At 50.5% G+C, this 284011-nt stretch overlaps 5 protein-coding genes and 3 long non-coding RNA genes across 22 annotated transcripts; 7 read left to right on the plus strand and 1 right to left on the minus strand.

The window, feature by feature from the left end:
- Positions 1–2159: 2159 nt before the first annotated feature.
- On the plus strand, positions 2160–109565 carry ABLIM3 (actin binding LIM protein family member 3). 10 transcript variants are annotated; one of them, XM_038414493.2, is made up of 24 exons: positions 2160–2288; positions 2742–2846; positions 56294–56434; positions 61767–61950; positions 65963–66075; positions 71513–71639; positions 76004–76097; positions 81677–81764; positions 85560–85618; positions 87168–87239; positions 87743–87898; positions 91280–91309; positions 92360–92489; positions 93505–93603; positions 95527–95577; positions 98376–98510; positions 98853–98917; positions 99676–99823; positions 103060–103089; positions 104624–104682; positions 105506–105566; positions 106968–106975; positions 108292–108372; positions 109293–109565. In XM_038414493.2, the coding sequence occupies exons 2-24, from the start codon at positions 2834–2836 to the stop codon at positions 109404–109406; spliced, it is 2058 nt and encodes a 685-aa protein (XP_038270421.1). In that variant the 5' UTR covers positions 2160–2288; positions 2742–2833; the 3' UTR covers positions 109407–109565. The 10 variants fall into 10 exon arrangements, 8 of the variants coding, with proteins under 8 accessions (XP_038270421.1, XP_043376095.1, XP_043376096.1 ...); XM_038414495.2 differs by lacking the exon at positions 2160–2288 and having other exon boundaries at positions 2310–2846; positions 98391–98510; XM_038414494.2 differs by lacking the exon at positions 2160–2288 and having other exon boundaries at positions 2310–2846; positions 56297–56434.
- An 8843-nt stretch (positions 109566–118408) lies between these two features.
- On the plus strand, positions 118409–175491 carry AFAP1L1 (actin filament associated protein 1 like 1). Of its 4 annotated transcripts, none has more exons than XM_038411939.2 (19): positions 118409–118551; positions 152727–152855; positions 154564–154647; positions 155246–155343; positions 155746–155872; positions 157139–157237; positions 158105–158316; positions 159133–159312; positions 160838–160933; positions 161382–161466; positions 161994–162146; positions 165686–165897; positions 166979–167124; positions 167926–168004; positions 168255–168366; positions 169089–169253; positions 170716–170894; positions 172019–172147; positions 173061–175491. In XM_038411939.2, exons 1-19 carry the CDS (start codon positions 118536–118538, stop codon positions 173082–173084), a joined length of 2325 nt encoding a protein of 774 aa, XP_038267867.1. In that variant the 5' UTR covers positions 118409–118535; the 3' UTR covers positions 173085–175491. The 4 variants fall into 4 exon arrangements, with proteins under 4 accessions (XP_038267867.1, XP_038267868.1, XP_043376098.1 ...); XM_038411940.2 differs by having other exon boundaries at positions 155746–155857; XM_043520163.1 differs by lacking the exon at positions 172019–172147.
- Positions 119941–124714, plus strand: LOC119859635. Its single transcript, XR_005294285.1, has 3 exons — positions 119941–119978; positions 120336–120435; positions 124703–124714. It is a non-coding gene; the product is annotated as an uncharacterized LOC119859635 (long non-coding RNA).
- A 5043-nt stretch (positions 175492–180534) lies between the features above and the next one.
- GRPEL2 (GrpE like 2, mitochondrial) lies at positions 180535–206452 on the plus strand. Of its 2 annotated transcripts, XM_043520166.1 has the most exons (5): positions 180535–180697; positions 190912–191068; positions 194805–194886; positions 197236–199170; positions 199307–202366. In XM_043520166.1, the coding sequence occupies exons 1-4, from the start codon at positions 180621–180623 to the stop codon at positions 197589–197591; spliced, it is 672 nt and encodes a 223-aa protein (XP_043376101.1). In that variant the 5' UTR covers positions 180535–180620; the 3' UTR covers positions 197592–199170; positions 199307–202366. The 2 variants fall into 2 exon arrangements, with proteins under 2 accessions (XP_043376101.1, XP_043376100.1); XM_043520165.1 differs by lacking the exons at positions 180535–180697; positions 190912–191068; positions 194805–194886 and having other exon boundaries at positions 197592–199170; positions 199307–206452.
- A 5192-nt stretch (positions 206453–211644) lies between these two features.
- PCYOX1L (prenylcysteine oxidase 1 like) lies at positions 211645–221947 on the plus strand. Its single transcript, XM_038411943.2, has 6 exons — positions 211645–212128; positions 213425–213631; positions 215921–216095; positions 216302–216513; positions 216741–216881; positions 220968–221947. The coding sequence occupies exons 1-6, from the start codon at positions 212008–212010 to the stop codon at positions 221624–221626; spliced, it is 1515 nt and encodes a 504-aa protein (XP_038267871.1). The 5' UTR covers positions 211645–212007; the 3' UTR covers positions 221627–221947.
- A 125-nt stretch (positions 221948–222072) lies between these two features.
- Positions 222073–229502, minus strand: IL17B (interleukin 17B). Its single transcript, XM_038412809.2, has 3 exons — positions 229332–229502; positions 226458–226792; positions 222073–225945 (listed from the first exon to the last, which is right to left on the minus strand). Exons 1-3 carry the CDS (start codon positions 229350–229352, stop codon positions 225684–225686), a joined length of 618 nt encoding a protein of 205 aa, XP_038268737.2. The 5' UTR covers positions 229353–229502; the 3' UTR covers positions 222073–225683.
- A 20618-nt stretch (positions 229503–250120) lies between these two features.
- LOC122461246 lies at positions 250121–271848 on the plus strand. Of its 2 annotated transcripts, XR_006283114.1 has the most exons (3): positions 250128–250313; positions 269665–271046; positions 271711–271848. It is a non-coding gene; the product is annotated as an uncharacterized LOC122461246 (long non-coding RNA). The 2 variants fall into 2 exon arrangements; XR_006283113.1 differs by lacking the exon at positions 271711–271848 and having other exon boundaries at positions 250121–250313; positions 269665–271688.
- LOC122461247 lies at positions 257182–259967 on the plus strand. Its single transcript, XR_006283115.1, has 3 exons — positions 257182–258271; positions 258318–258328; positions 258373–259967. It is a non-coding gene; the product is annotated as an uncharacterized LOC122461247 (long non-coding RNA).
- Positions 271849–284011: the final 12163 nt, after the last annotated feature.

The following is a 284011-nucleotide window of genomic DNA, read 5'->3' on the forward strand; positions in this document are numbered from 1 at the left end:
TGTCACTCAGACATATCACGGTGGATTTTCATAAGGACAACAATACACACTTCTCTGACCCAAGGGTGACTCGCTTGCCAAGTTTCAAGCAATGTATTTTTCCCTAACCTCATTCTCATAAACGGGTGAGCCATTTTTGCTGAAACTCCCCCCTCCCATCTCCTCAAAAAATCAGCCCAAGCTGGACACCTGGCATTGAAAATTTCAACCTTGTTTGGCAAAGTTATAAGCAACTGAAAACAGACTCTTATTAAAAAAAAGTTAACTATAGGCATCACTACCAGCTCAAAGACCGACAAAGGGCAGGGGACAGGTATACAACACATAGGCAAAGTGATCAGAGTAGTGGTAGACTCCCGGCTTACTAATTGCATTGCTTTCTTGTTTTAAATTATACCTCTCTCTCCCCTATGTCAATTTCCAACCGCCCTTCCAGTGTCCTGAACCCCCCTCCCTCTATGGAAATGAGCAGATTGCTCCTATGATATACAAATGAAATAGACACATAGAGGGTTTAGTGAGTTGGTTTGCAGTGCAACCAAAGGTGCACATGTAATTCACACAACCTGCTACACGTCACCTGAAACATCTGCTTCCTCAAATCAAACAGAAAAATGGCCCTGCCTGCATGGCAGGCAGTGCAGGCAAAGGAGCTGGGAGAGATGCAACGCTTGTCACGCTGTATAAAGAAACCCCTTTCATTGGACATGAGATCATTGCTTGCTTCTTTGAACCTTGCCTGAGCTCCTCAGAGTCTCCTTGCTGCTGACTGAACTCCATGAGCAGCTCTGGTGGGTTCAGCGTTACTAACAAAACAAAGAGTGAGTGACTTTGAAGTCCTTTCTGGAACCCTGATCTGATGCCTGCAAAGACAGCTCCTCACTGATTCCCAGGGAAGAGTATTCCTTCCATCTGGACAGCCTGGTGTGATATACACCCTCCTCCAGTTCCCGTACGGTGCTTGTCCAAATCATTCCCTAACATCCTGATGTCAGCAGAGCTCCCGAGTTCCAAATGTGGGACATGGTGTAGGGAAAAGACCTGCAACCAAAGGTCAAATCTTGAGGTCCTTAAGCCAGCAAACCTTCCACTGAAGCCAGAGGGACCAGGACACCAAGAAACTTTGAGTGAGAATCTTAACACAAGAGAGGCTTTTCTTTAGCATAAAATAGTATTTTCTATAGTTTATAGTTTATAGTTTCTATAGTATATTTTCTCAGTTCACTAAGCGGCATTTCTGGGACAGATCACTTACTATGGTGCAAGAGAGAGAATACAGGTGTTTTTATAGGTGCCAAAATGGAGGAGCCTCCTTCCTACAGAATGACAGTTGGGAGATACAGGAGCTAAAGGTCAGATGCTCATGTACTGATGAAGAGGGCTAATAGTGACTTCTTTGGCCACTTAAGATTAGGCTTGGAAGGATTCGATTTTTATTGGTAAATGTCAGTAAAGATTGATTTCACCCTACACACACCAAACCCAGGAAAAAATATTTCCAGCAATTATGACTGAAATGGGCAAAGTAAGAAAAATGCTACTTGAGAATTTAGAGTCTGATTTAGGGACACTTACATTGTATAGTTTGATATGTAGTATTGACAATTTGTTTTTTAACAATTATAAAGCTTGAATGTTTTGAAATCGTCTCCTGTTATTAAATAATCCATGTCTGACTCCCCATAATTTCCCACACTGTGAAAAATTAAATGGATCAAAATAAAAAAATGCCTAAAGCCCATCAGTTTGCACAACGGTGACAATGTAAATCAATCAAAATGGAAAAAAAAATGCTTAAAATAAACACTGATATTCTCCATGGAAATTGTAAACAAATACAAATACAAGAGCAAACGTACTGAAGAAGAAATGTTGAGGGTCTCCCAGTCAGCCCTCCCTGGCTGTAAATATGGTTGGGACCGTGATGATAGGGAAAGGTGAAAGTTGGAGAACCCATCGGAGGAGTAAGGGGGCCGGGGGTGGGGGGAAAGGAATTTGCAATATTGCAGATGGATACACCTGCTTGCTTGCCTGCTTCCTTCGCTTTGCAAACATCACTGCCTGCAACAAGCACCGGCGCATTTCAGCCAGCGGAGGGCAGCCCGAACAGCCCCTTCGGCACCAGCAGGATCAAGCCAAGCAAACCCTGCCCGATGGGGCTCCGTTTCTCGCTCTCCTCTCTTCCTTTTCATCACAATTTTCTGTCTCACGCCCAGCCCTGCCTGAACGGAACTCCTCTGGAGCGAGGCTTCGGCTGACAAACTTGCGGGAGAGGAGGGGAGCGCTAGGTGGGGTTCCCCTCGGCTCGATTCAATAGCTATGTGACAACTGGGGGCGGGGGGGGGAGCAGCTTCTTCTGATGAGCAAGCTCTGTGCCGGTCCCCCTCCCCTTTCTGTGGTCCACACCCCCCTTGAGCTATAAGAAGCGCTTTAGCGGGAATTGGTCTGCAGTGCATGACAGCACCCTCCATAGAACTCAGCCCTGAGCAGGAGTCAGTCAGCTGCCTCTGGGTGCCGCTTCGCACGGCGGATCCGGTGCTGGGAGGAGAGAGAGGCGGAGGAACACCCTGGCCTGGTTTATTCTCAGGCTCCCTGCTTCTTTTTGTCCCCACCCCTGACTTTATTATCTGCCTGCTCAAAATTAAGAGCAAAGGCAGGAGCCGGGGGAGCTAATAGCGCGGGACGCCAGGAGACACCTTGGCATGAATTAGATCGCAATCGCACGGAAATATTTTCCCTAGGAAGAAAAGGGGGGAAACCCGGTCCCATAAAAAAGCAAGAGGATTGAAAGAGCAGCTTTGCTGAATGAGAAGGACAGAGCAGGATCAGCAGCATGAGCACTAGCAGTAAGTACATCTCTTCCTTTGCTATGGGAACAGGGGCTTATTTTGCATGGGGTCTGGCTAAGAGGAAGAGGAAGGAAAATGTCACATCAGGGTGGACTAGCCCAATGGGTTGGGTTTTTTCCTCCTTTTTGCTTCACGGCAAGGAATTATTTTCTTAGGCTTTCTTTGTTATGACTAATTGCTCAAGCCCCATGTCCACCTCCTTTAAAGACTTTTTGGACAGCAGTGCATGGAACATAGTGTCTACGTGCAACATGGTTTGAAAGATCTGTGCAGTCACACACACACACACAGATGTGCAAGAGAATCGCTTGTACCACCACCTATGTATAAATAGACATGATCTGATAGGAGGGCAGAGTTTGATCAGAATGAAGAGAGATCCAGGAATGATGTCCCCTCCCTTATCCATGTTAGTGAGTATCTATTGTATGGGTGTGAGAGACAGACACATGCTAAATAAGCAGAGCCCAGCTAGCTAATATGCTGCATGAGATCAGTACAGGCACTTACTGCCAGTCTGGATGGCTCCCTATTTTGCAACTTAGATTTGAGAGTCTTGAGGGATTGATTAATTGGTGCTTGCAAGTTATCTATTTCTCTTCTCTTTTATTATTATCTAGCTTGTTAGCAGAACTTTGGCCCATACCCTTAAAAATACACCCAAGTCAGACAGTACCCAAATCAATCAATGCAAAATACCACCTGAGGGTTGGTCTCCTCTGGTAAGGAGGCTATCGCTGGTCTCCCCCAGGTTGATTTTTAGTTCTAAAGGTTATGTGTGTGAAGAACTGAACTCCCACTGACCAAGAACGGCAGCCCAGTGACTTCTATGCACCATCACAGTCCTGGGCCTGCCAGTCCTGGGTTTCTCAACACCATGGGGGTGGAGTAGCTTCAAGGCAAAGTGCGAGGAAAAATTCCTTGGCAAGCTCCAGCCGATAGAACAGGTGATCCCAGATTTGTTGGACTGTGTCATAGACAAGTAAACTTTCCAGGTGCCCTCTGCGGGAGCCACACCTGGAACATGGGCTGCCTACATGTTATTGGGTGGGTGTTGGGGGAGATGCTCACAGAGGAGACAATAGAGATCAAATCCTTCCTCAGACACCAGGTGGATGTACCCACCCTCTGTGTCTTGCTAGTTGATAAACTCCAGGGCTGGTGAATAAATGGCCTGGAGGGATGGGGATTGTACTTCTTTGCTTGCTGGATTTCAGGGATTAGGGTGATCAGCTGAGAATACAAAGGAGCTGGATTCAAGCGGGAGAGACTGGGAAGGGATTTTGCCCTCAAAAGAATGTTGACAAATGCATAACAATTCCTCCTGGGTATTTGCTTCCAGCTTTTAGCCACCAGCTTGGGTGCTGATAATCACTGTTTGTGGAACCAGTGTTTCTTAATGATCCAATTGCACCACTAAGCTCCCACACGTGCAGAGGGGCCAGTCAAACCCAAATAGCAGGATTAGCCCCTCGCTTGTGGGTGAGAGAAATGTACCATATGAGAGGCAGCACGATCAAGTGACTAGAGCAGAGGACCAGGACTCAGGAGCCCAGGAGTATTCCTGATTCTGCCACTGACCTCCTGTGTGACCTTGGGCACATCATCTTGCCATGCCTCAGCTTCCCCATTTGAAGGGTGAAGCTGGGATAATGATGCTCTTTGTAAAGTGCTTTGTGATCATTAGATGAAAGGGGCTTATGTGGTGATGTTATTATATGGCTGTTAATGTGATATAATTATTATGGTTAATGAAAGCTTGGAAATGTAATTCATTTCTATCCTCACCAAAGGATTCTGAGCCCAAACTGGGCACAAAAGGGAGTTCTACATGGCTATCTATTTAGTGCATCCATTGCCATAGTGCTGCTGCTTCTTATGGTAGCACCGAGAGGCCCCCACCATGATCAGGCCCCTGCTAGTCTGTGCCAGGCGCTTGAGATTCCATCAAATTTCCACAATCCTGCAAGAGAGAAACAGGAACCTGGCCCTGGTGTTATCCCTCCCTTCTCAGCTTAGTCCTTAAGATGCCGTCTCGTTGTGACCCACAGTTCTTCTGGCCAAGAGCACTGGAAGGGACTCCATTCAGGAGACGCTGTCCATTTAGAGACTCCCAGTAACACTTGTTAGCTGGAGAGATGAGTGATAGGAGGGGAGTCTCTCCCAGCGGTTGAGTGTGCTGGCTCCAGAGACACTGCAGCTTTTTGTATTCATTTTCCAGCACCAGTATTCTCAGTGGTGTATGTGTTAGTGTTGGGTTCAGGCACGTCATTGGCACCCTGCTCTGAGCAGCTGCCCCAATGGGGGAAATGGGTATGCAATCTGATCAGGTAGAAGTACCCCCAAAGAGTTTCCAGTGCCTGTTGGCCTGAAGGGAAGAGCCAGGATTTGGAGTCAGAGCTGGGTCACTCCCAGAGCAGTGCATGGGCATGGAACCTAAGTCTTGCACAGGACGGTGCAGCGCACTCCTAGCCGAGGGAATCAGAGCAGGATCAGGAGCCAAATGGGGTGTCTCTGATGAGGCAGGACACTGAAATATCTCTAACTCATTGTCCTCCTTTAAAACCGTCCTCAGAACTCTCCTTTGCCAGGAGGCCTACAAAAAACTTGACAATGGTCACGCTGCTGGTGTGCTCGGACCACTGCCTACCAGGCTGACCAATATTGTCTCACATTTCCTTGTACTCCCATGTCTGTCAGTATCTATCTATTGTCTTATACTTAGATTGGAAACTGTTTGGGTAGGGACTGTCTTTGTTCTGTGTTTGTGCAGCGCCTAGCATGGTGGGGCCTGGTCTATGATGGGCTCCTGGGTGCTACAGAGAATACAAATCATAATAGATCACTCATGCCGTCCAAACAGCTGGGGCCAGAACCTCAGCTGGTGAAAATCAGCATAGCTCAATTGACTTCAGTGAAACTATGGCAATTTACACCCACTCAGGAAGTGGCCCAAGATTTCCTACGACTCCTTCCTTCATTTCTAAACCATGCATTCTAATAACATTAAGATCCTGCCTGAAACTACCAAGAAGCAGGAAATTCAGAGTCGAGGACAGCTGCACTCTCCCTAACTCATCCTGTTGTGGGGGTCTCCAGAGAGTTCAGCACGGGATATTCCGTGCTCCGTCCATACGTCTGACCTCAGCCACACAGGTGCACGAACCGCATGGAATTGTACACAGCCTTCTTGAAGTGCCAGGCAGTGACAGGGGTGGGGATGGAGGAGTTTTTCCTTGAAATAGAACCTGATTTTAGAGGCACTGTACACACTTCTCTGCCTCCCCATTCCCACCTCCAAGGGGAAGCAGCCCGGCATGGAAAAGCTGCTCTGATATGAAGGACCCAGAGCTCAGTTACAAATGTGTTCTGATGCTGGAGGGCAGAGAGAGAAGGTCAGAGATTGCTGTAATGTGGGGAAAGGGTCTTTGTTCTTTACTAAGTGGGCTGGATTCACAGGACACACAGTAACAGTTCAGATGGCCGGATCAAAGACTGCGGTGTTAATATTTACATTTGTTCAGCTATTTATACCTCTTACTCCAGCCAGCATCACTAATTGGTTACAAATGGATCCATAGGGTTATAAATAGGAACATCAATGCCTCTGAGCACTTCTATCAAAGCTGGATCGCTTGATGCAAACTGTTGCCAAAAAGGGCTTGCTCTGTGCAGCTTCTAAAATCTCTACAGGTTATTGGCCATAAATGCGTTTCTAGTTTACATACAGGCTATGCTTGCTCCCAGGACAATGTGGGTGGAGGGAAGTCAGCAGGAGAAGACAACCACCCGTTCCTGTGTGCAGCCGTGCTGGAAAGGCCTCGTCTTTCTGCTGACTGAAGGCCCGAAGTCTAATATTGCCCAGCTGTCCAGGGGATTTAGACACCCCGTTCCCATTGAAATTAATTACATATGTGTGTCTAAATCCCTTGGGCAGCTTTGAAAATCTCAGGCAGCTTTCAGTGCCTCAGGTCTGTGCTGTGGGCTTGGTCTCCAAAGCCAGTAGCACCTTGGCCATTCCAGGCAGTATACACTTGAGCTGAAATTCTTACAGCTTGTCTTTCAGGCCAAGAGAACAGATCTTGGTCCCAGGGAGATCACTGCGAGTTCTATTACTGACTTGAGTGGAACCAGGGTTTGACTCTTGCAGCTGAATGCAGTAGCACCAGTGGGAAACACGCCTTCAATCTTTTCTGGGGTTCACAACTAAACAGCAGTGAAGGTGTCTTCAGCTCAATCCCCAACCATCTCTGTCCCCTGGTTACTGAGCCTCAAGTGTATTTCAGCCCGGTGAGTGGTGGCACTCTGGTGAGAGAACGCAGCATCATATGACATGGAGATGAAAACATTGCAGTGTCAAGCCACGGCTTCCTAGTATGAGTGTTTGTTCCACTTGTGGCCACTCTGACTTGAGCAGTTAATTCATGACAAGGCATCATTGTGGCCTTTCTCTATTTTGAACAAAGACCCAAGTGAAAATCCTCCTAGAGGAGATTAAACCCAAGCTAACGTCTAGTGAGTATTGAACCCAGCTTGTCCTGCTCCGAACCTGGATCGCATCAAATACGGAACTCTGTGTGGTTTAGGGGTCAGAGTAAAGATCTAGGAGGGTCTATGCAGGCTGAGCAACTGACTCTCAGCATGACCTTGAGCAAATCCGTCAACCTCCTTTTGCCTCAGCCAGCCACACTGAGAAAGAATAGTTAAGAGTCGGGAACCTCACTGACACCCAGGTTCTGCCAAGCTAATCCAGAGGAACAAAATTGCTGCCCCTTCTTCCCCAAACCCACCAGGACTTAGTTCTGTCACACAAGGCAGTATCTCAGGAAACCTCAGGTGCCATAGGGAAAATCTTTCAAAGTCCATTGACCAGGTGGATGAATGTGCAAGAGATCTAGTGATGCACCAGGAGCGAGGAAATTCCAAGAGCGAGGGGTGGCCTGGGGGAAAGCTGCAAAAGAGAGAAGGATTAGGAAAAGGAGGAAGGAAAAGGAAAAGAAGATTAAGGAGAGCAGCTTGAGTGCCTACATCTCTGCAAGAGGTGACCGTAGCAATGGGAAAGCAGAGCAGAGATGTAGGCAGATCTATCTAAGGCCTTGGAAGTAAAGAACTACCTCTGGTGTCTAGCATCCAGAGACATTCTAACCGTGAGTTCCATGGCGTTGGGGGATTGAAACTATGGGCAGTCTACGCTGGAGCCGGGAGGAGTGATGCCCAGCTCCCACGGATGCACCCGCACTAGCTCCGCTCCAGCTAGCGCCTACAAATAGCGAGGTAAGTGTGGCAGCACAAGGTGGCATGGGCTGCCTGAGTGTGTATCGGGGTGGGGGAAGGGAAGGCTGGGCAGCTGCCTGTGCTAACCAGCCACACTGCTGTCTTTGGGCACTAGTTTGAGCAGAGCTAGCGTGGGTACATCCATGTGAGCTAGGAATCGCACCTCCCAGCTCAAATGTAGACCTAGTCTGTAGTGTCACCAGAGCCTCCACCCACCTCCATCTCCCATTAGTTAATATGCAACCTAGATACCTTCCTCACAATCTCCCTGGCAACAAGTAGCGCTCTAGCTCCTGCTAGTGCACATTCCAAAAGAGGGGTCTTTATTAATTTTTTGCACATGGTGCCAGCCCAGGGGATTTTGATCCCAATCAGCTACTGTCTACCCTCGTGGTCACGTGCAAATTTCCATCTCGTAAGGTTTCACCGCTCTTCTCAAGCTTCCTTCCATCTTGCATGGCAGGGTGCATCTCAGAGGGCGGGGAAAACGTAAGCCATGTTAACCAGCCTTGAAGGAAGGCCCATGAAAAATAAGCAGTAAAGTCAATTGCAGCAGCTAAATTATTCTGAGTGCCTGACAGGCTCTCACAAAATAAATAGTAAGTTTGCTAATGATAGAGCTGAGATCAGTTTAGCCAGATAATTATTTGTGATGCCAGCAGGCTTGGCTAATGATAGACTGTCCTCTTATCAATGAGTAGGCAGCATTGTGCCTGCCATTTCTCGCTGCAATCTACCGAGGGAGTGGAAACAAGCCCACCAAGTTCCTGCTAGAGCCTACAGTCCTATCATGACGGACCCCTAATGAAGTGCTTGGAACTTCGAATTAGGTATTTTTAGACTAACTAAGCACCTCTCTATTGAGAGCGTTGCAGCACCTCACGAGAGAAGGGGAGAGTGCTGCTGGCAGGGCAGCGAACAAGGCAAGATGGGTGGGGCGGGGGGGCTTGCTACATAAACAGGTGCAGAGAGTGACATTGCCAGCCCCGCGGGAGGCAGCGTCCTGCTGGAATTCTGGCTGCTGCTAACCCATTTCCACCAAGGCAACGTGCGAGCCGCTCCCGGTCAAGTTGAAGGCATGGACAGGGAGGCGGATGCTGCAGCAAGGGAGGTGATCTTTGCTTCTTACAATGATGATAACATGGTGAACAAAAGCTAGCCTGTCTGCTACCACCCTCTCTGCCTTTTGTATTCACCGTTGCGCCATAAATCTCTGGAAATTTTGGAAAGCTTGTAAGTGCTGTGATACACAGCCCAACTGCCTGCACATTGCTCTCTGGAGAAGGGTTGTCTGAAGAATAACAGTACAGAACTAATCAAACTTCTCTGGGAACTCAGGCACTGGGGGCCATTACACTTGCTGGTGTTTGACAGGGCATAGTTCATGTAGGCATTTTCCCTGTTTGGTCTTGCTCACTTAGAAGCTTTCTCAATAGCATCCATCCTGCCATTTATCATGGGTTGGAAAGTGACAAGAAGAGGCAGGGCATGTGATTGGAAATGAACAAGAGCTAACTGTAGTTGTTGCTTTGTCTGGTGTGTCCTTTCCCTCTCTTCCGCCCACCCCAGCTCCCCTCTGAGCCCTAAGCTGCCCTCATCTTTCTGTTATCCCTATTTTACCCTTCTCTCACTTGGCCAGGCCAATACTTTTGGTTGGAGAGAACGGGACAGGACGTCCTATGGGCTCGTATGGAAAAGTCCCACAGTGGAATTGAATATGGGCCTTTATAGAAATGAATCCAGGCCCTGCTGGAGCAGGCCCACCAGAGATAATAGGGATTAAATGAATAGAATTCTGCAGTAATGACTAAGAAGCTATTGAATGCAATAGGAAATTAGATGCTGTGGAAGGTTTTTGAATCGCCCTATAGAGCTCCGTGGTTCCCTGCTAATTTCTCAGCCCAGGACAGGAAATAGGGCTCCGTGAAGTGCTGTTGAGGGGCAATGGACTGCCAGGCCAGCCTTATTATTACTAGGTTACATCCTGTTGTCCTTACTTAGGCAAGTGGGAGACTTGCCTGAGAAAGAGCTTTAATTTGGTCCATTATCATTGGAGAACCCCCTTTATCTAACTTGCCCGTGCACACACACACACATATACACACACCCTGCCATGAAGAGTTTACACTGGACAAGACCCAGGACAAGCTTTTCCAGAGAGTACGGTCCTCTGGACTCTGTATCAAAGAACGCACCATTATAAACATGCTGGCAGAATCCCTGACTGGGAAAAACACATTAGCAGTGCCCTATGCATCGCTCCCACCATGTGCGTTTGCAGTTCTTCCTACTCCTTTTTCACTTGGGCTGCATGTTGTAGGGCTAGGAAACCTTTTGGCCATTTTGATCTAGGGTCTCAGGACAGACTTCAAGGCTGGATAGATGTTCAAAGAGGTTTAGGAACCAATTGGGGTTGGTGGCTTCTTCTTTGTTCAGAGGCACTTGTTGGCACATGTCAGTTTTCACTGCTGGAATCTCCTGGACGCAGCTGTTCACAGTGAAGTATGAATTCTGAGAAGAAGGGAGGGGACAGGCTGGGAGGAGGAGTGGAATTGAGTTTCAAGCCCTGGTCAAGGACTTTCCCATACTGAAACTTTTAACCAGGAGGACTAGAGGAGGATGGGAAGGGGATCATGACACTTGTCTCCGGCCAGTTACCTGTTATTTAGGAGGCGCTTGTCCAACTCTGATTGCAAGAGGAGCATTGCAATGCAAGCTTCGTCATATATCTAGAGCAAAGAGTAGGGTGGGAAGGGCAAGTTTGCTAAGGACGAGATTTCATTTCCCCCTTCCCCGTGTGACTGGAACTCTGCCTTCCAAACAGGTGGGTGGATCATGAGCCACCCATCTGTTCTCAGTGCCCCAGCCTATTCTAAATGAGAGAGTGTACTTCCCCACCATAATAATCTCCCAGCCTAAGTAGCCATCACTGTGGCTAACGATGGAATATTTCTGAAGGGTTAGTAGTTTTTCCTTGTCTCTGCGGTGGGCCACGAAGTAATAAGCAGATTGTCGTCATCATCATGCATTATTCAGAGTTTAACCAAGGAATGATGAGGTGAGAGTGTGGAGAACTGAGATCGGCTGCAGCATGGTTCCAGTGGCACTGCCTGGGAGAGTGGGGGAAATGGCTCAAGCAGAGGCCTCATGTTAGGGTATAGCTGCTGGGCTTTCAGACAGAGAGATGCTAAATGGCGAGTCACCAGCAGGTGCTGTTGTTCAGCCTATTTCACTGATTGAGCTCAGTCACTCCCTTTTGACCGGGTGCTGGAAAAAACCCCAAAACCAAAAAAAATCGGTTGAAAAAACACAGTTGCAGTTTCTTGACCAAACAAACAACTGAAGAAAAATTGTCGCTTTGAGTTGGAACTAAATGTTTCAAATATTGACTCGAAACAACGCTGTGAAATGAAACGGCAAATTGAGTCACCCTTTCCTTGAGGAAACGTCATTCCGGTTTGACCTTTTTGTAAAGGTTCCCTTTGACATTTTGGAAATGTTTGTATGGGAGCGGGGGGAGTTTCAGCTGAAACGTGTCAAAATTCCTTTTTCAGTGAATTTACTGTTTGCCAAAAAGAAGAACCAGTCGCCCATCTCTGTTCTTACCAGACTCTCAGAGTATGTCCCGATCCGTTGGAGCCCCCAGGTAAAGCCTGTTAGAAGGGAACGTCTGACGCACTGGTCTCCCCCAGGGTGCTGTGATCAGGAGGGGATCCTGCGGAAGAATTCTGCTGCCAGACTGAGCTGTTCTTCAGCAGCTGCTGAGCCTCCACTGAGCCACTGGGTGATGTGACCGAGCTTTAGTGAAAAGCTGTTTGGTATTCTCTAGAGCTGGGCTGCTCTGGGTCGCTGTTTTTCCCCTCTCCCCTAGGTGAGTCTCCGACCAGTTAATCCTCTCCTTCCCCAAAAGCAGAAGAGCATGTCTCTGAGTCCTGTGCCTGCTCCCTGCTGCTGTTGGGGGCTTGGATCTTTCTGCCTGGTGCAGTGAGAAGATGACTGGAAGACCTAGCAGCCACCTCATATACAGAACAGGAAGCATTTGTCATCCCAAAGTCTCCTGCATTCAGAGCATGTCCAGGGGGATAGACCTGCTGTGTAGTTTAGTTGGAGAGGAGGTCTCTTATCTGGGCTTGGACCATCACACTGCAGTTCTTTCATGGGAGGATCACTGAGCTTATAGATTTACAGAGTTTAAAGACAGAAGGGACCATTTGATCATTTAGCCTAATTTCCTTCATAACACAGGCCATCGATCTTAAGGACAGTTACCCCTACATTGTAGTTGGCAAAGAGCATCCTGTCTTGATTTTGAAGACATCAGGAGATGGGAATCCACCACTTCTATTTCTAGTTGGTTCCAATAGCTAATCACCCTCACTGTTGTGGTTTTTTTAATAATAATTAATTAACAGTTAGACTCCAACTGCTCTCAACACTGCTTCTGCCACAGGAACTCTCTGTCAGGCAGTGCTCCAGGTAACAGTGTAATCTCTCCCCCCCCTCAGCTGTTGTCTGCTCTACATTTTCTCTCTCCTCGTATCAAAGCAGCCCCTAGAGTGGGAAAGAGCGCAGGCTTCCTTAGTGTCTCCCATGGATTCTATATGGCCTCTCTCCCCCTCTTCAATCTCTACCAATATGACAACACCCCGAGAATTCCAGACTGCTCCTCTTTCTCTCCTTCTAGTATCTCCACGCTTTGGGAGTGGGAGGGAGTGTGGGGTTGTCCTTTCATATTTCATTACTAGCTATCAGCCTTGGCGTCCTTAGAGAATGAAGAAGGTAGGGCAAGGTGAGATGAGTTCTTTTTAGTCTCTTACATGCTATAAATATTCAGGTCACCAAAGTGTCCTCTGAAAGTGATGTGATCTGGTTGGGGCTCTTCTAGAACTGTGAGCTGGCTTCCAGACATGTCCAACTTTTGATAATGTGATAGGTGACAAAAGAACTCCTGCACACCCTGACAGTGACACTGTGTCATCACATTAGCACGCTGCAGGACACCTATCAGATTATGCCTGGTGTAATCCCAACCAGCAACAGCTAAGGCAGCCTTCCTGTGGCTAGGTCAGCTTGCAAACACATAGCTGGCAAAGGGAGACAGATGGATTGCAACAGGGAGCCTTCTGCCACAGTAACAAAGATTTATCAATGTTCCACTAGCTTTAACCAATCAATGACCTAGAAGGCTATTATCGGGAGGCGCCCATGCAATCCAGGCACAGAGGTTGCTTTGTCATGCACTTCAATTGTCCTGCTGGATCCTTTTCCTGGTCAGTCATTGAGTAGTTTTATTATTGGGAAGATGGCCAGTTCACTTTGGAATAACAGATTGAGGAAAGAGTGAGAAACAGGGAGTGGTGATTTCTCTGAAGCTGGTGAGATGCCTTCAAGATCTGTGTCCTCCTATCTCCGGTTTGTTTTGGTCGGCTTTAGTCATAAACTGTTCAAAATACTCATTCCTCAATGACATTCAGAATCCAAGATCCCAAGAAATCTGACTCTTCTCTCTCATTGTATGCATTGGGCCATCTTCACTCAGTCTTAGTACAGCACCCAGCATCCTTGAACTCAGACCTTCCTAAAGTTCTGCTCCTCCCATAGATGGTATCCCTAGACTAGTGGTCCAGTTTAAAAAAAAAAACAAAAAAAAAACCCCAGGGCATCTCCATTCTATTGGCAGGAACTTCTGGAGGTCTTTGCTTTGTTCATGAAGTAGATAGGTGTTTATTCAATGTAGTATGGCAAGCTCCTTGTCCACCCCTTGAGTTGTGACCCTGTGCAATATAGATCATTGCATAGGTTATGGATGTTTAGACATAACAAATGCAACATAACTTCTCAGTGAAGCCTGATAGAATGTCTCTGCAGGATGGGCACACTTGTGTGTTACATTCCAAAGACCAGCAAGTGGCTAACCAAAGGATTTACTGGGACCACGACAAACAGAGCTGTTACCTTCGCTTAGGTGCAGAATGCATCCTGTGAAAACTAGACCCAAAGCTAAGTGCTGCCGTTCCTTCCTTCCTTCCTTGGTTCTGTAGATTAGCAAGACAAGATTTTTGGACTGTTTCTAGTGGTCTCATCAAATAGCCCTTGTTTATGGGGACTCTGCTTCCAAACATCACACCCTCGCCTATTGCATGTGACTTGCGTATGTTGCCAAGACCTGTCATGTGTCCTGGGGAGGGATGGTGAGAGGAGGATTGCAGCTTGGGACTGGTTAGCTCTTCAGTCTGGCCCAGGGGTTTGTGCAAACAACTGGCCACAGCTAAGCAGCTACTGTGAATCCCTGTAAGGACCAGGTAAGATGGATGAACTCCAGCAAAAATGCTATAGGGAATGTCTTGCATGTCAAGCTGAGTCCCACCGCTCCCTGTAAATGAACTCGCTATAACAGGCAGGTCACCTGTCTATACGATTAGGTATATAGTGAGGTCTGTTTGTGCTGGGCTATATATAACAAACCCCAGATCCCTGAGGATGTTACCACTCAAAAGCTTTTATGGCATTTTTCAAATAGCCAACAGCAGCAAGAAAAAGAGATGGATGGGTGGGTGGATCCCTAATAAGGAAAGAAGAGGAAACTGGGCTTGGGGGGGTAATGGAAAGATTTCAGGGAAAGGCATGTGAGTGATTACACTGGGGGAATGCTGTCACATAGTGCTGCTGAGCCATGTGTCCCGGGTGACTGGGAACCCTATCAAAACTCCAGCTCTGATATGGGCCAGCTGACATTGCTCAGGAGAGGCGTCAGGTCATCACCAGCCCAGACGGCTTCTGTTAAAAGCGCTCTCGCTGCTCCTGCGAGACAAGTTGTCATTTTAAAAATATCTGACTGAGCCTTGCTTGGTCTTGTTTCCCCTGGTGCCCTCTGTGATTGTTGCTCCCTGAGCTGCAGGGGAAATCATTAAGCTAGTGTGAGATAAACGGTTTTCATTTCTCACCCACAAATCCCAGGATGGAGACCCCTCTCTGATTCCACATACTTACCGGTGAGCTGATGAGGCAAGTTCTCAGCACACAGGTGCAAGGGGAAGCAACCCCTCCACAGACGTGGCCGTTCCCACATGGAACTCAGCTCCTTTTACAGGAGGAATAAGGGCTAAAAGCAAAAACATCCACTAAGTGACCCATATAGAATCTGGGTCTTGTGCAGTAATTCTTTGCAGTTTAGGGGCTGTTGGGTTTCCACTGTCTGCCAGTTTGCACTGGCAGAGCTGCAGGACTCAGCTGTTTTGGGGGTTTTGTCAGCTGCTCTGTGCACTCCTCCATGTAACAGCCTCACGTGGATGTTCAGAGGAACATGGCAGAGCAGCCAAGTCCTGCAGCCTAACAGAGGAGGGTTCCCCATCCATTTGCCTGGCAATTTCCATTTTCTCTTGTGTACTTTTAAATAGAATATTCCTTCCTGGTATCCAAGAGAAAAGTTCCAGAGCCAGTTTTGCCACCTTGCCTGATGATCTGTGGTTTAGGCAATCTCACCCTCACTGGTGGAAGATAACTGAGTGCATCTGTCTCCAAACAGCTGCTACAGCTGAGATGATTTAGGCTGAGATTTTTGGGAATTGGGCATTCAAATCCTTTAGGTGACTTGGAGAATCTCCAGATCCTGTAGGCAGCTAGGAAAGTCCAAGCCTGTGTTGTGTGTTCTGCATTTTCATTTGGTTTGGTTTATTCCCCCTTCTCTTTGAAACTAGCATTCGTCTAAAACCTGCGCCCAAACCAAACCTCCGCAGTCACAACCCCTCCAGAGTCTGTAAGCTGGAATCCAGATCTGAACACAGCGGCACCTGTAATACAGTATCACACAAGGTGTGGCAGTGGCACAATCTATTTCAAGTCACAGGCACCCCTCTCTATATTTGAAATATGATGAAGTCACCATTGAAACACTTGTCAAGTTTTTTTTTTAAATCTGTGTGATATTTTACACTTCCATCCAGTGCAGTAGGGACATGTGTGAATTACCATGCGAGTTTATGGGGAGGAGGGGCAGGGATCTTGGGTGATTTCTGCCAAGAGCTCTGTGTCAGCCTGCATTGCAGCAGGTGCAGGTGCCAGAGCTAATGACTGTTAACACACATTGATAGCACCACCCAATCACGTGATCTTGATGCTGGCTACTCAGCTGGCTACTGTATATTTTATGAACCATTAGAAGAAATACATAGACAACAGCAGGCCTGTAACATTACCATGGGAACTTACCAGGCCTGGCACAAAATCCACTTGCCAGCCTTGTGCCAAGGTTGATGATGAAAAACGGGAAGATATTCATTGCCCCTTTTAAAAAATTGTGCTCCTCCTAGGTGAGAAGAATTTGGCAAGGCTGCTATATAGCACAATGTGTTGTAGTGGTAGGGGTCTGTATTGGTATGTTTTCCAAACTCATCCTTCCCAGGTCCCTGCTTGAGCCACCAACAATTAAAACTTTGCATAGCTGCCTGCCAGAAGCCAGGTTGGCTGAGCCGCATTCTGTACAGGTTGTTGGGAAGCACTTTCAGCCTCTTCCCAATGCTGGGAACAGCAGTGAGGTCATTGCTAACAGGATTCCTCTGTCAAACTTGCCAGCCTGTCAAGTGCAGGTCGTTGTTCCCCGCGCTGTCTTTGCTCGCTTTTGTATTTCTTTCCACGTCAGTTTCCCAAATAATTGGGAGACACAAAGGCTGAACTGGAAAAGAGCTAATGTTAGCCAACTGACTTCAGTAAAACACAGGTGTCAGGAATAACGCATGTATTAGCCTCTCTTTTAAAAGGATGGTGTTCATTTGCATACATTTCCCAGAATGCTCTAACAGCTTGGGCTGGGGTCTGAGAACAAACCAGAGCTAGCTTGGAGTGTGCCTGAGGTCTTTTCTGTTGAGCTCTTTGCCAAAGAGCATGCTCCCTTTCCGTTGCCCTCTACACCCTTGTAAAGGGAGTAGAGTCCATTACTACCTGCATCTAGCCCAGGGATCGACAACCTGCGGCCCGCCAGGGAAAGCCGCTGGTGGGCCGGGCTGGTTTGTTTACCTGCATCATCTGCAGGTTCGGCTGATTGCAGCTTCCACTGGCCGCGGTTTGCCATCCCAGGCCAATGAGGGCAGTGGTAAGCCGCGTGGGCCGAGGGATGTGCTGGCCACCCTTCCTGCAGCCCCCATTGGCCTGGGAGAAGGATTTGGAGGGAGAAGTCGGGTTAACAGCTCCAGCCTTTGCTCAAGGCCTTGATCATTAATAAAGCTAGGGCCAAGAGGAACACTGAACTAATATCCACTATTAAGGGTAAATTGCACTGGGCATATTTCAGGCCTGCAACACAGCCCTTCCTCTTTTTCTTCCCTCCTTTCCTTGTTTCACCCATTTCTCCTGACTTCTTCTGCTCTCCTGCTCAAGAAAGTACATCTCCTGGATCTGTTTTCATTTGGTTAGCTCACGTTGTCCATGGGTAGGAAGCAGTGCCGTTGGGCAGAGAGATGGCATTCCTTTGCTAAGGCAACAAGGTGAAGGGAGAGTCCTGCCTATGATCCCTACAAAATGCTGAGCCAGAGTTTCTCTGCCTTACCCTGTATGATGCTGCTGCCTTTGCAAGGATAAAGTAAATGCAATCTCCAACCAGTGGTTTTCCCCTGTATACATCAGAAAATAGACTATATGTTTAAAAAGCTAACACAAGAAATGGTTAACCAACCTTGGTTAATACCGTTTCCCCAGAATTCTGCACTGGGTTCTCACCCTGCACCATAGTTGATTAGGTGGCACTAAAGAGTATGATTAATGAAATCGTTTTATATCCTGCAAATCCAATTTAAACCAAAACTAACAACAACAAACCACGGACTGATATTTTCCCATTCTATTCCTTGAAAAGGGACTTGTTCTTTGGAAATGGCCAACTTGGCCTGGCCTGCTGACCACACGTTAATTGCTGCTAATGAGGAGATGGAAGACTCTGCTCCCAGAATCCCCGGCAGATGGAATGTCACTTCCACAGTGGAAGAATGCTCCTCAGTGGATTGTGTCGGGTGGGTGGGGGAGGGAGCTCTGACCTCAGAGCGGCCTAGTTTAGCCACATGAATGGATTTGTTATCGGAGACTGCCTCTATTCTCGTACCTACTGTACTCTGAGCCTGGGCTTAATTCCGACTCCAGTGCAGAGAGCAGGAGTGTTAAGAGGATCTCCAGTGCTTACCGTACACAGATGGATTTATTATACATATATTCCAGCAAGATGGGGGGGCTGATTCTGCATGGGGGGGGGATAAAACGCCTGTATCTCACATAGCTCTGTCGTTGGCCCACACAGTCAGGAGCACGAGGCTGCTGCTGCGTGACAGCAGAACTTGGCCCCAGTACTTGGCATTCCACCCAAGGGCACAACCAGTTAATATTCCCCCCCCATGCTGATGAAAGGCATGGAGGGCATTTAACAAGAGACAGAACGGTCTGTCTGCTTGCTGCTTCCCACACTGACAACCCCTCTCCTTTGAAGTTGGGCTTCTGCCTAAGAGAGAGCAAGTATGGGAAGGAAGGGGAGAGAGAATTGCATCTTTGCCTGAAACCCTGCGTAAACTCGGGTGGGAGTTAACTGTGCTAGGCAGGCTCTGCCATTTTTGCTTTTCCCAGGTTGTGTTGTAACACCCGACATGATCCAAGTGCTTTTTCGTCTCCTTTATTTCTGTCCTGGTTGAAAGGAGTCTAACTGGTTGCTTTTAAATTGTGGTGAATAAAGAGGGCAAGTGCTGTGCGAGATTCCCTCATGCAGTGTGGTGAGTGCACCCCATCCTGCTGCCCTCACCACCCCCATCTGCCAGTGCTCCCCATCCTGCTGCGTGCCCTACTCAGCTCTGCCAGTGCACGTCCATCCTGCTCTGCCAGTGCCCCTCATCCAGCTGCCCTTGCCACCCCCATCTGCCAGTGCACCCCATTACGCTAATGTTCCCACCCTGCTCTGCCAGTGCACCCCATTCTGCTAATGTTCCCACCCTGCTCTGCCAGTGCACCCCCCATCCCACTGCCCTTGCCACCCCACTCTGTCAGTGTACACCCACCCGGCTACCCTCCTAGTCCATTCTAAGTCTGGAAATCCCCATCCTGCTTGTCAATGCACCTGAATTCTGAGGTGCTGTACTGTGGTCCCCACCCTGCTGCCATCACACTCCTCTGACATGCAACACTCCTAGCCATTCTGGACCTGGGATACCCGCTCCTCTCTGTCAATGCACCTCAATTCTGACATGCTGCACATCCGCCTATCAGCCCTGCCTGCCAAATCACTCTGAACAGTGTGGTGTGGCTAGGTGCAGACAACGCTAAGGGCACCAAATTCATTCTGGTTGTGAGGAAATGACTAGAATAAATATAGCACTTAAGTGCTCTGCAAAGAAGGGCAGGTATCGGTCTCCCCAGGGGACTGAGAGGCAGAGAAGGAAGCAAAGTAGAAAGAAGGTTTTGTGTATTTGCACAGTAGGCTGGGCCTCAGGAAACCTGGGTTTGAGTCCTGCATGCCCCTGGGATCAGTCACTTGACTGATGGTTGTGGGACGCTTAGATACTACAGTGCTGAGGACCATATAAGTAACTAGATGGATGGATTTGCCGAAGATCATATAGTGAAACAGTGGCAGGGCTGGGAATGGAGCCCAAGACTCCTGACTCCCGATGCCCTGCACTAACTACCTAGATGACACCGCCTGAGCTGTGCAGGATTTGAACCCAGGCCTCCCTCAGGAGAAGCTAAATGCGCTAACTCCTTGTGGCAGCATGGCCCACTTGTGAGTTATAGGAGTGCCTCACAGACGCTCTCCTTGTGCTCTGTCACCTACTGCTCCTGACCATTCCCAGGCTGGCAATCTGGAATGCACACTAATGACTCTTGCTATTGACTCTCTCTCTCTCCCATTTTTGTTCATTAAAATGGCTGAGAGATTTCACTCAGCAGCCCTTTCCCACACAGTTCTTCAGCACTGATGCTCCACTACTCAAGGGCTCTCCTGGGCTTTCTCCCAGCAACCAGCCCCTGACCATGCTCTGCCTTCTGAATTGTGATCCCTCAGCTGCAGACATGCAGCAGGGCTGGAGGCTTCGCTAGGGAGGCAGTTGCTGTCTCGCTCAGGGCAAGAGGCTGTTTTCCTGTTGTAGCATTCAGCTACTGCAAGGACAACTCAGCACAAGGGGAACTTCCCCTGTGGGCCGTTTATTTTAACAAAGTACGTCCAAGTGGGCTGTTACTTTCCATTCCAGTGAAGAGAGGTTGTAGCTACTGTTTCCAGCCCTATCCCTAACCTCTGTCTTTAATTCTCTTTGCCTTTCACTCCATTTATAATCTTCAAGGAGTGGGGGCAGCATTCCTTTTGGAAAAGGAAAAGCTCTGTTATGTTTGCTTCACAGGGGCTTGTGCCAACATTTTCCTGAGTGCACCCCTGGAACTCACTTGCACTTCAGATTTATGGTTCGAATAACCCGCAGCCAAACCCCAAGCCGTTCCCATCATGCCCCTGCATGGCACTGAGTGTTTTGCAAGCAAGATTCCAGATGGGTCCAACGTTGGTCTCCACTGAACCTTCCAGCAAACTTGGCTTGTACACGGCTTGCGTCCCCATACCTGAAATTCCTCAAGCTTTGTATGACTTGGGGGTTTTCACTCTGAGCGTTGCACACAGCTTGCCAGCATGTATGGTAGCCAGGGCCATCCCCTGCAGTGGGGCATGCAGTCAGCTTTGCACTGCTTTGGGAACCAACAGCCAGGCCCAGCTCAAATAGCAATGGGCATTGAATGCAAAGCTGCTGCATCCAAATTTTGCCATAGTTCAGGGGTATGTGGATCTGAGATTTTGGTTCATCCTGTTATTGGGGTGCTGGACCAATTTAGATCTGAACCTGTGGGGGTAGGGTAGATTAAGGTTTGGTTCAATCCTCTCTATAGAGAGAGCTGCAAATTAGTCTGTGGCACACAGCTAAGAGCACCCCCCTCAACCTCTGCTTTGTGCCTCTTCTTCGTTGGTCTGCCTGTAAAGAGATCTCAAGGGCCTTAGATACATGGGCATGTTCTCACCTCACACCAGAAACTCCTAGTTATCCAGGAGCATCCTCATGTTAATGCACAGGGAGCTTCTCAAGGGAGCTCCCAGCACTTTCTCAGGCTCCAAGGCCAAGACCTGGCCTAAGATATTTCTGTTGTCTTCTACCACACTGTTGGTTAGTAATTATTTATATTGCGGTCACGTCTAGGACCCCATCATGGACCAGGACACAAGCCCCCCACCCCTCCGGCGCTAGGCACTGTACAAACAGAACAAGACAGTCTGTGATGCAAAGATTTCATAGACTAAGTAATTTTAAAAGTTAATTGAAGCTATGGCATCCTCATGAGATGATCACAGCCAAGTCACCTCCCTGAAGGTCATACCAAGGTGAGGATCAGAGAGGGAGCTGGGATTGTCCGGAAGGCTTTGGAAAAGGAGAGGCATGTGTTACATGAGGTCCCATCTCAACCTGGCTTCGTGTGCCAGCCCCTGACTTTTACTCCAGGTCTTTGGGTGAGGAGCTGTTTCCCTTTATTATCCTGTCAGCTTTGTTCACCCCAACTGTATCTAGGGGTTGCCATGGCGATTCTGCAGCAGCTCGCAGTGTTTGTTTCAGGATGCTGTCCCTGGGATGTTCCACTCCAGGGGCATGTGCTTGCTGTGCAGGTTGGAAGAGACAGGAGGGAAGGGGGTGGGGACAGGGAAGAGAGGCAAGATCTCACCAACTCAGTGGAGCAAACAGGTTTATCTCTGGGACGGACGCTGCTCAGACCACAGACACGATTGAGACAGCCCTGGAAGGTGACAAGTGAAGCCAGATTTATAAAGCTCCTGCACTGTTGTCCTCTTACTCCAGTGCACCCTGCACCTGTAATGCTTCTCGATACCCTGTGTGGCTCCAGCTTCTCACCTTACGGCCAGCTCAACTGCAGCCCTTAAATGAAAGGGGGGTATAGTGCCTAGGTCCGATGGCAGCCCCACCACAGCCCAGCCCAGATGGATGTTGTAGCAACACTTTGATGCAGTGGGACTGGGGAAGGAGCTGGCACCCATGCCACACGTTTAATTTCATAGCAAGGCTTTGCTACCCTCTGCCCATTGTGGTGGTTAATCTGCAATAAATATGTTTTTAATGAGCAAATGGTATTTGAGCAACATAAAGTAACTTCAGCAGTGAGAGCTGTCTCTGTAGACTTAACAGGTCACAGCCACATGCCGGCAGACACTCATTTAAAGCCATATAACACCTTCTGAAACCCCTTTTCACTCTTGCAGCCTTCTCCTGCCTTTCCTCTCCCTCAGCACTAAGTGTGTTGACTCATCAAGGAATCTCCATCAGAACATCCCTTTCCTATCTAACCAGACCCAGGCAGCCCAGTCATCATCTGCCACTGATGATATCACAATCCATCACACACAAGGGGTTGTGATGTCATAAACTCTGCATTAGGCCTGAAGCAAAACCTTGGATCTAACCAGCCTTGAATCTTTAGGAAAGTTGATATCCAGAGCCAGAGCCAACATTTACTGTCAGATCCCATCTCTGACTGTGACATCAATGAATGAATCCAGGCAGGACATGAACGAAAAAAGCTTAATTGATCAGCAGCCACAGAACAGCATGTACAGGGGGCTATATTCTGTAGCTGGATACACACACACACTGTTCACATTAAAGTCAGTGGACCAGATTCTCAGCTAGTGTGAATTGGTAGTGTCAATGGAGCTAAATTTATACCAGCTGAGGATCTGGCCCAGTTGTGCACTGTGGGTAGATATTTGATGGCACAGCTTGACTCATGATTGTTTAGTAATGTTTTAAGGCCAATAATATATTTTTAAATAGTTGTCAAAGGTGCTGTGTCCCTTTAATGAGATAATGAGGATGACATGTTAATAGCTGACTACTGGGGAAAAAAATGTATTTGCAGAGGATTAGCTCTGGAAGTGACATTAATCTCCTGCATAGTTGCTAAACCCCCATAAATAATTTGTTTTGGATAATCAATTGCTATTGCAAAACTATGCTAATAAATCCCAATTAAATACACATTTATTTCACAAAAAGTCCTGCCAAATTCTCTTGTACTTTTCTGTGCTGCTGTTTGCTTTAGGCAGATGTCTGTGTATGTGCTAACTCAAGTCTGTTTACCAGACAACCCTAAACCAAGCTGCAGTTTGCCAAAGCAGAGTAGCTATAATAATAGAAATAGTCCCCTTGTAGAGCACAATAATACTGCGTGTTTCTGTTCCCCCTCAGCTGATTGCAACCTGATTGCCCATAGCCTCTTTCCCCTGTCGGCTGGATCTCATTATCCCCATTTTGTAGTTCGTGAAACTGGAGCAAAGATGCCAAAGTTGGAGTTTTCAAAGCACTTCAGTGAGCTGCGTGCCCAAATCCTAATCAAATCCAATGGGAATTATACGCCTAACTCCCTAGGGTGGCTTTGCTCAAGATCGCACAGTCGAGTCAGAGGCAGAGCTGGGAATGCAATTCCTGACTCCCAGTGCTGTGCTCTAACCACAGGACAATGCCCCGTCCTTATGCAATGGATGTGCCCACAAGGCCTTGACACAAACGGTTTTTAGCCCAAACATCTTATTGGGCTTCAGATAGTCCCATGCTGATGCTGTACTAACCTGAAGCAGCTATTAAGCCCAAAAGCAGCTGTGCAGACCAGGGTGGGACGCAGGAGTGGGGTGCTCTACACAGAGAATGCTGCGTGGCCCTGTGTTAGCAGGACAAGTTTTGCCAGATTCCATTCGAGCTGGAGGATGATTCCAAGGGTGAGGTGGGGCTTGACTGATTGCAAGTAGTATATTTTTAAAACATGAAAATACGCCATGGAATGTGATGGCAAATGTCCTGAAGGGAGAGAAGGAGAGTTTGGTGCCCTCTGCGCGTCAAAGTGCCAGTCAGAGCATGGGGCATGCTGCTCGTAGATGAGAGAGTGACAGCACTTCCCAGGCATAGTTGGCATGGATTCATTCCCCCTGGGAATAGGCATGCTGGAGCCATGCTCAGACCCAGGCAGACAGACAATGGCTCTGGAGAGAGCTGCTCCAGTCTCTGTGTGAAACCCTGGCCATGCTGAAGTCAGTGGCAAAACTCCCATTTACTTCAATGGGGCCAGCGTTTCCTTCCCTGCTTCCATATCCCCCATGCCACAGAGCATGTGGTCATCTGTGCTCTGGTTCCCTAGACCAGGTCAGACAGTAGCTTACACAAGACCCCCAGAGGTCTGCTGATGTGCCTGCACCCTTCTCATTTCTGCATGCCTAGGTGGCTGTTTGGAATTGGGAGCACAGGTCCATGCTGCCCTTCTCTGTCTGTAGAAGTAATTGAGATGGCAGCTAGAACTGTATGACAAGCCTCATAACTGGGCCTATGTCTGTGGAGCCATAAAGAAATGGCAAAGCTGTCCAGACGGATGTGAAGATGTTTACTAAGTGCTCAGCCTGGAGGGGGCCCAGCCTGCTAATTTCTTCGGGAAGGAAAATACACAAACATACAGATGGCAAGAAGAACAAAAACTGCTGTCATTTGATAGTGAAGGCCTTGTTTCTGGCCAAGTGAAACTGACATATGATGGAAAATGAATGGCAACGGCTTTGGGCTAGACTAGAGCATTTCCCCAGGCTGCTCAGAAGTCCTCTAAGTCCAGGCAAAGGAAGCTAAGGCCATGGAGGCCCTTTACTTATCTCTGTGTAAGTGAGCAGGCACTCGTGTTTCCATGGCAACAGCCTATGCATGGAGCTGGGAGGCTGGGCTTTAATCATCAGTCGCCCCACACATGGCTGGCAGCTAACTAAATGAGTGCAGGGCCGAGGCTGGAACTCGCAACCTCTGACTCTTCCCGCCAGGCCTCCAGCTAAAGCTATGGCTCCAGAGCAGAGGCAACCAGTAAACACTTGACCAGGTGCAGCCTTTTCCAGCGAGGGGAGGCTGGTGACTCTGACAACATGCACCGGTTTATTACAGGGTCTGTATCTCCAACCTCCATGAACTTGGCATGTGGGCTGCAAGGGGGATGATGGGATGTTTGCTCATGGAAAAGTTCTGGGATTTGGGGACAGATGCCCACCACTGTGGCATCTGGGGAAACAGTGTGGGTGGCAAGTTGTCTGTATGGTGCACAGCAATCCTCCCTGGGAGGATGGGTCCAGGAAGCAGGGAATAGAGAGGAGAACAATAGGTACAGTATGGAGGACAACATAAGCCAGGTCTACGCTTAAGATTTAGGTCCACCTGAGCCTAGGGCAAAGTTCACATGACTGAGCAACATAGCTAGGTTAACCTAGCCCTAGTGAAGATGCTGCTAACGTAGATGGAATTCTTCCATCGACCTAGCTACCACCTCTTGGAGGGGTGGATTAACGACAGTGATGGAGACACCCTTTCCATCGCTGTGGGAAGCATCTCCAGCAGCACAGCTGCAGTGACGTAGCTGTGCCGCTGTCACACCAGTAGCATAGATGTTAAAGGAGCTCCAACTGCTGCATGCTGAGGAGCATTGAGCCGCTGGGCGAGTAAAAGACAGAGAAGCTCCCACTAGTATCCATGAGAATGATTTATTCATGGTGTGTATGTTAGTAGTGCTGGCAGCCTCCATTGTGCTGGGTGCTATACAAACACCCAGCAGAAGACAGGCTGCCCCTGAGGGTTTATAACCTAGTGTAAGGCCATGTCTACACTATGGAAGCCACAGTGGTACAGCTATAGTACTATGCCCCTGGAGCACTTCCTACAGCCACGGAAGGGGTTTTCCCATCGTTGCAGTTAATCTACCTCCCTGAGCAGTGGTAGCTAAGTCAACAGAAGCATTCTTCCTTTAGCCTAGCCATGTCTACACCAGGGCTTAGTTGGTTTAACTATGGCACTCAGGGTGCGGATTTGTCATAGCCCTGAGCATCGCGGCTACATGTAGACCAGGCCTAAGACAAGTGCTGTGCTCTGTTGCTGTGCTGTGCTGAACAGGCAGGTGAAACAAACAAACAAGAGGGGGAGCCATTCAAGTACCTGATCAGGGTCCCATGGGGGTTAGTACAGCCGAAGCTGCTGTCTGTGCTGCCGTAGCCTCCTTGCCATTATTATTGGAGCTAGCTAGATCAGAGCTAGCTTGGGTATGTCTACACATGCTGTACAGTCACACCTCTGATTGCAGAGTCAGTATATCCTGTAGGCTAGCTGTGTGCTGCTGCCAAGGGGCAGGGAGCTAGCAATTCTGCCTGAACCCTTCAGTATTTACTGTGCCATTAAATGATTTCTGGTCAGTGTGATCTCCCTGCCATGCTGCCTCAATACCCTTCTCCCCAAGCTACCAGGGGAGCATCAGCACCCAGTTAACATTCCCTCTCCAGAACCTGAGTGCATGTTCCAGTGTCTAATTTAAGCTTCACAGGGGGATATGATCTTTCTGTGACCAATTAAAGGCTCCAGTTCCTATCTTTAACTTAATCACAGGAGAAATTATGACAGATGAAGAAGAAAAATAAGCATGCCCTGTATTTTCCATTATGTGGCACATTAGCTACTGTACACACGTGTAGTCAGACCAGGCACGCAAGCGCACATGCTCGTACCATAAACGTCCTCGCACAAAGACCTGTCACTCTGAAAGGCTTAGGCAACATGATTCATTTATTCGTTTTTGAATGAATACTCCCTAGGAAGCCCTTTCCTTTAGCATTTTGGATCTCACATGGGGAGGTAGCATGACCTAGCAGATAGAGCACTGGACTCGGCTTCAGGACAGTTCTGCCCTACATTTACTCCCACCCAACCCCATTGCCTTCAATGGTGTTGCATGGGCAGGTTCCAGCAGCATGAATCCACTCACTTGCACGCTGATTTTTATTATTATTTATTAGCTCCGAGCCTCCAGTTGGTAGCCTGCAGGCATGTTGCTGCTCACAGGCAGAACCCCATTGACTTGCATGGGGCTTTGTGTGGATGCAGCAATCCAGCCATACACTATCAGCTGCAGGAATAGGAACTAAGTTACACAATGTGCAGACAACACACACATGAAGTATATACAGGAAAACTAATTACATTCCAGATTTCGGTAACCTGTATTCAAACTGTGATAGAAATAATGGAACTTGGAATCCACCCAGTAAAGCACCTATACCCTTTTAGACTTCAGCTGTAACCAGTAACTAATCAGCTGAAATCGGATTGGCTGTTTGTTGTCTTCTGGTCCTGGACCTTCTGCTTCCCCTCCCAGTGAAGGTATTCCATGTTGGCCCTGCAAATGTACACCCTCCCCCCATGGTTGTGGTCTATTTATGAGAGAGTTGCCCCCTGTAAGACGCCAGAGCTCTGTGTGCCAGCTGTCATGTCCAGTCTAAATTCCCATTTCATTGCGTTGAGAGCTATAGAGTGTCCCTGGATAGAGATTTCATTTCAATTCTTCCTGGATAGAAAGAGTTAAAATTAGCAAATATTGGGCTCCTCATTCCTTGGCTATTAGGCAGCTTTTCAGATTGGAAGCTCAGTGTCAGAGTGAATGAGATTTAAAATAACACCAGTGAGTGCACTCCATTTGCTCTGGAGTATGGGAGAACCAACCCCAGTCGGAAAGAAGTTGAGGTTCAGAAGGTAAAGGAATCTCCCATCTGCTAACCTGTGCCTAAAAGAGAGAAAAAATTATCTTCCATACATTGGTCATATTTGTGTGAGTAAATGCGTTACACATATATTGACAGTGTCACTATTCAAAATATATGGTATGACACAATAGAATATTAGCTAATCTACTCTGATGCTTTAAGAAATCAGCTGATCACAATAGGGATCAGGAAGAAATGGACTCAGAGCATCCTGGGGGTTTGACTACTTTTCTGAAACATCAGGTGTAGACCAATTAGGAGGCAAGATGCTGAACAGTGAGATCCCCATGTGGCAGGAGATGGCACACTGGCCTAGGAGGATGTCTACAATGACGAAAAGACCCATGGCACAGCCAAGGCTGGCGTGGGTCAGCTGACTTAGGCTTGTGGGGCTAAAAATTGCTGTGTAGACAGATTTAGGCTTGGGCTCGAGCTAAGGATGGGGCTTGGGCTCCAGTCCAAGCCCTAACATCTATACAGCAATTTTACAGCCCCACAGCCTGAGCCCCACAAGCCTGAGTCAGCTGATCTGGGCCAGCTGCCGTTGTTTAATGCTGTGTATATGTATCTGCAGTCTCAGCTGCACCCTGCTATTCCAGGTTACCAGACTAAATGGACTAATCATCTCATCTGGTATGGCAGGAAGTGGGAGACCAGACTAGATGGCCCACTGATCTGATGCAGAGTGGCAGGAGGCAGGACACCAGATTGTAGCTATCGCTTTAGTCTAGGTGGACCATTTTTCTGATCCAGAACAGCAAACCCTAAATCCCCACATTTCTCTCATGACTCAGATAGTGTCCTACTTTAAACATCCTGGCTCTCAGCTAGCTTTGTAATATTTTAAATAGAGCATCCTCTTTTTTCCTTTGATGTATATACCATACATTTCAGCAAATGTAACACATCCATGAGGTTTGTGGGTGGAGGGGGAAGGGCTATGGGGACAGAATATTTCCATACAGGAAACTGCAAATATGAAACACAGCAGCAGAAAGCCAGAAATGTTTCTGTCCTGGATGTTTCTGGTGCATGCGTGTGCAAGGAACCAGCCTAAATGTTTCCGTTGTGTCAGCTCTTGTCCATGGCACCATCTTCGCAGCCTCCTCCTGGGCCCAGCATGAGATGCCACTGTGTCACAGAGCGCCTATGTATGTGTATAAGAGCTCATTCGCCCTTTCCCTTCCTCAGTGATCTGTCAGCCTTTCTCATTCAGCACTGACTGACTGACATTCAGCGCTCTCCCAGTAAAGCTTCTGGGTGCAGCATCCCCAGCACTCGTTCACAGGGGGCAGAAGGCAGGCAGTGAAACTGAGTCCAGGGAAGTATACTCAGCTGTGCCCACAAGGTACCAATGACCTCGGGACAAGTTTGCCCTGCCTGCTGGGCGGCTGCCATTATGAGCACAAATGCAGGATTTCTTTAGGCAAAGAGTTTTGGATAATGAGCCATAAATGTGTGTTAAAAAAAATAAGAAGAAAAAAGAAAAACGAGGACATAGGACCTGAAACTGCCTAGTCTCCCTGCAGTTGTACAGGGTTAAGGGATGGAAGAGGAAGTCCCAACCAGACTCTATATAGGAAATATGGGGCAGCCCCATGGTGGGCGTTTAGGGCAAATCCCCTAAGAAGAGGGAACTCTATCCCCAATCCTTAGAGGGTGTTTAAGGGTTGGCTCGACAAAGCCCTGGCTGGGATGATTTAGTTGGGGTTGGTCCTGCTTTGAGCAGGGACTTGGACTAGATGACCTCCTGAGGTCTCTTCCAACCATGATATTCTCTGATTCTATGAATTGGCACAATACTGGGCTGGAGTCCAGACTGGGGTTTCCCCCTTAGTTTTGTGGTTCTATGAAGCCACTTTGCCTGCTGTTTCTCTTGTTATAACCAACCCACTTGAAACACCTCATGAATAAAAGCTGGAGGAGGAGATGCGTTCGGAACTGTGTCTCACTGCTGAGCCAGCTGGCACACTCACCAGTTCACAGCTCGCCTCAAAGTTGCTCCTTCCCTCTGCCTGACACATAATTTTCACCCTGACTCAAACCAGGTATGGAAATCAGCACTGCTTTTCAGGTGACAACCCAGCACACTTTGGATCTTTCCACCTTCCCAGCCCTAACCATGTCTCACCCCCTACCCCAAAGTCAAGAATGGGACTCCTTTCATTTTAACATTCATTGACTTGCCCAGTTCCCTAGGAAGAGCCTCCTTGGAGTTGCCACTAAGGTGTCTTGTGTATACCCTGAGGGCAATTCTTGGGGAATTCAGCTGCCATTGGGTGAGCTGCCCCTTTAACGGGGTTCATAGTCCAGCTTTGTCTTGCAATTGTCTTCAGCCTAGGAAATAAGCATTCTGGGAATTGTAGTTCCCACAGAACACGGACACAGTATACCCTGGCAGAGAGGCACGCTGGGAAAGCGGGTAAGACTATAAGTACCTTACCTCCATCTCCCTCCTAGCTGAGACGGTACTAGGGAGGGAGTTTGTGAAAGGGCTAGGCAGGTTAAATTCCTGGGGAGAAGTAACTGGTTTTAGTTTGGTAAAGGACTGCTTGTGAGCCTTGCACCATAGGATCTGGCTTGTTAACACGAGGCACCACTAGCTCAGAGGCAGGTAAATTCCACTGTAATGACTTGGTAGCTTTTTTATACCTGTTTTTCTCTGGTGGGCATGACTACGGAAGGTGCACACCGATGTAGACTCCAGCTTGAGAGCTGTACCTGATGATCTATGGAGCTGATCCTGCGAGGTCCTGAGGACGTCCTCCTACAAAGTGCTGAATGGCCCGTCTCCGTTAAGATCAGTGGCAGTTGAGGGTGGCTGGCACCTTACAGGCCTGGGCTTTCATTTCATCCTTCTTCCATTTCCCCTTTCCTAAAAATTGGGATAAGCAGTGGGTGGAAGATGCTAGTGTAGTTATTCTGGCTGAGTCATGCAGGGCATCATGTCCATTAAAGGATGTAATTGATGGCCAATACCACTGTGGCTTGGGGTCAGAAAACAGCCACGGATTGGAGACATGTCTCTCTCTGAACTCTTCCTTTGTTTGTTTTTAACCTAGGACTCTTTCCTGGGGTATCTCCAACTCCTATCTCCTGGCCTGTGAACCATCAAAAGTTCAAAACACTGCAAGTTACAGAGAAGGGAAACTAAGGATGCAATTCTCCACTCCCTCTCACTCCCTTAATATCATCCACAATTTATTTATATCTCTAACAGTTTGGACAAGATTTTTAAGTCAAAACAGATGCAATAATGAAATTCCATCTTCAGCTTCTCAGCGGGGACTCTCCTCAAATGAACCCTTCTACCTCCTAAAATGCTGATCTCAGAAGATGTTGCACATGTGCCGGGGTGGGGATTGGAGGGCAGGGAGGGATTGGCAGGAACTATGCGAAGAAACTGATGGGACAGGCAGTAGTATAATCATGGTGCCATACAGGAAGATCAAGAAATTCTTATGGGGCAGGGCAGCTCTGAAAAGTGACTGATACAACAGCATTTGGGGCAGTGACATTTGCCAGTGCTCAATTATTTCCAGCTCAAATTTAGTTTCTTTGCAAGTCAAAGAGTAGCTCTAAATGCCACTTCTGCCAGCTTGCCCGCGGCTCTGAGAGTCAAGCTGGTTTCTTTCCTTCTCAAAGATCATCACTGTAATAAAGGTTCTGCAGGACATATGCATATCTGTCATTTGCAGCCTCCTGGACTAGGAAGGGGATGCGTGTGCCTGCACATAAGCAAGGATGGAGTATCTGAGCATGTGCTTCCCCCAGAGAGGGGAATTACCTTTGTCATCTTGCGGGAGGGTGAGGAGACAAATCCCTCCTTCCAGGACACACACACACACACACACACAGTCCTTGGCTGGGAAGGGCTGGAATTTGATCTCCTGGTAGTGCCTTTCCACAGTCCATGTCATTTTCTCCTTATGCTCCTCCATGTACCCCTCTTCCCCAGAAAAAAGCTTCCCTGTTCCATTCTCCAGAAAGGAAAGAAAATCAATACCAGCAGCTCACCACTCAGGAGAAGTTCTAAGATAGCAAAGTAGCATAGACAGCCCACCCCCACAAATAGTTCTCTAGCAGCACAAGGGGGGACACACCTCAATACCTGTGAGCCAACCCTACAATAACATGCAAACAGGCATATCCCGGCATACAGGAACCACCCTACCACCACTAACCAGGATGTGCCTAGCACTCCAGGAACTCTGCGACAGCAAACCAGTGTGCATAGCCATGTGCTCCTGACAACAGTAAGGCTATTGCCTGATTGCCAGCCCCAGCTCTCTGGAGCCACCCTACCATAATAAACAGATCCCAATGGGAAAGGGTTAGAAGCTGCTGTATACTGATGACATAGCAATAAGGGCATCCTCCAAAGAAGGTATAGAGGAAATGGTAAGACCAGCTAAACTGGTATGGGATGAAAATGAGCACCATTAAGACTGAGGCTATGTATGTCAGCAGTGCTACCGCACAGAAATTGGACCTAGAGATTAATGGAATGAGACTAAACCGGACTGACCAGTTCAAGGGCCTGGGCGATTGGATCACAGAAGATGGCAAGCTTGACGTGACATGCAGTCCAGACTGGGGAGTGCTGGAAGAATGGGGAATAACATCTCAGGGGTTGCGAGTGACAAGCATATGCCACTGAGTCTAAAGACCAGCTGTGTAGAACAGTGGTGCGCCCCACAGTGCTGTGTGGTGCAGAAGTGTGGGTGATAAAGGGTGGGCAGGTTCAACGCCGACAGATGTTTGAGATGAGATGTGTGTCATAGAGGAGTTACCTGGATGGACAGATTGCTAAATGAAAGCATTAGGGTGGTGGAAGTCAAAGTCTATGAGGCAGCTGACAAAATCCAGGAAACTTGACTTTGCTGGCTCAGACATGGGCAGATGATGAGTGGAGGGGACCTGGGGAAGATAGCATGGCAGGAGAGGGTGGTAGGAAAGAGATGCCGAGGAAATGATGGATGGATTGCATCAAAGAAGAAGGCAAGCAAGTGGACCTCTGTGCAACCTCGGAAAGATGAAGCTGGCGAATGCTTGCATAATGACCCTACTCCAGTTGATGGGATAAGGGGAAGAAGAAGAAACACACCAGTAAGTGGAGAGCTGAGCTAGCTGAACTAGGTAGCTGATGAATTAAGAATATAGAATTGCCGGATGGGATCAGACCTGAGCTCCATCTAGGTCAGTGTCCTGTCTCTGCCAGTGGCATGTACCAGCTGCTTCAGAGGAAGGTGCAAAAATCCCTTGGTAGGCACATGGGTTAATGTCCCTCCCATGAAGTCTCGTCCTAACATTGCAAACAGAGCCCTTCCTTCATCCCAAAATGGATGTTTCTCAGTAAGTGACTCTTGGTTAACTGGCCAGGGAACCGCTGTGCGCACCATTCGTAGGAGCAAAACTGTGGTCTGGTGACAGCTTGCAAACAGCGACTAGCAAAGGAACCTGAACAGGCTGCACTGAAAACTGGTTTCTAATTCAGTGACCTGTGAGCAAGTGGGTTTTTATGCTATTCGGATGGCTCGGGGGGGGGGCTGGGGGGGAGAAACATCTTTCGGGAGATAGATTTCAGTCTCCAGCCTTCAAGGAGTGACTTGACAAGGGGGAGGATGGAATGACTGCTGGTAACACTGACATCCCACCTGCTTCTGGGATCCTTCCTGTGGCGAGTGTGCAGAAGGGCTGCAGAAAGTGAGGCCAGCCTCTCTGTACTGCTCAGGATCACGCCGAGGCCACTCTAAGGAGCAGAGGCTGTGTGACCCCTGCAGTTTATGTCTGCTCCCTGATTGGAGCAGGCACTTGGCCAGGGAAGGCTCATACTGTTGGCTGCAGAATATGGAGCTGACAGTCCAACTTCTCAGCTCTGCGATGGCCTCAAGGTCTGTGTGAAGTGTGGCATGTACTCAATGCCCACACATCCTCCTTCCCCAGAGACGACTTCTCCCAGAGACCTGCTGCACTGTCTCTGGACTAGGTAAGGCTGCCTGGCTCTGCGTTTCTCTGCATTGGCTATCTCTGATACTGCTGTTCATTCTCTCTCCTCTGGCTCCGGCCACTCTGCTCTCTTGCCTTGCTGACTATTCCTTCTGCATCTCCACTGGCAGCTCCTTGGCCTCCCTGCTGTATGATCAGGGACTGGCCTACCATACCCTGCTTCCTCCTAGACCCATCCTCAAGGCTTTAACCTGTTGGAAATTCAGGTTCAAGGAGAAATCTTGCTGCCCTAGCTTGGAGCTGAGAGGCCTGTGATGGCTTAGGCTGATGAAAGCCTAGAATGATTCCTGCCCAGCTCTGTAGAACTCAGCCAGCCAGGCCAGAGGCCTACACAGAACTCTGGACAGTCCAAAGCCCCAGCCCAGAATACAACTTCTCCACCTCCTCAGTCATCAGAGCAGTGTGTTCAAGTCCACAGAGCAGCTCCGTTACCTTTCTTCCTCTCTTTCTCCTTCTCTGTCCCCTGTGTTTCCAGATGGGTTTAGAGCTGCAGCTGATAATGGCAGAGATTTGTGAAACCAGAACAAGCTAGGGCCTTTTATAACATCCTAGCCAGAGCTGGCTATGCTGGCTGTAGTGCACGATGCCTTGGTATACCATCCAGCACTCAGAGGATCAGGCTTGTTGTAGCCACAAGGAAGGTGAAGTTACAATAATCCCCATCATTCTGCAGGTGCCCTCAGCCCCACTAGTCTGCATCCCCATCACTGATGCTGTGATTTCAGCACATGTCCTGCCCTCAATCACTCCAGCTGTGGGTGGGGGGCAGGAGAGCATTCACTCCTTGGCTACATGAGCAGGCGATGTAGTGTCTGTGACACCCATGAAATGGTTATGTTGGAAAAGGAGGCAGCTTAATAACCTCAGCGAGAGCTTGTTCCAGGGATGTAGTGCTTCTACACTGCTGCTTCATTGGCTGAGAGTGCTGTCACTTGCTATGCTGGGCTGGGTTCAGTTCCGTGGAGTCTACAGAAGTTTCTCTCCAGGCTGTGCTGCTCAGGTGTTTCCTACCTTCCCTCGGGGGACTCTTAAAACACTATTGCCCCAAACAGCCTGAGAGAGGCTGTCTCTGAAGGAGAGCGGAGTATCCCCAGTTACCGGGGACTCCACAATCTGAGCAGCTCCACTGAGCACATCTCATAACCAAGTGCTGTCTTGTCTCTTCCACAATTGGACACCACATGCCGCTAGCCACAGACTGGGACTTGGTGGCTGAAGTTCCATCCTGCTTGACTGCTCTGAAGCTGCCACTGTCTCTTTACATAGCAGCTGTTGCTGGGCCCTTTGCCACCTTTCAGATGTCAGCTGCACCCTGGATTCATGCTTAGGGTGGTTCCCTCTGGAAGTGGAGCTATTTTGGGACTCATTCGTCAGTCTGATTCCATGTCAGAACGGGGCGTGGGTTCAGGGCATTAATTAGCTAATGTCCGCATGACACTGTGGAGATGAAAGGAGCCCTGGAAGCTCTACTCTGACTCTGGGAGGTGCTGAGCACCCTCCCTTCCAGCTGGCGTTGGAGAGAGAAGCAGGTGCTGCCCAGCTGTTCTCACACATTCACTAAGAGCTCACTTGGAGGCCAGTGCCAAGAGCATTGTAAATGCCTAGAGAGACAGCGGCTCCACTGAATCGTCCCCTGTGCTCGCTGCCCGTGGCTCGCCATCACTCCCCACCCCCCGGAGGCCATACATTTTCACCAGTATTAATTAAAACACATCTGTACTTTCTGTCCCTCTCCCAGAGGCACTGGGAGCTGCTGAAATATTCTCTGGTATAATAGGCCAGGGAATTAAAAGTCACTGTGGAACTTAATTTCTGTATATTAGGGTAGTTTTTCCTGCCCTTAGGGACTGATAGGTGCTGTCAGAGTGTAAAAATAAATTAATGTATTTAATACAGTTTAGCGGAACCTGTCAGTTGCTTCACATTGAGACCTGTGCTGCATAGATGCAGTGGCTACCTAGCCATGGTGCATGTACATGTAGCCTAGGGTAACCGGATGTCCCATTTTTATATGGACAGTCCTGGTTTTGGGGACTTTTTCTTATATAGGCACCTTTTACCCCACCCCCTGTCCTGTTTTTTCACAGTTGCTATCTGGTCACCCTAATGTAGACCATACATGTATCACCCTTACAGAGGTATGGTGCACAGCTGTGTGATATGTGGAAATACACAAGTGCAGACTTACTATACACTAGGCTGTGCATGGTGGGAAACCGTCATGCACTGGCTGGGAGATGTGTTTGGAAGATCTAATAGGCCTTTCCCATCTCTAACCTGTATGCTTCTGTACTGTGTTCAAGCAGACTGATTTTTATGAAAGCATCAACATCACATGAACTTCTTCTAGCCAGATGAGGTTGGAAAGTCAGAGTCATGAAAGTAGTTTCCTGCTGAGTTGCTCCATTCTTTCTCCTTGGGGAGCCAAGCTGATGCTGGAGGGAAGTTAGCCCTGTCTATTCCATGACAGTGAACAACAACCAGAGAATCAGAAGCTTGTGCAGTGATTTTTGCTTGCAGTTCTCAGTGTTTTACACTGGCTTTCTTTGACCAGGAGCAAGGGCAGCAGACTCCGAATCCCAAGCTACCTTGTGCTAGCTACAAAGGTGATGCTGTCTATCCTGCTGCTCCGATGTGTGGCCCCTATTACAACAGCCTGTCCAGTTATCCATTTCCTCCCTGAAAAAAGGTGTGTGTTTCCTGTCTTTTGCAGGCAGTCGGTGGAACAATTTTTCTAGTGGGGGTGCTAGAGGAGGAAACCATGTATTTGGGTTGTTTTCACCACTTCAAGCCAGGAAGTGCAGCAGCGCCCCTAGTTCCAGCATCATAGATGGGGAGAGGCAGGCCAGGGAGCCTCTAGGGGTACATCTACTCTGCAATTAGATACCCGCGGCTGGCCCATGTCAGCTGACCCGTGTTCAGGCTGAGGGGCTGTAAAATTGCTGTGTAGACCTCATAGGGTACCAGAGCTCGGGCTCCAGCCCAAGGCCGAATGTCTACACCACATTTTTACCGCCCTGAGCCTGGCAAGCCCGAGGTATTTAATTGCAATGTGGACATACCCTAGGAGGCTGGCCTAGGTAGGATGGCTGAATTTGCCACAGACTCTTCCCAGGGACAAGTGAATGAGCTCAGTTTGCAGATGCAAGAAACTTTCAGGAGTTGTTTGTTGATCTTTAACTTAAAGCCAAACCCCACCCAGCTAGTGTCCAGCTCCAGACACAGCTTGGGCCTGGCTTGGTGAGAGAAGCAATAGTTTCCTAGAGAAATTGCAACCAGCTGTTGTAAGGCTGTTGTAGTCCTCCTCTCCCCAACCCCTCGCCTGCCACCCACCACACATCATTGCAGGTCCCAGAGAGCTGCTTACTGATTCTTCACTTTTGTTGGAACACACATGCTAACATATACATGCTATCGGACCAGCTGCCTGGGGCTGCCTGAGCAATGCTTGGGTCAGCCGCACCAGCCACTGCAGCTGCAGAAGTCCCGGAGGTCCCAGAAAGTCACAGAGTCCGTGACTTCCATCACCTCCGTGAAAGACTTGCAGCCTTACTCACAGTGTAGCACATAACACAGATACAGCACTAATACAGGTGTGCTCACGCTCATGAGCAAACAGAAACAATTTCAGTTCAGTGAGATGTTATTTGTACAGCTTGTCATGCCAGTGCAACCAAGGTGGTGGTTTTGTGTGTGTGTGTTTTATTTTTCTTTAAAGACAAACCCCTCAAGTATCTGTCAGAGGTAGGGAAGATCCATCCATGATAGGGTTACACATTGTGATGTTCACATGCTAATACACCTGCATACAATAAAACCTGCCTGCTAACACAGGCAGCCTGCTTTCGCATGTGTGTTCATTTATCTGTTTGCATGGGTTAGACTGCATTATGATGTTAGAATGCAGCATGCATATATTAACTCACTAACACATGCAATCTAGCATATACTGTAACACACTGACACATGCACCTACATTCTAGTACAAACACTGTACCCTGCGCACCCCCACTGTCTCCTCCGTGTATTCTCTGCTGTTCACGCCGCCCCCCCCCATCCCTCCCACTTTCCCTCTCTGTTCCAGGCAGAAGTAGTGTTCCCGGCACAGCCCTCCTACTGGAAGCTGAAGATATTAAGAGTGTCCCCCGAGAGAAGCTTTTGCTTAGAAGTTGGTCCTGAAATACAGAGCCTGCCAGGTGGCAGGAAATTCTGTGCCACCATTACGCTCTCTTTAGACCATTTGCCTTTTCATTTATTGAGTTGTTTTGGTTAGAGAGTGCCATGCTATTTGATTCAACTTTACAATGTGGCTTTGTGCTGGAAAGAGACTGTAAAAATGGCCCTTTCGCACCTTGCCAGGCTGCTCACTGCACAGCTCAGAGTCAGAGTCGCTGCTGAAGGGGACTAGCAAGTTCCTTAATACCCTGTAGCACTGGAGGAGTGGGAGTCGTGTTCAGCTCCAGAGCTGCTGCCTAGCTTCCAAAGGCAAGGCCCATGCTGGATCTCATAACATGGTCCCCTGTACAGCCTGGCTGCTGTCTGTGTGGTTACATGAGGGACAGTGGCAGCAGAATCTACTCCAGTGGAATCTTTACCCTGGTGCTGATGTGGGAGAGGGAATGTACCCAGTGGTACCACCCCCGGGTGCAGGCTGTGTTTGCAGATCCTGAGAGCTAGAAAAACCATCTGTGGAGATATGGCCCCCCACCTGTGCTATAGAAAAGGGAAAGTGAGCCGGAAGCTACGGAAGGGAAACCTGAGTCTTGCACAGTCAGAGCTGACGGCTGGGCTCAGAGCTCCCCAAGGGAGGTCCTTCCCTGCTGGAAGCAGTGGAGGCAGGCATACGGCGGGTGGAAAGCCAGGGAGCTTCCCCCCCCGCCCCCAGTCCCTCAAGGTGGAACACTGTGTCTGTGTGGGGGGGGTGTCACCTTGTGGGAATGCTGGGGGGCTGCCACCCCAGATGGAACACAGCAACACCTACAGGCCTCATCTATGTGTGCCCGCTCCCCAGCAAGCTGGCTCAGAGCACCCTCTCCTCGCCAGCCCCCCAATTCATCCCTCTGTGCACAGACACGTGGCAGGCTCCCACGTGCCAGGAGGGCACTAATGCGGTAGCTGCACACTGGCTTGTCTCCATGGATCCTGGGGATTAAGCAGCTTTGCTGGGGGCTGCACAGGCCCTGGGCAAGCTTTAGTTGAGTGGTGGCTGAACCTGCCTGCTGCCCAGGCTGCTTACCCCTGCACAGGGGGCCTCCCCCACACCACAAGCCCTGTGACATCTGCTTGGGCCAGCCGCCTCCCTGGGGCTCACTCTGCCCCAGCAGGGACAATATCCCGGCGGCTTTGCTCGTTAAAAGGGCTGCTTTAATGGAAAGGACTTGGGGGATTTTCAGGCCCATTTGGTGCTGTTGAACCTGCTTTACCTTCCAGCTATCTCACCCCCGCCATCCCCTCTCAGCACGGCAGGGCGGTTAATCCCCTTACTTACATCCAGCGGCTCAGAGCTGAGACTCTGCACAATGTCTCCTGTCCCTTTAACATCCAGGCTCCTCTCTCTCCCACTGCTGTGTTGGGGGGAACCTCAGGGAAAATGCTGGATCTGAGGCACTTGGGGGAGACCCCCTGGAATGCAGCCAGACTCCCTGGGGTGTCCCCAAGAACACCCGCAAATGTAGCAGAGCCTGGAACGTTGCTACAGGGGAACTGAGAATTCAGCCAGCACCCCCTCTTCCTTTGGGCACTGAGAGTGCAGTACAGCTTTGTGGGCTGCTCTGGCAGCGAGAGGGTCACCTGCCCTACACTGTTCCAAGCCTGCCTTGGTGGTAGCTGGGGCTTGACTGTTACATGTTCAGCAGTCACCCTGAAGAAGCCCATTGGAATGTATTAGCTACTTTTGATTAAGAGCTAAGATCACCTGCACATGTAAGCAGGGACATGGGGACAGGATCTCTGTTCCTCCCAAGTTTTGTTTTAAGGCACCTTTGCACCTCCTGTACTCTGGGCCCAGCCCATGGTAAAAGTTAGAGCAGCCTCAAGGCTGCAGGGCCATTCCACAGCCAATTATCCAGTAGTCCTGCCATGACCGCTCTCCTCAACATTTTCCTGGCATGCTCTGCATTGGGATCTGTTATGGGCCCAGAGCACAGCAATTACAGAAGCTCTGTACCACTGATAAACTCCTTTATGGACCTGTCACTTCTGCAGGATTCTGGGTGCAGAATGAAGGGGGCTGATCACAACAGAGAATGAAACCAGCCCTCCACCAAATTCACTTTGCTAATTTCTCCAACTCCACCCATATAGCTCCCCCAGCAGGATATGGTCCCTGGAGTGGCAGCACAATCAGCCAGTGAAACACAAAAAGGAGCATTATAGCATCAGAACACACTTTCATTGGCTGATCAGTGTTCCTTGAGGACCAGGAAGGGTTACCTGGCAACTACTATTAAGCATATTAACCTTCTGATGGATGGTTGTGTTGCTCCGTAGCTCGAATTTTGCAAGGGGGCCATAACTGGGAAAGTCTGTCCCTATATTGCTAGCTCTGAGTGTTCAAAAATCAGGCTATTTTAAAAACATTAAATACTGGGCTATTTTCACTTGCCTTCTCCTTTCGGAGCACTTAGAGGTCAGGTTTTCAAGCTTTTCTCAACAGCCATCAGAGCTAGAAAAGTCCCCCCCCCATTCTTTTTAACGAAAGCTGATATTCTCCTGTAATAACATGACTCCAGCAGCTAGAGGAGTGTCAAGAAAACCACCAGATGTTGAGAGTTGACCACATTGCACCTCGTGTCCCACAAAACAATTTCAAGGGGGTGAGAAGAATCCAAACTCTACTGTGGGGATGGAACGAGGCTGCAGCGGTGTAGTGGGACATCATGACGCCCTACCAATGGGATGGGCTGCTTGTAGCTTGCAGGGTAGCAAATGAAAGGTGTCAGGCTTAGCTGCATGGCTTGGCACAGTCTGAGGGGTCAAGAGGTTCCCTTAGAACCATAATATACAGAAGGCAAACCGAAGGGCATGCCTATCCTGCGGCTGGGAATGAGCCTCCCAGCCCGGGTTGTTCTATACAGCCTGCCAGATCCTCAGGAAGTAAACATCCTGCAAGCAGCAAACATGCTATGAAAGCCATTGGCTGCATTGCAAGGTAGCTGGGTTACTCAGCGCACAGAGACAATCACCAGTTTCCTGCCACACTTGAGTTTAGATTATAATTTCCATATGCCCAGCCAGAAACTAACCATGCTCTGAGCCCTTTCTTTATTCCCTGCCTCCTATTTTCCTCTCCCTCTTTCTTTGTTCTCCTCTTTATGCCTGTTTTCTTCTTGCCTTGTTCTAGGTTTTTCCTTTTTTCTCTTCTGCATTTCTTTCTTTCTTTCTTTCCCCAGCCCCTTTCTGTTTGTCTTGTCTTTGATTCTTTTCCCTCTTTCTTTCTCCCCTTTTCTCTTTTTATTTTGCTGCTTCTTTTTTGGAGCCACGGCAGTGTTTCCCTACAGCATGTCCGGCTCCTTCCCAAGCACACTTCACCACGTGGTGTTGACATGTCCTTGCTGGTAGCGTGGAGTTCTGGCACCGCTAACGTGTCTTCCCACATCATCGTCCAGCAGCTGTTGCTTCAAAGACTTGTGTGTGTTTGACTCTGACATTTCCCTGCCGTTAGTGGATGCAAGCAACTTCTCACAGAGCTTACATTCTTTTACCCTTCATGCCTCTTCTGTATCCACACTCCGCTCGGGGACAGCTGAGCAGTTGCCAATCAAGAGAGACCCAGGCCTGGAAGAGCAGGGGGTACTGTGAGGTAGGAGTGTAATAGCAGAGCAGTGTGGGGTGCTTGGACTGGAACAGTGGGGCAGCTACCGTTAGGACTGAGGATCATTGATAGAGCTATGCAAAGACGGATTGCACAGCACTTAGCCACAGCTGGTCTGGCTAGCATTATCTTGTATATTAATGAACATTAAACTGCATTAAATTCCTCCCTATAAAACCCCAAATAAACACAACCCCCTGTGAATGCCGGCTCCTGCTGAGTGCGATGTGTCTGGCTGCCTTTAACAGTCCTGTCCTGCAGCCAGCAGAGATGTGATGTCGTCTGAGTCGGCATCTGCCACTTCGGTTCTGCTCACTGCTCTCCTCCTGAGCACCCACATCTTGTTTATTTCCCTTGTCATGCTGCAGGAGGTGACACCGCTTGCCGGTGATGGCTACGGAGGGTGACAGCACAAGGCAGGTGGAAGCAATAATTGGTTGTGATCTAATTAGGGGAGCCTGAGACCAGATTAGGAGCAGTAGCACTGTTTAGACCTGTAGCTGTAAACTGCAGATGGCTCTGATAGAAGAGGTGAGAGAAGGAGCCAGCCTGGTTTTGCCTAAGGTTTGTAATCCTGCCTGAATGACACAGCGCACTAGCTAACTCCAGCACTCAGAGGGTAGAAATACCTCAGTCCTGACCAGCTGTTCAAGGGCTGGGCCCCTAAACAGTCCTACCCTGCCTACCAAATTCCCAGCCTTCAGACCCGCCCTGCCAGTGCACCTCACTCCTGACCCGCAGCCCCTCTGCTGTTTTCATCCTTTATTATTTGTGATTTGTTAGAAGTGCGTATCCCTGGCTCTGGGTGCAGGGACAATAATTCAAAAACATGCAACTATTGGAATAAAATGAAAAATGCAAACCAACATCCCAACCAGGCTCATCTGGACTAGAAATTCTCAATTAGAATAGTAATATACTAGTGACACCTGCCTGCAAGCCACCCCCATAGGAGAGTGCAGGAGATGTGGCGGGGGGGCAGCAAACAGCCGGCTTGGAAGGTTAACAACTCCTGGCTGTGGACGGGGGTGACTGCAGAATCCAGGCCCTTCCTGGAGAATGTCGTCTCCATCTTAAACCAGGGGGTTGCTAGCTTGACCCCTTTCCCTAGTGGAACTATGAAGTCATCCAGGCAGCCAGGACCCAAACCATTCAGGAATTTATATTAGAGCTGATCAGAAAATCCACCAATTATCTTTCATATGAAATTAAACAAATCTGCAGTGCTTCCAATGTGTCCTCAGAAGAAATGTTCCGTTTTTTAAAACCACTTTTTGTAAAACAAAATTGGGGTTGGGTAAGGATGTCTTGTTTTCAACAAACAAAATCTGAACCTTTTTATCAACACCTGAAAACGTTAATTGAAAAAATTCTGGGGCTTCATTGAGGAAAATTTTGTCCCAAATGAAAATTTTCTGTGAAAATTCTCTCTTCAGTCCGAATGTCGTCTGTCGCTCAAAGAAGGTTTTGATGAAGAATCAGTTTTCCCGTATTCAGTAGAGCTGGTCAGCAACAGCCTGGTAACTGAACCTGCTGGTGCCAAACTGGGCCCTGCCAGCACACTAGTTTTCCACCACAGTTCCAGAGACCCAGACCCAATTCCCAAGCCTAGCGGTCCCTGATGGATGCAATTTCTCTGGGCATCTTCTCTCACTACAGAGCATCAGTAAATCACGTGGCCCTCAGCCTAGTTATCTTGGTACCTTTTAAACTTACAGATATAAAAGTTTGACCCTTTGTGGTTGTAACAAGCAGCTCCAATGCCAACGGATGATAAAGGCAGGGGATGCATGTGTGTGGAAAAGGGAGCGAGAGGGGAGGGGAGGGGAGGGCAGGGCAAAGTGGGGGATCCGTGCAGCATCATTTCCTAGCCCACGGCTGTGTTTGTCCTGATGGGCTTCCAACCCAGAAAACAGTTCCTGCACCTGTGTCTCTTGTGTTTGGGAGCCTGGAGTGATTCCTGTGCAGCTGAGAACTGGGCACGAACCAGCAGTCCTGATCTTCCACCAGGAACTACTGCCATTTTTACACAGCCAGAGCCAGCCAGTACTTCAGATCAGGCTGTTGTGGGTTGCAGTAAGAGTTTCTCAGCTGGCCGTGGCTCTGAGTTAGTCCTTTCCCTTGTGCTTATGCTAGCCGTTGGGCCAGGCTGTCAGCTGGCGAATGGCCTTGTGCCAGCTTCTGTTGCTCTTCCCCACCTTCGTCTGCCCGGCAGCAGCTTGTAGTGTGAGTAAAACATCCAGCTTCAGCTGGTGCATGCTCCTTCCCACACATCAGTGTAGCCTCTTGGATTGGAGATCCACCAGGGACAACGCAAGGCTGCCTTCACCGAGGCTGGCAAATGGGAGTCAGGCAGCATCAGAAAAGGCAAACTTAAAGAGACAGTGCACCTGATCAAAGGGGTTGGGCTTAGCTTAGCATTTAACCTGCTTAGCTTAGCATTCAACTAAATAGGCTGACCCTGCAAGCCCTCTGTGTGTGGGACTTGCACTGAAGTCAGTAGATCAGGGGTGGCCAACTTGAGCCTGAGAAGGAGCCAGAATTTACCAATGTACATTGCCAAAGAGCCACAGTAATACGTCAACAGCCTCCCATCTGCTCCCAGTGCCTCTCACCCACTGGCAACCCCGCCAATCAGTACCTCCTCCTACCTCCCTGCACCTCCCAATCAGCTGTTTCGTAGGGTGCAGGAGGCTCTGTGGTGGAAGGGGGGAGGAGCGAGGGTACGGCAGGCTCAGGGGAGGGGGCGGGAAGGGGTGGAGTGGGGTCAGGGCCTGTGGCAGAGCTAGGGGTTGAGCAGTGAGCACCCCCCGGCACGCTGGAAAGTTGGTGCCTGTAGCTCCAGCCCTGGAGTCGGTGCCTATACAAGGAGCCGCATATTAACTTCTGAAAAGCCACATGTGGCTCCAGAGCTACAGGTTGGCCACCCTGGCAGTAGATCTATGCTCAGTACTTCCCATAGAGCATTTCTCTTTGTATCTGCATATCCGTCAGGATGTTATGCTGTGCACAACATGGGCCCAACTTGGCTCTCAAACACACCTGTACAAATCCCAGTGACAGTTGTACCTGTGCATCTGTGGACAGAATAGATCCGTATGGGGCAAGTTTTAGCAAGGCTGAGGCTGGCCTCTTTACTTGCAGGCACAATTTTCATCTACAAAACTTTTGTTGGCATTGCCATGCCTGCAGAATGAATTTCAAGTGCTAAACTGAGTATTTGACTCTCTAACTAACTGATTCCCTGCCCCTCTCCCAAGCATATGAATTAAATCATCAGCTTCTTGAGGCAAGGTAGGACCTTTAACTTTCTTCCAAGTTTGCAAAGTGCCTTGCACACCATTGTGTGCCTTGTACAGTAGAGTAGGGCTCTGGATCCCTTAACACAATGTGTTTCAGAATGAGTACAGTGTATTTAGCCTATGTGTGAGCACAGACCCTGCCAACTTACCAGCTGTCTTCTCACTGTCTGGATCACCATATCCCCTTCCAGTCGACTGGTATGATAGCCCTGAGTTACGTAGCCGTCTTGGGCAGAATCCAGTGGGCATCACCATCTCCGGCTTTCCGCACCCAGTGCTTCAGCATCACTCCACTATCCCTGCCCCAGCAGCTGCAGTTCCCCTCAGCCACTACTCTCTGCCCCTTTGCTTAGTTCACCTCTCTTCCAGCTATTTATAAATGACACTTTTTCTCAGATAGCGCCTCCAATTTTGGGTGCTCCAGTTCTTGGGTGTCCAACTTGAGACCCCTTCGGCTTGATTCTCAGAGGCACCAAGTACCCTCAGGTCCTGTTGACTTCAGCTGGAGCTGGAATGATCAATGTGGGTGAAAATCAGGGCCAGGTACATGATGCTGGGTGTACAAAATCACCGCCCCGGCTGAAAACTGACCCAAAAGCTGTCTGCTGCATTCGGGTGGCAGCAAAATTCTCTCGCTCGTTGTTTATCTGCTCATGCCTTCTTTGGTGGGACACACTTACTGATTTGTGAACTTCATCTCTATCAGACAGTGTACAGTGACAACTGTGGGAAGAGAAGAGAGAGAGAGATATCTGCATTCTCCCCCCTCACCTGCTAAGGAAGAAAGGCGAAAGCTGCTGTCAGTGCTCGTTAGATTATAGTCCTACCAACTATCTCCCGAGCAGGGCTCATCAACAGGATATCAAGGTGCCAGAAATGGTCAAGATCCTACACCTCCCACCCCAGACCAGTTTCCAAACTCTAATCTGTATATTCCCTCTCCCCCACACATGCAAACATCAAACCCCGCTCTGTTGATTAGAGAATTGGCTGTTCCATGTATAGGGAAGGTCAGAATTCTGAAATGAGACACAAGCAAAGGGGAGGCCAGAAAGATCCATGATAATAGAGCAGTGACAGCCTAGAGCTGTGTCCTCAGATGCTGTTAGTGGCAGGAGGCACCAGACCACATGCTCTGCAATCTGTGACCTGCACAGAGCTGGCCATACGGTTAATTAACAAGATCATCCACTTCTTTTAGTCAACATTGAAATGATGGGCTTGTTGGATCTTAGAGGAAGGTGCTTGTATTACTGGGAACTGGTGTTGGGAGCTTTCCTTCTCCTGGTCTCACTAGATGAATGGATATGGCCTGAAGTTCCTCAGGGAAGGTGCTTCTCTGTCCTGCAGTAAAACTACTGTGGTTTTATTTTCTCCCTCTACCTATTGAGGAATTTCGACGTCTCCACCATAGTATGGCTCTGTCCACACAACGCAGCGATATGGAGTAGGGCGGAATCATTATCCCCATTTTATAGATGGGGAAACCAAGGCACAGAATGATTGAAGTGACTCACAAGAAGCCTGTGGCTGAGCAAGGAACAGAATTCAAGAGTCCTGAGCCACAGTCCGCTGCTTTAACCGCCAGACTCTACATCCCTAATCCCAGTTTCTGCTTATTGGGTGATAAGAGGCTCGGGGGAGACATTGAGGTTGTGGGGAAAAGGTTAACTAAATCTCCACATGCTGGGGTATTTCCCTTCCTCCCACACTGCTGGCTTGTCCCCTGGATGAGAAACAGGCCTGAATTCCATCCTGACTGAGGGTAGTCTGAGAGGTGGGGATGAGCAGTGGCCAGGGCAAGCCTAGAATGCTTTCAGGATACTAAAAGGAGACGTTTGCTGCCCCTGCTCTTTTCTTTGCTAGATAAATTAATTGCACGTTGAGTAAATAGCCCTGTGGTCTGTGTGGGGCCTGGGATACTAGAATCGCAGAGCCAGACAGATATTTGGGGGTTCCCCGTTTCAATAGATTTAATGTTGGCTTTCCCCAAACTCCCCAGAAGTAACTGCATTTGTGGGGTCACCTCATTGGAAAGTGGCTGTTCATACACAGACTCGCTGGTGCAACTCCAAGGCCTTCCCCCAGGCAGAATTTGGCTCAGGACTTTAGCAACTGTTTACTTCTGAGTTTGGGAGAAGAGATTACAGCCAGCCCTGTTCTTCAGAGAAAGAGTCCAGAGTGGTATCTGCTTGTGAGCTTTCCCGGCTGGATAACAGAGCCCTGGCTCTAAGCTTCTAGCCCAGCTCAGGGCCCAGGCCCCACTCTGCCCACACCCTCAGCTGGGGGCTGGGTCCCCTTCTCCTCACCATTTCATCTCCACAGATTCCTCAGCAGATTCTGTCTCCTTTGGGGCACCAAGACCTGGGCTTCCCCTCCAGTTATCAGAGCAGGGGTCTCCCTCTGGCACTGACCTCTAGCCATCTCCTTTCCATGGCTGACAATCTGGCATTTTGCCCCAGCCTCCTTCCATAAAAGAACTTGAAGCAAAAAATTTTCCTGGCCACTCACTGAGGGACGTCCCTTGACCTCCCAGTGTCCACCAGCCTGTTGGGCTCAGGTCTCGGAGCAAGGTAGGCAGGTACCAGCTTTGTCAGGGGAACCATGATGATTGTTGATGTTCTCCCTTCCTCTTGCTAAGCCACAGTCAGTACAGGCAAAGGCTCATAGCTAATCCTTCAGTTCAGAAGCCCATCAGCTGCCTTCAGCAGCTTGTTTTCCATATGGGCCCACAGCTGGCAGCTCCCTTTGGTCCAGATCCAGTGCCCTGGCACCATAACGCAGCGCCCTGGGTAACAGATTGCAGCAGCCAACTACTCGGCTATGGGCTATTCTCAAGTCTCCTTTTTTCTTTTTTAGTCCCTGATCCAGCAAAGCACTTAAGCACGTGCTTTACTCCAAGATGTTCTCAGTGGGACTGCTCCCCAGCCTATCGCTGAGAATGTGTGTAGGTGCTTGTTGGATTGGGGCCCTAGTGCCTTTTTCAGCCTGGGGTTCATTTCATTGTGAAGGTTTCCCCTTTGCACCTCTATCGAGTCATGTGCTCCCTGCTCCTTCCATGCTGCTGCCCCTCAGTCCTTCCTCACACCATGCCACACCTGGCAGCAATGCGAACAGCCTTTAGGAGCCACTCTCCTGTAAAACCTACCACACTCTCATTCCCTGCGCTTGGCAACCTCTGCACAGTGTGGATTTTTCTGAGAGGATGATTTACGAGCCAATTACTGCAGGAAATGTGCAGCGGATTAATGGGATTAATCATTCACTAGCTCCTTCCCGCGCAGAAAGGGAACAGGAGAAGTGTCCATAGGGTGCTGACCTGCATGGGGACGGCCGACCCAAAAACCCCATTCTGTAGAGTTACAGAGACTGCACATGCCTCCTTCATAATGGCGTGTGTTCCTGGCCAGTCACTCCCTTCCACACCTAGCACCTTACGCATCAGTACATCCATTGCATAGCCATATACCAACACATACCCCGACACACCCTCATCACACATCTACACATGCATCCATACCAACATACACCCACATCACACATCTACACATACATCCATACCAACACACACCCACCTCACTCATCTACACATATATCCATACCAACACACACCCTGACACACCCACATCGCTCATCTACACATACATCCATACCAACACACACCCCGACACACCCACATCACTCATCTAAACATACATCCTCACCAACACAAACCCTGACACACCCATATCACACATCTACACATCCATCCATACCAGCACACATGCATCACTCATCTACACATCCATCCATACCAACACACACCCCAACACACCTACATCACTCATCGCCACGCACATCCATACCAACATACACCCCAACACACCCACAGCACTCATCTACACATCCATCCATACCAACACACACACATCACTCATCTACACATCCATCCATACCAACACACACCCGAACACACCTACTTCACTCATCAACACACACATCCATACCAACACCCCCCGACACATGCACATCACACATCTACACATACATCCATAACAACATACCCACATCACACAGCTACACATACATCCATACCAATACACACCTGCAGCACACATCTACACGTACATCCATACCAACACACACCCCAACATACCCGCATCACACATTTGCACGTACATCTGTACCAACACACACCCTGACACACCCGCATCACACATCTACACATCCAACCATAGTAACACACATCCTGACACACCAGCGTCACACATCTACACGTACATCCATACCAACACACCCACATCAACCATCCACACATACATCCATGCACACATCTGCACACCAATGCATACTAGCACATCCACATCATATATGTGCATGCACTTCTGCGCACCCACATCACACTCAGCTCTTCTGCACTTGCACACCCATATCATACACATCGGTACACCAGAATACACTTCACACAACAACGCACAATACTGGTTCTGGTTAATAATGAATACTTTGCATTTCTGCAGTACCCTTCACCTGTGGCTTTCCAAGCATTGTGCAAACATTAATTACCAGTAGTTAATTATATCAGACTCCCCATGCTACTGTGGGGGAAGGTATCTCTCAAATACACTCGTATCAAACAAAGTCAGGATCTCCAAGTGAGGTGTGACAGCTTGCAGTTGCATGCTCCTGACTATGAAAATTGGAGTCACAGCTTACACACATCAGACATGTCCTGGAGCACTAATGGCGTACAAGACGGGACAGGGTTATATCAGGTGAGCAAGGATAAAAAAACAGGACAGTGGCGGGATGCTGATAAGGGACGATAGAAAGGAGATCTTAGAAATACCCGTTGGTCTCCTGTTCCCCACAGCTTGTATTCCAGCTGCCTCAAAATGTCTGCTACAGCCCCTGCTCCCCTTACAGCCCCATGCCTCCGTTATGTCCAGCTTGTGCATCTGGACACTCTCCTCCTGTTGAGTACATGGATTCAATCCAGCTTGTATCGAAACACTTGTCCAGTCCGCTCGGTGCACCCAGGGTTTAACAGGGCACTTGGACACAAGGATTCTGGCTAGCTGATCCAGCCTGCTTTCTACACTTCCAAGTCAGTTGACTCCCTGATTATATCTCATTGCTGAGGCAGCTTATGCTCTGTTTATATCACACCTTTGACTGTCTTACGCTCTGTTTATGTCACACCTTTCAATCAGGTGATTTGCTGATCACGTCTCATCCATAAGGCAGTCCTGTGCTGCTTACATCACACCCACAAGCCGGCTGATTCTGTGTTTATATCACCCTGTCTGAACTGCTTCCATCACAGCACCAAGCTCTCTTTACATCCGGCTCTTAAGACCCTTCCAGAAGCTGTTAATGACCATTTTAAGTCAGCCAATGGCTCTTGGGACAGCCAGCAGGGGGCACTGCAAAGCCACATGAGGTGCTTCACACTTTCTCAACACCTAAGCATGCTACTCTGAGTCCCTGTTAGATCGGATTCCACTGTCCCTGGGACATCTATCAGCAGCATTTCTTAAGCAGCTAGTATCTAGGCACCAGTCGCTCTCACTGCAGCAGCAGGTGGGGACACTAGCCCTGGCCGATGAGTGCAATGTCCGTAGGGGGCATGGTTGGTGACAGCAGGTTCTTTTGCCACCTGGCAGATGGCATCTGCCTGTTATTTGTGTTTGTTTCACTCCCCTCTCCTTTTGATGAAGATAATTTCTTTCATCCCGAAGGATCCCGGACTATCCGGGGATTGCTCCCCCGGCCACTCCTCTGGGGAGGAACGCAGCAGCTGTTTGCCAGGACATAGCGATTTAGAACACAGCGATTTAGGACACAGACAGCATGTGGACAGGACAGGAAGGGAAGAAAAACAGTTTACCTAACTGAGACTGCAGAGGGGCCTTAGGAGGAAGCAATTACCAACGAATACTGGATCGAACATCTTTACTTGCAGGGGAAGTGCCCAGGAGCTCTTTAGTGAATAGTTGTATGTGGCCTCTCAGCTGGTGTCCCAGCAGCACAACACGCCTGGTGCTCTCCTAGGGTTTTGCTTCAGGATTGACTTCCAGGGACTAGCAGCTGCATCTGCCCCTACAGCATCTGGTTTTCCCATAGTGGTCTCCTATCCAAGGGCTGACCAGGCCCAGCTCCACGCAGCTTGTAAGATCTGACAAGATCACAGCCCTTGGTGATGTGGCCACGGGTCGCAGGCTTTTGAAAGTGTCTAGCACAGTGGGGTCCTGATCACTGACTGGAGATGACAAATGCAGCTGCAAAGACATTGGAAAGAGATACAGCCCAAGCCTGGGGAGCCGTGAGGTCCAGATGGCTTCCCTTCCTCACCCCTACCATTGCATAGGGTAAAAATAGGTAAACAATGGCCAGGGGGCCACATCGGACTCTATGGGCCAAATCACCCCTGCTGGAAGAGGCTGGAATTACACCAGGGAGGAATCTAGCCCTACGGAACCTTTAGTGTTGCCGTTAGGAGTTAGCGCATTAACAATTAGGTGAACTTGGCTTAATTTTATTGCTAAACAAGCATTTCCATCTTGGGCAGGAGTGAACCAGTGTGCGATTAAGGCATACCAGTGGCAGCGCAGCTTAGATCCCCACCCCCTGCCCCTGACTCCTGCATCACATCCTGTGAGTCGCCTAATGCCACTTACATTATTACTGGATTATTTTGGCATAATGAGCTTTGCCCTGATCGGCTGTCCCTCTGCTAGGGCGTGTAGCGATGTGTAATACTTCCTGTGCAGGGCCAAGAGGGAACAGCCAGCTTCTCGAAAACAAAAGGCTGCAGAGCAAAACAAAGCACTGATGTTTAGAGGGAGAAATTCTGGACCCAGCCTGAGATTAATCTCAGTTTGGGGGAGCTTTCCACTTCATGCTGAACAAAGCGAGCATGCAAGAAGGTGATGATTCCCTGGGCCAGATTCTGATCCCACATATGCTGGTGTAAATCTGGAGTGACTCCTCTGATTTCAGGATTTACACTGGTGTAATTGAGTTCGGATACTGAATCTCTGGCTTCCATAACCATTATAGTCTCCTCCATCACTCTCCTACTCTTTCCTATTCTCTTGTGCTGTCTCTGCCTAATCTGTCAGATTATCAGATCAGGGCTTGGTGACATGTTGCTATGGTCACCGGGAAGTTCCCCCTAGAGACAAGAAGCCCATAATTGATGGATGAATTTTCCGACACAGATTTTTATTAATGTTTATTCAAATGTTGATTAATTCCCCTACTCACATCCCCAGCTTCTCTGGCCGAGGCCTCTGGAGTGATGTGGCTCTATCCCATGGGCTGGCAGAGGCGGTTTGCACTGCTATAACCCTTTCTCTGCTGGCATCCCATACAGAAGATATCAGTATTCACAAGCTATTGCAATATACCACCTAGTAGTATCATGTATATCCCTGGGGGACCCTGACCACTTGATCCAGGGTCCCTCCTAGACTATGTGCTGTTAACAGTTGTGCTCCAGGCTTGCAGAACAGTCTTGGATTTCATGGACTCTCAGAAATGAGAGCTGGGAAAAGACTATTAGGCCCCATCCTCTAGAGGCCAATGTAGGTTTCTTCCTGGTCAGTGTTTGAGCATACTAAGGGAGAGAGCCTAGCCAGTGTAGCATTTAGGCTCTTTTCCTTCTTCCACATATACAGTCCTCTCTCATCAAGCATTTCCTGAGAGAAGAGTTCTCTATGGCCCTAGACATCGCCTGTACGTAGGCATGTAATCGTACTATAAATGCTCCCTGTTGAGAAGCTGTCTATTGTAACAGTCCATGCTAGTCTGTTGTTTAGTGCCTTGTTCTGTGGTTTGACTGAGGACCCCAGAGTCATGCCCTGTTATTTATTTCCATATGGGCGATGTGTAAACAAGCACATGAATTTGTTGCTGGGTTTTATTAGTTTGCCGTGATGAGCTCTATTGGCAGAACTCGGAGATTCCTATGCTGTCACTACTGGATTCGCCAACTGGGCAGCCCAGCTCATTTCAGACATCAGGAAAATCAGCCCATTTGGGAATAATTTCATCTCTTGGAACTAGAAGAGAGTCGGAACCAACATTTGGGACCTTGGAGAAGCTCAGGTCCAGAGCCACACATTGCAGCTAGTTGCTATCTCTATGATAGGCCAAACCACAGCTCCAGGTTTCAGTCCTGCAAACCTCCACCTGCAGAATCTGTGTTGGCATCACTGGGAGTTCTGTGTATGCAAAACATTTGCAGGATGAAAAGTCCAGCAAATCTTGGAAGTTCAGCTCCAGATCTGGGCCTGAGCTTGAGTCTGTCTCTGGATGTGACCTATATCAAATGCATCAGGGAACGTGTGCTTTTCCCATGCCCTGCCTAGGCAGCAGCTTTCCACACTGAGGAGGGGAGATGGATTATAGCAGGCTCAAAAATATCATGAGATGGATTGCCTGTCTGGGCAGGACTAGGGGCCACACCCTAGAAGTCACTAATTGTGGACACTGTTCTGCACCCAAAGAGCCTGTCTCAGTGATTGGTAAAAGCGCTCAGATGATCACTGGCTGAGGATTTGGCATATCAGATGGAATTTGGGCACAAGATACTCTTTAATTTGTGTTGGGTTTTTAGCATAAGAACCCGCAGTGGGCTGATTCTCTTTGTCTGTCACCGAATCTGCTGAATATAGCCCCATCGCTACAGCGAATGATGTGTCTTTCTGCGGAGAGATCGCTGCTGTTTGATGTCCCTTCACTCAAACTCTGGGACTTCGTTCATGTACCAGGCTTTCAGTGACCTCGGTTTCCTTTTTTCCCCATATAAACAGTTCATCCTGGGGTTACCAAGCCTCCAGCCCATTGGCTCAGACTCACCAACCACTTAAATACCAGCTCAGGGGCTTCACTCTTCTGCCTTTTTTCCACTCATCTCCTCCGAGCCTCACACTCCCTTTGCATTCTTACAGTAGTGGCAGCAGGAACAAATACTTTGCTGCTCAGGCCTAAAAACCCCAGTACCGTGTCCAAAAGCTCCTACACACTGCATGGGGGAAATGCGCCTAGAACAAAGGACTATGAAATTGTAATGGACAGGAGGTGCCCTTTATCCCTCTGTGATGTCTGTGTTCTGAGGGAGAGCCTGCTTATAGAAATCCGAGGGGGAAGGACTCCTTTGGTTGGATAGTTCCTCCCTCTTCCCCTAGAGCCAAGAGCAGGGTTCTGTTCTGCTCAGCCGTCCTTCTCATGTTGCGGTGTACACAGCCCTTCCTGGAGGTCTGCAGAGTGAAATGTTCTGCTGAGCAAGCAGTGAGGGACGCGGGTTTGGGGAGCGGAGCTGGAGGTGAATGCCCTAGAGGATCTTTTCCGTTTTCGTCAGACTGAGGAAGTTGGTGCACTCCTGCCCTACAGTCTATTTTCCAGGGTTTTCTCTAGTTTAATGGTTCAAGCAGTGGAGCTTCCACCATTTACCTGGACAAACAGACCACTCCACAGTCTAACTGCCCTTCCAGTGTCTGCCCTGAGGGATCCCAAGGAGATTTCTGGAGAGGCTGCTCCCATCCAGCGTTTCTCTAGCTCCCAGCAGAACACTTCCCACAGGGGAACTGTCCCATCCCCCAGACAGACTGGTGATGAGGACCAGTTCTGGGGGTTGATGATGAAAAGTGGAGCCTTTCTCCACCCAGGGGCAGATTTGATCCCAACCTAGGTCCGTACAGAATGAAAGTTATCTCCTAACAGCTATTTGGAGGCCTGGGTGAAATAAATTAGTGGGTGTCACTCCAGTTCCTAATGAAATAGGTGTCAGCATCACTAAAATCCCGCCCCCCCACACACACATAAAGTTTGGCATTGTCAGTTTGTTGTCTCTCTCAGCAGATGCCCAGGACTGAATGGGCTACAGAACACAATTAATGCTCTCCCTCCAGGTTTGTTGTGATGCACCAGCCTGGCAGAGGGTAGGAAGCTTGTCCAGCCGCTGTCCCTACTGCCCCTGGTTTGTGGAGAAAGAAGGGACGTCCCTCCCTGGGGATGCCTGATGGGGCCTTTCCCCAGTCCCAGACTCACCTTAGAAAAAAAAAGCAAGGTGGATGCATGCTGATCATGCAAAAGGAGCAAGGGGCAACTGTCCGGGTGGGGAGGGAAGTTGCTGTGCTGGCCTCGAAAGGGAGGAGATGCAGTTTCTGGGAGGGCTTGCTGTTCGGCAAGCTCCTTGCTGACTCTGCGGCTGGGAAGCATCTGCTGGAGAGTGGGGTTAGTGTTTGGACTAGGATGTGTTTACTCAGGCAGCAGCTCCTCTTCCAAGGGCTGGGGAACAGATGTTTGGGAACTGCAGAGACGCTGTCTGGCTGCAGCAGTAAATATACAACCCAAATGGGAGAGAAGGGGAGACAATGGGGCGGGGGCAGGTGTGGGAGGGACAGACTCCTTTGGGGCTGTACTTGTCAGCACGGTTGCAGGATGCATGTGCTTTCACTTCTCATCCTCCCAGATATGTTTTGGGTTTTTTTTACATGGTTGCACCAATCCAGAAACGAACCTCAGAAAACCAGTGCCCTGTCCCACCCAGTCCCCCAGGATAGCAGGGACTCAGGGAGCTCCACCTTGCCAGTGCAAGACCTGAAGCTCTTTGAGTTTGGGAGAACAGTACGTGTCCCCATGGATCCTCCTGCTCCTGAGCTCTCACGTTTCCAGGCAGCAGATTCTTGGCATCATTTGCTTGGTAAAAGCTGATAAGAATCTGGGGCCAGGTGAGTCCTGGGCTGTCTCTAGGGAGACAGCGCCCAGTGGCCAAGCTCAATTTCCATTTTTGGCCTCCATTTCTGTGCATCCAACTGACGAGCCTCTGAGAAGCAGGTACATGGCTTGCATGTGGCCCATAACGCAGAACTGCCCCATCTTTGTGGGGGGGGGGTACAGTTGGTGGTTTATTCCAAGCCTGCTCACCTAGAATGAGGAGAAGGAGTGATGTTTTGACCTTTTTAGAACCTGTTGTCCCAAGACCTTGCAGAGCTTATAAAGCTGGTCAGTCTCCTTGTCCTCAATGTGCAGATGGGGAAACTGAGGCACAGATGGGGCCATGGCCTGCAGTGAATCTGGGGCAGAGCAAGGAGCAGAACACCAGGTTTCTTGACTCCCAGTCCCTTACTCTGCTCAGTAGAGCTACCTCTCACTAACAGCCCATCTGTGATGAATTGCTGACAGTTTTCACTACGTAGCTCTTCTCCATCACTATTATGACTAGTGTTTATTATTCATATTGCAGTCGCACCTAGGAGCCCCAGTCATGGATCAGGGCCCCATTGTGCTAGGTGCTTTACAAACACTTCACAAAAAGACGGAGCTCACAGTTTAAGTTGTGTTGGAATCATGACTTTCAGCCAGCTGGGCAATGCCCCATTGGGACACACTGCTTCCCTCGTGATCACACACGCTGTCTTTGTCACTCTCTCCTTTTCACCAGCAGTTCCCTATCAACAAAACCCGTATAGCTCCCGGGGCAGCTCCACCGTCATCCAGTGCTACCGCTGCGGAGACACATGTAAGGGAGAGGTGGTGCGCGTCCAGAGCAATCACTTCCACATCAGGTGCTTCACCTGCCAAGGTAGGAGTCTACAGCTTTAAGGATTTCTGGTTGTGCTGCCCCACCTGCCTGGTATCTGTGCTGGAAGCCAAAAGGCCTCTGTCTGACTAATCCAGCCCCACTGAGTCGTGGTGAAACCTACATGGTTCTCACAAGGGGTTCTGATTCCTTGGGTGGGGGTGGGGATTTAGTGCTTGTGCACAGGAGAGACAGAGAGCTGGCTAGAGCCAGGCTTGCGGGAGTGCGCAAACTCTGACCCCTTCTCTCCTACCCCAATAGCTCTGTGTATGCCCCTCAATTCCACATCTGCAAACCTCTCTGCTGGTCTAGTCCTGGCATCCCATATGGGTCTTCCAGGACACCTTAATGCTGCCCTACAGTCCCCCTTTCCTTTTCTAGTCCTGGACCTGTGCACAGTTCAGCTCATGCACCATGATCCTGATCTGCATGCATGGCCTTGCAGTCTGCCCCAGCTAGTATCCTAGTAGTTCTCCTGCCCCAGGAAGAGGGGAGAAAGGAGTATCTGTTCTGAGCCTTGCTGCTGCCCCCAGGCTTCCTTGACAGCGAGCTGGCCCCAGCTGAGATAAAACCTAGAGAAAAGGGGGCAGAAACCAAGAGCTGCTCCTGGCAGGGTTGTCAACTGGTAACTGACTAATTCCATAATAATGAAGTCGACTGATATGAAATGAGGATGAAATCAATGTGCTCCAGCACGCCATGTACTGCACCTCGGGCTAAACTCCCTCAGGGGACTCCCGAGGGACAGCGCATTTGATCCAGAGGTGCTTTCACACAGGCTGATCAAAGGAGAAACTCCCTGCACACCCCCAACTTCCCCACTGGCCATGTGCTGCTGCAAGGCTTCAAGGACACTCTCACGCTTAAAAAGCAGATCAGTGAAGATGCCAAGTAGAGATGTTAAGCCTGGCCCCAGTGCATCTCCTGCAGGAGCTGGGATGGGAAACACACCTGACCCCATCTATATCCGCAAAGCCCCACATACGTTTGCTGCGCTGGATAAATAAATGGTTAATAGCAGTTAATTCATTTGACAAGGCCCACCAACCTGTGCAGGAGAAGTGTGGGCTTCTTACTTTCTAATTTCAGGACTTGCCTCACTCTGGGAATGAGCCAACTGGGGGTAGAGGGTGGGGCATAGGGTTGTGACGGTGGTTTGTGTATTGTGGACCACCTGTCCACTAGGAACTGCACGGAGAGCCACCAACTCACTTCATGCAGGGGCCATCACATTTCCAACAATTGGCAAGGCCTTCTTGGCACAGTGCCCTGAGCAGCATTGCAGTCTGCCTCCTGGAGGTGTAAAGCTCCCCCTGCCCACCGTTGGACATTGCCCAAGCACACCAGTTCCCTGTGCTCTTCCTGGGCCATTTGCAGTGACTTCAGAGAGCAACGTGGGCCAGTTGGGCTCCTTCCCCGGTCCTGAGGATGGGCTTAAGGGGAGCAGAGCTGAGAGGCCGTTAAAGCCAACGGCCCTGAAGAGATGCTAACGGGCTCCTTAGTCCGTTTATTAAAAGAGCCGCTCTTACGAGGCCAATAACGGGATCTATAAATTGTAAAGCACAGAATTACCAGGGTTTCTTACAGACCTCTGCCCCTCCTAGTTCCCTCACGCTAACCTGGGCACAAATCGCCTGCACTTAGTGGCTCCTTCATGCACAGGCAGAGAGGAGGGTGTCTCTTTCCAGGGTAGTTTTGGTCTCTCGCACAGTCAGAGCCAATCCCACGTACACACTCTCTCTCTCTCTGTAGATATATATATATACGTACATCGCCTTTGCATGCACACACCGCCCTGTGTGTACATAGGGATCGCCCCAGGATACAGCCAATCTTAGATTCCCAGATTCCCAGACACCCCCACCCCCGGGCCCAGGCCACTCTCAGGGCTGGCCTGCAGGTGCACAGCGCTCTGCTGCAGAAACCCCTCCCCCACTGCGTTATCTGTGCGAAACAGCAAAGTCTTCCTCCAGACAAAGAGCTCAGACTGGCTCCAGCTTCAAAGGGGACAAGGAGCCACCGGGGAGGGCTTGGCAGCGGCTGCCATCTGATTTCAAAGTGAAAGGGAATAAATTATGAGAGGAAACCCTCCTCCCCCACCTTTCCCTCCCAGCTCCTTCCCCACCCAGCCTCACCTTTCCCCAGCCCCTGCGCTGGCCTCCTCGCTTTCAGCCCTGCTCCCCCGCCAGGCTTCCCCTATGCCCCCTGCCTGCTCTCAGCCCAGAGCGCTCAATAGCGATAGCCCAACAGTTAGCGCCAACGTGCTTCTGGCCCTGGGGCAGATGGGGCCAAAACCTGCCTCTGCAACTCTTGCCTCTGTGTCTGGGCCTGCGCTGAGTCTGACAGAGCTGGCCCGTCCGTCCATCCATCCATCCTCATCACTGCAATACCTGGAGGATGCAGCAGGAGGAATGAGGAGGCACCTGCTATTGTTCTGCCCCATGGCTGCTTGCCGAGTGAAGCGACAGCACTGTCTGTTCCGAGAGGCCCGGGGAGCTGAGCATTACCCCACAGGTGGCATTGTCCCCAGCTGGGAGGTGGGGAATGGACGCACATCTGTGCAAAGGTGGGAAAAACACAGCACTACAAAGAGCTGATTGCAGGCTTTGTGGGGGCTGCGTGCTGCTTCTGCAGGTCTGAGCATTCCAACTGCTTTCTGAACGGATGTGGGGGCAGGCACTGATGGTTGAGCAGGAGAGGGGAAGCTGGAGGTATCAGTGGAGGCAGGGAGAAGAAGGGTTGTTCTGAGAAGCTCCTCTTGCAGGTAAGTGTCCCTGCAGGGCATAAGGCTCAGAGGGCTGGACAGACATCTGTTCCCAGGCCCACAATGCCTTGGACAAGCGCACAGGAGACATGCACAGAGCGTGGCTGGCAGGATGCTGAGCTGCTCAGCTTAGTATTAAATACCCCAAGGGGTTGCTGGACTTCCGCTGAATGTTCAAGTCTCTCCAAGCACCATGCAAGTCCGGTCCCCCCTCCAAGTGCAGACCCAGCCCTCATGACTGTAAGCTGGACTTCCCACATAGCTTAGCTGTTCTGTTCTACGACTTGGTGCTAGACGAGGGAGCCTGGGGTAGGGGTTAGAGCATGGAACCAGATTAATCCGTGTTGTGGCAGGTGCCACAGACTTCCTGTGTGACCTTGGAGCACCAAGTCACTACCCTTCCCCTGACTCAGTTTCCCCCCTTGTAAAATAGGGATGGTGACACCGCCCTATGGCACAGAGGGACTGTGGGGCATTAATGTCAATAAAGTGCTTTGAGATAATCTTGGCACTTTCCCCTGCCTCATTCCTGGGTGCCTGGATCCCTCTGCTGAGCTTCGGGAATGAGAGGGCATATAAGAGAGCCTGAAGCATGAGTTTGCACTCTCCAGCTGACGCAGTGATGTTAAATCACACACACACCCTGCGAGGGCTTTGGAGCCCATCCATTCACAGACCAGAATTAGCTCTTTGTCTGCCCCATCAAGCAAGCAGCACCCCTTGGCCACTCAGGCATTTTCATGCATCATTCAGCCATGCCACCTGCATGGCAGTTCTAAAGGCAGCCTCTTTCTCCTGGAGAAGTTAATGGGCTGAGATTAGTCCTGTTCCTGTCTCCAGCATCAGCAGCTCTGTGCTCCTACTCCCATTGCTATTTTCCAGGGCTGTGAATGCCTTTGCCATGACAAGGCAGCAGGAGCAGCAGCTGAATCCTGCTGATTCTTGATTTATTTTAAAAGAAACAAACTGAAGAGGCACCTGTCACCCACGGGAGCTTCCTGGGGTGGTTTAAAAGCTCCTGGTAACAGTCCCAAGTCATGGGCAAAACTAAGGGAGCAGAAGATCCACCATCCAGGCCGGATGGATTGTGCCACTGAATGCTCGGTTGCCTGCTCTTCTACTCTCTGCAGTTGCACCACCTTGCAGCAGAGCTCCCGGGCTGAAGGATTTCACTGGAAAACCCTCAGTTCTCTACACCAGCTCAAAGGACAATCCCTGGAGCGTGTGGTGCTTTATTGGTATTGAAAGAGAGTCAGGGTAAAAGTCAGACTCGTAATCATGAAACTCACCTCATGCTGGTGCCAGTGTAATCTGGGGCCGCAGCAGGTGATGGAGGGGGTGGTGGCTGCCTTTCCAAACCTGGACAGCAGCCTTGGGGCCAGGCTTATCCATTAGAGCCATTGGACAGCTATTGCAGCTACATGGCCTCTTTCCTAGCCAAGCCTGCAGGAAGAGCTTGCCAGCGCGTAAGCCCTAGGTCTGGGAGGAGGAAGTTTGCATGGCTCCTGTCCCCAGCATGCCTGACACTAGCTAATACTACCTGGCGATCACTTTCACAAGCACTAAAGCAATTAACATTTAAAAAACCTTTTACATTTGTAAAGGCACAATGTAGAGGGAAGAGGGAAGTGCTGACCCTGTTTAGGTGCCATCAGGTGTGGTGGGTAGGGCGAGGGAATAATGCAGCTCTTGGATTAGCCTAATCCATGTCCGGTCGTTCCAGGCTGCTCTGCGCTGGAATCATCTTGCTGGCCAGTTCCTTTGACCATTGGGTGCGGCCTACAGTTTCCTCTCAGCAAGGCCCATCCCTTTCCAAAACCAGGAGGCTTCATCCTGGACTGGGCCCGCAGCCCAACAGTGACATCTTGTGGGGCTGAAGGAGGTGCCCACCGGCCCCTCAGCATTTCAGAGCTGGCCGGCTGTGGAAAGGGAGGAACCGACTGAGATGTCTGCAGTTCCCAGGCCAGATCCCCGCCCCCAAGGCTCCTGATCAAGTTTTTGGAACAATCAAATTTGAGAGACTATGGCTGAAGAATTCATGCTAGGTTTTCCCGGAGACCCTCCCGGTGTGTACTGGGATGTAGCTGGTGACTTCTATAGAGAAGTCCAGCCCAGAGGGCTATGTTGGTCAAAGTAGTTAGTGCTTCACCTTAAAGCTTATTCTCTGAGGATTAATTCAAAACTCCCATGTGTGTAGGCCAAGTTGCATCCATTTTAAAAAAAAGGTGGGCCTGTAGGAAAGGGAGGAATATGAAACCAGGAGTGAAGATACAGGGGCACCAAGGGGACCTCTGTAAAAGTGACCGGGGGAGCACATGGCCTCACTCCCTGTGTGCCCTCAGCTGTTGTTCCTATGGGATTGGGTGCAGCATGCACTGGAGTGTTCCAAGTACTTTGCTGAGATGCTGTGACCATGCTAGCCCAGGCCGACCCCCCAGTGACTTCACTTTGACTCAGGAAAGTCCTACCTCATGGCACCTCTCGGAAGCTCTTGGAGGAAACATGCCCAGCTTGTGAAGGTGCTCACTGAGCTGACTCTTCTCCCCTTGGGGCTGTTTTCTCTCTCTCTAGTGTGCGGCTGTGACCTGGCCCAATCAGGCTTCTTCTTTAAGAACGGAGAATACATCTGCACCCATGACTACCAGCAGCTCTATGGGACCCGCTGTGACAGCTGCCGCGACTTCATCACTGGAGAAGTCATCTCTGCCCTGGGCAGGACATACCACCCCAAGTGCTTTGTCTGCAGCATGTGCAGGTGAGTTGGACATGCAGCTGCAGGGTACCACACCCCCTCCCCAGGAGCAGGCCAATGCCTGAAGCTGGGAAGGCACTGCTGGTTTTCAGGCCAGTGCTGGGGCAAAGGGACCCATCTCAGCAATGTACAATGTATTTTGTAGCTTGGTGTAATGGGTGCCCTAAGACATAGCAAACATGCTATTCCCACCAGGGACATTGCAATGGGGGATGGGGGATGAGGGGGGGGACAACGACATACATCAGTTCTTTGGATCTTCTCTCCTTACTCCACTTTGCCCAAAGTCTGGCATCCCAATAAACAAGTCTTCCATTTCCTGCCTCAGTGAAAGCCACAGGGAAGCAGTGAAGCAAGTCAGAACCTTCACCTTTCATCCCTGGGGAGCTGGGTTCCAAGCCTGGATGAGTTTACTAGTGAAAGTAGCTTTGGTGAATTCCTAACGAGACTCTCTGGCTTTGCATAATACCCACCTTGGCTGAATGGAGATAATCTGTTCATCACAAAGGACTGGAATAGCCTGGCACAAAGGGCAGGACTGAGGTGCATTGATGGAGCTGCGGGGGTGCAGGACTGGAATAGCAGGGTGCTAAGGGCAGGGCTGAGGTGCATTGACGGAACTGTGGGGATGCAGGACTGGAATAGCAGGGTGCTAAGGGCAGGGCTGAGGTGCATTGAGGGAGCTGCGGGGGTGCAGGACTGGAATAGCAAGGTGCTACGGGCAGGGCTGAAGTGCATTGAGGGAGCTGCGGGGGGCAGGACTGGAATAGCAAGGTGCTACGGGCAGGGCTGAAGTGCATTGAGGGAGCTGTGGAGGTGCAGGACTGGAATAGCAGGTGCTAAGGGCAGGGGTGAGGTGTGGTAGCAGCATCATGTGGGAGAAGCTTACAATGGCCTTGCCGTTCAGAGACACTGCACAGAACTGTGTTTTTGAAAGAACGAACTAAACTAACTAACTAACTAGCAGGAGAGTTTGTTCCTCAGCGGAGGTGGTGCTAAAGTCTTCATGGCCATATGTCTCCCTGAGCCAGCATGTGCAAGGGAATGAGCTGACTTGCTGCTGCTTTTCCTTTTCTCACTGCTGGTAATTACTGCCAAGGCGCATGAGCTGGACTAAGAGCATGTCAGGATCTGACGTGTTAAATGTTAGTACAAGGTGAATAAATGTTACTGCAGACGCTGAAGGGGTCTGACATTTTGGGATTCAACCCAGATCTGTAAGGGGTTGTGTCACCACCTGCCTTGCCGCTCTGGGTGTCTTAAATGCATGCTACGATGCTGTGGCTCTCAGCCCGGAGACCAACAGCCAGCATACACGCATGCAGGTCACATCTCCCTTCCAGTTACTGTTTGCTGCAGGTTGACACCAACACCCAGTCCCAAATATCCCCAAAACTGTCTCTCTGCTGTGTCCAGTTCTCTCCTGAAATGCTCACAGAAGAGAAACAGAAGTGTGTTATCTGGACTGGAGCTCACAATCACTTCAGATCAATTAAAGCACTGGGTTGGTTTAGGCAGAAGTGAAACGAGTATATTTAATCAAAAAGAGAGAGATTTTAAGCAAGCTCAGATCTAAGGGATAAAGGTAGAAAGAGTTACAAACAATCCCCCCCCCAAAGTAAAAATACCCCTTTCTAATGGCTAAGGACTAACTTAACAAGCTACAGTCTTTGTTCAAGGTAGCTTCCTCAGCAATCTTCCTCCTCCAGCAATGGCTGGGTAGCTCTGAATCAGGCTCCCCATGACTCCCGGGCACTGATTTTCCTTGTCTTCTCAGGTGAAGGATAACTTAGAGGTTCGCTCCCCCTCTCTTTATAGTCCAGTGAACCTTTGAAATGTATTCTTTGGAAATGTATCCCCAGATAAAGTTCCTTTCCCTGCTGGGTGTGAATGCCAGGCTGTCTGGTGTAGACACCAGGCTGTCTTCTCTCCTGCTGGTGATTTTCACAACGCAAATTATCTCTTCCTGCAACCTCCCATACCAATGAATAGCCCATTGAATTTGGCCACACCTTCTCTGAGGTGTTGGCCTCTTTTCTTTGTCTGGAGAAAACCAGTTTTTAAGCTCCCCCTGACATGCCTGGTTTAAACACATTTCAGTCACATATTTCCAGCATCTATCTATTTGTGGGTTTACTGTATACAGATCAGGCAGGAATATTAATTATCAGTGAGTTATTAGTTTTCCAGTGATATATTACATGCCACCTTTTGGTATATCTCATGACAACAGTGTGTTGGGTGTAGTAAGTCTGTCAGTCCTGAGAAGAGTTGCTGATATGGAGCAGTGAACCACCAGCTGTGTGTCACAGGGAGCTATTAATGTTCATGGGGAACTGTAAATCTGTCTGGAGAGGGCTAGACACTGTTCCTCTAGGGCAGCTCTGAGCAGTGCTGGAAGGGATCGGGTCTATTACTTTAACATTGTGAGTGAATCAAGGGACCATTAAAGGAAGCGGGTTGGAACCAAGCACTGGACAGGCTCCCCTCAAACTGCCCTTTCAGGGCACCTCATTCCTGACTCATATCACCCCTGCTACTCCAGTCCAAGGACCCCCAACCCAGCTCTGGTGCAGCCCCTCGATGCTAACCCATAGCCCACTCTGCTATTCCTATCTGGTTCTGTACTCTGACACACAGGCACTGAAACTCACCCTCCCCACCAACAGCGCCTTACTCTGTGTGCCCTGCCACCTGAGCAGAGCAGCAGTGCAGAGACAACCATCTGTGTTTGCCTGTGTGACTGTGTGCGTGTCCGTGTCTCTGTGTGTGTGTTGTCTCTGTGGACATCTGTGCCTTTGTGTGGCTGTATTCCTGCATATTTTTGATGCATTCCTCTCTATATTTGGCACTGGTGCGACCACTGCTACAATGCTGCGTCCATTTCTGGTGTCCACAATTCAAGAAGGATGTTGATAAATTGGAGAGGATCAAGGGAGGAGCCACGAGAATGATTAAAGGATTAAAAACCATGCCTTATAGTAATAGACTCAAGGAGCTCAATCTATTGAGTTTACCAAAGAGATGGTTAAGGAGTTTCTTGATTACAGTCTGTATGTACCTACACGGGGAACAAATATTTGATAGTGGGCTCTTCAATCTAACAGAGAAAGGTATAACACAGTTCAATAATTGGAAGTTGAAGCCAGACAAACTCAGACTGGAAATAAGGCACAAATTTTTAATAGCGTAATTAGCTACTGGAACAACTTACCAAGGGTTGTGGTGGATTCTCCATGACTGACCATTTTTAAATGGAGATTGGATGTTTTTCTAAAAGATCTGCTCTAGGAATTACTCTTGGGAGTTCTCTGGCCTGTGTTCTACAGGGGGTCAAACTAGATAATCATTGTGGTCCCTTGTGCCTTTGGAATCCATTAACATTTGTGCATGTCTCTCTCCATGTTTGGCACCCATATCTCTGGGTGTGGGTGCATGCCTCTGTGTGTGGTCGCGTTCAGGTGTGGGTGTGTGCGGTCTCCTGGGAGAGGTATCTCTATGTGTGTGACTGTGGTTGGATGTAGGGGTGTACAGTTCTGCGGGTGTATGTCTTACTGTGTGGTTGATTGTAGGTGTGTGCATTCATCTAGGTGCGTGTGCACCTTTCCTATATCACCATTTTTCATCAGGGGAAGAAAGCAATCCTTTGTCTTGCCTCAATCCACCCCCTGACAAGCTGACACCCTGCTTGCTCTGCCCCTTAGACCCTTTCTTCTACTCCCAAGATCTTCCCCACACCTGTTCCATCCTTCCCTTGGACAGCCTGATCTCACCAGGGGAGAAACTAGGGAAGAGACAGGTGCAGCTCAGCTCTTTGCAACCACTCCTGAGTGGGACCAAGACTGCTGCAGCTGGTGCCCCTGCCCTGAATGGCTGCCCCATGAGGGAATAAGCGGAGGCCCAAGGATGGGATTAGAAGGACAGACTAACCCAGGGAGCAGCCATGAAGCCTAGCTGGAGCTCTAAGCAGGGGAGGTGTGTTTCTTATGCTTTTCTGCCTTCTCTGTGGCTGCAGGAAGCCGTTCCCCATTGGAGACAAAGTGACATTCAGCGGGAAAGACTGCGTCTGCCAAGCCTGTTCCCATTCGCTGATCAGCACCAAGCCTATCAAGATTCACGGGCCGAGCCGTAAGTTGGATGGATTTGATCTCGCTTTCTCATGTGTGCTGTCTGCAAAGGATTAATGACAGGTGATCCTGCAGGTTCTGATCCCTGGTGCTATCATGTGACCTGGCAGAGAGAGCCCATCTTGGAGCCATTGCTCCATGCTAGGTCATTATGGCTGCGGTAGCCTGTGCCTTTAAGAGACCCAGCGATAGCAGGTATCAGGAAGAGAAGCAGCTGGATCCATATGTGGGGCCAGCAATGTGATCTGTTTGCTCCCTGGTGATTCCTTAAATGTACTCAGAGGCTATGAGAAGACTTGTACAATGTTCCCTACCACAGTTACAGACCCACGCTTTCCCATCCCCACAAGCAATCAGAGATGCTATTAAAACACGGACACTCAGCCAGGGCAGAGGACTTCTCTTGTGGTACACATGCCCAATGCTGGATTTCTTTCCAGTGCTGGGAATAATGGGAAGGGCCCCAGTATTGCAGTGTAGTGGAGCACTGGTGAGACGGGTGTGGTTAGGGTTCATTTGTGGAGCTGGTGGGGGAGGCAGCTCAGACTGGGCATCTCCCAGTTCCACCTGAGCTTTCCCTATGGCTCACTGGTGTCTGGAAATCCCATGTTGTATTCATGACCTGGCAGGGCTTTGCTAGCGAGCCCTTTCCAGCCTGGAGCAGTCTGAAGTGGCATTTCTGAAGACACCACTAGGTTGTTGGGACAATACCCAAACCCAAAATCTGCACGGAGGGGAGGAAGGGCAAGGTGCTGTGATCCCCATGCAGATGCTGTGTTTCACCTCGCCTGTGTAAGTCCGAGGTGGGATGCCCTGTTAAGGAAAGGCAAAGAGTAGGAGGACAAGTCACTCCTCCTGTCCTTGCTCCCAGGAGGTACAAGCCAGGCACTCTGTGACACTTGAGAGCAAGATTCAGCGCACTTATTGCGATCAACAGGTAACTGAGCAATGTAGAACCCGGGGCTGCCAGCAGCTGCTCTGGAAAAGCAGGGTCTTGCTTGCTCACTTGTGTTCTTCCTCAGAAATGTACTGAGCTCCAGGGGTTCTCCCTCTGTACATGAGCAGCACCATCCAGGGGAAACAGGCACTGTTTTTGCTAGGGTTTTATTTACTCACTTCACCCTGCTATGGTAGCTGGGTTTGAACAGCCATCTCCCAAACCCTCACACACAGGGCCTGATCCAAAGCCCATTGAGGGCAGTGGAAAGGCTCCATTGGCTTTGATGGACTTTGGATTAGGCCTAGAATTGTCTTGTTGTTTCTTTTATGTTTACAGTATCTTACTTTTTTTCCTCTCTCTCTCTCTTTCTCGTTCTTTCTTTCTGTCTTGGTTCTCCCCAGTTACATTGCACTTTGGCTTTTAGAGCTCTCACCTATTATCTTCTCCCTCACTTTGTGTCTCTGTCTGCTCAGTTTAGCAGCCTGGGTGACTGCAAAGGTTTTCCTTGCTGCTCTGTGGGCTGGCTAGGGGGCATCTGGCTTTGCCCTCAACCAAAGGTGGCTGAATGCCCAATATATGGCTAGGGCTTATGGGACTTTATGCCACTGATGAGCCATTCACAGAGGGAGCAGGCTGAGGCCCTTGTCCAAGGAAGGGGATTGCAATGAGTTAATAACTGGTCTATCCTTTGCTGGTACCCACATATACAGAGTATGCTGCCATCCAAGTCATGGGAGAACTGCATCAGCATAATTCTTGCGCAGATGGCAAAAGACTGAGATAAATGGGAGCCATGCCATCCCCTGGTGACCAAACTCCTGTCATATCAGCTGTACCACGCTGCTGAGTGGCAGGAGCACAAGCCCTCACTGCAGCACCAGTAAGGGACACCCCTGAGACCAGCAGGAGTCACGCACTGCTCTGCCAGGACAGTCTGGCGGGAGTCCTGCAAATGTTGCACTGTTCAGCAGGTGCCCAAGAGAGCATAGCAGTGTCAGCTGGTGGGTGGCAGATAGGGTGTGTTGGGCAGTGCCAGCCCTGCATTTGTGGAGCAGTTTGCATATGTGTTTGCCGTAGAGGGTAGCAGGTAACAGCTCCAATGGAGGGAAGTTCATCCTCTCAGGAGAACAATGTCCATTTTTAGAAACTGACATGGAAGACTTCTTCCTTCTGTTTCTCTTTGTTTTCAATGGGATTTTAATGCAAAGAAGTCTGTGGATCAGAATGTGAAAGTTACAGCACTGACTCAGTGAACCCAGACAGACCCCACAGCACTGGCTGATCTGACCTCACACCACTGGGCAGGGGAAGCAGTGGCTTTTTGCTTTCCCACTCGAGACCTAAGGCCAAGGTGTGGGCCCCTGAACTGTGGAGTTTCCCATCATGGGCTTGATTCGCATTCCAGCCATAGCTCTTGGGTTCAGGAAGCTCTTGCATTGGAGGTGTGGGGGAAAGCAGAGGGGGAAAATCCCAATTTATGATTTAAATCTAGTTCATTTTAATTTCAATTTGATTTAAGGGGGTCTGGTTTGCTCCGAACTTGGGAACCCATAAACAGTAGGTCCCCCACTTCTCTCTCGTGTGTCCACTCCATCCCATGACCCCCACCAACTGAGCTGAGGCTACAGTTACGCTGGACAGGATTTTAAAATGTAGCTAGGCTATAACCCTTCCTGCTTCAAGGCATGAGCCAGCCACTAACTGATGGGGTCAAGAAGAAACATCCCCTCCAGGCAGGTTATCCCATTACCGTCTGTTACAGTGCTTCCTCTGAGGCATTTGGTACTGACCACTGGCAGAAACGGAGAACTGGACTGGAGAGACCACTTGTTTGATCTGGTGTGAACCTAGCTCAGGGGTCTGGCCTTGGCATCATGTTACAGTATGCTTCTGTCGGCCCCAGGCATGAGAGGCCAGTGAACCCATTGCCTCAGTGGGGACACTCCTGGCAGAGCTGGACATGACAGACCCCAGATGGTGGTGATGAAAGCAGCAAGGACAGTTTTATCCGAGCTAGAGCAGACTAGCGCTGAGTCAGCACAAGGTTTTTTTTCCCCCCCACCACTTCCCCCCAGTGTCCATTAGGAAGCTCTTGGCAGAAAGGAAGGGAAGGGGAGTCACGTGTGTCATCTGTTTCCTCCCATCCACTTCCATCTCCTCTCCCGGTCAGGTGCCCTGGAGACCACAGCTTCTGAAATCCGCTCTCAGATGCTCCTCGGCTAGGCTGCAGAGCTGAGGTTACCCAAGGGCAGCATGGATTATTCATAACTAGCTGCAGGCAGCATCCAGGATGTGCCTGAGCCAAGACAGTTTCTCTCACTGCTCGTGGCCTGCACCCTTATCATCTCCATGGCACTGCAGCCAGTTGGGGACTGCAGAGCCTCGGACCCCTGGGGCAGGCAAGGGAAGTGCCACTGTGGTCTAGTAGCAAAAGCAAGAGTAAGTTCTCGGATGAGGACATCCCCAAAGAAGGCTGCAGGCTGCTTCTGCAAGTCTTCTCCAAAGCCCCCTGTCTGCCAACATAACAGGAGCAAACCTGAAAGGCACGTGAGCAGCAAACCCGGGGGAGTGGTGCCATGTAGGGGCACATGCCAGAGCACAGCAGAGAATGACTAACGTTGAGAAAGGGTTAATTGAGCTTCTGTTCTGTGTGCCAGGTATATAAGGTCAAAATGCCCCTCCAGTGCTGCCCAATGAGGCAGATGCATGGGGGTAAAATGCAGCTGTAAAGCTGCCCTGAAGTGCGCTGGGTAAAACACACCTTTGGTGCTGTCAAGATTACCACTCAGTTGGCTTGCAATGCACCTTATTTGTTGCATTCGTGTAGCACAGGGGACTGAAATCTCCCTGGAGACCGGCAGCAAAGAGGTTAAAAAGAAACACCTTGTCCATGGATCACACAGACTCCTGAAATCCTAGAGAGTCCCTGATGTGAGAGAGAGAGAGAGAGAGAGAGAGAGAAGGGCAGAGAGGAGTCAAAGCCACGGCTCTAAGGCCCATATGCTTCCTGCTTCCAGCCTTGATGGGAGCCCAGGGAAATGGGAAAGGAAGGAAGGCTAGTAAATACTGCAGTGGACTGATGTAGACACAGCTTAGAGAACAGCCCTTCCTATGCTCGGCTTGATGCCAGACACTTCCCACCATTGCTACCTGAGGGGGGAGCCATGCTAGGAGCAGTAATATAGATAGGATTCAAGGCCTGCCAGTATTTTAACCCCAGGGTCACCTAGCTCATGACCGAATGGGTAAACCTTGCTCAGTACCAGGGCTCCCACTGGTGGAGCTGAACTGCTGCTAGCAACATTGGGAAATTTTTGGCGAAGAGTCCCTGGCTACACCAGACTGCTGCATCCCCATCCACCCAAGCTGGGAAGTGGCTCTCACTGGTATTTATTCCCCTTCCAAACATGACTTCCTGCCAACATTCGCTCTAAGAATCTCAGAAAAGCAGCTCAAAAACCAGGACGAACCACGCAGCTTGGCCGCACCCTGATGCCCACCAAGTAAGGCCATCTGCTTTGGGCGAGGCTGGGGGTGCCGGTTGCTCAGTAGGATCGTGGCATGTTCCCAGTGCATTTTGCCCATGTGCTGTCTGTGTCCTGGTCACCCCACCCAGTTTTCCTCTGAGGAGCCCAGCTCTTTCTTAGCACCAACTGTGGAAGCTTGCTACGCAATACGCAAAGTGCTGGAATTCATTAGGGAACATGCTGAAGATGCATATTCCCATTAGAAGAAAAATGCAATGTGTGTTGGGATAGCTCTCATCGGAGGCCTCTCTCCCAGCACCGATATCGGAGGATGAAAAGGTGTTTGATTCTGGGAGAGAGTGGTTTGATTCTATATGTGTGTGTGTGTGCATGCACTTCTCTCTCATTCTGTGCATGGGAATTTGTGTGTTCCTGTGGGTATGTTCACACTGCAAGCTTGACTCTAGCAAGCCTGGCTAAAAATAGCAGTGAAGATAAAGTGGCATGGACCCTAGTGTGGACTATCAACACAAATATGTACTCCGGATTCTGGGCAAGCTTGTACAATCCAGTGCCGGGGTCCATGCCGCTGGGTCTTCGCTGCTATTTTCAGCTGCGCTAGCTAGAATAAAGCCAGTGCAGGTATGCCCACCTGAGCTGCAATCACACTGCCGAATGCCATGCAGACCTACCCTCAGTGTGAGTCTGTGTGTGTATCTGTAAGTGTGGGGCTGTGCGTTTGATTCTCTCAGCGTGCACAGGATCCTGTCCCGGATCCCAAGACTTTAGGGAATGATGGCACAAGTCAACAAAGTGTCTCAATATGACCCCTCTAGCTTGGGCAGAGTTTGAAATATGTGAGTCACAGCACCTTGCTCTAGATGACAGCAAGATGGAAGCGGGGCTTCAGTGTTGCCAACTCTTGAGATTTCCCAGAGGGTTTGCCAGCTGTGCCTTCGCCAGGCTGCAGAGCCCCCTGGGGCAGGAAGCTGTCGTGGTTTCATGCTCTGCCCCGTCCCTTGTCTCCCCAGACTGTGCAGGCTGCAAGGAGGAGATCAAGCACGGCCAGTCGCTCCTGGCCCTGGAGAAGCAGTGGCACGTCAGCTGCTTCAAGTGCCAAACCTGCGGGATCATCCTGACCGGCGAGTACATCAGCAAGTGAGTGTGTCCTCATCCCTTCCCGGCATCCTTCACTGCACTATGGCCACTCACTGGGGAGAGAGCAAGGAGGCCGAGGGATAGTGTACGCCCCTGGGATTGCTTCAGGCTCACTACTTCCCTCGTCCTTCAGGCTGCAGGGGCTTCAGAAGCAGATATCATAGAAATGGATTTTGGGTGGGGAGCCAGCTGATCACCTGTCTCCACACATACCCCCACAGCTGGGTGGGAAGGATGAATCCTGGAAGTGTTAGACACGTCTCTGAGGAGACTTGGGGAAGGGGCTCACCATGATGGGGAGGAGGATCATTGGAATCCCTCCAAGACATGCTACTGCGCAGGGAACAGGCCAGCTGGTGAGTATGTGGCACGCATGTGCTGTTCCATTTGGAAGAGGGCATCTGCTCAAGTACCCGTCAGAGGCCGTGGACCTGATTCCCCGGGGCAGAGTCTCGAGTGGCCTGTGCTTTTGGCCCAGGCAGGCTGTCACTCTCCCTCACCCCTTGGTGGCTGTGGTGTTGGGCACAGCAGCGGCCTCGAGGGCTGTGGGTCTCCGTGTGTATTTGTGACTGTCTGAGGCTGAGAGCAGGCAGCAGGGAAAGGGTTTCTTGCTCTGCATGCTGGCCAGGTGCAGGGTTTCTGGCACAGCCTTGGCTCATGAAGCATACCCACAGTCAGGCTTTTACAGGCCAGGCTAGATGGCCCCTAGGAGGCTGCAGGCAAATTCAGTAACATTAGCAGGCAAGAGCAACTCTATTGTACCCTCGTACCACTACTCTCCTCCTTCTCAGACTTCAGAGCACAGCTTATCTGCCCCAGGAGTCCCACTCCATCCCCTCCTCGGAAGCTGGTCAAGGGCCAGCAGCTCCGAACAATTATCATAGAATCTTAGAATATCAGGGTTTGAAGGGACCTCGGGAGGTCATCTAGTCCAACCCCCTGCTCAAAGTAGGACCAATCCCCAACTAAATCATCCCAGCCGGGGCTTTGTCAAGCCTGACCTTAAAAACCTCAAAGGAAGGAGATTCCACCACCTCACTAGGTAACGCATTCCAGTGCTTCACCACCCTCCTAGTGAAAAAGTTTTTCCTAATATCCAACCTAAACCTCCCCCACTGCAACTTGAGGCCATTACTCCTCGTTCTGTCATCTGCTACTGCTGAGAACAGTCTAGATCCATCCTCTTTGGAACCCCGTTTCAGGGAGTTGAAAGCAGCTATCAAATCCCCCCTCATTCTTCTCTTCCGCAGACTAAACAACCCCAGTTCCCTCAGCCTCTCCTCATAAGTCATGTGTTCCAGTCCCCTAATCATTTTTGTTGCTCTCCACTGGATGTTTTCCAATTTTTCCACGTCCTTCTTGTAGTGTGGAACCCAAAACTGGACACAGTACTCCAGAAGAGGTCTCACCAATGTCAAATAGAGGGGAACAATCACGTCCCTTGATCTGCTGGCAATACCCCTACTTATACATCCCAAAATGCCATTGGCCTTGGCAACAAGGGCACATTGTTGACTCATATCCAGCTTCTCATCCACTGTAACCCCTAGGTCCTTTTCTGCAGAACTGCTGCCTAGCCATTCGGTCCCTAGTCTGTAGCGGTGCATGAGAGTCTTCCGTCCTAAGTGCAGGACTCTGCACTTGTCCTTGTTGAACCTCATCAGATTTCTTTTGGCCCAATCCTCTAATTTGTCTAAGGCCCTCTGTATCCTATCCCTACCCTCCAGCATATCTACCTCTCCTCCCAGTTTAGTGTCATCTGCAAACTTGCTGAGGGTGCAATCCACACCATCCTCCAGATCATTAATGAAGATATTGAACAAAACTGGCCCGAGGACCGACCCTTGGGGCACTCCACTTGTTACCGGCTGCCAACTATACATGGACCCATTGATCACTACCCGTTGAGCCCGACAATCTTGCCAGCTTTCTATCCACCTTACAGTCCATTTATCCAGCCCATACTTCTTTAACTTGCTGGCAAGAATACTGTGGGAGACCGTGTCAAAAGCTTTGCTAAAGTCAAGGAACAACATATCCACTGCTTTCCCCTCATCCATAGAGCCAGTTATCTTGTCATAGAAGGCAATTAGATTAGTCAGGCATGACTTGCCCTTGGTGAATCCATGCTGACTGTTCCTGATCACTTTCCTCTCCTCTAAGTACTTCAGAATTGATTCCTTGAGGACCAGCTCCATGATTTTTCCAGGGACTGAAGTGAGGCTGACTGGCCTGTAGTTCCCCGGATCCTCCTTCTTCCCTTTTTTAAAAATGGGCACTACATTAGCCTTTTTCCAGTCGTCCGGTACCTCCCCCGATCGCCATGAGTTTTCAAAGATAATGGCCAATGGCTCTGCAATCACATCCGCCAACTTCTTTAGCACTCTTGGATGCAGCGCATCCGGTCCCATGGACTTGTGCTCGTTCAGCTTTTCTAAATAGTCCCGAACCACTTCTTTCTTCACAGAGTGCTGGTCACCTCCTCCCTATGCTGTGCTGCCCAGTGCAGCAGTCTGGGAGCTGAACTTGTTCGTGAAGACAGAGGCAAAAAAAGCACGGAGTACATTAGCTTTTTTCACATCCTCTGTCACTAGGTTGCCTCCCTCATTCAGTAAGGGGCCCACACTTTCCTTTACTTTCTTCTTGTTGCTAACATACTGGAAGAAACCCTTCTTGTTACTCTTAACATCTCTTGCTAGCTGCAACTCCAAGTGTGATTTGGCCTTCCTGATTTCACTCCTGCATGCCCAAGCAATATTTTTATACTCTTCCCTGGTCATTCGTTCAATCTTCCACTTCTTGTAAGCTTCTTTTTTGTGTTTAAGATCAGCAAGGATTTCACTGTTAAGCCAAGCTGGTCGCCTGCCATATTTACTATTCTTTCTACACATCGGGATGGTTTGTCCCTGTAACCTCAATAAGGATTCTTTAAAATACAGCCAGCTCTCCTGGACTCCTTTCCCCCTGATGTTATTCTCCCAGGGGATCCTGCCCATCAGTTTCCTGAGGTTGTCAAAATCTGCTTTTCTGAAGTCCAGGGTCCGAATTCTGCTGCTCTCCTTTCTTCCCTGTGTCAGGATCCTGAACTCGACCATCTCATGGTCACTGCCTCCCAGGTTCCCATCCACTTTTGCTTCCCCTATTAATTCTTCCTGATTTGTGAGTAGCAAGTCAAGAAGAGCTCTGCCCCTAGTTGGTTCCTCAAGCACTTGCACCAGGAAACTGTCCCCTACACTCTCCAAAAACTTCCTGGATTGTCTGTGCACCGCTGTATTGCTCCCCCAGCAGATATCAGGGTGATTGAAGTCTCCCATAAGAACCAGGGCCTGCAATCTAGTAACTTCCATGAGTTGCCGGAAGAAAGCCTCATCCACCTATTTCCGCTGGTCCGCTGGTCTATAGCAGACTCCCACCATGACATCATCCTTGTTGCTCCCGCTTCTAAATTTAATCCAGAGACACTCAGTTTTTTCTGCAGTTTCATACCGGAGCTCTGAGCAGTCATACTGCTCTCTTACATACAATGCAATTGTAAGAGAGTCATACTGTTCTCTTACATACAATTGCTGTGGTCTGTGCAGATGCAGTGGGTCTGAGACACCAAGGGTAGCATGGGGCCCTCTTGACAGGCAGCCCGGGAGCCCTGCATCCCCTCCTGGGGGCGGAGGGGCTGCATGAGCCTGGCCTGGTTGGGGTGTAGGGGGATCATGCACCTGGCCTGCAGGAAGATGTCCCCTTGCACTTGGAACTGCTCTCCTGCTGCTCTCTGAGAGAAGCACTGAGGCGTGAAGGTGAAGCCTGTAATAAAATCCTCGCCCTGCCCCTGTGTGGAGTGAGCAATGAGCTGGAGCCTGTAGGGAAAACAAGCTGATAAAGGAAAGGCAGCCCGCAGGGGAGTGGGTGGGGAAGGAAGGATGAGGAGAGCTTGTGGGGGGAGAGGGTGGGAGGGGCAGGGCTAGGGTAGATGAGGGGAGCCTGTGGCCGGGAGAGGGTGGGGAGGGGCCAGGAAGGTGAGAAGAGCTGGTGGGGAGGGGGAGGTGAGGAGAACCTCGGGGGGGGGAGAGAGGGTGGAGGGGGCGGGGATGGGGTAGGTGAGGAGAGCCTCTGGTGGGAGGGGTGACAACTGAAGAAGCTGCCCTCTTGCTTCACCACCAACCTTTTAATGGTCACTTGCTTGCCCCCTTGATAGCAGAAGAGCCTCCCAGCAAACACCCCTCTGGGGAGGTCATTCTAATACAGGCCACATCTCAGCTGAGCCGTCTGATGCAATGAAAGCCATGTATCGTGTGTGTGGGGGGGGGATCTCTCAGTGGCCGCGTGCCCTCCCACTCCTCTCACTTCCTGTCTCCCTCTCTCCTCCAAAGGGACGGTGTTCCATACTGCGAATCTGACTACCATGCCCAGTTCGGCATTAAGTGTGAGACCTGTGATCGGTACATCAGTGGCAGGGTCCTGGAGGTGAGTTGGGGCAGGCAGGGGACTGCTAGCTTCGTTTCAGCAGGAGAGGGCTGGGCGAGTGAATCCCACCCACAGTGCAGAGGAACCATCTAATCAGCCCTTTGCAGAAGGGACCCCCTGAGAATTTTGTCATTGACCTAAGCACTATTGTGAGCCATTTTAACTGGGTGTTTCCTAAATCACACTCTCTGCAATCCATGGCTCCTCCGGTCGCACTTGGGTGATGCAAATGACTGAAAGCTGGTGTGATCTATGGGCTAGAGCAGGGCACTGCAGGTCCTCACTTCCATTCCTGGTTCTGCCACTGATTCCTTGTGCACCTGGGGGTGAGCCCTTTTCTGTCGCTGGGCTGCAGTTTCCTCCTCTATAATATGGAGGTATGGACGCTGACTGACCTCGATATCCTGAATGCAAAAGGGGCTGGCTCCCAGGGATTGGGGTGGGACAGAGCAGCACTGTCCTCTGGAACTGGAGTCATAGCCAAAGAAGCAGCAGCACTGCTTTGCAGGGCAGTAGCGAGGTGGTACAGGTGATTGTGGTAATAGAAATGGCTGGCTGATGTGGCCCAGGTGATGGGTACATACAAGAGCCTGCTACTTACTCAAAGCTGAGGAAGTTATTCCTTTAGCACAAGTGGCAGTGTGAAGGAGGATCCCCCGGTTCAGTCCTCCCAGATGGCAGGTGTCAGCATGTGTATGTAGTGTGGGTGCCTAATAGGTGTTTTCCTAGAGATCTGCGTGGGTTCTAATATGGCACCATGCCCAACACTATAATATCTGAGCACCAGGGATGGATGGGCAGAGGCAGTATGGTATTTGTCCAAAGAGTGCCTTGCCCCAGCATCTGAGCTGGAATTCAGTGCCTCTCCAAAGGGACCCCCCCGCCCCTTCCCCAATCCTAGCCACATTCCCCCGTTACTGGAGGCCAGGGACTTTGCCAGCACATGTCTGATCTCCCAGGTGCAGCATGGGCATTGCTGAGCACCCGTGATAACCATCAGTTACTGCCCCTGCTCTCCTGGTGACACTGGCACATTTTTCAGATGCTTCTCTCAATACAGTCACCTAGGAGCGTGATTGTAGCCAGACTCTACTCCCCCTACCAGTTGCCATGGCAACACATCCAACAGGGCTGCTAGTCATGAGGCTGTGTACTAGCAGGGGAAAGGCTTGGCAAAGGTGCAGAGCTGTCTGCAAGGGGAAGCAGCAGGCCCGAGCCAAGCCCACTAGCCACGCCCTTTAGGCTGGTAGAATGAGCCAGCAGTGAAGTGCAAGCATCCAAGGGAGACAGGCCAGTCAAGAGGAGGAGCAGGGGTTTATGTGAATGGTATTAGCGAGCCCAAGCAGCATTGTATTGTTCTTTTAGCAGGGATTCAGCACAAAGGACCTGGCTGGTTTCTGCATCCCAGCAGGGCTTTAGGTGTGATTCTTTAGTAGCTCACTCCGTCCCTTTAATGGAGCTCATTCCAAGAGCTGTTTGTCAGGGAGGGCACTGCAAAGGAGGTGTCTTGGGCTCCTCATGGTTCCCACGCCAGGTTAGTCCTAGGCAGAAGGCATGGAGGGCTTTTCTAACTTGGACACGAGGGGGGCCTGAAATCCAGAGGTGCCAGCAGAGTGATCCTGCTGGCCGCTGCTCTCACTCAACTTGGCTATTTTTTGAAAGAAATTTTTCAAGTGAATTTAGTGTCCTGGAGAGGGGTCCTGTGTGTACACCCATGATGGGCACTGTATGGGCAGCTGCAGGGGAGTGTACCTCGTCGCTGCCCTGGAGGGAGCGGGGTACCGTCTCCGTGGCTTCCCTGCTGAGCCAGCCAGCAACTGTGGTGGTAGCTGGGCTGAGGCCTCTCACTCATTCTGTGCAGGAGCCACCAAAGAGCCGGGAGATGGTAGTTGCTTTTGGTCCCCGACTGAACTGGGCTGGCTCCAAAGCAGTGACTTCGAGGTGAAAATCTCTGGACCCTGGTACCAAGCCCCCAGGCCATCCAACCCTTTCCCCACCCCCTTCAGGGGACTATCGCTAACAAGTGGCTGAAGCTGAGATCTGGGTGCTGTGCACTCTTGAGCTCTCATCCTGGCTCTGACACCGACTCCCTTTGTGTCCTCAGCCAAATCACCTCACGTCTTTGGATCCATTCCATCAGAGGTCAATGTGCATGTGCTTGGGGAGCAAAAGGGCAGAGTTGTACCAGAAAAGTGACCATTGGAGGAAATATAGAGTGAGAGGAGCTGCCTTGTCTTCCACCTTCTTACCCCATCCTAGGGCTGTTCTTCATGCTGCCGCACTGCTCTTCTGCCTCCTCTGTGTCCACATTACGCCACCTCACCAGCTTGAAACTGACACCACCGTTCACACCCACCTCCGTCATTGGTTCCTGCCTCAGCCTCCCCACCTGCGATAGGGGGATAATGATCCTTTCATGGCCTGCTGTGGGGAAGAATTGGTTCATGTCTGTGCAGCATTCTGAACATCAGCCATGCCCCGTTAGTTGAGATCTCTGCTGCGACAGGCAGGTGGGATTCCCTGTGCCCAGGCAAGGGAACTGTGCAATAGTGACCAAGTGGGCTAGAAATAAATCAGCTGGGCTCTGGGGTACCTCTGGGTAGACTCTGTTACTGACTTTCATCCAGCTATTGGAATGGAGCTGAGGGAAACAGGGCATGGGGAGCGGATGTGCTGTGCAGTGAAGGCTGCAGAGGGATGGAGACGCAGAGAGCTCTTGGGGCACTACTTGACCTATCTTTCCAGAAAGCCAGTGCAGTGTCACTTCACAGTCCCTGTTCAGTCATGGCCTCGAATGTGAGTGACCCCTCACCTTTCTCCCATGTCTCTTCTGCTCCTGCATTGCTCTGAAGAGGGCTCCTTCTGCACCTCTGGCCAGCCAATGCCAATCATGAACCAGTCACTAGGCTAGGGTGTGATGCCCAGGAGTTCAAGCTAAATTATTTTCCTTCAAGCAATAGGCTTTCATTGTCTTGTCTGGCAGAGCTCAAAATAGAAGAGGCTCCTTTAAATAATTTTAGGCCTTAATGAGCCTTATTGCGCTATCCCATGACCCTCTGGGTGTTCCAAATGATAGTGAGTTGTGCAGTCAGCCTTGAATGATTAATGAATCTTTAAGGGACCCCACATAATAATGAGTAGCTCTCTTCACTCACAGCTTCCATCAGGCTTTTACAATGGCTGTAATTGTAATCAATACAAAATAAACAAGATTGTTGCATTCTGCTTTGAAGTGTAATCACTTCTCCTTGCAGAGGGAGTGTTGAGTTTTAAATTGTGGATGTTTGTTTCAGAGCTTGTGATTAAAGGGAAAGATAGGCCTGAATTGTGGTGTACTCCGCTCTGCACAGCCAAGCTAGTGTATCTCAGTGCTGACCGGCAGTGCCCCATCCTATTTAAGGCCTGTGTCTCCACACAGCTCAGCCAATACAGCTCAGTATTGACCTGACCTGCAGTAACCCTTGCTATTCCAGTCACAGGGTACACCTCCCCAAAGTGTCTGGAATAAAAATAGCCAAGCCTTTCTGAACAATGGGAAATACAGAGCAGACTCCTGACAAATCCAAGGGGAGGGGCGGGGGTGTTTTAGATTTTTGGTGGCAGGGCAGGGTTAGGATTTGCATAATCTTGAAACAATTGAACAGATTATTTAAAATATACAATATATTTAAAAGAAAGATATGGTCCAAAAGCATTCTGGACAGTGGAGACTGCACCACTTGTCCTTGTTCATTTAGAGATCGATCCAGCCCCCAGTGAAGGCAATGGAAAGTCCTCTGGACTTCAGTGAGAACTGGATTGGGCCCTTTGTTCCTCTGCACTAGTGTCAGATCCTTTTCCACAGCTAGTGCCACAAGTGGCTTTCTGACTTTCGTCCTTTCTTTTGGAAGTGAAATTTGGCACTTGTGAAGTATGGATGCTGGGTTCGCAGCCCAAGCCTCTGAGCTCCTTTGCTTGTGTACAAAACATGGACTGCACACAACATGGCCCCTGCCAACATACCTGGTGAGGGGAGTTCAGTCTCTGTGGTCCATTTGGTCCTGGACCTGTCTGATGAAGCTGCCAACCAGAAACAGACAGTTAATACCAGTCACGTGGGTGCATTGCATGATGTTGATATCTGCTGCTGAGACCCATCCACTCATGTCATACACAAGCTGCAGAAGAGCCACTGGACGGTAACATTTCCATCTAAACCAATCTGGGTCAAACTGAAACCAAGACTAGGATGGTGAAAAGCTCTGTATACAATTATCAGTGCCCCATAGATAATTGAGTAAGAATCTTTCTCATGATGTAGTTAGTGATCCCCTCTTAGCAAATTATCCCATTCTCCTCATTGTTTCCTGATACAAGAGAAACGGTTAAGTTAGATACAGTAAATTACAACAGCCCTTCCTTCTTCTTTCATTCCCTTACCAGCCTTAATAGTCCTTCCCCCTTCTGACATTATCGTAAAATGACCCTTGGGGGTTACGCTGTGTACAGCACAGACCAGGTTTCACTACAGCCCAGAGCCAACTGCTGCCTCTGAACTTGGAAGCCCAGAAAACGAGTCTATACCTGAAATTCTTGCCAACATTTTGAGTGGAAGCAAGCTACCAATTAAACCTATTATCCTGGTCAGAGTTCAGGGAGAACAGACCAGCTACATCACAACTGGAAAAATAGCAGGTTGCTATTTCTAAAGTTTGGGCATCATTTGCACTGAAGGCAGCAGAAAAGTTTCTAGAGAGTCCCAAGAAATCAGGGATGGGAAAAAAATAATAAAGCAGGAATCATTTTGGCTTTCACTCCATTGGAATGGGCTGCAAAGTGAAACCTGGTGAGCCCCATTTACTGTTGTGGGTGTGTCTCTCCCGCTCCCAAGATGGTAAAAATCCCAGTGACATTTTGCCAAACAGAAGACTATGGCACTGCTATGATATTTCACAGCTGTGACCCCCCTGGGTCAGAGTGGACATTCTGTCCAACTCCAGTGGAAATGTTTGGGGTGGGAACTGGTGAAAAATACGGCTCCATAACTGAACAATAGGACATTTTTGAGCTACAGCTACAGAATCCTTCCGAAAGCAAATGCAGAAATTGATCCTGTAAGTCCTTGCTCACATAAGTAATACTGTTGACTTGGAGGTGTGCTTGTGAGAGTCAAAGTTTGCAGGATTTGGTCCCCAGTTTGCTGGTTTGGGGCTGCCTGGGCCTAATTCTCTGCTGCCCTGCACTTCGAATAGTCATTTACCCCACTGCCAGGTGAGTGTGAAAGGCAGAGCTTGTAGCATTGTACATCCACCTTGCGCTCAGTTTGCTTGCAGGAAATGGGACCATGGACTTGGGTTCTCTTCATGCATTATGGCAAAGATATTAGTCTCCTAGTGTGCCTAGGGCTGGTCTGCCATCTGTGGTTCCTTGTTGGGGCCCCAGCTCTCCTTTGCTAGGCTCTTTCATTTTGCTTTGTGTTTTGCACTGCAAGCAAAAGGAGTGTGGAGGGGACTGGGCAGCTCACACTCAGAGGAATGGAGACAAAAGTATATCTGCATTTTCTGCTTACTTAGGAACCATTTTCCTCTGCTTGTTTGTAGGCAGGAGGGAAGCACTACCATCCAACCTGTGCCAGATGCGTCCGCTGCCACCAGATGTTCACAGAAGGGGAGGAGATGTACCTCACAGGTATGGACACTCTCACCACAGGGAGAAAGCTCAGGCTGTGGGATGGGCAGATTAACACCTCCTCTGTGCCCCACAGATCTGTTGTCACTGAACTCTGCTTGTAACATAATTTGTTGATCCCAGCAATGTCAGGAGTGTGGCCTTGTACAAATCTCCCCCAGCCGATGGTCACAAGTGTCGTGTGCTAAACCAGCAATGCAGTGAACTGAACTGGGAGTGGGGTTACCCCAATCGCAGCAGGCAGATGGAAATTGGCAGGCGAATTAGGAGTCAAAATCCCTGTGGTGACTTGCCCCAGAAGAGCCCTCTGGAGTGGCTATCACATTAGGCTCAGTCCTGGCTGGTTCATGCAATCAGATCTCCAGAGATGTTGCTAACTTGTGGTTAATGCAGGTTAGCTGTGTTCCAGTGGTGTCAGAGAATCTCCCACTGGATCCCTTTGGGGATCAGACTACTTTTCCTACAAACCCAAGCTCCTGTCTCCTCACTGTGGGCTGCACAGGGATGCGGCTGTCTCCCGGCACAACAGCTGCTTTCACCAGCCACACTGGGGAACACAACAACTCAGCAGTCATCTTATGTGAAATGTTCATTCCTTCCTGGTGGGGGGATGGAGTGACCAACCACGCCCTGCCAGAGCTCTCAGCCCTGCAGTCACTCCACTTCTCCCCTGCCTCCCACGTTCCAGCCTCCCACATTTCCAGTGGTCAGGAAATGCTATAGATTCCAAGGCCAGCAGGGCCTGCTGTGATCATAGTCTGACCTGTATAACGCATGTCACAGAACTTCCCCAGAATAATGCCTAGTCAGGGCATATCTTTAAGAGCGAAAGAGGGAGGTCTCCGGGACCTGGGGGCATTTTCCTGGAGGAGAAATTGTCCCTCCTGGGCAGCTTGATTCTCGCTCAGAGTCACTGTCAGTAATGCACATGCTCACAACATATTAACTTCATCAGTGCTGCTGGAACATGCCTGCGCATGCCCTTGGCCAGCACCACTGGAACACACAAGTCATTGAGCCAGGTGGGGGATTCCCAGCCATGGCTAAAGAGCCACCAATCTAGGAACTTCTTTGGTCTCCAGCACTGTAGTGTCTAGAGCATTTCACACTGTTCAGAGGTCCCCTGTGAGGTAAGGAGCTGCCTTCTTGTTCCCATTTTGCAGTGGAAAGGCTGAAGCACAGAGAGAACAGGACCACCGTTTTCATAAGTGGCCACAGGTTTTGGGTGCCCAACTTGAGAAACAGACACACACAATCATGGGCCACTATTGGTTTAAGGAACATATTTAAGCTCTCACAATGAGCCTGGGAATTGAACCAAGATCTCTCAGGTCCACGCCAGTGCCTTAACCACAAAACCAACCCTCCTCTGTTTCCACGTTCTGCTGAGTGCAGCACTGAAGGGGTTAAACCATGCAGCACAAGTAGCAGGGTTGACTGGTTTCAGCAAGAAGGAAATAAATAATCGGGTCTCTGGAGATGTTCATCCCTCGCTGAAGCTGCCTTTGGGACTATTTCCAGCTCTCAGGGGGGATGTGTTTTCCCTTTGGTAACCTGCAGCTGCCTGTCGTCCTGAGTCATTAATCACCCCTGTAGGTCTGTGGGTTAATTGCAGGGCTGGGTCCCTCCCGCTCCCACACTGCAGGATTTGTGGCAGGAGCCCTCTGCCCGGGGCTGACTGACTCCTCCGTGAGATGCTAATCGTGTTGGCATGAACATGGGGAGTGGCCAGGCTGTTAGTGTCATGCTGGAATGTCAGCCAGCATGCTCCCAGAAGAGTGCCCCTTGTTTGGCGGAGAGGAAGGGGTGTTTTATGAAAGCTCTGCACCTGGCTGTCATCCCTAATGCATGGCCTGTGACAGACTGGTGCTATCATGGCATCCAGGGGCCCAAAATGTGACAACTACAAATGGGTGAAGGAAGAGAAGAGATCTGGTTTTCTGGCATTGATAATTTATGAACCAGGACTATCGGATCGATTGTGTTGGGTACATGCCCAGTCTGGGGCTGCTACAGCCACATTCTCACCTTGACCCTGATCCTGAATTCCCTGGGGGCTGGTTCCTGATCTCACAGGTGAACGTCAGACGTTACCAGCCAAGACCTAAGTTCAAGATGCTGTGTTGCCCCAGGAACAGCTGATTCCAATATGGCCACCTAAAGCAGGGATGGGGCAGGACAATGCTCCGCTGTTTCCAGGAAAAGCACGAAATCCTGAACACAGGTCCTGGTAGGCAGGTAAATGGGGAATGGACTTTCCAGTCGAGGTTTGTTCTTTCTGTCAGTTTTCTACCTGCAAGTTCCCTTTCTTCTGTTTGAAAGTTTATTTTTAAATAATCTGTTCCCTCACCTCTGAGGTGAGTTATTTGTCTGGCATTTGGTTGGTAGTGGTTTTAGTCTTCTATCGACACATCCGCACAATCAGATTCAACTGTGAATGACTTATGTAGCCAAGAGAACAGAGGATCTGTGAGCTTACACTGACCTTTACCAGTAATCTTGGGCTTTGGGAGCTGGAGAGGCTACAATGGATTGGAAAGGAAGAATTATGCATTGTTTTGAGGCACAAAAGATCATATTACAGCACTGGTCCAGTGCCTCTGTCCTGCCCTCCTATCTCCTAAGGACATTCCTGTGGCCACACTATAATATAGAAGGTGCCCAGGAAAGTCAATAAACCTGACAAATCAAAGACTAACAGAGACATTGCTGGGCCAGGGTGCCTGTCGCTTTCCTCCCATCTGGCAGCAGCTGTGCAGCTATGCCGTCTAAGTCTCACTCAGTATTCCATCAGTGAGGGCTCCATTAGAATGTCTTGGTGATTTGATGTAGACTCGCACCATTTACAGGCTCACAGGGTCTCCCATTGACAGACCCATATGTGTAGGAGGGGGATGTTGCACTGGCTTGTTATCTGTAGAGACCTGGATTCAAGTTCAAGTTTACATCACAAGTGAAAGGAATTTGCTGGTCTCCTCCTAATTCTGAAGGAACATTATCATCCCTGTTCATTGTTTTACAATGTGCTTGGTGCTGTACAAGATTCAGTTCTCAAAACAGCCCCTGCCCCAAAGAGCTGATAATCTAAAACAGTGGCTCTCAATCTTTCCAGACTACCTTGCCCCTTTCAGGAGTTTGATTGCTCTTGTGTACCCCAAATTTCACCTCACTTAAAGACAACTCGCTTACAAAATCAGACATAAAAATATAAGTGTCACACTGAAAAATTGCTAACTTTCTTATTTATGCCATATAATTATAAAATAAATCAATTGGAATATAAATATTGTACTTACATTTCAGTGTATAGTATATAAAACAGCATAAACAAGTCATCGTATGAAATTTTAGTTTGTACTGACTTCACTAGTGCTTTTTATGTAGCCTGTTGTAAAACAAGGAAAATATCTAGCTGAGTTGATGCTGGAAGACCTCTGTGTACCCCAGGGCTATGCGTACCCCTGGTTGAGAACCACTGATCTAAAAGATGCATATGACTTGCAGGCTTTGCTCCCAAGAACCCCAATACTGGAACAGCAGGAGATGCTGCAGACCAGGATTGGGAATTCTCAGCGGAGCTGTAGGATCCAGAACTATAATAGTGGAGGCAGTTGTAAGACAGGATTGAAGTGCATCTGCAGAGCTGCTTGCAGGTTCAGGACTAAGCTAGCTGGGTGTGCTGACAGTCAGGATGAAGGGGTACTATTACACCTGGTTCTGACTGTGAGTGGAAAGTTTGTCTCTCCAGTGGTTAGTTGAAAGGCTCTGATCTTATTCTGTTCTCCTGGCTTTCAGGTTCTGAAGTGTGGCACCCGATCTGCAAACAGGCAGCGAGGGCAGAGAAGAAATTGAAGGTAAGCGGGAGCATCAGAGGTTTATGATGGAGTTTCTGTGGCAGGTGGCTGGGCAAGAAGCATGTTCCAGTGTGCCTCCAAGACAACCAGACATCTCTGAAAATGCCCCTGAGAGCTCTGGTCCCTGGCTGGAAATGAGTTATGGGGGGAAGACCCAAACTGAGGGGGTCTCACTGCCATACCAAAAACACTACAAGACCCTGGCCCCAGGGTCAGTACATTCAGTCTCCTGCTTTCCAAAGGGTCCTCTGCAACCCAGAACTTTGAGGATCCCCCTCCCGCCTCAGAGGTTTTGCATTGCAGCCATCATCCTTCTAGCCATGGTGAGTCATGGGCAGGACTCCATTTGAAGAGCAGCTGCAGCTCTGTAAATGTCTGGAAAGAGTGTTATTGAGCAGTGTGAGGAGGCATCATTCCCCCATACTCCATATGCCATTTCCTCCTCCCCTGCGGAGAGATGCTTCCAGGCCCAGCCCACAAAGTCAGAGACCGGCCAACCTCTCTGTGCTTTAGTGGGTGTTTGTTTGTTCTGATTGTTAAATTGTAAGTAGACACAAACCCAGGAATGTTCCAGGCCAGGAGAGCAGTCACCATATGGCCCGTCAAAGCTGCCTGCCTTTGCACCCTTCATAACATCAGCATAAGCCAGATCAGTCCCTTGCTTCCCTGCTGTCTCAGTGGCAGCTTGATAGCCATACTGCAGGATGCAAGCTGCTGTAAAGCGCCTTTCCATCCTGCTGGAAAGTTTGATGACTTGGCCCGCTCAACCCTCTTCTTTGTGCGCCGTTCAGAAGAAGCACTGGGAGGCCTTTGTCCATGGTGCACATTGAACATGCATTGTCGGCTGTGGTGCAAGATGCCAGAGCAATGCCGGAATAAACCATGCCTGCCAATTCAATGACAGGCCATTGTGGGGGGTGATCTGAAGGACTGAAGTCATCACTAGAAACAAACTTTTTATGGAAGCAAACCCACAGATTGTAACAGTCCTCCCCCCTCTTGCCTCTTCTCCCTTCCAAGCCCTGCCCCAGGTTCCCTCTAGTGTTCTCTAGCCTGTATTGCACTTACTCACTGCTGCTCTGTTCAGTTACCATTGGGTATGATTAACAGCGGCATGCGTGTCTGCAACCAGCAAACAACATGCTACTTGTCTTTCAGAATCATTCAATTTTAATGGGCAGGGCCTGTCTTGCTGGATCTGAATCTGGCCATTAAAGTGAACTGCACATTTTGGACTATGCAAACCCAGACAGAATGCCGATATACAACAACTTTAGTGATTGGGAGGGAGTACAGAGGGCATTGCTGGGCAGTTTCACAGGGTTATAGCCTGCTGCTGAGCGTGTGGGGGACTTTGGGGGTGCTGTCCCTGTCCTGGAGTTAGACAGTGGGGGAAAATTCAGCCCTCTTATAAGCAAGTGAAATTCCATTGACTTCAATGGCATTATGCTTGCCTTGTGCCAAGGCTGGATTTGGTCCCTCAGTCTCCATGATTTGAATGATGGACAGCTTCAGTTCTGATCCAGTTTGTGGTTTTCTATGCACACAGCACAGAAGAACATCAGAAACCTCCATCTCGCCCCCTGGTTCCAGTATTGGTTCCCCCAACCGAGTCATCTGTGTAAGTACAGCTCTGCCGCACAGTCTCCAATGTGATGGGGAAAGGGTGGCTCCATGTGTTCCAGCGGGGACAGGAGGAGATCTCCCTGCACAGATCAGGCTGGGAGCAGCGGGTTCTCAGTTCCAATCTGCAATGCAAGTGATGGGGATGGGGAAGGGGTCTTGGGGGGGTAAGTCTACCCTTAGTGTCTTCAGCACTTAGTTTAGTCTACCCTTAGTGTCTTCAGTCTTCAGCAGGCCCTCTGTGATGAACGGGAGTATTGCCAAGGCAGTTCAACACCATAACCCACCCAGCCCTTTCCCCACTGCAGCCTCTTCTCTTCCTGGGAGAATGTTGTACCTCTCATGAGGACACCTCTTTATGTTTTTCCCTTTCCTGTGGTGACACACCAGTTCTGTTTGCTCTGATGGGAGCTTCACACTGTATATTCCAGCCTCCCCTTCCCTTTCTCCTCATCTTTCTCTCTGTCTCCGTCTCTCTGCCTCTGTCTCTCCCTCTCCTAGGCTAAAGTGGATAATGAGATCCTTAATTACAAAGACCTGGCAGCTCTTCCCAAGATTAAAGCCATCTACGAGGTGCAGCGCCCCGACCTCATTTCCTACGAGCCCTATCACAGATACACATCAGACGAGACGCTGGAGAGATATAGCTATGGGGAGGTACTGAGTCTTGGCATTTGCAGACAGGGACCTCAAGATCTGATGAGGGTTATGGGGTGGTGGGTGGGATGACATAGATTCTTATTACAGTTCTGTGGGGGTAAATCCTGAATAACTCCATTGGCATTAGTGGGGTTACTTCAGATTTACAGTGGGGAACCAAGAACAGAATCTGGCCTAGAACATCTCCAAGGAGGATTCTTGTCTGTCGTCTGGAAATCCTTGGCTCCAGCCTCCTCCACTGTGGGCCACAAAATTGAGAGCCAGAAAACTGCTACAGCATCAGTTAGCCACAATCTACGAGGCTGCCCATGCTGATGGCCACACCACGTAATCTGAAGGGAGTGTTTTGGGGAGAAAGGCAGCCCCCAGGAATGGCTCCTCTGGGGAATGTCCCCTACTGCATCTGAGCCCAGGAAATGAATGAGGGGAAGAGGGTGTTTCTGCAGCACCCTCAGCCCCAGCATAGACTGTAAGGACAGATATGCAGCAGGATCACTCTATGGGCACCTGAACTGCTCACACACCAAATGGTGCTGTTGAAAATCTGATCCTTAACTGCAGCTATTTGCCCAGCAGTCCATTTTCCAAAGAGCACCCTCCTTGCTTAGATGGGGTGTAGGACAGTGTCACCAGATGGCCTGCTGCAGGGAAGCCTCACCAGTGTCCGCAGAGCAAGGGCCTAGGCAGGACAGCCCTTATCTAACACTGCCTTCACTGGATGGGAACGGGAAGGGAGCAGGGAGCTGAATGATGTTGTCCATGTCCACAGGGATATTAGAAAGAGCTGTGTGGAATGAAACCAACACAGCCCTTGGCATGGGACTTCCCCAGCTCTACTCCTGGGGGTAGGACTTGGACTGCTGGACAATTTCACCCACTTAAATGGGAAGGAGATGAGTGCATGGATTTGACCTGGAAGGAAGCCACGTTCTGCCTGATCCAGCTCCCACTGAGGACTGCAGAAGCTGAGGGCAAAACTGGGCCCTTTAAAATAGTCACAGAAGAGGCCTTTGTAATAACCAGCAACGACTTCTCTGAAATCTTCAGTGTGAAGCAGGTGCCAGGGTTCATCATGAGCCAGCCATCCAGAGCACTCTGCTGTCTGTGCCCTCTGTACCAAGGTGGGAGCAGTGACACTGTCCTTTGAGTGCAGTGTTCTGGAGCTGTATGGGGCTCTCACCTGCCCGTGAAGCATAGCTCAGGACACAGGCTCACTGTGTTGTGTTGATTTTCCTATTGGCCTCAGATCAGGGCCTTGGGGCACTGAGGGCCTGGTTCTTCTCTCCCTTACACCTGTGTAAATTGAGATTTAGTCCATGGAGGTCGCTGACATTCCACAGTGTTCAGAGTAGCAGCTGTGTTAGTCTGTATTCGCAAAAAGAAAAGGAGTACTTGTGGCACCTTAGAGACTAACAAATTTATTTGAGCATAAGCTTTCGTGAGCTACAGCTCACTTCATCGGATCATGAAACACACTGAAATTGCATCAATCCAGGGGTTTATACCAGACAGCAGCAAATACAGCAAGACCCACCCACAGCAAAAGGCTCCAAACCCCACCTCACTGCCTTGTGACCCCTCGGTAACAGCATGTTGCTGAGCCATCTGACAGATAGTAGCTTCCCATGCTACCTCTCTGTTGCCCTCTCAGTTGCACTATCCCCTGGCATTGGAGCTGTAGCTCACGAAAGCTTATGCTCAAATAAATTTGTTAGTCTGTAAGGTGCCACAAGTACTCCTTTTCTTATTCCACAGTGTAAAACTGGTGTAGGCAAGAGGAGAATGGGGCCCTGGATTCTGGAAAGCACCATACGGGGGAAGCTAAGAAAACACCCCTGCTGGCTTCTGGATTCCTTGCACCTCTACTTTTTCTCAGTTGTGTCTTTGTCCCAGGTCTAAGGGTGGTTGGCTTGTGAGCTGGCTAAGGCAACTGCCCCGAGGCGCTCTGCAGCCCTGTGCATTGGGGACTCTGCAGCCTTTCATCCATATGAGCTGCGCCTGCAAAAGATCTCTGGATAAAGCAGAGAATGCAGATTGCCATGTCAGGGCCTCTTGTGGACAGCGACATGGCCTATGACACAGACAGGGATGGCATGCAATGGCACAGACCTCCAATGCCAGGGGATAGTGCAACTGAGAAGGCAACAGAGAGGTAGCATGGGAAGCTACTGTCTGTCAGATGGCTCAGCAACATGCTGTTACCGAGGGGTCGCAAGGCAGTGAGGGGGGTTTGGAGCCTTTTGCTGTGGGTGGGTCTTGCTGTATTTGCTGCTGTCTGGTATAAACCCCTCGATTGATGCAATTTCAGTGTGTTGTACAGACAGCCCTGTGCTGCTCTTGGTGACATCTTCTGACCCCTGTATATGCATGATAGGTCACGAGGCTGTGTTTCATAGTGGGATGATGTCTCCTGTGAACCCAGCTGACCTTGCTTAGCTCCCATCTATTTTTATCCTCCCCATTGAGTTAGTTGTGGCTGTTTCACCAGCTCCAAGGGACGCATCAGCGAGGAGCTTTCATAGCCAGACATTCGCATCTGGAGCTTCCCAGGTTCAGCCCATCCCTTCTCATCCTCTGAGGGCATTTCTCCTCACCTTCCCCATCTGTGCAGCTGCTGTAATGTCACAATTTGTATGTGAAACTCAGACAGGCAGGAGAGAGGAGAAATCCCCTCTGAACGCTGGGGCTCTGGGTTGGCAAGAGCAGGACCCTCTTGGACTTAGCATTATATCTGGAGTCTTGCTACAAGCATGCAGAGCTGGGCACTTTGTGAACAAGTCAGACTCCATAGACACGAGCAGGCAAGGGTTGATTTACGGGCTCCCAGGGCTGGTTGTTTCAGTTTTTTCCAAACTGGGAAAGCCAAGCTTGGATGGCTTCACTCTCCCATACACTGTGTATCCCAGCATGAGGAAAATCCCAGCGTGGCCATGGGGGCGCCTGCCTGCCAGCTCCAATGAAGGGGAAGGGTGATATTCTGCACCAAATGAAAGAAGCTGAAGAATTCCCCCAAAGTCTTTCTTCCCTTCCCCAGGAGATGGGGGAGAAATGAGTTGCTCCCATGAGTTCCTCTACCAGGCATTTCTCCTGGAGCACTGGCTGGATGAGATCAAGGCAGCCCCGCTGCGCTCCTGCCTGGACTCAGAGTGGCTGAGGTGGAGGGACAGGCTGATATTTATTTCCCATTGATGGAGCCTTCTCTTCCACAGGCTTCTCTCAGTTCCTGGCCATTTTAATGAGGTTGTGGTTTCACTAAGAGGGCTGTAATTTTGAGCAGATGAAGTGCTGTGAGGTCTGGGTCAGTCACAAAGACCATTAATCATGTCCCTCTCTCTTCTCTCCCTCCTGCGCTGTCTCTGGACCTCCTGCCCCCTCCAGTCCCTTGGAACACTGTCTCCGTATTCTCAGGTAAGCACACTGTGCTCTGGAGACCTCTGGGACGACAAGCTGGAGGTGGGTGGGACCTGCGTGGAGTTATAACTGAAGGATTTGGCTGGACCGAGGGGACCCCTCATGCCTGACAATGCAGTTTCTGAATGGAGGCAGCTATTGGGCTGAATCCCTTCTTGGTGTAACTCTATTGAAGTCAGTGGAATTACTCCGAGAGAGAATCTGGCTTGTGATGCTCAAGCAGTAATTCTACTGGAAGTTGCTTTCTTCAAGTTAGGACTGCAGTGCCAGCCGACAGTCCTGCCATGCTTTCCTGAGATTGCTGTGGAACAGGGAATAGGGCCCGGTTGCTCAGCCCTGATGTAAGAGGGGGGAGATCTTTGTTACACAAAGGTGGGTCCATCAGTTGCATCTTGGAGCAATGTTGACAATTTCTGGAGAGAGCTGCATCCAGCCCTCCTTGGCCAAAGCAGTGGGGTGGAGGAGGAAGCATCACGCTTTTGGGGACATTCTGAGAGGAACAAACAGGGAACTCTCCAGGCACCAAGAAAGTCAAACCACCAAATAATGGGAATGTGGTATTTCTCAGCGGCTCTGCTTGCAAAGATCCATTGCGGGGCGGACACACGACTCCAGTCAGCTATTGCTGTTAAGCCCCATGCATGCTGAGAGGAGCAGAGCTCACATGGGAGATGCATGACTTGTTGTCTCTAAGTGCCAGATGGTTGCTTTGCACTGTACACTCATTCCACAGCCACACACAGGCCTGTGCACCACCCAGCTTACCACACCCATTGGGTCTTTATATCACAGAGGCTTTACCCTATCCAGGCTGAGAAGAGTCAGTGACCCTTGCTGCCATGGGGGGAGGGGAGAAGTTTCCCTGAAGGAAAGAGAAGACCCTGCCTTCCTGAAAAGCTGTGACTCTGTCTATACAAACACCTCCTTCCCCCACTCTATGACTCCTTTATGAGGCCTTGTTTCAGCTATCTCCATGCCCCAGAGCCTGAGGCACATGTGCCTTCTCCGTCCCATGCTCTTTATTCACATCTCCTTTCACCCATCCAGGATATCTATGAAAGTATTGACATACGACAGAGACGGGCCTCCAGCCCGGGCTACATCGACTCCCCCACCTACAGCCGCCAGGGCATGTCTCCCACCATCCCACGCTCCCCACATCATTACTACCGCTCAGGTAAGGACACTGGCCCACCCCCCACCAGGCCTGGCTCAGGTTAAAACAGCCAGCGGAGAGCAGTAGAGCTGCGTGATGGGATCACAAGGACATGCACGCCTCTCCCGGAGGCCTCGACCATCCCTTTGGCAGCAGCGCAAGTCATGTTGGGGAAATCCCAACTCCAAACAAGGAGGAGTTAAATTCGACAGTGCCTGTAGGATGCTGGGAAGGGGGATTTCCTCTCCGAGGGGTGTGTGCCCGAGAGAGTGGAGTGACCTGCCTTTGGCTGCCTCATGCACAATCCAGTTCAGCTAATTCCGCTCCTTGGGGCCTTCCTCTTGTCTCATAACCAACTCAGTCACAGCGTCGCCACATCACTACAGAAAATCCGAGATGGTGGCTCCATGCCGGCGCTGGAAGTAGAGGCGCAGCTGATGCTCGACTTGCTTATCCTGGGAAGCGAGGGATGCATCAAAATGCATGTACCTGTCAACGCAGGGGGTGAATCCTCACACACACCCTGGCTAGCCCATCTTCGGGTGAGGAAGCAGGGCACAGCTGTACCTTGAAATCTGGGGGGAGAGACGATGGGCAGGAAAACCCAGAGAGAGATGAGTCTGGCAGACTTGCACTCTGCTGGGTTTCCCCCCATGTTGTTCAGTAAGGCTCCAAGCCCGTAGATAAAGCTCTTAGCACAGTCGCCATCAAAGACTGCCATACCAGAGAGAAAGACAGGAGAATCCTGGACAGGAGTCTGGGGCCACTGCAATGGGTTCTGGGCTAGGCCCCTGAATGGCATGCACCCGTGCATTTCCCTCTGGTTCCCGTCTACCCCTGTCTGTAAACCCTGAGTTCCTCCCTCACGACATGTGTAGGAAACCCCACCCCCATCCATCCATCCCTTCCCTCCTTCCTAGCCATTGACTCACACGTGGCTTGCTGCTCTTCTAACATGGCTGCATTTAACACCAGTTTTCTTCTGCCTCTTGTTCTCTCTCAATCACTGTCACTCCCTCCGATCCGCACTTTCCAGGCACAGAGAGTGGGCGCAGCTCCCCCTACTATAGCCAGTTAGATGTGAGGTCTTCTACTCCAACCTCATACCAAGCTCCCAAGCATTTCCACATTCCAGGTAGGCTCTGGAAACCTCCGGCCTGTGGGGAGCACTGTGTCTATTGCATGCATGTATGTGCTGTATGTGTGTATCGCATGAGTAGCACAACTGCCTGCCTAGAGTCAGCTAGCAGCAGCAGGACACATCCTACGGTAAAGGCCATCCATAAACAAGACCTGCAGCTTTAACCCCACCTAAACTTCCCATCGTCCAGAGTCTGCTATACCTTTCCCTGCCATTTCCCACAGCCTCCTGCCCCCCACAAAGTGAAATTCCCTGCAAGGACCCGGCCCTCCCTTCCCTAGCGGATCACAAGGTAAAGCTTTTCTATACCCATTCTTTACAGATGATTTATTTTATACTCCTCCTACTCCCCCTAGGGCCCGGTGCACCCTTCCCCCAGAGTCTTCTGGGCTTGCCAGATGGCTGCTCCCCTCCAGCAGGGACTCCAGGGGGCCACCAGGTAAGGCCCACTGCCCCCTCAATCCATCCACAGATCTTCGGAGGGGTTGGGAGGGAAACAAGCACCTGTCCCACTTCTTCAGGATACGCATTAGGGCAGCAAGAAGGTACTCACTCCCCCTCCCAGCTGCAGTCACAGGGACAGACTGGACCATCTGTCAAATCCAAAACTATCCACTCAGTCCACGTAAAGCAAACCCACCCTAATAAGTTCAAGGGACCTTGACCTGTGCCCCCTTCTAAAGCCATTTAACTGGCTCTCAAGTTCACCTTCAAGATGGGCCTGAACCAAACCCCAGACTTGGGTGGTGGGGTGCTGACTGCAAACCTAGAGTCCTTATGTTGCAGTTAGCCCCTGTCTCTAGAGTGGGCCGAGTTGGTGACCTGGGACCAAAGGCACCCAGATTTTGGGGGAGGTGTTTAAAAAATCCAGACCATCTTTAGTATGCACATACATAGTGCAGAACTAGCATCTCTCAAGGTGGATACCGAGTGCCTGGACTGGAACTGCAGCCTCACAGCCTTCTCCTCATGCTCGCCCATGTAACCAATCCATAGTTGCAGCCACCACCATGGTGGCCAGCTCTACACACACCTGCAGGGTCCCATGCTCCTTGCAATGGCTCTATCTCCACCATCTCCCTGTCTGGCCACCCCACCACCACAGCTATATGTGCGGACCGGAGCTCCCCTGCCCCTTTGCTGATGTCTTTTATGGATGGCCCCATCCCTGCTCCACCAGCTCAGCTGATAGGCCCTAGCGCTGGTAGGGTAGCTATAGGCGCAGTCTCCAGGTTGCTTCCCCTTCCCAGCTAACTCTATTTCCCTTGCTGAAAGAGGCTTTGGCTGATGATGTTGGTTTGCTCTCAGGTGGATCATGGGTAGTTCTTCTAGATGCCTGCACCCCCAAAAGATGATCTCCCTCCTGAAAATCTATCAGTAACCACTCCAGGGGGCTGACTGACAGAGACGTATCCCAGATCCTGGGTCTCTAGGTGTCCCCTCTCCCTCTTCCCCTCCAAGTCACCTTTGTCTGAGAAGAGCCAACAGTGGGGACAGGAAGAAGAAGCATCTACCATTCTGTCAGTGCATGGTGTTAACACTCAGCATGTTCACTGCATGTCCTCTAGCACACACACTACCTCTCTACCTTAGGGTTTTCTGTAGCACCCATCACCATAGTATACGGGTGCTTAGCTTCCAAAACAGGTTTAACCCTCTTTCTCCCCCACCTCATAAGCCAAACCAGACACTGATCCATCTTTGATGAAATGCCTTGGAACTAGGTTGCATTTTTTTGCTTAAAGTCCATGGAGGTGAAAAACGTTGAACATAACAGATGAGTGACTGGGGGTTTGCACCTCCTCTTCCATGCCCTCTCCATATCCACCATTCCCAGCAAACACACACTGACTTCCATATCCTTTCTCTTTCTTTTCTTTTCTTTTGTTTTCTTTTCTTTTCTTTTCGTTTCTCCAGCTGCCGGAGAGAGTAACATCTACCGGAAACCCCCCATCTATAAACGACACGGTATAGTCTGAGTGTTGCTTTGGGGTGATTGCCAATTACTTAATAGTCCTGACATCGGAAGGGCCAGACAGAGATTAGGGACCAGTTACACTGCTGAGTAACTTCTTGGACTGGGACAGGGTTACTCCAGATTCTCACCGGTGTGAGACCGAGATAAGATTAATCTAAGACAGAGGGGAATGGCATTGTTAGGCAGAGGGTTAGGTTGTGGGGATGCCCTGGCAGGCGCAGGAGGAGGTGGCGAGAAAGGCTGGAGGCACTGGCAACTGGTGGTGGCTGCATTTCCTCAGGTGTGGGATTTAGTGCAGGCACAAAGCTGTGACATTTCACATTGACTTCAGCAAAAAGCCCAGGAGGTAAGAGTGAGAAGTTAAGTGGCACAGGAGATCTATCTGCTTACTTGTCACTTGGGGGTTCAATCCCCTCCTCAAATATAACACCAGGTTGGATATTTGTCTCCAGTGCTCAGCAGTTGCCAAAGGTTCATAGATTCATAGATTCATAAATACTAAGGTCAGAAGGGACCATTCTGGTCATCTAGTCCGACCTCCTGCACAGCGCAGGCCACAGAATCTCACCCACCCACTCCTACAAAAAACCTCACCTACGTCTGAGCTATTGAAGTCCTTAAATCATGGTTTAAAGACTTCAAGGAGCAGAGAAGCCTCCCTCAAGTCACCCATGCCCCATGCTACAGAGGAAGGCGAAAAACCTCCAGGGATGGGAAAGCAGGTGCTGTAGGTCAGGACTGAGGGATGGCGTCAGCGTATGGGGGGGACAGGGACTGGAATGGCAGGGGATGAGAGGGTGCTGCAGGTCAAGAGCCTGAAGGGCATTAACAGCAGAGCGTAGGGCTTGAATAAGAGGGGTGCTGTGGGTCGGAGTGCTGCGGGTCAGGGTGCACTGGCAGAACTGTGAGGAGAGAGGACTGAGCAGAAAGTGCTTTTTTTACACTAGCCATAATATAAATTACCTGGAAAAAACTAAAAAGGGAATCCCAACTTCCTGAAAACCTCCGACTGTCCCAGGCGGACATTACAGATTGAAAGAGAGTGTTGGTAACCTGGAGAGAGTGATCCGGTGAGAGCTGGGGTTGTGGGAGTGGGAGATGTCTGGAGAGGTGGCACAAGGGCGCCTGGCACCAGCCAGGCCCTTGCTGAGTAGGGCTTGTTGTGTGCTCACCAATTTGCTTCGTGTAGCAGCTTTCCCTGTGAAACCGTAACTCTATCTCTCCTTTCTCCCTCCGTGCGTCTCTTCTGTCCTGTCTGCCTAACACCCTTAACACCCCCTGCTGACTGTCTGCACCCCTCTGCGCTGTAAGTAGCTGCCTTTGCCATGTTCTCTGGACTGACCCCCTGACATGTTACTGGGGGGCTCTGAGCACTCTTAGCTGGCTAGGCCTTGAGGTTGAGTTTGGCACCGTCTCTCTGAGCTCACCATAAGCCCAGGTGGCAGCAATCTTGCAGGGCTGGTCTCTGCCCCTGCTTGCTGAGGAAGAGATTAGTTCTGAAGAGGCAGCCATTTTGTTTTCTTAACCGTATGAGCAGGAGCCCCCAACGTTTGGCCGTGTGGCCTGAAGCCAACCTAGAGTCCTTTTGTGCATGGGAAGTGACCCCATCCCACTGCTGCTGCGCGCTGTAGCTCTTCAGCACAGGAGCTGTGGGCCTGTATTCATGGCTGTAACTAGAGCCAACGACATTGTGCATGGGGCTCCCCTTACACACACACACACACACACACACAACCCACCACGTCACTCCCCCCATCTCTTCAAACACGCCCTTTGGGAAGCTCACGCCTTCCCTCTGCCCTGTCCCGATGCTGTGCCCCTTGCCTCCAGATCTCTGCTCAGGCTCAAAAAGTCCCCAGGGCACTTTTACTGCCCTCTTCTGGTGATGACATTGCATTTCTGAGGTGAGGTTACCTAGGGAGGGAGGAGAAGCTGGTCTCAGTAGCGCTAGTGTTTTCCTGCTTCCTTGGTTGGTGCAGTAGGAAAATTGTAGGTTGAAGAGGAAGAGCAAGAAATTAGTACCAGCCAACATCACAGTGGGCTCTGGATCGGCACCATTGTGGTAGCTACCTTGTAACTCAGCCTGGCAGCCAAAGGCTCTGCATCATGATGTCATGGCATTTGCACCTCAGCGCCATGGACTCAGAGCAAGATGCGAGGCTGGCGTGGAGTGCAGGGGACAGAGCCCTGACAATCAGAGTGCTTGGCAACCTATTCCGACCCATTCTGTACGGAGCTGCTGTGTGCAACTGAGCCTGGGTCTGGGTGCTGGGAGCTACAGGGTTCTGGTCCCAGTTCTACCACTGCCCTGTTGCGTGACCTTAACTTCCCCTCTCTGTGCCCCCGCTTCGCCATCAGTAGAATGGGGGTGATGCTACTGACCTTCTGGTGGTGCGAGGTGTGATCAGTTAATGTTTGTCCAGCACTTTGACCATGGACTATTACCAATCAGCACAGGAGACCTCAAGCCACTGGGGAGAGTGGAGCAGGGGGATGTGCCACACCCCCGCTGGATCTCCAGGTCCGGTGGGTGACCCATCAGCCTCAGCCAGCTCACTACCTCCTTTGGCTGCCCTTTACTTGGGGGACATACCTGGCCCCTCAGGCTTTGGGGAGAAAGTCACTGCCATAACTGTTCTCTCCAAACTGAAGCCAGCTGGGGGGGGTTCCACTTACTGGAGCTGGGAGGCACTTGGTTGTCTGTGTGGGACGGCCATGGTGACGCTGACAGCATCTCCTCCAGAACTTGGGTTTCCTTCCTAAATCTCACGATCTGTTGCTTTTGCAGACAATCCACCTGCAGCCACAAAAAGCAAAACCAGTGAAGACATTGCACAGTCCTCCAAATACAGCCCAGCCTATTCCCCGGACCCATACTACCACTCGGAGTCTGAGTACTGGCTTTTCCAAGGTTCGCCCAAAGGTAATGCAGGGAGCCCAGACCTGTCCTCGGTGTGGCCAAGGCCACAGGAAGCCCAATAACAACCTCTGCATGTGTCATTTTCTGGAAGGAGTTGGCTTTGAGCCCTTATTCCCCAGGCAAGGCCCAGTGCTGAGGGCATGTAAGTTAAATCAAGGGTAGGCACCGATGGAAGATGATGACACATCTAGAACCCTGGACCTGAAGTCCCCTCAACCTTTGGGTTATTTGCCATGCACATTCACCTTGGGGCCCATTGCTAGCAATTCCGCCTGGGTGTCTGCCTGCTGTTTGTATTTGTCCATGTTGTACATTTGACTGGGCCTGCCCCCTGTCTCCTTGCAGCACCGCGAGCCCGCAGATTCTCATCAGGGGGAGAAGAAGACGGCTTTGACCGGGGGATGCACAAGGTGAGTGCCTGTCTCATCCCTTCCCCACCGACCCACTGGTATCTCCTCTCCACTCCTCCCCTGAGAGAGAAATGCAACAGAGGAGACAAGAGGAGAACTGGTGGCAAAGTTGGAGGCCACACACCCTGACAGGGATCGTGGCAGAGAGCCAGAAAAGACTGCCTTGGCCCAATCTCCTTGTTCGGAGATCACAGCTGGGGTAAATCTGTGACATCTGCTTTTTTCAGATGCTTCTGCCCCACGAGTGGGTCTTGTGCCATCTACATGCTGTGGGCCCCTCCATTCCAGGCTCAGGCCTTCCCAGGGGAAGCCGGTGCACTAGGCCGCCCAGGCCCACTTGTTTCTTGGTGTCTTCGTTCCCTTCATGGACTTTCTCCTTCCTTGCACAGACACCCGCAGACCTAATGACTTTGGCCAAGAACCCTCTCCTATGAAATGTGACCGGGGGAGGGTGGAGCTGCCTTATGGTGTAGGTGTTGCTTGGGGAGGGGAAGGAGCCATTGTGTTCACCAAGGAGCACCAAGCCCTCTTTGCTGGCTGGTTCTGGGTTGGATGTGAGAACCATAGGGAGGGCTGGCCTTACCTGCTCTGAGTGCAGGACCAACAAACTCCAGCATTAGCGGCATTGTGTGCTGACACCGTGACGGGGTGGTGCTGCTGTGGTAACGTCAGCAGTTGTGCTGCCGCTGCTGGTTGGCAGAGAACTTCCCGTCCATGTCTGAAGCGTATTCCTTTCCATCTCCCCTTGCGGTGCCTAGATCCAGAGCGGAATCGGCAGGTTGATCCTGAAGGAAGAGATGAAGGCACGATCCAATTCTTACGCTGACCCCTGGACGCCGCCCCGCAGCTCAGCCGGTAGCAGAGAGGCCCTGCACACAGCCGGCTATGAGAGCTCACTGAACGGCTGTAAGGAATGCCAAAAGCACCATAGAAGCAGCGGGCAGGCTTCTCGGATCACACAAGATGAAGAGCTTGTGGTTTCTAATTGGTTGGGAGCTGGCCAATGTTTGGGATTGTGAATGAAATAAACAGTCTTTCACCCCCAATGCGCAGATCTACACAGGTTGGATCGGATCCAGCCATGTGAGCGTGAAAGGATACATGGGGCTGGCCAGCAATCTCTCCCAGCAGGGGGCTGTTCTATGGCCGGGGGTGGGAGGGGGCGGAAATGAGTTGGTGAATCTCAGACTATGTGGCCACATCACAAAAATCAGCCATTGGCTTTGCTATCTCTTCTTCCCGCCACATACTGTGTTCCCACTTCTACTTCCATTACAAGGGCATGACCTGGCATGAGGTGTTGGCATGGTGGGGAAGGAAGGACACCTGAACCAGGGCCTTTCAACACAGCTGGAGAGGTTGGATGTTTGTAGGGGACATAGTTTGCCCCAAGAAATTAGTCTTGGACAATTCTTTCCCCTGATGGCTGCATCAGGGAACCATCTGTCCTTTACACACGCGCCCCTAGGCGGCATGCAAGCCCAAGTGTTTGGGTCTGTGCTTCAGGTATTTGGTGCTTGTATTTGGTTTTTTGAATGCCTCAGGGAGCCAGAATAACATCAGATCTGTCTGTTAGGGTATTTGAGTGCCTAGATGGTGGAGAAGCCTTGAGGAGACCAGAGCTTGTGTTAGTTTGGTCCCATAGCTATATCCATGAGGCAAAGAAATGACAAACACAAAGACAAATTCAGCTCCCGAGATCATTGGGCTTAGCTGAGTTTCTCTGGGAGCCCCTTGTCGTGAATTAGGGTTGCACGTTCGTAGGGCTGCCACGCAGTCAGTCCCACCTTCATTTTCTGTGGCCTGGGGAATTCAGGCCTACAAAGAAATAACACACCTGCAATTGCACAGTCTGGTCACTAGATGGCACCGTAGCCAACTTGCCAGCTCATCCTCTATTTGGCCTCTTGGTTGGACTGAGTTCCTATGGAGGAGTTCACTGGCTGCTCTGGTGCTGATGCCCCTGCTGGCTATGGGGTCTCAGTAGTGCCAGTCTCTGAAAACAGGGATATTTCAGGGCTGCTTGGAGGTAGGTCCGCCAGGGGATATAAGGCACCGGGTAGGGGGAGGTGCCTGCCCATGCACAAGCCCTGCTGCTCTGGCTGAGGTCTCATAATTACATCAGCTCTCAGAGGGAGGGAGCAGCAAAAGCAGAACCTGCTGCCACTGTTAACGAACAGGTTAGCAGTTCTCCATATGGCCAGAGTAACTGTGGCCTTAAAAGGCAGCTCTGAGCTTCCCAAGGCTGCAGTCTCCTCAAGGCTTCAGATGCAGTCTCCCCTCTGCAGATGGGCAGAGCCACCTCCCTCAGCCCCAGAGGCCAAGCCCACAAGATGCTGCGGAGCTGCTAATAGTGACTGGAGGATGGGCCCACCTGCATCCCTGCTCTCAGGCCTTTGTGGAGAGGGAGCATGACTAGTGGTTAGAGTAGCAATCTAGGCATCAGAAGCTCTGAGTTCTAATCCCCACTCTGCCGCTAACTTACTGTGTGGTCTTTTCTCGCTCTGTGCCTCAGTTTCCACATCTGTAAAATGAGGGCCAATCCTTCTGGGAGTGTGGGTGGGAGGGTTTGTATTAATTTAGATGGAATAAAGGGGCACAGAGAGCCAAAGGTGTTAACATGACCCGGTCTCTGTCCAACATTAAACAGCGTTAAACAAGGTTTGCTGTTTGGTATATAGAGACTTCAATCAGTCTGTTTAGTACCATGGCAAACACCCTGCTAAAAATCCTTAGTAACCTGTTATTAAAGATACAGAAAAAGATGGAAAACCAGTTTAAAGCATTTGAAATGTCAAATATTAAATTAGGCTTTCATTTTAACAACGTCCCTCATTCCCTTTAGAAAAAAATCTTTGTTTGACAGTTTCTTAGGTGATATGAGAGATGGTAATAACTGTCCTTTTTAGGTTAAAGAGAAGAAGTTAGTTCATATGGGCTGGAGCTGTTGTTAAAGTCCAGTCCCATTTCCTGAGAAGAGAAAACAAGATAAACACAAAAAGGGGAGAGAAAAGAACAGCAACCATGGAAAATAAAGCTTCTGTCTCTGGTTCTGACTTTCACTTGCAATCTCTCTGCTGGAGACACACAGGCCCATCACATAGTTTTATCAGCCAATCGGAGACCTGGAAAACTCGTACCAGCATTGCGCTGTTTAGAGCATTGCTTTTAGCTGCCTCTTTCTGGTCACAGGCTTACAGCATTGTTGCAAAATCCATAGAATTGGCCAGCTAAGCCTGACAGAAGCTAAAAAGGAGAGAGTTAGGAAAGAGAGGAAATTAGATGGGCAAGGAAGAGGACATATGCCAGGGGGGAGAGAAAGAGAAAATCTCACATACCAGGTGATATTTGGGATTAGGCTGGAATTGGTGGAAGTTGCGGTGTCTTTTAGGTCCCTGTCTCTGGCCCAGTCTGATCAGGACATCTCTCAGAATTAGGACAAAGAAGGTCCAGGATATGGTGGGGTTGGCAGCCATGATGGTGAAGCTCTCTCCAGCAGTTAATTTTTCTCCAGTGTCTCTTTCATTAAGGACCCCAAAAGGGAGTGATGGGTGGAATAGCCCATCCCTTCATTTTGTCCACCAATTAAGCCTAGTTTCTGACACACCAATTTTGGTTCACTGATTTCTGGTTCCACACTTTTCTTGTTTATCGCGCATGAGCTTAAACCAGCCCTCACGTTAGATCAATAGGCTTTTGAGTGTGGACTTGTTCAGTCTTTCTGTCTCCCTGGCGTACCTGTTCCCATAAAGATCTGTTGTTACAGCTCATTGTGACATTTTAAAAACTTCCACTCACTTGTTACAGCAGAGCTCACAGAGTAAGTCTGCAGGCCCAGTTACCGCAACAGGCAGGAAGGCTCAGCTCACCAATATTGATAAAGCACTTTGAGATGCTCACTTGGAAGGTGCTGTGAAGAGAAAGGGTAAATGCTGTGGAGATGAAAGCGGAGGGAGGGAGGGTGGGGTAGTGCTGGGAGAAGCAGAGAATGCTGTGAAGTGAGGTTGTCCTTGGCCATGGAAGCAAGGTGAGGGATGCCAGTCTCTGAAAACCCAGATCCTCTTGCCTGGTAGGGCTTTTTATCACAGTAAATGCCTTTCCGCTTCTGATGTGCTGACTTTCTGCTTTGTCTCTCATTGCAGCTCCCCGGACACATTACCTGGCTGACAGTGGTATGTACATCTTCCCCCTCCCTTCCACTCTGTGCTCCTCCATCTGCAGGCCTTGTGAAAGTGAGGTGGGGAGGTGGGTTTCCACTGCAGGTAGAGAGGCCAGGGTGACTTTTCCTTTAGGAGGGAGTGTGGTCTGGTCATTAGAGCATGGGAGTGGAAGTCAGAACTCCGGGGTTCCAGTCTCTGTTTTGCAGCTGATTTGCTGTCATCTTGGGTAAGTCCCTTCTCTCTCAGGCTTGCTCTACACTACAGAGTTAGTTCAACATAAGAGAGCTGATGTAAGTGCCCTACTACATCAACATCATAACTCCACCTCCACCAGAGGCATAGGGCTTATGTCGGTGTCGTTAGGGTGACACAGGGTCTGTGTAGATGCTGAGTTCCTTACATGGGGTGTTGGCTGTCTTGTCAGTTTCATGGCTTTGCTGGACCTGCTGCCAGGCCTCTTCTCCAAGCTTCTGTCAGTGGTGCACATCCTCACGAGGAGTACTTCCATCAATTGTAGAGGGGAAGTGTAGTGGGCTGAGACCCCGGGCTCTCAGCTCTGCACAGGTCCCCACTGGGAACCCTGCTGCCCACCAGGGTGCCAGCTTCTCCATCCCTGCTGGGAGCATGGCAGCTGACTGGACTCTGGATGTGGATCTCCCCGCTGAAAGCAAGTAGCCCCGGGGCGGCTTCCTTACTGCTCCCAGCTGGGAGTGGGAAGGTGAGAAGCCCTGGGGGACAACTAGGCTTCCGGCGGGGAGCTGTGCAGAGCTGAGAGCCTGGCTGTCTGTCCACTACACTTCCCTGCTTCAGTCAGTGGAAGTGCTCCTGGTGAGGACGTGCATCACCGACAGAAGGAGAGTTGTGGGGGTATCGCCCTACGTTGACCTAAAATAGGTCGACTTAAAATTGTAGATGGCCTGAGTCTGTTTTCCCCATGGAACATGGTGATATTCCTGTGTACCCAGCTCCTAGTGGGGATGGGAGGCCTCTTGCATTAGTGTCTGTCACCTCAGGTGGAGGGGCAGAGTGCATATAGCAAAGTCTTCTAGGTCCTGAGAGGCCCCTCCCAGCCTGCTGCTTGGGCCCAAGTTGACTCAGCGCTCTGAGTCTCTGTCCTGGTGTCTCACTCCCCAGGGAAACAGCCCACTCAGCCACTGGGAGCAGAATCCAAGGGCTCCAAGGGGCATCCAGCCCTCAGCTGGGAGGGAGATGACTGGGACAGGGGCCTGCAAGCATAGACCCAGCAATATAAAGTGCAGAGGAACCCACCCCCCAGACAAGGTATCCAATGGGCTCCTGCATTCGCCTGCAGAAGGGGCCAGCTGCAGCACTGCATCTCTCCTTTCTCTGATGCACCTGCCAATGCTGTGGCTATGAGGGAGCGTCGTCACCTGGGCTAGACCCTGCAGGTGTCCTCCTTCCTCTTCATAGTTAAACCTGGGCTGTGTTTGGGGACCAGATGCCTTGGCCTTGGCTCAGTAACTGAGGGTTTCTCAGGCACAGAGGCCAGTCCCTGCTCTATGCAGTTTGTTGTTTCTCTTTTCAGACCCCCTCATTTCGAAATCTGCATCCCTTCCTGCCTACAGAAGGAATGGGCTGCACAGGGTGAGTGTCTCTGGCTACCCCTGACCTGCCACCAGGTGGCGGTGTTTCAGAGTGTTTCTCGTGGACGAGTGGCTGCACAGGTGGGGTACATATACCTCCTGTGGAATGGGGTTGGGGAGCAGTTCTAGGGCAGTATCCTCGTGGCTATTGAAACCTCTTTGTGCCTGGGTTCAGAATCCTCAATCTGGGGTTCAGGATCCTCAGAATTGGGGAGTTCTTTCTGGAGGTACATGCATTCCTGGAACAGAGGCACCCTGGCCATAGCACCTGCCTCCAGGCGCTGCAACCTCTGCTAAGACACATCCAGAGATTCCCAGGTGTATTTTGTGTGGAATCAAAGTAGAAACTAGAGATCAGAAAAGCCTCACCCAGTCCCGGGAATCTAGGAGTGGCAAGTGCCCTACCCTGAAAGAAAAATCTCTTCCAGATTCCTAGAGTTCAGATGCAGGGGAACAGAACCTCTGCTTCAGAGTGTGGGGAGGTGTGTGTTTTCCAGAGTGATGCCTTTGCTGTGTAACTTTGGGCAACAAGGACTTTAGAAATGGTCCTATGATTGATGCACAGTGTGGGAGTCAGGAGACCTGGATGGTATTCCTGACTCTGCCACTAACTCACTATGTAATCTTGGGCAAGTCATTTTACCTCACTGTGCCTCAGTTTCCCCATCTGTAAAATGAGGGGAATGACACTTATCTCAGGATGGATTAATTAGAACATTTGTAAAATGTTTTGGGATCCCCAGATAGAAGGTGCGATAGAAGGGCTGAGTGTTTATCTAGACTCCCCTTGTGCTGACCCTTCTGTGTGCTCATTTCTCCTGCAGCCCCCCAGCGCTGAACTCTTCCACTATGACAGCACAAACGCCGTCAACTGGGGGATGCGAGGTAAGCAGGGCACAGTGCCTGGGAAGCCTTAGCAGTCCTACAGTATGTGCTGCTAGAGCCTGTGGCAATGTGCTTAAAAGGGACACTGCCATCCTGCTGAGGCCCTAGAATGGCCCCTCCTATGGGAGTGAGCGCTTGCTAGCTAGTCTCCTCCAGATCCTTCCTGCACAGCAGAGTCTGCTGTGAGCTCTGAATACAACAGCCTGCAGGACCTGCACAAGAGACACTGTTTTGTGCTCTTGCCTAGAGCCCCCAGCTGGCCCTGTGGCAGCAGATCAGGGACACCCTCATGTTGCTAATAATGCGTTTCAAAGCTGTGTTACTGATGGCCCCTGACACTGTAAAACTGAAAGAACAATCCGTGGATTTGTCACTGATCCTGCTATTGCTTTTTGCATTTCTGCCAGCTTGGGGAATGAAAATAGGCTAATCAGTTTCTTGCTTTGTCACTGTCCAGTTAGTTTTTCTTTCCAGTTCTCGTTCCCTACCAAATTCCTGCAGTGTTGGGGTTACAAACCCAGCAGGGGAAGGTTTAAAGCTAAACCATAGCACTGTTTCCTTTGAAATGTAAAAGTAGTGTAATGAAACTGTTCCTATGAATACTGGGCCCAGTTCATCTCTGCTGCAATGGTGGTTGACCTATCATCCAGGGAATTCTCATGACAGCGAGTTTCCCTCTGGCTGGCAGAGAGCCGTCCCCAGCACATAGAGCATATGAGGGGCATTTCATATCCCCTTCATTGAACAATACTGCCCCCTGGTTATTTCTCAGGGGCCATTAGCAGAAAGGTCAGGTTAGTTGTTGGAGACCCACCGTTGCCCCCCGTTTCCCTCTGCTCAGTGCTGAGTTCAGCCCCAGAGCAGGAATGACTCAGGCTCATATTATGAAAAGCCTTTTAAAAACCTCTGAAAAGCAACAAGTACCTTTAGGGCCTAAAACACTTGGCAGCGTCTCTCATAGACCCCACCATGCTACAGGCAGCTGTGTAACCTCTACTCCCGTGAAGTCAATGCTGGAGAAGGGCCCTGAGCACCCTGCAGGATCAGGCCCTGACTTCACCAGTGCTCTCAGTGGAGCTGGGCTGAACTGTCCGCAGTGTTGCTGGTGTCTCTGTTTCTCCTGAGCTGCGTTAGAGACCATGAGTGAGATGCCAGGTGTAGAGCGGCAGCGGGGAAGGCAGGAGCTGTGGGAGGGAGAGAGAGCAGGCTGCACACTGTAACCCCACCCTCAGTCCAGCCCCCTGGGAGCAGCTGCCAGAGGCAGGACAGACAAGGGGAGAACACACATGGGGCCGTATCTCCTGTGGGGAGTCGGGGCTCTCGCCTGATGGCAAAGGAAAGGCTTGGAGGCTGCTGACTGACTCATTTCTTGTCTCTTTCCTTCTCTTTCTCTCCCTACAGAATACAAGGTAAAACTCTCCTTGGAGAGGGGAACAGCTGCCATCCAGTCAGTGATGCCATCTAATGTCCGAATGCCACCAGGGCAGGGTCCTTGGGGATTGTCCTGCTATCTCCTGTGTCCTGAGCTGGTCTCCAGAGCCCATGTTTGAACTGAGGCCTTTCCAGACATCTTCCTTTCCCTCAGACATGCCCTGGCTTCACTTTCCCTCAATTCCAGCCACCCTGTCCCTCCTGCTATTATCAGCTCCAACAGAATGGGCTGCAGTTGAGCATGGTTTACGTTGTGGGTGTCTCCAAACGTTTCGCCCAGCAGCGAGTTGCATGCTGGGGGACAAACGGATGAAGTGGGTGACCACAGCTGTCGTGCTGGGCTCAGCAGCAGCAGCTCCCACCCAGCTGTGGATGCTGAACCTATTAGATGGGGAGAGGGGATGCTAGGTAGGATGTTAGGTCATCGCCTACACCAATGTTTCCCAAATGGTGGGTCCTGACCCACCAGTGAGTCCCAAGAAGGTTCTATCTGGGTCACTGTCCTGAACCAGGTTATGCATCACTGGGCGCTGGCCTAGGCAAACATATATTTCTCCCAGCCTGGTGCAGAGGGGAGACCCTGGAGGGGTTGGGGAGATGGATTGTGAGCCTGTTCCACAGTCGCCCCACATTGTTGGTTCCAGTCCCGCAGGGCTGGGCCTGGTTCCCCGCCCCAGGTGTTGCAATCTGGCTCATGGAATTGCAGCACCACCAACTGGACCAAACCCGAGCACTACAACCCTGCATGCCAGGTCACAACACCCAGAGCAGGGAGCCGGTTCTAGCCTCATGGGACAGGAGCCACTGCTGCAGGGGGAATGCGGGGCAGGCTCATTCCCTTCCCCCCCAGGCCTTTCCTCTATACTGGGCCGGGGTTAGGGTTGAGGTGCCAGGGCAGAGGGTGCACGTACATAATGGTGGGTTGCAAAAAAAGACAAAATGCAGTTGGTGAGTTGCCTGAGTAAAAAGTTTTGGAACCATTCTGTGACAAGCCAAGCGGTCATCGCCGTCCACCTGGAGATGGGCAGACAGGGAGCTGGGTTAGTGTCGCCCCTCATGGCAGCCTCTCCATCAGAGCAGCTCCCCTGCCTTGCAATGTCAGCTTGAGCTCCATTCTGCTGTGAGAGTTGGGCCCGCGAGAATCACCACCCCTGAGCCAAACAGAACAGACCCAAGGACTAGACGCTGGGTTGTTGCTGTGGGTTCCCTCTAGCTGTGCCCATCTGGGCTGCTCCCTGGCTCACAGCTCAGAGAGCCTACCCACCCCAAAGTGTTTCTTCATCTCTCTCTGCAGATATACCCCTACGAGCTGCTCATGGTGACCACCAGGGGGAGGAACCAGCTGCCCAAGGATGTGGACAGAACTCGGTTAGAGGTAAGCAAAGCCTTCCCTGGTGGGGAGAATATCACTGGGATACTCCCTTCTGACACTGTCTCCCTCCTCCCCCAGTGCAGCTAGGGCTGGGGCAGGAGGTCTGAATGGAGCAAGGGGTAGCTGCCCTCCTGCCTGTTAGATGTCATCTCCCAGCATGGAGACCTAAGGTGTTTCAGACCTAAGCTCCCTGCAGAGGAAGCAGGGGTTAATGCTGTCTGCATGGACATCACCTGTTGAGCACAGTATCACACCAATGCTATCACTCCTCCCCACCCCATCGAGATCTGGGACAATTCAGAAGAGATTCCCCCTGCTGGCTCTTTCCCAAGCTTCCCTCCTTTGAAAAGCTCAGGTTAGAAGGTCACTGACCCATTGTGGGGGGCTGGCTGCCTGAAGCCAACAAAAGCCCCAATGCTGGGTGAGAGTCAGAGGTCACCAGTGCAGTGTTCGGGGTTCAGCACGGGCAGTGCAAATCTGTGTCCCAACCGCAGGCCGAGGAAGGGGGTCACTTATGCACACACTGGCATGCGGTCATGCTCACATCCAGCCACAGTCACGGATACTCACACACAATAAAACTCAGACACATCATGCTCACACACATCATGCACACACAGCCACAATCACACAATCACAGGCATTCGTGTGTGCTCATGCCATGATTGCATCTGGTCACACTTACAATCGCACATACACAGATACATACACAGCTGCACACAATAACACTTGGATAGTCACAATGACATGTGTGCGCACACAGACGCACACACACACACAGAGGCAGTTGCTTGTGTATGCTCACGCAGAGTCACAATGGCATCTGCACAGGCCCTCTCAGCTATGAGCCATGGCAGCCGCACTCCCTCGTGTTGTCACAGGCACATACACCCAGCCTCATGCCCCCTCTGCTGTCCCCACAGCGCCACCTGTCACAGGACGAGTTCTTTCAGATCTTCAGCATGACCATTGCGGAGTTCGACCGCCTAGCCCTGTGGAAGAGGAACGAGCTGAAGAAGCAGGCACGGCTGTTTTAAACGCAATGCACTATAAATATATACATACCTATAAATATATATATATGTATAGAAAGATCTCTATATTGAAGCTCTGTATAAGTCTCTCTATTGTACAATAGGAGGAACGGCCACTCTCTTTGGAACTCCGTAGAGCGAATTGAAGTCTCTCAGATATTTTTATGCTCTTTGTTTCCTTTATGTTCTTTTTTTATTCTAATGTGATTGGGGGCGGGATGTGAGACTGTTTGTGTATTGAACTTTCTGGAGTTTCAGGCCATCTCAGACACCCACCTTCACCTGCAGTGACTGGAAATCCCAGGCCAGTGGAGGAGAGGGTATCTGCAACACATGTTCAGTAAAAGATTGGCCCTTTTCCCTCCCTTGCCCTTTCACACCCTGGGCTCCTGGCCTGGTATCACCCACTGCACAGCCTGGCAGGCGCCTTCAGGAGCCAGAGGAAGAGGTTCCCTCCCTCACACCAGAGTTCCCAGCAGGCGGGGCCCTGCCATCTGATTCAGCCATTGATAGTAGGATGGTTCCTGGTATACTTAAACTGCCTCTCTTCTCAGTGCTTGGGGGAGGGGACTGCAGTCTCCCTCCCCCTTTGTCAATCCTACACGCTGGGCTTGTACTGAAAGAGGAAAGTGAATGCAGTTGGCCTGGCCCACCCCACACCTTGCTAATATAGATTCCCTCCCTACATGCCTCATCTGTGTTGGTATCTGATAGAAATGATATGGCCCCTTGCCCCAATTTGGCAGCGCCTCAGTTTTGTTCTCTCCCTCCCCTGCTTTCCCATCCCCAGCTGCCAGGGGAGAGTACCCCTGCACTGGAGCTCAGGGCAGCCAAACCCCACAGGGCATTGCTGATGCAAATCTTAGGAAATCATTACAAGATGTAAAAAGAAAAGGAGGACTTGTGGCACCTTAGAGACTAACAAATTTATTTGAGCATAAGCTTTCGTGAGCTACAGCTCATTTAATCGGATGCATTCAGTGGAAAATACAGTGGGGAGATTTTATATACACTGAGAACATGAAACAATGGGTGTTACCATACACACTGTAATGAGAATGATCAGGTAAGGTAAGCTATTACCAGCAGGAGAGTGTGGGAGGGAACCTTTTGTAGTGATAATCAAGGTGGGCCATTTCCAGCAGTTGATAAGAACGTGTGAGGAACAGTGGGGAGGGGGGATGGAAATAAACATGGGGAAATAGTTTTACTTTGTGTAATGACCCATCCACTCCCAGTCTTTATTCAAGCCTAAGTTAATTGTATCCGGTTTGCAAATTAATTCCAATTCAGCAGTCTCTCGTTGGAGTCTGTTTTCGAAGGTTTGGTGGGGTTTTTTGAAGAATTGCCACTTTTAGGTCTGTAATCGAGTGACCAAAGAGATTGAAGTGTTCTCCAACTGGTTTTTGAATGTTATAATTCTTGACATCTGATTTGTGTCCATTTATTCTTTTACATAGAGACTGTCCAGTTTGGCCAATGTACATGGCAGAGGGGCATTGCTGGCACAGGATGGCATATATCACATTGGTAGATTCGCAGGTGAACGAGCCTCTGATAGCGTGGCTGATATGATTAGGCCCTATGATGATGTCCCCTGAATAGATATGTGGACAGAGTTGGCAACGGGCTTTGTTGCAAGGATAGGTTCCTGGGTTAGTGTTTTTGTTGTGTGGCGTGTGGTTGCTGGTGAGTATTTGCTTCAGGTTGGGGGGCTAGCTACAAAAGGTCCCCCCCACACTCCTGCTGGTAATAGCTCACGTTACCTGATTACTCTTTTTACAGTCTATATGGTAACACCCATTGTTTCATATTTTCTGTGTATATAAAATCTCCCCACTGTATTTTCCACTACATGCATCCGATGAAGTGAGCTGTAGCTCATGAAAGCTTATGCTCAAATAAATTTGTTAGTCTCTAAGGTGCCACAAGTCCTCCTTTTCTTTTTGTGGATACAGACTAACACTGTTGCTACTCTGAAACCTAACATTACAAGATGTGTCAGGTCTTTGTTATCTGCAACACTTCCAGGGCCCAGAGCTGAGAGACTGGAATGTGCTACCTCTTGCTCCAGAGGGTTCACTGATGAGCCTACCATCCCCCTGTCCTATCTAAAAGGCCACCAGCCTGACATGGTAAACTTTGCAAAACCTTCTTCAGGGGGACAATCCTGCTGAGAGACCCTGTCTTCCCAACATCTCCCTTCCCCTGTTCTTTGTTTAATTACTGGGGACATTTGCAAACAGGATCTCATCCCATCAGGGTCTTGCATTCCTCTGTTGCTTATTCCTTTCCCCTCCACAAAAGTACTTATCTGCTTGTGACATCACATGTCTCTCCACAGAGCCATCTGGGATGTCACAAGCAGATGATTATGACTTCAGAGGAATAGTAAATAAGCAGCAACAGAGTCTTCCAAGAGACATGTTCCCCCACTGCCTGAAAACAGTCCCTGGGAATTAAAGTACAGGGGAAAGGAAATATAGGCAGTAGAAGCAGAACTGTCTCTGGGTGGAATATTTGTCACTAGTTTTCCTGGTACTGGTGGTGGTTCTTTAATAACAGGCCAGGGCAGAGTGATTTGACATTGATCACAGGGGTCATTCTGTCAGTATTGGGCTATGAAATAGGTTTCCCAACCTTCATATTTCCAAACCACAGTGTCCCAGCTGCTCCAGGCTCCTTCCACCCATACCTGCAAATTTCACCTCCTGCAAGTAACAGAACGGTGGTTTGTCCTCATCAGAGCCCCCCTCTCCCCACATCCAAAGCCACTGTTAGTAATTTTACACCAGAGTAACAGAACCAAGCCCTTTACAAAGTGTAATGCATAAAGCCCAAGATCAGGGCTGGATATGTCCCTAACAGCACCTCTGCTGAGGCGTTTTGTGGATGTAAGGATTTGAAGTGGGCCTGAATCAAGATCCCAGATCCATCCAGGCCTGGAATTTGGGGGAGTTGGGATGCTGCTCTACCTTTGAACTCTGTAACTTACACCCTATCTCTCTGGTTAGGAATTGTCCTGAAGTAGCAGCAGCTGGTTTGGGGTCTGTTTGGATTCTACTCATGGGATTTTAAGTGGGTGTGTAAGTAGCTGGTTGAGAGCTGTAGGGAAAGGGGGAAGGAGGCATGTTAGACTGTTGTTAGAAACTGAATCAGCTGCATCTCCCCTTTTTATTTTATCTGCTGGAGTTTTCCTGATTCTCAGCCATTAGTAAGTCCCCTGTCCCAGATCAAATTGCTAGAGCAGCCTCTTGGAGGGACGTAATAAAGACATTTGCAAGGACTCTCTATAAATCTGGGGGAAATTGTAGAGTTTTGTTGCTTGTTTGGTGTTTTTACTAATATGCTATTTCAACAGAAATCCATTTGCCTGTTTTCTTGTATGTTTCTCTGATTTCCTGTTTGGTCTCCTGAGTGAATGTTCAGGCAGGTCCCAGGAATGCCCACCTCGTGCTTTCCAGTCCATGCCTAGCAAAGCAAGCTCACACTCCAGTGTCATATCAGTTGTTATGTTCTCTGTTATGGGAGTGGAGGCTAATGTTCTGCTTTTGCAAAGGGAAAGGATTCCATGGCCTAATGGACCTGTTCCAGCTCTGTCGCCAGTGATTATCTTTAAAACCTGTATTGGGAATTTTCCATGCTGGTTTCTGTCATCTACTGGGTTTCATCACCTTCATCAGGGGAGCACCACCACCGAGGCCATCCTCAGGTGAGTGCTGAATTCTCCCCAGCCTCTTGCTGCTGATCGTGGTGCATTTGCCTCATGTTACTTTCTAGTCTGAGGCCACCAAACTCAATACACAAAGAACTGGCATCAGATTCCCTATGTGCGATAGGGGAACTACCCACTCTGGCCCATTGCCCTGCTGTGCTGGTACATGGCACCATTGCATATCGCCCTGGCTGGCACCATGAGACTGGAGAAGCAGGAAGAAAATATGTCTTCAGCAAGCAGCAATGGGTCTTTAAGCTTTTACTTCAGCATGGAATGGGTTGTGGAATGAAGTGAAAAGTGTAATATTGTGCTGGTAATTGCTTCTATCTACTTTAGCACAGCAGTAAGTGCAGCCAGTTGTATTTATAATGATTTCACCCACATAAAACTGCATCTCCCTAAATCAAGCTCAGCTATTTGGGGCTATGAGAAACCTCAGTCTCCAGCAGCAACTCCCATGAAAATCCCTAGAGGATTCAGAGCTTCAAATAATAACAATGATGCTTAGCACTCACAGAGCACTTTTCATTTTCAAAACACTTTGTAAGTATTAACTAAATATTCTTCACATCCCCCTGGTGGGAGAGGTGTGTTTATCTCTGTGGTGCAGGTGGAGAAACTGAGGCACAGAGTGGTTAAGTGACTTATTGCAGTGTATCAGACAGAGCCAGTTTTAGAAATCCCTGGCTCCCAGCCCTGTGATCAGTCCACTAGTTCACGCTGGCAGAATATAATTGCTGATCCCTGCTCCTGGCAGGTAGTTTTGGTATATATTTTGGGAGCACAGTAGTAAACTGTTTTATGTGGGGAGGCAGGGCTTTCCCTCCAGGTTTGTGATCTTCCAGGGGGAACCTACCAGGAAACATCCTCCCCATGAACCTGCCAAAAAGGAAGACGTTTGCAGCTGTGATTGTTGAGTTTCATTTCAGACTCAGTTGAAGTGCAGAATCTTTTAGGAAAGATGCAAGGCTGCCATCTGTTAGGTGCTGGGGTTGGATGTTTCCATTTATTAACATTGTACCTATGTAGTGTGCCCTGTGGGGCGCCCGTGTGGCCCTTCAGGAGGAGGGGCAAAAGGGAAAAGCTGAAGCCCAGCACCCTGCCACCCACTTAGTGTAGTTTGTTCCACTGTATTCTCATTGTAGTGCATACAACATGAGTCCTCTGGCCTTGGTATTCCTGCTCCTCACTCTGTCACAGGGGAGACAAAGGGCCCTATTCTCCCACACAGGCCTTCGTTTTTAGGGTAAGTTGGGAACAGAAGCCTCAGCGGGGGAGACACAGATTTTAGCCAGCATGCCAAAGGGCCCACGATGATGGAGGCAAAGCACCTTCCTTCACTTACCTAACCCCAGCAGCAAACTATGTGTGAATATTGGTGGGCCAAACCCGCTCCCACTGAAATCAATGGCAAAACTCCTGTTGGGCCCATGAGAGGTTGACAGGAAAGGTCATGCAGTAGAAAAACATAATGAAAGTACAAAGGACAAATGGAGGTAGCTGCTCTCAAAAAGCAAGGAAGGTGCAAAAGTTCTGGCAGGCTGCAAGAAGATTTACCAAACAGCACTGGGAGCAATTTCCTTGGCTGGCGGAATATGCTACTAGCAGACATGTGCTGTTCCTGTATATGCCTTAAGGGGGCAGCAGACAGGGCTGTCTCCTTGTCACCTTTGTGTTTGGTGTCCACCATGTCTGAAGTACAGGCTGTATTCCCATCCCAGCAGATCTTTTCTCCAGCGAGGCAGCCTACTGAATTCTAAGAAGGAGTCAATCCCTGCAGCGAGCAGTGTTTGCCTTATGCTCTGCTCCCCCAGGAGCTCACCACAAGGAGAAGGGTGAGGTGGGGGCATTAAAACCTTTCCATGAAGACCATTGTTCTGGCTGGTTCTAATCTGCTAATTTTAGTGCTTTGCAGGCCACAACCACAAGCCTGTCTGGGCCCAGCTGGCCATTTCTATAGTTGCTTTGAAGGCTGTGGTCTGAGTGTGCCCTCCACCACTAACCAGAATTTGAATTGGAGGGAAAGATCTATTTGCAGTTTAGCTGCAGCAAACCCAATGTGCTCTGAGAAAAGAAAGCAATCTGGGTTCCCGGATGGGGTTGGAGAGGGAGCGTGTCTGGGAAGGCAGCTGGCTCCTCTTGGGAATAGTTGGCTCTTGGGGGTGCTAATGGGCTATGGAGCTATTTGCCTCTGCATCACTCATTCAACTCTGGTCCGGGAGTGGTAGTGCCTAAAAGTCACAAGGATCTGAAAGGTCCCGTGACATGAGTTTGAGAGTTCTCTGCAGAAAAATGTGCACATCATGAACATGACTGCCAGGAGAAACACTAACTGGCCCCCATGTTTGCAATCTCAGCAGAGAGTCTGAGATACCAGTAGACCTGAGAGTCTGAACTTCTCTGGATAGAGCTGGTATTTCCAGAACGACTTTGAAACATAGGGAAGGCAGTGTTGTGGGGGGAGTTTCCACTGACACTGTCCATGCTCATCTACTCTGGGTAGACAACAGTGCAAATCCATCTTTCCCAAACACAAACCTGGGTGTGGTGGACTCAAAACATGCCAGCCCCTTTGTCTGTGCAGGTCGGAGCCCAGAAGTATCAATGTTACTGGCTGATGGCTGACCTCTACCCCTTGCACCCTTGAACCTCACAAAAGCATTATAGGAGCACTGCCAGGTGTGTCTGTTCAGTCCCAGTGATTATCAACAACATGCCCTACCCTGATCCATCCTGTAAAGCCAACAGAAGATAAGCAGGTGACAAATTCCCAGCCCAGATCAGGATGAACTTCTCGGGCTTCACTCCCACACAGACTGTGTACTTATGGGAATTCTACAACTCCAGAAGCTTGCTGCCTGCCATGTGAGGTGTCGCCTGTCACCCCAGCTGTGAGGGAAGATCCAGAGTACAAGGGAAACACCCCAGAATCCTGAAAGGAAAAGCAGCTTGGGAGTTACAGAAGCACAGCAGCGGGAAAGGAGCGTGATTAGGGTTTCACCTGGGAGGAAACTGAAAGCTGGCCTATTTCTCAGGCTAGGAAAGCCTTGCTCCTATCATTATGGAAATGGATAAGGGGGAGCAATGGGGGGGGAGGGGAGGTTAGTGTAAGGGCATGGGGAGAACATTGTGATCACTGCCCCTCATTTTAGACTCAGCTTTCCTCCACCCCATACAGACTTGCACTCACCCCAGGATTTCCAATAAGGCAGGCTATGTACAGTAAAAGTGCTGACTCAGGAAACAAGAGAAGAGTTGTTTTTTTGTTAAACGTATCCCCTGTTGTTCAGCTCTGCCTGATCTGTGGTTTGCTTGTGTTCCTCTTGGCTTGCTCAGTGCCCCACCACACTTGAGCTTTGCCGGTGGACAGGTATTGGGGAGGGGGAGAAAAGCTGGTGTTTGTATGGCAGAACAGACTGTTGCAGCAAGGTGCTAGGGATCTCGGTGAGAGGCTGAGGGATTGGGGTGGGAGAGGCACTGCTGGCTCAGAGGCAAGGGGGGAGCAGGAGAGCTGGGTGGCTGGGGTGAGGTGCTGGGTGTTTGGGACTGCAGCAAGCGCCCGCCTAGGCTGGCAGCAGGGGTTGCAGCCAGTGTGCTGTGGGGAGGCTGTTACTACGGGGGGGCTGAAGTGCTTGGGGAGTGTGTGGGTGGAGTGAGGCGCTGGCTGTGGGGGAGCAGGAGAGGTGCGTGGGTGGAAGGTGTGGCTGTGGGGTGGACCTTGGGAGACAGAAGCATGGGAGGGTGTGGGGCTGACTGGGGGGGCAAGAGAGGTGGGCAGGATGAGGGGCTGGCTGGGGAAATGTGGGGGCAGGAGCAGTGGAGAGGTGAGGGCTGGATGGGGAGGGCAGGAGAGGTGGCTGGAGTGGGGGCTGGTTGGGGAGAATGTGGGAGGCAGGGCAAGGGGCTGACTGGGGGGAATGTGGGGGCCAGAGAGGTGGCTGGGGTGGGGGCTGGCTGGGGGGGCAGGAGCAGTGGGTGGAGTGGGGGCTGGCTAGGAGAATGTGGGGGCCGGAGAGGTGGCTGGGGTGGGGGGCTGGCTGGGGGGAAGGAGCAGTGGGTGGGGTGGGGGCTGACTGGGTGGAATGTGGGGGCCAGAGAGGTGGCTGGGGTGGGGGCTGGCTGGGGGGGCAGGAGCAGTGGGTGGGGTGGGGCTGGCTGGGGGAATGTGGGGGCCGGAGAGATGCCTGGGGTGGGGGGTTGCCTGGGGGGCAGGAACGGTGGGTGGGGTGGGGGCTGGCTGGGGCAATGTGGGGACCAGAGAGGTGGCTGGAGTGGGAGGCTGGCTGGGGGGCAGGAGCAGTGGGTGGGGTGGGGGCTGACTGGGGGGAATGTGGGGGCCAGAGGTGGCTGGGGTGGGGGGCTGGCTGGGGGGCAGGAGCAGTGGATGGGGTGGGGGCTGACTGGGGGAATGTGGGGGCCGGAGAGATGGCTGGGGTGGGGGGTTGGCTGGGGGGGCAGGAGCTGTGGGTGGGGTGGGGCTGGCTGGGGGAATGTGGGGGCTGGAGAGATGGCTGGGGTGGGGGGCTGGCTGGGGGGTCAGGAGCTGTGGATGGGGTGGGGGCTGGCTGGGGGAATGTGGGGGCCGGAGAGATGGCTGGGGTGGGGGGTTGGCTGGGGGGGCAGGAGCTGTGGGTGGGGTGGGGCTGGCTGGGGGAATGTGGGGGCCGGAGAGATGGCTGGGGTGGGGGGCTGGCTAGGGGGGCAGGAGCTGTGGGTGGGGTGGGGGCTGGCTGGGGGAATGTGGGGGCCGGAGAGATGGCTGGGGTGGGGGGCTGGCTGGGGGGGCAGGAGCAGTGGGTGGGGTGGGGGCTGGCTAGGAGAATGTGGGGGCCGGAGAGGTGGCTGGGGTGGGGGGCTGGCTGGGGGGAAGGAGCAGTGGGTGGGGGCTGGCTGGGGGGGCAGGAGCTGTGGGTGGGGTGGGGGCTGGCTGGGGGAATGTGGGGGCCGGAGAGATGGCTGGGGTGGGGGGTTGGCTGGGGGGGCAGGAGCTGTGGGTGGGGTGGGGCTGGCTGGGGGAATGTGGGGGCTGGAGAGATGGCTGGGGTGGGGGGCTGGCTGGGGGGGGCAGGAGCTGTGGGTGGGGTGGGGGCTGGCTGGGGCAATGTGGGGACCGGAGAGGTGGCTGGGGGGCCGGAGAGGGGGCTGGGCTTGGCCGGGGCAATGTGGGGGCCGGAGAGGTGGCTGGGGGGGGGCAGAGGTGTCCCTCCCAGCTGCGCCTTGCGCAGGGCCGTGCCGTGCCGGGCCGGGCCGGGCTGGGCGGGCGCTAAGACCCCGCACCCAGCCGGGGAAGCGCAGGGCGGGCGGGGCAGCTGCTTTAAAGGTTGACGTCTCTGTCCCAGGCGAGCCGGGCGCATCCTCTGGCCGGACACCGGGCGCTCCAGGCCGGGACCCTGCGCCCCTCGCCCGCCGGCAGCATGGACAGGCTGAGCGGTAAGCGCGGCTCGCTCGGGGCCGTGCTGCCCCGCACGGGCTGGGCGCGTTCGCCCGGGCCGGGGGGCGGCGGGCGGCGGGCGGCGGGCACTGGCTCTGTCAGGCCGGGCCGGGGGGCAGGTGCCCCATGTGGGTTCTCCCGGGGACAGCCCCGGTCCCTAGCGCCCAGCCGCCGCCGGGGACTGCTGCCCGCTGCGAGCGCGGCGTGCGCCCGGCACCGCTCCTGCGGCCCCGGGGGCTGGAAGGTGCCTGCACCAGCCCGGGCAGAAGCCCCGGGATTTCGGGGCAGGCCCAGGCTATAACCGCCCAGCACAGGGTCCGCTCCCCTCCCCTGCTCCCGAAGGGCCTTGCCGCACCCGCCGCCGCTCTCCGGAGCATCCGGCGCGGGGGACTCGCCGGGGGCTGGGCCCCGTCCCAGGGGACCTCGTGCGCCTTTGGGGCAGCCGCGGGGGTTGCCGCCAGAGCGCTGCGGCGAGGCTCTTACCGCGGGGGGGGCTGAAGCGCTTGGCCCGGCGGCCGAGCCGGCGTCTTTGTCTCCCGCGGCTGAGGCGCTTCCTAGGGACCCAGGCACGGCTGGGGAAGCCGAGCCGTGTCCCTGCGGCCAGGCGGCGCTGCCGGGCACCGGGGCACCCAATGGCCCGGTGCCCTTAGACATGTGCCTCGTGCGGCCCGCTACGCCCCGCGGCGGATCCTGCCGCCTTGGGCTGTTTCGCCAAGTGCTGCCCGGGGCGCTGCGCCTCGTGCTCTCGGCTGGGTGGGCCCGCGGGGCTCAGTGGGGCCGCTCGCGGATCAAGAGCTGCTGACAGTGGTGGCGGGTTGGGCCCTGGGTTCTCACTGCACGGTGGATTGTGAGCCAGCTCCGCTTCTCGGCTTAGCCATTTAAAGGGAGGCTGTTGGGCCAAATGCCTCCCCAGACTAACGGGGCCAAATCCTGAGGCTCTTTCAGTTGATTGAAATCCGGCGTTCCTCGGCCAAAATCTTCATTGCAGTCAACGGGAATTTCTTGCCTGAGCAGGACTTCAAGATCTGGCCCAGGCTCTGTATGTATTTTGAACACAAACCTAAGATCAATAGGGATGTTTCCTTGAAACTTTTTGGAAATTACAGAGCCAGCACCTTTAACTAATAACCCTTCCCCTTTAGTGTGGGCAACACAGATATCGCAGGTTTCAGAGTAGCAGCCGTGTTCGTCTGTATTCGCAAAAAGAAAAGGAGGACTTGTGGCACCTTAGAGACTTAACACATTTATTAGAGCATAAGCTTTCGTGAGCTACAGCTGGATGAAGTGAGCTGTAGCTCACGAAAGCTTATGCTCTAATACATTTGTCAGTCTCTAAGATGCCACAAGTACTCCTTTTCTTTTTACAGATATCACAGTATCCTCCTCGTGCTGGTGAAGCTGAGAGCAACCTTGACTAGAAACAAAAGTTAGTGTCTTTAGGGTCCATGTTTCACTGTCCAAACTGGGAGAAATTAATGATGGAAAGTAGCCTAGCTTTTTTTTTAAGTGTTTTAAGAATTTAAGGGATGAATAAGAACAGTAAGGAAAATAATCACATTAAAGTGTAATATAGGGTTGTGTTTCTGCATTGAGTGAATCAGCCCAGGAGAGAAGTGCCATCTGTGGAAGGTGCTTCCTAACCCAGGACAGAGCAGGGGTAGCTCCCAGATGGGAGTGTTATTGCTCCTGTCTGGATGTGCTATACATACCTCCTGTATGTATATGCATTCCTGCATCTGTCTATGGAGCCAGTCTCATTTAGCTACATGGCTTTGATTTGTAGTTATAAATAAACCTGCTTGATCCAGCAACTTGTGATGAAGATCCCAACTTTCAGATCTGGGAGGAGCATCCCTGGACCGGAAAGGCGAGATGACTCCAATGTAAGCACTGTTAGCGTTTTGTAGAGCATTGGTACAGGGCCAGTGGGATGAAGGGGAGACTAGGAGAATGAGGTCTCCCAAAGAGGTCACTTCTGCTGTGAAAAGTGGGAATGCTCTGAGCTGGATTGTCAGCCCTGCATTAGCAGCAGACAAATCTTCTGAGGGTCAAGTGTTTCCCTTCCCTTTATGCAAAAAGGATGGGTGGTGTTTCCTCAGTGGAAACTTGTGTTGGGATTTATTATTATTTTTCATTGCAAGGTTGCTCAGTGTTCAGAGCTGACTGCCTATCCACCGTGAAGGATGGGGCTTGAGGGGAAGGCTGACAGCCCTCTCCTTCATTAACTAACTCAGGTCACCCTATCTGCTGCACAGCCAGCTGGCATAGGGACCTATCCTAGCCAGCAAAGGGGCTGGGACTACTTCTCACAGCTGGGGCAGGGGTGCTCTCTCAGGTGAGGTAGCCTTGCCTGGTGTGTGGTGATCAGGACAGTACTGAGAATGGTGCTCAAGGGTCATTCCTTGGCCACTTGGACCATGTGTCTGTCTAGGGAGTCGGATCAGGGAACTGGGAATCGGTGGCGGAGCTTTCTGTAGCCTAACTTCCTCTGGGAATTGGGGGAAGAGTCATGTTGCCACTCCGTGCCTCAGTTTCCCCACCTGTGCAATGGGGCTAATCCTAACCTCACGGGAAAGGAAGGGGTTGAGGTGTATGCAGCTGACACAGTACTGTGCTTGTAACCCCTTGTATGTGGCCATTTTATTTGGGTTTGTGAAGCCACAGCTAGAATTTTAAAAAAGAAGTTAATTTTCCCCATCCTCACTTCAGATGATTTCAGTGGAGTCCACTGTATCCCCTGTGCTGGGTGTTAACATTTGCACTCCTGTGACCAGCAGATTAACAAACTAATGGGCTGAAGGAATTAAAGAGCTGATACACAAAGCCTCCAAAAGAGGCCACTGATCCTGGGTGTGCAACTTGAGACACCCAAGGCCTGATTCTTCGGCATCTCCGAACGGCCATTCGAAATCAGTGGCCCCTTAAAAATGTGGCTGAATATGTCTGTGAAATGCCAGCATCCCGGGGGTTCCCTAGTAAGATGAGTTTCCAGTTGGGCACTCTGAGGGTCTGTCTACACTGCAATTAGACAACCATGGCTGGCACAGGCCAGCCGACTCGGACTCATCATGGGGCTTGTGCTAAGGGCTGTTTAATTGCGAGACATAGCTATGCCAATGTAACTCTTCAGTGTATGCCAGCTGTGACCCTCCAAGTAAGGTCTGAGGTCTGTCTGTGCTGAGCTCTGCTTTGCTGCTTCTCTCTCCTAGGTGCCTTCTATGGTAACTTCAGCAGCAATTGCACTCTCTCCTTTCATGTTTACAATAAATTGCCATTGGCACCCGGGCTGCTCTGTGCTAATCTAAACGTCCTGCTGCCCTTCTGTTTATCATCTGCAGGCTCTGGGAGCCCTCCATGCTTTGTGTGGCTTCTGGAAGGAGCATCAGTGACTGGAGAGAAACTTCAGATGTGTCCCGGGGCTCCCTTTTCCTAACTGCAGGGCTGGGTCCTTCACACTGGATAGAAAACTCATGTCCCCCCTGCATTGCCTATGTTCTGCCCTCTAGCCACATCCAGTGCTGCTTCCATGCCACACATGCTCTGCTCCTTATCCCTGCTTAGTGCTTCTCTGGCCCTTAGCCTTACTGGCTTTCATGCTCCAGGTGAGCCAAATGCTTTGCAAGTGAGGGTGTGTGGGAAAACTCTTGTCCCCAGGGAAGGGTCCAGCTTTCCTGCTCCCTCTTGTAAGCTCCTGAACAGTGGAACTTGAAAACTCTTGTGATTTGTGTAATAATGCTCTGCGTATGCACGCATGTGTTTGCACTGATCTCCGTCATTGACAAGTTCCTGTTTTTGAGACTTTAGCAACAAGCCATGAGTGGTGTGGGGCGGGAGCCATTTAGTTTAACAAGAGACAGGCCAGCACAAGCAACTAATCTGAGCATTGTGTTAGATAGCTATGGATACAGCCCTTGTGGACCCATTGCTTCTTGCCATTACTTGCTCTTTCCTGACTTTTTGGCTTCTCTAAAATTCCAGCTCTCAGGCCAAATTCCTCCTGGTATAAATCCACTGATGCCAATAGAGATGCACCAGGGCTAAAGTTGACTTCATCTCACCACAGGAACAAAGAGGCACCGGCTTGGTGGGAGGGACCCTGGATCATATTTGATCTGCTGCCTAAAATTCTGCTGCAGGAATCCCAGCCTCTACTAAAATGCAGCCCAGCAGAAGGGCGTGTGGAGAGGGTGAGGGGGTGAGAAACATCGTATCAGCCCAGCTGTTGGTTTCCAAGGCAAGTGGAGAGCTCTCCCCCACATTGCAGCCATTCCTTCCTCTGGAAACTAAGCCGCTGCAGTTCTAACCGGATTAAAAGGCAGCAGCTTTTTATAGCTCAGTGCAAACCAGAGAAGAGCAATGGAAGCCCTTCCTTTTGGGTGGGTTTCCATTGCTGCGTATGCTCCTTCCCCTCCACTATTCTACCCGTAGACCATCAGCCTGGAGTGCTTCAATTCCAGGGGAAGACGAAGGTAATAGGGTAGGCACTGTGACTGGAACTGCAGGCAACAAGGAGCCCACCGTCCCAGACATCAGGATTGCCAATAACTTCAGCAGCTCATTCTGTAAAGAAGACTTCCTGCCAGGCCTCGCTTTAGGGGAAACTACACCCTGGGCGAGCTTGTATTTTGGTGTCATCTTTACAATGTCATGCCACCCTTACTTCTGCCTTCAGAGCTGGGTGCCCAGCTGCCACTCTCTCCACTGCCCCCCTCCGATAGCCTTGTGACCCCCTTTTTGGGTTGGTACCCCCCCCAGTTTGAGAAACACAGCTCTTGACCATAGTGCCCCTGGTCACAGCACTCTGAGCTGTTGCCAGCATTGCCCACCCATGAGGCTGGCCCTGCTTCCTGCTAGGCTTGCACCTCGATGGAGGGACTCCATCTTCCAGTGCCCCCATCAGGTTTCCTCACACTCCTGAATCCTTGATCATCCTCCCATACAAGGCAGCACATACCACCCCAGCAGTGGCCAGCAGCAACTAGCCATGCCCTGCTTCTCGGCTTCTGCCCAGTGCTGAATTCAAGCTCCTCTGGCTCCCAGATCCCTAAACCATAATCTGCTCCTTACTTTGCATCTGCTGGATCAGAGGAGGTTGTAACTAGAGATGTGCCCCAAGTGTGGTGGTCGTTAGATCTGGTGTTCTGGTTCAGGCTTATCTCTAATTAGGACAAAGTTTTCTGTCATGAGTGCCTTTTGCTAGAGCACTAGTTTCAAATAAATTTCAGAAAGGACCATCCTGGGAAAAGAGGAACAGCTGTGGCTCCAGTAGCTGGGTTCCCTCCCCAGCACCTCAGTCTGGATATCTGGAGTGATACCATCCTGCACGTTGCCAACCTCCTCACATCAATAGAGGGTGACTACTTGGGTTGGGGAAAAGCCATGAGCAGGCCTGTGCACTTTACTATTCCGCTGGCAATGGATATCTGTTTTGCTCCACGCTCCTCAGGCTATTGCAGGGCAGGCAATTTATCACTCAGAGGGCTGTCCTGCATAAAGTGAGGTGTGGAAACAGTGCCCAGTTTCCAGAGCTCACTGTAACCTGGAAATGCTACTCTCCAGAGTGATCACTCTGTTCGCGTCAAGGCCCTCTGACTCTGTTGTTCAGCTACAGTAGATGACGCAAGCCCAGCCGCGCTGGAACACGGCAGGAATAAACAGCTCCATGCGCTACCCCATCAAGCTTGCAAAAAGTCTGATGAGCAGAGCTCATCCATGCCACCTGGACTGGTGGATACCCACATGAGGCCAAAGAGACTGCATTGGCTTTCATCCGCTTACAGTCTTTTTGCCCTTCTGTAGCATCTTCCAGCCAAGGAGCTCAAAGCACTTTTTTCATTTAAACCTTATCCTTCCCTCTAGGCACTAGGAAAGGCTTTCCCAGGACTGTGTGAAAATAAATAAGTGTATTATTTAAGAAGATTCACCAACCCAACCCTCCCACTCCCCTGTTGTTGCAGTTTAGTTCTGAGTCACTCTGTGGCCCCAACATTTTGCTTTTCATGACATTTGTCACAAAAAAAAGGCGGGCTTCTGTTGGAAACAAGTGAGACTATTGATGTTTCATATAGTCTGATGTGAAAATTAATCTTTGCTGTAATGAATTTTGCAATTAGAAATTTTACAAATGCCATGGTTTTCTTCCTCCAACAGCATTGTTTTCACACACTCGGTCCTGAAAGCAGAACCGCAGTGAACCCAACTGCTGGATGACACCAAATGTCTTTTGCTAATCAAGAGTCAGTACAGCAGGTACTGGACATCCTGGTAATTCATTAGAAAGGAAGGTTCGACGTGTGTGTGTGTGTGGTGGGGGGTGCTTCTGGATTTTTGAACTTTTAAAATCCTGGAACTTTGCAAGTTTTTGGTAAAACTCAATGAAATAAACCAAAATGTGACATTTCATTTCAAGGGGCTTGAATTTCTTTGCTGGTACTTTGTAGCAGCCTAGTATCATTTTACACGGGGGGGGAGTGAGGCACAGCATGGGATAGAAACCTGCTTAGGACTTGCTCTAGTCAGGAATAGAAGCTATCACACACCACCACCAACAACCCTAATTCCTGTCCCGAGCAGCCCACTGTGTCCTGAAATTAAATGCAGACTTGGAAATGCCTAGATCTGGTTATAAACCTGCGTGACATCAATGACCGCCAATCAGAAATATCCGAATGCGTCCAAGACTATAAGGTGTCTTGGTTTTGTTTGGGGTTTTGGTTGTTTGTTTTTTTTTTCCTGGTTAATGTTATAAGCTGGCTTGTCCTCTCCAGCACAGGAAGGGTTAAGCTGATAGGAAATCCAAGACCTTGATGCTGCACCTGATTCTTCTAATGGCATTCCGCAATGAGCGGAAAGGGAAGGGCTGGTCTCAGCTGAGAAAATACCCTTATCCTGCTCTCAGCTGGACTGGAAGGAACCTACTGGGAACACAAATCACAGATCACAGTCATTCATGGGAGAATCTCCTTCTACCACACTGCTGTCCCAAGCACGCAGCTTTGCTTTCTCTGTGGCCCTCTAAAATATCAACTTTCCCTGCGAAACACCAGTGCTGTGTATTGATAATGAGCAAAGTGCTGCCTGCACACATTCACCACGGCATCCTGCTCTTCAGGAGCTGCTTGGCTCAGGTGCAGGGTGCCGTGGTGGCTCTGCTGCAATTAAATCCAGATTGTGTAAACTAAGAGCAGCCCTTGGGCTCCTGGTCACTTGCTAACACTGTTTAGTTGGGTGCAGTGGCAGTGCATGCCTGCTGCACATGCCAGCCTTTGCCAGGCATAAAAAGTGGTGCTTTGGGGAACTTTTTCATGTAACTCTGTGCCTCCAAATTCTTCTTGCACTTTTTTAAAAATTTATTCTTTTAAACTGAGACTCTGTGTAGCAGGAACTCCTCGCTTCAGGAAAAATTAAGCAAAGAATTCAGAAAAGGAGCTCCCTCTCTGGGCTATTGAGGGTGGCTGAGCCATCGTCAGATTCTGTGCTGCTCTCCTGTGGTGCTTAGAAGTCATTTGCACAAATGCTGTGTGTCTTGTATAAACAGCCCCTTTGGCTCCCCACTCGTTCTCAGGTTCTAGGTCAAAACTGCCCAGGGTGAGGGGGTTTTAAAATCTACGTGGGTTTGCTGACCTTATGGGCTGGATCTCACTCTGCTCCATCCTCTGCTCCTCTAGTGACAGCTTCATCTTTTCTGTTCACCTATTCTGGCCACAGCTGGCGAAAGAGCCTTCTGCTCTGCAGCTCATGGAAGTCTGGACCAGTCTCCCCATGTCCCCTCACTGATTCTGCCAAATCTAAACATATTTTTTCTGTGTGTCTTATTTTTCCCCCTTCCTCAGCTGTTCTCTCCTGAAGATGGATTATTTAACCCTAAGCATTCTGGGATATTGTGTGACTTCTATATGAGCTTAATCCTGCAGGGTTGTGAGTGGTTTCAGCTCCCATTGACTTTAATAGGAGTAGAGGGTCCCCACCCCCTTCCAGAGGATACTCAAGCCCTACAGGATCTCTAGAGATCCACCTTTGTGCCTTGCTAACCATCGAGGCCATGCCCTTGTGTCTGCAGCGTTCAGCAGTAAGTGATGCCAGGGGGCCAGCTGTAATGATGGCTGGAGTAACTGAGCCCTGGAGTGCTGAGTGTGCAGAATTTCCACTGCAGTGAACACAATTAGCGGTGATCTTAGCTGTCCTGGAGCTTGAGGTTGATGGGGGAGGGCACGGTGGAGCCAAAGGGTTTCTGAGAGAGAGGTGGGTAAGCAAAGACAAACCCAGTATTTTGGATACTCTCCCAGCACCATGAGCTAATGGCTCTGGCAGTGAGGAAGCTTCGGCCTGGGAGGATTTCCTGATGTTGCCTCCAGGTTCTCGTAGTGCCTGTAGAGATCGCTTTTTGTCCTCAGCAGCCTATCGGTAGCTCCTGAGATCCAATTGCCCAGTGGGTATCCCTTCGTTTTAACTCCACTGTGAAATCTTCTGATGAGCCCAGAACATTTCTGCTAAGGTCACCTCTGTGAGGGCATTGCTAATTAGATGGCAGTCCCCCCTTTGTATAAGTATCTCACGCGGCTGTCTGCCTCAGTTTCCCCATCTTCAAAATAGGGCTAAGGATATGGACCCACCTTTCCTTTGCTGGGGGTTGGGACAGCTCACTAGGGAGCTGGTCATGGAGTGCACTGAAGGCATAAATAGCTGTGTTACCATACCACGGGGCCCTTCCTGTTTGCGTGTTTGTCTTTTGCCTCCCAGAGGAGGTGATGGAAACCTCTGTCCTTGTCTGTTTGGCTGCAGTTTCCTGGAGGCTCTTTGAAGCCCCCTTGTCTGTGGGTTTTATTCATGAACTATTTGCATCCTTTCATTTCCCAAAATCAACACCAATCCAGGAAAGAAAACCCCAGTGCAGGAAATGCATGTCCCTTGGGGCAGCTTTAATTGGGGGCTTAAAGAGACTACAGGAGGGTGGGGGAGGCATTTCCCTCCTGACAGGGGGTCTGGCTCTCTGCGTTGGCTTGCCCTCCAGAACTGTGCCACTGAGCAGCTCCCTGCTCCAGTCTCTGGTCTCCTGGGCCCTTGTCCCCTATCTAAGGGGAGGGTCATGCACTGAGGCCAGGCAAACCTGCTGCTTTCTGCACTCCACAGGGTTTGTTTTGAAGAGACCGATGCCAGCATTTGGCTTGAAAAAGAGAGTTTACTCTGGGTTCTGAGTAATCTGAACACTCGCTCCTTTGGTCTTAAGTTTGTTTTTATACATTACTCAGCAGGTCTGCACCCTGGCTGTCTATTCCTTTAAAAGGGCATTTCAGCCCTCTCTCTTCATTCATTGTTTAAGACATCATGAAGTGCTCTCAAGCGAGTGGTTGTAAATATACACCCAGATTCTGATCTCTATTGCACCAGATTTACACTGGTGCGACTCCATTGACTTCAGTGGAGCTACTCCAGATTTACACTGTACGTGAGATTATAATTTGGCCTCTAATCAAATGACTCAAACCTGTAATCCTTACCTGGGCAAAATCTGTCTCTAGTACCTATAAAGCTATGGGCCATGGTTACAATCCAGTCAATACTACAGACTGGAACCATGTTTGTAACCAGGTTGGGAAATAATGCGGGGGTGTGTGTGTGTTTGTATATAGCTGTAGAGCAGATGAGGTAGGGGGGGGCAAAGGCTGGTATAGGAACTGATCAAAGTTGAGCAGTTCAACACTGATGGAGCCACTTGCCACACTGGCTTTGAGCTGCAGGGGTCTCCCATAGCAGGTGAGCAGACCTGTTCTACATTGCACAGGGGGCAGTCAGGCATGGCATCACTATTTGTGAATATACACAGTCGTGTACTTTCTTTGTTTTGTTTTACTCAGCCAAAGAAAATCCAAAACAATAGCCCCCTTCTGATTAGAGGATCGACAGCTGCAACTTGTCCGTTTCAGGAGAGTTCATTTTTCTTTTTCTCCTTGGTTAGCTGTAACAATCCACAAAAACCTTTCAGAGAGTCTGCTAATAATCTTTCTCAGGCGCCTCCCCATCCTCAGACTTCAAGGTCTCTAATACAAAGTATAGCACTAAAGCAACCATCAAACCCTTGTGTATCTAGCTGTGTGAAGTTAATTTATTTTTTATATCCAATTCAATTACTGGGGATGTTTTGTGTGAGTTTAAATGATCTGTTAATAATTATCTGGATAGCTCATGTTTTGGATTTGTGCAGCTATTCTCTATTACACATTGGAGAATATACCGAAGAGAACAATTCTCCAATGGCAGGAGATGGATTAGGTAACCTAATGAGGCTTTTCCATTTCTATGAATCAATGTGAAGGCAGCTGTATTCTTCTATCTCTATTAGAGAGACAAGATGGGTGAGGCTGTGTCTACACTAGCATTTTTGTCAGTATAATTTATGTGTGGAAAATTCCCCTCTGAGTAACATAAATTACACCAACAAAAGTGACAGTGTGGACAGCGCTATGTGGGTGGGAGACGCTTTCCCGCTGCCATAGCTACCGCTGCTCGCTGGGAGTGGTTTAATTATGTCAGTGGGAGAGCTCTCTCCCACTGGCATAGAGCGGCTACATGGGAGATCATGCAGCTACACCGGTACAGCAGTGCCACTGTAAGATCCATAGTGTAGACAGATACTGGGTGGACTAAATACAGGGTTGAAAGAGTTTAGCATGAGTAGTTAACATCTATTTCAAGGGTCTGTTAAAGATGTTTACCCCAGACAGTTCATTCCAGAGTACAGTGATTAACATGGGAAAATGATAAGAGGAAAAACACCCTGTCACTTGTGGGTGAATACTTTTTACAAAACTATCATATTCTCTCTCTCTCTCTCCTCTCCTCCTCATCCTCAAAAGAAACCTCCACAACACCTTCAACAGATGAGTTTAGGAGCTTGAATTCATAATGTAGCTAGACTCTAAAAATCAGGGACTGAATAGACACACTGGATTTATGGCTTGTTACAACAATCTGTAACCCACTAACAATGACCCCCAGCTGCCTTCCCCCCATCTTTTTCCCCCTTTGACTGGAGGGGTGTCAACAGGCCACTTGACCTTAAATGGTCCCTTGACATATGTGTTAAGCTCAACAATCTGTTCCACCTTGTATTTAGCTGTGACACTCAGAGTACCTTTCCCAGACCTGAAGAAAAGAGCTCTGTGTAAACTGGAAAGCTTGTCTCTCTCTCTCTCCAGCATAAGTTGGTCCAGTAAAAGATATTACCTCATCCACCTTGTCCCTTTAATATCCTTGGACCGATGGGACTACACCACCACTGCATACATTTCTATTAGCTATTCTTGTTAACATCCATTAAATCTTGCACGGACACACTTTCTTTAAAATGTGTGATGCTCATGCCAGTAAAAACAACCTAATTTGGAACTCTAGAAAATACATAATTAGCCCTTCTCTTGGATCTTTCATCTACATACCTCCAAGCATTTAAAAAGTATTAAGCTTCACAACAAATCCTTGTGAGACATGAAGTATCGTCCTTTTTTAGCAATGGGGAAACTGAGCAGGGTCAGGGGGAGGTGACTTACACAAGATCTCTCACCGAGCCAATGGCAGAAATCCGTGTAGAATCTAGCAAGTCTGACTCCCAGTCCCCTGCTCTAATTGCTAGTCTGGAGTTTCACTGGTTGAAAAATGACTTGGCACTAAATTGTCTTAAATTTAGTCTTGCTCCAAGTTCACTTCTAAATATGATAGCAACTGACTCCGCAACCAAACTGCAATCTAGGTCTGCAAGAACAGACCCTTGCTTATGCAGTTAGTCTCTAGGCATGTGGGCTGTTCCATTGACTTCAGCATGGCTACTCGTATGAGGAAAGGTATGTTGCCCATCCAAATCTGATGCTGGAGCCTTCAGTCTGGCTTTTCTAGGGCTGAAGATTTGTGTGGGTAAAAGCCACACGTGCTTTTCGGACTAGGTTGGGGTGTCCTACTCCTGGCCACTCCCATCTAGGTATTATCTGGCCTCCTTGGCAGATTCTGATTCTGCAAAATTTTACTTTCCTTTTTTAAAAAATATATATATATATATATATATATAGGCCTTGTGCTTCTGAAGTTTCCCAGTGTGAGTACCTGGGGTTTCTCAGAACGTCTGTCTGGAGCAGCACAAAATGTCCCATTTCACCTTGATAGAATGTTAATTCTGAACCCTAAAGGTAACAATAAATACCAGCTCTTTGTATTTCTTTAAGCCCCGTAATTACATGCACAAACTGTGCAACTCCCCAGACAGAATGTGGAACTGCAAACTAGCTGCATGTACAAACTGCTGACCTGTGTTTGTTCAGTATACAGTGACCATAAGTCACCTCCTCACCCCCGTTTCTATTGATGCTATAAGAAGCAGACAACCACAAGGACGTGACCTAGTGGAAGACCTTCCTCTTCCAGCAAGTTCAGAGAAAGGCACTAGAAATGCCAGGGCACAGTTCTGAATCTCTTGGGTCTGAGCCATCGTTTGGTTTTGCTGTTGTGAAGAGCAGCACTTTTGTCCCCCCAGGTGCTCTAGGCCTGGAGTTTTCATTTGTTTGAAAATGATCCCAGTAGCTGGATTATTGAAAGCTAGTCAACACGCCACTCCTTCAGCCAAGTGCATCCCTGGCGTGACTCCAGACTTAATTGGAGTTACTGTGCCACAAATGAGAGATCAGTCTGACTACTGAACTGAAGGGGCTCATATGTGGGGCAAGGAATGATAAACCGAAACTCCACCATAGAGCTGCAGATTTACCTCTGGAGGTGCAAAGAGTTGACAGAATTCAGTCTGGAGGAGAATGGGCTGGCCCTCATCCAGCCCTGGTCTAAGTGAGTAGAGAGTTGCTCTGAAGTCAAATGGAGTTTTTGCTTACTGTCACTAGATGTGGATTTGAGGTTCATGTACAGGCTACTTCCATCCATTTAATGATGAAGATACATAAGTGATTAGCTAACGGATCACACAAGCCCCTTTATGCTTCTTGCAATAATCTGCAAATCCTTAGCTTTGAATGACACCAAAGTGGGGAGCAGAGGGGTGTGGCGCCCACGGGGAACAGGAAAGAAGCATAATGGGTTGTTGTTTTTTTTTAATTGTTGTTCCCTCACTATCTGTATATGCAAACAGTATTTAAATGCCAGGTAGTGAACCCCACTGTGTGTGTGAGCTAAAGCGCCAGCTGGTAAAACCCCTTGTTCAGCAGACAATAGGGGCCCCAACAGGTACCTCCAGCATGCATGAAAGGACAAGTCAGGAAGGACTCTACTGGAATCGGTGGAGCTACCCCAGTCTCTAGGGTACGTCTACACTGCAGTAGGAGGTGTGACTGCGACATGTGTAAACGTACCTTCACTAACTCAAATAGCAGGGATGCCGCAGCACTGTGGGTGTCAACTCGGGCTTTCTGCCTGAGTACAAGCCCACCTGGGACCCTGGTTTATGTACTCAAGTAGCTAGCCTGTGCTGCCATGGCTTTACTGCTATTGTTAGAGCTATCTACATCAAAGCTAGCTCAGGTATGTTTACACATGCTGCAATCACATCGCCTGATTTTATCCTAAATCTAGTGTGTTCTGGCTCTTGGAAAGTCCAAAAGGAGGAGGGCTTTTTGTGCTTAAATCAGTTTATGGTTTGTAATTCCAGCTCTCTCCACTTGGGGTTTGACCCCTAACAAACTAGAGAACATGGTAGAGATGTGTGTATTTTGCTTCCTAAGGGCCAGTTGGCAACCTTAAAAGCAAAATGCCTCATAAACTTGAACAGAGCTGGAATCCCTTACTGTAATGGAGAACTGTGGGTTCCTTCTCCCTCCAGCCCCTTCCTTGGGTCTTGGACTGTTGGCATGTTCACTCGGTTTTATGAACTGAAGGTAGCAGGCCCCGTCCTGTTACACTAAGTCCCTTTTTTTGCTGCTCTGGCTTTTTAAAGGGGGTAGAATGAACTCCCTGAGAATATAATTTGTTCTATGGGCCTCTCTGGCTGGTGAAGGGGCTGAGCTGATGGAAGAGCTCTAAACCAGCCCTGTTCCCTGGCAGAGAAAATGGGGCAGGGGGAGGAAGTGTGTAGGCCATGTAGGACACACTGGATGACAGCTATTCTGGGCTTTCCAGGGCCCATCTTCACTTTTGCCTTGTACTGCCCTGCCCCCCCCCCCTTGCTTCTGCCACAAGTTCATAACTGAGAATCAGGGCCAGGATCTCTGCGTTTTCCTGTGTAATTGAGAGACTTGACATTAATAAGTGATAAGCAGTCCCTAGCAAAAGCCCTATTTATGCCAGGAAAATGGTCCATTCCAGGCAATCGTTTATCAACAGGGGGACTCCTGTTCCCCTCAACTAGTGCTGAAAACAACTTGGGCACTCATGCGGTCAGGAGCCAAATTGAACTTGAATGCAGTGCAGCCAGCAATGTTGGCAGCTGTAACACTACTGAAAATGGTCTGGGCCTATCTGCATTAGCATTTCAGCCTGGCCCAGAGGGGACCCCATTGCTGCCAGCTGCTCTCAGCAGTGCGTCACGGTCCACAGCGGAGCCAAGGGTGAAGAAGGAATAGTAGGTCAGTGCTGGTGCGGCCTTCTCACTATCTAATCTCTGGCTCTCCCATGTCTTCTCCCCCAGCACTGGGACAGGATAAGGGAGCCAGTGGGCCTCTTCTGAAACCTGCAGGCTCCTTCATCCTGTATAAAAAGAGAAGCCAGCTAGCTATTACATTGTGACCTGAGACCACACCTCCCCCCTTTTCCCCCTGCCTTTGAGTGGCTCTCATGTTAACCCTAGAAAAATCAGCCTTGAAGGATTATCAGGTAAGGCTATTAATCACCACAACAGCACAGGGAGACACACATCCTTCTCTTGACTCACACAATGTTGGCTTATGATGGAGATTTTTAACCCGTTCTAAAAGGCAAAGCCAGCCAGTCTCTGGTTCTAGAGTCCCCTATTTGGGGAGGCTGCAGGGAGGATTGCTGTATGTGTGGGGTGGGTAAATTTCCTTCCAGGGCAGTCCAATGAGGTCAGAAGGCTTGCAAATCCACACATGGGTGGGGATGAGTGGAGATGTTTTTTAGGAGAGCTTAGCATTGGCTCCTGCTCAGCAATTGGGTGCTAGAATGCAACAACGGTGTCTGGGTCAGGGGCTACGCAAGGAGCACCTCAGCCTAGCAGAGGCTCTTCCAGGGCAAACTGCCTCTAGTAACCCAGTCCTCAAAGTATTCAGTACTTGAATAATAGAGGGGGGTTGGGGTGTTCTCTAGCCAGATAATCCAGATGAGCCTGAGTATGGGTACTAGGCTAGCATGAATCCCCAAGGCCTTCAGTTCTGGAAACATCGTGTAAGACCTAAGTGGGCTTGTTAATGACCGAAGCACTCTAGAGAAGAGTGAGTCCCAAGGTGCTTCATCATCTGCATGCACGCATCACCACTGAAACACAGCCGCATCAGAGGTGGTGGCCAACAGCATGAGCGCTATCTCGTGGGGAGCAGGCACCACAGGGAGCCCTGCCATTCCCACACTCTGCGGGGGGGCACTGGTGTGGTGGGGGATTCTGAAAGTCCTTCCTTTTCCCCATTGTGTGTCTCAGCCTCTTTGCTGCCATGTTTCTTGCTGCCCCCCACTGTGTTCACGTAGCCCTCCTAGAATACCCATCCCCACTACAGCATGTGCCAATGGACCTCCCTTGAGGCGTTGGGAGAGGCCCAATGGGGAGCAAACTTTGCAGGTTCCCAGCTTCGTAACAATTCTTCTGGAAGTACAAAATAATACAGCCAACACAAAGGAACAATGGTGGGAGAGCTGAGCTTTTCAATGCCAGGGAACTTCCTTGCCTGTTGGGGCCTGTGCTTTCCACCCTCTCCGCCTCCTTCCCCACTGAAAAGAAGGCAGCTTGTGACTGGAAGAGGCATGGAGAACGAGCAGGGGCCCTGAGCAAATTGCTCCAGCAATCGCAGCCTTTTACAGTGAATAAACAAGACCTTGAATGCTGGCTTGTGGACGGGTTGGGAGGGAGGCAGGCAGCAGAACTGGGGGAGTGCCACTGAGAGCATGTTGCAGGGACCTGCATGGTCACAAACATAAAGAAAAGGAGTACTAGTGGCACCTTAGAGACCAACAAATTTATTTGAGCATAAGCTTTCGTGGGCTACAGCTCACTTCTCATGACTCTTCTCTGGGGAGCTGCCCAGGTGCACACTAAAGATTGAAGGGCACTTCCCAAACCAGTAGGGAAGAACCATGGTGTCCTGACTTACCTTCCTGGCTGTAGTAAACCAGGCTCCCGGGTTTGATGTGAGCTACAGTTGAAGTGGCCAGAACAGCCAAACCCAGGCATGGTGTGACAGGCGGGGTTCTGGGAGTTAGGAGAACCTACTTCTAGTGTGAGGAATCCCCTATGGGCCCACAAGCTGTCTGTTCAGGACTAGCCTTGATGCAGAGTGGATGGGAATAATTTATCTGGTGAAGCTGGCCACATTTCACTGAATAAATGATAAGCAAATGAATCTTGCATTATCAGAGCTGCTCTCTGTGCATTACTCTATCCAGGCCTCTGAGCAATTCCAGCAGGGGTGAGTTTTCACCTTTGTAAAAGTGAAATGTAGCAGGCTAATTCCCTTTCCCCTGGTCTTCCCCAATTTTTACTCCCTTCCATGGCTGTCCCTGGGCTCCCTGGCTATTTATGGCTTTCCAAGGGTCAGTAGCACTATAAATGTTTCTGTTTATTGCTGGTTTGTTTGCTGCTCTAAACAGCCCTCCACTGGCAGCTGCATTGTCTTGGGGCCCTGCCTACAGTAACAGGAAGTGTGTATTTTATTTTAGCTACAAACAATGGTCATCATTTTTGCCCATTCACTCTCCCACTCCTGGCCTTCACCTGTGATCGGAAGGAAATGCTTGTAAATGTCCAGCCAGAGGAAGGAAGGGACAGGACGTTGGGGCTTCAGCAGCTCAATGATTCTAGTGCTGCAGGCCTGGGGATGGGAGTCCAAGCACAGAGAAGATACTGGGGGTTCCAGAGATGCTTTCTCATCAACTTTAATTACAGCACTTCCCTGGCCAATCGGGCTTGGGAGGGGGCACCATGCCCACCTGTCCTACATGGGGGCAGGCAAGGGCCTCTGTATCCTGCTTGTGACCTCCGGGCAGGATTAGAACCAAGGTGAAAGGCCAGTGCATTAACCCACTGAGACTCCTAGTCACCGGCTTGGACCTGTCCTTGTAAGTGGCTGGGCCTTATCACATAGTAGTTTCACCAGCCCATGTGTATGGATCAATGCCACGAGTCCGGCCACTGCCCTTTCCATGTGAAATGAACCTCCCTGAGGCTCCGCTGGTTGGGAAACTGCTGCAAAAGCTCTCCTGTGCCCTGCTCTTTGCAGGTTGGATGGGAGTTCACTTAGCAGCAGCAGGACCTTGCTCCTGTGCCAGCATGTAGGACAGAGGAGGGCTAGCAGCTGCTAACTGCTACCAAACAATGCCTTTATGGCACAGCAATGTGGGAATGCCCCCCCACCCCACCCCAAGGAAATAGCAGTGCTTCAAAGATAGAGCTCTCTGCACTGAAGAAACAAAACAGAAGAGGAGGTACACCCACGATGGCAGGACTGGTCAAGTCTCTCTCTTCTGCACAGGAGGATAGAACCTCCCCCCACCCCCGAAGGGGTTGGGCTGACTGCACAGCCAGCAGGGAAGCCAGCGCATCTGCTTTCTGGTGGGGTATTTTTGGCATTCAAGAAAGTGAGGAGCTGATAGCACTGGCCAGAGCCAGGCATGGTGTGGGCAGACCAGTGCTGTCCCACCTCAGTGGCTCTGCCAATGCACCTCAGTCCTGTCCTCTGCTACTCCAGGCTTGGGCTTCCCACAACAGCTCTGCTTCCCCACTATGTGAGTCGGTGCCAGCACCAAACTAGCTGCTTCCACAGCTCCCTATCTCCCACAAACTAAAAATCCCTCCCTCCCTTTTCCAAATCCCAAAAGCAGTGGCTGGAAACCAGCTCCCTCTTGGGGAAGGTCCAGGGTACCAAGGGAGGGACCAGGCTGCCCCTGCCCTAGAAAGGCCTCTCACTATTCCATCCTAGACTCACCTACTTCCAGGGGCCTCTCAGCCCCGCAGGGCTCCAGGTAACTATGTCTGGGGTTAAAAACAAGCAGTTGCAAGTTAGTGAAGTCCCTGAAGAAACAAACAGGTGAGAACCATTCATTAAAGCCAGATAAGGGTGGGGAGTCCCCTATAGATGCCTCATCAGCTAGGCTACTTCTCTGTGGTGAGGGCTTGGGGTCTCCTGTTGGTTGCATTCACCTGCTCAGACCCTCTGGCCAGCTTTCATGTGGAGTTCAGTTTCCCCTCTGGGGAGCAGGGAGGCCCTTTTGATGTCTCGGTTGTTGTTTCTGTTCCAGAGCTCTGTGGTTTCACGGTTGCGGCTGATCGAGCCCCCGAGGCCAGAATTGTTTGTTTGACACAAATGCTTTTGAGGGAGAACACAAGATGCCCAGCCACTCGGAACGTTAAACCCCCCAAAACACCAGGCCATTTGGAAAGCCCTGCACAGCCCCTGCCTCGATGCTCTGGTTCCCGGGGGGCCTCTGGTCTGAGTCTTCAATTTCTTATGCAAAGAGAAATCTCAAAGAAGTAGATTTGCTTATGTCACTTCTTATAATCCATGAGGGAGTGCAATCAGGACTGGGGTACCAACCTCCAGGGGGCACTGAACAGCTTGCCACTTGGCTGGCTCGCTCTCTCTCTCTCTCTCTCTCTCTCTCTCTCTCTCTCTCTCTCTCTATATATATATATATATATATATATATATATATATATATATATATATATATATATTGCTCTGCTCTCGATTGTCCATCTCTTTTGTTTGCTCTGCTGGTTTTTTGGGGGGAGGAAAGGGGGGTGAAAATATCTTCTACCCTGCTGGCAAAACAGCTAAGACCACTTCTGACCGTGATCTACCGATCAGAAAGATTCCTGGATTCCTTTTCCTGGTCTATCGCTGGTCTGCTGTGTGACCGTGAGCAACTCATGTGATTGTTCTATGCCTCAGTTGCCCCATCTGCAAAATCGGTATAAAAATACTTGCCTACTTTGACAGGGTTGTAGAAGGATTAATTAATGTCTGTACAGAGCTTCGGCTCCTATGATGGATGGTGCTAGAGAAGGGCAATCTATTACAATCTATTTTACAAAAGTAGATCTCTACTAACTGGTTGTATTTGTCTGGAAGCTGTTTCCATCCTACCATTGAGTAATTTTCCTCTGGGTGACAATCTAGTCACTTGGGCTTCAGTGCTGGGAGATGGGACTCTGAACTATGCTAATGCAAAATCCATTTCTGCTGACCCGGCATTCTTTCTTCTTCCCTCTACTCCAAGTCCAGTGCTCCAAGTCGGCTGGAGAGGACTTGTCCATGGCTGAACAGAGCACTTGTACAGTGCTGAGTGAAGAACAGCAATATTGTGGGAGCCTACCTAGGGTTTATACTATGCTCCGATACAAATTGATGAGCAGCTATGAGAGCAGAAGGGAACGCATTAAAAGGAACGGGGTTTGGAGGTGTGTGTGGGGTGAAGTCAATGGCTGCCTGTGTTTCCTTAGCATTAATAGAGCTGTGTGGGTCAGTGCTGGTGCCTTCCAGAAACGGGGGAGGGAAAGGGTTTAAGTGCTTGCCCTGGGGCCTGGCCAGCAGACTTGATAGAAGCCTCATTTCTTGAGCTATTTTAGATGGGAGAACACAGTACAGAGAGCAATCCTGAATTGTTGGGAGGGGAGATGCAAGGCACACCTAATGTCTCAGATTTCCCTGCCTTAACTGGGACTTTCCTTGATGCATCTTCCCTTTAGCAGCATGCCATATCCTACCCCATTGCCCCCACCCCCACCCCTCTGTATCATGGCTGTACTCTCTTGAAGAGTAGGAAGATCCTGGCATTTCCCTGCTACCATGCACCACCACACTGTAAATGAGAAGGTGAGGGTGAAGATGGGACTCCCCAATATCAGTGGAGGTTGGTTACCTGCCTAGCACCCCAAACTCTAGCAAAAGCTGCTGGCAAAATGGGGGTGGGGGAAAGCCCCTTGAAAGCCAAGCCTCAGACAATCTCCTCTCTCATTTCCTGCAGCCACCACATTAACCTTATCTGGGCTGGGAGCCTAACGAGGTCGGAAATTAATTCCTTCCCCTCCTCCACTCCCCCGGGGCAGACTCAGCTCAGCGACTCACATGCCCCCAGCTGGGATCACAGGCCTCTTTGATTGGCTTTTCCCCCCTTCAATTTGTATTTTGGTGTGCGTTTAACAAGGGAGACAGGCGGGGACAGCCGAGGGGAAAACAAAGGAGCCCTCAGTGCCGGTCCGGATCCTAGCTTCATGCACCCCAACTCCAGAGCCATCCGTCAGGGCAACACTGGATGAGCTCACCAGCTTGCAATGCTGCGTTACAAGCCTCGCTTATCAGGGTTCTCGCCTCTTCTGCAGACGCGGCTTGGAGTTTGTGTACACACCGGGGCCTCCTGGCCATTCCCCGTCACCCCCTCATACCACATTGCGCCTGCTTTGGGACTATTAATAGACCAGCCGCTTGCCCATTCACCCTCTGCCAGTCTGAGACCCTTGGGCAGGAACTGGTGGCTGTGACTCAGACTGGCAAGAGGCCAGGGCCTAGCCTGCACCACAGACTGAGGTCTAGCGCCCAGTATGGGTGGCTAGTCTGGGCACGGCAGGGAGGGGTGTGCAAGGTTCAGGACAAAAGTCCCACTTCTTAGAGTGGCCCTGTTTGCATGGGAGGAGGGCGTTTCTTTTTTTCTTAACCACTAAGGTCGGCTTTAGAAGTTTGGCTATAGGGGACATACAGGTTGTTCTGCAGTAGGGCAGCCCAGAGGAGTTGATGCTTCTGGGCTGCATTGTTCCCTTTCCCTAAGCCTGGTTTTACCCCAGCCGGTGGTGGGATGTGGAAACGACGTGGGCTCGTTCAGGCGAACGGTGAATTTTGTGTCTCTGGGTGATTTTTAACTTAGCTTGTCAATGTCACTTTAGCTGAGTGAACCACTAATAACTAAAGGTGGCTGAGGGCAGAGGTATTGGGCAGCTATGAGTGTCTCTTTTATCTCAGAAACCCTGTTAACGTACAGCGCGAATGACCGGGTCAGTAACTGGGAGGAGGGATTGGGAAGGGAAGAGAACTATAGCTGGGGCTGCCAGGTAGGTGGGGTCTTGACAGAAAACTTCCCGTGTGTGTGTGTGTTTGTGTGACACACTCCCTACACTGGCTGGACTGAATTTCCCTGTCTGCTGCCAGAGCCTATCAACAAGGCTCCTGGGTCAGCTATATGCCAAAAGACAAGTGGGCACAATAGATGGAGGATCCCAGAGACTTCATTCAACCCTTGTGCCCCACCAGTTTGTCACCCCTCCTGAGCTATGGAGGAATGACACCCCCCACCCCAAAGGGGTGATTCGCTTTCTTGGCCCATGGAACATCCTTGTATTTCTGGATGGTGGTGGTGTTGCTGCAGTTTGTTGGTTCAGTGTCCTGATGGGATATTCCAGTGTAGACCTCAAGGGGTTGTGAAGAGCGATTGTCCCACTGGGAGGCACCCCCCTGCACCACAGGTTCTTGGAGAATGAGGACAATGAAAGGTCGATAAGTGGCAGCTGAGCACTGTCCCAGCCTGTTATACTATCTGACCTCATCCACCCCTCCCTCAGCTTCTGTGCTTGAAGAAATCCATTTATTTTGTTGGTGGTGTCTGGAGCCTGGGTTGCCAACCCTCCAGGATTAAAGATTAATCTTTAATGAAAGGTTAATGTCATATGATGAAACCTCCAGGAATACATCCAACCAAAATGGGCAACCCTAACCTCAAGCACACTGGGCCATGTGGCTCTGGAGCCGTTGGCAGGGGAGAGGGTTTCCTTCAGTAGCTTGACACTCTTTAAGCAGGCTGGTCCTGTGTCTGTCCTTTCCCACTCAGGAGTTCAGCTGTGTTTATAGTGCACAGGAGCCCTGGTCTCTCTCAGCCAAGTGTCACACACCACCTTCTCCCATCACAGATCACCTGGGTGGGGCCTGCTCCCAAGCCTTGCTTAAGCTTTCCGGAGAGGGGTGGAGATCTGATTCCTAGCCCCTCATGGTCTAGAGCCCAGCGATAGAGCAGGGTGTCTGCAAATCCCCTGCACGGAGGTTGGTGGAGAGAGAGGCACTGACAAATCCATCTCCGTCAAGGTGCTAAGGGGTTAATATCTAGCTTGGCTCTGGTGAGGGAGAAGGAAACAGAAGGTTTGTGGAGATAGAAGTGCATCAGCTGTGGAGGCAGGAAGAGGCTTGTGAGGGCCATATCCTGCCTGCATCCTGGACAGGCAGTGACCTGGGCTAGAAACCTGCCCCCAGAAACCAGAGCTGTCAGGGCTTCAGGTCCAGCCAGAGTAGGGTGACCAGATGTCCCGATTTTTATAGGGAAAGTCATGATTTTTGGGTGGCCTTCTTATATAGGCTTCTACTACCCCACCCCCGTCCCAATTTTTCACATTTGCTGTCTGGTCACCTTCAGCCAGAGGAGAGGTGGGGAGAGAGTAGAGGGAACCTGGGTGTGACTGGGCCCATCTCTACCAGATTCAGAGTCCACATCAGCTCTAGGCCTTCAGAATCACCACCCCAAAGTGAACAAAACTCGAGTCCAGCCCCCCAAAAACCGATGTTGAAAATGCTGGGTTCTTGTCTTTGGTTCATAGCCTCTAGAGCTCCCATTTTCCGGCTGCTCTCTGCAGTCCTGAGGGCTAGACATGGGCTCACTTTAAAAAGAAAGCCGCGATTCTCACAGTCCTCTGGCACCACGAGCTGGGGCTCTGAGAAACCCCCCAAACGTTGAGAGACAATCGGAAGAGTTAGCAAAGCTGGACCTCAGCTGTATTCTCTCCAGCTTGGCCGGGGCTGCTTAGCCTTGCTGCTCCCCACAGCCATGGACCAACCTAGCTTAGCGCCAGCTCCCAGGGGGCTGCCGCATGCGACTACAAGCTCCCGCTTCTGCAGAGGCCACAAGTATGATCATGGAACTAGACAGCTTCTGCCTCTCAGGCCATTTATCAAGGCAGCCGTGTTTCAAGGCTGGTGAACCATCAGTCACGGACAGAGACTCCATCTGAGACCAGAGCATCTTTGGAAATAAATCTGGAAGAAGCCCGTGTCTCTCACTATGTTTGGGAGTAGCAGCCAGATGAGTTCCTCTACAGGGTCCCTCCCTCTTGAGTTGGGCCAGCACTGCCCCCTGCTTACTGCTCAGTTCTCCATCCTTCCTCCACAGCAGAGCCTCGCCTGGAGGGAGACATAACCTGCCTGAACATGAGTGGGAGATGCCCCCGCCCAGCAGCTGAACAATGACGAGCTCACAAGGCCCCATCTACATCCCCTGGGGCACAAAGGGGTTGGAACAGCCCCTGGCGGAATTTCCGCCTCTTCCCCCCTCCCCCCCCATGCAGAACTGCTCCATCTGATCCTGCGTCATCTCCCTCCAGCGCTGGCAATGGCAGAGGGGTGTGCTGGGGGCAGGCGTGCAAGTGGCCAGAGCACCTAGAGCCCGGTGTGTATGGCGGCCATAAGGGAGAGGTGTGCTGTGGTCCCCAGTTCAGCCTGGAGCCTGAGCTGCTCAGGGTGGCTTTAAGCCTCCCTTGCCCTACCTCGCCTAGGCTGAACTCCTGAGAAACCAGCCTGGACTCCGTCCACAAGCGCTTAGACACTGGCATCCCTTTGAGCTCTGTTGAAATGTAACTGTCTCTGGGATGGAAGGTGGCAGGTGCCATCAGCCATAAAGCAACACCACACCAAGTGAAGGAGAATCTTGTCTTGAAGCTGCACAGCAAAGCCATTTTCCCATGGAAGCTGCAGGGGGAATTTAGGGACCGTAGACAGCTGTCTGAATTGGCATTTGGACAGGAAGTGGGCTTTGCCCCCAACTCTTGCAGGACACCCACAGGGCTAATGAACATTAGCAATTGGGGACCCTTCTTTTCCAATGCCTCATGCAGCACAGCACCCCCTAGCACCATGCGGGAGCACTGCCTTGATACTCGCCCCGCAGGAGGCGGAGCACCCCCCCCCCCCCCGAGCTCTGCTTGGAGCTGCTCGCTCCTCTCAGCACCTCCTTAACGCAGATGGCATGGTGTTGTGGCAGGTCTCGCTGCCAGTCCTGTTTTAAAAACAACACCAGATTCCCCCCAGGCCAGGTGGCTCACCAGGCTTCCATTTCGAATGGCAACAAGAGGCCTGTGTGGTTTGGGGATTGCTGTGCAGGTTCCCAATCTAAGGGGTGGCACCCTCCCTCAGGTGCCAGATCGCTCACCTCCCACGCGCCGTAGAACTGAAGCTCTTTGTTCTGGTGGGGCTGGTGCATGCACATGCTGCATATCTCGACCGTCCGCCCCGCTCCATTCGTCAGCACATTAGAATCCCCCTGTGGTCAGCCCCAGGAACTCGCCTCCCACCACTCTGGCTGCGGAGACCTGGAGCCCGCTGTGAACCGTGCTGTGCTCTGATTTTGCTGACTCGCAGTACGTGCACATCTCAGAATAGGGTCTGGCTGATGTTTTTACTGGTGCAGGATCGTCTTGGCAACCCTTGCAGCAATGGGGTTCACTGCGCATTCCCCTGGCCCCTTGAACTGGGATTCACTAATCTCTGCCTTCCAAACTTGCTGGTAGCCCTGGAATGAGGGGAGGGACGTCCTGGATCCCTTCAGAGCCTGACTCCAGGTTGGCACCCACCACTGGTGCACTCAATACACTCTTGCCTCATATGGTGGCTAGCTGGCAGGGATTATTATTGGGTCTCCAGGACCCATGATGAAATCAAAGGAGAACTTTGGGCTTGGGTATAGTTTGTTCTTGTCTTATTCCCTCTTCCGACCTCCCACAAGCAAGACAAGAACTGGGTGTGCCAGGGAGGGTAACAGCAGCTGAGAAACTCATCCCACCAGCCGCAGATTAGTTCAGGGGTATCTTGTTGCTGTGCTGATGACACACTGATTCCCTGGAGGCAGTGGGGGAAGGGCTGGGCTGAAGGTAGTTTGGAGAGAGAAGATTTCCAAGACGGGGCAGGGTCCCAGGTGGGGGGCTTGCTGAGCTGTATGAAATCAGCAGAGAGCTCTTGTTGACTTGGGAATGCTGCTCTCTACTTCAGAGCAAGCTGCAGTGACTGGGGAGTGCAAGTCCTTTCTCCCCTCCTCCTCTATGCTTTTTCCCCAGGGGATCTTGGCTCATGCTGGGCCTGGTTGGTTGGTTTCTTTTCACAGCCTATTCTTTACCATCTGGGTAACTGCGGTGCAAGGAGGTCCTATGACTTACACTAACGTCAACACAGAGATGAGTGGCTGGCTCAACTGCAATTCTCCCACTGGGTCCTCAACCTTTCCCTCCCTAGCCCACAGTTTCCTGTCCTCCCAGATTTGCTGGCAATAGGTGATACCTCAGACATGCCTAAGGAAGGACTCTGTCTCTGGCTTCTGATGTTTTTTCCCTTTGCTGTTCTATAACGACAGGTTTTTCCTGTCCCTGGTGTTCTCTGCATCTGACTTGCCTTCTGCTCTCAAAGAGCTGCCTCTTTTTTTTTTTTTTTTTTTTTTTTTTTGAAGTGTTGAAGTCTCTGCTGTGCCATAACTAGTGATGGGCAAACCTTAAAGGTTAGTTTTAGATCTAAGCTAACCCCCGAAAGTTCAGGTGCATTTCCAGACCTCCTCAGAATCCCCTGAGTCTGCAAAATTGGGCTGGAGATCTTGTGTGAGGCTCGCACATGAGATATCCAGTGAGATGCTGCTTCCATTTGGACCAGCAGTACCACAAGCACAGCCCAGTCATGCAACACTTCTGCACTTGGTCCTGCTAGGACCTGGGACAGCATGAAAATGAAAAATAATGGAACAAAGTAGAGGGGCAAATGTTAACTCTCAGCAGCTTGGTTCAGGCTGTGTGATGTTTGGGGCCTGTCTGGATCTTATCCGCCCCAACTCTCACGTCCCTAATCCGACAAGCCTAAACCTGCACTCCCTATGCAGACCAAACCCCTGGATGGTAGCTCTATGCTGGGGAGGGAGAAGCCAGTCCGCTCAGCCTCAGGGATACTTGGAGAAGCGCTATGAAAGCTGCAGGGTGTGTTTTTTGTAGTATATATGGTTGTTTAGGGTATTGTCTGCCGTGGGATGCATGGAGATGGGAATTCAAGTAAGGAATTGGGTTAACAGCTATGTGGTGGACACCTGCTTATTGGAATGTAGCTCGCTATCTAGATTCATAGATTTCCTTTCCCCACCTCCATCCCCACATAACTCAGCACATTGTCTGAGCACCTCCAAGTCCCTCCAACCAGAAATAACGGTCTCTTTCTTCCCAGCCTGTGGGAAAGAGCGGGAAAGCTAAGTTGAAGAAATGAGTCTTGCATTCACTTGTGGAAGTGGTTAGTTCTGTGGTCATTCTTATACTTTGTGGCCATAGTCCAAGTCCAGTCTGCCTCCTGGACTAATCTGAGGGTCAACAGGTTCACGGTTCCAGCGGAACATTACTGCCATTGGAGGCTGAGGCCATAGGCAGAGAGGCAATCTCTCGGGTAGTTGGGCCAATTCCATGGAGAGCTTTGGATAACAGAAGATAGACCTGGAACTGGGCTCTGAATTCAATAGGGAGCCAGTGCCAGGAGCAAGTTCACGCCAATCTGTATCGCTAAGCAGACAGGCTGCCATGTTTTGTTTCAGCTGGAATCTCTTTTGGGACCCAGTGCTTTGTTCCTAGCTATGAATTTCAATAATCAAGCAGAAGTCATGAATGCATAGATCAAGGTAGCCAGGCCTGTGTCTTGTAGGAGGGGTTGCAATCTTCTCATCAGGTGCAGACAGAAGTGGACCCGTTTCACCACATGGTTATTTGGGTATCCAGTAGCACTGAGCAGTGTAGTGACTTGCCAGTCTGAGGGCAGATGCCCTCAAAAGAAGGGGATGTTGTAGGCTTGCTATCAGTAAGATTTAAAAGTGCAGGGTTAGCTGGCACTTTTTCACACATTCGACGGGTACTTCTACACCACCAGTGAAAGTGTGATTGTAGCACAGGTAGGCATTGACACCAGCCTGGGCATCTAGCTAGTGCAACCGACAGGAGTAGTGCAGATGTGGTGGCACAGGTTTCAGCATGGGCTCACAACCTGAGTATTTACCGCAAGTCCCCAGCAAGCCTGTACTCCTACTTGCTGCCCTGTGCTGCTGCGTTTTCCCCGCTTTTGCTGTTGGTGCTAGCTAGATTGAGGGCTGTGCCTGTCGGCGCTAGTCGCGCCTTCATCTGCTGTGCAGACATACCCAAATGCCTGATGGAGACGGGGCAGTGTCGTCCCCTGTCTCCACTAGGCCATGTTACTAACAGCGTCGCCTTTAAAACCTAGCCAAGACAAACCTAGAGTGGAGGCAAGTTCTGTGTAGCAGTTTGTTTGTGTTTTGATCTAGCTAGTAACCTCCCCCTGCCCCCCAATATTGCCTAGGATCCGCTTTAGCCAGCTGCTCTTCACCTAGCTGCTGACTTGGGCCAGGCATGAAGAAAACTAGGCCATGGTGCAGTTCCCATTTGACACACAGACTATAGAGCGGAGAGTCTTCTGTGTGCTGCTGGCACTCGAGTCTATGCTGCATTGTCAGCTCTCCTGGAGGCCTCCTGTAGGTATTCAAGAATACTGTGAGCCCGTTGGGGCACGGGTTGTCTGTCTGTACAGTAGGTGACGCAATGGGGCCCCACACTGGCTGGGACCATTAGGCTCTATGGCAGGGGTGGGCAAACTTTTTGGGTGGGCCACATTTGGGGTGCAAAACTGTATGGAGGGCTAGGTAGGGAAGGCTGTGCCCCAGCCCCCTATCCGCCTCTCCCACTTCCTGCCGCCTGACTGCCCCCCTCAGAACCCCTGATCCATCCAACCCCCCCCCCCACCGCTCCTTGTCCCCTGACTGCCCCCTCCCAGGACCCCCACCCCTAACCGCCCCCCTGGGACCCCACCCCCTATCCAGACCCTCTCTGCTCCTTGTCCCCTGACTGCCCCACCTCCTATCCAACTGTCCCCTGACTGCCCCCCAGGACCCGCTGCCCCTTATCCAACCCACCGGCCCCTTACCATGACACTCGGAGCAGCATGCCCTGCATGAGCGCACAGCCCTGCCGCCCAGAGCGCTGCCCGCGTGACTGTGTAGCTGCGGGGGAAGAGGGGCAGCAGGGGCTAGCCTCCCGGGCCAGGAACCCAGGGGCCGGGCAGGATGGTCCCGCAAGCCAGATGTGACCTGTGGGCCATAGTTTGCCTACCTCTGCTCTATGGTAATATGGGTGATCAATAATAGACAAGGGCACTGTATTATATGCCGCTCAGAAGTTGAGGAATGCCCTGCTGAGCCATTTGAATAGTGATCTGATAGGCCAGTGTTCCTGAGTGAGCTCTGCAGGTGGCCAGCTGTCTCCTGCCTGTGACACAAGGTCTGAAGAGTCTGTATGTGTGTGTTTGCACAGTGAACATTGTCCAAGAGGTGTCTGGACGGGAGAGCAGCCGCTCTCTGGATGACAAAGGGTGCTCTGCACAATGTCAACCCACCCTTCAGCCCCTATTATCTCTCTCCCTCCCTGCTCTGTAGCAGCAGCTTGATTTTTAGCACCTCTGACGATACCAGCTGGCTTTTGCTGCGTTCCATGCAGGGGTGTGAAAAGCTGCAGGAGCCCAGAGGCGGCTTGAGGGGTCTCTGGCCAGCTGGCCTTGTTGAAGCAGAAGCCACAAAGAAAAAGGGCTCCTGAACCAGTTTAAAATGACACCAATCATGTGCAACTCTTTGAAGCAGCCCCTCTCTGCACCAAAGTCGGAAGGCGCAGAATGCTAGGCCTGCAAGGTCCTTTGGAAGCTCTGATTTCAAAACATTTGTTCCCATGCTCTTTCTCTGAAACTGGCTTCCAGCACCCAAGAGCTACCCTCCAATAACAGTGCTGTGTCCATGCCTGATGGGAGGAAAAAGAAAATATAAGGAACGTAATTCCCAAACTTGCAGGGAAGGGGGTTATTTAAAAAAACCGTGATAGGAATTGAAGTTTGGGTCAAAGAATAGGGGGAAATAACATTCTTGACACCATTCTTATTGGCAGCTGGGTGTCAGGTTAAGACCTGCTCAGTCTCAAGGCTCGGGCTGTGTCTACACTGCCACTTTCAGCGCTAAAACTTGTGTCATTCAGGGGTGTGATTAAACACCCCCCTGAGTGACAAAAGGTTTCGCGCTGAAAAGCACCAGTATAGACAGCGCTTAATCGCCAGGATTAATCGTTTGGGGCGGCTATCTTTTTATAGCTGGGAGAGCTCTCCCCCGGCGATAAAGCGTGACTACACTGCACACGTGACATGGGCAGTGTAGACACACCCTTAGCCCTGGTCTACACTACGAGTTTAGGTCAACTTTAGCAGCGTTAGATCGATTTAACCCTGCACCCGTCCACACAACAAAGCCATTTTTGTCGACTTAATGAGCTCTTAAAATCTATTTCTGTACTCCTCCCCGACGAGGGGATTAGCGCTGAAATCGACATTGCCGGGTCGAATTTGGGTTAGTGTGGACGCAATTAGATGGTATTGGCTTCCGGGAGCTATCTCAGTGCTCCATTGTGACTGCTCTGGACAGTGCTCTCAACTCGGCTGCACTGGCCAGGTAGATAGGAAAAGCCCCACGAACTTTTGAATTTCATTTTCTGTTTGGCCAGCATGGCAAGCTGATCAGCACAGGTGACCATGCAGATCTCATCAGCAGAGGTGACCATGGAGTCCCAGAATAGCAAAAGAGCTCCAGCATGGACTGAACGGGAGGTACTGGATCTGATCGCTGTATGGGGAGACGAATCCGTGCTATCAGAACAACGTTCCAAAAGACGAAATGCCAAAATATTTGAAAAAAATCTCCAAGGGCATGAAGGACAGAGGCTATCACAGGGACCCGCAGCAGTGCCTTGTGACACGTAAGGAGCTCAGGCAAGCCTACCAAAAAACCCAAGAGGCAAATGCCCGCTAAGGGTCAGAGCCCTAGACACGCCGCTTCTCTGATGAGCTGCATGCAATTCTAGGGGGTGCCCCTACAACTACCCCACACCTGTACGTTGGCTCCTGCAAGGGAGTCTCACGCAACAAGGATGAGGATTTTGGGGACAAGGAAGATGATAGCGCACACCAGACAAGCGGAGAAACCATTCTCCCCGACAGCCAGGAACTGTTCATCACCCTGGAGCCAGTACCCTCCCAACCCGAGCTCCTAGACCTTCAAGGCAGAGAAGGCACCTTTGGTGAGTGTACCTTTGTAAATATAATACACGGTTTAAAAGCAAGCATGTTTAATGATTTGCCCTGAAGACTTGGAATGCATTTGCAGCCAGTACAGCTACTGGAAAAGTCTGTTAATATGTCTGGGGATGGAGCGGAAATCCTCCAGGGACATTTCAATGAAGCTGTCCTGGAGGTACTCCCAAAGTCTTTGCAAAAGGTTTCTAGGGAGGGTAGCCTTATTGCATCCTTCATGGTAGAACACTTTACCATGGCAGGCCAGTAGCACGTAGTCTGGAATCATTGCATAAGAAAGCATGGCAGCATTTGGTCCCGGTGTTTGCTGGCATTCAAGCAACATCCATTCTTTATCTCTCTGTGTTATCCTCAGGAGAGTGATATCATTCATGGTCACCTGGTTGAAATAGGGGAATCTTATTAAGGGGACATTCAGAGTGGCCGTTCCTGCTGGGCTGTTTGCCTGTGGCTGAAAAGAAATCATCCCTGCTGTTAGCCATGTGGTGGGGGGAGGGGTGAAGCGATCATCCCAGAGAATTGGGTGTGTGTGGGGGTTAGTTGGGTTTGTGGTGCATGTTAACCCAAAAACATCAGCCCCTCCTTTTTAAATGGCCAATGTGTCTTTTTTTTTTTTTTCAATTTTACCATCTCCTTTTATTTTTCCTCATGCAGCTGCAAATGTTTCAACGCTGCCACTAGCATCTCCATCCCAGAGGCTAGCACAGATAACAAGATGAAAAAAATGCACTCGCAATGATGAAATGTTCTCATGCAGTCCACCCAAACTGAAAGCCCCGCAGAATGCGTGGAGGCAGACAATGGCAGAATCCAGGAAAGCACAAAATAAACACAAGGACAGGTGGCGGGATCAAGAGGAAAGGTGGCAGCAGCATGATGAGAGGAGGCAGGATGCAATGCTGAGGCTACTGGAGGATCAAACTGGTATGCTCTGGCATATGGTTGAGATTCAGGAAAGGCACAGATGGCTACTGAAGCCCCTGTGTAACCAACCGCCCTCCTCCCCAAGTTCCATAACCTCCTCACCCAGATCCCCAAGAACACGGGTTGGGGCTCCAGGCACCCAACCACTCCACCCCAGAGGACTGCCCAAGCAACAGAAGGCTGGCATTCAACAAGTTTTGAAGTGCAGTGTGGCCTTGTCCTTCTCTCCTCCCCCACCCCTCCCAGGCTACCTTGGCAGTTATCCCCCATTTATGTGACGAATTAATAAAGAATCCATGAATTTGCAACAACAATGACTCTCTATTGCCTCTGCAAGTGGTGATCAAAGCAGGGAGGGGAGGGCAGTTGGCTTACAGGGAAATAAAGTGAACCAAGGGGGCAGGTTTTCATCAAGAAGAAACAAACAGAACTGTCACACCGTAGCCTAGTCAGCCATGAAACTGGTTTTCAAAGCTTCTCTGATGTGCAGCATGCCCGGTTGTGCTCTTCTAACCGCCCTGGTGTCTGGCTGCATGTAATCAGCGGCCAGGCTATTTGCCTTAACTTCCCACCCTGCCATAAACATCTCCCTCTTACTCTCTCAGATATTGTGGAGCACGCAGCAAGCAGTAATAACAATGGGAATATTGGTTTCACGGAGGTCTAACCGAGTCAGTAAACTGCACCAGCATGCTTTTAAACGTCCAAATGCACATTCTACCACCATTCTGCACTTGCTCAGCCTATAGTTGAACAGCTCCTGACTACTGTCCAGGGTGCTTGTGTATTGCTTCATGATCCATGGCATTAAGGGGTAGGCTGGGTCCCCAAAGATAACTATAGGCATTTCAACATCCCCAAAGGTTATTTTCTGGTCTGGAAAGTAAGTTCCTTGCTGCAGTTGTTCATACAGACCAGAGTTCCTGAAGATGTGAGCATCATGTACCTTTCCCGGCCATCCCACATTGATGTTGGTGAAACATCCCTTGTGATCCACCAGTGCTTGCAGTACCATTGAAAAGTACCCCTTTCGGTTTATGTACTGGCTGCCTTGGTGGTCTGGTCCCAAGATAGGGATATGCGTTCCGCCTGTTGCCCCACCACAGTTAGGGAATCCCATTGCAGCAAAACCATCCACTATGACCTGCACATTACCCAGAGTCACTTCCCTTGATAGCAGCAGCTCAATGATTGCGTTGGCTACTTGGATCACAGCAGCCCCCACAGTAGATTTGCCCACTCCAAATTGATTCCCAACTGACCGGTAGCTGTCTGGCGTTGCAAGCTTCCAGAGGGCTATCGCCACTCACTTGTGAACTGTGAGGGATGCTCTCATCTTGGTATTCTTGCACTTCAGGGCAGGGGAAAGCAAGTCATAAAGTTCCATGAAAGTTCCCTTATGCATGCGAAAGTTTCACAGCCACTGGGAATCATCCCAGACCCACAACACTATCCGGTCCCACCAGTCTGTGCTTGTTTTACGGGCCAAGAATCAGCGTTCCCTGGCATGAGCCGGCCCATGGCCGCTAGGATGACCAAATTGCTGGGACCTGTGCTTTGAGAGAAGTCTGTGTCCATGTCCTCATCACTTTCGTCACCATGCTGCCATCGCCTCCTCGCCTGCTTTTGCAGGTTCTGGTACCTCAGATACTGCCTGATAATGCGTGAGGTGTTTACAAGGCTCTTAATTGCCGCAGTGATCTGAGCAGGCTCCAGGCTTGCCGTGTTATGGCGTCTGCAGGAGAGCAGAGTGGCAGCGGAAGCGGTCATTCAATGACAATGGTTTGCAGACCTACTGCACCATCTGCTGCCAGGACACAACAGCTGAGCGGGCTGCACGCTTGCCATGTTATGACGAGACAAGAGCAGACAAGTAGAGTTGCAGTAGAAGCGGCCCTGCGAGACCACCAGGAGAGCAGAGTGGCAACGGAAGCAGTGGTTCGATGACGACCGTTAGCAGTCCTACTGCACCATCTGCTGAAAGCAGTATGGCGCCCGCATGGAAAAAAAGGCATGAAACGATTGTCTGCCATTGCTTTCATGGAGGGAGGGGCAACTGATGACCATGTACCCAAAACCACCCGCGACAATGTTTTTGCCCCATCAGGCATTGGGAGCTTAACCCAGAATTCCAATGGGTGGCGGAGACTGCAGGAACTGTGGGATAGCTACTCACAGTGCAACGCTCCGAAAGTTGACGCTAGCCTCAGTACTGTGGACGCGCACCGCCGACTTAACGCGCTTAGTGCATTAGTGTGGGGACACATGCAACTGACTGTGTAAAATCTTTCTAAAAAATCAACTTCTATAAATTCGACCTAATTTCATAGTGTAGACGTACCCTTAGTCTCTGCTCGCCCATCTTCCCCTTTGCTCTTCACCTGCAGTTGCTTCTGCTTGTACATGCACAATGTGTTTTAGTTCTGGGTTAAGTGTGTTTAGTTTACTGGAAACTATCTGACGTCCCCTTTGGCCCCAAACCTCAGGGGGTCTGAAAAATGGACCCTGGCTCCAAACCAGTATGTAAATGACCCCCGAGAGGGCGTCCAAAAGCAGTGAGCAGGGTCCCCTGCCTGCAGGCGATGATCAGATGACCTGACAGTGTGGGTGCCCTCCTGTGGGAGCAGCCGGAAATGGAGTTATTGTGTCTCCAGTTCCCTCATAGGCTCTGCTATATCTCTGTCAAAACACTCAGTAGGTGGTGGTGTGTGTTTTTGTTATTTGTATCACCGTAGCACGTAGGAGCCCCAATCACAGACCAGGGCCCCATCGTGCTAGGCGCTGGACAAACTCAAAACACAGAATCCCTGCCCCAAGCTGCTTTTTCCCCTCCAGCCTCTATAGTAGCCCAAACCCCTCAGCCTGGATCATCTTGTTCTCTCCTCCCCAGCTGGCTCCCTGACTTCTGTTCTCTCTGCTGCTTTCCCCAGTGCTGGAGCAGCTCCTCCCGGAGCTCAGCTTGCTGCTCAAGTTGCTGGATCATGAATACCTGAGCACTACCACCATGGAGAAGAAACTAGCCGTCTCCACTATCCTGCAGAAGCTGCAGCCCCCTGCAGGTCAGTAAGCTCTCCTTGCCCCTACTCTACCCACCCTCAGCTTCTTCTCCCCCCACTTTTCTCTCCAGGACTGCCCTGAGGTTTAACTGGATTTACAAAGGAGGCTCTGCCCCTGCCTCAGATCCAGGGGGCAGCGTCGTACCTCGAGTCTGCACAGCCTCAGTGCAGTGCGCTTGCTGTTACAGCATTACGTTTTGGAGGATGCCCTGGATGGAAAAGCCTGGTTCTAAATTAGACTAGATGTCAGAACCCGTCTTGGTGCTTTGGGGTAAAGCGTGCCTGTAGGCAGCTCCCAGGCCCTCACTCCTGCAGCCTATCTCCATCCTGGGGGATTCACAGATCTGTCCGCGGAGCTGGGGAGGAGAAAAGCTTGTCTCGGCCAAGGACTGTCCATGGCAAACAGACATTGCGATCTCCTGGCTGGGGTCAGAGGGAGGTTGTAGTTCAGGACTGGACTCTTCTGCAGCAGCCAGGTAATTTGGAGCAGCCGTAGAAACTGCCTTTTCCTTCACCCAGTGCAGTGAATATAAAATGGGGATGCAGAAGACTGAGGTGAGGCATGAATGAACTAGCATTGGCTCTTCTCTAGCTCATCAGGCAGAGCATTCAGCCAGGAAGGTGGAGCGCCCAGCCCTTGGATCTCTCCCTAGAGAGTCATTTATTGCTTGGCTGCATATCAGACCCCTTTATTGATGAGGCGCATGACTCCCTCTGGTGGTTTTTTTATGCAAAGAAAGAGTCCTCCAGTTGACCTTGAGTAGCAGAGATACCGGCCTTAAACAATAGCTGGCAAGATCCCACTGCTCTACCCTTTTGATTTATCCAAGCCTTCTGGATACCGGCGAACTCGCCGTATTTATACGGTTTCACCTACCGTGCGATGGGAGCTGTAGGTGCTCTGGGATGGAAAGTTCTCTGGTTTCGGTGCGACGTGTCTCCATACCCTCGGCTGAAGCGCTTGCTCGGGTCGGCCTTTGGCGCTACTCCTTGGCAAATCCTGGCACACCCCTGCCGCAGCAGGGCCCCCATGAGACCTCTTTTCCCCTTTCCCCAGCTGTCGGGCGCCCGAGTTACGCAGCAGGTGTACGTCAGGCCTCCTGGCACGCTGCTGCACGCTGACACCGGCAGCTCCTGTGCCAACAGGCCCAGCCCAGGGAAGGGAATTGTTGTGACTGGACTGAAATTGCTCTGCATTTCCTGTGGAAACACTCGTTCCCACTGGCCTTCCTGCTGGCAGTTTCTGCTGATTTTCATGGAAATCCCAACCAGCCTCACACCTGGAGGGCCGCCTCCTCCCCATGACAGAGTGAAAGTTATCCCTGTGGGACCCTCTGAAATGACCTTCAGTGGGATGGAGAGTTTTAGATTTTTCCCCCCTCTGCTTCCTTATCCTTGCTCTGTGTCGTTCTGTGCACTCCCAGTCCTCCGCCAGCCACCTCCCTGCTGCTCTCCCCTCCCTCGGGCTGCTGTCCTTGGGAACCCGGTGTCCTCATGAGGGGTGCCTCACATGAGCATGCGCAGTCTGATTAGCTGGGCTGGGTGCCCCTATGGCTGTGGTGGTCTCTTGGGGAGCTGGGCATGTGCCCATTTGATGAGTGGGGTCCAACAAAGAGATCCCTGTGCTGGCCATGCCATCCTGCCCTGCCCCTGCAGTCAGAAGTAGACTCTGCTCCTCCCCAACAGCGGTAACGTCTTTTCTCCTTCCCAGGGAAGGCTCTGGACTACATGTATGCCAACACAGCGGCCCTGCAGAACAGCACCAGCTTCGTGGAGTCCCTCTTTGAAGAGTTCGGTACGTACAACTCAGCCAGCTCATCACTGGTCTGGAGACCCCTCCCCTCCACACCTCGCTGGCCATGCAGCTGAACTGCTGTGACTTCTAGCTATCCCTCCAGCCTACAAGGTTGAGAGCTCAACTCCCGCAACTCCAGGCAGAGGGCTGACTCCCTCAGGGGCTCTAGCCCCTCTTTGTTGGCTGCCCAGGTGATCGCTCCCAGGGCAGGGATGGAAAGAGCACAATGTAACCTTGGTGTAGTGGGAACATTCACAGCGCCAATAAAACCAGATCCACTGCCCGAAGCGGGGTATGATCCCATTGCTGTCACACCGGTCTAGGCAGTTCCTTCATCCCCCTAATATCTAGCTCACTTTGGGGCACCCAAATATGAACGCGCCTATAGAAACTTGTTCCGCTTGGGAAGATGATGATGTGGTGTGAAGTGGAGTATAAATGACGTTCTTGTGACAACAGGCTAATTCTGGTGTGGGCTGGGGGTGGTCAGTGTATATAGCACTGAGGAAGAGAAAGGCCTTCCTTGAAGATCGGTCTGGGGAGCCCTGTCCCTGGCATCATAGCTTGGCTTAGCATCTCTTCTCTAACCCCCCTCCAGACTGTGACCTGCGGGATCTCCAGGATATGCAGGAGGACGATGGGGACACCAGTGAGGGCATTGGCTTGGAGCTCACAAGGAGCCATCCATCTAAAAATGTGAGTCCAGCAACCTCAAAATCTCCATCCCCACAGGTCCTTGGGCCCTGTCACAGTCATGTGGTAGTGAAAGGACAAGAATTGGAGGCAATTGGATTGGAACGTGACTATGGCAGTGAACTCCTGGGTGGCTGGGCTGGGACTTCTCAAGCCACAGTCCCTGCCTGCTTTGAGTGGGTGGAAGCAGACAGCAAAAGCGGGAGGGGCTGGGCTCTGGGTTTGGTAACCTCTTGGACAGGGAGAGACACCCACAGATCCAGGAGGATGGGGAGGAGACTTGTTACCCTTCTCTTGCCATTTTGGGAACAGCTCTTGTTGATGGCCCCTTGGACATCCTGTAACTCAGCCCCGTCCCGCTCCTTCACTCTAATTCACACTGGTCTCTCTCTGTCTCCTTTGTAGGCTCCTAGGGACCCTCCTCCACCGCTTCCCACGACCCCCCCACCTGAAGATTACTATGAGGAGGCCCTACCTCTGGGCCCAGGCAAAGCCCCCGAGTACATCACCTCCCGCAGTGAGTCCGACCCTGGTAAACAGGAAGCACCTGTGGGGAGGGGACTGGAGAACACCCAGCGGGCTGGCCCTTGGCATGTCTATACAGTGGCTCTGCAGCTCCCATGCCAGCCTATCAAAATAAGGGGCCCTCGCCAGAGTCCCACAGGGGGCAGAACCTCACTGGCTTGTCTTGGGGAAGGCAATGACCTGGGGTGGGGACAATAGCACTCCTGTCCCTGCTGCCTTCCCATCCCCATGTGGTGGTGGTACCAGGGGCTGTTTGCACCCACCCCTCCGGAAACGCCTCAGTCAGGGCTGAGTGACCAGGAACGTTGAGATCCTGAGGCAAGACAGTCTCTTCCACAGCTAGTCCTAATGCCTTAGGGCAGGGAGAGGGGGTGGCTAAGGGGCAGAGGGTTCAGTGGGAGCTGGCTTGGATCTGCATCAAGTCCTGGTCTCTCTGAGGCTTTTGGAATGAACAAAGCCCCAGTCCTGGCTCCTGCTGTGTGCAGAGAGAGTGAAGGGGATCTTTCACCCAGTAGCAACACCTGCCAGCCCCTTTGGGGGTGATGTTACTGGGCTCCCAAGGAGGTCCTGTCCAGGGCCTGATATGGGGCAGCTGCCCTGAGCTCCCTTGAGCTGGGGCTCCAACACTCCCCAAGGGAAGGAAGAAACCAAGAGTTTTCCCCAAAGTGGGAGGTTTTGCTTGGTCTTCTCAGCTGTAGGATTCAGCCCCTCAAACGCTCCCTCATCTTCTGGCTGCTGAGCTCCATGCCTGTGTGAAGGGCAACCTGAGGGGAATGGGATGGGGAGCTCCCAGACCCTGTATGTGAAGGGGGAGTGAGCGCTGAGCCTCCCCGGGAGTGGCTGTGACCTTGGAGGAATGTCAGGAAAGGAGCGGGGTGCTTTTCCCAAACGATGTCACTTGGCAGCTGGTCTCCTTCCTCCTGTGGGTGGGGCTTTCCGGTGGCTCCTGGAAAGCTGGCAGAGGAAGGGAGGGAGGCTTTCTGCTGCTGAGGCTTTTTCAGCTTAGCCTGTGGACAAAGTCCCTCTCCTTATCCCACCACTTTGTGCTTCTATCCAGCTATACTGCACCCATGTCTAATCCATTACACTTGGTCTTGCTGCTGAGCTCATGTTGGCAACTGTGAGAGCTCCAAGCTGTGGCATGACTTGCTTCAGCGCAGCCTTCTGATGGGCCCTGTGACCAGTGTCTGTGCCACGCACGTGCCCCGTTAATATCCCAGTCCCTATGCAGGGGTCTCCATCACAAATTTCACCCCCTTTGCTCTCTCTGCAGATAGCTCCAGTCCCCCCAACTCAATCGAGGATGGCTACTATGAGGACGCCGACAGCAACTACCCTGTTACCAGGATGAATGGGGAGCAGAAAAACTCCTGTAGGTACCAGGGCAAAGATTCTTCAAGACAGGTGCCTAACCAGGGGGAAAGAGCCAAAAGGGGATGAGCCATCAGCCTGATGGATTGGGGTGGGGAATCCTACACAGAGCCTAAGAGTCTGTGTGGACCACAGCCCTGTGGTGTAATCATCAGTGGTAGTTCTGTGGCTTTCAAGGCAGGAATCGCTCTAGGTGTTGCAAGGAGAGCGAGGAAGAGAGCCAGGGTCTGTCTATTTCTGGCAGTTTATAACCATATATAAGAGGCACCCACCTGCTGCTCTGGGAGCCATTGACTTGAGTTAAAGTACCAGTGCAATGAAAACAAAGACAGCAGCAAGCACCCTGGGAAAAGCTTTAGCACAACCCAAGAGGTGGGACTTTCCTTGTCCAGTCTCTTCAGCTGCCTGGGTAAAGAGCTGCATCCTGGAGTATCTCTTGGAGGTCAGTAGTCCCTGAGCAATTCAGACATGTACGCTGGTCTTACACAGGCTGCTCAGCAAACAGTCAGGCCTCTTGCATGTCCTAGCCATTGATTTTCTCCAAGAGCATCTCTCCATCTAAAGAGGTTTGTCAAATGTAAGAGGTGACTTAGAGCCCTCCATGTTTTTCATATTTCATAAAGAGAAATGCTAGTGCAACTTGGATAGGAGCTGGAGGAAAATGGAAATTGTTAGTGTTGAACTGCTGCCGTTCCAGAGTTTGATCCTCCATTTCCCCCCCGCCCCTTCACACAAAGGCTTTCTCTCTCAAGACACTGCTAGGAGAAGGTGATCCTCCAGGCTGAAGTCCCACTCCATGTGCAGGACATTGGAGCTCCATTGTCAATAGCATCCTGGGGTGACTGGGAGGGTCTCTGCTTCCTTCCAGACAATGACTCTGATGCGATGAGCAGCTCCTATGAGTCATACGATGAAGAGGAGGAGGATGGGAAGGGCCAGCGGCTGACACACCAATGGCCATCAGAGGAAGCTTCTATGAACCTGGTGAAGGACTGCAGGATTTGTGCCTTCCTGTTGCGTAAGAAGCGCTTTGGGCAGTGGGCCAAGCAGCTGACGGTCATCAAGGACAACAAACTCCTGGTGAGACTTCAGCTTCTGGGGGGACCCAGGATACAGGATCTAGAGGCGATTTGGGGCGATCTAGAGTCTGAGAGATCCTGGGCTGGAGAAACGGGGAGCCTCCTGTGTATAGGGCGCAAGTGAGCCAAGTGCACCAAAGGACAGGCAGGGATTGGCAAAGCTGCTGCTTTCAAGTGGCCTAACCATGTATGTTCAGTGAATTGTTTGAGTAAATGAAAGGGTGTGTCTTCCATGGGGATGTGAGCGGGGCAGAGACTGCCTTTCATGGCAATGTTGCATATCTAATCCATACCTGCTGTGCAGGATAACAGCACCCCTGGAAGCATTTATACCGTGAGGCCCACAGTCCAGATCTCTACCCAGAAGCCATCTGGGTTCACCCTGTATATTTGTCACTGAAAAAGTTAATGCAAAACATCATGAGTAAAGTCATCATGCAGGTCAGTTAGCTGGGAGACCGTGTGGCCCAGAGGGTAGGGTACAGGACTGTCCAAGTTCTGTTCCTGGTTCTGGGAAAGGAGTGTTATCTGGTGGTGTGAGCAGGGACTCCTGGGTTCTGGTCCTGGCCCCTTCTGTGACTTTGGCTGATTCACTCCCCTGTAGCTTCCTCCTCTGTAAAATGAGGCTCTGTAAAATGATACTGTGCCACCTCTGTGAATTACTACGAGGTCGCTAGATGAAGCCCTGTGTAAGGACAGACAGAGCTTCAGCAGGGATATTACCCCTTTTGTACTAGCACGCTCATGCTCCACAGCCTGGCAGGAGATGCAGTCAGGCCTCGACTCTGTGGGAAACAATTGTCTCCATTTCTTTTAGTGCTACAAAAGCTCCAAGGACCGGCAGCCACACCTGGAAGTGCCCCTGAGCGCCTGCAGCGTCATCTATGTGCCCAAGGACGGGCGCCGCAAGAAGCATGAGCTGCGTTTCTCTCTGCCAGGGGCCGAGGCCCTGGTGCTGGCAGTGCAGAGCAAAGAGCAGGCTGAGGAGTGGCTGAAGGTACCTCTTACTGCAGCTTATGCCTTTCTCCCTAGCCCACGCCACTGTCCACACAGGCTTTCTCTCCACACAAAATCCAGCCTTTTCCCATTTGACCAGCCTTTGTCCTTCTGGTGGAACCTCCTCCGTGGTCTGGTGCCATCTCAGTACATGGCCCAGCTCCTGTGATCCCTGTCTGACATAAGTGGGTAGGCAGGTTAGCTGCCTTCGTGGGAAAGGCCTGGCTTCCAGTGCTGCCTTATCTCTGAAGGGAAGGGGATTTTCCATCCATCTTTTATCATTCCTGTCAGACTGGGACACCAGCTTTGGGGCGAGCTACCAGGCCCAGGGAGCCGTGGCCCCTTTCCGCTCCCTGTGTGATAGGCTGGAGTCCCATGGGCAAAGGGAGAGGGGAGCTGTTTGTTTACCCTCCCCCTTCTTTTTCCTGCCTTTGTTCTGCCAGTGGGAGACTGTGCAGCTTGGAAGCTGTTTAGTGAAGTCACCAGATCTGCCTCTGAGCTGGCAGCGTGTAAAGGCCTGAAACAGGAGCGTGTTTAAATAGCACCATCTTGCTCCTGGGGATTATGAGCCCCTGCCCACCCCAAATCTGCCGATGTGGGGCATTTCACTGCTGAGAGATTGAGATGCCAGCCTGCCCCATTTCTGCCCCCCCTGCCCCATTACACTGCACTCCAGTGCTCCTGGTACTGTCAGATCCACCCTACCCAGCCTGGCTACTGCGTGTGCCTTGGTGAAGGGCCATGTGGGGGAGGGAGAGGGATGGGAGAACTTCTCCCAGGCTGAACCTGTGTGGAGATTAGCAAGAAGTTCTGGTCACCCTTATTGCCCACATTATGACTGTAGCAGCTTTTCGTCACCCCTCTCCTTTTGCTGGCTGGCAGGGATGGGACGCAGGAAGGCTGAAGTAGGGTGGGCTGTCCTTATGCCATGTCCATCTCCCCAGAGAGCCTAGGTTCACCACAACCTCACAGGAAAGATGGTCAAGGCTCTACTCTGGGACTCGGGAGATGCAGGCTCAATTCTCTGCTCTGCTACAGCCTTCCTGGGGATCAGTACATAAGATTGTGAGGTGCTCAGATGCTATCTATGGTGATGGGGTTGCATAGGTACCTTGGGCAGATCCCCTGTAGGAGATGGCCAAAGCCTCCCAGATCAGCTAGCTGGAACCTAAGGGGCCTTTGTGACTGTAGTCTGAGTCCTCGTTAAATGCCCCTAAACCTTTTTAACGGCCAAACCATTTATTATCTCAAACAGGACTTTGTGGAGGGAGTTTTAAGAAGATCCTGCTCCAAAGGGAGCTTTGCAGGGTGCAACATGCTGCTTTGTCCCCTCTGGAAGGCAGCAGGGAACTGGATCAATCATTCCAGGAAGGGATAATTCATAAATAGCTACAGCAAAATGCTGTTTGTTTGTGGTTGGGTCAAACTGTGTGGTCAGAGCTCCCCTGTTACTGGAGTAACGACTTGGGGCTCAGTCGCTCCCAATGGGTCCTGAGAGGCCGGTGCTGAGTGGTCTGTCTCCACAGGTGATAAAGGAAGGGAGCAGTGCCAGTGGAGGAGGAACAGGTGGGACTGAAGCCCCTACATCCCCTGTGCTGCATTGCAAGATGGACCTTGACAAGGTGTCCTGTTCTGTCTCTCCCCTGGGGGTTAGTGACACACAGCAGAAGGGAACAGTGACTAAACTGACAGGAATCAGGCAGCTGAAGGCTGGGTTTCTGGTTCTACAAGATCAGCCTTGCTCCCAATGTTTGCATGGCCCTTCTGTGGCACCCCCTATGATAGCAGAAGGGGACTCCCTTCAATGGGCGACAAAGAGCCAAGACCACCTCCCCAGCCACCCTGGAATGGAGATAGGGGTGGGGCATATGCCCTTTCCTGTCCCCCTGCCTAGGGTGGGGCTATCAGGAGCTAGGCTGGACACTGACCTTTGCCAGACTCGCAGAACTCCGGTCAGGGATGGTCACTCAGTGAGGCATTGAAGTGGTTAAAAGCCATGGGGACTCGTGCGGGAGGAAGGGATGGGGAGAGGAACTGCACTGAAACGGACGCCTGCTCTCCTCCCTGCAGAGGTTATCACAAGACAAACAGGCGTCTGACTCGGACAGCGCGGCAGCAGGAGAGAACTGCACCCCCATGAGCCGAAGGAAGCACGGTGAGAGCCCCAGCCCTGCTCTGACCATTGTGGGCCCATGAGCTGGCACTGCTGTGGGGAGGGGAGGGTCCACCCCACTGCAGAAAGCATCCTCCCACCTCATCACCTCTCTGCAGTTGTCTCAATAAGCCGCCTGCTGCAGGGAGGTAGGAAGGGGGCACGCCTGCTGGCACAGCTTCGCCGCACTGCCATGCGGCCCTGCTGCATGTGCTGGAGTTGCTAAAGCCCCTGCCATGGAGGAATATTTACATCCTCTGCCTATAATCTGCCCCTGGCTCCATGCGCCGGTCCTCTGAAGTGCAACAGTTGCTTGGGATGGGGATGTCCTGCTCTTTCCCCATCAGTGTATCTCTTCCCACTCTGCCCTCCCCTCCTTGCCACTGTCTGACACCCAAAACCCCTTCCTGCTCTCATTGCAAATCCCAGCCTGAAGGACGGCACCATGGTGACCTCTCCGCTTTGGCCAGCCTTGAGCGGGGGGGACTATGCCGTTTACTCCTGAACTGAGCTCTCCTCCCTGTTCCCAGGGAAAGGCAAGAAGAGCGGCTTGGCTGAACTGAAGGGCTCAGTGAGCCGGGCAGCCGGGAGGAAAATCACCAGAATCATCAGCTTCTCCAAAAAGAAGCCGTCCCCTGAAGACACGCAGACGTCCTCCACTGAGGAGGACATCCCCTGCTGTGGTTCGTAGCTAGGGCTCTGGGGAGACGGGAGCAAGAAGGGGGTATCCTGGGTCTAGGTGGATGTTGTTCCTAGGGGACTTTGTGCCAGGTATAAATTGTGCCACAATGCCTTTCTCTTGCCCACCAGCCAGACCACCCAGAAGGGGATGCTACACAGGGAATTTCACTATTTCCTCTGAATTCCACCCATCGCTCACCAGCCCTGCGACAGCATCGGGGACTCTGCCATGACATGGAAGGGGATTTCCTGCTACAAGCATGTAGCCTGGGATTGATCTCCTCCATCCCTTATGTGTGTGTGTGTGTGTCTCACACACACTCTGTTTTCTAGCTCAGTGTCCCCAGGCCATGATCGCAGGACCAGACTGTTTCACATAGGGCACTCCAGGTACACATCTTTAGAGATGCTGGGGACCACACAGCTGTTAGGTGCTCTCTATGTTAAGTGCCATGTGAACAGGTGATTTGGTTTTCTCTCTCCCAAGCTAGAGCAGTAGAGCTAAAGTCTGCAAGTTACATAAACAATTGGAACAAGTTATTAAACCAGGGATCGTCAACCTGTGGCACGCAGCCCGCCAGAGTAAGCCCCCTAGTGGACCGGGCTGGTTTGTTTACCTGCCACGTCCACAGGTTCGGCCGATCGCAGCTCCCACTGGCCGTGGTTCGCCGCTTCAGGCCAATCGGGGCTGTGGGAAGCAGCATGGGCCAAGGGTTGTGCTGGCCGCCGCTTCGCACAGCTCCCATTGGCCTAGAGCGGTGAACCGCGGCCAGTGGGAGCTGCGATTGGCCGAACCTGCGGACGTGGCAGGTAAACAAACCGGCCCGGCCTGCCGGGGGCTTACCTTGGAGGGCCGTGTGCCAAAGGTTGCCAATCCCTGTACTAAACAATCAGTTTGTAAACACCTAGAGGAAAGGAGAGTTATAAGGAATAGCCAGCATGGATTTGTCAAGAACAAATCATGCCAGTCCAACTTAATTCCTTCTTTGACAGGGTTACTGGCTTAGTATATGGGGAGAAGCAGTAGATGTGATATGTCTTGATTGAGTAAAGCTTTTGGCACAGTCCACATGACATTCTAATAAGCAAACTAGGGAAGTGTGGTCTAACTGAAATTTCTATAAGGTGGGAGCACAACTGGTTGAAAGACAATAGTCACTTAGCATAGTTATCAGTAGCTTGCTGTCCAATTGGGAGGGTGTATCTAGTGGGGTTCCACAGGGCTCAGTCCTTAGTTTAGTACTAGTCAATATTTTCATTAATGACCTGGATAATGGAGTGGGGAGTATGTTTATAAAATGGGTAGGTAACACCAAGCTGGATGGCGTTGCAAGCACTTCGGAGGACAGGATTAGAATTCAAGGCAACCTTGACAAATTGAAGAATTGGTCTGAAATCAACAAGATGAAAATTGAATAAAGACAAGTGCAACCTACTTCACTTAGGAAGGAAAAATCAAATGCACAGCTACAAAAGGGGGAATAACTGGATAGATGGTAGTACTGCAGATCTGGGACCACATAGTAGACCACAAATTGAATGAGTTGACAATGTAATGCAGTTGCAAAAAAGGCTATAATTATTCTGGGGTTTATTAACAGGGGAGAAAGTTCAGAGGAGAATAACAAAAATGATAGGTCAGGTTTTCTAAATCTTTTATGAGGAAAGATTAAAAATACTAGCATGTTTAGTCTTGAGAAAAGAGGACTAAGGAGGGACCTGATAACAGTCTCCAAATATGTTAACAGCTGTTCTAAACAGGGTGGGAATCGGTTGCTCCTCATATCCACTGAAGTAATTACAAGAAGTAATTGTCTTCTCTGCAGCAAGGGATATTTAAGTTACATATTAGGAAAAACTTTCTAACTATAAAGATAGTTAAGCTCTGGAATAGACTTCCAGGGGAGGTTATGGAATCCCCATCATTGAAGGCTTTTAAGAACAGGTTGGACACACCTGTCACGGATGATCGAGGTTTACATGACCCTGCCTCTGTGCAGGGGGCTGGACTTCATGACTTCCCAAGGTCCTTTCGAGCCCTATGATTCTACGAGTTAGTAATAGGTTTCAGAGTGGTAGCCATGGTAGTCTATATCAGCAAAAAAAAAAACTAGGGTCCTTGTGGCCCCTTAAAGACTAACAAATTTATTTGGGCATAAGCTTTCATGGGCTAAAACCCATTTCATCGGATGCATGGAGTGGAAAATACAGTAGGCAGGCAGGTATAAATACACAGCACATGAAAAGATGAGAGTTGCCTTACTGAGTGGGCAGTCAGTGCTAATGAGGCCAATTCAATCAGGGTGGATGTGGCCCATTTCACTAAAAAAGTAATTTTCTCCTCTATTGATATTCACCCCTTCTTATCAACTGTTGGAAACGGGCCACATCCACCCTGGTTTTTTTGAGTTAGTAAGTTGCTCAAAAGATAAGCATCCTCTGAGATAAGATGCTGCTAAAGAAAATAAATGAAACTTCATGTCTGTCTGTCTGTCTGAGATACTCATACTGGCCCCTATTCCCATAACACCCAAGTGCGTCACAATCTTGGATGTAGCTATCCTTGCTACGCCCCTGGGATATAGGGATGTGCTGTTATGCCATGGGGAACTGAGGCACAGAGACCAAGTGATCAATCACACAGACCATCTGCGGTGGAGCTGGAAACAGTCTCCTGAGTCCCAGGCTAGTGCCCTAACCACTGGACCATTTACCTCACGAATTCTGCCCCCAGAAGGGAGGGGATGAGCATGGTGACCTCATAGGGCTTCTGCATCTATAGTTTCTGTGGACAAATCCTAATGTCCTTACTTGGGTAAAGATCCCGTTGACTTCAGCAGAGATTTTTGCAGAGTATGAACTTACTAAAGACCAAGCCACACTTGGGCCTTCGATTTTTGAGTTCTGCAGTTTTAAGGGGCACATCTCCTGGTGCCCAGAGAGAGGGTCCTGCCCCAGTGCAGTGCTTTGTGGAGTGCTTCCACTGCCAGAACAATGTGGGGGAACGAGGCCTACCCAGAGGTAGGAAGATCGGCAGTGATTCACTGACAGGCCTGGACGTATTTTGGTAGGATACCGCAGAGCAGCATTTCAGACTCTGGGTTTGTCTACATGGCAGTTAGACACCCATGGCTGGCCTATGCCAGCTGACTTGGGCTTGTGGGGCTTGGATTGCAGGGCTATTTAATTGTGGTCTACGTGTTCAGGCTTGGGCTGGAGCCCCAGCTCTAAGACCCTGTGAGGTGGGAAGGTCCCAGCTGAAGCCTGAGCCTGAACGTCTACACTGCAATTAAACAGCCCCTTAGCCCGAGCCCTACGAATCTGAGTCCGTTGGCACAGGCTAGCCATGGGTGTCTAATTACAGTGTAGACAGACCTCTGACAAAAGTACAGCGAGACAAGACAACATTTTGGAGCCTCCCGCACTGCCCCTATTGGTTCTCGCTTTTCACCTTCCCCTTAGCATCATGCTTGTTGGTTCATTAGGTCCAGCTGAAATGCACTGAGACTCTCTTCCCTTGGGGAACCGGCTCTCCCTGCAGGTTACCTGAATGTCCTGGTTAACCAGTGCTGGAAGGAGCGTTGGTGTTGCTTGAAAGGCAACACGCTCTATTTCCACAAGGACCGCTCCGACCTGCGGACACACGTGAATGCCATCGTCCTGCGTGGCTGCGAGGTGGTGCCAGGCCTGGGCCCTAAGCACCCGCTTGCTTTCCGCATCCTTCGCAGTGGGCAGGAGGTCTCTGCCTTGGAGGTGAGTGTTTCATTCTCAGCGGCTCCAAGTGAGGCATGCAGGCTGTGGAGGCTTTTCCTGCCTCCCTCTGGAAGATATGGACGGGCAGTTTGGGTCCAAATCCTGGGCTGTTTATTTCCTTAAGGGTTTAACCGAACCTAGAACTGAACGGAGACACAGAATAGATTCTAAAGGGAAACCTCCAGGGACAGTTTAACTTACCCCTTCCCTGGCTGTGCTTTGAGACCCCAAACTCAGCCAAGTGGGCTGGTGCATGGCCCGGGCAAGTGAAATTGACTAGAACCAAAAAGCGAAGTCCTTTTTCGCTGCTGAGCCCAGCCGAATGCAGGTGATCACATAAACTATGCTGAGCAGCCTCTGAAATTCTTTCATTAATCATCTGTGGTGCATCTTGTTACACAAGCAAGGGATTTGGGGTCTTTTAAATCTAATCTTTATCTTGGCAAGATCCCTTAGGTTATGTGAAGTTTTTATTCCATAACTGATTAAAGCAGGCATGCGTGGGGCGCCCTGTTAATGTGTTTCAGACAAGTGAATGTAATATACAAAGTAATTTCACTTGGGTCTGAATGACTGTATAGTGGCAGCCCAGATGCTGATAGTATCGGCACAGAGAAGCTGCTGGATTGGTTGAACCAGGCAAATCCCGGCAGGTGAATGAACTCATTTGACTCTTAGCTTCAACCCAATGGCTCCTCCACACAGGAGCGGAGCTTGGCAGGTGCTTGGGCTGATGGAATCCAGCTCAGTGCCATGTGGAGAGAGCAACCTCATTCTCTAGGGAGGGTAAGGTCTTCCCAGTTTCCCTGGGAACCCCCACCCTATGCAGGGCTGAAGATGTACTGTGTCTCAGCACGTGTGTTGCATATGAGCAGAGGCCTGTGCTTTTTTGTGTGGCATGGGTGGGTTGGGCTGGTGTGGGGAGACCCAAAGCAAGGAGGCTTTGGGGGGTGAGGGGAAATATTGCTGTAACTCCCTGTCCATGCTCTGCAGGATATGGGCCATCTACCTGGAGAGATGTGAAGGGGAGATGCATATCCAGGGTCCAGATGCTCATGATGATGGCTTTCTCACCCCCTAGGCAAACTGCTCTGAAGATCTGGGCCGCTGGCTTGGCCTCCTGCTGGTTGAGACTGGCTCCCAGAAAACCCCAGAGGCCTTGCACTATGACTACGTGGATGTAGAGACAATAGCCAACATAGTCACCGCTGTGCGACACTCCTATCTGTAAGGGGCTCTCCTCCCATGGCTTCAGAGTTTTTGTTAAGGCAATGGATGGGTGGGTATGATCTAGCTCCGGCATGAGGCTCACCTGGTGCCCACTCCCTCTCTGCCTGGACCTGGGAGAGCAAAACTCTCTGTGAGGCCATCCCAGCCAGCACTTCTACCATGGATGCATCTTGTGTCTTCAAACCCTCGTGGCAGCAAAGCCCCAAGTCATTGAATGCAGCCTCAGAGCCAGAATAAACCTGCCGCATGAGTAGTATTGTGGGGTAGGGACATGCAGCGGGGAAAGCAGCGGTTGGTTATGATTTGTGGGGCCCTGAGCCATGTGTGCCTTCTAAAAGCTGTCTAGGGACTGGAGCTCAGGACTCGGACCTGGCAGCTCTGGCTGTGCTGAGTGGACTTGGTCAAGTCACCACATCTCTGTGCCTCGTTTGCCCCTGGAATGGGATATCTACTACCACATTTCCAAAAGTGTGGGGCACCCGCCTTTGAGAGGAGGCGGGGGGGGGATGTACAAAGGGCAAGCTGGGGGTGAGGAGGCTTTTGAAGATGGGGAGGCTTTTACCAGCACATGGATGTGGCCAGGTGGGGTGGCAGTGCCTGACTGGCTTCATTTCCCTGAAGCAGGACTTGGCTCGCAGTGGCTTGGGGACTGCATGGGGGAGGGGAGGCAGGGCTAACTCGTGAAAGTTTGCAAAGTGCTTTGAGATCTTTGGGTGGAAGGAGCTAGAGAAGGATGTCATGTTGCTGCTATGCAGGAAGGGGCTGACTCACTCTATCTCCCCATCCCTTCCTCCCCAGGTGGGCCAGCGCTTCCCACGAGAGCCAGGCTGACTCCTCCCGGGTGGTGTATGATGATGTCCCCTACGAGAAGGTGCAGGTACGAATGTGGCTTGCTTACTATCACACTCCCCCCGGAAAGGCCATGGTTCTTCTCCCACCCAACCTCTTGCAACCCCCAAGTAACTAAATGCTGGGGAGACAGGCACCCCCTTCCCCACAGTGGCACTTGGGGCCCATGGTTTCTCAGCAGCCACCCTGCCCTGAGTGCAGATTTCTGCTCCTGCCTCGTAGTGATGCTATGCAGCGTCTCTGCTGGGATCTGTTTTTCATTGCATCCATCCATGCAGGTAGAGGAGCCACCGCGGCCGTCCGGGGCCCAGGTGAAGCGCCATGCCTCGTCCTGCAGTGAGTCGTCACGCCGTGTGGACCCGCAAGTCAAAGTCAAGAGACATGCATCAAGTAGGTTGAGATTCGCCTGCTGGCAGATGTGCTTTGGGACCAAACCTCAGACACATGGGAGGGGGATTGTTGGCTCAGGGATTGCGACTTCCCATTTCTGGTCACCATTTCCTATCGAGCCCCAGGTCACTAATGGCAGGAGCCCTTCCCAGCCCTGGCTGTTCCATGAGATGAGCTGGTGGGGTCTTAGTCCCGCGAGGGCTAGTGATGGTCACAGGTGGCCACGTGTCCTGTAGGAACTGGAATAACTGGCAGCATGATCTGGGGGGCCTGCAGCTTCTCCTTACCAGCGGGGCTCCGGTATGTTGGCCTGCTGTGGTGAGTGGGAAGTGTGAACTGCCCCTGCTAAGGACGGAGTGGGGACTCAGCTGCTCCTCTGGCACCTTTCACCTGCCCTGAATTCACTAATGAAAAGCGACCCTTCCACAGGCAGTGGGGAAGGAGGTGCCGGTTTCAGGCTGATCCTGCATGGGCTTCAGGGCGTTTTCTGTGCCTCCTGGGAAGACTGAGGTGATGCCCCTGTTCCCAAAAGCGGCCCTTTCTCCCCACCATGGCCTAGTGGAGCCTTGGGAGTGACCCGGCTCACCTGTGACACTCCCATCATGGAAATTGAGGCATCAAGGCTGCAAGTCCTGAACTCGTCTCGCTGAGCGCTCTCCTGGATAGAGGCAGGGGCCAGTGTGCAAACTCCCTGCCTGACCAGCTGTGTCCTTGTTCTGTAGATGCCAACCAGTACAAGTATGGGAAGAACCGGGCCGAGGAGGATGCCAGGATGTTCCTGACAGAGAAAGAGAAGCTGGAGAAGGAGAGAGCTTCTATCCGGAATGAGCTGGTGACCCTGCGGAAGGAAAAGAGGGAGCTCCGGGAGGCCATGAAAAGCAGCACAGGTATGGAGCCTGCTGCGGCCCGGGAAGGAGAGGAAATACCCCCTGACCCCAGCCCCCCAATAGGGGATCATGGCAACAGTCACCAGACCAGAGAACATCTCAGCAATGAGGCTGGTGGATTTTTAATGCCCAGCAAAGCAGGGATGAGTCAGGGTGAATAGAACCCAGCAAAACGGTGCAAATTTCCTCCATCCAGCTCTGCCAATGCCCCCTAGCCTGACTTGCTGCTGCTGACCTGTTCTGGTCCCAGCTCTGGCCACCCACCGGTAAGGCTCCCTACTGGTCCTCCAGGCTTCTCATGAGCATGACAGTCCTGTCATCTCCTTGACCACACCCTGAACCCGAGAAAGCCCCTTCCTTTCTCCCCCCCAACTGAGCAGACAGGCCCACCTCCCTTCTTTGCTAGCCAGGAGTGTAGTCGCCAACTATTATTCAGCAGCAAACTCCCACTCCTACCCCTGCTCCCCCATTGGGGTTGCACATGACTGTACCATCTTCTCTCCCAGCCCTGGTCCTGCTGGCTCCCTGCTGGCCCAGCACCAGCATGGATGCAGTAGAATGCTCTGTACTGGAGCTGCTGTGCTCCTTTGTTCCTCGTACTCCTTGTTCCTGGCGCTCTTGTCAGAGCCGGGGCTGTGCCTTCAGCCCTCTGCCAGGCTGGCTAGTGCTTTCCACTCCGCTGGGCAGAACACTGCGGCCCAACTGTAGTGCTGAGTCGGGCGGGGGGGGGGGATCCGACCACCTGCTGCTGCAGCCACCTCAAACTGTGCCTAACAGCATCACCTAGTGGCCAAACAGGTGTGTCCCCCTCCAGTAAAAAAAAGGCAGGTCATTGTATTGTTTCCTTTTCAGCTTCTAAGGTTGAAAAGCCAGAGCAGGGAATGCAGTAGTACTACACAGGAGAACCTCAGAGTTACGAACAACCTCCATTCCCGAGGTGTTCGTAACTCTGAACAAAACGTTCTGGTTCTTTCAAAAGTTTACAACTGAACGTTGACTTAATACAGCTTTGAAACTTTACTATGCAGAAGAAAAATGCTGCTTTCCCTTTATTTGTTGTTAGTTTACATTTAACACTGTACTGTACTGTACTGTACTGTACTGGGAGTTTTCGTGTCTGCTGCTGCCTGATTGTGTGATTGACGAGTCAGTTTGTAACTCTGGTGCTCGTAACTCTGAGGTTCTACCATACTAATAAATCCTAGCAAAGGAGTGAGGCTGCAGCAAGGCGTGGTTAACAGGTATCTGACACTAGAAACAGGCCCTCACCAGAACAGCTGATCTGAGATCTCCTAGCTGCTGGCACATCACTGCTGCCCCCTGCAAACCACACTCACTGGAGGGGGTGGTAAATTTGGGCTCTGGAGTCTTCTTCACTCTACAAACCCCATCTCCTCTCTCCCCGGCTCTGTGCCGAGCCGACGTGACCTGATTGGTCTTGTTCCTTGTCTCCTTCAATCAGGGAGGAAGCTGAAGGAGCTGGAGGAGCGGGTGGCGGCCCTGGAGGAGCAGTGTAAAGGGAAGGAGGAGCAGCGTGTGGACCTGGAGCTCAAGCTGACAGAGGTGAAGGACCGGCTGAAACAGTCACTAGCAGGAGGGCCAGCTCTGGGGCTCATCATGACCAGCAAAGCTGAAAATGAGGTACGGAGTCACCTTCCTTTCCACAACCCTGGTCTTCCAGAGGGTTCCTGCTCCCCTGCAGAATCATAGAAAATTAAGGTTCATAGAATATCAGGGTTGGAAGGGACCTCAGGAGGTCATCTAGTCCAACCCCCTGCTCAAAGCAGGACCAATCCCCAACTAAATCATCCCAGCCGGGGCTTTGTCAAGCCAGGCCTTAAAAACCTCTTAAGGATGGAGATTCCACCACTTCCCTAGGTAACCCATTCCAGTACTTCACCACCCTCCTAGTGAAATAGTTTTTCCTAATATCCAACCTAGACCACCCACACTGCAACTTGAGACCATTGTTCCTTGTTCCGTCATCTACCACCACTGAGAACAGCCTAGCTCCATCCTCTTTGGAACCCCCCCTTCAGGTAGTTGAAAGCAGCTATCAAATCCCTCCTCACTCTTCTCTTCTGCAGACTAAATAAGCCCAGTTCCCTCCGCCTTTCCTCGTAAATCATGTGTCCCACCCCCTAATCATTTTCGTTGCCCTCTGCTGGACTCGCTCTTCGATTTTTGTCCACATCCTTTCTGTAGTGGGGGGGCCCAAAACTGGATGCAATACTCCAGATGTGGCCTCACTTGTGCCGAATAGAAGGGAATAATCACTTCCCTCAAATTGCTGGCAATGCTCCTACTAATGCAGAAGGGTGGGATTCTTTTTTTTTTTTTTTTTTTTTTTTTCCTGTTGGCTTGTGCCTGCTTCAGGTGGGAGACGTAGGGATACAAGCAAAGGGCCAATGCACCTCAGTCTTGAGACCCGCAACCTCCCCTCTGCTATGCTGACCCCATCCCACTCAAGGCAGCCCTGCCATGCAGCCCCCGGCTGTCTTGCTATTTGGTCATTCCAGTCCTAGAATTTTCCCCAGCTGTGTGGTGACCCCTCAACCCCTCTGCTATTCCAGTCCTGGGCTCCCACCATCTCTGCCCGTGCCCTTCAATGTTCAGCCTATCCCAGCAGTCCATTAGTGAATGGTAAATGTTCCTTGCCACATTCGGAAGCTGTGGAGTGTGCTTTAATCTGGGTTCCCTAGTTGTCTCCCTGTCTCCTGCTGTCACTGCTTTCTGGGTCTCTAAAGGGTTATTCTCACCCTCAGGAGACTGGCAATAAGCCGAATGGGAACCCCACAGAGCACTTGGTCCCGGTGAACTGTGCAGCAGAAATGAGGAAGAGGAGCCCCTCCATCCTCCCTGCCAACAAGGGGAAAGTGCTGCAGAAGGCCAAGGTACAGCTCTGCTCTCCCAGCCCGGCAGCATCCTCCTCAGCCTCACCAGCAGGTGTTTGAACACTGCACCATCCCTAGACCCTGAAGCCGGGGAATCAGCTGGTCACCTTTCCCCCTTCCATTCCTGGCTTCCCCCAACACACACTCTACTGCAGGGGTGGCCAACCTGTGGCCACCCCTGCAGTCACATGCAGCTCTTCAGAAGTTAATATGTGGCTCCTTGTATAGGCGCCAACTTTCCAGTGTGCTGGGGGGTGCTCACTTCTCAACCCCTGGCTCTGTCACAGGCCCTGCTCCCACTCCACCCCTTCCCACCTCCTCCCCTGAGCCTGCCATGCCCTCGCTCCCCCCAGCCTCCTGAATGCCACAAAACAGCTGATCGGGGGTGGGCAGGGAAAGGCGCTGATTGGCGGGGCTGCTGGCCTGGCTTGGTCCCTGAATGGCAGAGCTAGATCGGGCCTCCTCAGGCTTTCCCCATCTCTAATTTCCACACAGTCTCTCACAAGCTAAAGAAGCTACTCGGAGCGGTACCCTGGCTCACCAGGGTACGTCTGTGCTGCAATTGAACGCCCGTGGCTGGCCCGTATCAGCTGAATTGGGCTCATGGGGCTCAGGCTGTGGGGCTATAAAACTGCCATGTAGACATTTTGGGCTTAGGCTGGGACCTTTCTCCCCTCCCAGGGTCCCAGAGCCCAGGCTCCAGCCTGAGCCCGAACGTCTACACTGCAATTGTACAGCCCCAGTCCCGCAAGCCTGAGTCAGCCGCTGTGGGCTGGCTGCGGGGGTTCAATTGCAGGGTAGACTTACCCCTGCTGGCTCCTGAGGGTCTACAGCATGGGGCTCAGTAGCTGTAGCTGTTGGGCCTGATTCTTTCTTCATGCCCGGAAACTTTTTTCTTTTCCTTACATTGCAGGAGTGGGAGATGAAGCAAACCTAACTGGTGCAACCAGGCCTTGCCTGCAGCAAACAGACTCGGGCCCTGGGACACACTGAAGGGCCGCGAGCCCCTTTTCCCCAGGAAGAGTGGAAGAGGATTCTGGCGAGCATGGATCCCCAGCAGGGGGATGGGGGCATGGGGAAAGCACCCACCTTCCAAGGGTGGGGACATTTGGCAAGCAGACAAGATTGGGTGTGGGGGAGAGGGGAGGGATATTTGGGAATGGGGTGGGGGGAATCTTTCAAGAGTAAGGCTCCCATGCAGCTGGAATGCCCAGCTCTGGGGAGGAGCACCCCACTAGGACTGGAACGTCAGCCGTCCCCATTGATATATTTTGCTCTTGGTAACAAACTAACAGAAACATGGGGGAGCATGAGCTAGGGGAGAGTGCAGGTAACTCAGAGTCCAAGCGCCTGGTTTCTATTCTTGATTGTGCCACAGGTGGTCTGTGACTTTAGATTGTGCTTTACCTTCTGGTGCTCAGTTTCCCTCTTCTCTCAAATGTGGGTCAGTATGATCTATCCTCCAGCAAGGGGTGGGGTGAGCTTTCGTTATAGGCATTACATGGAAGTGGTGCTATTTACGTGTGATTTTTTACTGGATTGGGCTATTGGCGCAGTTAGTCCTCTATCCCAAACCAGAGCAGAGATTGTGTGGAGCTAGCCTAGGCTCCTCCCTCTGCAGCGGCCAAGCCCAGAGGTCCGAGAAGAAGGCGACCGTGTCACCATGGGGCTTTCTTGTGCATTGTTTGTTAGATCTCTGACACTTAGAGCGTCTGACTTAGTTGGTGTGCTTCTGCCCTTTTGCAGTCTTTTTTGTCACATTGCAGGTGTCCTTTCATATTTTTTATACGTCAAGTAAATTCAGCACAAAAAGGGAAGAGGAAGGCTATGAAGCTACTGCAGCGATGAGGCTAAAACTTTAGTAGCCACTGATTTTGGATGTTTCTGTTGGGGTTCATGAGCCACCCTGGGCTTAATTCTCTGCTCCTCCCAGTTTCTCCTGACTGCACATGGAGCTTTGTGTGCTCAGCACCTCTGAGCAGTGGGGGGCCAGCTTGTCTCAAGTTTGTAGCTTCTGGCTCAACTGTTCTAATTCTTGTCTCCTTCCTGCTGGAAATGGCTGTGGTGCAGGGCAATGCTGCCCCATGCAGGGCAAGGGCTGATTGCCTTTGGAGAATGAACTCTTGGGAAGCTCTGCTGCCAACATTTGAAAGCACCCCCATTGGGCCTTGCTAAGCATCTTGACAGGGCCATATGGAGCTGCCTCCTCAAACCACTGTCAGACGGTGAGTTGTGTAGAGAAGGGGATGGTGGGGAGAAGATGAGGGTATTGCCTGAAATAATAGCACATCCTCAACACTCCATACAGGGCAGGACACCTTCATTTCAGTGACAGCCTCTGGAAGACGAGAAGGTCCAGGGAAGGGGGCAAGAACAGAGAGAGGAAACCATTTCAGCCAGTGTAGTATGGAGAAGAGTAAGCAGAACCAGGAAGCCTGGGGGCTAGAGAGAAAGCCCAATGCACTCCTCTTTACCCTTTGGTGCAGTACAGGAACACTGTGCCAGTAAGCTTTCAGTACAACAGAACCTGTGGAACTCACTGCTTCGGGGTATTCGTATGATAACTAGCTAAGCAACCATTAATAAAAATAGCAACTGCTGATAAACAGCTGGGCTCAAAACCATCTGTGTGTTCCTTCCTGCAGCTGCAGGCCGTGAGCTGTTTGGTAGTTGTAAATCCCGCACCCCCAGCTAGTGTTTGCACTAAAGAAATACATGGGGGGAGGAGGGAAAGCAGCATCACTTGCTCTTCATCCAATTTGAATGCACCCTGCATCCACATAAACAAGAGCTCAAGCTGGTTTACAGTCAGTCTAAGTACGGTTCAGAGTAGATTATGCTGCAGCAGTGTTAATATTGATTCACTCCCCCTCTTGCTAGCCTCAGTTGTCTTGGTGTAATACTCTGGTTTGACACTAGTAGGTGCCTGAATGGGATTTTTCCCTGCCTCAGATGCAGTCAGCATCAGTGAACAGAAGTGAATGGCGCACTTGGATAACCCTATACTCCTTCCTAAAAGTGCAGTTTTGGGGAGACTCCCCATTCCCTGCCTCCACCAGTAACCTTGGCCTGGCCCCTAGATAGTCTCCAAGCCATGGTGGGATGCTGTGTCTGAGGCTGCTAAAGAACATTGCTGATCTCCCTGCCCTGGCCATGCCCAAGGCTACGCTGTGATTGGTGCTAATTGATTGTTTGGTTGAAGGCTGGGCCTTGTTTCCAAAGATGTGGGAAGAAGGGGAACTGGATGCTTCTGTTCCTTGAAACGCTGTCCCCCTCCGAGCAACCACAGCTGCTCTTGCCATATGCTAGAGCATCTCTCAGCATGTCCCTGCTGTGGCATACTGCTCTCTCTGTGTCCTTCAGTTCTGTTTGGTGGTCTTGGCTGAAGGCAGGTGTCACTTCAGGATAGGCAGCCATCCTTTTCTCCTATAACTCAGCCCAGCAGGGGCACAGGTGTGCTCGCTCACTAATGAGCCAGACATATGCTGCTACTTCCCACAAAGAAACTAAGGCTTTCACCGTACGGTGCCTGCCCAGTGCCCTATGATTACAGGATGGGGGCTCGGTCTCTGTGTCTCTCAGCCCTGCTGCCTTAACAGAAGCTGGGAGGGGTAGGGAAACAAGCAGGACTGTGGAGACAGAAATGTGGGAACAGCCACACCTGGTGGGCATCCCTGCTTCCCGGGTAGCACTGTGCCACTTGTGCCACCTGCTTTTGGATGTGGGGGTGAAAGGTACTTGGCTTAGCATGTTGTGCCCTATACTTCCTCTGTAAGAACCATCTGCACTTCATAGAGCTGTGTCCTTTCCCCTAATAAAGAGACTTCTGTTCAGAACCCAGGTGGTGCGCATTTACTGAGCTCAGCAAGGGGTGTGCCTGGGCTGGATTTAGGCAAGGGGAGGGTTAGCTGCTCCCTCCCACTGGGGGCCTGGTGCAGCAACCCAACAGCAGCCTGACCCCATGATGCTGCACAGGCTGGGCTTGCTGCTCATGGCTTGGGGTCACCCAAGCGGAGCTGGTGGTGTGCACACTGAGACCTTGGTAGGGGCAGGCCCCACAGCCTGATCCCTGGCTGGGCAGGTGTAAGATTACAAACTGCTGCCCATCAGAATCTGTGGCTTTGCTGATACACGGCATGCTGGCACGAAGTGGGGCTGCTCCTTAACATCTACTGAAGCCACTGCCCTCCCTTGTGCTGACAATCCACTTCCTGCTGCTCAATAGGATAAGAGGGGGCAAATTGGAGGGGAGGGATGGGCTGAGTCAGAGGTGGGGGGAGGGACTGAATGCACAGGAACATCAAACAGCTGGAGGCAGGGGAAAGAGGGGTGGAGCTGGGGTTAAAAACTAGCTTGAGATGCTGCCAGATGGTGACAGAGGGGGACAAACCCGACATCAGCAGGGGCAGAGAAGATAAAAGTTACCCCAGATGGAGTGAGCCACCTGCAAAGGCTGCAAAAATAGGGTGTTGGGGGTGGGGAGGGCAGAGGACAGTACAGCTCAGCACCTGCTTCCCAGAGCTGTGTTCTTAAAAGCACCATGCGTCCCAATGCCTAGGCAAGGCAGCTCTTCCCTGTCTGAAATAATGTCCTGAGCTGCCGAAGGAGGCTTGAGTCAGTGAAATATTTTACATACACCCCCTTCCAGAAATAGTAATTGTCAGACAGTTTTTTAGAGACTGAGTTGGATTATTTTAAACACTATGTCTGTATAAAGCCTCATAGACAAATTTGTCTTTTCTGCTATTTGCTCTGTCTGAATTGGACTGCCTTTTTCTTGTACTCCATTGTAAATGGAGTGTCACTCCTTTAAATTATTTCCTTTTTAAAATACTATTTTAATTACTCGTAGCACTTCGTCATTTAGCTTCGTTAGCATTGTGCAGATGGATGTCATTGTGCTATTAAGTGATATTTTAATAGCAAATAATCATTGAAAATAGTAATAGTTACTAGTAACTTCAGCAATAACATCTCACAGAGTTTCTAGTAGAGCACTTCTGGTTGGTATTGCAACATTAGTTTTTATTTCTAAAGTTTTGTGTTGTTTGTTTTTCATTTTTTATGCACAAGTTTATTTTTTGGGATTATATGACATCAAGGCTGACTGATTTCCTGGTTTGGCATCAGCTTTTCAGATGCCTTTGAGCTGCCAATGGGGATTGCCTTTGTCAACAGTTATTTTGCACCTTTATCCAGCACCCTAGTGCTTTTTCATGTCACCACTTGTGTCTAGAACTTGGTTCCCAAATATTCACCACAGGCCAGACTTTTAAAGGGTGAAAGCCCTCCTCTTTACCTTTTGGTGCAGTACAGGAACACTAGATGCTTTTGAAAATCCCACTAGTTGCCTAAATTCTTTTAAAAATCTGACCCTAAGGGTATTATACTGTACTATCTTGTATGTAATCCTTTTCAAAAGCAAACTTCTACTGTGATGTTTAGTAAATATCCATTTATATCCCTGAGAGAAACTGACAACCATAAGTATTCAAAAACCATGTTCTACACCAAAAAGTTATTAAATTAAAATAAATAAATACATTTAGAGTCCTCTTAATTTGCCTTTTTGTTTCTGAGCCTTTAGGGCACATTAGCTTCATGTTTTGCTGTTACCTTTCCCAAAGAATCCATATATCTAAAATCGTTGTACACTCGTATAACATTCAATACCATTTTGGATTTCCAGTAATATGTGATCTTCCCCCCCTCCCTTTGTATTGAAAAATTATTAAAAATCCTTGTTTCTGTATGTAATTCCCTGTCCTGCAAACACTGACTTGCACGCTTGCCTCTTCTATTACTTCATTTGTTGCATACATAAATGTTGATTTTTCTATTAAATTGTTTATACTTCTAATTGCATATTTTAATGCCTTTTATGTATGCTACAGATTTGTTATGATCCATTTCAGTGATGTTCCTTACGATTTTCACTGCCAAAATCAATTTTTTAAGATGAATTAGCCCGTTACTCATTTGTATTGGCTGCCTTTTAGAGAAACCAACGTGCCTTGTCTCCACTATGTTTTTACAGGGGGATAGCTAATGCATAAGTTACCCCATGATAAAAACACACATTTCTGTTCTCAGTGTTAAGAGCCTATAATGTTGACTCAGGTGTTAAATTATTATTCAAAGCCTGACAAGTCTCAGATGGATTGTGGCTAACACTGCTCCTTTGCCACCAGAGGTGTTTGTGTCTGCAGCCTGCCATTGTGTGGGTGTCATAGAAAACCAATTAAAGCATTTTAAATTAAAGGAATTAACAGCAGCATTTCCTCCTTCAATTTCCTTTATCCCGTTCCCTTATAAGGGCCTGCAGATGGTGTGACACAGCTGTGGAGCTGATGCACATAAAATACAGCACCTTAAACCCTTGCATGAATACTTAAATTCAGAAGTAAAATGGTCTTAGTTTTGAGAATGTCAGTCAGGGCAAGCACAGATTGCAGGAGTCCTTCCCCAACAGCTATTAATCATCAGACCTTTGACCTGTCTTGAACATTTTTAAAATGTGGTACAGTCCAGGTGATTTTTCAAGTCCAAAGAGGAGTGAAGTAATGGAGCACTCTAAATATCAGAGGTGTAGGACTGGAAGGGACCTCGCTAGATCATCTAGTTCAGTGTGATGGGTACATGCCATCCATAGGGTTGCCAGATGTCCAGTTTTTGACGCTGGCAACTCTGATCAGTACCGCCAATCAGGCCGTTAAAACTCTGGTCGACGGTGCTGCAGGGCTAAGGCAAGTTAGTCCCTACCTGTCCTGGCACCGGGTTGTACCCTAGAAGTGGCCAGTAGGTCCGGCTCCTAGGCGGAGGGGCCACAGGGCTCTGGGCGCTGTCCCTGCCCTGAACACTGGCTCTGCACTCTCATTGGCTGTGGTTCCCAGCAAATGGGAGCTGGGGGTTGGGTCATGTAGGAGCTGGACCTGCTGCTTCCTGCTTCCAGGGTGCAGCGCAGAGCCAGGAAGCCTGCTTTAGTCCCACTACACTGCTGACTGGGAGTGGCCGGAAGTAAGCCTGCATCCCAACCCCCTGCCCCAGCCCTGAGCTCTCCCCAAACCTAAGCCCCCTCCTGCACTCCAAATCCCTCATCCCTGACCTCACCCCAGAGCCTGTACCCCCAGTCAGAGCCCTCATCCCCCTGCCCCAGCCCAAAGCCCCCTCCCACACCCTTAACCCCTCATTTCTGGAGCCTGCACTCCATTAAAGCCATCACCCCCTCCACATCCCAACCTCCTGCTCCAGCCCAGTGAAAGGGAGTGAGGGTGGGGGAGAGCAAACCCCTGAAGGAAAGGGAAATGGGAATGTAGTGAGTGGGGATGGGTCAGGGGCGGGGCCTCAGGGAAGGGGTGGGGCTAGGGTGTTCATTTTTGTATGATTAGAAAATTGGCAGCCCTACCCACTTTCAGAAGATGGGGGAGGGCAGAGCCATCAGATTATGCAAGGCTAGCTACCCCCATCTCACAGAGGGGGCAGATTGGGGCAGGCTACCTCCCCCACCCGGCACCGGAGCCTGGGCAGGGCAGCCCAAGGGACCTCTAGAGGCGAGACCAGGGTAGGCAACCTATGGCACGCGTGCCAAAGGCGGCACAGAAGCTGATTTTCAGTGGCACTCACACTGCCTGGGGCCTGGCCACCGGTCCGGAGGGCTCTGCATTTTAATTTAATTTTAAATGAAGCTTCTTAAACATTTTAAAAACCTTATTTACTTTACATATAACAACAGTTTAGTGATCTATTATAGACTTATAGAAAGAGATCTTCTATATGTATTACTGGCACACGCGACCTTAAACTGCAGTGAATAAAGGAAGACTCGGCACACCACTTCTGAACAAAAAGAAGAGGAGGACTTGTGGCACCTTAGAGACTAAGAAATTTATGTGAGCAGAAGCTTTCGGGAGCTACAGCTCACTTCATCGGATGTAGCTCACGAAAGCTTATGCTCAAATAAATTTCTTAGTCTCTAAGGTGCCACAAGTCCTCCTTTTCTTTTTGCGAATACAGACGAACACGGCTGCTCCCCTGAAACCCGTCACTTCTGAACAGTTGCCAACCCCTGGTCTAGACGCCAAGCACCGCTACTGGCGGCAGCGTGTAACATTGTGGCCGAGGGCGGCACTAGGACCCGGGGGTGGGAGCAAGGATGATCCTCCTGCCAGCGCCACGCTCCAGCGACAGGCGCCCAAGCACCGGCTGAAAGGGCAGCTCCGCGCGGTGCCTGCCGGGAGGGGGGAGCACCGCCCCGTGTGCAGTGGCTAATGGGAGTTGGAGTCCCCACCGCCCTGTGAGGCCGGCAGCAGGCACATAGTCCCGTGCCCGATGACGCGGGGGCTAATGGGAGTTGGAGTCCATGACGGCGCGGCGCGGGGGCCGACGGGGCCTGTAGTTCTGCCGGGGGCGGGCGCATTGCCCGGCGGGCGGCGCTCAGTCACACGCCAGCGGACCAAGGGAGGGAGGCGGGAGCATGGCTGGCAGGTCCCTGCGGGCGGCCCGGCACTACCTCAGCCCGCTGCTCTCGTTGGGCGCTCGGCGGCCCGGCAGGTAAGGCGGGGGGAGCCGGCCGCTCATCCCCATCACACAGGGGCCCTGTCCAGAGCGTTTCCTGGCCCCCATCGCTCCCCTGCCCCCCGTACTCCCTACGCGCCCCTCACCGTAGTGCCCGGGCTGTCCGCGCTGGGCAGCGAGGCGGGCATGGGGGGCTTGGCCGCTGATCCACCGCAGGCTAGCAAAGGGCAGCTGCGCTCTCGGGTGAGCTGTGAGCCACCTGCTAAGTGCTGCCCGGCTGCTGCTCCGCTGCCCTGCCCAGGCGGACCGGGCTGGAGGCGGCGCGGCGCGGCACCGCGCCCCGGGGTCCGGCGGAGGAGCCCGAAGGCGTCGGAGCGCGGCCAAGCTAAAATCTTCAAACGCGGCCGCTGGTCCGAGCTCCTCCGTTTTGGGAGGCCACCTTGAGGGCTGAGGGCCTGGTTTTCACCTGGGGCTGTGCGCCTCGGACTCGCGGGGGAGCAGGGCGAGCAGCCTCAAGCTGCTCCCCGCGCCAGGGCCGCTGCTGAGTGCTGGCCTGGCCCGCAGAGGGGAGCGGGGGCCCGCCCAGCAATGAGCTGACCCCTCTGGCTTGACTTGCACTTGTGTTTTCAGCTTGGCCTTCCTGTTCCTAAATCAGATGTAAACAGGGACTTGGTTTCATTTAACCTCGAGCAGTCAAAGGAAGAAAAATGGCTGTGTGCTGGTAGTGAGAGGAGGAGACGGTAACAGAGTAATGAGGAACAGGTGTTAATCACTTCTGGGGCACAAGGGCTAGTAATTCAGACTGTATTTCAGGAAAGGTCTAACCATAGACCTTGCTGGAGGCATGTTCACTACAGTCATTTTTAAGGCTTTCCATGAGAATGTGGCTGGCCCCTGTTTCTTTTTGAGGCCAGAAACAAATGCATCTGCAGCTGGTCCATGACTGGGTCATCTAGAGACTGCTATAATACAAATAAAAAATCATATTGGGGCATATGTGTGGGGAAGTTGGTATATGCTGACAAAGCTCTAGGTATGGAATTGTTGCAGTGTGTATATAGAAAGCAAATTGTTGTCTAGAATTTAAAAAAAAACAAAAAAACAAAAAAAAAAAAACAAGCTCCAGTCTTGGCTACATGAGGGAAAATGACACACAAGTTCCCGTTGCTTCTGCTGCACTGTTGGGGGGCCTAGTGTGGACAGGCTCCCTGTGACTGAACCTGTTGTAAAAACTCTTCCAAATACATGAGCTTACAGAAGGTTTAACTAAAATGGTTTTAGAAGTGGGTCTCGGCTGCAGCAAACTTGCTTACGCAGGGGATCCCACTGGTGCAATGAACCTTTGGAAAAATTTGACAGGTTTCAGAGTAGCAGCCGTGTGAGTCTGTATTTGCAAAAAGAAAAGGAGTATTTGTGGCACCTTAGAGACTAACAAATTTATTTGAGCATAAGCTTTCGTGAGCTACAGTTCACTTCATCGGATGCATTTGGTGAAACATCCAGGGTATAGACATAAATATCTAAATGGAGTCTGAATGTCTATTAAATGGATTTTCAGATAACTAATCAGAAATAAGAGACACAAAGTGGAGAGGTAATATCTTTTATTGGGCCAGCTTCTGCTGGTGAAATAGGAAGCTTTCAAACTTACACAGAGCTCTTCAGGCAGATACCTTTCACCAAAAGAAGCTGGTCCAATAAAAGATATTACCTCACCCACCTTGTATCTCTAATATCCTGGCATCAACATGGCTATAGCAACACTGCAAACAATAATCAGAAATGCAAAAAGTGAAAGCAAGATGTATTTTGAAAAGCAGGTTCTTTGAACAGTTTAGCTTGCTTCTAAAAGGAAGTGATTGTATAATAAATGCAGTGGGCCAAGTTCTGCCCTCGCCTCCCACTGTCTTTATCTCAGTATTAGAAAAGCAGACAAGTGGCCTTATGAATACAGTTCTGTGCCTCTATAAACACTTTGCAAAAGGCTTTTAAATTTGTCAATTAGTGTAGTGTTGCTGCATTGCCCATTACATACATAACCTAATATTTTATATTGTTGAAGTGTTTCTTGGGCTTAGTTTCAGATTTGAATACAGTTGTACTGTGTATCTGATTGGGGTAGTTGACTCCTGTTTTGGGTGGTTTAACCTGGAGGATTAACCTGGAGTGTCCATTCTACGCGAGTCCCACTTCAGACCTTGTGTTAAAGGACAACTGAGGCAAACCCCTTTTAAACATTGCTCTGTGAGAGAGCTCTTGTTCCTCCTCTGCCACATGAGGCAGGCTAATCCAAACAGCATGTGGGAGTTGGGACTTTCTGTAGGATGAGCGTGTGTTTTGGGACTTGGATTTGGTTTCACTAGCTCGGAAAGGGAGTCCATGCAGGCAGCTCTCTGCTTCACGTAGGCAGGTTTCTCTGGCTGAAACTCTAGCTCATTTATTCCTCTCTCGCTCTTGCGTGCATACACACCCACCCACCACAAGTCACATGCACAGCTCACTAAACTTCTGTTCCTGGGAAGTGAATGAGCAGCAACACCTTGAAATATCTATATAGGGTTTTAAAGCAAAATTTGTCTTGATCTGTGGATTATAAAACTGTAGGTGATTGGGCTGCCAGTTGCATTTCAAAGTTATTTTGGCTGAATGGTTCATCTGCTGCATGTTTGTTAACTTCAGTGACTGAAGTTTATGTAAATGAAATGTAAAAAGTTTATGGGTCAAAAGGCATAATTACAATTCATATACTCAACCCATATACACTTTTTCCTTTACAAATCTTAAAATTTTCCAAACTTGCACTGATCTGTTTTGAAATCTAAGCTAAGCTAATTCCCCCCCCCCCCAAAGTTTGTGTGTCTCCTTTTAATTTTGGGAAATAGTGACCAGTTAATATTGTTATCTTCTTTTTAAAGAGCAACTTTTAATTAACTGCTTGCCATTTGCAGCTTTTAATTCTAAAATAACACACCCTAGTTATTTCTAAGTCTCCGCCTCTCTCTGTCTTGTGATAGCGAACTGCATTTTTGTGGCATGACTGGCTAGATGCCTGTGAACCTACGGAGCTGGGGATGAGGGGGTTGGGGTGTGGGAGGAGCTCAGGGCTGCGGCAGGGGATTTGGGCATGGGCTTACCTCAGGTGGCTCCCAGTCAGCTGCGCAGTGGGGGTGCTAAGGCAGGCTTCCTGCCTGTTCTGGCACCGTGGACCGCGCTGCGCCCCAGAAGTGGCCAGCAGCAGGTCCGGTTCCTTGGCGCGCAAGCAGCTCCGCGAGGCTCTCACCCGCAGGAACCCCTCACACACCCCAGCTCCCATTCGCTGGGAACCAGCCAATGGGAATGTGGAGCTGGTGCTCGGGGAGGGGGCAGTGCACAGAGCCCCAAGCCCACCTCTCGACCTAGGAGCCAGACCTGCTGCTGGCCACTTCCGGGCACAGCCCGGTGTCAGAACAGGTAGGGACTAGCCTACCTTAGCCGGGCAGCACCACCGACGGGACTTTTACTGGCCCAGTCGGCAATGCTGACTAGAGCCGCTGCGACCCAATGCCTTACATTCCGCGACCCACAGTTAGAAAACGACTGATCTAGTCTGACCTCCTGTATAACACGGGCCATAGAACTTCCCCCAAAATAATTCCTAGAACATATCTTTGAGGAAAAAAAAATCCCGTCTTGATTTTAAAATTGCCAGTGATGGAGAATCCACCACCATCCTTGGTAAATTGTTCCAGTGGTTAATTACCACCCTCACTGTTAAAAATGTATTTTCAGTTTGAGTTTGTCTTGCTTCAACTTCCAGCATTGAATCATGTTTTACTTTTCTCTGCTACACTGAAGAGCCTGTTATCAAATATGTGTTCCCCATGTAGGTACTTATAGACTGTAATCATGTCACTGCTTCACTTTCCCTTTGTTAAACAAAATAGATAGACAGATTCAAGGAACTCAGTTACAATATGGCATGTTGTCTTGTGGCTCTTCTCTAAACCCCTTTCCAATTTATCAACATCCTTCTTGAATTGTGGACACCAGAACTGGACACGTAATCCAGCAGTGGTTGTACCGCTGCCAAATACAGCAGTAAAATAACCTCTCTGCCCCTACTCAAGGTTCCTCTCTTCCAGTCTCCCAGTCTTTACAATTCAAGTTACTGAAGTTGCAGTTTAGGATGCTTGCATGAGAAAACCATCTGACTGATGAGTTGTACTTTCTGATTCCAGTAATCTGTATTGAAACTGCCCTGTCCAGGACCCCAGGAGTTTTGGACTAAAATACACCCTGCAGCTGAATTCACCAGTTAAACCAACTTTTATGTATCTAAACAATAGTAATTAGAGAGAGGAAAGAGAGACCACACGCACACCTTCATTCATTCATTTAGCTGGAGTAAGTTGGAAAGAAATAGAAATTGTTTGTCAAAAGTTATTTATGGCTTTACATAAGGAATGCAAATCATACTTGTTCTCAGCTTTTGGTTAAACCAGCGTTGATACCCTGTTCAATAGTGGTTAAGTTTAATAAAGCAAATGGGATACCACTGTTAGTTCGTACACTGAGATATCCTCAGTCTATCTCTTTAATGTTGCATTGTGAAGTCTATTCTATAGTGCAAAAGCTTGCTCAGTCTTCAGCCATTATAACAGATTTGAGGGGGGGAACCATCACCAACATAGATTTGGCTGGCACTTAGATATCACAGCAATAGGCACCTTAAAAGTGCTCCAAATCACATCCCTCTGTCCAAAATAGGTCTCCATGCTGTGGTGGTTAAAATGCTAGCAGCCATCAGCTCCTTGTCCGTGCTGGTACTCTCACAGATAGAGCTGCAATAATGGGTAATTTTTTTGGAAAACTGCTTAGTGTAGACAGGCCCTAGGATAGTTCTTGGGTTATTATGTATGGATTGCCTAGTGCAGGGAAAGCCACCTCATGGTAGCAGGGTTCATAGGACAAGTTAGTGTGCAGCAAACTAGTGTGTTGAGATTCACACCCTGGCTTGCCACACACTAAAAGGGACAGTTTGCCATTCAGATGGTGCACTAAGCACCTAATTAGCAGATATTTATATGCAGATGTAGTTTGGAAGGGATAAGGAAGTTTCTGGATATCAGTTGTTGGTCTTGTGGGACATGGGACAATCTCCTTTCAAAGACAAAAGAGAGGAGAAGGTGGCCTGCTGAGTGAGGAATTGTAACACTATTAGCTGTTAACTAATAGTTAGGCTTGATGGTCATAGGATGGTGTAAAGCTTTTGATTACCATGTCAACAAGCCTTTTTTAAAGGGGAGATTTAAAATCTTGGTTTGGGGGAGAGCTCAATAGGCACTCCCAAGAATTTAGAAACTCTTTTGTTCAGCAGATGCCAATGTGCTTTCTGAATGGAGCCTTCTTGGAGGAACACTTCCCCAAACTATGAATGTAATCCTAATCTGGTGTGAAGTTTGAGAGGATGATAGGCAGACTTGGGGTGAGCACAGGACTTGGAGCCAGTGAATTCCTGAATGTCAGTCCTGGTTCTGACAAACTCGTTCTGTGACTTTCTGAAAGATATTGCTTCTCTGCCTCAGTGTCCCATCTGTAGACTAGGGGTGTTAAATAGTGAGTGACTCAGCTCTCAGGATGGCATTATGGTTAGTGTTAGCCAAAGGCTTTGAAGTTCCATGTTAGTGCTAAATGTTTTAATTATTTTACAGGCTGTGCAATCTGCTGCCTGTTTTTCAAGCATTGACTGAAATGTCTCACATGCTGATTGATTTTTTTCTATTTACTTAACTAGTTTTTGAGAGAGTCACCAAGTTGTGTTGGGACAAATTCCTATGAACCTGGATAGTACTTAGTGTTTATACAGCTTAGTCCAATTTCCTGACTCTGGTGGTTCTGTAATTTCAGCTGCCACTGTAGGAGCCAGCTTGTTCTAGAATCAGTCTCCGGGGTGAGTGACCTGGCTGTTGCAGCATGAACCACAGTAGCTTAGTCTCCAGGCGTTTAGGCGCACACACTTTTCAGCAGGTGAAGCAACGGGGAAGCAAGGATTCTGAACTAGATATGAACATGCCAAGTTGTATGGGTATAAGTTTTATTGTCCACCTAGGCTAATCTCCTTTTTTCCCCAAAAAGCAGATGCAGCTCTCTGCATTTGAACTCTGTTTACGTATTCCAAGTAATTTAGGCCTTGTCTAAACTACAAAGTTTTGTCGGCAAAAGTTATGTTGCTTTAATTAAAGCGCTTTAATTAAAACGAGGGCTGTCAAGCGATTAAAAAAATTAATCATGATTAATCGCGCAATTAATCGCACTGATAAACAATAATAGAATACCATTTGTTTAAATATTTTTGGATGTTTCTACATTTTCAAATCTATTGATTTCAATTACAACAGAGAATGCAAAGTGTACAATGCTCATTTTTTATTTATTTTTTATTACAAATATTTGCAATGTAAAAAACAAAAGAAATAGTATTTTTCAATTCACCTAATACTAGTACTGAAGTGCAATCTCTTTATCGTGAAAGTTGACCTTACAAATACAGGATTATGTACAAAAAAAACCTGCATTCAAAAATAAAACAATGTAAAACTTTAGAGCCTGCAAGTCCACTCAGCCCTATTTTTGGTTCATCCAATCGCTCACACAAACAAGTTTGTTTACATTTGCAGGAGATAATGCTGCCTGCTTCTTGTTCACAATATCACCTGAAAGTGAGAACAGGTGGTTCACATGGCATTGTTGTAGCCAGCATCGAAAGATATTTATGTGCCAGATGCACTAAAGATTCATGTGTCCCTTCATGCTTCAACCACCATTCCAGAAGACATGCGTCCATGCTGATGACGGGTTGTGCTCGATAACGATCCAAAGAAGTGCGACATGTTCATTTTCATCATCCAAATCAGAAGCAACCAGCAGAAGGTTGATTTTCTTTTTTGTTGGTTCAGATTCTGTAGTTTCTGCATCGGAGTGTTGTTCTTTTAAGACCTCTGAAAGCATGCTCCACACTTCATCCCTCTCAGTTTTGGAAGGCACTTCAGATTCTTAAACCTTGGGTCAAGTGCTGTAGCTGTCTTTAGAAATCTCACATTGATACCTTCTTTGCATGTTGTCAGATCTGCAGCAAAAATGTTCTTAAAACAAACGTGCTGAGTTGTCATCTGAGTCTACCATAACATGAAATATATGGCAGAATGCAGGTAAAAGAGAGCCAGTATTGAAAAAGTAAGTTCAGTCACAAATTTAAATATTGCAACTCATTATTTTTTTAAGAAGCGTCATCAGCGTGGAAGCATGTCCTCTGGAATGGTGGCCAAAACATGAAGAGGCATACAAATGTTTAGCATGTCTGGCATGTAAATACCTTGCAATGCCAGCTACAAAAGTCTCATGGGAATGCCTGTTCTCACTTTATTGTGACATTGTAAATAAGAAGTGTGCAACATTAGTTCCTGTAAATGTAAACAAACTTGTTTGTCTTAGCGATTGGTTGAACAAGAAGTAGGACTGAGTGGACTTGTAGGCTCTAAAGTTTTACAATGTTTTGTTTTTGAGTGCAGTTATATAACTAAAAAAATCTACATTTGTAAGTTGCACTTTCACGATAAAGAGATTGCACTTCAGTACTTGTATGAGGTGAATTGAAAAATACTATTTCAGGGGCTCTCAGACTTTCTTTTTGAGGTCCCCCAACATGCTATGAAAACTCCACAGTCCACCTGTGCCACAATAACTGGTTTTCTGCATATAAAAGCCAGGACTGGCATCAGGGGGTAGCAAGCAGAGCAATTGCCAGGGGCCCCCACAAAGCTACATTGATCAGGCTTTGGCTTCAATCCTGGGTAGTAGGATTCAGGGCCCTGGGCTTCAGCCCCATGTGGTGGGGCTTCAGCTTTCTACTCTGGGCCCTAGTGAGTCTAATGCTGGCCCTGCTGGGTGGCCCCCCCGAAACCTGTTCACAGCCCTACAGGGGGCCCCAGTGAGCTGTAGCTCACGAAAGCTTATGCTCAAATAAATTTGTTAGTCTCTACGGTGCCACAAGACCTCCTGTTCTTTTTGCGGATACAGACTAACACGGCTGTTACTCTGAAAACTGCAATACAGTATTTGTATGAGGTGAATTGAAAAATACTATTTCTTTTGTTTATTATTTTTACAGTGCAGATATTTGTAATAAAAAATAATATAAAGTGATCACTGTAAACTTTGTATTCTGTGTTGTAATTGAAATCAATATATTTGAAAATATAGACAAACATCCACAAATATTTAATACATTTCCATTGTATTCTATTGTTTAACAGTGCGATTAAAACTGCGATTAAGCACAATTATTTGAGTGAATCGTGTGAGTTAACTGCCATTAATCGACAGCCCTAATTAAAACCACTGTTGCATGTCCACGCTAGCTTCTTTTGTCAGCAGAGTGCATCCACACTAACAGCTGTTGCATCGACACAGAGAACAGTGCAACACTGTGGTAGCTATCCCTGTGTGGCCATTCTTATGAGAGACTTATGTGCCGAGCAGAGCCGAGGGCTGACATGAGGGGTGTCCTCTTCCTGCTGCCTCAGGATAGGTCGCTGCAGGGTGCTTTGGGAAGGGTTTGCAATGCTTGGGGGGGCAGGTATAGCATCCACTGATGGAGGTTTCTCAATCCCATCCTTCTAGGAGCTTCCAGTTCCTAGTAGATTGTCAGCTTTTCAACTGAAGTGTGTGAGGGGAGGGAGAGGAGAGTGGTATATCTGGGGCAGGGGAGACAGCAGGCTGAGCGACCTATCCTGAGGCAGGGGGAAGAGTACACCCCCCACGTCAGGCCTCGGCTCTGCGCCGGGCACAGCAGTCTCTCATAAGAACGGCCATACTGGATCAGACCAAAGGTCTGTCTAGCCCAGTGTCCTGTCTTCCAACAGTGGCCAATGCCGGGTGCCCCAGAGGGAATGAACAGAACAGCTCATCATCAAGTGATCCATCCCCTATCGCCCATTCCCAGCTTCTGGCAAACAGAGGCTAGGGACACCATCCCTGCCCATCCTGGCTAACAGCCATTGGTGGAACTGTCCTCCATGATGGAACTAAGCTCCTCTCCCCAAGCAGCCCCCTTTGCCTGCCTGCCTGCCCGCCTATGGTCCTGTGATTCCCTCCTAGTTCTCCCACGGCCTCCTTAGCTGGTGGGAGCCACAGCCTGAGTAGCTCTGTGAGCTCTCTGGGCTGAGGAATGTCAAAGCAGCACAGTAGTCTGTGTCCTCCCCCCCCCCCCCCCGCCCCCCTTACCCCGCTCCCTGCAGCAGCAGTCTGCCTGCTGCTAAGTCTTAGGGGGTAGCCGTGTTAGTCTGTATCCACAGAAACAACAAGGAGTCCGGTGGCATCTTAGACTAACAGATTTATTTGGGCATAAGCTTTTGTGGGTAAAAACCCCACTTCTTCAGCTGCATGGAGTGAACATTACAGATGCAGACATCAATATACTGACACATGAAGAGACGGGAGTTACCTCCCAAGTAGAGAACCAGTGTTGGCAGGGCCAATGCGATCAGGGTGGATGTGGTCCACTCCCAATAATAGATGAGGAGGTGTCAATTCCAGGAGAGGCAAAGCTGCTTTTGTAATGAGCCAGCCAGTCCCTGTTCAAGCCTGTTGCTGTGTTCCTAGTGCAGGGCAGAACGGGAGCATTCCATGTTAATGATTTGCTCTTGGTTCCCCAAACAGAGCAGCAGGTGCAGTTGTCAAATGCTTCCAAGAGCTTTGAAAGGGGAGGGGCACATGCTTACGAGGCAGCAGAGATTAAAACAGTGAGCAGAGCAGGCAGGCATTGTGGGATACTGGTGGAAGCCAGTTGTGTGGACAAAACGAACAGCAGTGTCTACACTAACGCTTTGTCGCTTTAACTTCGCTGCAAAAAACTTTATGCCTGTCGCTGAGGTGGTTCTATTTTGTTGGCAGAACAGCAGAGGTTTGCTGCCAAAAGTAGCTTTGCAGTGTGGACACCTCCCCTGTTTTGTTGGCAAAGGTGCCTTTTGCCATCAAAACTTTGTGGTGTAGGCAAGGCCTTGGTGTCTGACTGGCGCCAGTCACTGTATTATCTAAGCACCAAAGCATGATATCTGCCTTTCATATCTATTTGTTTTTACATGAGTTAAGATGCTACCTAGGTGTCTCCAAAGAGAATGTGCTTTTAACCTTGATGGGCACAAAGCAACATCTTCCCTTCTGAGCTCTGGCTCATGTTTCTCTTCCTTCTTTGCTCTTGGCTTGTATTTCAGAGATTGCCTGTGTGTCTTCAGCACTGCGGCCCAGCAGAGGAGCACGGGAGATGAATGTGGACCAGAGGATCCCCGCGATGAGCCAAGGCATCCCCTTTCTGAGCGAACTCTAGAGCTCAAAGCCAGCAAACTGGAAGAACAAGTCCGTGATTTAACTGTGAGTCTACCACTAGCAGCATCTTAGCAAAGGTATCCCCACCAAAGGTATCTTCAGGGTTCAGTCCCTTCAAAGTGGGAGGTTTCATTCATTTCACTGTTAAGCCACCTGCCTGAATACATTATAGATGACATCTTTCATCTCAAAGCTCTTCACCGCGGAAAGGCAGCCATCTCCAGGCTGCAGGGTGACAACCAGCTACCCTTGCATAACATGAGCAAAGTGCTTTATGTCCTCCTCCAAAACATCAGCTATTGATTACTGCTGGAAATAGGAGACCAGACTGGATGAACCAAGTAGTCTGATCCTGGCTAGCAAATCCTGTGTGTGTGTTAGAGATTCCCTGTTCAAATCTTTGAGTGTTCTCTATTTAGACCTGCAGTAATTTTGCCTGTGTCTTGTGAGAATTCAAAGGATGATGATCATTAGCCTGGCCTTATGGCATTCAAGGATCACCAGGTCTTAGAAGGGTTTATACAGCTCAGATAAATGTGCAAAATGATCCAGCTCAGGCAGGCCTGATGTGTGAAATGTATTTAGCTGCTTTTCTTACTTGAGGAGGTGGTTTTCTATGCATTTGGAAATCAGCATCTGTTCTGAAATCCTGCTCTCTAAACTCTAGGTACAAGGTGTTGTGGCCAAGTTACTCTTGCTTTAGGTAACAGAGCAGTGTTCCTTCCCTCTACCATACGCACCAACTCCATGGATATTCCAGGGGAAAAAATAGTGTGTGCTCAGCAGCCCCGCAGATCAGCCTCTCCCTCCCCCCATCTCCCTCCCACTGCAATCAGCTGTTCAAGGACTTGCAGGAGGCGTGGGGGTGGGAAGATGCGGGGCAGGAGGGGTTTGGGGGAAGAGGTGGGGGGATGGTCCAGCACCCCCAGGGGAAATCCCAAAGTCTGCGCCTCTACCCTCGCCTTTATCCCTTTCAGTTCCTTCATCTTATCAGTTAATCAGTCTCATCATTTTTAGAATGGAATCACTCATCCCATCTCTGTGAACTTGTAATCACGTCCTAGGTCACTCACTCCTTCTGCATTTCTAGACTTGGCCTCCTCCCTGTCCTCTCCCTGTGACTCTCCACAGTTGAAAGAGATGGCTGTTTCATTTGTGCTGCATCATCTTAATTGGAATGCCCTCATACTTCCACCTCAAAGCAATGAGTTACTTCCATTCTGTAACCCTTCCCCCATTGTACTAATGTCAATTGAATTAATGGGGTCAAAGATGTTAATGTGACCCTGTCATAATTCAACATTAAGCAGATCTCAGCCTGTTTCATTTCATGGCAAACATATCATTAAAAAATTTTTTATCTTTTGTTAAAGACACAGAAAAGAAAGGAAAACAGGTAAAGTATTATGTAAGGCTTTCATTGTAACAGCTTTCCTTGTTCCCTTTCCTTTTTGCCATAGAGTCTTTAGTGGGGAAAATTCCCTGGCTGACAGTCTCTTTGATGGTATTAAAGATCCTAATAACTGTCCCTTTTTTAGGGAAAAGAGAGAAAGTTAACTGAAATTGGCTGGAGCTGCTATTCTTGTTAAAGTCCAGTCCCATTTTCAAGAACACAAAATAAGATGCACACAAAAGAGGAAAACAACAAAGATAGAAAATGCAACTTCCATTTCTGGTATTGACTTTCACTTGCAACCTCACTATTGGAGAAACAGAGGCATCGTACGCTGTCTTATTAGCCACTCTGAGATCTGGCAAACTTGTACCCGCATCGGGCTGTTTAGGGCATTGCTTTTATCTTCCTCTCTGGTTTACAATGGTGTTGCAAAATACACAGTCTTGGCCGACTAAGCCAGATTCTTCTTAGAAAGAAAAAGGAGAGGGGTAGGAAAGAGAAGAAATAAGGTGAAGAAGGAAAAGGACACACAGTGTCACATCCCAGGTGGTGGTTGGGATTTAGACAGAGCGGGTGGAAGTGGTGATGTCATCTGTGTCCTGCTCTCTGGTCCAGTCTGGTCAGGGCATCTCTCAGGATCAGGATGGCCCAGTGGTGTTACAATAGATGGTGGGATCCCAGGAGACGGCGGGGGTGGCAGCCATGGTGGTAAAGCTTGCTTCAGCAGTTGCTGGCAAACAGCTGCTGCTTCTTGATATTTTTTTCTCCCAAATCTTTTTTGTCTCTTTAAGGATCCCAAAAGGGAATGATGGGCAAAATATCCCAACCCCTTTTGTTTACCAAGTAGGCTTAATTTCCAGCACCCTGATTTTGGTTAATTGATTTCCAGTTGAGAACGTCTCTTGTTTATCAGGTTTGATTGTAACCCAGTCTTTGAGTTACATCAGTAGGCCTTTTTGTTTGGCTTAATTCAGCCTTTGTCTCCCTTTTGCATCTTTTTCCATCAGTTTGTATTATTATAGATTGTGCCATTTTATGAGCTTTCACTCACTCGTTACAGTTGAGCTCACAATTAAGGTAAATTCATAGCCGTCATTACTGGCTGATGCTCTGAATCCCTTTATGATTCTGTACTGTTTACATTTATAAAATGGGTTTATCCACCAAGCTGTAAGTTCCTGAGCAAGTAGTAAATTAGCACACTACTAATGTATTAACTATATGAACTTCCTCCCCAAGATGGCTCCATGCTCCCTCATGGATACACAGTGCCTGAAGGGCAACAGAGTCTGGTCTGACAAACTAACAGAGCAGACAAACAATAGAGTTGAGAGCCCTCTCTTGAGATCACCCTGCGCATCATCACTTTATGAAGGGTGCTACAAACAAATGCATTTTATTGGACTTCGCTATTGTCTCTACATCTTGCAATATTTCAAATTCTGTTTTCACTTGCCACATTGGTACATTTGCATTGGGATAAGAAGAAAATGGGGGTGGCAAATGTACCAATGTGGCAAGTGAAAATAGAATTTGAAATATTGCAAAAGATTCCACTTCTGCTGAGGCATTTCTTGAAAAATGTTATTCCTCACCCAAACAAACAGAGGGGTGTGTGTGGGAGAGGGAGAGGGGTCTCCAATTCTACTTTATCACAGTGCCACCACTGTCAGGTTGGGGAGAGCAACACTGGTTCAGCTACTGTGGTGTGAGCAATATTGGCAGCCCTCTGTTGAGGAGCCACCGCTGTCACAACAATTTGAGCACCGTGATTAGACTTGTTCCAAACAGGGTTAATTCACATGGTACTTAAAAGAGCTAATCTTCCCTAGAGGTGCCACCTCTGCCAACACTGGTTCAGCTGCACTGGTGAGATTTTTTTTTTTTTTTTGTAGCTACCCCCTTGAGTAGGAAAGGCTAAAGAAGAGGGAAAGATGCAGGGCCTTTCTAGAAATTATTACCCTGACAGCAGCTATCTTCTGCACCAGCAAAGCATCAGCTGATTGCACATTCATTGCTAAGACTCCCAGTCAGCTACTAAGAGAGAGAATCCATCAAGAGCTGCACCTTGAATGGTCCAAAAACAGCAGACTGACCTAACAGTGCAGAATGGTCTGCTCAGCTGTGCCCAAAATCCTCCTGACCAGTGACTTGGGTGTTGTTAATCTGCTCCTAGTTTTGCTGCCTCAAGCAATGGAAGAGGCCATTGGGCATGTGTGTGCTTTGTAACTGGGGTCGGGGAGCCAGCATGAGCTGGTAACTTGCAGGGGGAGTATTTCTTTAGACTGTCTGTGTAGGGGGATGCAAGGTTCTACAGCAATAGGTGTGGCCCTGTGATGGATCATTCCCCTTGTCTGATGCCTGTGCCCGTTGCTGTGTGTGCAGGAGCGATACCGGAAAGCCTTGGCGGATTCTGAAAATGTCCGGAGGAGAACACAGAAGTTTGTGGAAGATGCCAAGCTGTTTGGTAAGCTAAGTGCTGCTGGCATTATGCAGGAGCTGTTTGCGGCAGTGTGACTTGCTTGGCTAAGCACAGTTAAGAAACAGAGCGGAAAGTACAAATAAGCAGTTTCCCCTCCCTGTCCTTCTGCCCTTGTTCTTTCTAAAGCCTGTTGTGGTGTTTGGCCTGAAGTGACTGGTGGCTAGACTCGCTAGCTGTTGTATTTGCATGTTCAGCCAAATCCTGTGGGTTTATCTCGGTGATGTATTTGTAAAACGCTGCTGAGCTGGTGTAAATCGGCATAGCTTCCTTGACTTCACTGAAGATGATTTACCCCAGCTGAGAATTGGCACTTGGAGTTTATTTCATGCTCTGTGCAATGTCATCAAGCTGCAATCTCCTTTCTAGTACTGAGATCCTGTTCTTCCACTATGAAATTCATGGATGTAGTGCATGCTGGAATAGAGGCCAATTAATGTTTCTCAATTAATGTATTCTTCGTAAAATATGTTTAGTAAACTTAGTGTTGGTGAAATGGGCTGGATTGATAGCTCTGGAGACTGATATCCTTGATTATCCATAGAGCAGGTGCAACATGAGAAATAGCAGAGCAAGCATTCCACACACTGTCTTGTCAATATACTTTAACCCTTCTGTGAAGGGACCACCTCTAGGGGTGAGAGGGTAGTTCAGTCCCCATGGAGAATCCAGTCCTGGGCACCTTTGCTTAAACTGTCATCGGAAATGCTAGTTGTGGTTTTATGTGATGTGGGCACCTGTCAGCTTGGAACTTGGCTGAGTCTACCACCTCATATCGCATAGGTTGCCAAGCAATCATCAGATGGTAGCACTCTAGGATACTACTGGTGTGACTGTGATTCAAGCCAGAAACCTAAGGATAGAAAGCTCTGTAGCCCATATCAGTCCTAGGAGTTTCCTTTTTTTCTCATTAGTTAACGCTTATCTGAAGGCTGCTGGAGTTTATCCTGGGTAGGAGTGCCTATATTTCCTTTGCTTTGTGCCTGCCTGGTCTGCTTGGAAATAGCTATTGCATTCAGGGTCCATCTACATTGTTGGTGCTCTTGAATTTCTTGGGGTATTTTTATAGTGTATGTTTTAGGTTTGAAGGAAATAATATTTGAGCATAAGCTTTCGTGAGCTACAGCTCAAATAAATTTGTTAGTCTCTAAGGTGCCACAAGTACTCCTTTTCTTTTTGCGAATACAGACTAACACGGCTGCTACTCTGAAAAAAGGAAATAATAAAGATTCTTGCTTTACATTAGAATTGGTCAGCTGGGAAAACATGGGGTTCAGTAAGGCATTGGAATAAGCCCGAATGCAAGGCTACATAGACCAATATCTGATCTGCTATGGATGCTTCTCTTCTCTTCTTTCTTCTCCTCCTTCTCTTCCATATTAGTTCTCTACATAGCTGTCAAACCTATATATACGGGAGTATGCAGTGTTTAATTGTTGCTAATGTCTTCCCCTTTCCTCTCCCATCTATCTCAGATCCTTTTTTATGTTATGTTACTAAGGGTATGCCTATAGTATCCGGCAGGCAGCGATCGATCCAGCGGAGGTCGATTTATCACCTCTAGTCTAGACGAGATAAATCGCCCCCCAAGCGCTCTCCTGTTGACTTCCGTACTCCAGCGCCGCGAGAGGCGCAGGCGGAGTCGACGGGGGAGCAGCAGCAGTCGACTCACCACAGTGAAGACACCGCGGTGAGTAGGTCTAAGTACGTCGACTTCAGCTACATTATTCACATAGCTGAAGTTGCGTAACTTAGATCGATCCCCCCCACCCCCCCGCCAGTGTAGACAGGCCTCAGTGAACATGTGCCTACCACCTGAGAGAGGGTTTTTTGGGTCAATCTTCATATCAGATTCTCTGCAACCAGAAATATACAGCTACCCAAAATGTATACAAACTGAGCTGGGTTTCCTAAATGGCAACAAGCTTTGGATTCTAGACCACGCCTATGTTACCAGGGGTCACCTGAAGTCTCACTGTAATGTTACAGGACAAACAAAGTATTGAGGCTCTTTGTGAAATAACTCTGCTTTATGGAACCTGTGCATATTGCATAGCTATTGATTTGCCTAGGTATATGCTTCACCCATTACTATGGTCTCTGGGAGCCTGTAGTGCACTCTTAAGTACTGTCTGTACAATACTGAGGTCCCAGTCACAGGAGATGCTGAATGCCCTCAGTTACCATTGAAGTGGCAGCTGAAGGCAGTCATCTCTTAGGATCAGTCCCTTCCAGTGTGGCATGGCAATATGCCCTGGGCTGATGCTGTAGCCTTGCACTGTCTACCACTGAATTGACATTGCTTAACATCCTGCCTATTTGTGTATGTGGCTGCAGGGATCCAGAGTTTCTGCAAGGACCTGGTGGAGGTAGCTGATATCTTGGAGAAGGCTACTGAGAGCGCTGCAAGAGAAGCAGAGCCTAGTGACCCAAAACCAACCCTCAAGAAGATCTGTGAAGGCCTCTCCCTCATAGAGGCCAAGTTGCAAAGAGTATTTGCCAAGCATGGCCTTCAGAAGATGAACCCCGTCGGTGGCAAATATGATCCATACGACCATGAAATAGTCTGCCATGTGCCAGCAGAGGGGATGCAGCCGGGCACAGTGGCCCTAGTGACTCAGGATGGCTATAAACTCCACGGCCGCACTATCAGACACGCACAAGTTGGTGTGGCAGTAGAGTCGCAGGAGTAATGTGATGGGTGCACCTACTGGGATCTGGGACCTTAATGAGCTGAGGACTCTGCCACACAGTGGCGATATCAGCTGCATGTCTTGTCTTTATTTATTAAGCTAGGTTTGTATCGTACATTGGCTTCTTCACAACATGTGCATAATCTTGGCTTTAATTCCAAGAGGCTCAATTATTTAATGTCACTTTTTCTGAGTGTGTGTAAATACTGGGAGTCCTGCTATTTATCAGAAGCATGTGGCACTGCTAGCTCCCCTTCTCTGTTGTATTCACGTCTCTCTCAAAACTTACACTGGGGGAAGAGGGAGTTAGGGAAAGAGAATTTCTGCCTTCCGATCCCAGCTCTGACATACTCTTTCCGTGGCTTTGGGCAAGTCACTTAGCCACTCTGCCTCAGTTTCCCTATATGTAAAATAGGGATATAATAATATTTACTGACCACCTCACAGGGCCGTCATGAGGATTAAATAATATTTGAGATGCACCGTAGAGATGAAGAGCTCTAGCTAAGTGCTAAGTATTATTATGAGACTCTTTTGTGATCTTATTTTTTTTCCCGTTTCCCTTAGGCAGAAGGAGCTGTGAAAGCATCTGCCATTTTCAGCCAGACTTTTCTCATCTCTCTTCAGAAAAAGCAATTCTGAATTAACAAAGCCCTAATCATCTTGTATTTGAGTATGGATGAGGGTTTTTTAAAAAAAAAAATCATCAACTGAAACTTGATCAGATTAATGTTTGCTCTCCAGCTAAGACTTCAGACCTGCAGAGCCGTCCCTAGGGGACAGCGAATCGGGGTGACCATTTCCAGCCCCACACTTGGGGACCCCCACGGGCCAGCGCCGCCTGGGCAGTGGGTGAACCGCTGGCTGGGGGAGGGAGAGCCACACTTGGCTGTTTGGGAAGGCACCGCCTCCACCAGCCTCTCCTACCTGCTTCCGGCGCAGTCAGTCCCAGAAGTGATGTCACTTCCAGCCCGGTCCCCACACCTCCCTAGGGCCGGCCCTGCAGACCTGTCTGCTTCTCACTGAAGTTAAACAGTGGGAGTGACCCCAGGCAGGGGGAGCAGGAACTATTCTCAAGTCTCAGCTCTGAGCAAAGATCTAGGCCTGGTCTCCAAACAAGAAGTCTTTTTAAGAGAAGGGAAATCTATCTCTAGATCATTTGTGCTACAGCTTCCAAGCACCAGAAACGGTTCATTCTTTACTAACCCTGAAAAGGGAAATATGATCTCTTATTTTGTCAGGCCACCAGCTAACAGATACATAATTAACACTGATGACTTTCCCAACCCTAATTCAGAGCCTATTTCTGCCTGGCTGTGGATAGACATCAAATCTAGGTTTTACTTCATTTTTTTTAGATGGAAGGAGAGAAGTCTTAGCAAAAGCTCCAAGTGTCCTTGAATCAGTTGCAGCAGCAATTATGAGCAAGTGAAGAGAGGCAGGGATCCAAGGGCCAGTCGAGAGTGGGAGCTGGCCTAAAGTGTTCTAGCTCAAGGCAGTCTGGCTGGTGCAGCCTGGCGAAAGATCATAGGGCATGTGTATCTCTGTTTCTGAACAGTTTGTATGTGTGATACCTTCAGTATGGATGAGGGTTTTTTTTTAAAAAAAAAAATCATCAACTGAAACTTGATCAGATTAATGTTTGCTCTCCAGCTAAGACTTCAGACCTGCAGAGCCGTCCCTAGGGGACAGCGAATCGGGGTGACCATTTCCAGCCCTGAAAGGATGGGTAGACTCCTCATCCCCAGCATTACTGACTTACTAGACGCTAATGTCTATCTCTGAGCTAAATGGGAATCTAACCCTCATTTAATGAACAGCAGGATAAATAATGGAAGAGAAGACCCCAAGCTATCAGCTGCATTATAAAAGGCAAGGAGGGTGAACAGTTGTACTTTCAGGAGTTCTTGCCCTCTCACTTGCTATCAAACCTATGGTCTGGCAGGTGTTTGGGCTCTGCTTCCAAAGACTCTTGTCTAGTGCGGGTGCTAGCTCTAGCTCAGAGGAGGTATTCCTTTGCAAATGTGAGATGCTGAAAAATGCAGGAGAGGTACCCATGGTTTTGTTGTGATGGCTCTCAAGATTACAACCTCCATCAATAGGCAGCTACAAATTAAGAGTTTCTGGGAAGATTACATAAACATAGAACATATTCATCTGAATGAGTTTCATTCAAAGACAGACATGTCTCTTCTCATATTAGTGCAAAACTGGCTCTTAATGACATCGGTACCCATAGTTCCCTTAGGGGTGATTCAGCGTTCCAGTTCTTCATTACAAAACACTTCTTGGTGTGTGTATGTGCCTCTGACCATTTAGGATGTTGAGGTGGGTGTTGAGGCAGGTACTTGAAATCTCAGCCCTGGAAATCAATACTTCATGGCAATATTGGATCAGTTCTAGCAAATATCCACTTAAGTTTCTTTATCTGTGTAACTTCTACAATACTGGCATACCTTACAGGGCTGTTGTGAGGATTAATTTAAGGTGTATAAAGTGCTTTGAGTTCCTTTGACTAAAGGTGCTAGAGAGAGGCATGGTATCGCTGTTGTTGTTCCTAGTTTTCGACTTCACTTTGAATCCCACAATGAAAGTGCCACTAAGAAAACCTCAATGGGCCAATCTCCCAAATTCCCTAGCAGGAGTTAGACAGCTTAGGCTAATTTTTGGAGCTGTTGCCTTTCAAACACACATACATCTCTCATGTGGTGTAGATTGTCTATGGCTAGGTTGAATTTCTTCTGTAGAGATTCCAGTCCCCTTGCTGTCTTCCATGGTTTGTGTAAAGCTTGCACGCTAAACACAGGGGGCCACTTCAGGGAGTTACACCATGGAGGAATTGGGCCCTTTGGCTTTTTCTTCCCAGTCACTTTTTGATGGCCCGACCTGAACACAGAAGTGTATTAGAAGGGAAGGTTTGGCGGAGGAGGGAAAATGTCACATAAACACTAATCATTTCCACTTTAATACACCCTTGGAAATAATAAAACCTTGGAACTTGAGCACTTAATGTAGATGACTGGATAACAAATGTGTGTTCAGCTGGAGTCATGGGATAAGATAGGAAGCAAAGGGTAGAAATAAACAGTCAGTTTTCACAGTCGAGAGAGGTAAATAATGGGGTCCCCCAGGAATCTATACTGGGAGTAGTGCTGTACAACATATTCATAAATGATCTGGAAAAAGGTAAACAGTGAGATGGCAGAGTTTGCAAACAACACAAATTTACTCAAGATAGTTTAAGTCCAAAGCTGACTATCAAGAGTTACAAAGAGATCTGACAAAACTGGGTGACTGGGCAATAAAATGGCAGATTAAATTCAATGGTAAATGCAAAGTAATGCACATTGGAAAACATAATCCCAACTATACTTACAAAATGATGGGGTATAAATTAGCTATTACCATTCTCGAAAGAGATTGTGGACTCATCATGAATAGTTCTCTGAAAACATCTGCTCAATGTGAAAAGCTAACAGAATGTTAGGAGCCGTGAGAAAGGGGATAGATAATAAGAAAATATCCTAATGCCACTATATCACCCATGGTAAACCCACGCCTTATATACTTTGTGCAGTTGTGGTTGCCCCATTTCAAAAAAGATAGAGTTGATAAAAGCACAGAGAAAGGCAACAACGTGATTTATGGGTAGGGAATAGCGTCTATAAGAGGAGAGATTTAAAAAGCTGGGACTGGTCATCTTGGAAAAGAGACGAACTGGGGAGAGGACCGAGGTCTATGAAATCATGACTGGCGTGGCAAAAGTGAACAGGGAAGTATTATTTTCTCCTTCACATAACACATGGAATAAAATTGATAGGCATCCAGTTTAAAACACATAAGGAAGTACTTCACACATTGCACAGTCAATCTGTGGAACTCATTGCCAGGGGATGTTGTGATGACCAAAAGTATAACTCGGTTCAAAAATGAATTGGATAAGTTCCTGGAGGATAGGTCCATCAATGGCTATTAGCCAAGATGTTCAGGAAGGCAACCCCATACTCTGGGTGTCCCTAAACCTCTGACTGCCCTAAGCTGGAACTGGACAACGGAGGATGGATCACTTGATAAATTGCCCTGTTCTGTTCACTTCCTCTGAAGCATCTGGCATTGGCCGCTGTTAGAGGACAGGATACTGGGCTAGGTTGACCACTGGTCTGACTCAGTATGGCTGTTCATATGTGGTGTTGGTCAGTAGAAATGGCTCTCTGCTCTTGGACTCTGACAACCCTCCTTTGTTAGTAATCACCTTACTTCATGACCTCCGTAGATCTTGCCAGTGGGGCACATTGGGGTTGAATTCTTCCATGAGACTCCCGGTGGCACAATCATATAATTTTGGCAGCCTGTCTGTATGCAGTGCAAAATGTTCATGTTGTTATGTGGACCTCAAATTCTCAATATTTCATTAACAGATTCTGTTGAAACAGCTGTGATAAATCAATTGCTATTAGCACTCTGATTTTAAAAATTTGTTTTTATATTTTAGTATTTTGATATCACTTTTGCTGAGTCAAATGAACAAAGAATTGCTGATCTCCAAAAAGTTACATCGTTGTAGTTGGTAGGAAACCTTCTGTATGGTTTTTTTTCATATGTTTCTATATTCTTATTTACCCAAAGGTTCTAGCTGTATTAAAGGGAAATTCATATGGAAGTGTGGGGAGTGGTGCTGATGATTGATGACAGAGATTTGAGTTAATGCTGGAATTTGCTGATTTCTTCTAGATGTCTGGATACTGTGTGCGCGCTAATAAAGTTTTTTTTCAGGATTTTTTGACTGTTGAAATGTATTGCCCATTGCAAGTGCTGTTTAAATGGGGGCAGTACTGTAGGGTTAAAGATTTGTAGCTATTCTAGTTCTTGCCGTTTAGAATCAGACGCATTCATCTGGGTTTTTTAGTGATCCTTCATCTGGACTCCCAGAAATATTGTTCATGTCTCTGACAGGCTCTGAGTAGGCTCTTTCACATTCCCACAGGTATGCCGTCAAGGATCTCTGATTTGGACTAAACCATCCGATGATGTGATGGCATCATTGCTATCCCATGCTTCCTGGACTGTTTGCCGTGTCCATAAATACAGCCCTCAGTCTAAGCCCGTTTGCACAGAGAAATGCCTTACTGCAAAATGATCGGATGCTACTGCATCTCCCAATATTTCACCTTGCAAATCACTGCCCTTATGTGACACACAGTCTGTCGCATTTTGCCCTTTTGTGTGCAATATACTCGAGCAAGTTTACTCCTTATTGACGACTCATTTCAAATAGCTTTATTGTACAGTGTTACCCTCTTCAACTGGAACTCATTGTCATCTGAAGGTAGGTTATGTTCTCTGGGATTTACTGAGGAGGACAGGCTTCCTGCCCCCCTAGGACTAAATGCCTGTTTATTACTATGCCAGCTGCCTGGCGTTGAGGATCACGGAGTGGTCAGTGAGTGGGGGAGCCATCAGCTCCACCCAGAAAGGCTTCATGTCCTGTGAGGGCTGCTATGAACACAACTTTGTCCTCCAAACCACCATCGAAACGGCCAGAAGGGCGCGGAGGCAGTGCACGGTAGCATGGCTCGACCTGGCTAATGCCTTTGGGTCCATGCCCCACCACCACATCTTTGCCACGCTCTAGGAGTTTGGGATGTCAGAGAACTTCCTCTGTGTGATCCGAGAGGTGTACGAGGGATGCAGCACAACCATTCACTCGGTTGAAGGGGAGACCGCCGAGATCCCGATCCGGAGCAGAGTTAAGCAGGGATGTCCCCTCAGCCCCATCATCTTTAACCTTGCCATGGAGCCGTTGCTGCAAGTGATCTCCAACGACACAGATGGCTTCAACCTCCACGGCGAAAGGGTGAGCGTCCTGGCTTACGCGGATGACCTGGTCCTGACTGCAGATGACCCAGAGAACCTCCAACATATACTAGATGCCACCAGTCGAGCTGCCGATTGGATGGGGCTCCGCTTCAATGCAAAGAAGTGCGCATCTCTCCACATCGACGTCAGCAAAAGGGACTCGGTGCAGGCAACATGGTTCCAGATTCAGGGCGAGCCCATCATCCCCCTGGCAGAGGGGCAGGCATATCGGCACCTCGGCACGCCGACGGGTTTCTGTGTACGACAGACACCCGAGGACACCATCCAGGAGATCTTACTGGATGCCACCAAGATTGACGCCTCCCTGCTAGCACCATGGCAGAAGATAAACGCCCTGAACACCTTCCTGATCCCCCGCATCTCTTTCGTCCTAAGGGGATCCGCCGTGGCGAAGGTACCCCTCGGCAAGGCAGACAAGATTGTTCGGCAGCTGGTGAAGAAGTGGCTGTTCCTTCCCCAGAGAGCCAGCGACGAGCTGGTCTATATCACCCATAGGCATGGTGGTGCCAATGTCCCCCGCATGGGTGACCTATGTGACATCGCGGTGATCACCCACGCCTTCTGCCTGCTGACGTGTCCCAATGCCATGGTAAGGAACATGGCAGCAAACACCCTCCACGTTGGAGCGGTTCTCTGGATGGCAAATTTGGACGGGACAGTGGCAACATCGCTTTGCTGTGGTCCCACGCTCGCAATGCCACGCGTCGCCTGGGGAAGCGCATCGGCTGCCGCTGGGAGTGGTGTGAGGAGCGCCAGGAGCTGGGAGTCCTGGTGCCACAGATCAGGTCCGATGACAACACCATTGTCACCCCGAACGCCAGGGGCATGCTGGAGAGGACCCTGAAGGCGGCCATCCACTCGTACATGGAAACCCTGAAGCATAAGCCAGACCAGGGTAAAGTCTTCGAACTTACCAGCAAGTTGGACTCCAGCAACCACTTCCTCGCTGGAGGCAGCTTCACCCATTTCGCCTACTGGCAGTTCAACTGCGTCCCGCTCAACGGAGCCGTCCGCCACGGGAACCGAGACAAGCGTTAAAGGAAGTGTGGCTACTCCGAGACCCTGCCCCAACTCCTGTGCAGCTGCAAGCCCCACTCCAGAGCCTGGCAGCTGCGCCACAATGCCATCCAGAATCGCCTGGTGAAAGCCATTGCACCGTGCCTGGGGGAGGTCGCCGTGAGCTCCACCATCCCCGGGACGGACAGCCAGTTGCGACCTGACGTGGTAGTCACCGAAGAGGACCAGAAAAAGATAATCCTCATCGACATCACGGTTTCCTTTGAGAACAGGATCCCGGCCTTCCGCGAATCCCGAGCTTGTAAGCTGGAAAAATACACCCCCCGGCCAACACCCTGAGAGCAAAGGGCTACGAGGTGCAGATGGATGCCCTGATTGTCGGAGCCCTGGGCGCTTGGGACCCCTGCAACAAGCGTGTGCTGCAGACCTGCGGAATTGGTCGATGGTACGCACGGCTCATGCGGCACCTCATGGTCTCGGACACAATCCGATGGTCCAGGGACATCTACATCGAACACATCACCGGCCACCAACTGTACCAGGAGGTGTGAGCCAGTACAACATCGTGCATCAACCATGGGAAAGGGACTGAGAGACTCTCCCCCTCCCCCCCCCCGGACCATATGAACTGGAACCATAAACTCACTGAACATTAAATCCCACCAAATGAGGGTAGATCCATCCTCGTTGTATCCACTAATTATACTCCACACGTGAACATAGCCATTGTATGGACAACATACCCCCATATCTCAATGTCTGTACTTTGACCCGTTAAACTTTTACCCCCAATCGGGGAGATTGCAGATTATGTATTCCTTACGCCACCTGCTCCTAAACTGAACATCGCACCCCTTGATAATCTGTACCTTATTCCCTGATAACCAGATACTTCTATGCCTAAACTCTGTACCGTTTTCTTTTTACTTCAACATTATCTTAATAAAATTATTAAATCTTTGTCTTGTCCTGTCCCAACCCCAGACCTTCATACTGTATAAGGTCTGCCCTCCATTCTGGTTTTAGGCTGAATGTAGGGAACTTATACCCCTTTTTTGGTAGGTCCCAGTCTCCTAATTTTGCCGGCAGCTTTGATTATCCCTGTACAGCACCTATTCCTGAGGGGGCCTCTGCAGTTTATTTCCAAGTGGCCAATATAGGGTGAACTCCCAGTTCTTATGTGAAAGGCAGCTGCTGCTCAAAGGGGCCTAGCTACCAGACAGCAGTGATAAAACCTGTTTGCAGAGGCCACTGCCTTGTGGGTGCCACAGCAGGGACTTCTATGCACTGCTGTTGTCCCATGCTGTGGTGCTAGGAGTGGTAGAGTGTGGCAGCTTAGACTAGAGTGGGCCAGTGTAAGGACAAAACCAGCCCAGCAAGTGCAGTATGCTGTACCATGTAATGCATGCTAATGGCTCTTCTAGTCTTCTATCAAATAGCCAGAAGCAAGAACTCCTAAATGAGAATCACCCCACCTATATCCGTGTAATCAGGTCAGTTGGAGATCTTGTAAATATGAGGAAACATAGGTACACTAATGATACCCAGTTGTAGAATGTCTGCAGACAAGGCTGGGGCAGTCTTTACAGGCATAGCTGAAGGAAGGTCAGAGTATACTGCTGTTTCTCCAACTCAAACACCTACCAGCCTTATCATTAGCACACCTATTTATTTATGCTGCCTCCCTGTCACTTGCACATACAGCTTGGGTGAAAATGAGGCAGTTAAACAGTGGTGTAGAGCAGTGGTTCTCAACCAGGGGTATGCAGAGGTCTTCAAGGAGGTACATCAACTCATCTAGATATTTACCTAGTTTTTCAAAAGGCTATATAAAAAGTATTAGCTAAGTCAGTACAAACTAAAATTCCAGGGGTCTGTACTAGGACCAGTCCTATTCAACATATTCATAAATGATCTGGGAAAGGAGTAATCAATGAGGTGGCAAAATTTGCAGAGGATACACAACTACTCAAGATAGTTAAGTCCCAGGCAGACTGCGAAGAGTTACAAAAGGATCTTACAAAACTGGGTGACTGGGCAACAAAATGGCAGATGAAATTCAGTGTTGATCAATGCAAAGTAATCCACATTGGAAAACATAATCCCAACTATACATATAAAATGATGGGTTCTAAATTATCTGTTACAACACAAGAAAGAGATCTTGGAGTCACTGTGGACAGTTCTCTGAAAGCATCCACTCGATGTGCAGTGGCAGGTCAAAAAGCAAACAGAATGTTGGGCATCATTAAGAAAGGGATAGATAATAAAACAGAAAATATGATATTGCCTCTATATAAATCCATGGTAGGCCTACATCTTACTACTGTGCAGATGTGGTTGCCCCATCTCAAAAAAGATGTATTAGAATTGGAAATGTTTCAGAAAAGGGCAACAAAAATGATTGGGATATGGAACGGCTTCCATCTGAGGGGAGGAACTTTTCAGCTTAGAAAAGAGATGACTAAGGGGGGATATGATAGAGGTCTATAAAATCATGACTGGTGTGGAGAAAGTAAATAAGGAAGTGTTAATAACTCCTTATAACACAAGAACTAGAGGTCACCAAATGAAATTAATAGGCAGCAGGTTTAAAACAAACAAAAGAGTGTTTTTTCACACCATGCACAGTCAACCTTTGGAACTCCTTGCCAGAGGATGTTGTGAAGGCCAAAACTATAACGGTTCAAAAAAGAACTAGATAAGTTCATGGAGGATAGGTCCATCAATGGCTATTAGCCATCATGGGCAGGAATGGTGTCCCTAGCCTCTGTTTGCCGGAAGCTGGGAATGAGCAACGGGATGGATCACTTGATGATTACCTGTTCTGTTCATTCCCTCTGGAGCACCTGGCACTGGCTGCTGTCAGAGGACAGGTTACTGGGCTAGAGGGACCTTTGGTCTGACCCAGTAGGGGCATTCTTATGTTCACACAATGACTTGTATTGCTCTATATACTATACACTGAAATGTAAGTACAATATTTATATTCCAATTCAATTTATATTATAAAAATGAGAAGGTAACTAATTTTTCAGTAATTGTGTGCTATGGCATTTTTGTATTTTTATGTTTGATTTTGTAAGCAAGTAGCTTTTATGTGAGGTGAAACTTGGGGGTATGCAAGACAAATCAGACTCCTGAAAGGGGGATAGTAGTCTGGAAAGGTTGAGAGCCACTGGCTAAGAGAACTCTAAAGCAGACTGCAGAGGTTTCTGCTCTTTAGGTAATGGTGCTTCTCTATTTTGCGTTGCACTAAGTGGTTCTTAGGATAGCAGTTCCTGGCTTGATACGTTTGCCTTTCTGGTGTTGGATATGGCTGAGCAGGGGTAATTCTCAGGCCTGTTTCCTCCAACCAAAACCTTTTGCCTGTAGCTGTTGTCCTTCCAGAGACCAACATCTCGCTGTAGAGCAACACTCAGCTGTGGCTGAGAGAGAGGCTGTGAGTGGAGCTTGAGACTCCTGCCCCTCAGTGCAAAGTGCTATCCCTAGGTGGCCATGCCATGCCTCCGGTGTGGTGTACTGCTCTGTCTAGGCACTTTAATGATGATATAAACATAGTGCTGCAGGGTCCTGGTTGGTTGTTGCATTGACTCTTATCCAATGTGCTCCAGTTAGAAATTCCAACTCTGAGTGCCAACCCCACCCGCACCCTTGGGCTATGGGATAGAAACTGGATCATTGACTTGCCTAGGGTGGAGTGTGCAACTGAAACTTAGTCAGCAATTTGTCAGCTGTTTGAAATGGGCCACCTTGATTACATTGAGCTCATTAGCACTACAAAAGTGATTTTTCCTCCCTTCTTGTCAACTGTTCAGAATAGCCCACTTCCACCTTAATTGAATTGGCTCGTTAGCACTGACCCCCCACTTGGTAAGGCAACTCCCATCTTTTCATATGCTGTGTATTTATACTGCTCTACTGTATTTTCCACTCCATGCATCTGATGAAGTGAGTTTTAGCCCACGAAAGCTTATGCCCAAAGACATTCATTAGTCTCTAAGGTGCCATATATACTCCTTGTTATTTAGTCAGCAATGCCACTGTTGCATGAGTCACTCTAGAATCCAGCTTGCACTCTGTTTCATAGGGCTTTGGGATCTGCAGGCATGCAAATAGGCCTTCACTCTTAGTGTTGTGGTAGCAGCCAAAGGCCTTATTGGCAGAAGGGTCCCACTATGGCAGACGCAGTACAGACCCACAGTCCTTGCCCCAGTGAGCTTGCAGTCTAATTAAAAATAACTCTAGTGAATGCATCGAACCATAGAGAAGGGGGTAGAGAGGACATGAATGAGAAACAGTCAGGGGGTTACAGAGTTAAGGATAGGTATGTTGTCCGGCTGACTTCTTAGAAGCATAGCAGTAGAAGTGAATCTCACGGAGGATTTTAAAGGGGGAGAGGGTAGGAGCCATTCCATGTGTAAGGGGCCATGCTGATGAAGGCATGGAGATGTTTGTGTGAGAAGCTGACGTAGAGGCATTCGGGAGGGGGGGGCGCACTCGCTTTCAATCACTAGTTCAAAGTCGGGTTGGCTGCCCAGCCCAGCCCGCCAAGTTGTTCCCATCTGATGGCTGATTGATGGCCTGTGTAATAGGAGTTTGGGGTGATGTCTGAGTGAAGCAGGGGAGTCTGTCTAGTTGCTAGAGGACATGGGTCCAGTTCACACACTGCAACGGGCACTGATTGATATTCTTGTTGACAGTCTCAGCAAAGAAGCCAAGGGTCAATAGGCCATGGAGACAGGACTCCCCTTTCAGTCCTGGAGTCGATTCCTGTGCTGGGAAGGAAGCAGGGGACAGTGTGATGGAAGTTGCCCCTGTTGAAGCCGAACTTTGACAGCCCTAGAGACAGAACATTTGGCTTCTTCACAAAGTGCTGAATTCAAACCATGTCTTTCTGAAGATAAAAAGTATTGTACATCCCTTAGGAGACTGTGGGGACCAATACCCAGGGTCCCACCACATGAACCATCTCAATTTTCCTGAATCAGATCTCAGTAGCAAGGGGGTGGGAGAGGAGGGTTTGGGCCAGTGCTTTCTGTACTACAGGTTACTTTCTTTTCTCACCCTCTGAACATTTCAAGTCCCCCTATAACCATCAGTGACTCGCCTCTTCCAACAGCCACATCCCAGTGTCGCATACCTGACAGAGAAGGAAGGAATGGAAGTCTAATATTCTTCAATTTCCATTTCCTGTGTGTGGTATTGGGTTAAGTTTCTTCTGGCCCTGGCAGTGGGCCTCATGAATGGGAGAGATGGGTAAGGTGACTGGAGGGTATGGAGTTGTGTGGCCTGTTGCTAGGATTACAGCTCTCTTCCCCTATCTGGCTTTACAAGTATGGTAGGTGGAAGGTGGAGCTCTCCACCCATAGCTCTTTTGTGTGGCAACTTGGAAAGAACATTAAAAGTTGATGTCCAAGTTTGTCATCCACTAGTCTGACTTCTGATGACATGGAGTGAATCACGGCTGTCCTTTCAGAGAAGGGTCGTAGAGGACAGCAGAGCACTAGATGTTCTGTGCTTTGGATGGACTATTATGATAGCAGATAGAAAGATGAATGTTCTAATCCCCTGTGATGTCAGATCCTGCTCTGACAGCAAGTCCCATGGGTCACTGCTGGCCAGGCATGTGCTAGCGGTTCTGGGCAGAGCTCTGGGAATGGCCATCTCTCCTTCATGGAGGCTTGTAAGTAAGCTGGAGCCTTTCCGCCCGTTCTAAGTAAAGGGTGGGGTTTGCTGCAGAGACAAAAGGATCTGAACTGGTCTGTTGTAGCACACCTTAAATTTATTGCCTCGACGCTACAGAGACGGGAGCCTCTAAGAGAGAGAGAAATAATTCCCTCTTGCCATATTTCCTGTCACTATGATTCTGAGCCTTACTGGGGCAGAGCTTGATAATCAGGCTAAAAAACCCCAGTTGTGTGTGGAGGTGAGGGATAAAATGTCCACTAACCCTGCCCAGTTCATCTCACTGCTGGTCTAGAAAGCTGCTCTCCCAAGGCAAAAGTAGGGGAGTAGCCTACATTGCCTACCAGCCCAGAATGGCAGCAGCAGAGCACAGGCAATTGACTTGGCTGCATAGGGCACCCGCCCCATAGGGATGCATGTTACTCTCAACTCCCGTGCCTGACTGGTGCTGGGGGGCTGCTGCACATGCTGAATTCCTGACTGCCTGTCCCTAGTGTCCCTTTGGAAGGGTGGATGCTGGCTCTACCTTTTGACTTGCCAGGACCATCACCTGAAGCTGCAGAGAGAGGGGACGTTTGCCATAGCATGAATGAAAGTGTAGGCAGGAAGCAGCTGGGAGTGCATGTGGAGTCATGAGCTGTTCACAGAGGAGGATGTGGGGTGGCTCCCAGCTGCCACTTCCCAGAGTGCCCCACAACGCTTAGGGTGTTATTAACACGTCATTTTCTTTGCATCATTTTTACTTTAAAGAGACAGGCCTATGTTCAGACTGTACAGCCCCTAACCCAAGACATTCGGGACACTGCTGTTTTTCCGCATGGGCTCGGGTCATCCCAAACTGTTGCGTAACCAGCCACACAGTCAGATAAATGGAAGGGCTATTAACTAACAGGGTTCCATGGGGGGGACACACTGTGGATTTGAATAATTAGAATTTTGGGATCAAGGGAATTCAGATAGCCGGGCATGTGCTGTATTTCCTTTTCCTTTCTTCTTTTTTTTTGTAATTTTGACAGAAACTTTGTATTTATTTACTTTGCAAGTTCCCTTGCCATGTTTGCAAGCCAAAGGGTGCAGTGGGTGAAGATGACTGTGCGCACGAGGGCAAGGGATGCCACTGTGGAACAGGAGGCCTTGATCTTTCCACTGGAGGTGGGTGGGTAGAGCCCTGGGCCAGCTGCGGCTCGGATCACCCCTGACTTCTGTGGGGCTCTGCATGGGCTCAGGGGTCCACTCACGGGGATCCAGCTGCAGGATCTGGCTTTAAGAGAGGGAAAAAAAGCCCTCTCTGAGGGGCCTTTACCCGCCCGTGAGCTCCACGGCAATGGCCCCGTGCCCCCCGTGCAGGATCAGGGCCGCAGGTGAATTTGTCGAGCGGGCAGCAGCCCCTTCCATTGCGATAGGGCCCTGCCGGCTCCATCCCCGTTGAATTCTACAGGGCTCGCCGCAAGCTGGAGAGAGGCACAAGGGACCCAAGCGGGGATTGGGGGCTGGCCCGCCGCAGGAGCCAGCCCGGGCGCTCTCCGGCAGCGCGTTTGCTCTGGGTGCGCGGCCCCTTTAAGAAGCACCCGCCCCGCCCCGCCCCCGCAGGCTCCGGAAGCACCATGGGATCAGCCGCACGGGGCGGGGCTGCCTTTCCCGCAGCTGGAGCCGCGCCGCCGGCGGCGGGAGAAGCGAGGCGCTCCGAGGGCCCCGTGCTCAGCCCGCTGGGGTGTGGCGGCTCCCCCTTTGCGGGGGGGGGCAGCGTGGCTGCGATGATCTGATTGCACGCGCTGGATTTTTGCATTCTCCTCCTCCTGCTAGGCGCAGCCTCCCGCTCCCCTCCGCATCGTCCATGATGGCGGAGCTGCAGCCGCTGCCCTGTGCAATGCGGCTCCTTTCAGCTGTCGCTCTGGGGGTGCTGCTGGCAGGTCCCTCCTCGGCTGCAGCAGGGGACGCCCCGCCTGCCAAAATAGGTAGGCGCGGCTCCTTCTCGCTGGAGAATGGAGGAGAGACACTGAGATCAGGACGATAGAAAAGATGAATGGGGCGCGGGAGGGGGGGGCAGGCACTGATCAGAAGAGGCCAAGGAGCGGCAGGGACCTAAGGCATTGGCAATGGGGGGGGGGGGAGGGAACCCAGCCTTGGAAGAACAGCGAGTGCTGAGGGCCAGGATTCAGGGGCATCAGCAGGACCAACAAGGGCTGCTGTGATCAGGGTGGTGAAGCTTTGCAGAGCTGTGGGCCTTCAGTGCTCGCCTGTCGGGGAGGGGGTGCAGCCATTGTTGTCGTTTGACCTCTATATGGACGGGGCAGCTCCAGCCAGGCCGATGGGGCCGCAGGTGCGTGTGTGGTGGGGGTGGGAATTCTGCGCCTGCCTGAGGCTTGTGCTTGGGGAGCACTATGCCCAGGGATGCCGCTCCTCGGGGCTGAGGTGTGTGGGTGAAGCTTTGGTAGCAGCGTTACCTGCCCAGCTCTCGCCTGTGCTGTGCTTGGTTCCAGGCAGCATGTGTCTCATCCTGAATCCACTCGTTTCACGTGGGGGGGGGGGGGTAAAAGAAGAAATAACTCAGAGCATTCCAGTTCTCAAGGGGGCTAGGGTGCCCCAGACCTGGCGAGCTGGGTTTGCTTAGTGCCCTTCGCAAGGGTCGTGTTTGTGGCCAAACTAGCCCTCGAGCTGCCAGGAGATTGGGACTGATCTGAGTGTCCCCCAGACAGCTGACCTATGACACATGCCCACAAACTATCTGCTCCTCTCCTTCCCCAGGTCAGGGCTGGTTTGTGGCATGTGTCCAGTCGGTTGTTAGCTGAATTAGCCTCTAGATAGGAAAGGCCCTCGGGCTGCTGATGGCTTGTGCTGATGCTGCTGTCGCACTGAGTGTGTCTGGCGTTTGGTAACTGACACCTCTGACCCTTGCTGTCCCCTTACATGGAGTTTCCCCCATCACTCAGGTTCCTCGTCCCTTCCCAGGCCTGGGGCCAGTTTTATTTTGATCCCAGCCTTCTTTCTGGCTCACTAGGAGCAGAGTACCTTAGAGTTGCTGCCTCCTCAAGCCCATCTCAGGGCCTCACATTACAGAGGCTGTGCTTTCTTGATCTGGTGCGGTGTGTGGGGATGGCCCATGCTTTGGGGTCCCCTCTATACATGCTGCGTTTCCCTACGAAAGCAGCCTCCTGCGGATGTGCTGCTCCGCTCTGTTGTAGCCGTGGTGAAAGCTGCGGGTACGTGCGTCGTGTCTAACAGGCCTTTTTCACTTGCCTCCCTCCTGGCAGCCGTGGTGGGTGCCGGGATAGGTGGCTCGGCAGTGGCCTACTTCCTGCAGCAGCACTTTGGGCCACAGGTGCAGCTAGACGTATATGAGAAGGGCAGCGAGGGGGGCCGACTGGCCACTATCTTCGTCAACAAGCAGCAGTATGAGAGCGGTGGCGCCTCTATCCACTCGCTCAGCCTCCACATGCAGGACTTCATCAAGCTCCTGGGTGAGTGCTGCCCCTCCCATCTGGTGCACACGGGGAGTGGGCAGGAACCCTTGTGTCCTTGCCCCTTCCCTGGAGTTTGGGAAGAGAAGGTTCTCCGTGCTGATCCTGCTCCTCAGGAAAAACCTGCTCCAGCCTGCAGAGCTGGGGTATTTGCAGCACAAATTCCCCTCCCCTCCAGACACCTAGGCCTCCACCTAGCTTAGGGGCCAGTCATGAGTGCGGTGAGGATGGGGGGGGGCTCAGCATCGCCAAACCCACCAGGTTGATGTGACATCCCAACATGATGAGCTGAATCCTCTTCAAAAAGGGCTGGTGTAGTCGGCACTCCTGCTCCCTGACCGCTCAACCCAAGGCTGGGCGTACATAGATCCTGGCATGAGCTGTGTCTCTCGTTCTGAGCTAGAGGGCTAAGGAGTTTCATAGATTCATAGATACTAAGGTCAGAAGGGACCACTCTGATCATCTAGTCCGACCTCCTGCACAGCGCAGGCCACAGAATGTCACCCACCACTCCTATGAAAAACCTCACCCATGTCTGAGCTATTGAAGTCCTCAAATCATGGTTCAAAACTTCAAGGAGCAGAGAAGCCTCCCTCCAGTCAACCATGCCCCATGCTACAGAGGAAGGCAAAAAAACCTCCAGGGCCTCTCCAATCTGCCCTGGAGGAAAACTCCCTCCCGACCCCAAACATGGCAATCAGCCAAACCCTGAGCACATGGGCAAGATTCACCAGCCAGATACCCAGGAAAGAGTTTTCTATAGTAAATCAGATCCCATCCATCTAATATCCCATCTCAGGGGATTTGGCCTATTTACCCTGAATATTTAAAGATCAATTACTTACCAAAATCCCATTATCCCATCATACCATCTCCTCCATAAACTTATCAAGTAGAATCTTAAAACCAGATAGATCTTTTGCCCCCACTGCTTCCCTTGGAAGTTTATTCCAAAACTTCACTCCTCTGATGGTTAAAAACCTTCGTCTGATTTCAAGTCTAAACTTCCTGGTGGCCAGTTTATACCCATTTGTTCTTGTGTCCACGTTGGTGCTGAGCTTAAATAATTCCTCTCCCTCTCCTATATTTATCCCTCTGATATATTTATAGAGAGCAATCATATCTCCCCTCAACCTTCTTTTAGTTAGGCTAAACAAGCCAAGCTCCTTAAGTCTCCTTTCATAAGACAAGTTTTCCATTCCTCGGATCATCCTAGTAGCCCTTCTCTGTACCTGCTCCAGTTTGAATTCATCCTTTTTAAACATGGGAGACCAGAACTGCATACAGTATTCTAGGTGAGGTCTCACCAGTGCCTTGTATAACGGTACTAAAACCTCCTTATCCCTACTGGAAATACCTCTCCTGATGCATCCCAAAACCGCATTAGCTTTTTTCACAGCCATATCACATTGGCAGCTCATAGTCATCCTATGATCAACCAATACTCCAAGGTCCTTCTCCTCTTCCGTTATTTCTAATTGATGCGTCCCCAACTTATAACTAAAATTCTTGTTATTAATCCCTAAATGCATAACCTTACACTTCTCACTATTAAATTTCATCCTATTACTATTACTCCAATTTACAAGGTCATCCAGATCCTCCTGTATAATATCCCGATCCTTCTCCGAATTGGCAATACCTCCCAGCTTTGTATCATCTGCAAACTTTATTAGCACACTCCCACTTTTTGTGCCAAGGTCAGTAACAAAAAGATTAAATAAGATTGGTCCCAAAACCGATCCCTGAGGAACTCCACTGGTAACCTCCCTCCAACCTGACAGTTCGCCTTTCAGTAGGACCCGTTGCAGTCTCCCCTTTAACCAATTCCTTATCCACCTTCTGATGTTCATATTGATCCCCATCTTCTCCAATTTAACTAATAATTCCCCATGTGGCACGGTATCAAATGCCTTACTGAAATCTAGGTTTCAGTAGAGTTGTCGGAGAGTGGCCAACAACCTGCCTTCTATGTTTGTTACACTCAGGCCCTATCACTCCCTCGTCCTGAGGGATGTCACAGCGCTCAGGACTGGGATAGCAGAGGGCCACGATGGGGGCCCTGTGGAACTTGGGCTTGGAAGAGTAGGGGCTCTGGGCAGGATCAACATCCTGACGCTTTACCCCATCCCCGCACAGGGGCATTTTGCTGTGGGCTCGCCATCACTCGGGCCCATCAGCAGTATCGGTGTATACAGCAAAGGCTTGTTGTCCTGTGGCCCCCGTGCTCTGGATGGCTGACTTCAGAGAGGAGGGTGAAATAGCTTCTCTCTCTGTTACCCTTTGCAGGCCTGAAGCACCGACGAGAGGTGGCAGGGAAGAGCGCCATCTTCAGTGGGGATCAGTTTGTCCTGGAGGAGACGGACTGGTACCTGCTGAACCTCTTCCGGCTCTGGTGGCACTATGGAATCAGCTTCCTGCGCCTGCAGATGTGGGTGGAGGAGGTGATGGAGAAGTTCATGAGGTATGGGACGGCTCGGCAGCACCTGTGCTTCTGGGAGAGGAGGAGTGGGTGTGGGTGTGGCCTTCCCCCTCTCAGCCCCAGGCCAGGTGCTATGCCCAATCCCCCACCTGTCACCAGGTGGCCAAGCTGAGAGAGGGCACGTTAGCCCTCCAGGCTTGGCACAGGGGCCAGGATGGATGTGTGCACTGCTTCTGACTCCCTTGCAGGATCTACAAGTACCAGGCACATGGCTATGCTTTCTCCAACCTGGAGGAGCTCCTGCGCTCGCTGGGCGGTGAGACCTTTGTCAACATGACACAGCGCTCTGTGGCCGAGTCCCTGCTGGAGGTGGGTGTCACGCAGCGCTTCATTGACGACGTCATCGCAGCTGTCCTGCGCTCCAGCTACGGCCAGTCGGTGCTCGTGCCCGCCTTCGCAGGTGAGGCCTAGCTGGCCGGGCCAGTGCTGCCTTCATGCTCTGCCCTGCGAGGTCTCCAGGAGCCTCGTTGGAGCCGGCAGATGGTGCTGCTCAGTGGACCTGGGGACGCTCTGGCATTGGGACATCTGAAGCCAAAGACAAGCATTTATCTCCCCTGGGAGCAGGCGTCCTGGGGAAATGCGTCCCTTCCGCAAATGGAGTCTAATCTCCCATATTCCTTTTCCCAGGAGCCATGTCGCTGGCAGGGGCTCAGGGCAATACGTGGGCTGTGGAAGGTGGCAACAAGCTGGTGTGTTCAGGTTTGCTGAAGCTAACTAAAGCCAACGTGATCCAGGCCAGGGTGACGGGTGTCTCTCTGCACAGATCAGGTGAGCCAGCTGGGCTTCCTGGCTCCTGCCTTCGCTGGGGGGAGGTTGAAATTGGGGATTGTATGTCATGGGCACTGTCAGCCTATGGGGCGGGGTCTGAGTCTGTAGGGCTAGGGGCCTCAGTGGGGCAGAGGTATCTCTAGGATTAGTGCATTCTCCTTTTGCCTCTAGATTGAGGGGCATGAGCAGAGCAATGAGGAAAGCAGAGGGCAGAAAATAGCAGGTCTGATGGCAGGATGAGGAGGGCTGAGAGAGGCCTCAGATTCCCTTCTCCTCTGCCTGCCCCCAGCCCTACCTTTGCCATTTCCTCTTGCTCTGCACATTTGCTCCTGTTAGGTTTGGGTGGATGCCTTCTTACTGTGCTGTCATGGTACTGTAAAGCATCAATGTGAGGGTGCTTGGGATGGGTCATGCTAAGAATGCCATACACAGGACAGACTGCAAGAAACAAGGCAGACACTCCCCAAAACTGGTGGTTTATTCTAGGGCTGTCAAGCGATTAAAAAAATTAATCGCGATTAATCACACTGTTACTTAAATAAATGGTATTCTATTATTGTTTATTTTCAGATGTTTTCTACATTTTCAAATATATTGATTTCAATTACAACACAGAATACAAAGTGTACAGTGCTCACTTTATATTTTTATTACAAATATTTGCACTGTAAAAAACAAAAGAAATAGTATATTTCAATTCTCCTAATATAAGTACTGTAGTGCAATCTCTTTATAATGAAAGTTGAACTTACAAATGTAGAATTATGTACAAAAAATAACTCCACTCAAAAATAAAACAATGTAAAACTTTAGAATCTACAAGTCCACTCAGTCCTACTTCAGCCAATTGCTCAGACAAACAAGTTTGGTTACAGTTTGCAGGAGATAATGCTTCCCACGTTTTGTTTACAATGTCACCTGGAAGTGAGAACAGGCATTCGCATGGCACTGTTGTAGCCGGCATAGCAAGATATTTGTGCCAGATGTGCTAAAGATTCATATGTCCCTTCATGCTTCAACCAATGTTCCAGAAGACGTGTCCATGCTGATGAGGGGTTCTGCTCGAAAATGAGCCAAAGCAGAGCAGACCAACACATGCTCGTTTTCATTGTCTGAGTCAGATGCCATCAGCAGGAGGTTGATTTTTTTTTTTTTTTTTTGGTGGTTCAGGTTCTGTAGTTTCTGCATCAGAGTGTTGCTCTTTTAAGACCTCTGAAAGCATGCTCCACACCTCCTCCCTCTCAGGGTTTGGAAGGCATTTCAGATTACTAAACCTTGGGTCGAGTGCTGTATCTATCCTTAGAAATCTCACAACCTTTGCGTTTTGTCAAATCTGCTGTGAAAGTGTTCTTAAAACGAACATGTGCTGGTCATCATCCGAGACTGCTATAACATGAAATGTATGGCAGAATGTGGGTAAAACAGAACAGGAGACGTACAATTCTCCCCAAGGATTTCAGTCACAAATTTAATTAATGCATTATTTTTTAATGAGCATCATCAGCATGGAAGCATGTCCTCTAGAATAGTGGCTGAAGCATGAAAGGGGCATATGAATGTTTAGCACATCTCGGCAAGTAAATACCTTGCTACACCACCTACAAAAGTGTCATGCGAACGCCTGTTCTCCCTTTAGGTGACATTGTAAATAAGAAGCAGTCAGCAGTTTCTTCTGTAAATGTAAACCAAACTTGTTTGTCTTAGCAATTTTCTGAACAAGAAGTAGGACTGTGTGTGGGCTTGTAGGCTCTAAAGTTTTACATGGTTTAGTTTTTGAGTGCAGTTATGTAACAAAAAAAAAAATCTACATTTGTAAGTTGCACTTTCACAATAAAGATATTGCACTACAGTACTTGTATGAAGTGAATGGAAAAATACTATTTCTTTATCATTTTTACAGTGCAAATATTTGTAATAAAAATACTATAAAGTGAGCACTGTACACTTTGTATTCTGTGTTGTAATAGAAATCAATATATTTGAAAAGATAGGAAAAGATCCAAAAATATTTAATAATTTTATAATAAATTTCAATTGGTATTCTATTGTTTAACAGTGTGATTAATCATGATAAATTTTTTTAATCACAGTTAATTTTTTTGAGTTAACCACGATTAATCGACAGCCCTAGTTTATTCTAATATTAGATTCACCAAGCTAGTAACGAGCTTCTGTAGCACCGTGCTGGTTAACCAGAAGCCAAATACCATCACCCTTAGGCATTCCAGCCCTTGGCTCCCTGCCAGACAACCAAGTCTAATGTAGTGAGGGGTTACTGAAAACCCATTTCACCATATGCAAGGTTCTACCAATCCCAAAGGATCAGATGCTTGCCTCAGGTCAAAATATAAATCCGATTTTACCCAAATATCACGCTGTCAGACAATCCTTAATAAACTAACAAAAGATTTATTAAGAAAAGAGAGTTATTGAATGGTTAAGGAATTGTATACATACAAGTGATTTTCAGTGTTCCTAGATCAGAATCATAGCAGTGAGGTGTTATCTGCTGGCTTGTAAAAGTCTCTCTGGAATCATCCCAAAAGGTTAGAATCCAAATGCAGCTTAGATATAAAGTCTGATAGTCTTTCCATGCATTTTCCAGGGTATTCCAAATCATTGTTTGGAAGATCTAAGTCTCATGGCTTAACTTTCCCTGTTCAAAGTTCAGCAGACTAGAGATGAAAGGATCAGCCAGAGGTTTATCTTTTTAGCTCTCTAGCAAGCTGACAAGCCTCCTCACAGAAATTGTCACAGCAGGGCTTTCCTCCAAGGAAGAATAGGCAATGCAGGTATTTTGTGGACCACTGCTTTGAAGTTAATTTTCTCTTTCCTATGCATACACAGTTAATCTAGTTATACTATAAGACAACAGCCAATCATTTGTTATAACAGAAATAGATAAGCTGAAGACAACATACGTAATATTATTAGTTCCCTGCAGTGTTTCAAATCTTTGATCTTAAGGTTTACTGAACGCTGTACATAATATAAGGCAATGACGACATGAAAGGGAATTAGCATCTACAAACTAATTTGGTTACATAGTTAAACTTCTAACAGGACACAGGTACTCAGACAAACACATTTAGCATCTGCCCTTGATTTCTATTACTACAAATGAATGAGTTGGTGATTGCTGGTCTAGTACATCTCTTTGTAATTCACATGAATTGTCCTGATACAATTGTAATGCCTCTAGTTCATTACCCCTCTATGGGTCTTACACAAGTGGGCTGCTCTGCCAGTGTCACAATCAGACTGGCCTCTAGGGTGAGACTCCGATCTGACTCCCACATGGTTTTTGGCACTGCCTCCTACTTCACTGGTGCCCTTCTTTTGGCTGTGGCTGTCTCTATTGAACCAGGTTTCAGAGTAGCAGCCGTGTTAGTCTGTATTCGCAAAAAGAAAATGAAGTGAACTGTAACTCACGAAAGCTTATGCTCAAATAAATTTGTTAGTCTCTAAGGTGCCACAAGTACTCCTTTTCTTTCTGTTGAACCAGACCAAGCTGGCTGTGGCTGGACAGGTCTATGACGAGGGAGAGATGTGAAATGGGAGGCTGCAGTGCAAACTTCTCACACCAAAGGGTGCAATGAGGCTAGCGTGTGGATCCAAACCTCTGCGCTGAGATACCAGCATCTCTGTGGCAGTAGGTGTTTCTCCAGTCTGTGCTGGGAGGGAGACTGTTACCCCATCCCCATCTGCTGCCATGGGAATGGGAATGTTTATTGATCGGCACAGTTAGTCTCCTTTGCTCAGTGACCCCATGTTGCCTGACTGCTCTGCCATCTGCCAGGTGACACCCTAGGACTGGAATTGGGGCATGGTGGGGGATACAGTGGGAGTCTGGGGGGGCTGGGCTGGACTGGAATAGCAGGGAGCTGCAGGTCAGCACTGAGGTGCTTTGGCAGAGCTGAGGTGGGCTGCAGGTCAGGATGGCGGTGGGGAGTGTGCCCAGTGCTTTGCCTGGCTAAGGTTTGTGCTTTCGGTGCCCCCACCTTCCGGAGCGCTGAACCTGATGCTGTTGGCAAACGATGCTCTGGGCTGATGGCTGTTCTGAGTCTCCGTGCTGTCCCTTTGCAGACGGGAAAGCCCTGTACCAGGTGCACTATGAGGATGACGAAGGCCAAGGCTCAGCCTTTTACGACATGGTGGTTATCGCCACGCCGCTGCATTCCAGCAAGAGCAACATCACCTTTGAGAACTTTGACCCCCCCATCACTGACTTCCCAGGCTCCTTCCATCCCACCATCACCTCCATCATCCACGGCTACCTCAACTCCTCCTACTTCGGCTTCCCTGAACCCAAGCTCTTCCCCTTTGCTAGTATTCTCACCACTGACTCCCCTGACCTCTTCTTCAATGCCATGGACAACATCTGCCCCATCAACATTTCGGGCACCTTCCGACGCAAGCAGCCCCAGGAGGCCGCCATCTGGCGGGTCCTCTCCAAACAGCCCTTGGACAAGCAACAGCTGAAGACCCTCTTCCGCTCCTACTATTCAGTCCAGGTGACAGAATGGCAGGCCTACCCCCACTATGACTCCACCAAGAGCATCCCGCCCATCATCCTCCACGACAACCTCTTCTACCTCAACGGTGTGGAGTGGGTGGCCAGCTCCATGGAAATGGCTGCTGTGGCAGCCAAGAATGTGGCGCTCCTGGCATACAACCGGTGGTACCAGGACCTGGAGAAGATTGACCAGAAGGACTTGATGCACAAGATGAAGACTGAACTGTGACACCAGAGGGCTGCTGGGGAGCTGGCCAGGAGCCTCTTCATTTACTAGCCTACTGAGGGTTTATCGTTGGGGGAGAGACCACTGGATTTCTGGCCGAGAGGAAGGGAGGGTCTGACCAATGAGGTCCTTGTATGTTGTTCCTTCAGTAATGCCGTCCCTGCACCATGCTATGGAGCTAATGCCAAGTGCCCGCTACAGGCATCAATGCTCAGGCTTCCTCCCTACCCAGCTAGCACCAGGGAGGGGTGAGGAGGGAACCTAAGCTCATTACCAGGGAACTGCCAGCCAGGACCCATTTCAGATCCTAAGTCAGGCTGGGGCTTTGAATCCTTAACAACGGCCAGTGCTGTGGATGGGGTGGAGGTGGGATGTGCAAATCCATTCTCTGCTCACTTACCTTCTGGGACTCGAGTCTGGGATCCCATGAGACTTTCAAGGGGTAAGATATATGATAACAGCAAGAGCAGATATGGGGTCTAAAATACTTCGCCACGTGCCTTGGGCCCTGACCCCTATGGGACCATGTACCATGGGCACAGATCCAGAGATGGATATGGACCTTCTAGTATGACCCACCTGGCAAGACCCGGCTATCCTATAGACCAGGGCTGAGTCTAGGCAGTTGCCTGGCCCCAGCATTTCCTGTGCAGGACTCCCCTGGCTGGCAGTGTAGTCACACTCCTTGCTCTAGCTGCTGGGGTTGTCATCAGTCCTTGCAAGGCTAGTGCTGGAGCCAGCGCTCAGGTCTCGGCAGGTATGTGGTTCTCCAAGTCTGTGCTGTGAGTCTGTTTGGCTAGTGGGTCCCTCTCAGCTTTTCACCCAGAGCTGCTCTCTTGCTTTGTTAACCAAGCCCATCAGCTCCCGTCTAAACACAGGCAGGCAGGGCAAGGACTGGGGGGAGCTGCCAGCTAGAAGGGCCAATGCTGCAGCAGTCACAAGACCCTCTCACCTCCCTCTCTGTACATGCATGATGTCCGAACCCCTTTCCCAGCGATAACCCTGACCCCTTTGGGCCTTGCTAGCCTCTCTAAGCCCATGCATTGGGGACAGATTGAACACACACTCAGAAAGCGCTGTAGCAGCTGGCAGGTTCCCTGGGGCAGAGGGATTGATGCTCAGTCTAAGACTGGTTTTCAACCTTTCTTGAGTCATGTCCCCTGAATCTTAAAAAAAACAACCAACAGCGTGAAGCCGCCCCCTTACAAAATGGGACTGTCCAATGTAATCTAGGGGTCATTAATACATTGATTCCAATAAAGGGGATCCTACTTGAAATAAATCAGTCCTTTGGTCCTGCTCTTCCAACGGGGCAGAGTCTAGAAAACCTTTTAAAAGCGCGTACCTTAATATCCACCCCATGTTCAGGGCAGTATTTCTCAGTTTCAGCATTGAAGACCCCGTATGCCCCGTCACAACACGCACTGAAATTTGGCCCAGATGCCCCTGTCATACAGGGATGGCTGGGCCAGATTTCAACGCCTGGCATGACCCCATGAGAGAGGGGAAAGGCTGGCCGTGCTGCCTAGAAAGCTTGACGTGGGGCGCCTCCTGGCTGAGAGCCGCTGGTGAGCTAGTGAAAGCTCTCCTTGCCTAGAGCCATGTGGCTTCAACCACCAGCTCACGGCGTCCCTGTGGCCCCTGAGGAGTTGAGCTGTTCGGCTGGATAGGCCCTGTGGTAACATGGAAACTGGCCAGCAACATCCCCAGTAGAGGGGGGCTGAGGAATAGTTGTCGGGGGGAGTTCAGTTTTTGGGACTAGAAGAAAAGTATGAGCACCCCCTTCTGGCTCCTTGAGGAATGGCCGGCCCCACTGCGGGAGGAGGGCCTGTGCACTGGGGCTAGTGCGCCAGAGGAGAAGTAAATGCCAAGGAGTCCTGTTAGTTTGGCTAAGGAGCCACTGCTGCAGGTTGGGGTGAGGGATGCCCTCTATTGTCAGCCTCCAATGCCATCTCTGAACTACAGAGCAGAGCAAGTAATTGCCCCCTGCCAACCACAGCTCCAGCAGGGCCAAGGCACTAGGGGCACTGCCTCTTTTCTGACCTTCCCCGTTAAAACTCCCAAGCTATTTGGGTCGGTGGCTTGCTTGCTGTGCCGGCTCTTGGGGAACAGTGACTGAGGTTGGAATGGGGTGGTGGCTGTTACCCCTTCCTTGGGGGAGAAATACTTTCCTCAGTAGAAACAGAGGGAGTTAGTGGTCTGCACTAGGACTGCCTGGCCCAGGGCACTGGCCAAGCCTCCCCACCTCTCTTTGCCTCAGTTTCCCCATGTGTACAAGGGGTAACGCAATAGTGGCTGTGAAGCTGAGTTGGTCAGTGTGTGTGAAGGGCCATGGTGCTGCTGAAAGTGAGCCTAGCTCCCCTCAGGCTCATCCTGCAGACACTGCCACTTGAGCCAGGCCCAGCCAGATTTTGTCTGTTTTTCAGTGTCCCCTCCCTGCGCTCTGTGAGGGGGCAGTAGCAGGGCCTGGTGCCATTGTTCTGTTGGTGGATGCAGCAGAGGGCATTGGAGGGGCTGGCAAAGGGGAGATGGGCTCTGATCAGCCAGGGGAGGAGGGATTGACACTCCGAGGGTGCCAAGGGGCAGTCCTAGTCTAGTGCCAGGAGCCAGCCCCTTCCTCATGCTGCCTGGCTCTGTACCTGAACCAGGCTTGCCTGGGGTGAGAGGCTAATGCTGTGCCCCCATTCCACTCCCTGTCTTCTGACCCCATCCTCGACCTCTCCTGCCCTGCTCCTGGGGGGCTGGTGTGTGCTCCATGCATGGGTAGATGTGGCAGCCTTCTCCAGGGGGCACTGCCCCTCCCCAAGGGGTGATTTCTATGGTGGGCTTCTCACTTGTTAACACACACAGCCCTTGGAAGGCAGAAGAAGCCCTTAGGCCCTTGGCAGCCAGCCAGGCATCCTGCTCCAAGCCGGACCCTGCTATCAGGTGTTACTAGTGGGGCCAGGACCGGTCCCAGTGGCACTGAGATAAGGCACGTTCCTCACAACTGGGTGCAGCCAAACAGGAGTGGCAGGGGCCAGGGAGCCTGGAATTTCAAAGGCAGCATCTGCTGCTTGGGGCTTAGGTTCAGCAGATGTGCCCCCACCCCAATGATCAGCTGCTGGCAGTGGCCCACAGCAGCCCTGGCTTGTGCTCTCACTAATACCTGACTAGGTCAGAGAGTTGTGGAATCGGCTGCAGTGAGCTGGAGTCAGGGTGCATTGTACTCACCATCAAATACAAGCTCCCCCTGCAGACCTGGGGCGTGTGCAGGGCTAGCCTGGCCACAGACTGGATCTCCTGTGCCGGCACTGCTGGGAGCAACAGGCTGCCCCATTCTAGCAGCGGGGAAATTAGGCCAGGAGCAGCTGCCTCTCCCGGCCTCTTTGCCTGAGGTGGTTCGGGACCTGCCCATGAGATGTTGCTTCCCTTCTGGTCATGCTGCCTGGCCGCGAGAAGGGGCGGCCCCTTGGACTTGGTGGGACAGTTAGCCCGAATGGCTGTGCAGCAATGCGAGTGCATGGACGCGAGTTCAGAACTGAGTGACTGCTGAGCAAGGGGAGCAGGTGACAGGCGGCAGCCGACGGGGCTGTCCTGAGGAGCATGGGGAGTGGGAGTGGCAGCCTTGGAGCCCTGGATGGCAGCCACCTCCATCTCCCCCTCACCCCCATTCTTCTGCTTGAGCTAGCTTGGGGCGAGGGTTGCAGAAGTGTCTTCCTTGCAGGGCCCTGCTGCAAGCTGCAGAGCTGGCATGGCACATTGGGGACCCCAAAGAGCAGGGCCCTGTGGCAGTTGCTCATGCTGGAGGCCAGAAAGGGATATGTGGGTGCAAAGGGGCAAATCATCTCTAGTCTAAGCAGCTGCCTCCTTGCTTCAGATTCCCCATCACCACATACACAGTGCTTGTGCCTTGACCACCTCTCCTTGCGGGAGAGGCTTGGTGGGCAGTGGCTGGGGCCCTTGCCAAATGGATTCAGCAAGTGGAGGAGGCTGGTTAGACAGGAGCTGGTGTCCATACACAGAAGCTGGCGGTTTGGTGCTGCCAGCATGGAGTGAGGGTGAGAGGTCCCTCTTGTCCTCAGAAGATGCAGGTGCAGCCCACGGCAATGGTCTCCATGACCATCTTGTACTCCTTGTGGCACCTCTTCTTCTTCCTGCGGGTCTTGGCTCCCAAGCCCTCAGGGGGGTGGCAGAGGAGCCGGCGGACGGGCAGCTTGCTGTAGATGGGGACGCTGACAATGGTGCGGTCCTCCTGCATGGTGAAGGGGTTGATGCAGCCGGTGCAGAGGCACTGCGCCTCTGGGATGTCTGCTGGGATCCGCGTTGGATCGTGGTTTATACTAGAGAAGAGGGGGAGCGTGAGGCTGACAGAGCCTGTAGGGGAAAGCGGGGATGCGGGCAGGAGTGCAGGCCACTTGCACACGGAGGCGCCTTGGACGAGTGTGTTTTTGTGAGGGCAGTGCCTGCACACAGGGAAAGGGGGAATACTTGCCACTATAATGCACACGGAGAAATGAGCCTGCACCAGACTCTGCCTGTGCATGGGGGAATGCCCATGAATGGATTAATGGGCACCCATGTTGCAATGCCCATACCTGGGGGAATGGGTTCGTATAGGGCGATGGGCACATACATGCTCAGGGATGCAGATCACTCACCCAGTGCAATCACTGCCAAATGGAACAGCACCCATAGGGGTTCCCCACTTGGTTAGTGCCCACTAGGGCTCACAGGTGAGTGTCTAAGTGGGGTTTCCTTCACAGCGGAGCCCTGCCCTGTTCCTTTGTGGTGCTGGCGAGAGCCCTGCCCTGGGAGTGCCAGTCCCCAGGAGTGCTTTGCCCTGCAGTCTCACCTGTAGGCCCACGGAGACAGACTCCTCTTATTGGACCTCCAGAGTCTCAGGTTGACCTGGCACTTGCTGTCGGCTGGCTCTGAGCTGTTCTGCAGCTGGTTCACCATCTCCCGGATGCTCTGTTCATAATCCTCCAGCAGGGTGTAGGGGCTGTCTGCCGCTGAGGCCATGGAGTTCCCCTTCAGCACGGGGTCGGTGCCAGGTGCCTGTGCCTCCGGCAGCTGGACCTCATCCCTAGCCGATCCTTTCCTCTTTCCTTTCGCTCCCTTGCTTTGGTGCTTGGGTTCGGTGGCAGCAGCCCACGCGAAGGAGACAGAGAGAGCGCAGAAGAGAAGCTGAGAAGGAAGCCAGGACAGGGCATGACTCTCCAGGCACTGGCCAGCATTGGGCTTCCACCCAGTCCATGGTGGGCTGGGGCCCTTGGAGGTTATGTTCAAAGGGAACAACGTTCTATCATAGGAATTGCCAAACCTACTAGGGCTGGAACGTCCCAGAGGGGCATCAGTGCGGGGAGGCAGTATGGGATCTAGTGGTAAAAACAGGCTAGGGCAGCAGGCCTCTTGTATTCCATTCCTGAGTGCCACAGCCTTATTGAGTGACCCTGGGCGCGACCTCAACCTCTGTGCTTCAGTAAAGTGGGGCAAGTGAGACAGGTTCTCCTTTGTAACAGGCTCACAGGCAGGGATTCCAGCAAGGATCTGTCTGTGGGGAGATTGCCCAGTGAAATCTAAGCTCCTGGGTGGCGTTTCCTGTAGGCGTATCCTGTAAGGTGTCAGCCTCAGGTGCCCACTGTGCTGGCTGGGTACTTGGGGCGGCTGGCTGGCTGAGCCTTGCTCCTAGTTACCAGCAGCTGGCAGCGTTTCTGGCTTGCTAGTGGGGAGAGCCCGATGGTGGCAGTTCCAAAGTGAGGCTGGCTGAATAGCTGCTTGTTGCAAGTGCCCTGAGTGTTGCAATGATGTAGGGGGGAGGCCGTTTGCAGAAAGTCAGGACAAACTCCCTAGTAAGCTGGACAGGCTGGGAGGAGGGGACTAGCCCCCATGTCAGGTTGGTTTATTAATGGGATAGAAAGGGTTTCTCTGTTTTTCCCTAAGGCCAATGCAAACAGAGCTTTGGTCTGTTTATTTCCTAAGCCACTGTTTGCAGGGCTGGCATGGCAGAGACCTGGAGGAGGAAATGATTATAGAGCAACAGCGGCCAGTCTAGCTTCGCTGGTGAAATGCAAAAAGATAAACCCACCCTGAAAGTCAGTGCTGAATGCACTGTTGTGCCAAAGGCTGGCAGTGACACAGGGATGTGTGTTGATGCACATCTGCAATTCCCACCCTGATGGCATCTCTAGTGGGCCGCTTGTTGTCATGAAAAGTGGGGAGGGGGATTCTGGGTGTTGTATCTGCAGGTGGGCGGATCTACAGCAGAACATTAGATCAACTCAGCTAGATGACTTGAGTGTGTGAAGGATCCACGCCCCGAGCCACGTCGTTAAACCAACGTAAGTCCTGGTGTAGCCAGCGCTAGATCGACGGATGAGTCTTCTGTCGACCTAGCCACCACCTGGTGGGGAGGTGGATTTGCTGTCATGCCGGGAGAACCCCTCCCATCGCTGCAGTACACTGAAGCGTTATGCTGTTGCAGCGTTCTGACTGGAGGCTTAGCCTGGGATACTCCGACCCTCTGGAGCCACTAATGCAAACCCTGATAGGGCCAGCGCCCCCACCCCCAGGGGAGGCTGACTGAACCCTCATCTCTTGGAGGGAGATAAAGTGAGCTGTGTGCAGTTTCCTGTGTCTTCAGTGCTAGTCCCTCAGCCCCAGTCCCTGTTTCTTGTGTATGGGTGTTATAGCCACGCTAGGAGAAGGTATTTCTGTCCCCCCCCCGCCCCTTGACTAAAATACCCTTCCCCTCCCCAGCTTACTGCTGCGCTTTGTTGGGTGGACTATTTGTCTGCTCCCCAGAGGTGGCTGCATTGCTGTAGGGAACCTGCATGTTTGTAGGGCTTGCAGACCATTTGGGCTGAAAGGTGCGTTAGAGCAGAAATACTGAATAATGTAATCATTAGCCAAACCTTCCTGGATTTCCTCCCCCCGTGGCCCCTTGTGTCTCCGTCTCCCCAGCACTCCATTCCTTGGTTGTTCCTTGTGGTGGTAGGGGGCTGCCAGAGTACCTGAGCCCCCAGGGACTGGGCTACTGAAGTACCTGCCCTGTGCCCTGTAAAGATTCCATTCTCCAGGCACAGTCCATGACCTGAGTTGTCTCTCCTCTGCCTGTCCGTGAGCCAGTGCTTTGCCCTTTGGCCATTCACCTCTGCTCCCTCCCTTCCTGTCTCCGGCCCACTCACAGTGCAGGGCTCTGTGGCAATGTCTCTCACACTTCTCCCTGCAGGAGCCTGCTCCATCCTTAAAGGGCAGGGCAAGCTTCCCAACAGCAAATTAAGCCACTGTTTCTACATACAGTCCCCAGTTGCAACTGGACATAGGAGTCTTCTTCACTCCTTGTCCTAAACTCGTGGGACGTGACATTGTGTCCAGATAAACAGCTGCCATGCCCCACCCCAGAGGTGGTTGCATTTCATTGCTGGGTGCCATGATTCCTACATGTGTCTTAGCTTGCAGAGTGCTTGGGATCCTTGGGGTTGAAAGGAGCTCTCTAAATGCAAGTTGTTCTCCAGGCAGGAGCTCTCGCCCTGGCCCTTTTGCACTGGAATCTCTGCAGCCCACAGGCTCTGTGGCTGTTTTGTCCCAGCTATGCCAGGCGTGGGGAGCAATAACTCATCCAGGCAGAGCGCCTGTTTCCAAAGCAAACAAACCCAACCAGCCCTTAATAAACAGAGTGTAAATAAAAAGCACCAAGTTTAGTGAAAGCAGCCCAGGCACCTACCAGGGATGGAGCCCAGTCCATAGCAGAAGGTGACTCGGAGACTCCTCGCCGCAGTGTGACAGGAACAGGATGAGCCAGGCGATTTAAAAAGGAAAGCACCAGCCCCTAATCTCTGCAATGCCTGGGGGTGGGTCTGGCAGCACAATGAGCTTCCCCCAGGTGCCAGCACGGGTGTTGACAGAAGGGACAATGGCTGATGTTGTCTGGTGCTGCGGGCGGAATGTGGGCTCCCCATGGTCCATGTGCCCTTTGCTGACAGCGTGAGTTCACGGGCTGTGTTTGCTTAAATACCTGCAGCCCCAGCAACGGGGAAGGCTGAAGGCAAAGTCCCCTGGGAACACTTTGGAAAGGGTAGATCATGCCATGCAGACTGGCTGTGGTGTGCATGGTGCAGGCTGCATAGGGCAGCGGCAGGAACACAGGGCTGGGAGCAGGTGCCCTGAGTTCGAGTCCTGGCTCTGGACACTGCGGCCATGGCCCTTCCCGGGATGTGGAGGCTTCTCTCTTGACCGAGGGTTTGGATTCAGCTGATGAGTAGTTAGTGGATGGTCTCATCTGGAAGCTGTTCGGTGGCCTGTGTGAGATATTGGGGGGGGGGGGTCACAGCTCAGTCCCTGCTGCATGGGAAGCTGCACTGCTAATGGCACGGTATATGTCCTAAAGGAGAGATGGCTCCTGGTACATGGCACGGCTCGGGAGCTTGGCTGGCCAGCTGCTTTCCTCCTCTGACGAGTGGAGGTCCCAGAGCAGCAGCCCCAGTGTTCCTGCCGAGAGGTACAGGGCTGACTGGTGAGAGTTGCAGAGAGCTGGCTCCAGGCCTTCCAGCCTTGCCAGCTCAGGTCAGTTGAGGCAGAGAAGTGGCTAGGTGGCATTTTTGTTCACTTCCACCACACATCAGTGGCTTCTCTGAAACCCTGCCCACCCCTTCCCCAGGGCTTTGCAGAGACTGGAGTGGATCTGCCTGAGGAAATGCAGGTGTTTATAGGGCACAGCTGAAGCCTGCCTGTGCACCCAGCAGCAGGGCAGAGGGGCTGGGCTGGGCTGAGCTGGCTTTGGAGCTGGCGGTAAGCAGCACCCATGCTGTGCTCTGGACCATTCTGGTTGTGGCAGCACACAAACACACACACTCATGGTGCATAAGGGCTGGAGCCCTACAAGAATCATGCCAGTCTGTTTGCAGGGGGACAAGCAAGGCAGAAGTGTGGTCCCCAGGGACCTCAGGCCAGAGAGTATGGAAAGCTGCCCTGTATCTTCCTTGGTGAGTTTAAAACTTCCCAGAGCTGGATGATAGATAAAATGTCTAATGCTAACCACAAGGAGAGGGTGCACCCTCTTGGCTGTGTGACCCAGTGAGAAGTCTTCACAGCCCTTTTCAGGAGGAACTGGCTTGGCAGGTTGTGTGTTCATGACAATTGTATCAGTCTATGTGTTGTGCTGTGCAGTGTGGCCAGGAGTCCCTTCCACCACAGCTCCCGCCAGGCCAGGAATTAGGGCCTGAATCTGTACCCTGGGTGGGGCAAGTTTTCTTTCCCTCTACAAGCCTGAATCTGGTTTCCAGCCGAGCAACTGCTGTGTGCAGTTGTCATGTCTAGGTTTTGCCACAAGATGGTGCTGTCCTAAAGCCAAATGGTTTGATACCCGCTGGCGATCATCCACAGACTAGTGTGTGTGCTGGAGAGCAGAGGTGAGCTGCTTCTCTGTCCCTTGGGGTTTCCCTCCTCCTACCTTCCCTTCTTACCCACACCCCTAATGATGATAAGAAAGAGCTGAGGTGCCTCAAGCACCTTTCACCCCAGCACTTTCCCAGCTCCAAGTGGACCTGGACAGAACTGGGCCCCCCATTGCTTTGCTGCGGACCCCGACTGCTTCGAACCTTGTAACAACGGCAGGGCTGGAACCCAACTAGCCTGCTCCCAAAACACAGGCTGCGGCCTTTGGGCTACAAGGGACTCTCCCAGCCCCAAGCGTTCAAGGAGGCAGGAGATTTTATCAAAGCAACATGTTTTTTCTTTGCCTTCCAGTTCTTGAGCTGCAGTCAGGTCACGTGTTCAAGTTTTTCTCCATACCCAGGAGGGCTAGAGCCAGCCAGGGTCCTGCTGCGTAGTCCTCTCTTACTGCAAGGCACACAAGAGCAGAGGGGACTGTTAATACAGAGCTGGGTCCCATATCAAATGTCCCCAAACGCTAGAGTCTGAACTCCAATCAGAGCCAGACTTTGTAGCGGGCCCCTCTGCCTCTAATGGGCTGAGCCAGGTGCCTGAATCTAAACACCCCTCAATCTGGAGTGCTGCAAAATCTGGGGCTCAAACCCTTATCTAGCCCAATGGCTGGCAGCTGTTCTTGGTCATCAGCGGGTGACATGTCAACTTCCAGGTGTTAGCACTAGGTATCTACCAATAGGGGATGCTGCGGGAAGGTCACCGAGGAAACAGTCCCCGGGGCTGCAGTGCACTCAGGGATTTGGCTCCAAGTGCATCCTGTCTCTAACACCCTGATGCTTGTGGGACTAGCCCCTAGAGGGTCCACCATATGACCCCAGACCTCCTACCACCATCCCTGTTCCAGACCGCTCGAGGAGGAGGTGTTTGAATGGGCTGCACCAGAGTCCAGGAGGGACCCACCGCTGGTGCCTTGGGATCACATAGGGGCATAAGTTCCACACCCCACTGCCCAGGGCATGTTCCTAGAGCAATGCCAGAGCCTGCAGCCACTCTGTGGTCATCTGCGCCTTGGGAATACTTGGGATGCTTTTGCAGCGGCAGCAGTCTGGATTGTATCAACACTTGGATATGCTGTTTACACATGAGAGAGGCTCAGAGGCATCTGCGCTGGGAGCCAATTACCCGGTTTTGATCTTTTTTGGTGAAAAGGAAATGAGGGCTTTTCAGACATGGCCAAATTTGATAAGTTGGGCTGGTGATTTCTCCCACTCTCCTTAAAGAAGAAAAGGGGCCATTTCTCCTGGCCGCAGTCAAATCCTGGCTCTGTGGGAGGGGTAAGCTCTGGCGACCACTCTCCAGCCAGGGCTTCATCTTTGGCACTGCTGGGTTGTGCTGGCTGCTGCTCTCTGCACCCGAGCGAGCGAGAGCAGCAATGTAGAGGAATGGGCCAAGTGTAGGCCTGCTGCAAGCCAGAGAAACTTGGGTGGAATCATAGCTGCTTATGCCAGGACCAAAGTTGGCCCAGCGTCTGCAGGGAAAAGTGTTGGAAACCCCAGGGTGATGTTTAAAACTGGATGGGACAAGGCATGGGTGAGGGTGCAGCAGAGCTGAGCCCAGCCCCAGCAAGGAGCTGGACTGGATGGACTCACAGGGCTATTCCACCACTGCGTTCTAGGAGGGAACCCACTTCTGCCATCCGGCGCCACTGCCCCATGACCAGAGCAAAGAGGACATGGGCCAGGAGCATTCAGCTTTGCAAAGTTCTGCTGAGACCTGCCATTGCCTGTTGCCCACTCACCATTCCGGAGGTGCCACCAGACTCCTGGCAGTTACTCTCCCAGGCCGTGCTTAGCCGCCCTTGTCCTGCTGCACACTCCATCGCTCCCAGCTTGCTAGGAACTGCCAGACTGGGTCAGACCTGAGGTCCATCTAGCCCCATATCCGGTCTCCAAGAGCAGCCAGCACCCGCTGCTTCAGAGAAACAAACCTAGAGAGGGCAGTTATGGAGTAACATGGCCCCCTGGAAAGTTTCCTTCTACCCAATAGTTAGAGATCAATGTGTGCCCCAAAGCTGGGGAGTAAGATCCCGGTCAAAGCTCTTGTTTGTTTTAATTTGTTTACATAAAATTATCCCCATCATCACCCACTACTGTGATTTCCTAGTTTCTACCCATTCCTATTGACTTTCCATGTGCCCTACCCCACCCTGTGGAAAAGCTGTTGCTGCCTTTGAGGTCGCCATGGAAATCTGATAAAGTGCGGGTCCCCGTGGAAATCAGCTAAAATTACCCTTCTGAAAACAAAGAAACAACTTCAAGAATTTTAATGAAGATAGAGGAGAGGTGAAGAAACAAAGTCAAGTGTGCATCTCCCATGCTGTAACCCAATTTGCATATTGCCTGTGCTATTTGTTGTTTAATTTAGTGACAGTCCATGGTGAGATCCACATCTGGGTTCTTGTTCTATGTTTCAGGTCTGTGATCAAACTAATTTCACACACACACACACACACTCTGTGCTTAGAATATCAGGGTTGGGAGGGACCTCTGGAGGTCATCTAGTCCAATCCCCTGCTCAAAGCAGGGCCAATCCCCAATTTTTGCCCCAGACCCCTAAATGGCCCCCTCAAGGATTGAGCTCACAATCCTGGGTTTAGCAGGCCAATGCTCAAACCACTGAGCTATCCCTCTTCTGAAGAATCCCAAAGCACTTTACAAATAGTGTCTACAGGAATCACTCACCCCCACTACAATGCAGCCGTCCCTAGGGTAGGATGTAGGATGCAGCAGCCATTTTCCATCAGGAATGGCCATTTTGAGGAGGGGAAGTGAGGAATAACTTGAAACTGCAGGTGAGGATTTTAGGGAGGTGGAATGTTAATGTGGTAGCTGGACTTTGCCCAGGGCACTAGGGTTTCCACTCCAGCTCTTACACCAAACACCATGGCCTTTTCCCCTGCCCCTTGCTACCTAGTGAGTTCTGAGATGGTCTAGCCTGAGAGGATATGTGACAATGGAAAGGTAAAAGTCACCATCCCTCAAGGCGAGGGAGGGGCCAAAATCAGGCCCCCAGGTCTGAACATCCCATAACTCTGGGGACATGCAGATCCAGATCTCCTCTCAGGCCTATCCCCTGAGCTGGGCCCAGCCTCCTCGGCTCAGCCACACAGGGTAGCCGAAGCCTTGGCCCTGCTTGGAAAGGGAAACTGTGCCTCTGATGAGTCCACCAACAGCTGGTGTCACAGTGGTTTTGGCCTTTGGGTACTCTCTGTTCTACCTGGGGGGCAGGTTCACCCAAAGGAGAAAGTGATGACACCTCTGCAGACTAGAGGTACCTTTATGGGGCTCTAGCCAGTGCAGTGGGGGTGAAGGAGTAGAGCCATGGCCAACCCAGAAGGAGGCAGATGGAGTTGGTGAGAGCGGCCAGTGCCCATCAGGCAGCAGGATGATTCGTATTAGTGAGTAAGGCCCAGATTTTCAGAACTGCATGGGCAAAAATACTTGGGTGTAATTTGTATATGCGGTTATGTACACAGTGTCTGTGGTACATATATACCAACTGAGAATCCATGGGCAGTTAATGCATGCAGAGGCCATAGTTACACATGCCATTCTAAGACTCCAACATTAAATCTCAGTAAAAGGGAGTAAGAAGCATAGGTGCTGGAAGTAGGGGTGCTTGGGGTGCTGTCTTGAAGTGGTTTTCCTCATAGACTGGGTCTACAGTTTGGTTCAATCACTTTCAGCACCCCTGCTATATAAATTGTTCCAGCACCCTTGGTAGGAAGGCAAGGTACCATTGTGATGGCTGATCGGGATGGAGCTGGCCAGGGTATTCCAGAGAAAAGCATGGAAGCTGTAGGTGTGAAGTGTCAGCAGAACTAGAATTCAGAGAGCAACTGGACATAGATTGGGTGGAGAGACTTGTGGGGTGGTTGTTTGGAAGGGGGCCATGGGACAGAGAGGATCTGAATGCAGCCGCCTCCCAAAGTGCTATGCACCCAGTGCACAGAAACACACATGGTGTCCCTAGCCTCTGTTTGCGAGAAGCTGGGAATAGGCGATAGGAGATGGATCACTTGATGATGACCTGTTCTGTTCATTCCCTCTGGGGCACCTGGCATTGGCCACTGTTGGAAGACAGGACACTGGGCTAGATGGACTTTTGGTCTGACCCAGTATGGCCGTTCTTACGTTCTTACTCATTCTTGGGGATGAAATGATCAGTCAGTGCACCAGCTTTAGCCAGGCAATCAGGGCGCACCCTCCTCCCACCCTTGGGAGACTTGTGCTGGGATTGTTCGTGCCCACAGCAAGGAGACAGGACCTTTGTGTTTTTTGAGACCCTCTGACAGTAAACTGCAATTATCTCCTCTGTTTTAGCAAACTGAAGGCTCAGTCAGTCCCCTCTGGGCTTTGAACTTGTAACTGCAGGTTAAAGGACTAAATTGGGGAAAGGAGCAAACTTCACAAGAAGAGAAATGGGAGAGGGCTAACGGACAAGGTGTCTAGCCCTGCTCTCACCTGTACCAGTGCAAGGCAGTTGAAGCCAAGGGGTCTGCATGGTGGGAGCTGAGAGGCCCCCGGATCTGCTCCATGAATAACATTTTCCATCCATCAGACCCACATACGTTTCGTCTAACAGCAGCATACACCAGAGCGAATCCCACTCCATGAAAGGAGCAGCCGGCTGGGTGGGGAGGAGGTAGACCTGGGGTATTGCAGAGACTTTTCAGCTGTCCCAGTCATTGCCTGATTATCCTCCCCCAGCAGGTACTAGCTGGTCTAGCCCGCGTAGCCTTGGGGCGCTTCACTCAAGTCCATATTTGCACAAACTGCTGCTTGACGTGCTAGCACTCGCGAGAAGGCCTGGCCAAAAGAGCTTATTTTAAGCTTGTTGGACAAGAACATTGTTTGGTGGGAATTTAAACTCCCTGTTCTCAAAAAAGGGAAAAAGGCAAAGCGCTTAATTCTGCTGACTTCTTGAGTTACATAAACACAGAGACATGTCCCGTCTGGAGAGGGAGCCAGGAATTTGTTACTGGCACTCGGTCGAGGTCAGTGCCCTCTCTGTGCCCTCCCCATGTCATTTGTCAGTGCAATGGGGTAGGGGTTCAAGTCCCGTTGCCTACAGTTGCATTTCCCAGTGGTTCCTGCCCACAACAGGAAGGCTTTTCCCATGAAATTTCCATTGGATTTTAGTATCACTTTATCTTTGGCTTTAATGTTGTTGCTGTTTAGTTAATGCACAAACTTTAAGTAGCAGAGCTTTAAACATACTGTTGTCGCTGAGTGTGTGATGCCTTTTTAAGGCAATAGCATGGCTTAGCAACTAGAGTGGGGGGCTTAGACGCCAGGACTCCTGGATTCCCGTTCTGGCTGTGCCACTAACTTGCTGTATGATCTTGGCCTAATTACTAAACCTCCCTGTGCAATTGGGATGTTACTGCTTCTGCCTAGCTGGAACTTTGGCTTATTTCACAGGAGAGATGTGAGGTTTGACCCATGCTTCTGAATGTTTGTAAATTGCCTTGAGATCCTTGGACAAAAGACACTAGATAACAGCCAAGTTGAGAGCCATCCTATGGAGTGAGTTGAAATGCACCATGTCCATTCTGCTTCAAGCTTCCTCCAGCCCACTCCGAGCTCAGCCCTGACACGACCCATTCCAGCGCACGCCCGGCAACACAGTCTCACAGGCCCAGGGGAGGAGGCTCTCAGAAGCCAAGGAAGAAAAACGATCTCCGTCGTCAATAAACAGCATGTCAGCAGAGTAGGGCCAATGGCGCCAGGGCTTCCAGCACATCCTGCCGCCGCTGCTCCAGTGCATTTATCACCAGGGCAGAGTTGACAGCGCGTCCCTGTTACGAGTTCCAGATGCGCAGGTTTCCCACTGCACGGGCTTTGTTCTTCCTCTTTGTTTCCTCTTCTTGGTGTGTTTTGATACCGAGCACCTGGTGGAAAAAACCTGCTTGGACTCCTGTTTCTATATCACCCTAGCAGCTTCCTTCCTCCTTTCCACAGCCCTCCCTCCGTCCGGCTGTGAGCAGCTGCTAAGGAAAGGCTGTTCACCTGGGGTTAGGATCATGGGTTTCATACCCTTCCCATTGCTCAGGTTGGGTGCCTGTAATTCGGACGACTCATATGTCACCTGTAGGGATCCCTCGCTGACCAATGTGTCCTTTGCCTCGGCACCCGGGCATCATCAGACTGATACACCCATGGGTGGGCCCTACTGGCCCAAGACCAGTCTGTAGTTCATGGGACTAGGGGTGAGGCCTGGAGAGCTCATTGGAAGGACAGTCCTAGAGGAAAGCCCTCAAGCTCAAAGCCAACTTGGAGGCGGTCAAGGTGGCTGCAGAAGAGAAACCTAGCCCCCAGACCACACTGCAGCTTGGAGCAAATGTCCAAGCCCACATAGATAGACTTGCACTAGCAGGGCTCGAGCTAGCATGCTAAACATAGCAGTGTGGATGTGACTGAGGCTCCGACTAGCCACTCGAACTGGGACCCAAGGATCTGGTGGTCTGAGTTCAGGTGGCTAGCTCAAGCCCCCATAACTGACATCTACACTGCTATTTTTGGCACGGTAGCTGGAGTCTCACCGGTGCAAGTCTGTCTTCCCCAGGCTGGGTGGCTCACTCCCAGCCGCAGTGTAGATAGACCCACAGAGAAAGGCGAAGCTGGGAATGCTGCTGCTGCTCAGGGCCTGGACCTGCAAGAGCTTCCCAGGAGGGGGCCATGACAGCAGGATGTCTGTTAAGTGGAGGAAAAAGAAAGGGCCTGAGGAAATGACCCCCTGAACTCAGCAGAAACAGACATTGGGCCCAGAGAGAGAGGGCCTCTGACCTGAGCCCATCTGAGAACCAGCCTCCCCGAGGGAGACATGATCAGGACAAGTGATTCTGGGTACCTTAAGGGTGATCCCTGGCATGGCAGCCCTTCCAGCTCAGGCTGTTTGCACAGAGAGCACGAATTGAGGAGAGAACCAAAGAGACTATTCAAACTCTGGCACCATCAGCACATTTCCCCTAAGGAAGCTCCTGCCCCTTCCTAAAGGCCGGGCCCATGGGAACCTGCCCATCTGAGGTGCCTGGGGTTTCTGTTAGACCCCCTTGAATCAGCTTCACCCAGGCTGCTTGGGGCTTTGCGCTCTGATTCCCTGCTGCACTCTCTCTGGATAGGGGCAAGGAGGGCTGCAGGCCTTTCCACCGCTTGTTTCTGTTTCCTTACAAAGTCCAAGTTTGATGTTCCAGGAGTAACGGGTTACAGGATTCCCAGCAATAATCAGCTGCAGCTGTGGAAATGCAGGAGGGCAGCAGGGCCCTGAGTGCTCTGCCTTGCTTTTGATCTTCCCGAGAGACCCACGCAGAGGCCCCAGCTACTTTGCCGCTGCAACCACGTTTGGCCTAGGGTGCAGTGGGCTGAACAAGGTAGGCGCAGTCCAGGCTGCACAAACACTTTCCCTTTACAGAAAGGTCCAAAGACAGACGGGAAGGAGGCAAAGCGCCTGCCTGCTCTTGGGAAAGGAAGTGAGCCGGGCCAGGCTAATGGCTGAGGTGCAGCCCCTCCCCCTGCTTCACAGAGAGACCGAAGCACAGTCAGCGAAATTAAAACAAGCCAAACAGCACAGGACACATTGGCAGGGTAGCTCTGCAGCCAGGAACTCCTAGCAATACAGCCATGCATCCGTATGTACTGCAGCTTGGCAGCTCTGGCTGTGTGCGGCATGCCTTTGGACTATACACCTGTGCGCTGCGACCATGCACACACGTGCATGTCCATGGCAGCCACCCATACACATGCCCAGTCTGGGAAGGCACAGCAGCTAAGCTTGATTATGCTCTGCAGTCTTCGATGTCTCTGGCCAGCGTGTGCACATCAAACCTCCCCATCTCGAGATCCCCAGACAAGATGCACCTGCTGATAACGCGTCTCTGTAGCTCTGGAAGAGGCTCAGCCTGGGGAGCAGGGGTGCAAGTGTCCCACCCTCTTGCTATAGAAAGACTGGCACTGTGGAGGAGCGTGCCATTCAGTTTCCAAGGCTCATTGGTATCCTGGGTCTTTGCTGAGATTCCCAAATGGAGGTCAGTTAGCACCAGTTCAACAGGGTTATTGGCTGTTGACACCTGTCATCAAGGCCGGAGTGAGAACCCGCCCCCACCAGCTCATTACATGGTGGCCACAGACAGCTACCAAATGGTAATGACTCTTGGTCACTAGCACCCATGGCCCTTCTATACTTCCCTTCAGTGTCACTCTGCCTTGCTGCACCCACAACTGGCTGCTGCTCCAGTTCTGTCCCCAGACAGACAGATACAGGGTGGGCAGATACTTCCACCTGCTTCTCCCTACAGCCCCCTTCTATTGCGCTCCCATCTCAGCCTTGCTGCTGCCAATGTCTCCACCACCCGCCAGCAGCGCTGTCCATGCAGCCAGCCAGGATGCCATTCTAAATTAAGACTCCAAACCATTCCCTAATTGGTCCTGTGTCTGCCTAGAGGAATGGAGCAGCGCCCTGACCAACACCAGCCAAGGCTCCAGCTGCTGGAGGGTTTTATGGGCTGCAGACATCCTAACATTTACTTCTGAGCCAGTACCTGGCTCTCACTTCAACCCATTAAGTGGTCCCATGGGGATTTTTGAGATGGATTGTTAAACTCTTCTTTAAGCCTTCTCCTGCCAAACAAATCATACAGCCCCTTGGCAAGCACTTCACAATTAATGGCCCTGAGTTAATCTGTGCCCAACCACATCAAAATATTACAGGGCACTGTTTCACAGCTGCCCTCTTAGACGATGCCTGGGCCAGTTTTGATCATTCCTGGTCTTCTGGGGCCCATACCTGCAGTCTCTGCCAGAGCACACTAGCCACTTCAAAAAGCAGCCATTAGAATTGGCTCGGTTTGATTTTTGTGCTGGGGATATTTCCCCCTCACTTCCCTCCAGGCACAGCACATTCTTTCATGACTGCCAGCAATGTCCTAAGAGTCCCGTATGTGTTCATTTACACACTGCCATTTTGGCACCTGCTGCCAGCTGATCCATACAGCCTGATCTCCCGCTTGGTGGAGACAGGGCCAGAAGGAACTGGAGTCTCTTCCAGGCCATCAGTTCCTTCAGGGTAGGTGATAAAAGGCATCATTTTAGGATTTGAGGGGGTTTCTTGTGGGGATTTTTGCTTGTGGGCAGAAGCTCAAGTAAATAATTTCCTAGTGCAGAAAAGACCAAGGCTACAGCTCTGATTGGCTCTCAACTCCCATTTGAGGAGTATGGGCAGCTAAGCAGTCTCCTACCCCCAGGCGTTTACAACTCTCTTTGGTGGCTAGTTGTCCCCAGGTCAAGCTTCTCTCCTTGTAGAGAGCTGCGTGTGAGGCTCACCTGCTCAGGCAGCTGGGCAGTGCTTTCCTGTGCAGCAGTAAATGTTTTACCTCCTGACAGGCATGGCAGGGCGAGGGCTGCTGACCAAAAGGATTGGTAATAGCATAAAGAAGCTGTCACAGCTAGAGTCACTAGTTCAAAGCTAGGTCAAATGGCGATGTCTTTGTGGAAAGAGGTGGGGGGCTCAGTCCTATTCCTAGTGGAGAGGAGGTGTCATGAAGAAAACCACTGCCACAGTTAGCAGCTTTGATATCGCCCTCAGCCGAGGGGCCAAGGATGGATGAGGCCATGGAAACCCCAGAGGTTACCTCACTGGCACCCTGGCAGATAGATCCCAGCCTTCCACTGAGACAGTCACCAAGGGTGTTAACTTGAGTAGCCACCCTCTGGTGACAACTTTTAGTCACTTACCAGCCTGGACTGGATTTGAAGAGACCTCAAGGCGAAAGGCCCCCCCACCCCACTCCCTATCCCCTGGGCCATGGAGAAACAGGAACATTTATTTGTAAAACCCATAATCAGAGCTGCAGAGAGTGAAGTGGGCGAAAAACCTACCCCAGCCATGTTCTGAGCGTGACCCTTCAGAGCAGTGCTGACCCTGGCATGCGCATTAATCATTCCAGCCTTCACAAGTTTAATATAGACAGCACATGCAATTGAGGAACAAGGAAGCCAGGTTCTGCCTTCTGTTGCATTTAATAATAATGTATGGGCTGAGAAACCCCAGCCTATCTCTGAACAGTCCCTGTCTGATGTCATGTCGCAGATTAAAAGGCTGTAAATGTAGTGTGTTTTTATGTTAACTTGGAGTTCCTGGAGAGGGAGTTTTGTTATCAGAGTCTGTGCTCTTTGTCTGACGTACAGCAAAGTTCAGAGCACACACGCACCTTGTCCTATGCCTGCTTATCCTCTCCTAGAGGAGCTTGCCTGGGCGCCTTGAACAAAGGCTGCCATCTGGCTTGTGTCTGCTAACTCACCGTGTGCTGGGAGCAGGGGGTCTTTTCTTTTGTTTTACATTGTTATTGACTGTAGTCCTGGCTGGGGCAGGGTGCCGGGCTGACAACACTGGAGACTGGAGTCCTCTGCTGAGCCACAGAAGAGATGTGGCAAGGCCAGCTTTCCCCATCCTTCCTTGGCAATACGCCTCAGCCAGGAAGCAGTCACGCTCTAGAGGTGAGCACATGGCTCGGCCTTAGTGGCCAAGTGAGCCCTTGGCCTCCCTGTTCTGACTGCAGCCAGAATGCTAACTGGTATGGCCATTTGTGTGAGATGAGCACTTTTCCTAGAGACTGGATCAAGACCCGCCAACCCATTTCTCATAGGGTCACTGGATTGTAAGGACTTCCCATCACTCCCAGGCTGGGAGGGAGATGGGTTGGTGACCTAGAGGTGAAACCCTCCCTAATGTCTGAACAATCTCCTGAGCGCTACAGTCCCCTCTACTAGATCCCACTTAGCCAATCAGGGGGATCCCTGTCTGGTAGGTGGAATTGCTGTGCATGTTGGCCTATATGCGTTGTTCCCAGCTGATGGTTTGTGCAGGCAGCCTTCCTACCTGGGATAGTGGGGCTGGGGGTGCTGTAAGCTCCCTTGTAATGCAACCCCGCATGGAGGAGAGTGATGTTTCCATCAGGTAGTTGGGGGTTATTGGATGTAGCATGCTGCTTTGCAGAAAGCCAGGACATATCCCACTTGTACAGCAGCATAATGTGCCAAGGGCCAGAGCACAGATGTTGCAAGGCACACGCCTGAGAGCTGGGACACTGTGCTCTCAATTGATGGATGTATAAAATACAGGGGAAATGAGGGACTGTCATGGATCCACTCCCCAGATAAACCTCCATGGGTATAGCTATAATCAATAGGGTTGCCAACTTTGCTTGGATGAATTCCTGGAGGTTTCATCACATGACATTCTCTTTAATTGAAGATTCCTGGAGATTCCAGGACAGTCCTGGAGGGTTGGCAACTCTAATGGTCAGCCATGCCCCATTTCCTAGTTCAAATGGCGATGCCTCTATGGAAAGGGGGGGGGGGGAGGGACAGGGGGACTCAGTCCTATTCCTAGCGGAAAGGACTGTTTGTCCTGGAGATGAGGGAGGAGGAAATTGTACAGGAATCTACTTTGAATCAGCTCACTGCTGGCCTTGAAGTCCAGAGCCAAATGGGACCACCCAGGCCTTCACGGCCAGCCAGGAGGACAGAGGTTATGGAGTGGAGAAAGGGCATGCAGGGATCATCTTTGTAGAGATACTGAAACTGAACCCTCTGCAAAGAAGAGTCCTTCCACAGCATCTCAGTGAAGCAGTAAAAAAACAAACCCTCCTCTTGGAAGCATGCTTTGCCCCAAATGTTTTTCTTACCGAGTTGTAATAAGACAAGAGTTGTAAAGATAGTAACCTCCTAAACATTACCTTATTAAGCCTTCTTAGAAACCACGGGGCATGACCCCTCTGGGTCATGGAACAAGACTGGAGCATCCAGCGAACAAACAGAGGGTAACGTTACATTTTTCACTTCATTTAGGAAACCTGGTTTCTAATTATAGGGTTTGTTTAATGGCAGAGTTTATTTGTGTTTCACTTGGAGCCAGCCCGTCAGTGAAAAAGATGGTTAGGGGGCTGTGTGTGGGTGGGTACAGGAGCCAGAGGGGAGGGAGGGGAAGGAGAACTGCTCGCTAGCTGGAGGGGCTTTCTATGTGGTAGATAAACTCAGAAAGCCATGGGGAGAAGGAATGGATCAAAGCAGTTCACCAACAGCCAGGGCTAGGGAAATGGGGGTAGAGAGTGTAAAAAATCACAAAGAATTAGTACTAGAGACATCTATCTACTATCCCCATATACTCTATCTATCTATCTATCATCACCATCATACCTAATGACAGGTTTCAGAGTAGCAGCCGTGTTAGTCTGTATTCGCAAAAAGAAAAGGAGTACTTGTGGCACCTTAGAGACTAACAAATTTATTAGAGCATAAGCTTTCGTGAGCTACAGCATCCGATGAAGTGAGCTGTAGCTCACGAAAGCTTATGCTCTAATAAATTTGTTAGTCTCTAAGGTGCCACAAGTACTCCTTTTCTTTTTGCATCATACCTAAGTGTCTTTGGAAGAGCCCCAAACAACTTTCAGCCGTGTTACTGAGGTACTTGGGACCATTTCTCTCAGATGGTCTTTCCCATCTTTTTCAATACTGTGATCCTGTCCCATCTAGCCAGGACCTACGTGGGTCCCCTGTCATTTAGCAGTATGGGCAGGAGAGGAACGTTAATGCAACCCCCTGCCACTTGTTCACAACCTCCTTGGAGGTCGCGACATCAGGCTGAGAACCCAAGCTCTAGAACAAAGATGGCTAAAGCAATGAGCTCATTTGAGGCTGATGGGCAGAGTTGGCTTTACCTGCTGCCAGCCTTCTCTGCTTTGAGTCTGATGCAGTATGACTTTGACTGGGAATGGGCTGTCAATGCACTTTAATGTGTCCATCACAGTGCCTGCTGCCTGGTAGTGCAGGCAATGAGCACTTGAGGCAGGGCACGGCCTGTGATCCAGCCCAGCAGAAGCAAGGAGGACTGCAAATCCTTTTCCAACCCAATTTCAATTTCATAAAAACAGACTCCAAAGAGAAACTGCTGAGTTTGAATTAATATGCAAACTAGATACCATTAACTTGGGTTTGAATAGAGACTGGGAGTGGCTGGGTATTTACACATATTGAATCTATTTCCCTATGTTAAGTGTCCTCATACCTTCTTGTCAACTGTCTTTAAATGGGCCATCTTGATTATCACGACAAAAGTTTTTTTTCTCCTCTGATAATAGCTCATCTTAATTAGCCTCTTACAGTTTGTATGGCAACTTCCATCTTCTCTGTATGTATATATATATTTTCTTACTAGCAATGAAGTGGGCTGTAGCCCATGAAAGCTTATGCTCTAATAAATTTGTGAGTCTCTAAGGTGCCACAAGTACTCCAATTTCATATGGGCTCAGCTCTTCACACTGGGGAGGGAGAAGATGTGTCTGTGTGGTGGGAGACGGGGGCTGGGGTGATGGGAATGACAAAGCAAGAGCTGACAGGAGCTAATTGCTCCTGTGGCAGTGGCAGATCTGATGGCTATCTTGTAACAGGGACTTAGGTCACCCGTGGATGGGTAGAGAGTCAGCTGTGGTTCCACAGAGAAGGGAGGGGAGTGCCCATTAGCTCTGCCTGTCTGCGGCAGCCTCACTAGATGGGCTTCGTATTTCAGGATTCAAACTAAATGCCTCAGTGGGTCGTGGTCTCTCCTTAAAGGCAGAAGGGGGAAGGTTCTGTTCATACTCCAGACTCATTTCAGAGTAGCAGCCGTGTGAGACTGTATTCACAAAAAGAAAAGGAGTACTTGTGGCACCTTAGAGACTAACAAATTTATTTGAGCATAAGCCTTCGTGAGCTACAGCTCACTTCATCGGATGCATTCGGTGGAAAATACAGTGGGGAGATTTATACACACACACAGAGAACATGAAACAATGGGTTTTATCATACACACTGTAAGGAGAGTGATCACTTAAGATGAGCTATTACCAGCAGGAGGGGGAGGGGGAGAAAACCCTTTTATGGTGATAATCAAGGTGGGCCATTTCCAGCAGTTAACAAGAACGTCTGAGGAACAGTGGGGGGTAGGGTGGGGGGAGAAATAACATGGGGAAATAGTTTTACTTTGTGTAATGACCCATCCAGTCCCAGTCTCTATACAAGCCTAAGTTAATTGTATCCAGTTTGCAAATTAATTCCAATTCAGCAGTCTCTCGCTGGAGTCTGTTTTTGAAGTTTTTTTGTTGAAGGATAGCCACCCTCAGGTCTGTAATCGAGTGACCGGAGAGATTGAAGTGTTCTCCAACTGGTTTTTGAATGTTATAATGCTTGATGTCTGATTTGTGTCCATTTATTCTTTTACGTAGAGACTGTCCAGTTTGACCAATGTATATGGCAGAGGGGCATTGCTGGCAAATGATGGCATATATCACATTGATAGATGCGCAGGTGAACGAGCCTCTGATAGTGTGGCTGATGTGATTAGGCCCTATGATGGTGTCCCTTGAATAGATATGTGGACAGAGTTGGCAATGGGCTTTGTTGCAAGGATAGGTTCCCGGGTTAGTGGTTCTGTTGTGTGGTGTGTGGTTGCTGGTGAGTATTTGCCTCAGGTTGGGGGGTTGTCTGTAAGCAAGGACTGGCCTGTCTCCCAAGATCTGTGAGAGTGATGGGTAATCCTTCAGGATAGGTCATAGATCCTTGATGATGCGTTGGAGAGGTTTTAGTTGGGGTCTGAAGGCGATGGCTAGTGGCGTTCTGTTATTTTCTTTGTTGGGCCTATCCAGTAGTAGGTGACTTCTGGGTACTCTTCTGTCTGCAGTTTCTTTGAGAGTGTATGGCGCAAGCTGTCAGCATAATCTGTGTGGTATGTAGATTGTAATGGATTTTTTACCTTCAGTCCTTTTGGTATGATGTCCATCTGTTTGCATTTGGAGAGGGAGATGATGTCTGTCTGTATCTGTATGAGTTTTTTAATGAAGTTGATAGATTTCCACTCTATACGGCTAAATTCAGCGTAAATTCAGTCATGCTTATTGCTGGGATGCTGCAGGGCCAGAGCCACTGACCTTCAGGTGAGCTAGTCAATCAGCCTCTTGCCTGCACATCTCTAGTGACTGGCCAGTTGAGTAGAAGATCTTATGACACTTTCCCCATGTCTAAAGCCACTGGCAAACTTTCCTCCCTCCACAGCAACAGCTCAGGTTCTAGTGTCCTACCATGGGCAGGAATTAGTGTGGAGCACTTGGTGGTTGGTCCACTTCCCTGTTTGGACACTCCACCCTTGGATCATGAACATTGCTTTGTGAAGTGCTGTCGGTAGGGGAATATGACAAGTGCAATCCAAACCTCAGACTCTTGGGGCAACTTCCAAAAGTATTTTGGGCATTGTGGGCCAAGTCCATCCCAGGTGTCACTCTACTGACACCAGTTTGGCCCTCTGATGTTTCTTGGCTTATGTGCACCATTGCCGTCTACTAGTGAATGATACCGCCTCACTTAGCTGTTCCTCCCCCATCCCTCCACTCTGATAGTGGAGTTGCCCCTTACTCTTACCAGCTAGAGGCCTGTGTTTATTCAGAAGAAGGTCCAGAGTTGCAAACCATGCTACCTCTGCAGTGTGAAGTATAGCAAACTCAGCTGCTAGCACATGCTGTAGCAAAAGGCTCAGTTCTCCCACTCTTCTTTTTCATAATCTTTTTCCACGGTTTTTTCCCCTGGCTTATCTCAGCCCAGTGGTGAATGTTTCCAGACTCGTTGACCATTTTTCCCTGTGTGTTCTGATCCATATTTTGCACACAGAAGATTTAACAGTGGCCGAAGGGAGAACCATCAAACTTGGCTTGCTTTATAGATCTCACAGGTCAGACTTTGAAATAACTAAGTACATGATTGCTTAATGTAGTCAGGTCATTTGCATGTCCAGTTGCCTGATTTGCACATGCAGTTGTGATAACTAGACACATATTGTTTGTATGCCAAAGTTGCTTGAAAATCTGACTCTAAATATATTCCATATATTGTACATATGTGGTTGACTCACTGGAAGCCCTGGTCTCTATTTGTGTGTGATGGTACATATGAGGTTGATTGGCGGTCATGGTCTCTGTATTTGTGTGGTGATGGATTGTGATGGGCAAAGCTCTGTAGGGATTGCCATGCTTTTACCTTTTTAAATCCTGGTTCTGGTTTGAGGAGCAAGGAGGAATCAGAAGGAAACGACTGCCCATTGCACTGAAACCGTACAGTTTGCGATGCTGTGTGCAGTGTGTATGGATTGAATCAAACCCTATAACCAATGTCAGGACAGGCATCACATTCCTTGAATGTCCCAGGAGATGGGTGTAGCATTAGGATCAATTCCAGGAGCTGGTAATGATTCCGGAGAGTGAGGTGGCAAATCAGGTCTGGTACCCTGAGATGGAGTTTGAACACTGGCATGCTAGTAGTGGGAAGCTCTGTATTTCGCAGTAGGATGGGAGGGGATGTTTCCAGGGTCTGCCTCTCCATCTGCCCCTTGCATTGCACAGGATTCCTGGATCCTGAGGGAACTGGAGACCGTGTGAACAATCCCTTTCATTGTTTTCTTTATATGTTCTCCTTCCCCATGCCATCAGGCACTTGTTTACAGCCTGTTGCCTTACTTAGAGGAGTATATCCAAACTGCCAAGGAAAATGCAACACCAGCCAGGACCCTTTCCTAATGCCTCACATTCCCTTATGAGAAATAGCCCTGGAGCAGCAGTTTGTAGTGATAGCAAAGTAGGAGAAGGCCACAAGGGGGAACAGAGAGGGTCTCCCTAGTTGGACTATAACCCTGGATGGATCCTAGCTGATCAAGACCATTGCACACAGCGTGATGGGTTATCTCCTGCTGTGTGCAGTGCATAGACGTTCCCAGGCATGTCAGTAGCTTCCTCTGCACCGTAGAATCTATGCAGCATTTGTAACTCTGCCCACACACTGCTGGTCACTCATAGGCTGACCCTGAGAGGCATCTGGGGCTGGTCGGAGCCCTGAAGATCAGACCTTTGCTTTTAATAGGTACTGATACCACCTGGAAAAACATGGGCAGAAGCAGCTGGGTCTGCTGTTAGATAACTTCTGGTTCTCAGCTCCCCATTTGTTGTTATTGTCTATTACCAAGGACCTTTACCTAAAAGTGAGATCTTTGAATCCTTAGTAAAGGCAGCATGGTCTAGTGTTTGGAGTGGGAGTCAGATGACTTGGGCTCTGTTTCTGGCTCCAGGCCAAGGCACTTCCACTGCCTGTGTCTCAGTGTCCATGTGTATGAAATGGGCTAATGAAGCTGGCCTTGCATTGCATGAGCTCTGTCGAAAGTCCAGTTTACTAACTGGAGTCCTCCTTCTGCTCCACCTGCTTATTCCTCATTTGGCCTTATGATCCTCCATCACAGTTAATTGCTGTGGAGATGACTGTGACACTGCAGACAGGATTATAGCCTTGAGGAATTTGGGTTGGGGGCATTTGCATCAAAAGCAGATGAACCCCTTCCCCTCCCCACAAGGGACAATGACTTTGGATTCCTGCAAACATTTCTAGCGATAGAGAACCAGAGGGACAGAAATGCAGGGACCAGAGAAGTGGGGGTGTCTCTAACCTGACTAACACGGCTGCTACTCTGAAACCTGTCATTATGCAAGGCACTGAATTTAGCTGTATGGAGTGGAAATCTAATGCTCAGATAAATTTGTTAGTCTCTAAGGTGCCACAAGTACTCCTTTTCTTTTTGCAAATACAGACTAACTCAGCTGCTACTCTGAAATCTAACCTGAGTGTTTTTCAGGAGTTGCCAAGCAGTTGCGAATTAAATCAATCTCTGGGAATGGTGCATGCCATACATGGGCTTGCATTCCATATCTGGGCATGCTCAGACTCTAGGGTGCTCTTTGCAAATGTGGGAGTTGGGGGCTAGAGTGCTGGCTCCTCAAAGATCCCCTGAAAAAGACACATAGGACTGTAACTGTGGGGCCAGGCAGATAAGATTGAAGGGAAGGCCACCAAAAGCAAAAGAGAACCCCCTTTCCACCCTGCACCCTCAAGACAGCAGTCCTGTCTCCCCAGCTCTGGGGCGTTGGTTACCCTCAAAATAGTTCACCTTGAACATCCAGGAGTGCAAGCCCAGAGCCAAGTCTCTTGGATCTGACCCGCAACCATGGGGCCCTCGTGATTGGTGGTGCAGTCTGTATTGAAACGGCAGGGTGAGGTGTCCAGCCCGTTGCTGATGGCATTTTAACTCAAGGTCCCACACCTCCCTGAGGGGTGACCGGTTGAGGAGGATCAACGGAGGCCTCTGCTGGGCAGAAAGCCACTATTGCTCCAGAGAAGAACAACTCAGCTTCGGTCAGACTGGTAGGTGCCCCCGAGCAAGCACACTTGCACCCAGCACAGGTCAGGCTCTGTCACTCACATGCTCAGATGCTCACATGCCTAAATGCCCTTTTCAAGCTTGACCAGGTGGAGCTTTTCAAAGTAATGGGAATCACAAGACACCCTAAGCCAGGCCAGGGAGAATCTCCACTCCCCGCACTGCCCTGCAATCGGGGATGCGGCCAGCCATGAGGAACGGGCAGGGGCTGCATTTGAAGTCGAGTTACTGAGTATTTCCCCTTAGCTCCCCAGTGCGTTCCTCTCCCCCCTGGAGCAGCAGGGGGTCCTGTTGCCACTGAGGCAGGAGTTATTCCTTCCGCACACAGTTCTCAGGGCTCCTCTGCTTTCCCATATGGGGCAGGAGGCCGGAGAGGAAGTCAGTTATTACAAACAACTTTCTCTGAGTGAGTTCACTTATGTTCCCAGGCATGTAGCTGGCAACTGCCACAGGCCTCTCTCCCTCTCCTCCCCCTCTTTCCCCACCTCCCCTCCTTCTCTCGCTCTCCCTCTCAGACTTAATGACTTCCACATGGGCCTCTGGCATCCTGAGCCAAGCCTCCCAGCATTGTCTGAAATCTCCAAATTTAGAAGAAATATGAAAATTGTCAAACGCTCCTTCCTTAGGGGGTAAAACCAACACTCAGCTGAACTGTCGCAGGTCAAGGCAGCAGGCCCACGTGATCGGGCCGCAGCCAATGGCTCCCCTCGACGCCCCTGACAGATGTGGCCGTCTGCAGCCTGGCCTCTTTTTTCAGCTCATATAAGGTAAAAGAAAAAGGTTTTCCAGATTCTGAGCAGCGTGGAAGGAGTTTTTGCCGAAGACCCCCATGCCAGCTGCTTAAAAAACCCAAGCTGGCAGCACCGGGTCCCAGTAGCACGTTATATTTTGAAGAGTGGAGGTGAGGCCCCCCCTTCTTCCCCGGCTGGGGCCTAGTGCACAGCAGGTGTGAGTGAGTCCTTCGGATCACCATGCAACATAGGTACGTACACGCCGAGATCGAGAGAAGCAGAGCTGAGTGTGTGCGTGAGATTCATTTTGGCACAGCTGCATTTCTTTGTATGTCTATCTATCATATGTACGTAGCTCTGGGTAGAGAGAGAGCTAGCGATAGGAAATCCATAGCTGTAATGGTCCCCATGGTGAAATTCTCTGCTAATGGGAATACCAGTCTGTACCAGACACCGGCTTCCCCTTGTAAATGTACCCGATCACCCGGCTTTGCTATGCTTGCTTTATTCCGTGCTGAAATTTCAGTCTCTGTTTGTGCAAGAACTTAGTTTCTCCCAGGTTGGGTAGGAAGGAGAACGCAAAACAGACGGACAGGAGGAAGGGGAATGGCAGGGGGGAAACAAGAATGGGTCTGCCAGAGTCCCCCTTCTAGCAAATAATGGGGCCTCTGCCTATGTCTCTCCCCACTCAGATCACACCCAAAGGCTCAAGGCATGTGGGCTGGGGGTGATGGGGATTGCTGTGTAGCCAGCAGCCTTCAGATGGTGTCTGTTTCAGTGGAACACAGTATCAGGGGCTGCCTGCCCAAGTGGGGCAGGACAGCCCCTCTCCCCAGTGTATGGAGGTAGAGCTCTGCATCCTGCTCTCCTCTATTCTGCAGGGGGCAGCTGTAGCTTTGGAGTCAGTGGTGTCCACGCACAGCTATGCAGAGTGCTGCGAGGAGGTAGGGGTCTGGGATAACAATGCTCAGGGGGGTGTTAGGGCTGATGGTTACACTATAGAGATTCTGGAGAGTTGGGGAAATTGCTTGAGTCGCGTCTCTGAGCATCTGCAGCCCTGGGATCAGGGGAGGGTTTCCAGGCAACCCCCAGGACTGTTTGAACCTGCAGTGAATGAACCCGCTGCCCTGAGCTGCAGTTCCAAAGGCTGAGTGGCCAGCCCAGCTGGCTCCCTGTGAAAGTGGGGAATGGGGTGCACCTGACCCCCAGGGCTTCTGGCCAATGCCCCGCAGGGCAGCTCTCAGCGGCCAGGGCCAATAGTTTGCCCCAAGGCACAGCGAGTCACACTGGGCTGCATTTTGCTCCACATATATTTCCGGGCGGAAAAATAAGTAAGTTGACATCCCCGCCAAGGCTGGCTCCCTGCGCTCCCCAAGTGGAAGATGCCAATAGACCATGTGAGCTGCATTGGGTTACAACTGACCTGGCCAGAGATGTTGCTGCCATTTTCCCCTGAGACATGCAGCAGGCAAAGCAAGTGCTCTGGAGGAAGCGGGAGGGGCTGTTCTGAAGATGTTTAGGGAGGCACCTCTCCTTGCCCACCCTTGCCCAGAGACTCTTTGTGGATCAGTGATTGACAGGATCCTGGCTCACAGGCTGACGGGACCCGCTGCTGCTGGCTTGGCTTGCTTTTCCTCCAGCGAGCAGCGCTGGCTTCCTCCCAATCAGGAGTTTCCACAGCTCCCTGCTTGGTGGCCCTGGCAAAAGGTTGCTGCCTTCTCTAGCTGCTGTTCAGCATGGTTAGAGTGTGTGGGAGAAGAGAGGACCTGTGGCTGAGCCCCTTAGCACCCCCTAATTAGGCTGCAGTGAATTCCTAGAGAACACAATGGGGAAGCAGCTGCCTGAAAGCAAATCACTGTATGGAGCTGAGGGCTAGACAGAAAACTATTAGATCCTCGAGGGATTAGAGTCCAGCCTTCTTAGCCTGCCCCCAGCCACAGCTGCCGGAGCAGCACAATTCCTGTGTAAATCCAGAGTAATCCCATTGACTTCAGTGGAGCTGCGGCGCATCGACATGGGTGTGAGATCTGTGTCTTGCCACCCGGCTTTGTGCCTGTCTGCCTGTCTGTCTGCCTTTAGGAGTTGGCAGGTGAGCTCAGTGATGGGGTGGGGGGGTCACAAGGCACTTTCAGGAGGCTGCTGGGGGGCTTGCTAGGCTGGTGGCATTTCCTGGCGCCCAAAATGTTGCCTTGTTCTGATCTAGTCAAAGATCCAGCAGGCACATCTGCACCGGCTGCTCCAGAAAGGTCTGCAGCAGCAGAGCTCAGCAGGTTGCCCTGCTAGGGCTGACGTTTCCATAAGGTCACAACTGGCACGCCCCTGTTAAATCTCTGCCTTACCATCCCCTCTCCTTGCCTCCCAGCACACAAGGAACAGAGTGTCTCCCAACCCGGACCTTCCCCAGGCACTGGAGTAACCCCAGGGTTGCTCAGATCTCTGGTCATAGCAGGGCTCTTTGCTAAGACGGTTGGTTGTATCCAAGGGATTCTTCTCTCCCAGAGATACCCAGTCACTCTCCCCTGCTGCCAGCTGTGCAACTTAGGGGATAGATTGATGGACAGTTCAGCCCCAGGGCTGTGGGAAGGACAAGTACCGTGCTCAGGCCGCAGGGGCAGATCAGAGCTTTCCATGGCAGCAGAGTCCCCCTGCCTCCCTCTCCCCCCCCCCCCACATCTGTATACCAAAGTAAAAACACTGGTACATATTGAGGATTGCAGTATCTCAGGACAAAGGTTGGCCCATGTAACCAAATCAGTAACAAGAGGGAAGGGCTGGCAAGACACACACACCATCACCCCACCCCAGTGCTTCCCACTGCAGCTGTTCACTCCTTGGGAAATTCCAACATTGGGGGGAAGGGGAGAGGAGATTGTTCCAAACTGGAGCACAAAGCTGTTGTTTTGAAACTTCCCAGACAATGAAAATTCTGCAGAATTTCAATTTGGGACTGTCCAATTGTTTCACTTCAAATTGTTTTGATTCAATGCACTCGTGTCATTTCAGTTAGGGAGAATGCTTCCTTTTGACGTCGTCATTTCAGTTAATTTTATTCTACTTTTATATTATATGACACTATAGAGCGTAACGTATATTCATATGTTGTATTTAATATAAAAGGCAAAACAAAATGAATTGAAATGATAAAGTCAAAAAGAAATATTTTTACCTTATCAAAATGAAATGAGAAAGCTGAAATTAATTATTTAGACTGTTGCCCAGGAAAAAATTAATCAAAATTGAGACATTCCAGTGAACCTTTTCAATTTTGATGAAACCTTTTTTTTTCCTTTGGAAAACTGTTCTGTCAAAAAAATTGCAACCACAGCTCTATCTACTTCCCACTAGCACTTCTCAACCTCCCCCCCGCCCTGCCAGTTTCGTTATCCCCAGTATCCAAATGGGGAAACTAGGCACAGAATGCAACCCTGACTTGTACAGTATGTTAATGTTGGAGTTGGGCTTGGACTCAGAAGGTCCTGGCTCCCTGTCCTTGGTCTGATGGAGGAAACCATCCTCTTGCACCTTAATCTGACCCCAGGAAGGGTCGCGCTTGGGGCATGTGGACAGGCTTGACATACAATGGCTTACACTCAGAGAACCCCCTAAAGCAGATTGCCCAGTAATGGCTCTTGTGGGGGACCCCCACATGAACCCTGCCTCTTTTAAAGGACTAATGATCTCTTCTCTGCATGTTGCTGCACAAGCTGGAGTTGCTTGGAAAAGAAAGTTACATCTTCTGGCTAAAGGGAGGAATTCAATCCCTTTGCTACTCTCCCAGCGGCAACTGGCCAGGTCACCAGCAGGCATATGACCAGGTGTCAGTATTACAGGAACTTAGTCCCCCCGGACTCCCACCCTTCCAACTCACCATACTAGTAGTATTCAGGGGCCCGATTCTGAGACCAGCTGTAGAGTTACAAATGATTTACCCAGTCGTAAGCCCTAGAACTGCCTAGTTAGAGAGGAGACTTTAATGCCTTTGTAGTTTCGTGCTGCTAGGTGAGGAGTTCATTTCCAGCACACAGTCATGCGTGACGCACCTCTGCCAAAGCTTTCCCAAAGTGTTATCAGCAGGCATTCAGGGGAAGGCTGTGTCTAGACAGGCTGCAGCTCTGAGCTGCTCCTGGACAGCACTGCATTTCCCTCTTTGCTTGTCAGGAGTGTTGTCTGGAGATGATTAAGCTTTGTATTTTTTACCCACAGATTGCAAAATAGGTTCTGGGCTCCAAGGCTGAGAAGCTGGGAAGCTTCCCCCCTTCCCACCCGCCCCAGACAAAACCTGCCATCTCCATTCCCTCCTTTTCCTTCTGTCCTGCTCAGCAGGGCCAGATATTACAAGGGTTAAAGGAGTGGGGATATTTTGTTGTATTGTCTATTGTTTCAGAGTAGTAGCCGTGTTAGTCTGTATTCGCAAAAAGTAAAGGAGTACTTGTGGCACCTTAAAGACTAACAAATTTATTTGAGCATAAGCATCCGATGAAGTGAGCTGTAGCTCACGAAAGCTTATGCTCAAATAAATTTGTTAGTCTCTAAGGTGCCACAAGTACTCCTTTTCTTATTGTCTATTGTGTGATTCGTGCCAATCACAACAATTAATAGTGGTGTGTTTTAGTGTGAGTGACTCAGGGTGAGTGTTGACGTGTGCATTTGTGTTTAATGTGTAAGACTGTGTGTACAAGTGTGTTGTTTAAAACATGCATATTTGTGTGTGCTTATGTTAGTGTGGTGTGAAATGTGTTTTACAGAATGAGCGTGCAGTTGTGTGTACATTTGTGTGTGTGCTAGACTGGGTGTGTTTGGGCATGTTTTGGTGAGAATGTGTGTGGAGAGTGTGTTACAGGGTGATTGTGTAGTTGTGCATGCATTTGTGTGTGTGTGTGTATGTGTGTGTGTGCTGGTAGTAGCGTGCATTATGGGCTGAGGCACATGCCCTCCGCTAACACAGCCCCGGGTTTTAACCTGCATGCGTGAGAGGGAGAAAGCCGCCTTTGCTAGTGATTTGAAGTCAGATAGGAAAGGATGAGGCAAGAGGCTGGAAATCTGAGCTCTGGGGCCATTTCATCATTAGAAATCCTGGCCAAAAACACACACAAAGAGACTGAAAGAACAGTAGATGCGTTGAACGGAGGGGTGTCCAGGCCAGTGCACTGCGCAAAGCAACAGCAAAGAGATGGGCTGAAGTTGCTGTTTCAGTCATGAGGACCCCAGTGACTTTCCACCCAGCCAGGTCCTTCAGCGCCCCCCCCCCCGGATGCTGCCTGTCTAGGATAAACCATTGCTCACCCCCAGCCAATCAGCATCCTGCATTACTTGACCTTGCCTAGAAGTCCTGGGCCAAGTCAGAAGGCAATGCAAGTGCTCAGCACCTCTCAGGATTTGCTTCTTACCCTATGTCCCTGGGTGCAGGGATCCTGATTGACTGGCAAGTGGGTTCCTTTCCCACCTGGTGGAATATGCCATCAGAGCAGGGGGGTGTTACCTAGCTATCAGTGGGGGTGCCCATTAAGATGGAATGTCTAATCCCAAATGAAACATCCCCCCCCGCCAATGCAGGGCAGAACGCCTTGTGATGGGTCTCCCCTCCCCTCCACATGGATGGTGAAAGGGAGTTTCTGACTATAGGTAAATGGAAGGTGAGAGCTGTCTTGTTTCAAGAGGCTGGCTCAGAGCGTGTTACAAAAGCACCGAGCTGGGGCCTGGGCTCTCTCAGAATGACAATGCTGGACGCCCTCTCTGTAGGACAGAGGGGAGAGCGAAGATGTGGTGATGTGCACTTGGGGTTGTGCAGCCAGAAACCATGCATATGTTTGGATGTGTAAGGGCACAGGAACCTGTGTGCTTATGTGCATGCTATTCAGGTGAATGTATAGGCAGCACCCAACTTCGTGTGTATATGCAGGAACATGTATGCCTGTGATTGTGTGTGCCCGCGTGCACGCATGCAGCTGAGTAGGGTGCATGCACACGTGTGGACATGTATGTTTGTGCATGTGTCTATGTATGGGTAAGTATGTTTGCATGTGTGTTGGTGTATGTATGTGAGCTGGCATGTGTGTATGTTGGTGTTTGGGTGCACACACAGTGTGTAGTTATAAATGTTTGTGTGTGAGAAACACAACCTTTTATAAGCTCTGTTCATTTTGAAGATACTGAATGTAACCAATATTTATTAAATGAAGGATTATATGTTAATAGTGCTGACTCTCAGTATCAGGCCAGCACAAAACACACAACCATCAACCCAACCCATAGAATACTTGGAGAGCCACAGCAAAGGGTTATGTAGGTGTGTTTATTTTGTGCATTTGACAGCACTTTGGGAGAGTTAGTATCTCTGCTTCCCCTTTACAGAGAGGCAATCAGTTTCTCCCTTGCTAAAATGCTCCATCAGGAGGGGCTCAGGAAAACCCTTATAGCTTGTAAAAGGGATTTTGTTAAAACAGATCAGCTCATGCGTTTTGAAGCAAATTTTCAAAACATAGTCAGCTTCAGAAAATGCAAATGGCCAGTGTCCCCTTTACAGAAGAGTTATTCGGGCTCTTTATGCATTCTGCTGTTACTGCTCGAGAGGCAGTCTTAGCAGGACATGCGCATCAGAAGTTTAGGCCCCAGCCCTGCTCACACACATGAGCTTCACTGGCATTCAGTAGCACCACTCAAACAAGTAAAGTTAAGCATGCACATAAGGGGGTTTGCAGGCTCAGGGTCAAGGATGTTTATTGCAGTTAGAATGTGTGCTTAAAGCTAAGAGTGAGCGTATTCTCGGCCGGCTAGGCTAGCTACTAAGGGTATGTCTACACTTCAAGCTGGCGATGTGATTTCCAGCTCAAGCAGACATATCTGAGGCAGTTCTGATTGAGCTTGTGCATTAAAAACAGAAGGGTAGCTGCAGCAGTGTGAGTAGCCTTGGCTACACTTCTATTTTTAATGTGCTAGCTACCACGGGTATGTTTCCTCGCGCTGGAAATCACACCCCCACCTGGAAGTGTAGACACACTGTAAGTCTCAGCTCAAGCCACAATCTGGTCTGGTGCTCAGGTACTGAAGTGAGCTGTGGTCCCCCTTTATATGTGGTCATTGGAACTGGCAGGAATCAATGGACACAATCAGCTGCCCAAGTTGTCCTATGAAGGTGCAGAGATATCTTTCTGTCTAATCGAGGGGTAAGCCTACCTCTCACTAATGTATTGAGTTCCCAGTTCTCAGCCTTTGTGACACAGATTCCAGGAGGAGTTTTCCTTGCTCCCAGCCTGAACCTTTTTGCTGTGCATTTTCCTGTGTAGCTACATGCTACCTTGTTAGTCTGGCTGCAGCTCTTTGCTTCTCCTCCCACCCTCACTCATGAATTCAACTTCCCTTCTTTTATACCCTCATTTCTTTTTGTCACTTAAACTTTCTGTGCCTCTTTCTCTTTCTTTTCTGAACTCCTCTGAGCCAAGCACAGTTGGCCACCCCTAGGTATCAGAACACCTTCTCCCATGTGCATGCACACAATACAGACACATCTTGTGTGGGAAGGTTTAACAAAGGCCCCTGTGCAGGAGGCATATTGTGCTCGGTGATCTGCTAAGAACAGGCTCCTTTTACTTCTTATACAGTCTCAAATTAATTCCAGCGAGCACACATAACTCTTAGGTCACTGAGACCCCCATCCATCTGAAAATCTTAACCTGTCTGACAATGCTGCACCCACTAGATTTACAAGTAGCCCTCAAGTAACTGAAGAAAGTGAGACCCTTTGTCTCTGTTTATGGTATGCATTCATCAGCCCTTTGTTATTGGCACTGTCCAACCTCTGGAGAGCCCGTCAGACCCCAGTCCTGCAAGGAGTGCAGTGCCTGTGCAGATCCGATCCACTGCAATGAGCCCCATGCAGAGCTCATGGTAGGAGTGGGGACCCGTCAGTTTCTCCCTTGCTGAAAAGATCCTTTTATAGAGATATAGCAATAGCAGAGCAGAACAAAGCCTTCTTGCAAAAAGAATGATTTAAAAAAAAATCAGGCCATGTTATTTAAAGGAGACGCTGTCAGAAAGAGTCATATTTAACTACGAGTTTGTTAAAAAGACTTGAATTTGACTGTGTCCCTACACATGCCCCACGTTCTCATGTGATGCCCCCCACCCTACTGAGCAGCTGTGGGGATGAGCTCTGAAGGGAAGCCCTCCCATATTGGAAGAAGAGTGGTCAACAGCTAAGGCCTTGAAGTTGGTGGAGGGAATAAAGCAGAAGAAAAATCAGGTAGTGGTGATGGGAGGCTCCTTGGAGGTACCTCTCTCATGGAGGGAATAACATCAATACCTGGGTCTGAGCAGCCACTCCCAATTGGCTTTTATTAAAGAGCTGCTCCAGCCTCAATAACTCGCTGGCTGCCCTGGACAGCAATGCAGAGGGGAGCCGACTCCTGCTCAGACTGAATTCCTCCTAACACATTATCCTGCCACATAAATTAATGAGCTTCCTTAGGCCCCACAGCACGCTGCTGGAGACTTCATACACTCAGAGGCTCAGCACAGGGAGATGGGAGAACTGGTGGATTCTAGGGTCAAATTTTTATTTGTGAGGGAAGGGAACAGGGGAAAGGCAGGTTATTATTTAGTCCCCGGAAATGGATTTACTCCTCAAGTGTAGACTCCCCTTGTTGGAGTTGAAGGTTTTGGGTTCAAATCCAGATGTTGGCAGGACTCAAACCTGGACATTCAGGGCCTGAGGGTCTGATAGCTGCATGTCCCACCTCCACTGGGGGACGGGATTAGGGCCCTACCCTTCTCTGCTTAGCAGACTCATCAGCATAGGGCGGCAATGCTGGGAAAGCCACCAAATAGCAAAGCTCTCAGTTGGTCATTAAAGGAAGTGGTTTGCTAATGGGACCCATACAGTTTCCAGTACATGCTCCCCGCCCCCCCACTAGCGTGGGTAAAGGCAATAAAAAGGGAACAGCCACTTAATAAACACTAGTTAGCATGCCAGCTTAATGAGCACCAGCCCCACCATGACTGGGACTTTTAAAGGCGCAGTTGCATGGGTCTCCATCCCTCCCCCACACAAAAGAAACTTTAAGGATTATATTTTGCTGCTCACTGCCCAGTCCTGCAGTCCTTGCTCAGACGAAGGGTAAACAGGCTGAGCCAAGTAATTATAGCTCTGTCAGTCTGACTGATCCTAGGCAAGATATTACAGCAGCGGATACAGGACTCTATTAATATAGAATTAAAGGAGAGTAATATAATTAATGCCAATCAACATGGGTGTATGGAAAAAATAGATCCTGTCAAGCTGATGTGATACCTTTTTGCATGAGATTACCAATTTGATTGGTGAAAATACTAGTTTTGATATACTATACTTAGATTTACGTAAGGCTTTGACTTTGTACCGGCCGCCATTTTGATTAAGAAACTAGAACAATATAAAATTAACATGGCACACCTTCAATGGAGTAAAAGCTGACGAACAGATAGGTCTCAAAATGTAACTGTAAACAGGGAATCATGTGGGCGCGTTTCTAGTGGGATCTGCAGGGAATTGTTCTTGGCCTTGTGGTATTTAATGTTTTTATCAGTGATCAAATCAGCACTGATAAAGTTTGCAGATGACACAAAAATTGAGGGAGGGGTAATAATAAAGAAAACAGGTCACCAATACAGAGCGCTCTGGATTGCCTGGTAAGCTGGGCACAGGCATATACAATGCATTTTAATACACTTAAATGTAAATGTATACATCTAGGAACAAAAATGTAGGCCATGCTTACAGGATGGGAGACTCTCTCCTGGTAAATGGTGACTGAAAAAGATTTTGGGTTTGGGGTGGATAATAGGCTGAACATATGCTCTCAGTGGGGCTAATGAGATCCTTGGTACAAATCCATGGTACGCCCACATCTTGAATACTGTGTGCAGATGTGGTCGCCCCATCTCAAAAAAGATATATTAGAATTGGAAAAGGGCAACAAAAATTATTAGGGGTATGGAAAGGCTTCTGTATGAGGAGAGATTAATAAGACTGGGACTTTTCAGCTTGGAAAAGAGACGGCTAAGGGAAGATATGATTGAGGTCTGTAAGATCATGACTGGTGTAGAGAAAGTAGATAAGGAAGTGTTGTTTACTACTTCTCATAACACAAGAACTAGTGATCACTAAATGAAATTAATAGGCAGCAGGTTTAAAACAAACCAAAGGAAATATTTCTTCACACAACACACAGTCAACCTGTGGAACTCCTGGCCAGAGGATGTTGTGAAGGCCAAGACCATAACAGGGCTCAAAAAAGAACTAGATAAATTCATGGAGGATAGGTCCATCAATAGCTATTAGCCAGGATGGGCAGGGATGGTGTCCCTAGCCTCTGTTTGCCAGAAACTGGGAATGAGCGACAGGGGATGGAACACTTGATGATTTCCTATTCTGTTTATTCTCTCTGGGGCACCTGTCACTGGCCACTGTCTGAAGACAGGATACTGGGCTAGATGGACCTTTGGTCAATAGGGCGTTCTTATGTTCTTGGATGCATAACAATCTTGAGTAGGAGGAGAGAGGTTATATCATTTCTGCATTTGGCAGTGCTGTGACCGCTGCTAGAATACTGTGCCCAGTTCTGGTGGCTACAATACAAGAACGAGGTTGATCAGTTGGAGAGGTTTCAGAGAAGAGCCCCAAAAGCAATTAAAGGATTAAAAAACATGCCTTACAGTGCTAGACTCAAGGAGCTCAATCTATGTAGCATAACTAAGAGCAAATTAAGAGGTTAAATATCTATAGAAAGGAACAAATATTTCAAGCTAGCAGAAGAAAGTATTAAATGATCCAATGGCTGGAAGCTGAAAGTAGACAAATTCAGACTGGACATATGGTGCAATTTTTTAACAGCAAGGGTAATTAACCATTGGAACAATTGACCAAGGGTCATGGTGGATTGTCCAACATTGGCAATTTTTAAATCAAGCTTGGGTGTTTGTCCAAAAGATTTGCTATTTTGGGCACGTTCTCTGGCCTGTGTGATACAGAAGGTCAGACTAGATGATCACAACAGCCCCTTCTGGCCTTGGAATTATGAATAGTTCCCAAGCTAGTGGGCATTTTGCCTGCATCAGGACTGGGGCCTGCATTACCAAAGACCTGACTGCTCAGCAGACGTCATCTCCAGTCCATGCAGTCAGCTCCTCCTGCCTGGTTCATTCCATGACATCCCAGCTGGGAGGCTTGATGGCCTGGGACATCACCAAGGCTGAGGTGTGCTGTGACTTCAAGGCATGGGCTCGGGCAGGAGGAAGAGGAGGCCGGGAAGTGTTTGTAGCAGGGGGAACAGCAGAATTGTCTCTTTCCAGCTAAGCCCAGGAGAAGGAGCTAAAATGTTAGCCAGGTTTCTTCTGCTGTAGAGCTTGGTGCTTTGTTTTGAATTCTGTGCCCTCTTGCCAGCTCCCTCTGCAGCTTGTCTCCCTTCCCACCAGCTGGAGGCACTGATGGCTTCACACAGCATCATTCCTCAGCCATCCATGTGCATCCAGGATTCTGAAGCCAGGGATTTTTATCCGGGCTACTTCAACCTTTTGAATGGGACTCCAGAGATTTCCCTCTTTATCTCTCCTCCCTCCCCCATCCTCCCCGTCACCCGCATCACATGGATCTAGCTACTAAAAGAAAACTGGCTCCTGCAGGGCCATTGACGTGACTGTCTCCCCTGGGAATTCACCCTGCAAATTACTTCCTCTTTGCTAGGAATGTGATGTGCAAACAGAGCAAGGGTTGCTCCCAGAGCCCCAAGCTCACACGCCCCAGGAACACTGGGGGAAGTGGTAAGGATTGGGGGTGGGGGGAAGGAGGTCATCTCAAGACTTCTGACACAGAATCAAGGCTACAGTTTTTGTTTCCAGACACAATTTCCTCTGCGTGTCCCTTCCCATGCCCATTCCCCCTCCCCCTCCACCCTCGTGCCTGCTGCTGAAAAGGGTAAGGGATGGGCCTGAGCATGAGGGGAAGGGGGAAGAGGCAGGCCAGGCCCCGATGCTGTGCAGGTCTGGCTACTGGAGAGTGGGGGAAGGAAGGCAGGCCTGAATGAAGGCAGCAGGGTGGGGAATGGTGTGATTGTGGGCAGGCTGGTTGGGTGGGTGGGGAGGGGCCTGGGAGCAAGGGGAAAGTGGATGAGACTGGGAGAAAATGAGAAGGGCTGGGCGAGAGGCCTGGGCGAAAGCGGTGTGGTGGCTGCTGTCCCATCACATCTCAGTCACCCCTGCACTGTTCAGGGGGAGGGGAGGCTCCACCTTGCGTTGGCCGAGGCCCCGAGGCCCATTTGCTGCCATCCCTGCTCTTCCTCAGCAGACCCTGAACGCTGAACTTGGGCCAGGGATGCCCTCGCCTAGTCCTGTCCAGGGCTGGTGGCAATTGGGCCCCATCCCCTCCTGGCCTGTTCCCATCTTTGGCCTTAGTTAAAGAGCCCCCCGGGTGGATGGGCAGAGAAATACAGTGCTGGGTTCTGATGGAAGGAGGGGTGCTAGGCAGAGCTAGGGAATGTAACTGAAGTTCTCTATAGATAGAAACTCGCACCTCAGAAATAATAGATTAAACCTTCCTCCCCCCACACCGCACTGTGTCCATCCCCCCCCAACTGTGTGTGCCTCTATGTACTCTTCCCCCCTTCCCAGAGTGTGCATGATCTCCCCCAGTGCCTTTCTTCCCCCCCTCCCGCCCAGCCACCAGTGTCCACTGTCCCCTGACTCCACTTGCAGCATGGTGAGGTGGGGAAGATGGGGCCCCTGGTGGGGAGGAACATCCCATGGGTGGGGCGACGGCACACACAGTTTGGGGTCTTCCTGTGCATGGCGCTGGCCTTGGACTTTGGTTGTTATCAGAACTTTTTGCTAACTTTCAAAATGAGCCCTCAAAGGGGCAGGAATCCCATGTACCACAGCGCTGGCTTCCCATCCTGGACTCCAGCTGGCCCCCATGGCAGCCTAGCCTTAGCTTACCAGCTGCAGTGTGGTGAGGGGAGCCTGTCTCCATGACAAGCCCCCTGACATTTCAGGGAGACTCAGCAGCCAGTTGGCAGGTGTGTCTACAAGTGTCTCAGACTAAGGCCTCGTAAGACTGAGCACAGAGCAGCACCCTCCCAGCAAGAGGATAAGAATCTTTGGGGGGGTCAGAGGGAATGGCAGCAAGAAACCCCCGCCCCCTTTGAAACACACCCCAACCACAATGCTAAACCCAACGGCCGTGTTACAAAGTGGGGACACAGTTGTGGGTCAGGGGAGAAACTTCAGCTGTTTTTTTCATCCTAACAAATGCACACACACAGTCCCAAACACATCACATGCAAACACATCATTAGGCGTAAATATTTCTCTCTGATAGTGACTCCCAAAGGCCCATTATACTGAATGTGAGACAGACCCAGAGAAGAGAGGATTCCTGCCCACAGGGCTTACCACCTGTACACACACACACAGCCAATATACACATTGTGCACATCACACACACAGAATATACACACAGCCGGTATACACATCACGAACATCACTCACACACACACACGATATACACACAGCTGGTATACACATCGTGCACAACACACACACAATATACACACAGCTGGTATACACATTGTGCACATCACACACACACACATGATATACACACACCCGGTATACCCATCACACACACACACACACACACACGATATACACACAGCCGGTATACATATCGTGCACATATATATACAGGCTCACATCCATGCACATCCATGGTGCCTTCCCGTGGCCTCACTCACTTCGACAGAGCTGTGGCCTGCAGTTTGGAAGCCTCAGAGAGCACGTGTATTTGCCCGTCATTCTCACAGGGAGCCTACTTCCCAAGCATGGGCACTAAAATAAGATGTCTGTCCCTGGCATGGCTTGCTCAGACCAGCAGTGGGCATGGGTACCATGAGCCCAGAGGATGGAATGAAAGGTATTTCCCAGCCACTGCTTCCAGATGTCTTCACATCATCTCCCCGCTGCACTCATCCCTTCCTCTAAGCCATTAAAACCTGCTCTCTGTTCCTGGCATTATAACTGATCCCAGTAAAGCCCACAGAGCAAGAGCAGCAGCATGAAAGCCCCAGGACTGCATCCCCTGGCCCCCTTGGCTTGCCCCCAGCTCAGCCCCAGGAATCTGCCTTGTTGACCATAAAAGGACAGGCATTTCTCATCCCCTGGAGGGAGGATGGGAAAGGAAAGGCAGCGCTATTTATAGCGAGCATCAGGGCCTGGGCCTGAACTCAGGGTTAATCAGCCTGCCAATCTGGGACCAGATTGGGATCTCTCTCCCGCTCTCCTTTTTCCTCATAAACCTTTGATTTAAAACCTGACCTCATAGTGATGAGGCAGGTTTTGGGGAAATACTCTTCTATGCCTCCCTCCCCCACTCCTTCCCAACCACCCTACAGGGCCCCAAAGGGTTTCCATGAGGTGCGATGGGGGGCTCCATGGAGCTGACAGTCCTTGTATGAAATAACACTGCAGTATGTGAGCTGTAGGCACTGGGCTATATACCTGAGGAGTGTTTACAAGGGAGGTGCACTGTGCAGTGCTTGGCAAAGAGAGAGGCATGTCTGTCTGAGCACAGCTAAGCCTGGCTTTGAGACGTGCCAGTAAGAGCTAAGATCACATCAGGGAGGTCTCCCCTCCAGCTATCTTGTCTCTGATCCATCTGTCACAGCATGACATTGATTCTCAAGCTGCTCCTTGCAGTTAGAGCAACCAAAGTGGCTGGGCAGAGGGCAAGATTCTAGTCCTAGATCCCCATGTCTGCCTGGCACATTGTCCAATGAGCGTTGCACAACCGTGGGGCACTGGGTGGCAGAGAGGGGAGGTCAGGTCCAGGTGCAAGCGACTGCAATATTAGCCAATGTTTTGCAGCCTGCAAACGCCCCCACTGATGCTGGGGGGGAAAACCCTGAGGAGGGATCTCACAGGGACAAATAGGATGGCTCAGGCAGGTTCATCCAGGAATGTGCTGATGCCACAGCTGGGAATATGCAAGGAAAACTGAATACAAAGCACAATCCACCTAGAGTTTCCCAGACAGAGCTGCAGGTTTGAAGGCCAGTGAAGCTTTTCAATGGGCTTTGGATCAAGCCCCCCATGTATGAATGCTGGCAAAACACATGGCGCTCCCTGAAGGAAAGGTGCTAGAGAAAGTAATAATGCCTCTTTGCAAAGTCCTGCATTATGGCCCAAGATGGGGAGCCGGGAAGGCCTGAGGTCTAATCTTAGCTCTGCCACAGACCTGCTGGGCAGAGCCACCAGCGGAAAAGTTTTGGGCCTGTGAAAAACATCTGTGACAATGAGAAAGTTTTCATTTATTTCAACATTTCCTTGGCTTCCTTTAAAAAAAAAAAGAAGAAATCAAAATGGGGGGGGGGGGGGCTTTTTGTTGCTGAAAACTGAAAAAAAAATAGGGTTTTTGGAGTTTCAGTTACAACAAATTTTAGGGACAACAGACAGTAACTATAGAAATGGCTTTTTTTTTCTTTAAAAAAAATCAATTTTTTAAAATTGAAAAATGATTTTGAACAGAATCTTTTAGCATCCACTGTGATCAGCTGGCAATCCCTCTGGCCCAGAGGGCTATCTTGGGAATCCAGCCGGCCTTGTGATCTGTCTGTAGCAGGGCTCAGTTCCTGGGAGGATGCACACAATTCAGAAAGATGCAGTGATCCACTGGGCCTGGAGATCTCCCTAACCTGGATCCATGTCTATAACTAATGCAGGAAGAAACACATTCATTTTGTCAGGAAGGTCAGAAAACATTGGGCCAGATTCTTCCCTGACATCCATTGATATGAGGGTGGGATACCAGGACTCATGGCTCCAGGTCAGAGCATGCATCACCTGCTGAGACCTGGATTCTGAGCCGTGGGCTACACTTCAAACTTAGATCAACATAGCTGTGGCATTTAGGGGAGTGAAAAATCCATACTCTGGAGCACCATAGCTATGCCAGCCTAACCCCAGTGTAGATGCAACTAAATCGATGGAAGACTGCTTCCGTCACCCTTGCTACCACCGGATGTGGTGTTCCTGCAACGACGGAAAAACCCTTCACTCAATGTAGACTGTGTCTACACTGTGGGATTTTGCCAGCATAGCTATGGCACCATAGCAATCCATAGAAAGGCAACCCCCTCCACTAGAGGGTGGCTGTGTGGTTGAGTGGTCCAGGAGGACACTGGTTTAGATGTTCTGTGGACTCTGTGGTGACCTTGGCCAAGTCACTCCATTTTCCTGTGTCTGAGTCAGATCCAGCTAGGAAATTGGATGAGAAGCAGGAACCTCCTTGCTCTCTAGACATGGAGCCTAAGCCCTGCTTCCCTGCAGAAAGAAATTAGGGAGAAAAATAAATCTCTACCCTGACTGAATTGGCCTTGTCAACACTGGTTCTCCACTTGTATGGTAACTGCCTTCTCTTCATGTGCCAATTGATTTATACCTGTATCTGTAATTTTCACTCCATGCATCTGAAGAAGTGGGTTTTTTTACCCACAACAGCTTATGCCCAAATAAATCTGTTAGTCTTAAAAGTGCCACCAGACTCCTCATTGTTTTTATGTGATGGGGCAGGCCCAGCGTTTGCTCTGTGCCCCTCTTCAGGGACTGGAAAGGTCTAAGCATGGGAGGATCTTCCCTCTGGCACTGGAGGGAGGAACAGTTCCCAGCAGATGTTTCTCTTCCAAGCGCCGTAGGACGCGCAGCCCTGAGCATTCCAAAAGTGCTTCATGGCATTTCTTCAGCTGCCGTCTCCTCCCTAGGGACAGCAGCTGAGCCCTCAGATCCCTGCGTTCGGGATGACGAGAACTCTCTGCTTTGGTGTTTCCCACCAAGTCGTTTGGTGCAGGGCGATGGCTGGGGCCAGGAGCGGGCCAGGAGCTCGGCAGCTCCTTGGAGGCTGTCCCATGAGCTGGGCTTTGTGCACTCTCCACAGGAAGCTTTGATTACCATCCAGAAGTGGGGAACGTGCCAGCGTGGCTCTGATCTCGGAGAGCAGAACATGCCCCGGGCCTCTTGGTTTGGAAGCAGCAGGAGGAACATACAGCTCATTACTCACTTGACTGGAGTAAACCCACGCAGGCCTGGAGCTAAAAGGAGGCTCTCTCCCCAGATGCCAGTACCCTCCACCGCATGCATCCTGGTTTGTTATTGTAGGGTTGTGCATGAATGCTGGGGTCATGTACATCTTGGCTTGATATGCAGTGGTTGATTCTGAGTGCTGGAGCTTCAGACACTGGTTTGTGATTGTAAGGATTCTTAAAAATGGTGATTTGTTATTGTAGGGCTGGTTATAAATGCTGGGATAGAGCATATCCTGGTTTGTTATTGTAGGGTTGCTTCTGAGCACTGTGCTATTAGTCCTGTTTGAAGGACAAGGGTAACCCAGTTTTAAAGTATTTCCCTGGAAGACCAACACCCACCTGTGAGGAGTTGCAGGCACTTTGCACTCAACTCCGAGAGTGAAGCAGGGCTCCGACTGTGAGGTCTGCCAAGCACAGCAGTGTCTCCTGGATTGCTCAGGGGGAAAGCACGGGCGAAAATTAAGCGGCTCGTCCTCCAAGGAGCTTTGGGAGACTGCTGGGCCCTCTTTACCCCTAGAGCTCACACTCAGAGCGTGCAAGCCAGGGCCAGCAGTTTAAATCCCCCATTCCCAGGGGATGCAGGAGCTGAGAGCGTGTGAGACTTGTGATCTTTAGACCAAAGCACGGAGGGGAAAGAGTGGGAAAGGGGCTGAGCTGAGGGAGCACTAGGGATACAAATACCCCTCAGGTCAGCCAGCCACTCCCTTTTTCGCCTCTCTTCATCTTTTCTGTTTGCTCCTCTGTCCTGGGCCCTTTGTGCTGGGCCGAGTCTGTTGTCTTTCCTTTTAAACTGGAGGGGTGAACCTCTGTGTGTGTGTGTCAGTGCATACATTGGGCACATGTGTGCTGGTGTTTACAGTGTGTGTGTGTGTGGTCCCTTGTTTAGAGACTTCTCTGACCAGAATGGCTGGCTCCCATCTGTGCAGCTGCCACATTTCTAACCGTTCAGGGAGCAGTGCAGAAAGCATTCATTAACCCACAAGTCAACTTTTCAGTGCTATACCTGGAGCAGCTTCTGGCACATCACAATGGTGGGCCGTGAGTGTCTGTAAGGCCCCCGGGATGTGGGGTGGGAGCTGGGACCAGCCAAGGCATCTCCAGTGCAATGCCCAGGGTGACTTCTTGGGGATGAGAACCTCATCACTGCTCTAGTGCCTTCCAGCTCTGCCTAATCTCACTGCTGGGACCTGCCCACAGCACCAAGGGGAAGGGCGGCACTGCGAATGCCTGGCACATACGCTGAAGCTTTCTGCTCGGTCACCCAGTGCTCATATAGCCTTAAGCACACCTAGGAGCCATGCGCTGAAACTGGCTGCACTGGGCCCAGTCGCCGGGGGCCTCCCTGGCCATGGACTCTCACACATATCCCATGTGCCAGCACATGTGGGCATTTTCACACACACAAATGTGCACCCAGAATTGTGCGGGCGGGACTGCACAGTGTGTGAGCGCAGGGGTCACTGAAGGGTTCACAGGAATGGTGGAGCCAGGCCTGGAGTGTGTCTGTTGCTCAGCTCACATTACAGACGCTGTCCCTGTTTGCACCGCAGGCTTCCCTCTGGTGTCTGCTTGCTGGGTCTTTAGAGCTGGACAGGGCACTTGACTAGTTTACAGGACAGGGCAGTGGGAGAAGGCCTGACCTCCCACTGTCTGGGTGAGGAGCGGGGTGGCTGCAATGGGCTGGGAGTGTTTTGCAGCATTGGAGGAGTCAGGCCTGACAGGTGTCAGGGGTGCAGAGCAGAGGGAAGGATGCTGGGGGGTGGGGTAGATCGTGTGTATTGGGCATTGTAACTAACTGTATTCAGGGGTAATTTAGAAGCGAGACTGCCATATTCTGGGTGGGATTGCTGAGGAGCCCCACAGGTGTGCTGTCAGCTTGTGCCTCGCACTCTTTCTCCTGCTGTGTTACACTGACCTTCTCCTGCTGTCCACAGATACTAATAATAGCAATGATCATAGATTTACCAGAACCAGCCCCCTCCCAACTCCTCCAAGCCAGGCTTTGGGGATGGGGGGGGGGTTTGAGAGCCAGAGTCAGCTCTGAATTTTGCAACTCAGAGCTGACTCTAATAATCACACTGCATGTTGCCCTTCTTCCAGCCTCTCATCCCGGTGAGCTAGGCCAGTATTAGTTAGTCTTGTTTTACACAGCTCAGCTTTGCTTGGCAATTGTCCGTGAACATGGCTGGATCTGGCCTGGCTGTGCTCCCGGTCAGGACAAGGCTGGCACTGGGCCTGGCCATGAGAGCCTGTGATCCCAGCAGAGTTCCCGTCCCTTGAAACACCCCACTCTCATCATGCATCCATACCAGCTTGGCCTGTGGCCCCTCTAGGCCATAGGGCTGCAATGTCCCTAAAAGCCAAAAAGCTGAGAAGCAGCTAAATTCATGACACTTGTGACTTTCAGCTGGGTTTGCATTGATATCCTGGCTAGCAAGCCCTGGTGACAGGGCCTTTCCTGGCTGACTGTTGATCTCCATTTTCTCTTTGACTCTTACAGGCATGGGATGCAGAGGACACTTGCTGAGTAGCGGAAGCAGTGCACAGCTGACAGCTTTGGAGAAGTCATGACTGAAGGCTCCCTGAAGGGGCTATCAAGTGACCCGTTAAGGGGAACAGCCTCAGAAATCCAGGCAACTGGCAGCAGGTCAACATGGCCTGTTAGCATAAGCTGATGGTCACTAAGCACCAGCATCTGTCAACGCACGCACCACCACTTCCAACCACTCTAACTTTCTTGTGACAAATATGTACTCTCACTCTCTCTCTCTCTCTTTCACAGACACACACACACTCAGACAAGCACTCACAGACAGGCACATGTACTGATACGCACATATTTACCACTTAATGGACACAATCTTTAGCTTGTGAAATTGCCCCAGACTAGATTCTGTGGTCTTTTGTTTGCACTTTTATAACCTGTCCCTCAGTGTTGCAGAGGGGTATTTACAGGCAGTTAAACAGGTACGTATGAGAACTGGCTCTGAATCAGAATCCCACCTCTGACCCCACTGGTTCTGAGCTTACAGTTGAATCAGAACAGCCCAAAGGCTGGGAAAGGCTTATCCAGTTCTGGGCCCTGGGCTTTTGTTCCAGTCCAGCTCTCGTCTATACACGATGTGAAATACCTGTGTGGAGAGGTGTCGAGTATTGCAGTGTAGTAGTGTTATACACAGGTAAGAACTGGGGATGTGGTGTAGGATGATTCTAGCTAATACACACAGTTAGCTGGAATGGCATAGTGTCCCTAAGCCAGTTTTTGGTGCAGGATTGTTAGGTACTAATAGTTCCATGGAGCTAGTGTAAATGTTGTATAGAAGGGGCAGTTAATGGGGCTGTAGTGCAGTATGTACTCTCACACTCAGGTAAGTCTGCACGGTTAGTTATTCACTATATAAGGGGAAAGCTGGCCTCTTTCTGTACAGAATACAGGAGAGGGTAGCTTCAGCTTAAGGTCTTTATTTGTGTGTTTTCTTTGGTGCTGTGATAGCTCATCACCTAAAACTCCATCCTCCCCAAACCGGCCTCAGACCTGCCTACTCTGAGCTGGGATCTGTCCCCATCTGCTATTTGCCTACTGTTGTTTGGCTGCATTGTCACTGGCGGGTTTGCTCTAGTGAGTTGACACATTCCCTCACTGCTGTTGCTCATGTTCTGAGTAAAAAATGCCTTTCTCTGCAGATCGGGAGGGTGCATCCCTCACAACGGGCCAGGCCAGGTTCGTATCACAGCACAGAGCAAAGGTTTGCTGTGTGGCTCGGCCCCAGAAGAGGATGGTCTCTCCATCTGGAGCTGGCTGATTGCCTGGCGGTAGGAGACTCCTGGGATCTCTTTGCATCAGCATCCTCTCCATGCTAGCCAGGAGGAAAGAGATAGTGGGTGAGCATTTTGAAAGTTGGCTGCCTTGTTATCATCCTCTAGGTTCTCCAGGGAGTCCGTGTGCCATTTTCCTTTCATGTGCTGAGCCATCTCTCTCAGCTAGTCCTTTAGTGAGTGCCTCCTGTCTCTCTGACAGACAGCAGATTGATTTCCAATCATGGCTGCAGCTTGCTGCTCACTTGCCCAACCAGTTCTGGGCCTGGAGATAATGCCGCAGCTGGAAATATTTCTAACCCACTGATCTTTCAGGGCTGTGCTTTCAGGTAGCTTGTTCAAACCACTTCAAGGCTGAAACCTGAAAGAGCTGATGTGGTAAGCCAGTCTGCTCTGCTCCTGTCTAGCCCTGGTGACTGCAGAGAAGCCAGGGGCAAAGCTTGCAGCTTGCAATAGGAGAAATGTACCCTGGCCAGGACAGGGTGAAGGTGTTGTGTTAAGAGGGTTTCTCCCATTTGTGTGATGATCTCTGTGATGTCTAGAAAGGTATTGATTTCTGTGGCGCAGCTGGAAAGGCTGATCTGAGCCTGTGCGTTTGATACCTGGTGTATGGGCTGTGATAGGTGGGCTGCCTGCAAATAGCTGGGGAAGGCTGGGAGAGCTACTTTCTCAGCTGTTTTTCTGATTCTGCACAAGCCTGGCTTTAATTTTGCTCTTTTCTTTCCCTCAGTGAACCTGGACACATGGGATTGGTTGGGAGCAGGGGGGTTGGTGCTGGAGAAGGACCAGGACTCTTGGTACCATTGGACGGTCCTGGTTCCTGCTCTGCCGGTTGGAGTTAGCTGTAGAACTGACACCTGGCTTGCACTTTGCTCAGCTCCGTGGAGGCAGCTCCTTTCCTATGGACTCCAAGCCAGGATCCACGGGTTGGATAGAGGACATAGAGGAGAGAAGAGGCGCTGCCAGCACACCGGATGGAAGGAACTCCAGCCTAGAGAGCTGCCATCTGCTTCTTGTCAGGTTGTTGTGCGTGTCTGTTCCTGGCTGCCTGCTGACGGAGGTTGCTGGATCCCAGCATGAGAACGTTGTTATGATAGATGGTCTGTTTACCGCTTTTCATCCCTGCTCAGGATTGCACAGGATGTTAGTGCTTGTCTGCAAAAGACATTTCTGGGTCTGGTCTCTCGCCCTCCCCCACTGTCCTTTTGCTCTCTCCACCCACCTCCTTCTCACCCCCCCTTTTCTCCCCTCCCCGCCTCCAGTGCTCTCTGTTGCTACCATCTATGGTTCTGATCTATGCACGCAGGCCTCATGGGATTCCTTCCTGAAACACCTCTGCCCGCAGTGTAGGCCTCCCCTCCATGCTAGTCAGGCTGCACAAGTGAGCGGATTTTGTTGAGAGTCTCAGCTCCAGGGGCAACAGATGGGATCAGCATAGGCTCCTAAGCCTTCAAGCAGGTGTTGGCCAGCTGTGTGACCTTTGTCGCAATCAAAAAAGAAAAGGAGTACTTGTGGCACCTAACAAATTTGTTAGTCTCTAAGGTGCCACAAGTACTCCTTTTCTTTTTTGCGAATACAGACTAATACAGTTCCTACTCTGAAACCTGTCACAATCAAGACGGGCTATTGCTTCATTCAGGGGTGAGGATCAGAGAGGCTGGTTTAACTTCCATTAACTCCTTAATGCCTGAGCTGTTCCCAGCTGGGACGTGTCCAGGGATGGGGAACGTGCAAAGGAGGGGGTTGATTTGCTAACATTGTATTGAAGACCCAATGCCCTGGCTCTACCACTAGCCAGAGGCATTCTCCCTGCTGCTGACTTTGCAGACATCTCACTGCGAGTTCTGGCTGGAAGGGCCCAATAGCCCATGGCTCCCATACAGACATCAGTATTGCCCTAGTAACATCTTCCTTGAGCTCTTGGCATCTCTCCATTCTGCCCTCTGCCCAGGCAACAGCTCCACCCTCCATCCCTCCCCACATCTGCTGCAAATCCTGGGACCCAGAAATCCACCACCATCTACTCTCCTGTTCGGTCCAAGGGGCACAGACTCCTCCCAGTGGCCCCCAGCAGCAGGGACAGTCCAGCTGGCATGCTGGGCGGGCCCTCGGCTCTAACCCATGCAGCCCCTGCTGCACGCAGCATTTTGGGAAATGCAATGCAAACAGTTTATGCTGGGATCAGCTCTCCTCATAAACACACTGAGACGCTTCCAGTTGCCTAAACAGCCCCCAGGCATGGCTCAGGGCCTGTCCTGCTCTTTGTCCACAGCAGAGGGGTTGATTAATGGGCTTCTTTCTGAAGGAAACCACAGTCCTGCTTTCCATAGCCCTATCGCCCTGCCCCTCCCCTCCTCAGCAGCACTCCCAGGGCCAGCCAGCCATCTGCAGCCATGTTTAGTGCAGGAGGCATAAACTACATGCCAGCTCAGCTTCAGAGAGACAGGAACCTCCACTGCCATATATGGGACAGAAGAGGCCGGGAACCTCAGTCAGGCCTGTTTACTTCCTTTCCTTGCCTTCTGCTCCCATTTCATGGGGGATTGTCTGTCTATGTAGCTATCTCTGGGCTTACCCTGCACCCAGCACCCCAGTATCTGGGCCTCATGGCTCTGTGGCCTTTGTCTGTTCTTTGCTTTTCAACCAGAAGCTCATGTCCTTTCCCCAGGAGCTCCACTGGCCAGATTGACAGCCCTGGAGCCATAGATCCCTGCTTAGCCCCAGAACGTGCCCGGCTAGGCAGCAAATATCCGCTGCCCACCCCGACCTGGCAGAGGGCACTGCAGTCAGGCCCATTCAGCCTCTCTGCTGCAGCTGCCAACAAGGGGCCAGTCAGTCAGTTCATGGTGGCCGTTCCATGGGGAAGTGAACTCAGATCTAGCCAAGGCCTCCAGCCAGCCTGCGCTGGGAAGAGCAGCAGCTGGAGCAGTGAGCGGGTAGCCCCAGTGAAGTGCTTGGAGTGGGCTGGTACAAGGCCTCTGTGAACCCTGGGCTTCCCTGGAGCCCTCCCCCCTGAGGAGTATGCCAGCCTCACCCTGTTTTGGGGCAATGGCAAAATATTCTTCCCCCCACCCCCAGCATCTGTACATCGTTGTGGGTCACACCAGGCTCTTATGAGCTCCTTAAAACCCAGTGCTGAGCCTGGCTGTCCAACTCCATACTGCTCATGTCTCTCATGCATGGGTACCTGCCACACTGACTCAGCTCCCCAGCTCCTCTCCCAGCCTGCTGTGGGCTCTGCATAAAACCCAGATTGGCTCTTTGCAGGTGGCCTCATCCCGTGTTTCATTAGCTGCTCCTATCCCATTACACAGGTCAAACAGCCCTTTCCCTGCCCTTGGCCGTACAGCTCCTTCCGAAGACCCATGCATGGCTGCTGCTGCACCTTTGCCCCGCTCTGCCGAAAATCCCAGCGGGAACCATGCCATGTCACAGCTGACGCACTCTGTGATCAGGGCGCGTGACAGCAGGAGGGGGCTGGAGACAGACACACGGCGCCTGAGACACACATATATACACACATCCTAAGTCAGCTATACCCAGTCACACACACTCACAGAGACACCGCTCTCTCTCTCTCTCACACACACACACACATCTGTGCGAGGAGGCCGACACTGGATGGCTACAGATGGAGCTCCATTAATGTCTCCCAGCCCAAGGTGCAGTGCTGCATCTCTGGTCAGTTGTGAGTCTGAGATGAAGCACTGTAGCTCGGGAAGGGAGGAACTGTGCAGCAGAGAGACATGCATCCGTCCAACAGGCCGCACGGGAGCCCAGACCAGCAGGACTTATGGCTCCAGGCAGCAGCTTCCCTTGATGGGCAGCAAGAAGGTTCAGACCCAAGGAGTGGCATAGGGTGTGAACTGGGGAGACAAACCCCCCGGCCACCTGAGACTCAGTGCAGAGGTAGAGGGAAAGGTCTCTAGCACCAACCAGGACACAGGGTAGTCTTCTGGTTCCGGGCAGGGATTTTTAGGAAGCCTGTTATCAAGGCGGCCTCTAGTTGCCCTGCAGTTGTCTTCCTTACTGGCTCTCTGCCCCAGTCTCCCCGCTGAACCCTAGGGTTGGATTTCAAAGAGCTCTGGGTGTGCACGTGTGCATGCACCTATGTGGATCTGTTGGCACAGTGAGTGTGCATGTGCCAGCCATGCGAGTTCCCTCCCCTTCCATGGGCAGAGTGTAGCTTGCTCATCCCAGCTGCACTTTGGGAACATTCCCTAACACTCAGCAAGGAGCCCGGAGCAGAGAGGAGCTCTGGGGAATGACCCTCGCCCATTACAAGAGCTCAGACCTGTTAGGCCTGGGCAGGAGATGTTAGGGGAGATGGACTCCATGGCAATAGAGCCCCCCAGGGCTGGCCATTTGAGGATCCTATGGCACAGTGCTTATCTCTAGCTGTAAGGCAGAGAGACATGCATGGAGTTGCAGGAGGTATAAGGAAGTGGCACACCCCAAATAGTGGGCTGGCGCTGCGTGGTTAGTGCCTGTGGGCTTGTGCTGCACCCCCCTTCAAGTCCCCTGGGAATGCAAGGCTTGTTAAGGGGGATTCATCTTCCACAGTGGGAGTAAATTGGCTAAAGGAATGAAGGGGGGGGCCTGACTGGGGTCAGTGCAGGGAGATCACAAGCTGGGTTTAGACACCTGTGCAGCACTCCCTCAGCGTGGCACCTGGCGCTGTGGATGGCTAAAGGATGCTCAAGTACTGGGGACGGCGGAATCCACACTTTCTCTCCCCGCCGTGTCCTCAGGGTCCAGTTTTCCCAGGAATCCCTTAGGCACTATGACGGGGATTCCTGGAAATACTGTTCTTGAGGCCATGGCTCAGCAGCTGGAGAAGACCTGCCCCCTGCTGATGCAGAGCCCTCCAGAAGTCAGCGGAGCTGGAGAGCAAGGTTTGGAAGCATGTCTGGGGATTCGCTTCTGGCAATTCCAGGCTGAGAGGTAGGGAGGATGGGAGGGCAGAGCCCTCCAGTGCTGTCATGCCATGGCCATGCTGGGTGTGAGGGGTGGGTGTGAGCCCTGGTTTAACTCACCCCAGCTCCTCCAGACCAAGGTACAAGGCCCAAGCTCAGCCAAGTGCATAGGAGCTATCGCACCCCCCCCCCCAAGACCATAACTCAGTGCAGTGCAAAGCAATCTAGGGGATCACCAGCAGGCCCGGAAGCTGCCCTGTGTGCTGGGATCCTGCAGGAACGGAGCCTCCTCCTCCTTTATTAGCTCAGAGCTGGGGGTCATCGCTTCCCTTTGTATCTCCCAATCGCCCCACTCCCTGGTGTGCTGCCATCACGGCTGTGGGGTGAGTTGCACATGAGTAAAGGCCTCCCCGGGGTCCTGGGCGTGTTACCTGGCCGCTGCTGTGTAAATAAAGATCTGGGTTCATCACGCAACTTGTCTGTGGCTGGTTTTTTGGGGGGGCGAGGGGAAGTCATGCCCCACCATCAGCAAGTACAAACAGGGCAGCATGGGGCAATCAAAGCCACAGATCTCCACCCGCTGCAGCCTCTGCCCCTCCTAGGCAAGGAGCAGCTCAGTGAGCTAGCTTTGGTTCCGTACCTAGGGCTGGTCACCACCTCTTGCCCCCAGGCCCTGGCCTAGATACGTTCCTGGTGCTACCCCAATAGACGTGTTAAATAATCACACTAACTGAAGCCCCCACACGGGTGCCTTCCATAAGGCTGTGCAGCGAGTCTGGGATAGGCCCCCGAACCTGAATCCCCAGTGCAGGGGCCTCACCTCACTCCCAGTGATTCCTCTCCATTTGCAGGTTTCAGAGTAGCAGCCGTGTTAGTCTGCCATCACCTTCAGCCCCCAACTAAAACCCCTCCAACGCATCATCAAGGATCTACAACCTATCCTGAAGGACGAGCCATCGCTCTCTCAGATCTTGGGAGACAGACCAGTCCTTGCTTACAGACAGCCCCCCAATCTGAAGCAAATACTCACCAGCAACCACACACCACACAACAGAACCACTAACCCAGGAACCTATCCTTGCAACAAAGCCCGTTGCCAACTCTGTCCACATATCTATTCAGGGGATACCATCATAGGGCCTAATCACATCAGCCACACTATCAAAGGCTCGTTCACCTGCGCATCTACCAATGTGATATATGCCATCATGTGCCAGCAATGCCCCTCTGCCATGTACATTGGCCAAACTGGACAGTCTCTACGTAAAAGAATGAATGGACACAAATCAGACGTCAAGAATTATAACATTCAAAAACCAGTTGGAGAACACTTCAATCTCTCTGGTCACTCGATCACAGACCTAAGAGTGGCTATACTTCAACAAAAAAGCTTCAAAAACAGACTCCAACGAGAGACTGCTGAATTGGAATTAATTTGCAAACTGGATACAATTAACTTAGGCTTGAATAGAGACTGGGAATGGATGAGTCATTACACAAAGTAAAACTATTTCCCCATGGTATTTCTCCCTCCCACCCCACTCCCCACTGTTCCTCTGATATTCTTGTTAACTGCTGGAATTAGCCTACCTGCTTGTCACCATGAAAGGTTTTCCTCCTTCCCCCCCCTGCTGTTGGTGATGGCTTATCTTAAGTGATCACTCTCCTTACAGTGTGTATGATAAACCCATTGTTTCATGTTCTCTGTGTGTGTGTATATAAATCTCTCCTCTGTTTTTTCCACCAAATGCATCCGATGAAGTGAGCTGTAGCTCACGAAAGCTTATGCTCTAATAAATTTGTTAGTCTTTAAGGTGCCACAAGTACTCCTTTTCTCTCTCCATTTGCCTGTCACCACCACACCATGCCTTGGACATCTTCACACCTGGGGGAGGCATTGATGCCCACAGGGCTGACTCCTCAGTAATTCCACATGCCAGGGAATCACCAGCTTTGACGTGACTGGAGCTCGCTGATTGCCTGTTAATGACTTCTTCCTCCGCCCACCCATGGAGCATGCCCCAGATTAGAGCATGCCCCATAAGCCATCCTACCACTGCAGTAGGATGGCTGGTCGCTTCTTCTCCCCGCCCGCCCCAGGGCCTTCACTGGGAGCATGAGTCTCTCACGCCACCTCCAGCGCTTGTGACTGCCCCCAAGCACATGCCCCTGCAGTACCGCCACCCCTGGTGTGCATCCACTGTCTGCTCCAGTGCAAAGGCTGTGAGTGCTCTGGGCATTGCTCTGCAAGCCCTCCCTTCCCTGCCAGTCTGGGCCCAGTGCTCTGGCCTACTTTAGCCATCATGCCCACACCCCCCTCGGACCTGCAGCCGGCTGGCAACAGCAAGGTACAAACCTGCCCACTGCAGCGGCGCGGTGCAAAGACTAAGCCACAAGCGCCACCTTCTGGCTTGAGGTGGCATTGTCTAGGCCATAAGGCACCCTGCAGTGACAGGACTCTGCCTAGGCCAGCGATGGCTGCTCAGTGAACCTCACAGCGGTGCAGGGGTCAGGTGTGGTGCAGGGACAGTGAGGCTGTGGGGTGCCCAGTCACACTTATGATGCGCCTCTTCTGCAGTCTGCCCACTAAGCTGCTTGCCTTGGGGCTACTCCAACAGCCCAGGCCTCTTCAAATAGCTGCCACCTGCCAGAGGAAACCGTTTCCGGCTTTCCCTCCAAAACACTCCCCAGGCCTGAGGCCCCGAGGATGGGCAATAGAGAGTCCTGCCACAGTGATGGGCTCAAGGCCTACTAACCCTCCAGAGCTAGACACAGGTGCTTTAGCTTGATTCCCAGCTTCCCAGCAGGACACTCTGTATGCATGTCTAGCCCTGAAGGGTTTGGGCTACTGCACTCAGAAGCCACACTCGGTCATTTTTAGAGTGAGCTTGCGATCGCCACACAGGCTATGCAATTGGGCTCCTGCTGCTGCTGAGGTCAATGAGAGTGACAGGTGACGTGAGTTCAAATCCCGCTCTTCTCAGAAAATGACATGGATTGGGAGGTGCCCGCATCCACATTCACATTCACATTCACATTCATCTCTGCTCTGCCGAACACCGGGAGCCTGGCACCTCCAGAGAGCTGTGTAAGGGCAGACACACAACCAGCAGATGGCACTGCAGGTCAGGCTCACAGCCCAGGCTTAGCCAAGCAAGGCTTCCTACGGTTCAGGATTGAGGGGCAGTAGCAGAGTGGGGTGACCCAGGATGGGAATAGCAGGGTATGGGATGTGGGATCAGGCCTAGGAGATTAGCATAGCTTTGTAGGGAGCTCAGGATGGGAATAGCCTTGGGGTGGGAGTGGGCTGCAGGTCCAGCTTGAGGGGCCTCATTGCATGCAAATATGCTGGTGCATGTGAAACACGTACCAAAGGTGCTTTCTGACTGGGAGCTCCAGCTGAAAAAATCCAGTTGCCCCTGAACAGCCAGTTCCCCAGCGCCCATGTTCTCCCTCTAATGAGGAAAAGCCATCAGGTGCTGCCCGAATGACCCCCTGAATGTCAGCACAACAACCTGCTTTGCAGCTCTGGGAGGAGCAGCCAATCACCATCAGCATCTCCCTCCCCACCACTCCGGCACAGGCCCTCTCTCTCTGTCAGATCCCAGGGGATCCCGGGCCCTCACGTCCTTTGGGCTACTCACCTGGCTTCACCAGGCAGATCTGGGAGCCTGGGTGAAGGCAGGACCCTGTGTGAAAAGCAGCCAGTGGTCTGAGCTGAACTTGCTCTGGAGAAGGGAAGGGAGGGAGAGGCATGCTGGAGAGTGGGATAAGGAGGGGGACACAGCCCAGGCCCGTTCCTGCCAAGGGGAAAGGGTTCATGCAGCAGCAGCTCTCAGGAATGGGTGCATGGAAAGGCCAATCTTAGCCATTTCAGTTCAGGTGAAGGAGTGACCCAGGCAGACCCATGTTCTAGTCTGCCAAGCCCATTGGGAATCTCGCTTTCCTGCCACCCCAACACTCCAGAGGCCCCCCCCAAATAGCTGCCCAAGGATCCTTCTCTTGTGCTGGCTGAATCCCCCGGTCCCTGGCTTCCCATCCACACCTTCGAAGTTCTGTAATGCCATCCTCGGCTGGCACCCCACCCAGCTCGCTATGCTCTTCCTGAGCCCCCGGCCTCAAGCTCCCCTTGGCTCCTTGACCCCCGCAGCCTGGCGCGGCTGTTACCTGGCAGCCGGAGAGGCAGACTCTGCACTGTATTGGAGTAACACACAGCAAATCTCTGCCCCTTCAGCCCTGGGCTGGGTCGCACTGTAAGGTGGGGGGGTGGAGTCGCTGCTGTGGAGCTGCCAGCCGAGAGCTGTTTGCAGGAGCAGGCTGGGGTGAGGCATCACACTGATGCAGAGGACTAGCCCCCCCCCTTCCCGCCCAGCTATGGGTGAAACAGGCAGGGAGCCCAGCCCAGCTCCGCCTGCATGGCTCAGCACTGAGGCGCCAGGGGCCACAGAGGGAATTTCCTTGGGACAGTCCCAGATGTGAAGGGTGCAGGGCACAGAGCGCTCCCCCTTCCCCCAAGTTGTACCGGAAATGGTCACAGAGGGCTCCCTGCTGCCAGCGCTCTCAGAGCCGAGCCAAGCCAGACTCCCTGCCAGCATCAGGCAAAAAAGCACAGGCAGCTGAGCCCTGGGGTCTCCCACACAGGCATGGGCCTTGCCAGCTGGCTCTTTCCACCTGGAAGAAGAACATTGGGCCGGACTAAACCTAGCAGTGCCGAAGGGTGGGTAGATAGCTAGACGGATGCTGCACTGATTGGAGAGGAACTAGCTGACTATTATTAAATCAAAACCCTTGATGTCCCCGTTTGCTGTCAAAAACCAGCCCCACAATGTCTCTTACCCACAGCACCCAGGCCCTTGCCTAGCCCATGGTCTTGGCTCCAGGCCATGACTCCTTGAAGCTCAGCCTGACATTACCCCAGGAAGGTGTTATGGGGGCAGGACTTTTGGGGCACCCTAAGTGCCTGAGTTCTCCAGCCGGGCCCCCCCACCTTGCTGTGGCATTTCTCTGGCTGGGCCCCACGCTGGGGGAGCAGAGAGGTTCTGGGTTAGTGTGTGGGAAGGGGGTCCCAGTGATGTCTGGAACAAGTAGCCCTTGCCACCCACATCCACCCCAGCTAGCCATGGGAGCTGCAGGCGGCCTAGTGACTCATGAGGCCTGCCTTTCCCCACCAGAGGGCAACAGCAAGACTGTACTGGGCTCCCCCATCTCCTCAAGCCCGGCAGGCTGGTGCCTGACTCGCTGGGGAGGGGCGGTTCCTAGGGATCATCTCCAGGTGATTCATGGCCCGGAAATGCTTCCTTAGCGCAACCCTCAGGGCCACGCATCGCATCACCCCGTGCCAGCTGCCTGCTGCACTGATTCCCAGGGCCCCTGCTCAGTCACACGCCCCCAGGGCCAGCGCCAGCTGGCCAGCCCCTTCCCGGACACAGCCCTTGGCTGCCGGGCCTTGCCCATGGCGCATTCACTGCACCCAGGTGGTGGTCAGTGCCTCCCCTCTCCGCTCTCCCCCTTCCAGGCTGTTGCAGGGCGACCAGCGGGGGGTCTGCACTGCTCCGGAGCTGTCCGGGGTTTGATGGGGAAGGGGTGCACCATGAGAACCATATCAGCCGCCACTGCCAAGCGGATCCCAGCCAGCCGCCGGCCCCACTCGGGGAGGGGAACCTGCCCACTCCGTGAGTGCTGCCAGCTGCTCTGGGCACTGCCTGGCAGGTTTCCTTCACCATCGTGCCCCAGGCCTAGGAGGCACAGAAAGAGTTAGCTCTGCAGGGCTTACAGCACAGAGAAGGAGTGTGGGCTATCTGGGTGACCCCTGCCGGGCTGTCACTAAGGAAGCAGCCCTCCTGTGCTTCCTGCCTCATGGCAGTGGGCCCCTCCACGCCTCCATCCCCAGGAATACATGGTGCATGCAGACCCGTTGGCGCGCCCGCCCAGTGCAACCCAGTGCCCATGACTCTCAGTGCTTCCAGCACCTGCCTGCCCCACAGCGCGAAATTGCCCATTCAATGGCACTTCCTGGCCCAGGGAGCCAGAGCAGATCTGATCATTGTTGTGACCTGGGAGGCAGCTGAAGGGAAACAGAATGGGAGGAGCTCGGTTCCTGTTACTGTCTGTCAGGGGATACAAGTGACAGAGAGACTAAGAATAGCCCTGAATCTCAGCCACCCTGCACCACTGGCTTGCCTGGGAAGCCACAGAGCGAGGGGCTGGGGGTGGGTGGGCAAGGGCTGGAGGCATGGGTGGCTGTTGGGGCTGTGTGTGTGTGTGTGTTTGGGATGGTGTGTTTGAGAGCAACAGAGCACGGTCACTTGACACAGGCCGTGGCAGAAAGTATAGGGACCTTTGGGGAATGGCCCCGACGGTGGATCAGGAGCCTGCTGCTTAGGGCGCATGATGGCGAACAGCCTTGCATAAAGGGCTCTGAGCAGGACATCACCCCTGCTTGTCATAGGGCATGTCTGCACTACAGGCTCTACAGCTGTTGTGTGGACACCACCAGCATTGACAGAAAGGGGCTTTTCTGTTGCTGTAATTAATCCACCTCCCAGAGCGGCAGTAGCTAGGTTGACGGAAGGACTCTTCCATCGACCCAGCTATGTCTATACCAGCATTAGGTCAATGTAACCGCTTGCCCCCCCTGAGCAATGTAGCTGGGTCAAGCTCAAGTTTAAGTGTAGACCGGGGCTTAGCTACTGCAGTGGTCCGCAGAGACTGTGGGCAGCTAGACATGGGTTGGGGCATCCCCAAAGGCTGCTCTAACCAGCTCCAGGGCCTGAGATGGCTCCCTTCAGCCCCAGCTTAAGGGAGGCACAAAGATGGTGCAAAACACAGTCCCTGTGCTGGGCTCAACTCAGGCCCGGGGATGAATTGGAGCCTGAGAGTGGGCTCTGGGGTCAAGGGTGAGTGTGAGAACTGCCCTCCATTCAGACTGAAAGAGGGAATGATTAAGTGCTCCATTGAATAGTGATACCAGAAGCAAAGGAACACCACCAGCCAAGGACCAGAACACACACAAGCCTGGACGGTGGTTGGACCATGCAGTCCAAGAGGCTTCTTAGGTGTCTGATAAAAAACATAGTCCCCACATGGGTGGAGGACTGATTTGATTGCAACTGTGTGTGCGGGAGGGGAAAGGTGGGGGAGAAGCAGCAGAAACACCAGACAACCTGATAGAGAAGCAACCAAAAGCCAAGGAGACAGAACAAGCACTCAAGTGTGGCCCTGAGAAAATATGAGAGCGAGAGAGCTTTTGGGCAGAGTACTGGCTGAAAGAGGCTTGAAACTGAGAGCAGAGAAACTTCCTCCTGCTGCTTGATTGCTCCTGTGTTCACAGAAACAGGACATTGTGCATTCTTTGAAAATAAACAGGATTGCATCACAGATACCTGACTCCATGATAAGTTTCTTCTCCTAACAGAAACAACCCTCAAAGCCCCAAATATTGGTTACGTGCTGGGGTCAACAGGGGCCTTTGCCTAAGCAAGGCCTGAAGCAGGAGGAAGGACATTGGGATTTGTTCTGCAGGAGTTAGCTAGTGGTCTCTCAGGCTTCCCCAGGCTCTGTTCCCCACACACCCTCCTCAGCCCAGAGATACCATGCCAAGGGACAGGCCTTCTCCACACCCTAAACGTTTTGTTTTCTGCCCTGCTCATTCAAGCCCTGACTGCCTGGTTCTCCCAGGCTATTGCCTGTCACAAGGGGCAGTGAGGGAGTGTCTGGGCCCATCTCTTGCTGCTAGGACTTTCTCACTGGGTCATAGCCACCTGCTACAGCTGGTGGGCAAAGCATTTTCTCCAGCTTCTGTGGCCAGCTCCCGGGAGTCCACCCAAACCCCAACCAACTGGCACCAATCCCCAGCTCCCAGCAGTGTAAGGCTCCAGTCATGCCTCATGCAGTTTCCAAAGGCTCCCACTGACAGCAGCTGCCCCTCACAGACACTCACAGCAACACAACCGTGAACCCACACACGGATACCCTCCCAATACCACACACAAGGGATCTGCACACATCACATGCTCACACTAATGCCTCCTCTCTCTCTCTCTCTCTCTCTCTCTCTCTCTCTCTCTCACACACACACACACACACACACACACTCACACAGTGGAACAACCCTGA

Source organism: Dermochelys coriacea, chromosome 8 (genome assembly GCF_009764565.3).
Source record: "Dermochelys coriacea isolate rDerCor1 chromosome 8, rDerCor1.pri.v4, whole genome shotgun sequence".
Taxonomy (NCBI): Eukaryota; Metazoa; Chordata; order Testudines; family Dermochelyidae; genus Dermochelys; species Dermochelys coriacea.

Excerpts from the sequence above, each read along its gene's own strand:
- PCYOX1L (XM_038411943.2), top strand. The coding sequence starts at position 212,008 with ATGATGGCGGAGCTGCAGCCGCTGCCCTGTGCAATGCGGCTCCTTTCA. Across the intron at positions 213,632-215,920 it reads GGACTTCATCAAGCTCCTGG|GCCTGAAGCACCGACGAGAG; the intron begins GTGAGTGCTGCC and ends TACCCTTTGCAG. Across the intron at positions 216,096-216,301 it reads GTGATGGAGAAGTTCATGAG|GATCTACAAGTACCAGGCAC; the intron begins GTATGGGACGGC and ends ACTCCCTTGCAG.
- IL17B (XM_038412809.2), bottom strand. The coding sequence starts at position 229,352 with ATGGACTGGGCTCCATCCCTG. Across the intron at positions 226,793-229,331 it reads TGGACTGGGCTCCATCCCTG|CTTCTCTTCTGCGCTCTCTC; the intron begins GTAGGTGCCTGG and ends CTTCCTTCTCAG. Across the intron at positions 225,946-226,457 it reads CTGTCTCCGTGGGCCTACAG|TATAAACCACGATCCAACGC; the intron begins GTGAGACTGCAG and ends CCTCTTCTCTAG.
- ABLIM3 (XM_038414493.2), top strand. Across the intron at positions 87,240-87,742 it reads CCCCCAACCGAGTCATCTGT|GCTAAAGTGGATAATGAGAT; the intron begins GTAAGTACAGCT and ends TCCCTCTCCTAG. Across the intron at positions 98,918-99,675 it reads TTGACCGGGGGATGCACAAG|ATCCAGAGCGGAATCGGCAG; the intron begins GTGAGTGCCTGT and ends TGCGGTGCCTAG.
- GRPEL2 (XM_043520165.1), top strand. The coding sequence starts at position 203,233 with ATGTCAGAGAACTTCCTCTGTGTGATCCGAGAGGTGTACGAGGGATGC.
- AFAP1L1 (XM_038411939.2), top strand. Across the intron at positions 154,648-155,245 it reads GTCCCTCTTTGAAGAGTTCG|ACTGTGACCTGCGGGATCTC; the intron begins GTACGTACAACT and ends ACCCCCCTCCAG. Across the intron at positions 172,148-173,060 it reads AAGTGCTGCAGAAGGCCAAG|GAGTGGGAGATGAAGCAAAC; the intron begins GTACAGCTCTGC and ends CTTACATTGCAG.